This window comes from Carcharhinus amblyrhynchos, chromosome 4 (assembly GCF_965287045.1).
Source record: "Carcharhinus amblyrhynchos chromosome 4, sCarAmb.v2.hapA, whole genome shotgun sequence".
NCBI lineage: Eukaryota > Metazoa > Chordata > Chondrichthyes > Carcharhiniformes > Carcharhinidae > Carcharhinus > Carcharhinus amblyrhynchos.
The window spans coordinates 25002149-25290506 of NC_137327.1; the positions used below are offsets into that span (position 1 = coordinate 25002149).

At 44.2% G+C, this 288358-nt stretch overlaps 1 protein-coding gene across 1 annotated transcript; it reads left to right on the forward strand.

Moving 5' to 3' along the window:
• Nucleotides 1-20523: 20523 nt before the first annotated feature.
• On the forward strand, nucleotides 20524-153595 carry cpne7 (copine VII). The gene is made up of 15 exons (XM_080188092.1): nucleotides 20524-20809; nucleotides 67605-67787; nucleotides 73777-73851; nucleotides 91147-91221; nucleotides 96350-96433; nucleotides 100971-101060; nucleotides 111083-111181; nucleotides 116163-116249; nucleotides 117883-117942; nucleotides 120625-120758; nucleotides 134056-134110; nucleotides 143515-143566; nucleotides 146095-146228; nucleotides 147603-147839; nucleotides 153458-153595. Exons 1-15 carry the CDS (start codon nucleotides 20636-20638, stop codon nucleotides 153593-153595), a joined length of 1677 nt encoding a protein of 558 aa, XP_080044218.1. The 5' UTR covers nucleotides 20524-20635.
• The last annotated feature ends 134763 nt before the right edge of the window (nucleotides 153596-288358 follow it).

Here is a 288358-nt window from a genome sequence, read left to right on the forward strand (position 1 = left end):
TCCTCATCCTTCTACTCTGTTGTCTGCTGATTTGAAATATCGATTTGAAAATTTCAGACAGTAGCTGTCTACTGTTGTCCTGTGGGATTCTCACATTCATATTCTATTGCCTCCTTCTTCATTTTGAAGTGGTATTACTTAGTTTTTTTTCCCTTTCTGTAACAGAGGCTGACCGAGATAAGATATGGATATCATTGATTTCGTTCCAGCATTACAATTCCAGTTCCCAGGCTATTAAACCCATCTTTGTAAAGGAGGTGCATTTCTGCATTTGTGACTTATAGCTATTGCTGCCCTTCTTTTGCCTTGGTCAATACAATGGGGGAGGTTGGGGTCCGGGGTGGGGGGGGGGATTGGATATTGGGGGTGGATTCTCTCTCAACTGTTACTGTTTCCATTACAATGGAAGGGTTCCATGTGTAACATTACCCTCTTATGCCTCTTTCAGACTCTGTTGGAGTTGCTATGTTTCCAACGGTTTCTGTTCTCATTTCAGATTTCAAGCATTCACTACCAGGCTTTCCTTTGAATCAAACATAAAAGAGCTCATTTAGGAAGCCATAGTTACTGGATAAATTAACATCACAACAATGCACCAGTTTTGCTGGTGACGGTTCATTTCCTTTAATTATGAGGCAAGTCAGCCTATCCGTTGAAAGAAAACATCCATGTATTACTTACATCAAGGAAAAACATCCGATTGGATTTTTAATTTGTGCTCAGATTTTGATATTCATTCCATTAGTCTTAATCCAAATTCAAAGACAATACTAAAAAGGTGTACCCCCAAATCATGATGTGGAGTTGCCAACATTGGACTGGGGTAAACACAGTAAGAAGTCACCTGATGAAGAGGTTAACCTCGAAAGCTTGTGGGTTTACTATCAAATAAATCAGTTGGACTTAAACCTGGTGTTGTCAGACTTCTTATTGTGTGTACCCAAATCAGCCAGGACTGTTCCTGGGTGATAGATTTATATAGGAGACCCAAAGATAAGCCAATGGGTCTCTCAGGTCTGTGTACCAGTGGAAATCAGGCAAATTGGATGGACAGTCAGCCCAGTCAATCACTAATTTAGGAAGATTATTCCAGACTCCCTCCCAGCTCCTGATATGTGAATTGACTAGATTCATCAGATAACAGCACAGAATAAAAAGAATTGAAATGTGTACTTTTTACATCAAAACAAACTGACAATCAGTTCCTTCTAGACTCTGCACTGGATATCTTTCCGGTATTGGAGATACATCCTTAGTCTCAGTATGAACAGACTAGAACAATGTGTGCACAGCAGGGATATAAGTGTTACAAACTGTCTCCCTGCCTGAAGGCAAAACAGAAAATGCTGGAAAATCTCAGCGGGTCTGACAGCATCCGTGGAGAGAGAATAGAACCAATGTTTCAAGTCTAGATGACCCTTTGTCAGAGCTCTGATTAAAGTTCATCCATACTCAAAGCTTTGGCTCTACAGGTACTGTCAGACCTGCTGAGATTTTCCAGCAATTTTCCATTTTTCTCTCAGCTTCCTGCATCCGCGGTATTTTGCATCTGTCTCCCTGCCTGGATGTGGTTCCATGTTCCTGGAATGACAGACAGGAGCTAATCTTCCAACACAGCCCATTAGGAGGATGAAGGATTTATACTGGGCAATCAGGAAATGCCAAAACACAGGAAACTTCACCTCCTGCCAGTGCTAGGGCGTGTACTGGGCGGGGGGTAGAGATTATGAGGGGAAGAAAACAAATGGGGCTTCCGACAATGACAGCAGGAACTTGTGGTCCTGACTGTCATGGCAGGTGATGGCGAGGTCATAGCGGGGTGACTTTCCTGCCAGTCAAGAAGATGGTTTGCATCATTAATGGAATTCAAATAAGTAGCCAGCTGAAAAGCTCCTTCCTCATTCCCTGCATATTATCTGTCCCACCGGCGGGAATTGAAGCTGGTCCGAATGACTACCTGACCAACATGGTATTGAGACAGTGAGAGAGGACATCCAGAAGCCTGGTCTACACAAAGGTGAGGTGTGTGACAACGAGGAGCTGTGTGCGGGGTGGGAGGTGGTCACTGAAACACAAGGGGGTGTGGGAAAGCAAAATGGAGTTGGGGGCAATAAACCACGGAGCATTGCCAGGGTGTGGGTAGTTATGGGGGGAGTGAGGGGAGAGTGATGGGAATGGGAAAGAAATCAGGGTTCAGTGCAGAAGGCGGGATCGGGGAGTGCACAGGGAGAAACATGGGGCAATGCAGAAGACCCCTACTAGTAATTGTCCACGACTTGGGAAAAGGCCCATTGTTTCCTACTTTTGTTTCCCGTCTGCCAACCAGTTTTCTATCCATCTCAATACACTACCCCCAATCTTATGTGCTGTAATTTTACATGCTCATTTCTTATGGGGAGTGTGTCCTGGATGGCCTCACATATAAGGTGGATGAATAAATCACTCAGTCTTTTTTGGTGACATCCTCGGAGGATTTCCAAAAAGTTGATAGAATGTTGGAGAAATCTTTATAATCTGTGGTGGAATCCTGTCTTTGCTTTTCAAACCTCCAGCAGCAAGTGCACGTTGAAAGCTTAATGTGTCTTTAAGCCGTGCTCAAAATCCTCAGCAATGATTTATTTGGTCTTGTTAGGAGAAGGTATTAGTTTCACAAATACCTGCAGACTCTTGAATGAGTGCTAGAGGGCAATTCAAATGACAATCAGCCCCCTAACAATCCTCCAGGCAGCAGTTCCTAGCACACACTTCAACCCCTTTACCAAGTTGGCTTTTTGCATTAAACGCAGACTAACTATTGTTGGAACCAAAGGCCATTTAGCTCTGAGGGTATCTGGGGATCACCAGCCTTAGATAGTTTAAGGTCTTGCAAATGGAAGAGATCCGGTTGGAGACTTTGTGATGAATGTAGATTTCATTCTGCGGTTGTACAATGCTGGGAAATTTTATTGGGTGGCAAGTTTTAAACTTAGAAAGAACGACAGTTGTATGTTCAGAATGGTACTGTTCACGGGAGGCCAGCAAAAAAGAAGTTTATGTTTCTTAATTAGTGTCATAAGCAGGCTTACATTAACACTTCAATGAAGTCACTGTGAAAATCCCCTAATCACCACACTCTGGCTCTTGTTCAAATATTATGAGAGAGAATTTAGCATGGACTACGCACCTCACCTGCACTTCTTTCGGACTGTGGGAGGAAACTGGAGCACCCAGAGAAAACCCACGCAGACACAGGGAGAATGTGCAGGCTCTACACAGACAGTGACACAAGCCAAAAAAAAACTTGAAGGAGAAGAAAAGTTCAGAGGTTTGATGGAAAGAGGGATACTCTACTAAACAATGTGTTAGCATTGTATCCTGTCCATAAAATCCAAAAGATTTACCAGGGAAAGATCTTCGGAAATGGAAATAATACTCAAATATGAACATTCTTGGAGTTTATATCGAGTCAATGTTTGTTTTGATGAAAACAAATGTTTGGCATGAAATAAAACCAAATTTCTTGGAAATAGTTTTCACAATAGAGAAGTGTGGGAAAAGTTATCATTGAATGGATTCAAGAAGGAGATAGGTTTATTTCTAACAAAAAAGGGACAAGGGGATATGTGGGACAGGTGGGAGGTGGATTTGAGACTAGGGAGTGATCTGACTGAATGGTGGAGCAGGCTCAAAGAGCTGAATTTGCCTACTACTGTTCCTAATTCCCATGTTCCTATGACTGTCCGTAGATCAGGAGGGATTAAGAATGGAGCCATTCACAGTGATGTTTTCTTGTGTAATGGACAGTAACTATAGCACCCTTGCTATGGACAGACTATAAAATTGAAGATCATATTGCACATTTTTATGAAATTTGGTTTGTCATTAAGCCATCCTGACTTGTACTGTTTCTGCCTAAAGTACAAAGGTTGATTATTACAGAGTACTGAAATTTAAGGAGATTGTATATTTATATAGAGAACTGCTTTCTCAGAAGCATTGGGCAGCTATAACTGAATTGCTCACTGCAGTATGGTAAACTGTTTGGTTTTCATGGAAATATAGAAAATAGCAGCAGGAGGAGGCCATTTGGCCCTTCAAGCCTTCTCCACCATTCATCACAATCATGGCAGATTGTCAAACTCAATAGCCTGAAGGAAGTTTAAGAAAGCAAAGAAACTATCTCAAATTTTAATTTTCTGTCTGACAGTCAGGGTACAATATTGGAGAAGTAGAAAGTCAGCAATTTATAGAATTGCTTACCTTATTAGCCGAGTGGAAAGTTAGTTTATCTCTTTCAGTTAACCCCCTTTTAAAAAAGGAATATCAAGTGTAAGGCACAGCAAAGAAGGTGGACTGTTTCTGTGGGCCTCACAGTGTGTTACTGTGTCTTACTGTGTTTACCCCAGCGTCTTACTGTGTTTACTCCAGTCCAACGCCGGCATCTCCACATCATGACCACCATCAGCCTCACTGATGTCAGGAATGCAGGCAGACAGGGCCCAAAAGTGACAAAGTCTGCTGGAGGCAGAATATTAATAAAATAGAGACACATCATACTATAGCAAAGGAAGCAAGTCAGTGTGAGTTCAGCTATGTTGAGCGCCAAGAGAGTAAGGCAAAGCTGGTTGGTCTTTACTTTAATGCTAGGAGCGTACTAGGTAAGACTGATGAGCAAAGGATGTAGATTGAGACATGGAAATGTGATATTGCTGCCATTATAGAAAAAAGGTTGAGGGGAGGGCAGGACTGGCAACTCAGTATTCCGGGGTATAGTATCATTAGGTGAAACAGAGAAGGGCTTAAAAGGAAGGTTTTGTAGCACTATTTATGAAGGAGTACATTACTGCAATAAGGGAAGATAGTATTTAAGAATGTTAAGGCGGTAGCCACATTACAGGGAGTATATTATAGGCCTCCAAAGAGTCAGTGGGAAATAGAGGAGCAAATATGTAGACAGTTCATTGAGGGTGTAAGAATAATAATTGGGTAATTATACTAGGGCATTCTCCGACATAAATTGGGATAGTCATAGTTCAAGAAATTTAGAGAAGGCCGGTTTCTTGAAAGGTATCCGGGGAGTTTCTTATGTAAAAGGCTCAACAAGAATTGGTGCAGGGCTAGATCTGGTTCTGGGGAACAAAGCTGGACAAGTGTTCAATGTGGTAGTGGGGGAGCATTTTGGTAATAGTGACTGCAACATAGTATGGTTTAAATTTGTTATGGTTTAGGAGAAAGTTGGCCTACAAAAGATGGCTATAGATTGGGGGAAGGCAGATTTTATTAAAATAAAGCAGATTCTGGCCAAAATTGACTGGGAACAGCTTCTTCAGGTAAGTTGACAGCGGAGCAGTGGGATGGGGCGCTGGGTGGGGGGGGTGGAGGTGGGGGGCGTGGGCATTCATAAAGAAGCTGTGGAGAGTACAGATCCAATATGTACTCTTAGAAGGAAATGTAGGAGCAATAAGTTCAGGGAACTCTAGGTGTCTAGGACTATTCAGGACTGGATAAGGAAGAAGATAAAGGCTTTTAGCATGCCCAGAGGAAGCAATTCAGCTGCTGCCTTAGTGGAATATAGGAAGTATGAGAGAGAACTTAAGAAAGTAACTACAACAGCAAAAAGGGGGCATGAAAAGGACTTGCAAACAAGATGAGGGAGGATCTTAAGATATTTTATCAGTACATTAAGGGGAAGATGTTAACCAGGGAAATAATAGGACCCATTAGAGACCAAGGGGGCAACTTGTGTGTGAAGCACAGAAAATTTGGAAGGATATTAAATGAATACTTTTCTTTGGTCTTCATTCAGGAAAAGGAGAACATAAGTACAGAATCCAGGAAAAGGGATTGCGAGGAAGTTGCATAGTTTGACATAGGAAATGGAGAGGTATTGGAGGCTCTGCCAAGCTTAAAAATGGGCAAATCCCTAGGCCTGGACGAATTGCATCCCAGATTGGTATGGGAGGCAGGAAATCACAGGGGCTCTTCTGCAAATTTTTGATTCCTCTTTGGTCATGGAGGAAATGCCAGAGGAGGATGGCTAATGTTTCACTTTCCAAGAAGGACGATAGAGAGTTACAAACCAGTGAGTTCCACGTCAGTGACAGGGCAACTATTGGAGGAAATTCTGAAGCAGAGAATTATCTCCACTTGGAAAGGCCAGATTAATTTGGAATAGTCAGCATGGCTTTGTCAGAGGGAGGTCATGTCTAACAAATCTGATAAAACTTTTTGAAAATGTGATTGAGTGTGTGGGGATGAGGGAAGTACAGTTGATACAGTTTATTTAAATTGTAGCAAAGGCCTACATGAGAGACTGATTGAGAAGGTTGAAGCACATGGAATTCAGGGAAGCTTGGTGAGATAGATCCAATACTAGCTTAGTAACAGGACACAAAGAGTAGAAGGCTGTTTGAGTGACTGGAGACCAGTGTCCAGTCGTGTACGACAAACATCAGTGCTGTGACCCTTATTTTTACTATATACATAAATGATATAGATGAGAATGCAGAGGGTGGGGGGGTAGTATGTGTGGAGGGGGAATGATAATCAAGTTTGCAAATGATACCAAGATTGATAAGGCAGTAAATAGCGAAGAAGGTTGTAGGTTACAGGAAGATACAGATGGGTTGGTCGGATGGGCAAAGCAATGGGAGATGGTACTTAACCCTGATAATTGTGAGGTGATGCACTTTGGAAGAAATAACAAGACAAGGGAGTATTTAATAAATGGCAGGACACCTGGAAGCTGAGAGGAACAGATGGATCTTTGGGAACTTATTCACAGATTCCTGAGGGCGGCAGAGTAGGTGAATAGAACATAAGAACATAAGAACATAAGAAATAGGAGCAGGAGTGGGCCATTTGGCCCTTCGAGCCTGCCCCGCCATTCAATAAGATCATGGCTGATCTGTCGTGGCTCAGTTCCACTTTCCCGCCCTCTCCCCATAACCCTTAATCCCCTCTCTTATCAAAAACCCATCAACCCGCTTCTTAAAAATATTTAGCGAGGCAGCCTCCACCACTTCAACGGGCAGAGAATTCCAGAGATTCACCACCCTTTGAGTGAAGAAGTTCCTCCTCAACTCCGTTCTAAACCGCCCCCCCTTTATCTTGAGGCTGTGCCCCCTAGTCCTACCGTCTTTTTTGAGCGGGAAGAGTCTCTCCACCTCTATCCTATCCATCCCATTCATCATCTTATACGTCTCAATGAGATCTCCCCTCATTCTTCTAAACTCTAACGAGTACAAGCCTAGTTTATTCAGCCTCTCCTCATAGCTCAACCCCTTCAACTCCGGTATCAGCCTAGTAAACCTCCTCTGCACTCCCTCCAAGGCCAAAATATCCTTGCGCAGGTGCGGCGCCCAAAACTGCACACAGTACTCCAGCTGCGGCCTCACCAATGCCCTATACAGCTGCAGCAAGACCTCCCTACTTTTATATTCAATCCCCCTCGCTATGAAGGCCAGCATCCCATTCGCCTTCCTGACCACGTGCTGCACCTGCAAGCTGGGTTTTTGCGACTCATGCACAAGGACCCCGAGGTCCCTCTGCACCGTCGCCTGCTGCAGTTTTTCGCCACGTAAGTAATAGTCCTTCCTACCATTATTCCTACCAAAGTGGACCACCTCACACTTGCCAACATTAAATTCCATTTGCCATTTCCTGGCCCATTCGCCCAGCCTATCTAGATCCTTCTGCAGACTCTCCACACCCTCCGCACAATTTGCCTTTCCCCCAATCTTGGTGTCATCAGCAAATTTCGACACCCTACACTCGGTTCCCTCCTCCAGAATAGGATAGTTAAGAAGGCATTAGGGACACTTGCTTTTGTCAGTCGTGGCAAAGTGTATATGAACAAGAAGGTAATGTTGGAGCTGTGTAGAATATTGGTTAAGCCATAGCTGGATCACCTCACTATAGGAAAGATGGGGTTCAGAGGAGTTTCACCAGAAATTGCCTGGGGTGGTGCATATGAGCTATAAGGAGAAACTGGATAGGCTTGGATTGTTTTGAGCAGAGAAGGCTGAGGGGGCACATGATTGAGGTGTGTAAGATTATGAGGGGTATGGACAGCTGTTTCCATTGGTGGAGGGGCCAATCACGAGGGAGCATAGATTTAGGGTGAGGGGCAGGGGATTCAGAGGGAATTTCAGCAAAAGGCGGGGAATTATAGGCCGGTTAGTTTAACGTCTGTTGTAGGTAAAATGTTAGAATCCGTCATTAAGGAGGAAATTGCGAGGCATCTTGAGGGGAATTGCTTGATAGAGCAGACGCAGCACGGTTTTGTTAAGGGGAAGTCGTGTCTGACAAATTTACTGGAGTTCTATGAGGATGTGTCTAGGGCGGTGGATAGAGGAGAGCCGGTGGATGTGGTCTTTCTAGATTTTCAGAAGGCGTTTGACAAAGTACCTCACAAGAGGTTATTGCAGAAGGTCGAGGGACATGGAGTTGGGGGTAGGGTGTTAGCGTGGATAGAGGATTGGTTGTCAGATAGGAGGCAGAAAGTGGGGGTCAATGAGTGCTATTCGGATTGGCGGATGGTGACTAGTGGAGTGCCCCAGGGGTCGGTGCTGGGGCCTCAGCTTTTTACCATTTATATAGATGATCTGGAGGAGGGAACCGAGTGCAGGGTGTCGAAATTTGCTGATGACACCAAGATTGGGGGAACGGCAAATTGTGCGGAGGGTGTGGGGAGTCTGCAGAAGGATCTAGATAGGCTGGGTGAATGGGCCAGGAAATGGCAAATGGAATTTAATGTTGGCAAGTGTGAGGTGGTCCACTTTGGTAGGAATAATGGTAGGAAGGACTATTACTTACGTGGCGAAAAACTGCAGCAGGCGACGGTGCAGAGGGACCTCGGGGTCCTTGTGCATGAGTCGCAAAAACCCAGCTTGCAGGTGCAGCACGTGGTCAGGAAGGCGAATGGGATGCTGGCCTTCATAGCGAGGGGGATTGAATATAAAAGTAGGGAGGTCTTGCTGCAGCTGTATAGGGCATTGGTGAGGCCGCAGCTGGAGTACTGTGTGCAGTTTTGGGCGCCGCACCTGCGCAAGGATATTTTGGCCTTGGAGGGAGTGCAGAGGAGGTTTACTAGGCTGATACCGGAGTTGAAGGGGTTGAGCTATGAGGAGAGGCTGAATAAACTAGGCTTGTACTCGTTAGAGTTTAGAAGAATGAGGGGAGATCTCATTGAGACGTATAAGATGATGAATGGGATGGATAGGATAGAGGTGGAGAGACTCTTCCCGCTCAAAAAAGACGGTAGGACTAGGGGGCACAGCCTCAAGATAAAGGGGGGGCGGTTTAGAACGGAGTTGAGGAGGAACTTCTTCACTCAAAGGGTGGTGAATCTCTGGAATTCTCTGCCCGTTGAAGTGGTGGAGGCTGCCTCGCTAAATATTTTTAAGACGCGGGTTGATGGGTTTTTGATAAGAGAGGGGATTAAGGGTTATGGGGAGAGGGCGGGAAAGTGGAACTGAGCCATGACAGATCAGCCATGATCTTATTGAATGGCGGGGCGGGCTCGAAGGGCTAGATGGCCTACTCCTGCTCCTATTTCTTATGTTCTTATGTTCTTATGAATCTGGAATGCACTGTCTGGAGGCTGGAAACTTTACAACTTTAAAAAGTATTTGGATGAGCACTTCAAATATCATAACATTCAAGGAAATAGGATTAGTGTGACTTTAGTGGAAGTTATTGTCAGTACAGACTCGATGGGCTGAAGGGTCTTTTCTGTGCTGTATGACTCTATGTTGGCTCTCTGACCGGTTCCCGATGTTGGCTATTTCAGCCTGCACAGGTCCAGCATTGGGAAAGCTGTCTGACCCTATGAGGTGGGCAGACAATTAGGCTGATTAGGATTAAGGCGGGTGATAGCGATTTTCCAGTTTTCTGATGCAACAGGGGGCCGATCAACTGCCCTGAGGCGGGCACCCAGTGGCAGGATGAGCTGAAAGCACTCCTACTGAGCATACATCCCCTGCCTGGCTGAGGGTACAGTCAATGGCCACTCAGTAGAGGGCTCTCCGCACCCCTTAGTGGTAGCCAGGTTGCTTTTAATGTTTTTGATTGAAGTCTTTAAATTATATCTGAAAGGACATCTTTTTGTTGAATGAAGTGACCTTTTAGTTACTTACCTTATACTGCGGCCAACTGCTTCTCTGAAGATAAAAGGTTTTTGACTGGCTCTTTAGGTTTCGTGAACCTGTCTAAAGTGTTTAATTGGATAGGAAGCCTGTCTCCATGCCAACAAAAAGCTCACCTATGTGAAAATCTTGACTTTAACCAGTTTTCCACCAGAAGCAGTTTCTCACCCTAAAAACAGTCTTGAAACTGCTTTCCGGCTTCCATGGGGATGGTTCAGCCCATTATCAGTTGCTATGATGTTATTCCAGGGTGTGAGCAGTTAATAATGGGCACAGTCTACCAATCTGACAAGTGAAAACGATGCAGTCATTCGACCATTGTGGAAATAGAATTAGCTGGGCTAATTCTAAAGTAATCATTTGTTACACCAGGATTGCAGTAATACGACGCAAGCTCTTAAAGCTTTTTTAAAATTCATTTGTGGGACATGGGCGTCTGGCCTGCATTTATTGCCCATCCCTAGTTGCTCTTGGAGGGCAGTTAAGAGTCAACCACATTGTTGTGGCTCTGGAGCCATATTTGGGCCAGACCAGGTAAGGACAGCAGATTTCCTTCCCAAAAGGATATTAGTGAATCAGATGAGTTTTTCCGACAATCAACAATGATTTCATGGTCATCAGTAGATTCTTAATTCCAGATATTTTTTATTGAATTCAATTCCACCATCTGCCGCAGTGGGATTTGAACCTAGGGCCCCAGCATTTCTGGATTAATAGTCTAGTGATAATATCACTAGGCCATTGCCCCCCTCAGATCCTTATGGGATTCAATATGGAATTGATGATAATACATGCCAATCTTGTTTCATAGGAACTCAGATCCATAATCTTGCTTGATGATCATAAGATAATTCTTCTGCCCTGGGTCAGGTAATATGTTTCCAGTGAATTCTCTGGAGGCAGAGCTTTGTAAATAACATATTGAATCTAACAATGTAGAAAAATGATAAAAAAATTAGAATCTAAAATAATTTAAGGAATGTAGGTGTAGAACTCTTCTGTTCATTTCTCGAAACTGATTCTGAGACAGACTATTGGGTTGAATATTTTTTTGGAGAAAGGTTCAGTTCCTGGAACTATCATGACAACAGGATATGTTTATATTACAGTAGAAGCTATTTCTGCTAAAGCATAGAATTTAAATATGATTTCTTGCTTTTATATTTGCTTTCAAGTTAATTATTGAGAAGATTAAAATACAGCAGCAGACACATCTGTAATGTTATTGTTTTAATGATTGCGACATTACTGCATGTGTGGTTCCAAATCTGATAAGTACAAACATTTATTTTTTTCTTTAATTCAGAAATAAAGAACAGGAACAGGCCCTTTGGCCCTCCAAGCATACACCGACCATGCTGCCCAACTGAACTAAAACCCCCTACTCTTTTGGGGACCATGTCCCTCTATTCCCATCCTATTCATGTATTTGTTAAGACACTCCTTAAAAGTTACTATCATCTCTGCTTCCACTATCTCCCCTGGCAGTGAGCTGCAGCCACCTACCACCCTCTGTGTCAAAAACAAGCCTCGTACATCTCCTTTAAATCTTGCTCCTCGCACCTTAAACCCGTGCCTCCTATTAATTGACTCTTCCACCCTGGGAAAAAGCTTCTGATTATCCACTCTGTCCATGCCCCTCATCATCTTATAGACTTCTATCAGGTTGCCCCTCAACCTCTGTCATTCCAGTGAGAACAAACCAAGTTCCTCCAACCTCTCCTCATAGCTAATAAAGGCAAAGAAGTCTGGATTGTGATATGCAGACTGAATGTGAAAAGACAGTCAAATATTTCTTCACTACTGATTTTGATAGAATGCTGCCTTCAGGAGAAGAGTTCATCTGATAATTGTTCAGAAATCACTGTGGCTGGTGAGTGAATATTTTCTGTAACCTTCCCCCCATTACAATAATGACTAAAATACTTCACTGGTTGTAAAGAGCTTTGGGACTTCCTGATCTTGGGAAAGGCACTCTAATGATGCATGTTTTCCCTTTATGGGTTTAATGTGATTGTAGGGGTAGAATTTAATGTTCTCCCCTGTGACAAATTTGGTGGTGGACAGGAAGGTGGTGGGTGGCAACCTTGCTACCTTCCTGCCCCCACTTTGACTAAGCCTATGGATGGTTTACCTGCCTCTCCACCAATTGAAGTTCTTGAGAGGGCAATTAATGCCCACTTATGGGCCTTCTTCTGCCGCTACATCCTGAGCCACAGACTCCTGTTGGGGGTGGAGGGGACAATCCCTTGGTCAAAGCTGCTCAGTGCCTAATTGAATGACCCAAAGGGTTGGGGGAGGGGAGGTGCTGAGAGGCATCCTCTGCTCTTGCTCCAAGACTGCTCCCTGGAGCCTTCACCGCATGACCACCCTTCCCACCCTCACTCACCTGTAGCCTGGGATCCTGGGACAGGATGGGCCAAATGGCTTGCTTCTGTGCTGTAACTTTTCTATGGTTCTATGGATGATATCAACAGCAGCCACCTCCTCCCTGGTGGAGCTGCCAACTGGGGACCATTGGCCACTGATTGGGGGCAGGACTTACACCCACAGAGTTCTTGATCCCAGGAAGGGCTGCTGCTGCCCACTTAGGTGCCTGAGTGGCACTTAACTTAGCGAACCTTGAGGTTAGCACTGCTGTCTCACTGCGCCAGGGACCCAGGTTTGATGCCTGGCTTGGGTCACTGTCTGTGTGGAGTCTGCATACTCTCCCTGTGTCTGTGTGAGTTTCCTCCGGGTGTTCCCAGTTTCCTCCCACAGTCCAAAGAGCATGCTGTTTAAGTTATTGGCTATGCTAAATTCTCCCTCAGTGTACCCAAACAGGTGCTGGAGTGTGATGACTAGGGGATTTTGACAGTAACTTCATTGCAGTGTTAATGTAAATCTACTTGTGAGGCTAATCATAGAATCATAGAATCCCTACAGTGCAGAAGGAGGACATTCAGCCCATCAAGTCTAAACGTATGGTTCCCACTGGCTCTCTACCCAACTGGGTGGGGTCCCCATCACCTCCTTTAAATCTAGCCTCAAGATCGAATCCAAATGATGCAATGCCCCTTACAGGGTATCTGTGACCTGTGAGATTGGGATAACAATTGCCTATAGCTCCAAATTCCTCACACAGTCCAAAGATGTGCAGGTTAGGTGGATTGGCTGTGCTAAATTGTCCATTAGTGTTAGGGGGATTAGCAGGATAAATATATGGAGTCACAGGGATAGGGCCTGGATGGGCTTGTAGTCGGTGTAGGCTCAAAGGACTGAATGGCCTCTTTATACACTGTAGGAATTCTATGATTCTGTTCTACTTCTTTAAAAATAATCAGACCAAATTGCTGAGGGCTGATCATGCTGGAATCTGAGCCAGGAAGAGTCAGTTAGGATAATTAATTTAGTGTTAAATCAGGTACAGAAAACAAAGTTTATAAAGAGGGAAAGGAAGATCGGATTGAACAAGAAAAAAGGGACACAAAGAAAAAATATTTGTAAAGAATCCCACCAGTAATTAAAGTACGATGGAATGAGATTCCACAATTATAAAAAAAGATTTTTCCTGTTAGAGAGGTTCTCTGGCAAATTAAAAGCGTAATTAGATTGAAATGGGCATGCCCTAACTTTCTCTGGGGAGTATAATTGTTCTCTACAGTGTCAGTATACAAACCGCGCGTCAGTCCACATATTTGATCATGCTGCCTCAGTGCTAGGGACCTGGGTTCAATTCCGGCATTGGATAACAATATGGAGCCTGCACATTCTCCCTGTGTCTGCGTGGGTTTCCTCCGGGTGCTTTGGTTTCCTCCCACAGTCCAAAGATGCGCAGCTGAGTTTGACTGGCCATGCTAAATGCCCCTTAATGTCAGGGGGATTAGCAGAGTAGATATGTGGGGTTATGAGAATAGGGCCTGGGTGGGATTGTGGTCGGTGAAGGCTCAGTGAGCCGAATGGCCCCCTTCTGCATTGTAGGGATTCTATGATCAGGCAGCCAAGCATCAATTTTGCTTCATTGACAGCAAGTGCAGGCTTTTCGCATTTAATTGCGTGTGTGTACGTGTGGGTCTGAAGTTGTCCTATTTGTACATTAATAATAGTCAGTGCTCTCCATCCTTTTTACAATCAGTTTGGCAACTCGGTATCTCTCAATGTGCATCAACCACTATCCACCTTCTGGCGAATTAGACTTTGATTTAATACAATTATAGGGAAGTAAGAGAATATCGTGAGAGCTACACATGTCATTCTTGATCATTTCGAGGATTTCATAGATTAACTTGGAAGAAACACATTTCATTCTCTTCCACTTCCTGGAACAGTGTTCCTCAACTCAGGATCCGGTTTCAGAACATCACAGTAAACGGCGTGCAGTGTGATTGGGAAATAGTCCTTTTATGATATTTTGGATTTGATATAAAACACCACTGCAGTGTTCCAAGAGTTAAAGGGCAGTCAGTTTAGCACCGGCGGGAAATGAAGGCAGACCCATCTGTAAACCGGCGATCAAGGGAAAGTAGGTTGGTCCTTGACTGCTCGTTGCACTGCTGTTATTCCCAGCTGCTGCTGTTTCTGGGAGCTTGAGGGAAGTACCTGAGTTCGTGGAGCTCCCTCTTTGTCTCGCACTAATAAGTGACTGTCTTCGAACACAGGCGGAATAGACTGAATCCAGGACTCTCTCCAGCTCCAGGTACTTTTTAGTCTGAACTGTTTCCCCCCTCCAACCCCTCAGTTATACATTATTGTAGCAGGTAGTTGGGAGAATTAAACGGAGGGGTGCTGTATAAACCATGATACGGGGAGGAAATTGAATCCCTGGCGGAAATACTAATTAATTGAGTTATGTTTCCGAGCACTGATGTGATTTGAAGTCTCGGTTAATATTTCAGTAACCAGACCGCGAGCAAATGTTTTTATGAATGATATCGCAGTCATTTATATTATTCATATTTACATATCAGTCAAATCGGCTTAAACCAATTCGGGCAATGTTAGTGCTGAATGTCCATGTTTCGACATGAACTATCTCAGTAGCAATTTTTCGCTACGTGTTAAAGCTTTTTCAATTTAAATCATCCTTATAGTGTCACTTTGTTTGTTGGTGTGTTTAGTGATGCGTTTCTATTTCGAGAGAAACTTATTTATTGGTTAATAAAGCGGTTGTGTGGGTAAATACTGATAATGACTCAGAGTAAGAGGGGGATTGTTTCTTGTAGAAACTCCAGGTTTTGTACGGATTTAATATGATTCAATCCGGCTGTGATAGACTCAGGAAATCTACTTTTCAAAAAAAAAAGATTCTCCTGTAACCTGACAGCCTCGTGTGGCCGAGCAATAATTTTCGGAGCAGGACATTAAAATTGCAGAATTGCAGTAATGTTAGATTTCAGAGGGCAGCACAATCATCGCACTTCAGCGCAGAATAGCTCAGATCTTCGTCAAGTCATTAGGTGATGTTTTCTGTTCGTCCTCTACACCGGACACATTAACAGGTCCTATGTTGTACCATTGGAAATAAACATTTCATATTTCATATTGTCAGCACATGGCTGACACAATGTTCAGAATTCCTGTACCTAGGAAACATATACGCTCACTGCATGCTTTAATTTCTTCAATGGGCAGAGCATCTATGAGAAGAGGGTTAATTAAATTCATACACCGGTGATGTAAGTCACATTTACTGAGATGATCGCTCATAGGCATTTGCAGAACAAGTTTGTGCTGGGCATCGGGCGGTAGGTGGAGAACTAGGCATGAAATGAAAACATCGGAAGAAAGCCATGACCATAACACATTAGAAGACATGGCTAATGAGGATTTGGTTGTGGCCAAAGCTGATTAGGGAACGACTGCTGTTTGCAAATGATGCGTGGTCCACTTTGAGCTTGGGCGACATAACACACAGGTTTTGTACTGCAGGGGTGTCTTCTGGACGCAGTGTTGTTCCGGACAACTTTCAGGACACAACCAGCCCTCGCCAACTCTGCAAATTGTTGAAACCTCCCGATTAGTTTGCCAGCGTTGCTGTGAGTGGCATTGATGTAGGTGGCATCAATAATTCTGTAACTGATTGAATATTTACACAGTAGATGTAGAGGGTGATAAATTGCTGCCACTGTTTGTGTTGGGAAGCACACAAAAAGCGCACAAAAACAAAAAAAAACCTTTTTGGAAACGTTTGCCTCTGACAGCTTTCATGTAGACAAATACATTTTCACAGCTATCTTTTGTAAAATACAAAAATTCTAATTTTACACGGTAGCAATTAATATCAGTCCGTCAACTAACTAAAACTTATTCTTGCTGAAATTTTCTCCAAACTATTTCACCAGTGATACAGGTTTACCCCATCTGCAGTTTGGCTGGATTAGGAGCTCAGTGGTGTCTCCCAATAAGTGATCCAAATTTCCTGAATTAACATTGAAGGTTTCTCCCATTTGATGCATAAAGGCACTCAGATCAAAGTTGAAGATTTTCTTTATTAAGCGAATGAAGCTATCAGAATCAGGACGAAACATTCCTCAAAGTGGTCTCATGTTTCTTGTGTAATGCAGTAATATAAGGTTAACCAACTTCTTGCCCAGTAACAATACTCCTATTCTCATGAGCTTGTCATTGTTTTATTTTTACTGGGACTACTTCAGTAATATTATTTTAGTGACACAATCTCACTGCATATGTCAAATCATCTGGAATTTTGACCTTTGTGATCCACGATTGAGATGTTTTATATGCTGCCAATGTAAAGTGTGAAAAAAGCAGAATGCTAAACCTTTATAAAATAAATGGTGTAGAGAGGATAAGCAGAACATGTCATTTTATTAATTGGGAAATAACTGAGCAACTCTGCTGAAATGCAGTATAGATTCTGCTGTCTCTCGGTATACAAAATATGTATTGTCTACTTTAGTTAATGTAACAAAGTTTGGCTTTAGCCGAGTCCAGTTGGTTCAGGTGAAACAGTTTTAGAATAATTTTGTACTGTAGAAGATGTGTACTATAATCTATACAAACACATTTGCCCTCCTGTTTCCTACCTCCAACCTAATTCTCTACCCATGTCAAAAAGTTATCTCCAATTCCATGTTCTCCTATTTTTCCTAACAATCTCTTTGTGTGAAACCTTATTGTATGTCGTCGGGAAGACCATATGAAATAACATTCTGAATGTGAAACATTACTGGCCTCCTCAAAACTTCAACCAGTTTAATTAGGCGTGGTCTACTCTTTACAAAGCCATGCTGGTAAAGATCACTGATCAGTACATGTTTATCCACGTGCTTAGTCACTCTACCCTAATAACAGATTCTAGCAACTTCCCCACACCAAATGTTAAACTTTCCCATTTCTCACTGCTACCCTTCTTAATTTATAGAGGTGAGCTAACCAAATAGCAGAAAGAAAATACACTTAAATGATAGAATATAGGAACATTTCACGCTGTAATGAGGTTTATTTCTTAACTAAGCCAGCAAAGATATATTTTGCATAATCTGTCATTAAATTTATGCCCATAATCTAATTGCCATCATCCAAATTCTGTACAGGACTGAAAATTGTAAAATTAAATAGAATGCTCATTTTCAAATAAAATCTTAGTGAGTTTGCAAGTTATGTTAAATCAATATACCTGTTAGCAAGTTTTCCTAACACTAATTAAAAATTTAAATTTCACAAAGCCAAAGCTTCTTTGTGTTTTGAGAGAAGTGTTTTATAAAATTATTTTGATATTACTGGATTGCAGGGCATTACAAAACACATCACATCCCATGAATTTCATTCGATTGGCACAGAGCAAAATCCCGCTAGAAGCAAGTGGCAGAAATGTGCAGGTTGTCAGTTTTATGGGCACTGGTAGTGATATTGGCCTGAACTCACCACTCGATTAAAGGGCAAAACAGCTTGCTGGTTATAAAAGAAGTGTAGTGGCACCAGCTGTCACAAGTTTCATTCCTGACATTGCAAATTTAGAAAATGGAAATCAACAAACCTGGTAATCCAAAAAAAACCACAAGGAAAACTTCTGGATTTATTCAAACCAAATGTCCAACCCGGTGGACTGGTAACTCCAGGCTAAAACTAAGTTATTGATTATTAGATCATTATTGGACTAGCAAGCCAATGGACTAGTTGTTCACTGATGAGCTGTTGTAAACCATGCCATGCTCATTTTAATTAGAAATCCTTCCATTGACTGGATGGATGTGTCACCTTGTTAACCCATCTAACCCACTAGGGTGGCACGGTCACACAATGGTTAGCACTGCTGCCTCACAGCACTAGGGACCCAGGTTTGATTCTTGGGTTGGGTCACTGTCTGTATGGAGTTTGCACATTCTCCCCATGCCTCTGTGGGTTTCCTCCCGGGTGCTCCGGTTTCCTCCCACAATCCAAAGACATGCTGGCTAGGTGCTTTGGCATTGCTAAATTCTCCCTCAGTGTACCCAAACAGGCACAGGAATGTGGTGACTAGGGGATTTTCACAGTAACTTCATTACATTATGAACATAAGCCTACTTGTGATGCTAATAAATTAACTTAAAAACTTAACCTAATTATCTGGTGAGATTGGATGGAGGATGATAATATGGTGGTTCAGGGAAAGAGCTTGGCAAAGTCCCCTCCCTGCCCCTGCACACCCCAATTTGCCAACCAGGTCCCCAATATGCAAACACTCCCGCTGCTCCAAACAGGAATCGAGTCTGCACAATTCCACCTATTAATTTTTTATCGACAGATACTGCCCGAATATGACCAACATTTTCTGTTTTCTATTGCTTTCGTTTAGCAGTGGATATGCGAACTGATCATAACAAAAGTAATTTATATCACGTCAGTTAACTTTCTGATTTAAAAAGCTGAATCAGTATGGCAGTGGATGATTAGTGGGACCTGGGATCTGTGATTAGTGGTACGCAGACGATAAACTGCTCAATTGCCATCAGAGGCCAAAGGTGAACTGTGAAATCTTTGAAGTTTTATTTGTAGTGTTCCCTTCCATGAGGAAATTAAATGGGGAACATGCAGGAAAAAGATTTATTTACGGACTGGCAGAAATAAGCTTGAAAGGCTGAAAACAACATAAAATAATAAAGTTTCAACAGTGAATCTATCCTGGCATTGCTCACGGTGAGTCTATAAGGACAGAGCATTATACCACGCAGCATACAATGTTATTCTGTTATTCAGGTCAATCTCAGTTCTTTAAATTTTCCGATATCTAATTACAGTAAATAGGAACATCTGTAGTTAATTATAACATAGTTCATAGTCACTTTTCTGTCGACATCTGTGATGATTTTAAATCGTGGGGCCCTCTCCTCGATCCAAAACCCAATAGGAAGTGACTGTGTTTCTTTTGTACTTACAGCTCAGTGTGAGTTTTGGTATGTGTTGTTCGTAGTGTGATGTTCGTAGTACCCATCTAAAAGACAAAGGATGCAAAACTTTAATATTGGAAGAAAAATAATTACAATGAATGATATATGATTTGATATATTCTTGCTATAAGTAATAGGAATGACTGGGGTATAATTTCATGCATAATGATAAACGTTGATAACAGGAAATTAAGGGGGAGACAGCCCCCTTAAATATATTTTAAATATAAACAACCAGAGTGAATAGGAAATTATTTCTACCTGGAATTCCTTACAACAAAAGCACACGGCAGATAATTTTACATTGTTGGAATTCTATATAATGTGAATGAATGCATTAAGTGATCTATTGAAAGCCATGAATGAGCATATATAGTATTAATTTTTAATTCATAATAACACCAAACATGTATTCTTTTACATACAGTTAACTGTGTTTCAGAATGACACAGTGGAGACATTTGTTTAAAGGGGATTATTTGTTTGTTTAATCTAGCCTTATTAAAAATCTTTGCTAGTGTTATCTTCCTATGTTTATCATTTCCTTTATTTATTTCTTTTGCTGGTTTTATTTTTCCAGCTTTAAAAAAGCAGATGCTTATAAATTATGAAATCTAACAGCAAGATTAAATAGATTATGAAAAAAACACAAAAGAAACAGACTTTATTTAAGAAACTAAAAGTTCATTTATTGTGATCGTTAGTGTTAATCACAATCAGATGACTCAAGCTTCAAAATCCTTTGGAATATGAGCAATTATTACAATAAACATTTGCTTGATATATTTTCAGGTGCATTTGATATCAGCTTTGGCGCTACACTGTCTCAGAGGATTGCTTACTGACCCAAGTCACTTCAGTTTATTCTTGGATACTGAAGATGGAAGAATCGAAGTGATAACAAAGCCTGAATTAGAGGGTCTAAGAAAGGACAGATACAGATTCCACTGAAATAATCATCATCACCTTTCCATCTTCCTGAATCTCTATAGCTGGTTGTCCTAGAGCAAACATCGAATAGAAATCCTCACTGTTGGCTTCCTATTGTCAGTGACTTGGCAAAGACCTGAACTAGTCTGTTAAGCTTTTCCCATTAAAGCTTCTTTGTTGCTGGTTTCTCAGACAGCTCTTGGTGCAGAGATGTCTGAGCTCACAGGCCGGGTGTCTCCAAGCCCACTGGGTGTTGTTACAGCTCCTTGTGTATCCAAGGTGGAGCTACGTGTTTCCTGCAAATCTTTGCTGGACAGAGATACTCTCAATAAATCTGACCCATCTGTGGTACTTATGGCGCAGTCTCAGGGACACTGGGTGGAGGTAAGTGGCCGTCAATAGATACTACCTGATTAAAAAGGCAACCCCAATGTGCTTGTGCATGAGTGTTTATATGGAAGGTCAGCACAACTGATTTGAAATGAGATGGATCATGACGTCTGCTTCTTTTAAAACAGCTGGACAAAGATTAATATACACAGAGTTCTTCTGTAATATTGTTAGTTAAGTTGATTAGTGCACTTTACCAATTCAATGGCTATGAAACACATCAGCACATCCTGAGAATGTGAAAGCCACAATATGACTACAAGTACTTTTTACCATCCTTTCACTGTGTGTGAATGAGTACCATGAGGTATGTGAGACTGACGCTGACTGACTCAACATTCTCTTTCTCAGTGCAGACAATACTCAATTTTGTTGTGTTCTCTCTGCTTTTTGTATGATTTTGTAAGATAATGTGGAAGGATATGGGGAAAAGGTCAGAAAAATAGGAGTGGAATATAAAACTCATTGATGAGCTAACTGCACAGGGAAGAAGATTTGAGTGACTACTTCATGTGGCTATAGTTTCAAATATTGCATGAATTCTATACTTAGCATACTTATCAGAACACTTTCAAAATGGTGATACTTAATATACAGAAAATTGCATTTAATTGTAATTAATTCATAATTGGTTGTTTGGGAGTACAGAACTTGAATATTGCTGCAAAAGAGACATGTCAAAGCTATTAAAATTTTAAAGTTAGTTTATTAGTCACAAGTAAGGCTTATGTTTACATTGCAATGGATTTACTGTGAAATTCCCCAAGTCACTACAGTCTGACACCTATTCAGGTCAATGCACTTAACCAGCACACCTTCCAGAATGTGGGAAGAAACCAGAGCACCCGGAGAAAGCCCACACAGACACGGGGAGAACATGCAGACTCCACACAGTGACCCAAGTTGGGAATCAAACCCAGGTCTCTGGCGCTGTGAGGCAGCAGTCGTAACCACTGTGCTACCATGCTGCCCTCTTTTGCTCTCAACAGGACAGTTTGCAGTAATACCAAATTACAGATTGAAATTGTTGTTTTCCCCTTATTCTGGCATTCTTCTGACATGCCCTGATGAGTAAAAGATGAAAAACTTCTACATAACTCTTTTTTTAGCAATAATTCATAATTATGTAATGGTGTTTAAGAGACTTTCTCCTGTATATCAAATATGTAGCAGTCAACTCTCTGACATAGTTGTTTTGTTATTTAAAAGTACTGTAACATTGCCATATTTCACAGGCGACTTGTCTTAATAGAATAACTTAATATCCCAACTATACTGTGTCAGATCAACTGGAGCTGGAGTCTTAGAACCCTACAGTGCAGAAAGTGCCCTTCGGCCCACCAAGTCTGCACTGAACACAATCCCACCCAGGCCCTACCCCCATAGACTATACCCACTAATCCCTCTAACCTCCGCTACCCTGGACACTAAGGGGCAATTTCTTAGCAAGGCCAATCAACCCTAACCTGCACATCTTTAGACTGTGGGAGGAAACCCACACAGACACAAGGAGAATGTGCAAACTCCACACAGACAGTGGCCCGAGCTGAGAATTGAACCCAGGACCCTGGAGCTGTGAAACAGCAGTGCTGACCACTGTTCTACTGTGCTGTGCCAAGTCAACTCCTGATTACAGCAATCCTTATTCCAACTTTAGGAAAGTGTTTGCATTCTAACCTATCCCCTAATGAGTTCTGCAAACTTAGTGAAAAATAAAACACTTCCATTTACCATAGCATACAGTAATCTTCTTATCAAGTCTGTTAAGTGAAGTTACAGCTGTCTGACATTTAATTCAAATAGAGGTTAAATGCTCTTGCTTCACACCAAGTAGGGGAATTATTATGGGGTGTATCCTCTGGGCGCCATTAAGAACTATATAGTTAATCTTTGTACGTACTGACTGGTTCTATCCTATTCTTGCTAAATGAACTCTTGCTGTCTATTATTGCTGTTTACCTGAATATGCACCAGTGATTTACTTAAAAGGGAAAAATAGACGCTCCCAATTAGTGCCTTCACAGGCTAATTATGGTTCTTCATGGTGCCTAGGGGATCCATTAACTTTGTCAGTAGACAATAAAACAAAAAAAAGGTTTAGAAGTATGGCAAAAAGATAATGTTCAAGAAGCAATCTTTTTAAAGCTAAGGCAATATTACAACATTGACTAAATACTTGATGGGCTGTGAAACACTTTAGGACATCCTGAATGGTACAATTTTAATAGAGTTTATTTCTCATTTCTTAAAAGCACATATAGTCAATTATTTCACATTGGAAATATTCACCAAATGATTAATTTTGATTTGATTTATTATTGTTACATGTATTGGTATGCAGTGAAAGGTATTATTTCTTGCACTCAATACAAAGCAAACCATTCATAGAGTACACAGGGGAGAAGGAAAGAAGAAGGTGCAGAATATAATGTACAGTCATAGCTAGGATATAGAGAAAGAACAGTTTAATATAAGGTAGGTCCATTCAGAACTCCGATGGCAGCAGAGAAGAAGCTGTTCTTGAATCAGTGGTACATGATTTCAGACTTTTGTAACATTTTCCCAATGGAAGAAGATGGAAGAGAGTGTATCTGGGGTGCGTGACTTCCTTGATTCTGTTGGCTGCTTTTCTGAGGCAGTGGGAAGTGTAGATGGAGTCAATGGATGGGAGGCTGATTTGCGTGACAGACTGGGCTACGTTCACAACCCTTTGTAGTTTCTTGATGATCTCCTTTATGAGCTAACTTATTGTAGAGTAGAGAGTTAAGCTCAGGAGCTACTGATACTAATCTAACTCTTGATGTAACTGTGATGCAATATCACATGCCTAAGAGACTGAGATCGGGTGGGAAGCAGAGGTACAGCCTTGTGTAGCATATTGAGATGTACAGAGATCTGTAAATATACAAGAATGTTTTTTAAGAATAATGATTCTCAGCGTTGCTAGGGTGACAGGCAAATAAACCCCATCTAAGACAGAACCTAAGACAGAACATGGTGGCAGCAGACAGAGCATAAAGAGCCAGGAAAACCTCAAACTGAAGGTTACAGGCCTGAGTGATGTGAAAAGGGGCAGGGAAAAAGACTGATAACTCACCTGAGAACAGAGCATTGTGGATGCAGCAGACACACAGACTTAAAGTCCAAACAGCGTTGATACAGATCAGGGACAAACAGCCAAAGTGTTGATGCAGCAACAGATCTAGAACTAGAGTCCACACTGTCACTTCCAGACCATTTTGAAACATAGAAGGCTCACAACAGGCTCAACACTGGGACAATGTAGGAAGAGATTCTCCAGCTCGAGAACAGCTTCAGGTTTGCTTAACAAGGAACAGAAGGATCAGATCAGTACTTTGCTCAAACAATAGGGGCCATAGCAGACAATGTTATTGCCAGCCAGGACATCAATTAGGCTTTAAGCTCACATGAAGATGTCCTTTAGGCATCTGAAACTCACTTCAGTGTTTGAAAGAAATAGATGATTGTGTGAGTTTAATAAGAGGAGGCAAAAACTGGGTGAATCAATGGATTCATTTATGAATGAGTTGTGCAGATGCCTAGAAAATTGTGACTACGGGATCTTCGGGGATAAATTAGTACAATCATATAAGATTGGGGGCTTAGCTGAAACCCTCTTAAATCTATTGTAAGTGAAGGAAGATTTCATTCTCACAAAGGTGGTACAAATAGCATGGCAGACCAAGCTTAGGAAGCAAAACAGTGCAATTGTTTGTGGGGAAAGTGATGCCTCTTAGAGCAAAATAAGTGAAGCCATTAAATATATTAGACTGAAAAGAGAAAGTGCAATGAGGTAAAATTCCACAAAGCTGGGGATAAAAGCAGGCCAACCACCATCTTGAGAAGTTTTCAGTATGCCAGGAAACTGTGTACAAGTGGGAAGAATGCCCAGCAGAGGGAGCTGAGTATCACAACTGTGGAAAATTAGGACATTGTTAATTAATCTGCAGATCCAAAGTTCTTAGGGAGAAAGTGATAACGATGAAATTAAATAAGGTCCAAAATGTAAAAGAGGTGCAGAAAAAAACCTTCTTAAGAAATGTTAACAAAACAGTAAGTATTTACTGGAGTATTAAATTACAAATAAATGATTGCCTCACAGAATTCAAGCTAGATACTGGCGCAGGTGTTTCACTGTTATCTGATGAAGTGAAATGTCTTAAAATGATCACATTACAGTCATCCTTGATCTAGTTGCATAGTCCAGGAGGGACTATATTTAATGTAATAGGTCAACACTTGATAAGATTATGGAGCAAGGATTAAGAAAGTGTGGAACCCGTATATATGATACAGAATGAGGAGTCATTGTTACTGAGCAGAGAAGCATGTTTGCAATTGGGGCTCATTTGCCAGTTTGATTAAATTGCTGATGAGCAGTCTAGTGAAGTATTCAGGAATGCATTTCCATTCCATTATAAGGCTTAGGAAAGTTGAAAACAGAATATCACACAACCCTAAAGATGGATGTTAAGCTCATATGTCTCTTTGCAGTGAGGAAGGCCCCTCACCCACTCTGAAACAAAGTCATCAGTGAGACTGAGCATCTGTTGCAACAAAGTGTTAACTCTCCAGTAATCATACAGATGAAATGATGTTCTGAAATGCTCACTGCACCAAAATCTAATAGTTCAATCAGATTCCGTTTGAACATGACTCAATTTTAAAAATCAGTAGAGTGTAAGAAGCACACAATAGCATCAGCGAATGAAAGTCTCATCAAATTAGCAAAAAGCATCGTTTTCAGAAAATTGGATGCTAACAACAGCTTTTGGTAGTTGCCTCTCGGCAAAGAATCCAGATTACTAACTACTTTTATCACCCCATTTGGATGTTATTGTTTTAATAGATTGCCTTTGGGAATTGCTTCTATTGCTGAAATATTGAAGGAGTAATACGCCACATGGACAACAATCTCGTACATGATGACTGGCACAGTGCTTAGCACTGCTGCCTCACGGCACTAGGGACCCAGGTTCAATTCCTGGCTTGGGTGACTGACTGTGTGGAGTCTGCACATTCTCCCTGTCTCTGCCTGGGTTTCCTCCTTGTGTTTTGATTTCCTTCCACAGTCCAAAGATGTGCAGGTTAGGTTGATTGGCCATGCTAAATTGCCCCTCAGTGTCAGTGGGGCCAGCAGGGTAAATAGGTGGGGTTACGGGGACAGGGTGGGATTGTTGTCAATGCAGGATTGATGGGCCACATGGTTTCCTTTTGCACTGTAGGAATTCTATGATTCATCGAGGAAGGAACACAACTGATGGGGAACAGTCCTCAAAATCCAACAAGAAGCAGGTTTGACATTGGACAACAAATATAAATTTGCAAAGCCTATGATAAAATTCTTAGACTGCATTGTTCAAACTTCAGGAATTATGGCTGATCCAGAGAAAATCAAGTTCATTAGAGAGTTCCCAAAGCCTAAAAATATCACAGAAGTACAAAGATTCCTTGGGATGGTCAGTCAAACAGACTAGTTCCTTGATGGAAATCAATGAACCATTACAATAGCTGTTGAGACAAGGTCAATAATGATGCTGGAACTTGGGCCAGAGAAATGCTTCTAACAAAATCCAAAATCTCCGAATTTCACTAGAAATTCTAGCCCACAATGATTTAGAGTTGTCAACAACTGTAGCAGTGAACGAAACATCTACAACCTTGTGAGCAGTGCTGTTTCAATTTAAAAAGAAAATGGAAAAGAAGACCAGTTTATTATGCCTCTAGGTTTCTCATGGATAGAGATGAGGTATGCAACCATTGAGAAAAATGCATTAGTAGCCACATAGGCATGCGGCAGTTCTGTAATTATGTCATAGGATTAAGATTTAAGATTGAAACTGATCACAAACCCTTGGTTAGTCTTTTTAACCTAAAGGAAATGGCAAAAATGCTGCCTAGAATTCAGTTTTAGGCTGAGTCTCGTGAGATATGATTCATTTATTCATTCAAGGGAAGGACCAGATATCAGTGATGCATTATTAAGAGTACCAATGGAAGGAGTCAAGCTGGAAGATTAAAATTTTATTGAAGAACTGGAAGCAGCCACTGAGAAGAGATTAAGCTAGAAGAGCAGTAGGATGACAAGTGCATCCAAATGAAAGAGTATTGTCAGAGCAGATGGCCAGATTGCATTCCCAACAACCCAGCACTTCACCAGCACTGTGTATAGAGGGAACATCTGACAATCAGCCATGATTTTTTAATTAATGATTAAAAATCTGCAACTGGACATTCTTCACAAAATCCATCAAGATCACCTTGGAATTACAAAATGCGGAGCAAGAGCCCAACAGTCAGTTTGGGGGCCAGCTATTAGCCACTCCATTGAAGTGTTAATCACAAATTGCTTTATGTGTGCAGTGCATAGCCAGCAGCAGAGTGAGCCACTGGCACTGTCTACCTTTCTTCTGAGGCCAGAGGAGTGCCCAGGAAAGGATTCATTCAAGTTCGGGGGCAAAGCTTTCATCTTCATCATTGGTTTGAAGTGAGTGGATTGCATGGCACCATGGCAGAGGAAGTCATTACATCGTGAAGAAGAACCTTTACGACACATGGCCCTCCAGACATTGTGGTGTCAGACCCCAGTCCTCAGTTTTTGAATGAGATATTCCACAACTTTGTGTAGGAAGATGGTTTTTTGCAATTCACTAGTTTGCCTCGATAACTTCAGTCAAATGGAGCAGTAGAAAGAGGAGTTTGAATTTAATGGCATTTACTGCAAAAAGGTGATATTTTAAAAATAAACAAGTGTTGTTACAATTGTGTAAGGTATTAGTGAGCCCACAGCTGGAGTATTGTGTCCAGTTTAGTTTCCTTACTGGAGGAAGGATGTAGTGGTACTGGAGGCAGTTCAAATAAAATTTACCAGATTGATTCCAGGGATGTCATACAATGAATGGTTGCAAAGCTTGGACTTGTACTTGCTGGAGCTCAGAAGAATGAGGTGGTATCTGATCGAGATGTATAAAACGTTAAAGGGGATTGATAGACAATGTGGACGTTAGACAGATGTTCCCCCTTGTGTGAGGCAGTCGAGAACAAGAGGTCATAGATATAAAGTGAAAGGAGGTAGGTTCAAAACTGAGGTGAGGAGAAACTACTTCTCTCAGAGGGTTGTGGATCTATGGGACTCATTTGCCCAAAGTGCAGTGGTGGCAGAATCAATCAACTGATTCAAGAAATGAAATAAATATGTTTCTGATGAAAAATGGGATAAAGGGCTATGGGGAGCAGGCAGGAAAATGAAGTTGAAACCAGGATAATATCAGTCATGATCGTGTTAAATAGCAGAGTGGGCTCGAAGGATTGAATTGCCTACTCCTGCTTTTAATTCCTATGTTCCTATGAATTGTCAAGGAATTAATGAAAATGATCAAAGGTATTAACTTAGCCCTTCTTAACTACAGACCCTCACCACTAAAAATTGGGTTCTCACCATCACAACTATCGATGGGAAAATAGCTGTGAACACGACTTCCAGCGCTCCAACAAACACTACATTATTGCAGATGATTGGGTAAAAGTTAAGAAGTGTGAGAAGCAATAAAGAGAAAGTGAAGCTCCTAATTTCAACTTAAGCACAGAACGTGAGGCTTGAAAGTACTACAGCCCATGGATCACACATGACAGCGCAGAGCACACGAACTCAATTAGCCAAGTTCCGCACACATGAGGACAGCCTCAGCCGGGATCTTGGGTTCATGTCACACTATCTGTAACCCCTACAACTTGCCTGGGCTTACAAAATCTCACTAACTTTCCTGTCTGTAAACAATACACACCTTTTTAATCTGTGCTTAATGCTCTCTCCACTCACATTGTCCGTATCTTTAAGACTTGATTAGCTGTAAAGACCCACATTCCAATCATTATTCATGTAAATTGAGTTTGTGTCTTTATATGCCCTGTTTGTGATCAGAACTCCCACCCACCTGACGAAGGAACAGCCAGTTCTGAAAGCTAGTGGTGTTTGCTACAATTAAACCTGTTGGACTTTAACCTGGTGTCGTGAGACTTCTTACTGTGTTCACCAGAAAGAAGGCATTGGAACTGAAGGAGCTCAGGATCTTCTAGAATTGGGATGGATAAGGGAACTATCAGAAGGAACTGAAGAAATTTGATATTACTAGGAGGGAAACCAATTGGATCTTGGACATATTGGGGGCAATTCTTCCGTCCTGCCTGCCATGGGAAACGTAATGGGCAGGAAGCGGATCATGCAAAGGTCCATTGACCTCAGGTGGGATTTTCCGGTTTAGGGGCTAGCCCGACTGGAGAATCCCACCCATTATTTAGATCCGGAAGGAGATAAAGAAGCAGAAATAAGTAGAAACTCTACAGTCACCCTGGTGTCGAATGATGAGAAAATGCAGTTCATCTTCAATCTTAAAGTGAAATCTGGACCAGATTGGGGAGATTGGTCAGATCACCACAGAGACTAACCGTGTGAAGTCTGAGACTTTGAAGGGAAATGTAGGAGTATGTATATCATTGTGATATAGATTTCGGGGTAGGGAGGGAGGGGGGATGTAGAATAAAAGATTAACATCAGGAGCACCTGGTACTAATGTAACTACTGATGTAACTATGATGCAATGTCACATGACTGTGATCTGTTGGGAAACAGAAATACAATCTTGTGTAGAGCACTGAGATATATAGGTCTGCATACTGAGATGTATATAGATCTGGGTACTCAGACGCACATTGATCTGAGTACTGATGTAAATAGACAAGGATGTTTTTAATCGTCGCTGGCAGCTTTCTTAGGATAACAGATTATCCCTAAAGAAACCCTATTTGGACTCTGAACCCAAAAAAACAGTTGTAATTTTTCTCTAAGACAGGCTTAACTATTAACTAGCTCTTAACTGCAGATATGAAAGTGGAGTGAAACTATCTGGTTAAAACCACAACTTAAGGACACAAGAAAATAAGGACAGGAGTAGGCCATTCAGCTCCTCAAACCTGTCTTGTTATTAAATTATATCATAGCATATCTGTATCTTATCTCCATTTACCCATTTTGGTTTCATTTCCCTTAATAACACCCTTAACCAATGAACATCTATCAATTCCCACATATTAAATAGTCTCAACAAAATTTTGGAAGAGAGATTTCTAAATTTCCATTATCCTTTGTGTGAAGAAATGTTTCCTGAAATTACCTCTGAATTTCGAAGCTCCAATTTTAAAGCTATGCCCCCTTGTTCTGGGCTCACTATCCATAGTATCTCACTATCTATTTTGTCTCCCTACCTATAGTACCTCCCTATCTATAGTGTCTCACTGTCTATAGTATCTCACTGTCTATTGCATCTCCCTGTCCATAGTATCTAACTATCTATAGTATCTCTCTATCTATAGTATCTCCTTATCTATAGTGTCTCCTTATCTATAGTGTCTCCCTATCTATAGTGTCTCTCTATCTATAGTATCTCCCTATCTATGGTATCTCCCTATCTATAGTACCTCCCTATCCATAGTGTCTCTTTAGATAGGGAGATACTATAAATAAAGAGACACTATAGATAGGGATATACTATAAATATAGTGTTTCTCTTAGTATCTCTATCTATAGTATCTCCCTATCTATAGTGTCTCTCTATTTATAGTATCTCCCTATCTATAATGTCTCTCTATCTTAGTATCTCTCTATCTATAGTATCTCTGTATTTACAGTATCTCCCCATTTATAATATCTCACTAATTATAATATCTCTCTATCTATAGTACAATAGATAGCGAGATCTCCCTATTTATAATGTCTCTCTACCTATAGTATCTCCCTATCTATAATGTCTCTCTATCTATAGTACCCTCCATCTATAGTATTTCACTATCTATAGTATCTCCCTAACTATAGTATCTATCTATTGTATCTCCATATCTATAGTATCTCTCTATCTATAGTATCTCTATCTACAGCATCTCCCTATCTATAATATCTCCCTATCTATAGTATCTCACTGTCTATAGTATCTCTATCTGTAGTATCTCCCTATCTATAGCATCTTCCTATCTATAGCATCTCCTATCTATAGTGTCACACTATCTATAAAGTCTCACTATCTATAGTATCTCACTATCTATAGTATCTCACTATCTATAGTATCTCACTATCTATAGTATCCCCTATCTATAATATTTCCCTATCTATAGTATCTCACTATCTATATTGTCTCACTATCTATAGTATCTCACAATTTATAATATCGCACCATCTATAGTATCTCTATCTATAGTGTCTCCCTATCTATCTACTGTCTCACTATCTATAGTGTCTCACTATAGTGTCTCAGTATCTATAGTACCTCCCTATCCATAGTGTCTCCCTATCTATAGTATCTCCCTGTCTGTAGTTTCTCCCTATCTATAGTATCTCACTGTCTACAGTATCTCCCTGTCTATAGTATCTCCCTGTCTGTAGTATTTCTCTGCCTATAATATCTCCCTATCTATGGTATCGTCTTGTCTATAGTATCTCCCTGTTTATAGTATCTCCATGTCTATATTACTTCCTTATCTATAATATTTCCCTGCCTATGGTATCTCTCTGTCTATAGTATCTCCTATCTAAAAAAATTCCCTGCCTATGTTATCTCCCTGTCTATGGTATCTCTCTTCCTATAGTATCTCCCCCTCTATAGTATCTAATACTTTAATCATCCTAGCCATCTCAATTAGATTACTTCTTAAACTATATTTCCTTAAGTATAGAGGATTAAGTCAATATAACTTAACTGTCCCAATCACTTAGCCTTTTCAGCCCTGGTGTAATTCTAAATATTCTTTGATTAAGCTGCACCAAGGCACATATGTCTTTCTTAATGCAATGTCCAGAACTGAATCTGGTGCTCCAGAAGCAGTTTAACCAGAATTTCATACAGCGGTGCAATAACTTCCAGTCCTTTGCATTTTGCCCTTCCTGAAACAAAGATTAGCTTTTTATTGAACTTTGACATTGTTTCTCGTACCAGTCCACAAGCATTTAATGATTTTTCTTCAAAGCACACTAAATGTCTCTGCGCTGTCACAGCTTTTGGCTCATCATCATTTAGAAAAAATCAGAAATATCTTTCTTGGATCCGTATCTACCGCATAATTGATCTGTATGTGGTGAAAGAACTCTGTGGGGAAAATATTATTATGTTCCATTCTCTAGCCCTAATGATATCCCATTCCCAACTCTGATAGTCTTCCAATTCCAGTCCTGATATTGTTCCAATAACCTGCATAAAATGACAATAAATCTCACTTCTATAGTATCTATCTATTGTATCTGCATATCTATAGTATCTCTCTATCTATATTATCTCTCTATCTACAACATCTCCCTATCTATAATATCTCCCTGCCTATAGTATCTCTCTATCTATAGCATCTCCCTATCTATAGCATCTTCCTATCTATAGCATCTCCCTATCTATAGTGTCACACTATCTATAATGTCTCACTATCTATTGTATCTCACTATCTATAGTATCCCCTATCTATAATGTTTCCCTATCTATAGCATTTAGACAGTCCTCAGAAGTGCCATTCCTCTTGTTGAGGCTACCTGACAGCTGGGGTTCTGCTATGCTAGTTGCCCAAATCCCAGTCTATATCTGGGAAAAATGCAGCCCAGAGAAAGGAGATAAATAGACACTGATCAGTAAGTAAAAAGGAGATACCGAATGATGTTGGCCTAAGATCCAATGTTGGACGTTGAAAATATAGAAGGCGCTTTCTTGAATTAGAAGACACATGAAAGAAAGGTAATGACAAAACTCAGCAAACATGAGAACACTTGCAGCGATTTTGATTGCTTTTCCCTCTGGGCTTTTCTGTTGTACAATTGCTGCAGCTGTATAGGACCCTGGTCAGACCCCACTTGGAGTACTGTGCTCAGTTCCGGTTGCCTCATTACAGGAGGGATGTGGAAGCTATTGAAAGGGTGCAGAGGAGATTTATAAGGATGTTACCTGGATTGGTTGGCATGCCTTATGAGGATAGGTTGAGAGAGCTTGGAGAGCTCCTTGGAGAGACGAAGGATGAGAGGTGACTTAATAGAGGTGTATAAGATGTTGAGAGGTATTGATTGGGTGGATTCTCAGAGGCTTTTTCCCAGGGCTGAAATGGCTGCCACAAAAGGACACAGGTTTAAGGTGCTGGGGAGTAGGTACAGAGGAGATGTTAGGGGAAAGTTTTTCACTCAGAGGGTGGTGGGCGCGTGGAATCGGCTGCCAGCAGTGGTGATGGAGGCGGATTTGATAGGGTCTTTTAAGAGACTTCTGGATGAGTACATGGGACTTAGTAGGATTGAGGGTTATAGGTAAGCCTAGTAGGTAGAGATATGATCGATGCATCTTGTGGGCCGAAGGGCCTGTTTGTGCTGTAGTTTTTCTATGTTCTATGTTCTATAATTAGATATTGGCCAATACACTCTTGAGTGTAAAATACTCAGGCAGCATACTGAAGGGTGAATATCAAAGACAACCCTAACTATGGCTACCAGTAGGTAATAGGCAAAAGTCTTTGCAGTGAAGCTTTGGGAACGGGGCAGGGTGGGGGAGAAAAGGGAGATGTAATGTAACTTTATTTGGACAGGGAACTTTTATCTGTTGAAATCATTGGGCTATAGCCAGTACCTTCTCTTTTGTGGTTACTGACTGCCCAGTTCCACATCCTCTCCCTCTAATGCATCTGCCTCACTGCTTCTTCAAGTTTTCACTAATCATCTGCTGAACTTATGGGTAAACTCCTATGTTAGAAATGTCTAAAATTATTAGCTATCACTTGTAATATACAGAGGAGCTTCATGATGCAGTGGCATGATGGTTACTATTGCTGCCTTGCAGCGCCAGGGACCCAGGTTTGATTCTGGCCTTGGTTTACTGTGTGAAGTTTGCACGTTCTCCCTGTGTGTGCGTGGTGCTCCAGTTTCCTCCCACAGGTCAAAGATGTGTAGATAGGCGGATTAGCCATGGTAAATGTATGGGGATAGGGCGGAAGGGAGGGCCTGATACTCTGTCAGAGAGTCAGTGCAGACTCGATGGGCTGGATAACTTCTTCTGCACTGCAGGTTTTATGTGCGTGCAGGCAAATTTGCAGTGGAGAAAATGTCTGTGAAAGATAATGTGGATACTGGGACTTGGCCCTGGATTTACTGTCCATATCTTATTGTTGTGAGATGCATGTTGGCACCAATTGATTTCTTTAAGTGCAGTACTAATGGTTGCGGGTTAGACCAAGTCAGATATTTAGCAAAGATGCCATGTAGCAGCATTCCAACCAGCTAAAGTTTCACACTCTTCCACTTGGTAATAAAAATTGAAAATCTAACATGATGCAAATGCCTATCCTTCCTACTTAGCATATGGAACTGAGGACTGTTTCCGAGAAATGTGCAACAGAATGTTCTATTCTTGCATTATCCCAAGCAACCTAGATTGTTTTGTGTAGGGGATAGTGTAGTTAAAGAGAAGAAGAATCAAAAATAACAAATACATCGAAGCCACAATTCAGTAGATCCTTGTGTATTTATAGAATTAAGGGATGTGTGGTAGTGTGGGAAGATGGGAGGTTAGCCATGATCTTGTTGAATGATGGAGCAGATTCGAAGGGCCAAGTGACCCACTCCCATGCCTCATTCTCACATTATGTAAATATAAGGGCCTTGTGTTAATGGGAAGGTGGGGAGGAAGTGGTGAACCACCATTGCTTGAAAATACAATCTTACTTCACTTTGCACAACCCTATTTTTCGCCTCTCAAGAGATCTTACTGGGTCACCCCGCCCATCAACGAGAAGCTAAGATTGCCCCCATAATCTTACTACTACACTTTGGAAGAATAGATTCCAATATTATTGTGTGAAATTGTAGTGCACAGAGCAGTACAGTTTTACATTTTTAGGATATTTGGGATCTACTAGTATAATGAGTGATAGTGTATTCACAGAATCACAGAATACTACAGTGCAGAAGAGGCCCTTCAGCCCATCATGCCAAAATGCCCTAACCTCCCCACCTAATCCCACTTGCCAGCACTTGGGCCACAGCCTTGAATGTTATGGCGTGCCAAGTACTCATCCAGCCCACCTTCCACTGGACCAAGGTATTCTGGCTGTGGAGGGAGAATGAGACAGTTTGGGGTCTCAATAAGTCTGCAGGTGGGCACCCCCGCCCATTTTATGGAGAACGGGTCGTGGGGAGGCAGGAAGGTGATGGGCTAGCAACCTGTCATATTTTATATGCACCCACCGCCACCTGCCCCCGCCTCTCCAAAAGTAGACCTGGCTGGGGGAGGGGGGGAACGCTGTAAATTGTAATAGAACATAGAACATTACAGCGCAGTACAGGCCCTTCGGCCCTCGATGTTGCGCTGACCAGTGGAACCAATCTAATGACCCTCTAACCTAAACTATTCCAATGTTATCCATATGCCTATCCACTGACCATTTGAACGCCCTTAAAGTTGGCGAGTCCACAACTGCTGCAGGCAGGGCATTCCACGCCCTTACTGCCCTCTGAGTAAAGAACCTACCTCTGACATCCGTCCTATAATTACCACCCCTTAATTTAAAGCTATGTCCCCTAATATAAGGACAAATTCAGTATTCCCAACTTTCAGCTGTACTTCAATGATGTATGAGTCAGGGTATCTCCAACTTGCCCTTTCATTAGGTGCAGCTCAATGCCTGGAGCAGGAATGCTGACTTTACTGGAGATTCTCGGATATTATAATGTGAAATTGTAGTTTTTGATTTCTATTGTATTGCCACGGGCCAACAGGTGGCTCTGTTACTTGTAATCTTGTAACAGCAATAGTTCCAAAGCAATGAAGCACAGCATATCACACTCTCAATCTCTTCATCAAATTATTAGTCATCAATTCTCCAATTGGTAATTTCTCCCATGTAGACCATCTAATTTCTTCCTTATCTCTTTGAGGATAATCTTATTTAAAAATGCAAAACCTTGGATCATTGGAGTTCACCAGCCATGCTTGAATGGTGAAGGTGTGGGCTGAACAGTTATTCTACAGTTTCGAGTGGGGAAATTGTAAGGACTTTTTTTCCGAGCGATTGACTAAGTCAGGTATAATGGAACATAAGTTAAATATGATTGGTGGAAAGAGCATCTAGATGGACTAAATGTAATGTTCTTTTCATGTTTGAGCGCTAATAGTGATATTCAGTAGGGAATAGAATCCATAACCACACTAAATGCAACAGATACACCAATTCAAGCTACAACTTCATCAAAACCACTGTCAACGTTGGTGCAATCAGCTAGAAAATGAAATCTACGTTCAAGTGAATTCTAATCAAGCAAGTTCCCTTGGGAGAAAAACAGTAAATATGTGCAGTCCGCTGCTTATGTGGAACACAACATGTAGTGAAGTATCAGAAGGTCTAATACACAGTTTGCAGCATGCACACTACCCAAGTTCACTAACAGATTAATCTGAGTAACATTTTCAATGACTCTTGTTGCCAGGCAATGACTGTGAGAAGCTATAAACGCAAAACTAATTTTTAAAAATATTTATCTCTGACGTCATCATTAAAACATTTTAAACAATGAGCTGACAGAAACACCATGGGTTAGTTTTGCAGTATGTCCCCACCCCTCCCTCCCCACCCCCAGCCAGGTCTACTTTTGGCGGTGTAGTGGGTGAGGGGGACATGTAAAATGGAACAGTTCGCTAGCCCATCAACTTCCTGCCTACCCACGACCATTCCCCATAAAGAGGGTGGGGGTGTTCATTCGGGGGTGCCCACTCTTAGGCCCATTGAGACCCCAAACTGTCTCATTCCACCTCCACAGCCAGAATACCTTGTCCAGTGGAAAGTGGGCAAGAAAGGAGCATCTATCTTCACACCATTTGAAGTGAAGAAGTGGGAAGAAAGAGATTATCTCCTTTGTTCTGTGCGCATCCCTCCCAAGATAGCATCCCACCATTCTGCCCCCATCCCCTGGTCCTAGCCTCCAAAACCCTACCTCCAAAACCCTCCTACCCTTCATGGAGTGCTGTATCCCTGTCTGCCCAAAAAGCTAGACTCACTTCACTCTGGGATTGCCTTCTGCTTGTGGAACTGTTTACTGTGCCAGCACTCACCAAGTTCTGGCTCTGCTGCGACTGCAAGATTGGACAATTGGACTATGAAACAATCGGTGGCAAAGTACAGCAGGGAATAAATGAAAACACCTGATGGAATTGTGGATGAAGAATTGAAATGAGGGAGGTGTCATAGGGCAGAAAAGGAATAATATAAAAACCTTCAAAAACAGTAAAAAATGTTTAAAGCTTATTTATTAGTGTCACAAATAGGCTTACATTAACACTGCAATGAAGTTACTGCAAAAATTCCCTAGTCGCCTCACTCCGGCACCTGTTCGGGTACACTAAGAGAGAATTTAATATGGCCAATGCACCTAACCAACACGCCTTTTGGACTGTGGGAGAAAAACGGAGCCCCCAGAGGTAACTCATGCAGACACGGGGAGAACATGCAGACTCCACACAGACAGCGACCCAAGTCAGGAATTGAATCCAGGTCTCTGGCACTGTGAGGCAGCAGTGATAACCACTGTGCCACTGTGAGAAGCTTTTGGCCACTGCAGAGATGTGTTGCGGAAAGATCATTCATGGTACGGATGTTTTAAATAGAAATGATTCCTGAAGTGTAGCACAGCCTCCTTAACAGGACATGAAGTCCAGCCCAGCTAACCCAGGACCCTCTTGGGTATTTAGGCACAATAATCTTAGGTTGCAGTCACTATGAAATCCTCGCTCTGTCAGTGACAGACAATTGTTCTGTGGCAAGTTTCCTAATGCAAAAATGTTGACATGACAGCTGTTACATTAGAATAAAGCCAGAGCAATAGCTTCTGTCTATGTAAATATTGAATAAAAAGAAATGAGGGGAGTGTGTACTCTGTGATGTTACTGATTGCTGTACTTGTGGTTTCACATGTTGAACAAGCTGCAGATTGTGCCATGAGCCAGATATAGGAAGCACAAAGGGAAGGTTTGGCATGATTCAGCTTTATTCACCAAATGTTGTGTGATTAGTATTAACTGTGTTATTCAACAATGACATAGTAATATGTAGAGGTACATAGACGTCACTGACTGATGGATCATGAGCTCTTATGTGATAAACAACTGGAAAGCTAACAGCCACCAATACAGCCTTGGCACACAGGCACTGGGGGCTGAAGAGGAAATGTGGTGTTCCAGTGCTAGGTAGGAGTTTTCTGCTGGGTGGAGGGGAGCTGTAACGGAGAGCAATCTCCCTTTCTGACCATAGTTCAAGGAATGAGACCTTCAAACTTGGGTCCAGCCTCTCCCCACCATGGGAAAAATCGTCATTTACCATTTTTCTTATTATCTGCAAATTTCTTACTCATGCTTCCACCATTTAATTGTAATCATTTAATCATTGATATATGTGCCACGTGTAACAAGAGACCCAGTACTGATCTCTGCAGAACCTCAAGGAAACAGCTTTTCAGCGCAGTCATGGATGGTGCGGATAATTCAGCACCTAACAAGAGGAGGAGGCTCCTCAAGGGGGCAGCAGTGTGCACCATCTAGAAGATGCACTGCAGCAATTCACCAAGGCTCCTTTAACAACAAATCCATTCCCACAGTTGTATGTTGCAACAATAACCTAAATCTTGCTTATGAAACCGCATTGTTGTTGCTTGAGCTTATGATTATTTGTGCCACCCACATGGAAACCAGCCTGGTTATGTGACATTTTGTATGTGGTGAATGAGGGTGCTGGTTTTTTTTTCTCTCACATGCTTCTGACCTTGACATTGTGTATCAGTAACTTACACTTTGACTCCAAGCTGCAACCACGTGGGGGCCCCTTACGGACCATCAGTTGTCCTTGGACCACATTTTGTAACCCACCGCTGTGGACCACATCAAACACACGATCCTTATTGATCCTTTTTATAGCCTCCCCAAAACATTCAATCAGTTAGGGCAGCATGGTAGCACAGTGGTTAGCACTGCTGTCTCACAGCCCCAGGAATCTGGGCTCAATTCCAACCTTGGGTGACTGTGTGGAGTTTCTTCACATGTCTGTGTGGGTTTCCTCCGGGTGGTCCGGTTTCCTCCTACAGTCCAAAGGTGTGCAGGTTAAGTGGATTGGCCATGCTCAGTTTCCTATGGTATGTAGGTTATATATCACATGCAGCAACAGTGGGCCGAATGGCCTCCTTCTGCACTGTAGGGATTCTGTGATTCTGAGTTTAGTCAGATATGACATTCTTAACAAATTCACATTGACTGTTGTTGAAACTTGCTTTTCTAAATAATGATTGGTACTGTTAGAGATTTTCCAATACTTTGCCATCACTGAGGTAAGACTGACTGGCCAATTGTTATTTGACCTATCTCTTCACCTCTTTATAAACAATATTAGAAGTCCTCCAAGTCTCTGGCACCACTGCTCTAGCCAGACAGGATTGGAACATGATGTTGGAGCTTCCATTATTTCATCCCTGGTTTCTCTTAGCTTCCTGGGATAAATTTCAAGTGGGCTTGTTAATTTATCCACTTTCAAGGATGCTCAATATCTTAATATTTCTTCTCTCACTATGTTTTCTCATCCAGTATTTCATGCTTCCTCTCTTTAACTACAATTAATACTCAGGCAACTCTTTCAGGGCAACAGATAAAAAATATTTCCATTAAAATAAGAACCATTTCCATGTCTTGCACCTCCACAAACAAGTGGTATGGCCTCTAATTGTGCGCTACATTTGTTTTAGTAAATCTGCCCTCAAGCTCTAACTTCCTGTGCATCTGTCCCCAGTTTGCCCAAGCATTAGTGGTGCTGATGCTTCCAGTTGCCAAGGCCCCAAGTACTGGAATTCCCTCCTGAAACCACTCCATTTATTCACCTCCTCCTCATCCTTTAACATCCTCCCTAAAGCTCTTTGAACAAGCTTTTTGCTACTCCTCCTGAGATCTCTTATGCCTTGTACCATTCCCATCACTCCCCCCCAACATCCACCAATGTTTCTGAGAATTACCCTGGGACATTTTCTCTCTAAAGCGCAATACAGCTGCAAAATCTTTGTTGTTGTCAGTAGCTGCTCCACAGGGCTGCTTTAAAATCATACATTTGTAATATCATAGTGTTTTAAACATTTCCAAATGTTTCTATGATTACACATTATATTGAAATAGTAAACCCTGCTTTGCAGCTCATATAGAAACTACGATTCAGGAAATGGCTTTCACTTACCTCTGTTTTGCACTGGGGACATGGATTTTCCAAGGGATAACCTGCTTTCTCCCGACTAAGTGTCTCTGTTATGAAGCATTTGGAGAGGAATGGATAGCAATTAAGACTGTGGTTCCGGCATTGAATTCCCTAGTGGTGGTGCCCAGATGATTACCACTGTGGGCGGCATCTTCCTGCAAGGCTCCCTCTCTGATGTGAAACACAGAAGAGCTTGTTTAGATAGACACACAGTGACACGCCCATTTGAAGAAATAATTGGTGCATATCAGGGCAGTTGAATACTTTCAGAAAGTACATGAAGCTGGAACTGCCTACAATGAGCGTGTCCCAACTCTTAGAAGCCTTCTATTGCTACCTCACTTTCTATCTCATCTCCTCCCACAGGCTTTGCTATTTGCCTGCCAGTTATTTCCTCTGCTTCCTTTTAATGTGTAGCTATGATTTCAGCAGTGCTTCCACTGCTATTTCTTGCTGCTAATTATAAGCCTTTTTCTTTCCTTTGGAAGGTGAAAAGACAACTTATAGAGCACATGAATGGAAGGAAACTTTACTTCAAATGAGTGCATATATATATTAATTAATAAAATTGCGTTGTTTCTTTAAATCATGGGCGGAATTTTATGACCTCGCTCATCTCAAAACCATAAAATCCTGCCTGAGGTCAATGGACCTTTCCATGGTCTATCCTTTGCCCACTCTGACTCTTGCAGTGAGCAGGATGGTATTTTGATCCGTATCCTTACATATGAACATATGCACAAGAAGCAGGAGTAGGCCATTCAGCCCCTCGAATACAAACAAACAAGAGCTTTATCGGAAAGGTGTTTACCCGCTGTTAGGATAGACTGGCCATGCAAATGGCCAATGACGTTATCAGCATGTCACGTATCAGTCTCTTAAAGTGCCTTGTTCCAACTCAGAACACCATGAATACAGAACACGTTCCTCCCCCTTTACATCAGAGGTTACTGCAATGAAATACAGTTTAACTTTAACAATCAATCTTGTCTTTACCATTTCTCATCTCTACCTAAACTGTTTCCACATCCTGGTTTCCTGAACTTAGATCATCCCTCTCCATTGTGCTAATACCATCAATATCTAACAGAGCCACCTCTTTTCTCCTAAATATCCTGTAGCCTTCAAAATTCATGCAGCCGAGTCTCTATAATAGCTACCAAATTGTACTTATTTATTTTTATATGCGCCGTCAGTTTATCTGTTTTATTTCAAATGCTATGTGCCTCCAGATATAGAGCTTTTAGTGTTACACTTCTGTTTTTTTTATAACCTTTAGTCTCTTTTGTCGATTTACTGTTAGATTTGTCCCCTCTGTCAGCAAGTGTTTTTCATTTCCCATAATGATACCTTTCTGTCTTGCCTTGTCTCTGCTCTTTGATGTACTGCATCTTCCCAAATTTAATCCCGTGCTCTCACAATTCAGTTTAAAACCCTCTCTGCTTCCCCAATCCCAGCACAGTTTGGGTGTAGACTGCCCCAGTGGTGCAGACCCCACTTTTCCCAGTACTGGTACCAGTGCCCCAAGAGCAGTAACCCACTTCTCCCACACCAGTCTTTGCAGGCTGGCTACTGTACTTGAGACAAGTAATGTAAGTTCAAAGTAAGTATGGTGCTTCAGAGTTTGTTGAGTTAATCCTTCACAGAAATGTGTTTGCTGACAGCCACATGCTGAAATAAGAGAGATAAAGAGGCTAGTGACTGAAGGGTGTTCATTCTGGATCGTGCCTACACTTAGCCTAGTTATCCTTGTGATGTCATTGAATCTCTTCCAGTACCATAGTTTGGGGCTGGCACTGTTTGCCTCTGTCACCTCCCTCTAGACAGTCTGCATAACTCTCTTAGATACCTACCTCAGCCCTCTGGTTCTGATTTCAACCACTGATGTCCCCAAAGTCTGGGAACCCCTCGACCTGACCTCCAGCTCTGCTGTTTGAGCCACGCTTGGAGAATGCTGGACTTTGATTGACTGAACTCCTTCAAAGGCTGTACCAGAACCATACTAATTCCTCTCTCTCTCTCCCTGAAGCATAAGACTTTCAGGAATGCTTTCAAAGTAGTAGTTTTGCATTGGTGAATGATATTCCTTTCCACTAACAATGTGTCAATTGGAGAGGGGAAGGGAGGTGGGATCTAGGGCATACACATATTTTACCTGATGGTTTATCAGGTAAAAGCAAACAGTATGTTGGCCTTCATAGTGAGAGGATCTGAGTATAGAGATAGGGATGCAATTGTATAGGGCGTTGGTGAGACCACACATGGAGCATTGTATGCAGTTTTGATGTTCTTACCTGAGGAAGGGTGTCCTTGTTATAGAAGGAGTACAGCGAAAGTGAGATTCCTGGGATGGCAGGTCTGTCATATGAGGAGAGACTAAACCGGTTCAGATTATATTCACTGGATTAAGAAGAATGTGAGGGGATCTCATAGAAACTTATAAAATTCTAACAAGGTTAGACAGGGCAGGTTCAGAAAGAATGTTCCTGATTGTGGGGGAGTTCAGAATTAGGGGTTCTTAGTTTGAGGACAAAGGACTGAAGCGAGGAGAAATTTCTTCACCCAGAGGGTGGTGAATGTGTGGAATTCACTACCATAGTAAGTAGTTGAGGCTAAAACGTTGTCTGCTTTCAAGAAAAAAATTGATATAGCTCTTGGGGTTAAAGGGACCATGGAATATGAGAGGGAGGGGTATCAGTATATTGATTTTCATGATCAGCCATGATCATACTGAACGGCAGAGCAGGCCCAGAGGTCCAAATTTCCTACTTCTGCTTCCAGTTTCTATGTTTCTATTAGAGAATATAGGTGGGATTTTACAGCCTCACTTGACCCAAGACTGGAAAGTCCCGCCCGAGGTCAACGGACAATGCCATTGTCTGTCCCTCGCCCACTCCGATTCTGTGGTGGGTGGGGCGGTAGAATTCCAGCTTATGTGTTTCATATTATTTTCATTTCAAGTATGGAATTAATCTCTCTAGTGTGGGAGCAGATGGTAATGAGTCTATTCCCCCAAGAAAGACATGTTCCGGTGCTTTGTTACCCATGTTGCCTGCTGCTTAAAGATAAGATGTACAACTTTCTTGCAACCAGGCTTGCGGCTAGTCCTGCAAGAAATGTACCCTGATAGTACCTCAGAACATAGAGCATAGAACCCTACAGTGCAGAAAGAGGCCCTTCGGCCCATCGAGTCTGCACCAAACACAATCCCACCCAGGCCCTATCCCCCATATCCCTACACATTTACCCACTAATCCCTCTAACCTACACATCCCTGGACACTAAGGGGCAATTTCTTAGCATGGCCAATTAACCTAACCCACACATCTTTGGACTGTGGGAGGACACCGGAGCACCCGGAGGAAACCCACGCAGACATGAGGAGAATGTGCAAACTCCACACAGACAGTGACCCGAGCCGGGAATCGAACCCAGGACCCTGGAGCTGTGAAGCAGCAGTGCTAACCCACTGTGCTGCCCTTCAGTAAATGTCGATGCTTCAGTAAATATACACATGAAATACATTTACCTGTACTGAGTGAGTGTGTGTGTGTGAGTGTGTGTGCGGGTGTGTGAGAGAGAGAGAGAGAGATTTCTACTCAACACTGGACCAAAACAGTGCGTATCTATTTCTTGACATGCAAGTGTGTTAAAGCAGATCATGGGGTCATTTTGGAAGAACTTTTAGGAATTGAACTTATCTTAAAGCTTGTAATAAATTAATTGTTCACCATTAAATTTCATACTGAAATGTGTTTATTAAATCATTCCTGACGTACTGCCAATCGTTATGACAGAGTGAAAAAAGTGAATCGGAATCAGGACTTTGCAAAGCATTATCCAGCCAACGAAGTCTTGTTGAATTGTAGTTATTTAAGTTTGGGGGAACAACAGGGACAAGGGTGTGAACTCGGAACATGTGACGATGTTTTTTTTTCCTCTGCTGTGTGTTATGGAATTTGTAATTTCTCAGAATATGTCCCTCCATTGTTCTGGCCAGGTGACTTTGGAAGAGCATGACAAATCTTACCAGTCTAGCAAAATGTTAACGCTGAGACTTAGGAGCAAGAGTGCTAATAATACAAGGAAATGTGCTAATGTTGGCGGTATAACGTGAGCCTTGATGCCTGTTACACAATTATTACAAACCAATGCAGCCTCTTTTCACACACACATAATGGTATTTGGATATAACGTTTACTTTTCTGAATTGCAAAGCAATTGGATTTTCTCCAGAAAATTAGGATCGCCTGACTTTGGGCTGAATCAGGCGTGAAATTCTGTTTGAAACTCATTCTTAGATCACCACCCAGAGAGGTACACTTTATAAAATTTCTATCTTCTCAAAGAATTAGATCTGTTTTTTTTACCTTCAATAGAATGGACTACAATAATAACTGTGACATTTTACTTCCAGCCAGATTCTGATTACACTGTTCTCCAACAACTAAATGAAAGAAATCAGCAATTCGATGCACGGTAGTATGCAGTATGATTGCATCACAATGATTCAGCTTTTAAAAATAAGAGAATTCAAATCAATGATGGTACCACGGGGAATGGATTCCAAGGTTCTTTCTTCTGATTTTATACCCTTTTCCACCCCACTTGAAGGTAGATAATATAAGTTTGCTAAGCTGTTGGCCACCAAGTTTAAGTTTATTTTGTTAGACACAAGTAGGTTTACATTAACACTGCAATGAAGTTACTGTGAAAATCCCGTAGCCACCTCATTCCAGTGCCTGTTCAGGTACACTGAGGGAGAATTTAGCAAGGCCAATGCACCTAACCAGCATGCTCTTCAGACTGTGGGAGGAAACCAGAGCACCTGGAGGAAACCCACATAGACCTGGGGAGAATGTGCAAACTCTGCACAGGCAGGGACCCAAGGTAGGAATCAAACCTGGATGCCTGGCGCTGTGAGGCAGCAGTGCTGACCACCGTGCCACCGTGCTGCCCCAAAACCAACTCAAGCAAGTCTCCAGTTAAAGTTGTCCACTTTGGGCAAAAAGCATTCCTCGACTGGAGTACAAAATTGAAACTCAAGTGATGGGGAAAAATTATTCTGCCATTGTCCAGAGGTGCGCTGGTGGAGGGAGTAAATGTTGAAGGTGGTGGATGGGTTGCCAATCAAGCGGGCTGCTTTGCCCTCGAGCTTCTTGAGTAATGATAAAGTTACACTTGTCCAGGCAAATTGGAAGTATTTCATCACACCCCTGACCTGAGCCTTGTAGATCGACAGGCTTTGGGGATTCAGGAGATGAGTTACTCACCACAACATTCCCAGCTTCTGATCTGCTCTTGTAGCCACAATATTTATATGGCTTGTTCAGTTTGGTTTCTGGTCAATGGTAACTCCCAGAATGTTACTGGTAGGGATTCAGGGATGGTAATGCTATTAAATGTCAACCGGAGATGGTTTGATTCTCTCTTAGTAGAGATAGTTATTGCCAGGCACCTGTGTGGTGTAAATGTTATTTCCACTCATCAGCCCAAGTCTGGATGTTGTCCTGTTCTCTTATCAGATAATGATTTTATTCTTACTGGTGAGGCTAAAGATGGAGATACTTACATTTTACTGGAGTATTTAACAGTTTGTATACATTAAGCATTCAGCAAGTGTGACTTTAATGCTTTATCCTATGAGACTCTTAAACAGGGGTCCTTTAATAGGATCCACGCCAGTTGGTGAAGTCAAAACTAAGACACAGAGCCTTTCCTTCCTGAAAGAGTTTATTGACATTGTCCATTGCTAATGCTTCTAACTTGTACCCAGGATCCCAATTATCCCCTATTTATATGTGTTCAAATCATCCGTTTCCTTTAACCATATCCCTTCCTAACAGCATTGTGGGTGTACCTACAGCACATGGACTGCATTGGTTCAAGGAGCGACCGCCTTCCAAAGATGTGTGGGTTAGGTGGATTGACCATGCTCAATTGCCATTCAGTGTTGGGGATATTAGCAGGGTAAATACACGGAGTTACAGCCTCTTCCTAGACTGATTCCATTTTCTACTTCTCAAGAGCGGTTAGGGATGGGGCAATAAATGCTGGCCTAGCCAGTGACACCCACATGCCACAAATGAACAATAAATAAAAATTAACACGGACCCTTTCTTAAGTGCCAATCACACAAAACAAACTTTGACGTAATTTCCACTTTATGTGGAAAACTAGGGCCTCAACCCCAGGACAGTCTGTTCAATATGTCTTCTGACAGTGTGGCCTCATCCCCAGGATATTGTCTTCAATATACACTCTGATCGCATGGTCTCTCCCCAAGGACAGTCTGTTCAATATGTCCCCTGACAGTGTGGTCTCTCCCCAAGGACAGTCTGTTCAATATGTCCCCTGACAGTGTGGCCTCTCCCCAAGGACAGTCTGTTCAATATGTCCCCTGACAGTGTGGCCTCTCCCCAAGGACAGTCTGTTCAATATGTCCCCATAGGGTGGCCTCTCCCCAAGGACAGTCTGTTCAATATGTCCCCATAGGGTGGCCTTATTTGTGAATCAGACCAAAATGACTGCCTGCTGGTGGGACACTTAATTAGAAAGAGGAACCTAATTCCAGTGAGGTGACCTTTCAATGAGCATTCATGAGATGCAAATATGGTTCTCGACACAGATCAGCAGGAATCCTTTAGTTTTTAGCCCGCCATCAAAGTTGGGAGAACAAAATTCCAAACTAATCTTTGGCCGGCAATAACATGATTTTATCAATTAAACTAAATTTAGTGCCCGTGCCCGCTCTGATTCCTGCCACTGGAGCAAGTGGAAAATTCCACCCTGTGTCTTATATAATGGTTTATGTTAACATAATAAATGTCACCATTCAAGTTACAAAATATACATAATATGTAAAATGCAGATTCAATACATTTTATTAGCGTAGGAATGAACATATTACTATTTGATGCAAAATGATTTCTTCATGCATAAAGCATTTTTATGCTGCATTCATTCTCGGCTTTTTTTATATATCATTCATGAAGCTGACACATTGAAAGGAATCGTTTGCAGTCTATAAACTGTTTAATCAGCCCACGTACTATTTGTTGAATCATCTGGAGTGTCGACCTCAGGCCTTGATAAATATTCTCGATTAAAGGGGCGTTATCATTCCAATGAGGAGGGCTGGACAATGATCAAGTACGCTTAGGAGAGTCTTAGCTGTTACCAATAGCAACGCCAATATTCAGCATAACACAATGTTGCAGTTGCCCCACCATGCATTCAATAGTACTTTCCTTAAATAACGACAGTGTAAATTCCATATTGAACATCTTAATGAACACCAGGTCAATAAACACCTGTCCTGCATCATGTATCTGGTGAGGTTGAGAGTCTGAAGGGGTTTACAATGAAGCTTGTTCACCACTGGAATTTTAGGCATTGATTCCTTGCCAGGACATGGTTGTGTGATACTAACCACCTCCCTGTAGCATCCCCAATTGACCATTCTACCTGGCACCTTGGTAGTGCCAAGGGGGTAGAGACTGAGGAAGGCAGGGTCTACTGGGAGGGGGCAGGTCCCGAAAAGGGCAAGGCTTAAGGTAGAGGCGGAGGCCTGCAAGGGGATGCGGCGCACTCAGCAACCAGGATCGGGGGATGGTAGGGAATGGGGGGGGCAGAATACTGCACACGTTGCAACTGGCTGGTCTGTGCAAGGCGGAGGTGGGCTGGGGGACGGGATGATCGGCCGTGGAGGTCATCGGTGGCTGGGGAAAGGCGTCTGGGCAGCAGGGTAGCATAGTGGTTAGTACTGCTGCCTCACAGTGTCAGGGATGTGGGTTCGATTCCTGGCTTGGAGCACTGTCTATGTGGCTTCCTTTGGGTGCTCCAGTTTCATCCCACAATATAAAATGTGTTAAGTTGATTGGCCATTGTAAATTACCCCTTAGTGTCAGGGAATTAGCAGGGTAAATACGTGGGGTTACAGAGATAGGGCCTGGGTGGGAGTATGTCAGTGCAGGCTCGATGGGCCGAATGGCCTCCTTGTGCATTGTAGGGATTCTATGGATCCTATGAACTCACAGTTTGAAGTATCTAAACCATAGGGGAATGACGGATCATCTTCAACATATCATCCTCTTAAGCTTATTCAGAGGCCCAGATTTGCAATTATCAGGTTGAGTGAGTCAGGAGTGTTCCTGGCTGAGTGAACCAAACCTTTGAAACTACCTGCTCACAGATAGGATTTGTGATCAGCAGGGGAACGGGCTGTAAAACCAGTCAGGGTAGGTGACCCCAGAATAAATCTGCAGGATGCTGGGCATGGAGGTGGACTGGGCACAAGGCATGTCATTGTGCCTTAGCATTCCATTCAATTCGATAGATAATAGGAAAACAGAAAAAATTCCTTCAGCTCTCATGCTTCACACATTCCCCATGCCCCTTCCATGCAAACCCATGCCCTCCACCCACTTTCCATGGCCCCTCACACCGATGTCAACTTGCTTACCCTCTACAAAGCCTCATAGTCTTTGTATCCCTATGCCAACTTAATGTCAAATCATGCCAAACCATGCCTACCACCCAATACTCTTCATCTTACTCCCTCCATGCCAACTCATCTAGTAATCTTGGACCGTTCCTTGATAGTTTTATCACTTCCTGGATAACTTTGACAGATTTGACAGTTGGACAGCTCCCTAACATTTCCTTGACAGCTGAAAATTCCTTGACACTTGGATAATTCTTTGACAGTTCCTGGACAGGTGGGCAGTTCTTGAACAGCTGTAAAGCTCTTTTACAGCTTGACAGTTCCAATATGTTTGTGCATTGTGACAATACTGTGCATTTAAGAAATGTATTTTAGTCATTTTTGTTGTGCAGGATCTATTTTTGCAGGTTTTTGTTTATTATTGGTGTTGTTGGATCTGCAACCAACATCCCGTATGGTTCCTGTAGCAGCATAATTGGTCCTAATTGCTAGGATGTTTGTTTTAATCTGGACTAATGCTGTTCTGTTGTTTTGTGTTCCACTGGGGTTTTGCAGAATAGGACTTGATTGGGTTGATTGACAGCAATATCAGGTTTCTGGGTGGAGCTAGGCTTACACAGAGAAATCAAGCTCAGATGCTGCTTGTAGTTCTTAGAGAGGAGGGCCTCCTTTTCTCTCTGTGGAGTTGGAGAATGGAATCTTCCAGGAAATAAGCCTCTTTCCCTGAGATTCTGTGTTTGGAGGTGGGTGTATGAGAACCAGAGGCCAGGTGTCTATCTGGATCTCCATCCAGAGGTGTTAAAAGACTGGAAATCTAGCATCCAGGTGAGCATATCTGTTTTTGGTATTAACTGATTCTGAAGAAGAGATTATGCTTATGAAGTGCTGCTTACAACTGGAACTATAGAGATAGCTACCTGTTAAGAATGATGCTTTGTCATGTTTAAATATTTTAATTGGTCAAAGTTATGCTAATTCTTTTTGTTACATTCTAACTGTGCTCTTAAATAAAGTTTGTTTTGATAAAAGTTTCCTAGTGGGTCAACTGAATCGTACCTAAAGTGAAACATCTTATGCTCACCCTAATGCTAAAATCAAAAGGAAAAGTTAGGGTTTAGGCTAACAACAATATACCTTGGAGTTCTTGATCTGATCCCGAACAGTAGATGAAATGCAAAATGGTATTCGCTTTTACCAATCCAACAGGGTGATGTAGCTTTCCCAAGGAGTGCCTTACCTCCCCCAAAGGTGACTGGGCACCTTATCCAATTAGGTGCATTACCTCTCGATGTGGGTACTCTGGCTATCCATAAGAATCCACCAAGTTCAATCCTCCGCTTGCCCTGTTCTAATCTGCCCATCCCTGACCCACACTCCTGCTTTTCCAAAATCCCACAGCAGTGAAGGATGCTGATGATTTAATTAGCCGCCTGTCAGGACGAACCTGGCTCAATTCCAGTTCCAATCCTGCAAAGATGTCAAACGCTGGGTTTGGGAGTGGGGCTGAGTCCAGGCCAAAGCATTTCGCTTGGATTAGCATCTTTGGTGTTTTCAGGTTTCATTGGATGTTATTTTAACATAGTCATTCTGAAGGATGAACATTATTTTAACATATATAGTAATAGTTGTATATGTAATACTCTTTTTTATTACTTTGAGCATATATAACACACCCAGTATTAGTTCAGATGGATCACATGTTGGTGCGGGATATCATCTGTTAATTCTGGTGGTAAATGAACATGGGGATGAATGTTTCTTATCGTTTCATCACTGGCTCCTTCCATACTGGAGAAGTCCTATAATGCACCCAACATTGTGAAGTTTATTCAGTTCAGTGTGGAACATCACATAAATGCTGTTCCATTGGAAAGGGTGCTTTTGCAAGCATCAAGATGCAGTACATAATGTTCTATTCTGCAGTACATTGGTACATTGTAGCAGGAATGGGAATGTCATATTCCGTGGGTTATATAGTCATTTCCCCAATAGAGCGACAATGGATGAAATTATACCCTGCCAATTGCAAGTTTTAATGTAATGGTTGAGTAGCACAAAGAACCAAGTTCTTTTGCAGAGTTGGCTAATAGCAACCCCCAAAGGAATCAAGTTTATCATTTTATATACTTAATATATCAATTTTCACTCTTAACTAAACTGCTTTCCAAGTTCAGATATTCTCTTAAAAATGATATTGCTAATCTGAAGGTCAGGTAAATTGAAAGTGATGGGAAATAATTGATAAATGCTGTTCTTCTCCCAGTAGATATAAATTATTGAAATTTTATAAAAAAGAAGCAAAACATGTCTTACAGCCAAGCTTATTCTGTCTGATCCTTTTGTCTTTGGCTTTGATTATTGCTATCTATGGAAAAGAGGAAGTGCTTAAATAATAAATAAGATAAAGAGAAGTTTGACTGTGATCCTAATCTAAAAATCCAAAGATGTGATTTTTGTTTTGTTCTTATGGGCAGAGCTGTCTTCTTCATGGGGCACTTGTTATATTCATCAAAAACAGCTTCTTTTGATGTACATTCTTTCCAATAGAAAGATGTGCTACATTATATTGAAAGATTTTGCAATAATAAAGCTAAGCTGCATTTTTTAATTTAATTCATTCATGGGCATTGCTGGCTGGCCAGCAGTGGTTAGTACTGCTGCCTCACAGCGCCAGGGACCCTGGTTCAATTCCAGCCTCCGGTGACTGTCTGTGTGGAGTTTGTACATGCATTTCCTCCGAGCGCTCCGGTTTCCTTCCACGACTCCAATGATGTGCAGCTTAGGTGAATTGGCCAGGTTAAATTGCTTTTTAGTATCAGGGAAATATCAGGGTAAATGTGTGACAGGGCAGATGGGATTGTTGTTGGTGCAGACTCAATGGGCCAAGTGACTTCCTTCGGCACTGTAGGGATTCTCTGGATTCTGTTGCCCGTCCCTAGTTGCCTGAGGGCAGTTGAAAGTCAACCACATTGCTGTGGCTCTGGAGTCACATGTAGACCAGCCCAGGTAAGGATGGCAGATTTCCTTTCCTAAAGGACATTACTGAACCAGATGGATTTTTCCAACAATTGACTGTAGTTTCATGGTCATTAGTAGATTCCTAATTCCAGATTTTAAAAATTGAAATCAAATTCCACCATCTGCCATGATGGGATTTGAACCCAGAAACATGAGTTGAGTTCACCAGATTAAATGTCTGGTGAACATACCACACGGCCATCGCTTTGCCCTGGCAAGTGATGATCATTGACAGTGTGAATCTACTCTCTCGTCTGCAACCTCACCCTCCAAGCACAAACCATCATTTCCTTCTGCCCATTCTGATGTTCACTCAGCACAATGTTCTGCTCCCAGCTTTATGCTAGCCTCGAATGTTCTTGCAGTGGCAGAATCGAGACCAGTAGCTGCTGGAGTCAGATCAAGTGATGACGCTTCTTCATCAGATGTTTGGTGTAGCTCTCGCTCTTCATGATGAGGCTAACTGAGCTGGTGGCAAGTCTTGGCTGTCTCAGGACAGAAATATGAAAGGGGAGGATTGCCACGATGGATGCGGAGTGGAGTTGAAAGCAGTTTAAGTTTATTTATCAGTGGCACAAGTTGGCTTACATTAACATTGCAATGAAGTTACTGTGAAAATCCCCTAGCCGCCACAATCCGGCGCCTGTTCGGGTACACTGAGGGAGAATTTAGCAAGACCAATGCACCTAACCAGAACGTCTTTTGGACTGTGGGAGGAAAACAGAACACCCGGAGGAAGCCCACACAGACATGGGGAGAATGTGTGGACTCCGCACAGACAGTGGCCCAAGCCAGGAATCAAACCTGTGTCCCTGGCACTGTGAGGCAGCGGTGCTAACCACTGTGCCACCTGTAGAATGACCACATGCATTGCTATCTCAGGGCTCTCAGCTTTGTACCACTACATCCAAGTAGTTTAAGATGGGAAAGGAATTCCATATTGAAGGATGATCAGAGCAACAAGAAACGTATCATCTAACTTCATGACCTCTAACTAGTTTTTTAAAAATGGTTATAGTATTGGGAACAGCATATGTGAGAATGTGACTAAAATCTTGCAGTCAAATTGAACAGTAAACATAACCAAGATATCATTTTAGAAAAGGTATTTATTAATGTCACAAATTAGCTGACATTAACAGTGCAATGAAGTTACAGTAAAAAATCCCCTAGTGTCCACACTCCAGCACTTATTTGGGTGCACTGAGGGAGAATTTGGCATGGTCGATGCACCTAACCAGCAAGCAGACACGGGGAGAACGTGCAGACTCCACAAGACAGTGATCCAAGCCGGAAATTGAACCCAGGCCTCTGGTGCTGTGAGGCAGCAGGGCAAACCACCCCTGTGCCACCGTGCCGCACTGACACGGAGTCCATGGTCACATCTGCAGCTTGCACTTGATGCCAGATATCCGGATGAGGGTGAAGTGAGATCTCAGCAATGGTGGAGGATAGGAAGACACCATCACTCTGAATGTTTTGTGCACTGTTGGATATAACAACCATTCCCAATGTGGAGCACGGTCCCCTCCAGAGTGCTCGGTCAATAGGGAAGCCTCTTCCCTTCCAACTCTTTACTGCTGCCTCCCATTCTGCAATTGAGAGGAAACAGTCACCGTGTGTGTGCTGCAATTGGTTTGGGTGATGCGCCTGCTGTAGCAGAATAACTGGAATTACACGGAAGCAGCAAAAAGTGGGTGTGGGGCTGGCAGCATATAGGGTTAGGATGGGATGGACTATCTGAATGTTGGGTATGATTTCTGATTGCTGATGGGTCAGCCATGCGGTGTGCATTGCTGGCAGGAGAGGCTGGGGGAGGGGTGTGTAAGGAGATGTCATGTCAAATTGCATTCAGAATGAGGTCAATGACTGTTTCCCAGAACTGCAGCCAGTTCCTTGAGAGAGAGAGGGGGGGGGGGGGGGGGGTGGTCAGACTCTGAAAATTAATCTTCTTGGCTCCCAGACCCTTCTCAGCATGTGTTTTGAGAGTTTTGAGAGCCTTTTGGCCCCTACTGGAATAGCATGTCTTCCCTCCCTTCCATCTCCATCACCAATGCCTCCAACACTGGAGCAAAGAGCCTGACCAGTTGTTCCATTTGCTGTGCTTTCCTTCTAGTGAACTGCTCCAGAGACAGTTACAACAGCTGCTGTATCTTGAATGTATTTCCCTTTAAGAAGGGCAGGGTCCCTTTAAGAGTCCCAGGTGAACTATGCATCCCATGGTATGGTGCATGGCCCTTTGTTGAGTGTGCAGTCAGTCAGCAGCACATTCCATCCTGGACTGTGGACTGAAATCATTTGGATGCAGAGGCAGCATGTGGCCTAGTGGTATTATTGCTAGACTATTAATCCAGGAACTCAGCTAATGTTCTGGGGATCCACGTTCGAATCTTGCCATGGCAGATGGTGGAATTTGAATTCAATAAAAAAATGTTTGGAATTAAGAATCAATTAATGATTGTGAAACCACTATTGATTGTTGGAAAAATCCATCTGGTTCACTAATGTCCTTTAGGGAAGGAAATCTGCTGTCCTTACCCAGTCTGGTCTACATGTGACTCCAGGGCCATAGCAATGTGGGGCAACTAGGGATGGGCAATTAATGCTGGCCAGCCAATGACACCCATGTCCAATGAATTAAAAAAAAAAGTGTCTGAACAGGACCGGCTGAGGGCCAATCCTGCCCTCACAATCCCTGTGCTTGAAAATGGAATTTATCCAATTCTTCACCGCCCCCCCCCTCCACTTGCCCCAAAGAGGGGCATGGACATCAAGAGGTTGAGTCTGGGAATCCCTATGTCAGAGTTTCTTGTTTCCTTGCTTTCAAAGGAAGACATTTAATGAGATGATGCGCAGAAAAAAATGGGAACATGTTATTAATCTAACTTTGAAAGAAAAGATATCATATTTAAATATTGGTTTGTCATTGTTGCTTCAAAGGTGTTTCCCTAAAGTCACCTGTGAACAGTGTATTTGTCAGTGTGTTTATTTTACTCCTGGGTTGAATAATTTAAATTAAAAATAATCATTAGGAAAGCCGTTTTACTTAAAAAAAGATAAAGGTTAATTTATTTCACAAATAAAGATAAAGCAAAACTTCTAAATGTAAATCTAGAATAGTCAATATTTGGTGTGGGCCTGATATGTTTTGAAAGTGAGTTGGCATTCTCTAAAGTGAAGGTCTTGAGGTTGTACAGTTGTCTCCGTCACTGCAATGGCTTTCACTGTCAAACTGCTGGAGGTTGCTTTAACAGGAGACTCTAGGAGGCAAAATCAGAGTTACGGGGAGAAAATAAGGTTCTTTTCTTCCATTCTGGCACTTTTAGCTGTCTAATTACTTTGCAGCAGACCAGTAGCTGTTTTTAGATGCCTTTCTCAGTCCCTCCTGGGATTGAAGCTTCTTCAAGATGGTTCTGTAGATATGCAGCTTCCTGCCGTCTTCAGTGTTTTTTGCAGCTAAGCCAAGATGGCCACCGCTATCATGTGACTTGCATAAGTCTGCTGAGTCACTTTCCAGAGTAAGAAGTCTCACAACACCAGGTTAGAGCCCAACCAGTTTATTTGATAGTAATCTCACAAGCTTTTGGAAACAGTGTTCCTTCGTCAGGTGTGTTTCTGATCAGAGAAGGGTATATAAAGTCACACACAGTAAACTGTCCAACGCCGGCATCTCCACATCATCACTTTCCAGAAACAGAGATGGTAGTTCTGTTCCAGTTACCTGAAGTCTCTTCACTGCCTGTCATCAACACAACATCAAGGTTGTTCACAACTGACAGTCACTTATGAGTTAATGTCCTTGTGTTTAGAGGAAAAACCATCAAGCCAACGAATTTCTGTTTACTCTTCTCGAACACTCATTAAATTTTAAATATAAATCTCTATGGATGTGGTCTCTTTCTCTGCCTGGAAGTTCTCCAGTCCCAATACTCAAGGAGGAAGTCAGGTGATTCTTGGAATCCATTTTGGAAACAGTTTTTAAATTCAGCCCGAAGTTTTCAAATTGTAATGTTCAAAACAGTTCTTTTTAAAAATCTGTGACATCATAACTGCAGACCACTGTAGGTACATTAGCATAAATACAAATACCACAAATGAGTCACCTTGTGGCTGGTAATAATGAAGTTTAATTTTGTAATATCTATCCACTGAAATTGTTGCCCTTTTGGACTTTTTTTTTGCCATAGATGCCAGGGAGAGCAAAAAAGATTTCTGCTGATAATCACACAGCACTCCAGCCACTGTGGAATGGAAAATAGCTATTGAAGTTGACAAAATTTTAGGGTTGAAACTTGCCATGAGCAATGGTTAGTAACTGGGCCAATAACCAATGGGAATTGAGTATTGGGATACCAAATGAATGGAATCATAAATGGGGACTTGGACAGCAAAAGGCCAACAAAGCGCCAATTGAAACTGAGTCCATCTAAAGTGCCATTTTCACCCCCAATGAATGATCATGTTCCTTGAGTAAGCTGGAAGGTAGGATACAGAATATTTATACAGGTTGAATTGAGACAATGGCAGAAATTTTAACTTGCCCAGTATGACATCTCTATGGGATTAGGTGGGATGTTGATTTCACACCATAGTTAATATTACTCATTAACTTCAATGAAGTTTGGAATTGGGCGGGGTGTCAAACTGACATTGCAGCCAATCCCAGCTGGCAGGGAGGTGAATATTGCCTCCATTGGATGGGATGTCAAATCAGTGTCCCACCTGGCCACGGAGGTTTCATCCACCCTGGTGGATGAGGTTAAAACTTTCCTCACAGTTTGCCTGGTGGCACGTAGAACAATTTCTCATCCCATTAGTGGAGCTTCTTTAGGATAAACTAGGATCGGATGCATGCCATTAACTGCTAGCTTCATGGACAGAAATAGGAAAGTCATATTGGCCATGAGTAAAACTCATTAATGTGTGCATGATTATGTTGGAGTGACTCAGCTAAGTTATTTTCAAAGTAATTCATTTTGTGGTGTGTGGAAACTGCTCATTATGTTTGCTGAGGTCCACATTATATTGCCCACACATATTCACATGTTCACTTATGTGACTCTTAAGTATAAATGGAATGTGTAATTCGAATAGAATTTCTGATCATTAATATGTTTCATAACAGCTACATTGTTGTTAATGATATTTCTCATTAATTATTTTGTTAAGCTACATTCTTCATTAATTTAAAAAGATTCTAATTTATTCAAAAGAGTCCTTGAAATCCAAAGTGAAAATAACATCAATAATAGAGGAAGTGTTTGCAATGATTTTTCAGCAGAAAATGGGCAGAAAGATGAGTGCATTTCCAGACATTAAAAAATAAGCAATGATTTTTTTTAAATATGATGATCTGATTTCCTGCGGCGTTCAGTCTAAAAGATAGTTCGAGGAGGGCTTGCCCAATCTCGTCACACCCGGAGTAGATTGCGTCGATCCCGGAGAATAGCATGTGGGCCTAAAATTGGCTTCACGCTTGGCGCCAAGTTGTTTACAATCGTCTTGGCCCCTTTCTAATAGCGCTAACTGAATCTTGCCCAGAAAGAGCGTGAGGTCAATTCACACGAGATTGACTGGCTTTCAATCTCATTAGTGAGTTCAGCAGACTATCCTCCCCGCCCCGCCACTCCTGGAATGTTCCTACTTCTCCAGCAGGCTCTCACATGGGTGTGAATCACTACCGGCTCCTACATTTTTGGTTTAGGGTGCGTGGGTAAGCGAGGAGGTGAGTCCTGCTAAGCATCAACTTTCAGGCTGCAAGGGGGCAGTTCAGTCACTGCCATGGTGTGGGATGGGGTGGGCAGCCTCCCATGGGCATAGGGGCTTTGGTGGGGGTGAGGGGGGCAGGCTCAGGCTGGGCCGGGCTTCCTCAGGTTTGGGGTTGCAGCTGGGTTGGGGCTTGTGTGGCAAGCATTCTCCCTGTCTGCTGAAAGTCTCCCTGAGGGGTTTGATATGAGGTGCAATGTCGCACTCTTAACCCTGCCACTATCTACTCAACAGACACTGTGGTTTAGTGCAGACGTTCCATCCCAGACCACTAAGAGCCACAGGCACCTGGTAGCTGTCGCCCAATCAAGGGAGCTTGGCAGGTGTTCCTCACACTGCAGTGCTCCTTACAATGACCAGCGATCGCGTGGAAGTCAGGAGGGCATTTCCTACCCTCTGTCTGCACTGCACACCATGCCAGGAATCCAGACTGCTCCATCCAGGTGCGTGCATGCAGGCTTATGCTGCACAGATCCCCAAGAGGACCTTCCCATAGCCCCCCTTACACTGGCCTGGTTACAGCACACTTGTGCCCAGTGGCTCACTTTGTGCTGATCTCACCTTCATATTACCAACTAAAGCATGTGCAGTGCCAATATCTGAGCTGGTGCCTGTGAGTGCCAGACCGAGCCTCTCTGTCAAAGAACTCTTCCTTATCATGTTGTTCACGGTGAGGTTGCGTTGACTGGACAGCTGATAGTTCTTGAGTATCTGAAGTAGAAGTTCAGATGGAGGGGATTGGGATGAGGCTGGAGGGTTGGGTGGAAATCAGTGTCATCTTCATGTCGGGTTTTGGGATGAGGGCGATGTGGAAATTGAGAAGGTGCATACAGCAGGAACACCCCATCATGTTGGATGTTCTCGGCAACAACAAGGGGCATACATGCAGTGGGTCGTGCAATGGCTGCTCTTGGATGTTGCTTCGAGAGTTGCCTAGTGCTTCATGTCGTACTGTACGCTTAAACTGGACCATCTGACGGGCAACATGACAGCTCAGTGACTATCACTGTTTGCTGTGCAGATACATGGATTTGGGTTGGTGTCTGCGGGAGTTTGCGCATTCTCCCCGTGATTGTGTGGGTTTTCTCCGGGTGCTCCGGTATCCTCCCACACCCCAAAAAATGTGCTCTTGGGCTGATTGGTGTAACAAATTGTCCCTAAATTAGTCTTCCCTCAATCTTCCCCAATAGGTGTAGACAAAGGTCATGGGTAGAGGAGGGCACTCATAGTGTTAAAATGGCGGTGTGGGCTCACTGGGCCGAAGGGCTTGTTTCCCGTGCTGTGTTGTTCTTTGTGGTTCAATGGTTGCAATGACCCACTCATTTTATAACACACTCTTTCCATAGGTTCAGGAAAGGCAGGCATGCCTCAGCCCTGCCCCTGCTGCCTCCTGATATGTCCCCTCTAATCTTGCAAAATAGAGGGAAGAGTGTCAGTGTGTCTGCTGCAAAGTGATTGGATAATGTGCCTGTCATAGTTGAAAAGCTGACAGTATATGGAATGTGGGAGGTGTGAGGCTTACAGCACTGGTGTGTGTGGGAGGGTGAGGTGAAACACTTGGATATGAAGAATGAGTCCAGACTGCTGAAGGCTAAATGATGGACATTGAGGAGCATGTGAGGTTGGCAGTACAGTGGAAAAGAAGAAAAAAGAAAGTCTTACATTGTGTTGCATTTTTCGTAGCCACCAAATGTCTCAAAGCACCTTACAGCCCAGCAGGTACTTCCTGAAGCGTAGTTACAGGGAAGTGCTGGCACCCCTATCTCTGGGTTCAAACCCCACGTCTGGACTTGTGTCTTCATAATGTTACCAATAAACAGTCAGTAAACCTTTTAGGACTGAGGCGAGGAGAAATTTCTTTACCCAGAGGGTGGTGAATCTGTGGAATTCACTATCACAAAATATAGTTGAGGCTAAAACGTTGAAGAAATTACGTATAGCTCTAGGAGTTAACGGGATCAAGGGATAAAGAGGGAAAGATGGGATCAGGATATTGAATTTGATGACTAGCCATGATCAAAATGAATGGCAGAGCAGGCTCGATGGGCTGAATGGCCTCCTCCTGTTTCTATATTCTATGTTTCCATGTTTCTAAATCCTTTCAGTATATCAGATGGCGGGCAGGTGTTAAGGGTCAGGAGAATTTCCTCAGGTGTACTGCAGAGGGAGACGTCAAGTATAATCAATCCAGTGGAAGTCCACTGTTGCCAACACCCTCTGAGGGCACAGTGCCAGGAGGAGGGCTCACTGTTGTAATGTGGGAAATGCAGCAATCAATTTACACACACCAAATTTCCAGAAGCAGCAATGTGATAATGACCAGATGACCTATTTTGTGGTGTCAGCGGAGGGATAAATATTGGCTAAGATCCAAAGGGATAATGGCCCTCTACCTCTTCAAAATGGTGCCAAGGGATCTTTTACATCCACACAAGTAAGAAGATGTAGCCTCAGTTTGACATCTTATCTGGAGGATGGCATCTCCAATTGTGCAGTGCTCCTTTAGGCTCGATTGTTGTATTCAAATTTGGGATTGGGACTTGAAGCCAGGGGTGAGTGTACCACTGCCTGAGCCCCAGATATCAGGACCTTCATTGCTTTTATGGGATCATTGAAGTTTTTTGCAACACTGCAGCCAAGTCCTCAGGACCAGACTCCTTGCATTTATCCACATGGCTGCCTGTTGCCCATCAATTTGCAGGGTATAAAAGTAAAGTACTGCAGATGCTGGAACCTGAAACAAAAACAGAAAATGCTGGGAAGCTCATCAGGTCTGACAGCATCTGTGGGGAGAGAATGGAGCCAACATTTCGAGTCTAGATGACCCTTCGTCCGAGATAAGAGCAAAGAGAATCAGCAGAGATTTATACTTGAGGGCGGGAGCTGTAGAATCATAGAAACGCTGCAGTGCATAAGGAGACCGTTCAGCCCCTCGAGTTTACCCCGACATCAGTCCCACCCAGGTCCAATTCCCATTATCCCACATATTCTCCCTGTTAATCCCTCTGACACTAAGAAGCAATTAAGCGTGGCCAATCCACCTAACCCACATATCTGTGGGAGGAAACACACGCAGACACAGGGAGAATGTGCAAACTCCACACAGACAGTGACCTGAGACCAGAATTGAGCCCAGATCCCTGGCACTGTGAGGCAGCAGTGCTAACCACTATGCCACCATGCTGCCCCTGTAATAAGACAAAGAGAATGAAAGTGTACCAGTGCAATAGTTATAGGGCATTCAATTAGTAAAGGGATTAGACAGGCTGCAAATGAGAGTCCAGGAATGTATGTCTGCCTGCTCCCCACCCCCCCCCAGCACTTGGGTCAAGGATGTCTCGGAGCAGGTACAGGACATTCTGGAGGGGGAGTATGAACAACCAATGGTTGCAGTATACGTTGGTACAAACAACATAGGTAAAAAAAGGGATAAAGTCCGAAAAGCAAAAGACAGGGAGCTAGGGATAAAGTTAAGCTTTTGGGCCTCAAAGGTAGTGATCTCAGAATCATTGCCTGTGCCACGTGCTAGTCAGAGTAGAGGATAAATACACGTTTGAAGAGATGGTGTCGGGGGAGGGTTTCAGATTCCTTGGGCATTGGGACCAGTTCTGGGTCCAATGTACAAATTGGACAGGTTACAGCGGGACAGGACTGGGACTGATGTCCCAGGGAGACGGTTTAAACTAATTTGCCAGGGAGATAGGAATGTATATAAGGAGCCAGAGAAGGAGGACAAAACAAAAGGTAGAAAAGGCAATAAGAAAAGTGATTAGCAGAGAAACCAAGGATAAAATTCAAACAGGGCTGTAAGAAAAAGTTTTGGGAGCAAAGCAAACAATGTTAAAAATACAAGCTTAAAGGCTCTGTGCCTTGCGCGGAGCATTTGCAATAAAGTGGATGAACTAATCGTGTAGATAGATGTAAACGGGTCCAATATAATTGGGATTACGGAGACATGGCTGCGGGGTGACCAAGAATGGGAATTGAATGTCCCAGTGTAATCAATACTTAGGAAGGACAGGCATAAAGGAAAAGGTGGTGGTGTGGCAGTGCTGGTTAAAGAAGAAAGGATATCGGCTCTGACAATGTGGAGTCTGTATGGGTAGAGTTGAGAAATACCAAGGAGCAAAGAACCTCAGTAGGTGTCATTTGTAGATCCCCAAACTACAGAGGTGATGTTGGGAATGGCATTAAACACAAAACTAGAGATGCATGTGATAAGGGAATATCGCTGATCATGGGTGATTTTAACCTGCGCATGGATTTAATCAAATTTGCCACAATGCTGTAGAGGAGGAATTCCTGGAGTGTATATGGGATTGTTTACTTGACCAATATATGTAGGAACCAATTAGAGGGCAGGCCTTTTTAGGCTGGGCACCGTGTAATGAGAAGGGAATCATTGCCAATCTAGCTGTGGTCTTTTGTGGAGACATGGTGCCTCTCCTCCTTTCCAACTCCCACACTTACATCAGGGTAAGTGGGTGCGCTCTCCTCTCGCCTGTTGCCCCATTGGTGCTGTTTGAAAAACACTTTGCGAAACAGCTACAACAGCTGCCCTTTGAGAAACGCTGGTTGGATTTAGGAAGTGTTGATTGGTAGATAAACTATCACATCAAGAGCAATCAAATCAACCGACAGTCCAGAGGCTAGTGGAGTCAGTGCTGGCTGGTAGTAATGTGTGTGACCCGCACAGACACCTGGGCTGCTGCTAAGCAAGCTCCCAGCCAACATCGTACATTGCCATCCTCATTGCTTGACAACTGGCACTGGTGATTCCAGCTCCTATTGTTCACCCCCTTGTTTGTAGATTCAAGTCCCAATTTAGTTCTTCACTTCTGCCAGGGATAAGAAATCTTTGAGAAACTGTGCCCAGTCACTCGACAGCCTAAGATGTGACATCAGTACGGCAGAGAAATATATTTTCCTGACTTCATTGCTGTGGAAAGTTTCTTCATCTTGCAGACTTTTCAATCAAATTTCTTCTGATCATTTACTGAAGTTAATCAAGAGAATGTAAAGGTCAGTCTTGTCTTTTAGAAAGTTCCATGTCTTTTTTCTAACCAATAATAATCTACAGTTGCTGGAATAATTGTGCTCTTGTTCTGTCTGTAATTGAAGTAAAATAAAACTCCACCAACCTTTGGACTGTAGATTGATTTCACTGGTGACTTGATGTAATAGTTTATGTAATTGTCAATCTGAAATACTGCTACAGTTTTAGTCATAGCTCAGTACGGTTACACCATGAATACCTGAGGCGTATGCCAACTGGTTCCCAGGTTTTATTCCTCACTTGTGGTGAATTTGTTGAACTGAGGTGCTATTGTTGTGTTATAATTGGCCTTACCATCCTTGGGTTAGTGGAGAAAAGATGGCACATGGCACCCAGCCCTTTGCAGGCGGTGTAGGAGATGAGAGGCTCGGTAGTCTGATGGCAAAAGATGCTGGAGGGGAGGGGAGTCTAATGTCTTCCTACTTCCTAATATCTTCCTATTACCAGCTGCAGGAGCTTCAGGTGCAGATGCCCACTGGGTGGCAAATTGAGGCAATTAACTGCCCAATTAAGGGTTCCCAACCCCCACTGCCACCCGCTGTAGTCTTTTATCAGTGTCGGGAAGGGTATTGGTGAGTGGGCAGGTGCCAGGGCTTAGCAAAGTCCCTGGGCAATGGCCATCCATGCACCAAGGCACTGCTTCCAGAACAGCTTCCCTACCCTGGATTCCCAGTTTTCTCCCCAAAACACCAGTCTTTCAGAAGTTACAATCCCTTTGGAAACTGAAAAGAAATTGAATTCCAACTTAAAGAACGCACATCAAGATTTCAGGTTTTCAGACTTTCCTGTCATAAACAAACTAAAATGAACAATGAGTAAATAACACGCTGTGGGCAACTCAAACTCTAAACTACGGGAACAGCATTTCCTTACTAGTGGCATCTGCACTTAATCCCAAAATGGGAGAATTCCACCCATCGTACACTTAACTATATTGAATCTTGCCATCGACATCTTGTGTCCATCAGAAAACACTTCCCACCTCGGATGCTTCAAACTGTGTCCCATTTTTAATATTTGGAGTTGGAATATTGAAAGTGGCGTCTGACTTTATGCATCTGAGCAAGCTCAGTCCACAGTCCTCCCAGCTTCCAAAGTGTTCACCATTCCCTGTTTGCTCTGTCATAACATCCAGTGAACACTTCCCTTGGTCTCCTGAGAATTCCCAATCCAACTTCCCGGGCACTGCTACACCAAAACAAATCTCCCAGGGATTTCCACATGTTCCCTCTCTTTGACCAGAGAATGTCTTCTCAGCTGCATTTTGCTTGCATTCTAGCAGAGGCAAACAGCCTTTACCCCTCTCTCTGAGAGAGTAAGGGCCGGATTTTCACAAAGTCAGACTCACTTTAAAAATATTTAAAAACGGAGAGTGAGACTCAGATGTGGAAGGCCTGCTCCCATTTCTATTAGATTTGGTATTTGTTGGAGGGGGAGGGGGAAGGGGATGGGATGTGAATCACACAGGTGTGAAACATGAACTCAGCGGGGCTATCTGAAATTGGTGCAGAATTGAAAATGAACTGACGCCACTTTCAATATTCCAACTCCAAATATTAAAAATGGGACACAGTTTGAAGCATCCGAGGTGGGAAGTGTTTTCTGATGGACACAAGATGTCAATGGTAAGATTCAATATAGTTAAGTATACGATGGGTGGAATTGTCCCATTTTGGGACTAAGTGCAGTGCTGGGAGACTGCAGGTGGTGCCTGTTCCAGGATAGCAGGATTCCACACCAGGTTCTGCACTTAGAGGCTTATTAATTATGCACAGATGAGTTCCCCTCCAATTCTCCTGGCAGGTCGGTAGCTGATTCATCCGCCCGCCCTCAGTTTGAAGATCCCAGCTCCATATTTCAACTTGAGTCCTGCAGACTCATATTAGTCTCTCCAGCCCAGGTGTCTTCAGCAGACAGTGCAGGGTGTTAGCAACCCAGAGACAAAAGACTAACAGCCTTGAGAGGAAATCTGTTCCCCGATTCCACCATTCTCCCTAATCCTATTACCTGCGAGGTGCCCATGCCTCACTCAGACCTCTACCCACCACCAATAAACAAAGTGGCTTCCATTAGTCCTCTTTGTTTATGAGGTTCTCATGCAGCCTTGTCAGGGTTCAGTTTCTCTCCCCTCGGTCTTCCCTTAGCCTTCCATTTTTTGTCTCCTTCATCCACCTGTTTGCCCCTCTGTGTGACATAGTGAGCCCTTGCCCTTCTCTCCCTCCCCTACCCTTCCTTGCACCGTCCTCTTTCCACAGTGTCCCCCTTGTCTTTGTCAAACCACAATCCCACCCCCCCCGCCTCACTTTGCACTCACGTGCTGCCCAGATAGAGACTGCTGTGTGGTGCCAGTGGGGAAGGAGAGCCTATACTCCCCAACCACCAGGTGCTGTTTTGATCTGACTCAGTGACACAGGAGGGTCCATGGGTCCAGCCGCACGGTGTTGCCCATGAAGACCAGCTCAGCATGGAGATGGAGACAGGAAGCGGTCTAACCTGGCAGTGTGGTAATACAGTGTGTCAGCAGCAGTGCAGCACTTTGGCAGGAATCTTTGCTGTGCTCACTCTGAGGACTGAGGGCCACCTTGTGAACGCTCTGCATTAGTAATCGGGTTTGATGCCAACACAATTTCCCACTAGCACGATGCAAGATTGAAAGACCTGTTGGAATGCCAGTGGGAAGCTGCTTAATGAATATTTAAGAGATGCAAATTAATGCAAATAACATTTAAGTCACTGGGTAGCAGGAAGAGTGACCCACAATTGGGAGAAGGAGTTTGCTCCTATGGGCTTCCAATGTTTTTGCCTCCTGCCAGAGTTACCATGCCTGCCCATCACCAAACCCACCACAGACTGGCTGGGAGAATTCTGCACCATGTATGGCAGGGATGCCTCAGAAAATACAAATTGTTTTAAGACAGAAATGCTTCAAGACCATTATTGGCTAATTTTATTGATGATTATCAATAAATTCTACTAAAGACTCAATGGGTGGATTTCTCTGGCTGTTCCCCCTCAGGGAATCACCCCTCCTAACCCCAGGGAAGCCACCCTGAACCTGCCCAATAGAAACCTCCTGGCTGTGAAAGTAAGAACGTAAGAACTAGGAGCTGAAGTAGGCCATCTGGCCCCTTGAGCCTGCTCCGCCATTCAATAAGATCATGGCTGATCTTTTTGTGGACTCAGCTTCACTCACCCGTCCACTCACCATAACCCTTAATTCCTTTACTGTTCAAAAATGTATCTATCCTTGCCTTAAAAACATTCAATGAGGTAGTCTCAACTGCTTCACTGGACAGGAAATTCCACAGACTCACGACCCTTTGGATGAAGAAGTTCCTCCTCAACTTAGTTCTAAATCTGCTCCCCCTTATTTTGAGGTTATGCCCCCTAGTTCTAGTTTCACCCACCAGTGGAAACAACCTCCCTGCTTCTATCTTATCTATGCCCTTAATAATCTTATATGTTTCTATAAGATTCCCCCTCATTCTTCTAAATTCCAAGCCCCAGTCTACTCAGTCTCTCCTCATAGGCCAACTCTCTCAACTCCAAAATCAACCTAGTGAATCTCCTCTGCACTCCCTCCAGTGCCACTGCCATTAGTGCCTCCTTTCTCAAGAAAGGAGAGCAAAACTGTATACAGTGTTCCAGGTGTGGCCTCACCAACACCTTATACAGCTGCAACATAACCTCCCTGTTTTTAAACTCCATCCCTCTAGCAATAAAGGACAAAATTCCATTTGCCTTCTTAATTACCTGCTGTATCTGCAAACCAACTTTTTCTTCTCTCAGTGGGTAGTGAAATCTGTGCAATTCTTTACCACAGAGGACTGTGGAGGCTGTAGGTCATTAAGGCTGAGATAGACATATTTTTTAATCAGTGAGGGAATCAAGGTTTATGGGGATAAGGTGGGAAAGTGAAGTTGCGGATTATCATTTTAGATCAGTTGGTATCTAACTGAATGGTAGAGCAGATTTGATGGGCTGATTGGCCTATTTCTGCTCCTACATCTTATATCCTTATGGGCTTATCTCTTGTTATTCTTAACTGTAAGTGCTCGAGGCAGTATAAAGCCTCAGCTAATTTCTTGGAAGAATAGATTCACAACAGTAAAATTCCCACTGGTTGTATCCAATCAGTCATCAATCGACATTCTCATTCAGAGAGGTGACATGAGTTATTAGTTTGAGAAAGGGACATTCTGCTATCTTATAGTGGTGCAGTCATTCTCTAAGTTGGTATCTGTGGAATGATATGGGATATTATAGGAAAGAATTACCACACATCGAGCACCTGCAATGTTTGATCCAACATGCTTAATATTGACAGCAGAATAAAATAGTGAAATTGTGTGCCCTCACTCAAAAACCAAGCTTCTATTTGTTTATTTATCTATTCATTTATTTATTGGTGTCACAAGTACGCTTTCTTTAACAGTGCAATGAAGTTACTGTGAAAATCCCCTCGTTGCCGCACTCCGGCGCTTGTTCAGATACACTGAGGGAGAATGTAGCATGGCCAGTGCACCTAACCTGCACATCTTTTGGACTGCAGGGGAAACAGCCACCTTGATTAAAAACTAAAAAAAAAGTGATTAGACCTTTCCGGTATTAGAAGTTGTATAAATTTAATGAGCAAATACTGGTAATGAATCAATTAAACCAGAAACCTCAGAAGAAGATGCCACCTTTGATGATTCCATACTCGTTGGCTCAGAATTCTTGGGACAGAATTGCGTAAACACAGCTGTTTAAAACTGATTCTTCATTTAGTGGCTAAGCTCTGCTTAACATTGTCCCTTTCCAACTATAGCTCCATTATTCCTGACTACGGCTCCATTATTCAGGACCCTTGAAATTCAAATATGGACGCAGATGTTTTAGGCCTGATAATTGTACTAAGATCCTTTTTAAAGTCCTTGGCAGTAAACTGTTGTGGCTCTGGGACCTATTACTATGTTTCAGATCTCATCCGTGAATGACAGGTTAGCATCTTTATTGCTTAAAGTGTTAGAGCTGCTCTAATCCTTCTACCTAATTGGAGACATGTCCAATTGATCTGTTCAATTCTGATAACGTCGAGAATTTCTATGCTACCATATGTCCTAGAAATAAAATCTCACTGTCTGGCATAAGGTTGGAAATTGGTACAAGTGATATTCCAAATAGTTAATCAATGACCCTGTGAAATCTGTTTACCTTTCCAGGTTGACCGGACTGAAGTTATAAAGAGTAACTTGCATCCCGTCTTCTCCAAAATTTTCAACCTGGATTATTACTTTGAGGAGGTTCAGAAGCTTCGATTCGAAGTATATGACATTCATGGTCACTGCAGCATCGGTACTCGTGATGATGATTTTCTGGGTGGAGTGGAGTGCACCCTGGGACAGGTAAACACAAATAGGAATAGAATTTTGATCACAATCGTCATCTTTATAAGGCTGCATTGATATTTGAATGCTTTCCTTCCCCACTGCATTCAATTAGTTCTTGTAGTGAGGAAACAATGGAATGGTCAGGACTGTAAATATTACTGGTGACATTTTCCAGACGCAAAGTTTAACTATTTAATATATTTAATAAATAACATAGCTCAGATAATATTTATTTATTATAACTTGCTGCCAAAGCAAAGAACGTGCTGGCCACCAGCAAAAAAGACACAGGTCACGTCCACATTTATGCCTTGCATGTTTTGATGCTTGATCGAGCTCAGTTAACTCAACAGTTGGTTAGTGATGCAGATGCACAGTGTGGATTTAATTTCTGTACCAGCTGAGGCTATTCATGAAGACCCCACCTTCTCAACTTTGCCCCTTGCCTGAGGTGTTTTATTTAAGTTTATATATTGGTGTCACAAGTACATTAATACTGCAATGAAATTGCTGTGAAAATCCTCCAGTCGCCGCACTCTGGCTCCAATTCAGGTACACGGAAGAAGAATTTAGCATGGCCAATGCACCTAACCAGCATGCCTTTCAGACTGTAGGAGGAAACTAGGACCCCGGACGAAACCCACGCAGATATGGGGAGAATGTGTAAACTCCACACGGACAGTGACCCAAGGTGGGAATCGAACCCGGATTCCTGTGCTGAGAGGCAACAGTGCTAACCACTGTGCTACTGTGCTGCCCTTAGGTGGTGTGATGAGGTGTGGTGATCCTCATGTTAAATAACCACCAGTCACTCACCCTTTGAGGGGGTGAACAGCCTATGGTCATCTGGGACTATGGCAGCTTTACCTTTACCTTGCTTCAACACCACAGGGATTGAGATCTGCGTTCCTACTTTGTCAATCCACACTGTTGAATTGAGAGGTTACAAATATCTAAAAATGAAAACAGGGTTAATCACTTTATCCAGAAATCATTACCTAAAAATGTCAACGGTTTTAATTTTCTATGATAGTGCTCCACTTAGCACTTGAGTGAGAGCGGAAAATCCCTTCTGAGATCAATGGACATTTCTGTTGTCCATCCCTCGCCTGCTCTGATTCCATCAGGCAGGGCAATAGAATTCTGGCAAGCATATTTATGTAAAATTCCTATGTGCGTATTTTAAACACACTGATGTAATAATTTTATTAGTTAAAATTAACAGAAGCGCAACAGATTTTGAAACTTTGCTTAAATTTACAGTCCATGTTCAAGATAATTAAAAACATCTCAGTATCCTAAAGGGACTCCGTAATAATTTCTTATCTACACCAGAGTCTCTGATGTGAAGTTTGGCATGAAATCAAGCAACCACAGAATCCCTACTAACCCCTGCATATCAACGGACTGGCAAAAAACATTATTTACCAAAGACCTTAGATGCTAGATACAGATGTGTCTGCTGCTGATTTCAACTTCAAATTGAGATGGAGGAATATAAAAAAGATATTTTTCAAAAACTATTGCCAAAGACAGATTGGCTCCAGCTGGCAGTAGCAAATTAAAGTGGTCACCAGCTGGCCAGTCATCAAGATTTCACACAGAGCTATCTTAAAAAGAGTTTTTATATGAAATGAAATAAGATTTCTGGTAAGCCTGCAATTCCATTCAGGGATGATACATAATTCATTCTTTTAAATGTGAAAGAGTTGGAATTGAAGACATATACATTTCTATCTCAATAAGATTGTTTGTGCTGATCATTTTACTGCAGTTTAACTGAGGGTGTCATTTAATTCATGCTGCCTTAGGGAATTTGACTCGATTTATAGGTCTGCTTTACGTATTGTCTGATATTACTTTGCACTGAAGTTAGAGGAGATTCAAATCATGTGGCGTGTCAAACAAGTACTTCAAATAATCTGTTCAGTTCCTGCTGGAACGTTAGTAAATTTAAGATCATCTGGTTAATCACAGACCCAAAAGATGTCATTTTTTCAAGAGTCATATGGTCATTACATGCAAATACATTTCTTCCTTTGATGCAAGGTTTTCGCTGTGTTCCATTCAGCAATTCGTCTGAGTCTTGTTGATTGAGACGAATGTGATTAACAATGTACTCCAGATTGTAAATGTGACTGGCCTCACCCTAAGTTAAGTAAATGCATCAATGGCCAGTGAAACAAAGCAGTACAGAAATGTTTCAGAATTTTGAGATGACAGTTATGTTTCCTAAACTTATTTGGGGACATCATCCGGGTCATTCCACCAGGAATGCATTCAATGATGTTGTCGCTGGAGTATGTAAAGTCATGGGGTGGGCACCTAAATAAAGTAAAATAGGTCCGTTGTGCATTACGCATATCCACCATCCCACTTAGACCAGAAAGTTGACATCTGCTGCTTCGTAGCAGTTACCCAACTCCCCAACTCCTCATATCAAATGGGTTATTTTGCAGCTGTCTCATCTCTTGGTGTCCAGACCACTTCCCTGGCCTGGTCCCCTCTGCCAGCCTACTTGTACCTTTGAGAGAGCAGAGACATCTCACCTATTGAAGTGTAATCTGAGTAAGCACTGGTATTTGTTACCCTGGCCTGCTGGGTTGCACACTTGCATCCAGGTCGGAGGACTCCAGTTTCAAACTCACTCTAGAACACAAGGATATGATCTAAGCAGACACTCCACCGGGATGCAACAGTTTACTACTGGTGGCGTATGTTAAAGAGCCCCATGGAGCTATTGAAAAAAAGATGCAGTTGGTTCTGCAATGTCCCCGTCAAGATCCCCAAAAAAGGCTTAACAGGTCGCTCATTTCATAGCATTCGTGAGTTAGAACAAAGAACAAAGAAAACTATAGCATAGGAACAGGCCCTTCGGCCCTCTAAGCCTGCACTAACCATGCTGCCCGACTTAACTAAAACCCCTTATCCTTCCGGGAACCATATCCCTCTATTCCTATCCTATTCATGTATTTGTCAAGATGTTCCTTAAAAGTCACTTCCATTTCCACTTCCACTACGTCCCCTGGCAATGAGTTCCAGGCATCCACCACCTTTTGCATTCTGGATGCTAATTCTGCAGAGATAACAGCCCCTGCACTTTAAAATAATTCATTGTGTAATGTGCTTTAAGTTTAACTAATATTTCTGAGCAACATGATAAGGTGTCGTTGAAATGCTAATATTTCTTTATGTACCTGGAAAGGATGGAAGTTGATTTCCTGATTTCTTTATCCGACTTTACATAAAATGGACAAAATTGACTCAACTAAACAGTTCAAAAACATTAGCTATTGTAAGGAACTTTTATGACAGGATTAAAGATTTGTAAATGGTCTGCAGAGAAGGATCCAGCTTTATCTCTTAAGGATGACCAATAAAGAAATCACAGCCTATTTGCTATTTAGGCCAACTATGATTTCAGGATCAAGACTTACCAGAGGCCCTTCCCAATAATCTATCCCTAAAAAATCTGCATTAGGATTCAGTAATCTTGAAAGAGAACTTTATCTCACTTTTCATCAGAACTATAAATATTGGAACTGGCCGAAACAGGAGGATTTTGCCCTCAGGTCACGTTTCTGGGTGTTTGATGATAATTCAGGCAGCATGATACTGTAAGGCAGCATTCTGTTACTAGTTGTCGATAGTAAGCGGAGGTTGCTAATTGCCAATGTGGTTTTAAGATGTCCAACGGGTTTTGCAAACTTGATGCAAAATCACCTGTTGGGTTCTCGGAGGAGGTATAGGCAGATGTAATTTGTGATTAATTTATTACGGTTTTCAGTCTCTTATTTGGTTTGATTTCTTGTTTTCTGAAAGTCTGTCTTAAGGTTAAATTCCACTATCCTACTGAGAGCAGGTGCCTCTTGATGCCCAACAATGTGTAGGTTAGATGGATTAGCCATGGTAAATGCATGGGGCTGTGAGGAAAGTGTTTGGATAAGAAACTGTTTTGGAGAGTTGGTGAAGACTTGATGGGCTGAATGTCCTCTTTCCACACTGTAGGTATTCAATGGTTCTATAGATCTTAACTCCACTAACACACTTGCGGACTCAAGGATGCAATGTCTGATAGCCAATGTCTCAACTTTCATTGCAGCAAGACCAAAAGTCACTCAACATATGGTTACTGCAGTAGAAGCTCAGAGTAAGGGCATGCAAGGTCATCTTGTTGCCACGCAAGTTCAAACCACCCTTTCTGCCTTGCTAAAATGCCAAACTTGATCGCCATGACTCTGTTCCTATTGTTCCACTAAATATAATGAAATGTGGCTGTCAGGAAATTGTGCAAAGGTAATGCATTGTGTATTCACAAACTGTACCTTGCGTGATCAATGCCTCCACTGTGCAAAGTAACCTTTGTGAAACTCAGACCTCGGAATAAGTTTTACTCTTAGGAAAATCATGTCTTACTAATGTAATTGAGTTTTTGAAGGGGTAACCAAGAAGGTAAATGAGGGCAGTGCAGTTGATGTTGTCTACATGGACTTTAGCAAAGCCTTTGACAAGGTACTGCATGGTAGGCTGTTGCCCAAATTAGGATGAGGTATCTAAATGGATACAAAATTAGCTTTTGACAGAAGCCAGAGGGTTGTTGTAAAGAATTGTTTTTCAAACTGGAGGCCTGTGACCAGTGGCGTGCCTCATGGTTCAGTGCTGGGCCCACTGTTATTTGTCATTTATATTAATGATTTGGATAAGAATATAGGGGGCATGGTTAGTAAGTTTGCAGATGACACAAGATTGGTGGCATGGTGGACAGTGAGAAAGGTTATCTCCAATTTCAGCGGGATCTCGATCGATTGGGCCAATGGGCTGACGAACGGCAGATGGAGTTTAATTTAGACAAATGTGAGGTGATGCATTTTGGTAGATTGAACCAGGGCAGGACTTACTCAGTTAATGGTAGGGAATTGGGGAGAATTACTGAACAAAGAGATCTAGGGGTACATGTTCATAGCTCTTTGAAGGTGAAGTCACAGGTGGACAGAGTGATGAAGAAGGCATTAGGCATAGTTGGTTTCATTGGTCAGAACATTGAATACAGGAGTTGGGACATCTTGTTGAAGTTGTACAAGATATTGGTAAGGCCACACTTGGAGTACTGTGTGCAATTCTGGTCACCCTTGTGTAGAAAGGATATTATTAAACTCGAAAGAGTGCAGAAAAGATTTCCTAGGATGCTACCGGGACTTGGTGGATTGAATTATAAGGAGAAGCTGAATAGACTGGGACTTTTTTTTCGGAAGCGTAGGAAGCTGAGGCGTGATCTTATAGAAGACTATAAAATAATGAGCGGCATAGACAATGTAGATAGTCAATATCTTTTCTCAAAGGAAGGGGAGTCTAAAATTAGAGGGCATAGGTTTAAAGTGAGAGGTAGATAGTCAATATCTTTTCTCAAAGGAAGGGGAGTCTAAAATTAGAGGGCATAGGTTTAAAGTGAGAGGTAGATAGTCAATATCTTTTCCCAAAGGTAGAGGAGTCTAAAACTAGGTTTAAAGTGAGAGGGGAGAGATACAAAACTGTCCAAAGGGGCAGTTTTTTCACACAGAGGGTGGTGAGTGTCTGGAACAAGCTGCTGGAGTTAGTAGTACATGTGGTACAATTTTACCTTTTAAAAAGCATTTAGATAGTTACATGGGTATGATGGGTACAGAGGGATATGGGCTAAATTTTGGCAATTGGGCTTAGCTTATTTAAAAAAAAAATAAGGGCGGCATGGACAAGTTGGGTTGGAGGACCTGTTTCCACCAGTAAACCTCTCCGACTCTATGACTAAACCTTTATTTGTGCAACTTGGTTGTTGAAACTGTAATGAACCTAAATACTTTGTCACTGAAAAAAGTTGGTTGTTAAACTTTACTGGATCAATTATTGTTCTTCACAACTGAGATAAAACCTTCCCAGGGTATGCCATTGGTTGGATGCACATGAAACACACCTTTAATGGGGTTTCTCTATCAATTCAGTTTTGGTGATGTGATTTCATACTTTCCAGATCGTGGCTCAGAAGAAAATAACAAAACCTTTGTTCCTAAGATATGGAAAATATGCTGGAAAATCGACAATTACAGTAAGTATTAGAACATATGATTCTGGTGTTTCTCTGTTAATTCCAACATTAATTAATTAGCAGAAGGCTTAAAAAATAGAAAGAAAGTTTGTTATAAAATTAAACACCATTGTATTTGGATATTAGAAGTTATGGAATGGGCATTGCACCATCTCAATTCTAATCATTGTTAATCAGTTAATGTTGTGCAGTCTACAGTTTCATCTTGATTGCTTCCTATGTTTGAATATTGAAAAGGAAAATGTGTAAGGGTGAGAAAGTTTGGTTATTCTGATTTAATGACATAGAAGACGCTACTTATTGCATTGAATGGGGTGAAAAACCATGGAATCTCTAAATTGCAGAAGAAGGCCATTTGACCCATCAAGTTTGCACTAACTCTCCATAACAGCATTCCACCTAGGCACACTGACCTGCCCTGTCCCCATAACTCTGCAAATCAATAATGGCCAATCCACCTAATCAGTACATCTTGGGACACAAAGGGGCAATTTAACATGGCCAACCCACCTAAATGGCACATCTTTGGGACACTAAGGGGCAATTTAATATGACTAATCCACCCAACCTGCACATCTTAGGCGTGTAGGAGGAAACCGGAGCACCTGGAGGAAACCCACGCATACATGGGGAGAATATGCAGACTCTACACAGACAGTGACCCAAGGCTGGAATTGAACATAAGCCCCTGACACTGTGAGGCAGCAGTGCTAACCACTGTGCCACCGTGCTGAGATGGAGATACTGGCGCTGACTAGTATGCTGGTTTCTTGGCACCATCCATGCTGCCATGCTTTCTGATATTAGGAGATGAGTTTAACGTATTTATACAATATTTCTTTGCCTGCTTTTTTAACCAGGCATTGTCTTGTCAATTTGAAATAAAGTTGCACCATTGTTAAAGTAATGGACAAAAGATTTCTCATAAGTGTGTTAAATATTTATTCTCCATTATTGCAAAGTGGAAAGTTGCCCTATAAAAGTTGATAGGATGAAATATATACAAGGCATTGGTGTGTGTTACTGAAGAGTTGTTGTTCATGAAATGTTATCTGAAAACTTAGTTAAATGATATTTTTATCCTTTTACTTGAACTCATATTGCCTTTCATTTTCCCCTTCTTTTGTTATGTACTTTGTGTTTTTCTACTAGATCCAATCTTATCCTCACCTTGTTATCCGTTACATCTCATGCTGAATAAGTTTGTTCTTATTTCTAGTGCATTTTTCCTCTTTTGATTTGATTTGAATTATTATTGTCGCATGTATTGGGATACAGTGAAAAGTATTGTTTCTTGTATGCTGTGCGGACAAAACCATACCGTTCATAGAGTACATAAGGAAGAAGGAAAGGAGAGGGTACAGAATGTAGTGTTATAGTCATAGCTAGGGTGTACAGGAAGATCGGCTTAATATATCATAGGTCTACTCAAAAGTCTGATAGCAGCAGGGAAGAAGCTGTTCTTGAGTTGGTTGGTATGTGACTTCAGACTTTTGTATCTTTTTCCTGATAGAAGAAGGTGGAAGAGAGAATGTCCAGGGTGCAAGGGGTCCTTGATTATGCTAGCTGCTTTGCCGAGACAGTGGTAATGTAGACAGAGTCAATGGATGGGTGGCTGGTTGGCATGATAGACTGGGCGACATTCACAACCCTTTGTAATTTCATGTGGTCTTGGTCAAAGTAGGAGCCATACCAAGCTGTGATACTTCCGGAAAGAATGCTTTCTGTGGTGCTTCTGTAAAAGTTGGTGAGAGTCATAGTGGATATACCAATTCTTTTATTCATTCGAGGGATGTGGGTGTCGCTGGCAAGGCCAGCATTCATTGCCCATTTTGAATTGCTCTAACTTCTAATTTCTTTCTTTTTAAATATAGCCCATTGTTCACTTACCACTCATGACCTTATTGTTGCCTTTTCCTTACCCATTACATTCTTCTTTGAAGGTTATAATTCTCTTAAACCTTATTATCTTGTGATGACAATTCCTTCAATGTATTTCACATTTTCTTTTTTAATAGTCACTCTCTGAAATTTAGTAGTATTTCCTCTCTTGTTGACTTGATATATATTAAGTCAAAGAAGATCATTCAATTCAGGCAATTGAAATTGCCCACGGTTGTTTTTTAATAATTTCTTTGGTTAACTATCTCCCTTTCCCTTCACTTCATCAGTGCTATCAGGTGGTCTGTAGTATTTTCCCATATGTGTGACTGATCCTTTATCTCAATCCATATGGTTTCTATGTCCTTTCTTGCTCCTGTCATACATTATTTCCGATTAACATAGCTATCTGACCACTCTACCCTTTACTCTGATCTTTTCCAAGTCAGTATTGCCTGAAATATTGAACTAGCAACCCTGTCCTGCGTGTAGCCATATTTCCATTATTCCCATTGTATCTGCTTCCTCATTTCTATCTATGATCTTCAATTTCCTCATTTTGCTGCTGCTGCTATATTTGCAACACTATGTCATTAGATTTTTCACTATGCCTACGTTTTTATATTGGGATCTTATTAATTTGTAATAATCTGTTGCATTGCCTTTTATGACATTTTAAAATCTTTTTGTGCTCTGATTTTTTTTCTCATCTTTATAAATTATTGTTATATCCATGGAAAGTTCAACAAACAGCAACACACCACTATTCTCAACCACCACCCCAGAAACACACCTGCAAGGTGGCACAGTGGTTAGCACTGCTGCCTCACAGTGCCAGGGACCTGGGTTCGATTCCCAGCTTGGGTCACTATGTGTGTGGAGACTGCATCTTGTCTCCATGTCTCTCATATAATTTAGCGTGGCCAGTGTACTTAATCAGCACGTCTTTCGGACTGTGGAAAGAAACTGGAGCACGCAGAATGAGGAGAATGTGCAGACTCTGCACAGGCAGTAACCCAAGCTGGGAATTGAATCCAGGTCCCTGGTGTTGTGAGGCAGCAGTGCTAGCTACTGTACTGCCCGTGGCATGTACATTGTTAGTCTGAATCCATATCCACAGCCAGAATTATCCTTTCTGCTTAGACCTTGATGCAGCCTGGTTCACATGCAATGTGGCCCAATGGCACACATTCTTCCTATCCACCAGCGCTGGCCATTGCTGGTGACTGTCGGTAAAGAGAATCGAGAGTAAGAGTGCAAACATTTAAGTCAGGGAAGTTAAAAAGAAGGAAGCAAGCGTGGAAGGGATAAATGTTTCAGCTACAGAAAGAGGATTGTTCAAGAGGTACAACAGAGAGGAAAGTTGAACTTTGAAAAAATTAATTAGTGTCCGATGAATTGGGTAAAGATGAAGTGACTGGTAAATCAGCATTTTTAGAAAAGCGAGAGAAAGATGAAAGAAAATATTGCAAGGGACATAAGAAAAGACTTGCAAAAGAAAAGATACCTGCAGCATGAAACAGGATCAAGTGAAGCACAGGCTTTTTACCATGTCACAGCTGTTAGTCATCAGGCTTTTTAATCTTTAGGAAAAGTTAATGATTAAAGATGGACCAATTGGCCTCTCTCATCTGTAATTATCCTGTGAACATTTATTATAGTATGGTATTTAGTTTAATAATCTGTGCAAAATGAGCATTTTGGTAATAAATGTTCTTTCCATATTTAATAAGGATGAATTCAAGGAGCATTGACAGCTAATTATTATTAAATTGACTCTGCTTCACTACCCGGTTCTTACATGTTTGAAGATTAGGGTAGACTTTTTCCTGATATTAGGCTGTAAGTTGTGTGTATAAATCAGCCTGGCATATAAAACTACACCATTTTTCTGCCTTCTTAAATCCTGCTTATATCTAGTTTATAAGTTGACCTCCCTTTTCGGCCACATGTCACACTTAGCCTCTATTTTTCTCCCCGCAAATGCATATTTTACTGACTGTTACCTTATCTCTGGGTAAAGGGATCAAGCAGACATTAGGGGCAGTGTTGCAAAAGTACGCAGGAGCTCAAAACACATCCACTCTTTGTATGGGAAGAGATGACATTTCAAAATGCTGACCACACTCATTCAACCCAGCTTTTCACTCTTATGTTTAACGTATAAGTGGCACCCCCCCAATTTTTGGAGGGATTTTTTGAGATTGATCGAAATGGCAACATTTATGACATTGCTCACTGTTTGAGTGAAACAGTGCAAAACTTTGTGCAAAACTCTACAAGTTGAGAAATAGGAACAAAATAGGAAATTGAAACAGAACCATTCTGGAAATAGGACAATTAAACAATAAGATCATAACATATAAGAGCAGAATTAGGTCATTTGGCCCATTGAGTCTGCTCTGCTAACATTTATTGCCCATCCTTAGTTGTCAGATGGCAGTTGAGAGTCTACTACGTTGCTGTGGCTCTGGAGTCACATGTAGGCCAGACCACGTAAGGACAGCAGATTTCCTTCCCTAAAGGACGTTAGTGAACCAGATGGGTTTTTCCGACAATCGACCATGATTTCATCATCATCAGTAGATTCTTAATTCCAGATATTTTTATTTAATTCAAATTCCACCATCTGTGGGATTTGAACCTGGGTCCCCAGAACATTAGCTGAATTTCTGGATTAATAGTCCAGTGATAATACGACTAGGCCATTGTCTCCTGCTCCTTAAAGATTCTTTTCCTCAGCTGGCAGGGGGCTGAGCCAATGCAATGAGGACAATAGTTTGGTTCCTGAGACCTGTTGATGTTTTAATGAAAGGGGATATGGGGAAGTCTGATAGGATGAAGAATTAGACATCAGTCAAAAAAGAGATAAAAGTCCTACTCCCATTATCAAAATGCCCCATCTAATGTTTTGAAAGGTAATAGTCCTGGGCCTGTTAGCCTGTTGGAGATGCTGGTCAGGTGGGAACTGTTGAGTAAAAGTTGCTTGATGTGGATAGACACAGTTCCATAAGGCACTGGGCAGCAGTAACCTGCTGATTGGTTGTGAGATGGGCTGACCCGGGACTCTGTGTATGTGCCTATTAAACTCTGCCACAAGTGTGGGTTAGTGAATGTCAACAGCATGGTTAGATCTCACCAATAGGGGCCGCCACACTGAGCTCAGCCTTAAAGAAAAAATAGCTCACTAACCAACTTCACCAATTGCTTCCCTTGAATAATCTTACTTGAATAATCCAGGCACCCTATTGCTGTACATTTCTTGCAGAATAACAAAAAAAGACTGGGGGAGGGGCAATCATATCGGCTCATCAAGTAAGATCACGAGAGAGGCAAAAAACCCAGTTTCTCACCTCTTACGATTTTACCAGTCCTGGGAAGGACACAAGGCTGATTTAAGTATTTAAATCTTTATTTAAATATTATTAGTGAACCTGGGTTACTATCATCTGGGCTCAATTGTCTTAATTGGTCTTGCTGGTGGAGGCCCTCACCAGGGCTGGAGCAGGGGGGGCAGTGTCCCTTGGACAGTGCTCACCTGGCACTGCCAACCTGGGACTCTGGCATCACCAGCCAGGTACTGCCCACTGGGTACTGGAAAGGCCAGGTTGGGGCTTGACATGAGTGGAAGGGTGGGACCTAAGGGGAGGGTAGCTGCACGTTATGTAATTGGGGATCAGCTAGGGCTGTGATTGACTGGGTCGGGGGTAAGGGGCAATCAACCAGGAGGAGCACTTCCTGGGGTTGCGGGGAGTATCAGGGCAACAATTGGCCGGCATTGGGGAAGATATTGGGGAGAAATCCAGGGTGGTGAGGGCACGGTTAGCCAGGAGGTCAGCAATCAAGGGAAGTGAGAAAGGGGTGATATCTGGTGAGGGATACTGGCATCTTTGTTCTGAGAGATCTGCACATGTGTGATAGCGACTTCCGGTGAGTATTGTCTCCATCCACTCCCGCTCCTGGTGTGAATCACACTTTGCCTCTTTTTTTGCAGTAGGTGCTATAAGATCATGGCCAAAGACTCACTGAAAAAATGCGTGATTCTCTATCGCTTTCATGCTTGTTTGGTACTGAGAATCTTTTTGGTAAGGTCACCCTCTAGAGCTGGAATTCTCTGACTGTTCATGCGAGCAGGATTCTCTGGTCCCACTGCTGTGAACGGAAATTTGGTTGAATGCCATATTCTTCATCCTCGCTTGCAGTGACAGTGGGAAGTGAATGACTGGAGAATTCCAGCCTAGACGTACTGATGGAAGAAAGAAACAAAATATAATAGATTTTCACGTTGCAGTTACATAAGAGCTTAAAATTGCCCTACTTTCTAATGGAGTAAGAAAAGAACATTCTGGAAAGACTCAAGCATCTGTGGAGAGAGAAACAAAGCTTTTGCTCCCACCAACTTGTAGGCATATGGAGAATTCTTAGCAAGTTTAGTTAATTTTAGATCATGTAATATTGCTGGATCGGAGTGGAATTACATGATTAGTTGGAACTATTATTATTAGTGGCATATAGACAAGTGGAATGTAATCATGTAGGTTAATAACCTGATTGTCTTCAGATGTCAGGAATGAATTGAACAGACTGTGAAGTGTTATATATAGTTTGTCACTCAGGGACTCTGAAGAAAGCCCTGACTCCATTGCTCTCTCCACAGAAGCTGTCAGATTTGCTGAATATTCTCATCATTTTCATTTCAAGTTTCCAGCATTGCTTTGTTTTTGTATTCACGTTTTCTTCTGGAGGAGTGTGCGCCCGAGGTCTGGACATTGCCAGCAACGCCTTGAGTATTGCTCGAGTTTTAGAAACAGCTGAGTTTGTGAATGATGGCAATGACGTTGGTAGCTATAAAGCCTCAGGCTGAAATCCTCCGGCCACGTTTGCAGCTGGGATTTTCCGATGCCGCTGAGAGTGGGTGAAGTTTTGGTTGGAAAACCAAATTCTCCATTCCCGCTTGCAATGGGTCTCAATGGAGAATCCCAGTGAGAAAAAATTGAATTCAGTTTTGGGACTGTTACCCAGGGATGATATGGGCACAATATTGGTTTGGGATCGGATGGTCTTTATACTCTGGTCTGTTCTGAATCAGATTCATTGGCTGGAATTCTCTGGCCGTTCATACCGGTGGGATTCTCCAGTCCCGCCAACAGCGCATCCCCACCACTGATTTCCCGCCGGCATGGGGTGATATGATTGGGAATTCTTATTGACTAAAATCCCACCATTAGCAAGCAACACCACACCTCACGCCCGCAGGAAATACACGACTGGGAGGCCGAAGGATCTCACCCATTGTGTTGTAGGAAAATCACTTGAATCGAATAATGACTTCTTTCCTACCATTCCCCTGCAGTGTTCAATAATTTGCAGTTTCCTTTGGAAACTAATATAAATAGAACAAAACCACACGACAGATTTGCACGCCACATAAAAAAAATTAATGTGCTCATATATTCACGTCATTCAGCAGTAGCTGGCAGCTAATGTTCAACTCAAAAGTGTAGAAACACAAACTAAAGCTGTCTTTGGAAGTAAAGAGCACGTTTCTAGAAAGGTCTTTAAGATATGGAGTAGAAAGGTCCATGGTGTCAAACAATTTGGAAGGAGTAAAATTAATTCCAGGTGGAATTGTGTCGAAGCAGAAACATCCACGATAGAGTTGACATGTCCCTTTTGACAAGTGTGCATGATGCTTCTTAACCTCCCTTCACTTACTGCTGATGGCAACACTCCAGAATGGAAGCTAAGTGGATGGCAATTACTGCTCACACTGAATCAAGCAAATTGCACCTTGCTGTTCTGCCACCCTAATGAGTCATGAACCAGGATAAATGCACAGAGTTAGCAAGTTATTCCTGGGAGGCATTTATCGTTGTCTACCTCTCTGCCACAGTCAGAGCAGGTAATTTAATTAAAGGGGATCTCAAGGGTCACATCATTTTAATTATTTGTTTGATTACACACAATATTGCAGTGCACAACTGAAACAACAAATTACTGTCTGAGCTGCCGCCACAGGTCCAATGGGGTTTTTGTCTGCAACAGTTATTTTCTGCTATGCGTGGTGCCCTGAACATCAGCAAGGGAAAGCAATGAAATTAGAGACTGTGTGGAACTCACAAAGCTAACCTAGGAGTCTGAGAAAATGGGGACCAGATTTTCAGTTTGCTGCCTGGGTAGGAAACTGCCGTTGCACGTTGGCTGTCCCTGATAGAAACTGTGTGCTTTTCATTGCAATGAACAGAAATGAAAATGGGGTGGTTTCTATAACAGGCAACACCAATGCTCAGATGACAACTTGGAGACCTACTTATGTTATATATATATATTATAATTGTTTAATAGTTTGCAATTGTAATTTTGTAAGTTTGTTAAATATAGTGCATTGCTTAGTCCAGGGAGATTCATTCTGATCATAGAATCTACAGCGCAGAAAGAGGCCATTCAGTCCATTGAATTTGCACCGATCACAATCCCACCCAGGCCCTCTCCCCATAACCCCATGCATTTACCCTGACTAGTTCCCCCTGACACTGAGGGGCAATTTAGCATGGTCAATCCACCTAACCCGCACATCTTTGGACTATGGGAAGAAATTGGAATACCCGGAGGAAACCCACGCAGACATGGGGAGAATGTGCAAACTCCACACAAACAGTGACCCAAGCCGGGAGTCAAACCCCGGTCCCTGGCGCTGTGAGGCAGCAGTGCTAACCACTGCGTCACCATGCCACCCCTAATGTTCTATGATGTTTGTCAGCATGTGTTCAGCCCACAGGAAGTATGACATGGATCTGCTCTTATCATGTAGAAACATTCAGAGATTCAAATCACGATATTGCAAGATTCGATATGTATCTCCATTTCTGTACATTTCTTAGTGGGTGTATGCTTTGTTGAGAGGGGGAAGGATGTGGGGTGTGGGGAGACGCAGTCTTGCAGGCATTGTGAAGGACATGAAAAACACAAACTCAGTCCCGTAGAGTGGGAGTTTAGTAATGGTAATTCAAAGGAGTTAAAAAAGTGATCACTCATTCTCAGCAAACTATTCCATTATGTTGGTTTTTATTTTAAACTTCAGCCATTTCAGACAGACCTGCTGTGTCACGATGAGACACGCCTGTCCTTTTGGAGATATCCAAGTTGTCAGTTTTGCTCACTTAGTGGCTTTCTTGCCTTTAAGTCGGATCACTGTTGGTTGTGACAACGTTGCAGATTTCAACATGTCATTTCTTACCGGAAAAGGAAGGTGGCCAATAAAAAAAATCAAAGTTGGCCATTAATGTCCAAGACCATCAAGATGCACTTCTTGTGCGGTCTGTATAAATGTTCACTGTGCCCATCCAAACTGGCTGCATAAAGATGCAAGTTGGGATCTTACTCTGGTCCCACACCACCTCTCGGACTCCTCCACTCTTGCTAAATTATCATACTGCTGATCTGTTATCCAGTGCAGGATATAGAAACATAGAACATTACAGCAGAGTACAGGCCCTTCAGCCCTCAATGTCGTGCTGAGCTATGTCCAATCTCAAAATCAAGTTATCCCCTCCCTATAATTCTGGAGTGCTCCATGTGCCTATCCAATAACCATTTGAAAGTTCCTAAAGTGTCCAACCCCACTATCACAGCAGGCAGTCTATTCCACACCCCAACCACTCTCTGAGTGAAGAATCTACCTCGGACATCCCTCCTATATCTCCCACCATGAACCTTATAGTTATGCCCCCTAGTAACAGCTACATTCATCCAAGGAAATAGTCTCTGCACGCCCAGTCTATCAATCCCTCTCAACTTCTATTAAGTCGACTCTCATCCTCCTCCGCTCCAAAGAGAAAAGCCCCAGCTCCCTCAACCTTTCCTCATAAGACCTACCCTCCAAACCAGGCAGCATCCTGGTAAATCTCCTCTGCACTCTCTCCAATGCTTCCACATCCTTCTTATAGTGAGGTGACCAGAACCGAACACGGTATTCCAAATGTGGTCTCACCAACGTCCAACATAGTTGCAGCATAACCCCATGGCTCTTAAACTCAAACCCCCTGTTAATAAACACTATAGGCCTTTTTCATGGCTCTATCCACTTGAGTGACAACCTTCAGAGATCTGTGAATATGAACCCCAAGATCTCTCTGTTCTTCCACGTTCCTTAGAACCCTGCCGTTGACCCTGTAATCTGCAGGATATGCAGAAGTTTCATCCAATTAAATATTGGGAAGAATGAAGCCATTGTTTTTCACATTCTCTTCCTTAACTACTGACTCCATCTTCCCCACTGGCAACAATCTGAGGTTAAGCTACCCACTTGTACCACAAAATTAAGCCAGTCTGTTTGCAAACTTGATGCCACATTTCATCCCGGACTGAGCTCTGACCTCAATATTCATGTCATCACTAATACCGCCTGTTTCTACCTCTGCCCTGCTTAGGCTTATCTGCTACTGAAAGCCTCATCCAGGTCTTTGCTATCTTGAAACGTGACTGTCCCAATGCACTCATTCCTGACTGCTCTCCCACATTCTGCACACTCTGTAAGCTAGAGGATCCAAAACTCCGCTGCCTGTGTCTAAACTTGCAACAAGTTTCACTTATCGACCCTGTGCTCACTAATCCACATTGATTCCAGATCAAGCAATGTCCTCAGTTTAAAATTTTCATCCGTATTTACAAACTCCTCCATTGACTCACCACTCCCTATCTCTATAATCTTCTCCAACCCCACAACCCTCCAAATCACCTGTGGTGGAGCAGGCTCGAGGGGCTGAATGGTCTACTCCTGCTTCTAGTTTCTATGTTTCTATGTGCTCCTTAATTCTATGTGCACATTCATAATCACTCCACCATTGCAGGCCTTATCTTCAGTTGCCCCTGTTCCAAGATCCGGAATTCTCTCCTTATCTTTGCCTCTTTACCTCACTTTCTTCCTTTCATTTACTTATTAAAACCCAAGGCTAGAATGTTACCGCTGTTCATGCTGGTGGGATTTTCCCATTCCTCTGCAGTGAAAGGAGATTTGGCTGGGTGCCAAATTCTCTGACCCAGTTGCAGTGGAACCGTGGTGTGAATGTCTGGTAAGATTGTGCCCCCAGTCATTGACCAAGCTTTGGGCATCCTAATATCTCCTTATGTGGTTAGGTGTCATACTTTGTTTTATAATAGGCCCCAAGATGCTTCACAGGATTATGTTAAAGACACTATATAAATCTAAGTTTTTCTCAGACCTTAATTGCAATTTTGTGGTCCAAGTGAATGGAGCATGCTTCTTTCATGTTCTACGTAATTGTATTTGGTAATGGATGGCCTAATTAGTAATCCTTAAGGGGATTACTGGAAAAAGCTCAGACTACGCCTTACAAACATGCTTGGCCTTTTTGAGACTCCCCTGGCATCACCCTGCTGACAAGCCAAGCCTGCCAATTGGTTCAGTGTGGCATCTTGGGACTGATGTTTAAACCTCTCCCAATGACCAGCTGTGCCTCCAAGCCATCCAATCTGGCCCTCAAAGTCCAACTCAATCTTACTGACCTTTATTTGTATGGTTTGTGTTGTTTGAGTTTTTCAGATCAGGAGTTTGAAAAAGATTGATTTTAGTGTTGTTGCTCCATTGATGAATAAGTTCTTAAATCAGGTCATCAAGATGCATTAGTATCAGGAACTTGAAGTAAATGGAAATACAGCTCAAACCTAAAATGTCATCTCATGAGACTCCATAATCTGCAGAGATGTGACCTTAGGAAGAAGTGTAGGCTGCGTAGCCCTTTCAGCCCCTTTTGTCTTTCACTCAGATCATGGCTGATCTGTACCTCAGCTCCAATCTCCAATGTGCTCCGTATCATTTGATGCCCTTGTAACAAAAAAAAAATTGATCGCCAGATAGTCATGACTTGGTGGATAGAACACTCAGAAAGTTGTGGATCGAAGCTCTGCCCCAGCAACTTTAAGGATGCCCCGAGGCATGCTACATTGGTGAGACCATGCAGACACTATGACAACAGATGAATGGACATCACTCGACAATCACCAGGCAAGAGTTTTCTTCCTGTTGGCAAACACTTCAGCAGTCACGGGCATTCAGCCTTTGATCTTTGGGTAAGTGTTCTCCAAGGTGGCCTTCACGACACACAACATAGCAGAATTGCTGGGCAGAAACTGATAGTCAAGTTCTGCACACATGAGGACAGCCTCAACCAGGATCTTGGGTTCATATCACACTATCTGTAACCCCCACAACTTGCCTGGGTTTGCAAAATCTCACTAACTGTCCTGGCTGGAGACAATACACATCTCTTTAACCTGTGCTTAACCCTCTCTCCACTCACATTGTCTGTACCTGTAAAGACCTGATTCCCTGTTAAAACTTGCATTTCAACCATTATCTTCTAAATTGAGTCTGTGCCTATATATGCCCTGTTTGTGAGACCAACTCTTCACTCACCTGAAGAAGGAGTAACACTCCGAAAGCTTGTGCCACCAAATAAACCAGTTGAACTTTAATCTGGTGTTGTGAGACTTCTTACTGTGCCAGCAACTTTAGTATAGGAATCTGAGCTAACACTCTAGGGCAGCACAGAAGGAGTACTGTTCCATCCCTCAGATCAAATGTTATGCTAAGCCCATGACTACTCTGCAGGTGGATGTATGGGATCCTCTGTGACAGTATTTTGAAGAAGAGGAAGGTATCTATGCTTGGTGCCCTGGCCATTATTTATCCTTTGACCAACATCTCTAAAACAGATTATCTGGCCATCTTCACATTGCTGTTACTGAGAGTTTGCTGCGCGCAGGTTAGCTGCCATCTTTCCTACTTTACAGCAGTGACTACACTTCAGTCTGACTTCTGGCTGCAGAGTGTTTGAGAGAGCCTCAGGTTGTGAGCGGCACCATACAAATGCAAGTCCTTCTTTCTTTGTTCTTGAAACTTTAATTGACCCACTGTCTTTTGAGGTAGCGCATTCCAAAGTTCTACTATCCTCCGTACGGACAAAAAATGCTTCTTAATTTTACAGATAATTGGCCTAGTTCTAATTTTAAAATTATGCCCTCGTTTTTGATACTACCCTGGGGGGAGGGTGGGGGTGCAGAGGGAGAGCAGGGGGAAGTGGGGCAGGTGGGCAGGGGGAGAGCGGGGGGAAGTGGGGCTGGTGGGCAGGGGGAGAGTGGGGGAAGTGGGGCTGGTGGGCAGGGGGAGGTGGGGGTGGCTGCAGGGAGAGATAGGGGTGGTGGGCAGGAGGAGAGCAAGGGGAGGTGGGGGTAGAAGGAGGGGGAGAGCAGGGGGAGGTAGGGGCAGTGGGCAGGGGAAAAGCAGGGGCAAGTGGGCAGGGAAAAGCATGGGGAGAGGGGGCTGGTGCAGAGGGAGAGCAGGGGGAGATGGGTGTGGTGGGCAAGAGGAGAGCAGGGGGAGAGCAGGAAAGGTGGGGCTGGTGCAGGAGGAGAGCAGGGGGAGATGGGTCTGGCAGCAGGGGGAGTGCAGTGGGTGGCAGCAGGAGAAGAGCAGGGAGAGGTAGGGGTGGTGGGCAGGATGACAGCAGGGGGAGAGTAGGGGTTGGCAACAGGAGGAGAGCAGGAAGAGGTGGGACTGGCAGCAGGAGAAAAGCTGGGGAGGGGAGATGGGGATGGGGCACTGTGGGTGAGGAAATTTATCAGAAGGTCTAATGCCCAAATTTCCCTGCATTGTTCTGATTCCACAACATGCAGAATTTTATAATAGTAGAATTCCCACCTGGAAGTCATCCTGTTTGACAGACTTCTCTTTCAGTCAGGTGGGGAGCATCTGGAGCAGGCTCTGGGAAAGAAGCTGGAATTGAAGTTATCTAATCCCTGATCCTGGTGAAAGGGTTTGATTCTGTGGGGGAGAGCCAGGAGGCTATGACTCCTTATTGGGAGGAATCTTTGTATGGGGGGAAGAGGAGTAGATATTGAATTGGTGTGAGGAGAATTCAAAGATGCTTCAAGCAGAATATTGAGGACATATGTATGACCGGTAGGAGGGACCAATTCAATGGGAGACTGGCTTAGAGTCTAGGGTAGAGCGCTATTGCTCCTTTCAGCCCACAAGCAGTGCTGTAAAATCATTTACTGTGACAAGGATGTGCTTTTGAAGATACAATTTCTAATTTTTATTTTCCTGGTTTGAATTTTAAAAAACTGGGATCCCTGAACAGTCAACGGGAAAACTGCCCAGACTGCTGCAATGCACAAAATTGCGCACTCCATATGTGATGAGGACCCCCCCTGGAGGTATGAACGACTCCTTCCCCTATCAAATCACACCATCCTGAGACTTTCCAAACATCTCTGAAATGAGATATCAAAATACAATTACCTGTTCTGAAACAAGAACTGCAGCAGATGTGAACTCGTAGAATTTCTTTGGAATATACAACCAGCAAAGCACATCAAAGAACGTCCTTCCCAAGGAGGAGGGAGAACAACAGACAATACTGTAATGAACTCAGGATATGGAAACTGTATGCGTCTCTCCCCCTATTTCTCTCTTCGAAGTGCTATGTCTATCCTGAGAACAGAAACAGACTGCAAAACAAGAGCTTTTCTGAAAAAGACTGGGTATCTGCTCCATATAACTACACCCAGGGAGACAGCTGAACAATGTGGTCATAATGTGCAACCACAACCAGGGAACAGCTAACTGCGTGTGTGGCCATATGAATTTTGATTGCATTTTACCTCAGGAAATAGTTTCAATACACTTTCTTGTTCTTTGTTTAACCTAAGGAAACCTGTCTGAAAATTCTTTGCAACATCAACGTGTAAGAAGTGGGGCTCTCACAGAATTGGCAAAGCTTATCCTCCCTAAATTCATTAAAAAAACTCCCTTATGGACAAACTTGGAGTGGGAGAGTAAGGGAATGATGTCATGCCTCCTCACGTGGCTGTACCATTACATTCTCCGCAAAACTGTTTTTAACCTCCTTCCTATTGCCTAGAAATCCTGACTGTCAAGGGTTAACCCTGTAAAACAGATTAAATCTGAAGCTTCATTAAAACATTCAACAAACAAGCCTGCCTTCTGGGGGCAAATTGTCTTCTGGCTCTTTACTGCATTTCTGTTTAACCCAGGGCAAGGCGAGCCGGGAGGGGGCTGGCATCATGTTTGAGATGGAGGTTGACATCAGGTTTGAGATTTTAAAAATGATGACATCTGATCCCTTCCCAAACCACATATATTTGGGGGTTAAAATACATCTTGTCACCTCTGACTTGTGAAGTTGTCAGTTGAAATAGTTAATTAATGCCAAATCATGTGAAGAGAATGAAACAAAGCCAGGGAAAGAAAGATGGCATAACGAGAGAGATAAAAAAGACAAAAAGGAAATGTAAAAACCCTGACTTTTTTTTAATTTTTAAAACTCTGAAGGAATGCTCCCCCACACTTGTAGAGATTAATTTTCAATGCCAGAGAGATTATCTGGCAGTAATTAAAACTCAGTGTATTGTGAATTTACAATGCACAATATTGTATGTGCATATTGTGTGAGCAATTGTATTGCCCACACAACTGGGCAACTTGAATGGGCAAGTCCTGATTTCTCCTGGTAATATATTGGCTCCCTAACAGGTAGGTACTTCACATCATTACATGCGCTTTCATAGTAAGTCTTTTGAGAGAGATGACATTACAGTAATGCCTCTGGAGGGGCAGAATAACTCAGGAAGCTGCTTCCTGGTTTCAGTGTTTAATTGCACCTGTGGGCTGTGATTTCCCTATCCCATTGCATTACTTTATTAGTCTGACAACACCAGGTTTTAGTCCAACCGATTTATTTGATAATACTCACAAGCTTTCGAGGGGACTGCCTCTTCGTCAGGTGAATGGAGAGTTCTGGCCTCAGACAGAGCATATAAAGCACAGACAGTAGAGTCCAACGCCGGCATTCCCACATCATTACTTTATTAGCGCAGAGAGTGAGGAGAATCCGGCGGTGGCTGATTTATGGGGTGTACGTGAGCGTTTGCGTCCCGCTTGCATCTCCCAGTGCTAGATTTCCAGTGGCGCTTGCTCCATGCTGGAAATCAGCAGGAGATGCAGAAATGAGTAAATAATCATTTTGTATAATTTAGATGAGATTGGGGAGCCCGAGACTGAAGTCTCTGAGCCCACTGGCATCTCCTATCCTGCCAGAATGTTTCACTCCAGTGGGGATTACACTAGCTCCCCACTTTGGGAGAACTAGCTGTCCGACCCTGTTGGAGTGAAGTGGGGGGGGCAATCAGGGCCCCGCAGACGGTCGGTCGGCTAGGGGTGCCCCCCGGGCATTGGAATCCTGGCAGTGCCAAGCTGTGTCCCCTGGTACTGCCCAAGGGGCAATGTGCCCAGGGGCACTTTGGCATTGTCCATTGGGCATGGGGCAGTGCCAAGGGAAAAGGGCCTATTGGGGCAGAGCACAGTGGAAGGGCCTGATGGGGGCTTAGGGGCAATTGGTGGGGTTGGGGGGGTCCTGCTGCCATTCTGCATAGGGATCAGTGGGGAAAGGAGGGAGGTCAGTGATGGGGGCGAACTGCAGAGGGGAGGATTAGCTGAAGGGGGAGGTCAGCCTGCTGGAGGGGGTCAGCAGCGGGGGGTGGGTTGGGACTTGGGGGGAGATTACTGTCAACCGGGGTGGGGGGGGTGCAGTCTGAGTGGGGGCTGGTCATTGCAGCGGGCCAGGAGGATGGGGGGTCAAGGCTGGGCCCGGGAATGGTTGGGGGTGCAGAGGGCTGACGATGTGGGGGACGCAGGCAGTCAGGAGGCTGTCAGTGCAGGGCCACTGCGCACATGCTGATCTCGGTGCTGGTGGATTGGCGCATGCGCAGTGGCCCACTCAGTGCTTTGTTGCTGGCCTCCCGAGCGGAAATAGTCCCCTGCCCCTAAAACTTAATGATGTTTACACTGATGGCCTCTGCAGTAATAAGTCTCACAACACCAGGTTAAAGTGCAAAAGGTAAGGACTTTAACCTGGTGTTGTGAGACTTCTTACTGTCCTTACCCCAGTCCAACACCGGCATCTCCACATCGTGGCCTCTGCAGTGTATAGAGAGTGGAAGATTCTTCTCTGAACTCCCACTGAAAACCAGCATGAATTACTCCAGTTTCCATGTGAATTCGATACTTAGAATTTTTTGGAGAGGATTTTGCCCATGTAGTCACTGGAAGTTGAGAGTCTGATGGTGAAGGTTTTTGGCTCCAACATTATTTCTATTGCAAAACTGATTTGATGACCAGAATTGCTTTGAAGTACATCATTAAATTACATACCTAATTATTAAGACATGCATAAAAAGATTCATAAATTCTTCAGTTGCTCTTTAATATAAACTGTACCATTTAAAACATTGTAAAGCTGCAGGACTAATCTAATTCATAATTGTAGCACGTGGTACCATCTGGGCTTTATTTGTTGCTGTCTTTGTTTACAGGTTATTGCAGAGGAAATAAGTGGAAACAATGGTTATGTGGAATTGGCCTTCTGTGCTAAGAAACTGGATGATAAGGTACTGTAGATATCCTGGTGATGGATTTAGCAGAATCTTTAAAACAAGCACCTTATAAAATGGAAAATCACAATTGCCTGAAGCAGTCCCTTCGGCCGTACAAACTAATTGCATAACTCTGAACTGTTAAAAGCAAAGGTTCATTACTTTGAATAAAGGTTCATTAATTTGAATAAAGCAGGATATGACTATCGGATCTCAGCCAGGCATTTAGTGAGTCGCGCGACATGATAATTAAACTTTGATGCTTTGTTGATTCTGAGTAATGTTACGTGCGGTGGTGTTTTCTGGCAATCACCTTTCTCACTTTAATAAAAGATTCATATTTAATTCCACGAGACAGCCACAACTACATTTTAATCAGTTGTGTTTACAGTTTGTTTTGGAGGGTGACATCAAGGGGTTTCCACGTTGCAAACAAACAGCTTTGAAGCTGATCTAAACGGGGGAGGATTTCAACACAATTTCCAGTGTCAGTGCCAGTCAGGGGCTAACACTTTGTGACAGCAAAATAGAATGGATGGCCACCTAGTTCTCCAGCCAGAAGATGGATACTTCCCAATTCACTTATATTGGTTAGCCCTTTCCACACAGTAACTTCATTGCAGTGTTAATGTAAGCCTTACTTGTGACTAATAAATAAATAAACTTTATAAACAATCTATCCATTACATAGATAGTTTAATTATTAGACCATATTAGACAGAGGGGGTGGCCCAGTGGTGTAATCGCTAGACCATTAATCCAGAAACTCAGCTAATGTTTTGGGGACCCGGGTTTGAATCCTGCCACAGCATTATTGAATTCAATAAAAAATATCTGGGAATAAGAATGTACCGATGACCATGAAACCATTGTTGATTGTCGGAAAAACCCATCTGGTTCTTTAGGGAAGGAAATCTGTCGACCTTATCTGGTCTGCCTACATGTGACTCCAGAGCCAAAGCAATGTCTGAACTCTCAACTGCCCTTGGGCAACTAGAGATGGGCCATTATTGCTGGCCAGCCAGTGATGCCCGTGGCCCACGAATGCATAAAACAAATGAGGGCCTGTTGCCTGCTTTTACACTCACAACGGACTTAGAGTCAGAGTCATAGAGGTTTACAGCATGAAACAGGCCCTTCGGCCCAATTTGTCCATGCCGCTCTTTTTTTTGAAACCTCTAAACTAATCCCAATTGCCTGCATTTGGCCCATATCCCTCTATACCCATTGTACCAATGTAACTATCTAAATGCTTTTTAAAAGACAAAATTGTACCCGCCTCAACTACTACCTCTGGCAGCTTGTTCCAGACACTCACCACCCTCTGCGTAAAAATTGCCCCTCTGGACACTTTTGTATCTCTCCCCTCTCACCTTAAACCTATGCCCTCTAGTTTTAGACTCCCCTACCTTTGGGAAAAGATATTGACTATCTACCTTGTCTATGCCCCTCATTATATGATAGGCCTTTATAAGACCAGCCCTCAGCCTCCTACGCTCCAGAGAAAAAAGTCCCAGTCTATTCAGCCTCTCATTATAACTCAATCTATCAAGTCCCGGTAGCATCCTAGTAAATCTTTCTGCATTCTTTCTAGTTTAATAATATCTGCACTTGATGTAACTTAAGGGGTGAATTTTCACAGGGTCTGTTCTCTTTTCCTAACATAACCTCACTGGGCATTTGGCAGTAATCCTGTTTCTGGCCAGAGTCATTAGGAGAGTTACTGGCTACAGAATTCCTGGTCTCGGACCTGCTCTCGTAGCCACAGTATTTGTATAGCTGGCCCAGTTCAGTTTCTAGTCAATGGTGACACAGCCCAGAATTTGCAATGGGGCTTTAGGGGTTTGGGTGGGGAGGGGTGGGGGTTGGTGGTGAGGGGGGAATTCAGCAATGGAAATTCAGTCGTATGTCAAAGTGGTTGACTCTCTTGTTCCCTGGCACTTTTGTGGTGCGAGTATAATGTATCAATTCATGGCGCAAGCCTCCATGTTGCTCACCTCCTGCTGCATTTGGGCATGAACTACTTCAGTATCTGAGGAGTCTCAAGTGGAACTGAGTAATCCCCACTTTATCATGGAGGGAAAGTCATTGATGAAGCAGCTTAAGGTGGTTCAGCCTGGAACACTGCCCTGAGGAATCTCTGTAGGGATGTCCTGGATCTGCAACGATTGGACTCCAAACCCCACAATCTTTGTGCTGGGATTAATCCAGCCATTGAAAAGTTTTCCACATGATTTCCATTGAGTTCAGGTTCACTGGCTCTCCATGATGTCACATTCAGTTAATTTCTGCTTTTACACAAGAAGCAGGCCAACATCAACCTAGTCGATTATCACTCCATCAATCTACTTTCGATCATCAGTAGAGTGATGGAACAGGTTATCAATAGTGTTAGCAAGCAGCACTTGGTTAGCAATAATCTGCTGACTTTCCACTAGAGCTACTCAGCTCTTGATCTCATTACAGCCTTGGTTCAAATATAGACAAAAGAGCTGAATTCCAGATGTGAGATGAAAGTGACTGCCCATGACGTCAAGGCAGCATCTGACTGTATTTGGCAGCAAGGAGCTGGCAAAACTGCAGTCAGTGGGAAAAATCTCCACGCGTTGGACTCCTACCTGACACAAAGGAAGATGGTTGTGCTGGTTGGAGGTTAATCATCTCAGCTCCAGACCATCACTGCAGGAGTTTCTCAGTGATGTGTCTTATGACCAACTGTCTTCTGCTGCTTCATTGATTACTCTCCTTCCACCAAAAGGTCAGAAGTGGGGATGTTCGCTGATGACTGCACAATGTTCAGCATATTAACAGTTCAGGTCCAAATGCAACAAGACCAGGATCATTTCCAGGCTTGGGCTGACATGTGAAACGTAACATTCCTGCTACACAAATGTCAGGTAATGACCATAGAATCCATAGAAATCCTACAGTACAGAAGGAAGCCATTTGGCCTATCGAGTCTGTATTGACTACAATTCCACCCAGGTCCTGTTCCCGTAACTCCAATCATTCATCCTACTAATCCCTCTGACACTAGGGTTAATTTACCATGGCCAATCAACCTCGATGGGAGGAAACCCACGCAGACACAGGGAAAATGTGCAAACTCCATGCAGGTAGTGACCCGAGGCCAGAATTGAACCTGGATCCCTGGCGCATGAAGCAGCAGTGCTAACCACTATGCCACCATGCCACCGTACCATCTACATAAGAACATAAGAACATAAGAAATAGGAGCAGGAGTAGGCCATCTAGCCCTTCGAGCCTGCCCCGCCATTCAGTAAGATCATGGCTGATCTGAAGTGGCTCAGTTCCACTTTCCCGCTTTCTCCCCATAACCCTTAATTCCCTTGTCTGTCAAAAACCTATCTACCCGTGTCTTAAATATATTTAGCGAGGTAGCCTCCACCACTTCAACGGGCAGGGAATTCCAGAGATTCACCACCCTTTGAGTGAAGAAGTTCCTCCTGAACTCCGTTCTAAACTGCCCGCCCTTTATCTTGAGGCTGTGCCCTCTAGTCCTGTGCCCTCTAGTCCAAATTCCAACAGGAGAGAATCTAACTGCCATACCTTGATAATGGTGACTATATCATTGCTGAATCTGTACTACCAACATTCTAGGGATTACCATTGACCAGAAACTGAACTGAATAGATACTGTGGCTACAGATGCTAGGAATCCTTCAGTGAGTAACTCACCTCCTGACTCGCCAAAGCCTATCCACCATTTAAAATGTGTAAGTCAGGAGTGTGATGGAATACTTTCTAATGGCCTGGATGAGTAATCTCCACCAATACTCAAGAAGCTCAGCACCATCTAGGAAAAAGCAACCCACTTGATTGGCATCCTATCCACAAACATTCACTCCCTAAACCACTGGCGAACAATGGCAGCAGTGTATACCATTTACAAGATGCACTGTAGGAACTCACCAAGGTTCCTTAGGCAACACTTTCCAAACCCATGACCACTTCTATCTAGAAGGACAAGGGCAGCAGACACAGGGGAATGCCACCACTTGGAAGTTTCCCTCCAAGCTACTCACCATCCTGACTTGGAAATATATTGCAATTCCTTCAGCATCAAAGTCCTGGAACTCCCTCCTGAAGAGCACCGTAGCTGTACCTATACCCTGTGGACTACAACAGTTCAAGAAAGTAGCTCGCCACCACCTTCTCAAGGGCAATTAGTGATGTGCAATAAATGCTGGCCAGACAGCAGCACCTACATCCCCATGAATGAATGAAAAAAAAAATCACCTCTTCTGGCAATTTCGAACAAAGGCTCTAATGAGTTTTAGGAACAGAATGTTCCAGCTGGAACCCAGACTGAGCATCAACGAGCAAGTTATTGGTGTATAAGTACAACTTGATAACTTTCATGACCCTGTCCATCTTTTGCTGATGTTTGAATTATCTGGTTGGGCAGTAATGCACTGGATTGGATTTCTCCTGTTTTTGGTGGGTAGGAAATAATGGGGGCAATTTTCCACTTTGTGGGGTAGATGTCAGGCCTGTGGTTGTAATGAAACAGCTTGGCTGAAGGTGTGGCTCAGTCTGGAGCATGGATCTTCACCGGCTTGGGTCACTGTCTGTGTGGAGTTTGCACGTTCCCCTCGTGTCTGTGTGGGTTTCCTCCGGGTACTCCGGTTTCCTCCCATAGTCCAAAGATGTGCGGGTTAGGTTGATTGGCCATGCTAAAAATTGCCCCTTAGTGTCCTGGGATGTGTAAGTTAGAGGGATTGGCGCGTAGATATGTAGGAATAAGGGGTTAGGGCCTGGGTGGGATTGTGGTCGGTGTAGACTCGATGGGCCAAATGGCCTCTTTCTGCACTGTAGGGTTTCAATGATTTCTATGATTACGACAGGACATTGTCAGAAACAATAACCATTGCACTCAACATTATCACACAGAGTGAATCCAATCGACTGCTTAGGTAATTGTGATATTGAGACACCTTAGATCGAATTTGCATTTCCCTTCGCTATATTGCCTGACTCTACCTTTTCATAAACCAATTTTGTGTTCCCTGTAAAATCAGTTGACTCCCTTGTCTGATTTACAGTTTCAATGTAGCCTCGAAACTTCTGGTATGATCAACGCTTCTCGATGACAGTGTATTTTTCATTCTTTTCATTCCAGGATCTTTTCAGCAAATCAGACCCTTTTTTGGAGATTTACAGGATTAATGATGATGAGTCTGAGCAACTTGTCTACAGGACAGAGGTGTGTGAAACGCTTTAGAGGAATATCTAGGATTACTGTGTCTAAGAGAAAGCACAACATTTTTCTCCCAGTTATAATGAAATTAATATGGAAAATGACATTTCAAGCCAGTGGGTAACTATATTTAAAGTAATAAATCCACTTAGATAAAAACATACCTGAAAAGATTTATTTAAAAATACAGATTTCATAAAAAGACAGTGCTTTATAACTCTTTAAATAAAATATTATTAAACTGTTGTGTTCCGGTTCCTTGTCTTAAATTCTACTATGGGGGTTAATTTAAAACGCATCAAAAAATTATACTTTTAGGATTTTAAATTATCACATCATTTCAGTGGTTGATGTAAAAATAAGCATTCACTGCTGTATCAGTTGGTACTTTTCTTGCACAACGTACTAATTTACAGGAAGCTGAATGATGTTGGTTCTTTCTAAGGTAGCTTGGTGGCACAGTGGTTAGCACCGCTGCCTCACAGCACCAAAGACCTGCGTTCGATTCTTGGCCTGGGTTGCTGTCTGAGCAGAGTCTGCATATTCTGTCTGTATCTGCCCAAGTTTCCCACAGTCCAAAAGATGTGTTGGTTAGATGCATTGGCCATGCTAAATTCTCCCTCAGTGTACCTGAACAGGCGCCGGAATGTGGCGACTAGGGAATTTTCACAGTAACTCCATTGCAGTATAATTACAAGCCTACTTGTGACACTAATAAATAAACTTTAAACAAAGTAGTCACATTATTAGAGAACATATATATTTCGTTGAAGTCTGTGACACTTATAAACTGGAATACCTTCACCCTTCAAAGTCTCTAACATGACAGGGACTAACAAACTTGTTACATTGAAATGATGTTGGACAGGACATTTAACAAAACATGCATTACATTTTACACATTAAACCAAGGAGAACATTTCTATAACAATAGACCACTTTGAAGTTAAGAAGGCTGAAAGATAATGACACTACAAATAATTTTTAGTGTTCCTGTCACTCAAAGCTAGCAGGATGGTGGAATATGCATCACCTTTATTACCAGAATAATAATAATTCAATTCCTTTACTTCCTCATTTATGAAGTAGGGGAGCCTCAAAAATTAATGAACAAATTCTATTACTCATCTGAAAAGGCTCCATGTAGAACCATTATGTATGACAGTCCCCAGTACAGCTGTCAATAACAGAACCAAATCATTTTCCAAACTGCTTATTATTATTTTCTTGACATAGAGAGTAATTCAGTCTGTAATTTGCGTCTGCTCAAGATATGCATTTACATAAATGCTGGATTACTTTCTTTCAAATTAAACTGGAATGTGCAATGCTACCTTTGGACTTAAAGGAAAATACGAGAAGGTGAGTTTACACCAACTCAACATGGCAAGGGTGGCAATTCAAATGTTGAGACCAGGACACTTTTTTACACTGTGACTTGCTATAATTGGAAATGTACTGTCTGCAAGGGACAGTATATTCAATATTAACTTTCAAAATGGAATTGGGTAAATACTTGAAGGGGAAACTTTGCAGGACTAGGGAGGGGGTAGAGGATCAGAAATGGAACTGATTAGAAAGCCATACCAAACATGATGGGCTGAATGTCATGGAATCAGAATCTACAACATGGAGATGGGCCTTTCAGTCCAAACTGGTTCATACCAATCAAAATGCCCATTTGCCTACATTTGGCCTGTCTACCTCTAAACCTTTCCTATTAGGGCAGCTCAGTGGCACAGTGGTTAGCACTGCTGCCTCACAGTGGCAGGGACCCGGGTTTGATTCCCGGCTTGGGTCATTTTCTGTGCTGAGTCTGCATGTTCTCCCTGTGTCTGTGTGGGTTTCCTCTGGAAGTTCCAGCTTCCTTCCACAATCCAAAAGATGTGCTGGTTAGGTGCATTGGCCACGCTAAATTTGCCCTCATTGTACCCGTACAGGTGCCAGAGTGTGGCGACTGGGAGATTTTCACAGTAACTTCAGTGCAGTGTTAATGTAAGCCGACTTGTGACAGAAATAAATAAACTTATCCGTGTATCTGCCCAAATGTCTTTTAAATGTTGTCAATGTTCCTGCCTCTGACAGCTCATTCCACAGATGTACCACACTCTGTGTAAAGAAGTTGCTTCTCAGGTTCCCATTAATTCTTTCCCCTAATAATGTCCTCTGATTGTGTTCTGGCATTCTAATATTTCACTCACAATGTGCCTTTTTGCATTTCTCAATAAATCTGTGGACAAATTTCTACCAATTTGCCTTCATATAAAAGTTTGTGTGTTACTTAATTATTAATAACCTGGTTAAAATAAACTGGGTAATAGGATATGTAGCAAATTTATACCAGCATGTTAACCAACTCATTAAAAATTATAGCATCATGAGTAGCTATGAATTAGAAAATCATTTGTTACGGTTTTAGCAATAATCTTCACGTTTAACATTGTGGAGTATGAGTAGTATTGACTAATGCATTTAATTCTGTCTCCAGCAGATTATTTATTGAGCTGGAATTGACTAGTTTTCTTGCGAGAGAGTAGAAGTTTATTGTTTATAACACACATACATTCAATTTCTACATCTAGATAGTCGGTATTATGGTGAGCCCATCAAAAGCACAACTTGTCCATGCCACCCTTTTCTTTTTAAAACCCCAAAGCTAATCCCAATTGCCTGCATTTGGCCATATCTCTCTATACCCATCATATCCATGTAACTATCTAAATGTTTTTTAAAAGACAAAATTATACCTGCCTCTACTACCATCTCTGGCAGCTTGTTCCAGACACTCACCAGCCTCTGTGTGAAAAAATTGCTCCTCTGGACACTTTTGTATCTCTCCCCTGTCATCTTAACACGATGCCCTCTAGTTTTAGATTCCCCTACCTTTGGGAAAAGATATTGACTACCTACCTGATCTGTGCCCATCATTATCTTATAGACGTCTATAAGATCACCCCTCAGCCTCCTATGCTCCAGAGAAAGAAGTCCCAGTCTATCCAGCCTCTCCTTATAACTCAATCCACCAAGTCCCAGTAACATCCTAGTAAATCTTTTCTGCACTCTTTCTAGTTTAATAATATCCTTTCTATAACAGGGTGACCAGAATTGCACACAGTATTCCAAGTGTGGCCTTACCAATGTCTTGTACAACTTCAACAAGACATTCCAACTCCTGTATTCAATGTTCTGACCGATGAAACCAAGCATGCCGAATGCCTTCTTCACCACTCTGTCCACCTGTGACTCCACTTTCAAGAAGCTATGAACATGCACCCCTAGATCTCTTTGATCTGTAACTCTCCCCAATGCCCTACCATTAACTGAGTAAGTCCTGCCCTAGTTCAATCTACCAAAATGCATCACCTTGCACTTGTCTAAATTAAACTCCATCTGTCATTTGTCAGCTCACTGGCCCAATTGATGTAGATCTCGCTGCAATTGGAGATAACTTTCTTCACTGTCCACCATGCCACCAATCTTAGTGTCATTGAAACTTACTAACCATGCCTCCTAAATTCGCATTCAAATCATTAATATAAATGACAAATAACTGATCCCTGAGGCACACCACTGGTCACAGGCCTCCAGTTTGAAAAACAATTCTCTACAACCACCCTCTGGCTTCTGTCAAGAAGCCCAATTTTGTATCCATTTAGATACCTTACCCTGGATCCCATGAGATTTAACCTTATGCAACAACGTACCATATCCCTTACCATATCCCTACCATATCCACAACCTTATGCAACAACCTACTTAATCCCTTATAAAACAAACACTGGAATTAATTGTCGGACATCAAAAACCACTTGTAGGTGTCAATCAGACTTATGAAATTGAAGATACCCTACTGTGATAATGGAAGGCTGTCCAATCAGACATGTAGTACTAGTCTATTAATGTTAAACCTCAGATCTATATCAACAGCCAGAGTGAAATAGCAAGCAATGATATTTTTAAAAACTCCAGACATTTTTTTCAAGATTTAAAGAGCAGGAGATTTAATGCCTTGACAGTTGCCTTTGACAGTTCATTCTCAATCTTTTGACAGTTGTTTCAGACAGTTACCCTTTGACACTTTTGACATTTCCAATGAGCTTGGCAGTTAACAAGTTTATACACTTTCTAAGCACATTCATGCCTACTTTTAATGATCCCAAGGTGCACCTGACTGCTTGCAAAGGGCAGCTCACTTTCCCAAGGGCGTCGCGATACTATATCCAAAAAGGTACCCTATCTCTCCAAAATGGTACCCTGTGTCTCCAAAAGAGTCAACAAAGGTTGAAGCTGCTCCTTCCAGATCTACCCTGCACACACCATGTTTTACACATCTGGATCACCAAAATTAGAAACAAGTGGAGGCAGCTGCTGATTTACACGGGCAGCAGCTTCTGTGTAATGTGCCTGCACAAATCCCAGTCTGGAGTTATTGCCACCCTCGCAAAAATGGTGGTTATGAAGATCCAGACCATTGTCTTTGATTTGCGTAAGTTTGACTAGTGCTCAGTCTGACATTTTGGATGTTTTTCTTTTGCTCCTCCAGGTTATCAAGAACAATTTGAATCCAGTCTGGGATCCATTTAAAGTTTCCTTGAGCTCACTTTGTAGTTGTGATGAAAAGAAACAGCTAAAGGTACTGATTGAAGTAGAATATTCTCTCCTACACGATGGGTCAAATCATCGCATAACGTGATGCACGTGACACTTCAAGTGTTCAGGACAGAATGTATTCTTATTGTTTGCTATTGTAAAATCACCATCTCTGTATATGAACAAAAGTTCAGTACATCCCAAGAATTTCCTTGCAGCTTCTTTCTCTCACTGACATCCTGCATTATTTGATCAGATGAACAATAGCTGGAAACCAGATGTTTGACTTGGTGTCCAGATGTGATGTTAATATTGCGGGTCAACCCACCCATTATTAAAGCAAACCCTGCTTTTTTGGTATTGCCCATTGAAATCAGTGACAGCCTGAATATCTAACTCTACACAGGGATAAGTAAGTTGGGTGCACTATTGTTGCCCATCAGTAGTGCGCACAGCTAATTCCGATGATCAAAATGCTGAAGTTTCGAAGCAAATGTTTTATTTTTGTTTTTAAATCCATCATCCCTCACCCGACATGTCTATTCTTGACAAGAAATTAATTTCTGTAGAAGTTGTGTGACTTCCACAAATTGTCACCTCTTACTATCCCTTTATGTCCAACTATAAGACTTAACGAAAGAGTCACCTAATGCCACTTTAGAAACTACAATTAATGCTCTCAATGAGTAGATGCTACATTTGAGGCGATGGCCCGTTGGTATTATTGCTAGACTATTAATCCAGAAACTCAGCTAATGCTTTGGTGACCCATGTTCAAATCCCACCATGGCAGATGGTGGAAATTGAGTTCAATAAAAAATATCTGGAGTTAGGAATCTATTGATGACCATGAAACCATTGTCGGAAAACCCATCTGCTTCACTAGTGCCCTTTAGAGAAGGAAATCTGCTGCCCTTATCTGGCCTGGCCTACATGTGACTCCAGAATCACAACAATGCGGTTGACTCTCAACTACCCTCTGATCAAGGGCAACTAGGGATGGGTAATAAATGCTGACCAGCCAGTGACTCTTATGTCCCATAAATGAATTAAAAAAATGTGATGTGCCTATTTTGGTGCAAGCATTAGACAAATTGTTAACTGAAACAAAAGTTGGAGATTACATAAAGACAGACTGGGATTTTACCGCCTTGCCTGCCCAGAATCGGGGTGGGCGAGGCTCGCAAAATGGCATTCTCTGTTGGTCTTGGGTGGGCGAGGTGGTCAGATTCGGCAATAGTGATTGTTTGATCTAATTGGTCTAAAGCAGGCTTTAGTTAATGTTCAGTGATGATTTTTTTTCAGTTTATATCAGGTGATGATTCAGCACTGGGTGGAATTTCCTGGTCCTGGCAGCAGTGGGCATTGTGGGGGGAGGCAGGGAGGAAGGGGGAGGGGTGAGAAGCCAAATTCCTGTTCCCCAGTGACAGGATTTGACTATGGGGATGGAAGGCATGTGGAGATGATATCTGGTTTCGTTCAGAATAACGGGGAGAGATTTGAGGGTGATGCAGGGCAGGGGAATGGTAATGTTGGGCCTGTGGTGATGGGGGAAGTTGGTGGGTGGTGGAGCAAATTTGAAAAGTGACGGGCACCATTTTTTCAAGCTGGCAAACTGACTTTGACCAATAATGCAGAACTCCAGTGATAACTTTTAAAACCTGAAGAATCAAAATATTTATAAAAATATTAAACACACAGGAGGAATCAATCTTACTGGCTTGTCCCACTGGTCGACCAGCGTGGTGAGCTGGCAAGATTGTGCGAGAGGTAATCATTTATGCCCAGTTTCTTGCCTCTCACAATGATACTGACCCTTTTCTGCTGGTGTAATGATCCTCGCACCTGGGAAAAATGTGAGGCTGTTTTAAATATTTTGAATATTATTAGTGAGCCTGGGACATGATCGTCTGGACTTACTTTCCTTAACAGTCATGCTACTGGATATCTTTACTGATGAGGATCACAGATGGATCCCAGCAATGGGGATCAGATGTGATGCCCTCCCTGGTGGGACTATAGGCCATTGAAGCCCCCAGAGAGGTCGGGGGCAGAAATGGTCAGCCTGGCACTGCCAGCTTGGATCCCTGGTGCTGCCAGCCTGACACCATGGCAGTGCCTACTGAGCATTCTGACACTGACCACTGGGCACCAGATAATGCCAAAAGAGGTGGGGTCTAAGGGGAGGGTTGAGTCTAAGGGGCGGGGTCTGAGGGATCAAGGCCTAAAGGGGAGGTAGGTCAGCTCCATACTCTGCATTGAGATCGTCAGGACAGTGATCAACAGGAGGCGGGGCAGAATCGGAGGTGACGGTTGGCCACGGTGAAAATTGGGCATGTGGGGGGAGGGGGTATCATGGGTAGCATTCAGCTGGGGGTGGAATGGTTTGATTTGATTTGATTTATTATTGTCACATGCTATATGGACGGAATGTACCGTTCATAGAGAAGGAAACGAGAGGGTGCAAAATGTAATGTTACAGTCAAACCTAGGGTGTAGAGAAAGATCAACTTAATGCAAGGTAAGTCCATTCAAAAGTCTGACAGCAGCAGGGAAGAAGTTGCTCTTGACCCGGTTGGTATGTGATCTCAGACTTTTGTATCTTTTTCCCAAAGGAAGAGAGAATGCTCAGGGTGCGTGGGATCCTTCATTATGCTGGCTGCTTTGCCAAGGCAGTGGGATGTGTAGATAGAGTCAATGGATAGGAGACTGGTTTGTGTGATGGATTGGGCTACATTCATGACCTTTTGTAGTTCCTTGCGGTCTTGGGCAGAGCAGGAGCCATACCAAGCTGTGATACAACCAGAAAGAATGCTTTCTATGGTGCATCTGTAAATGTTGGTGAGAGTCATAGCTGACATGCTAAATTTGCTTGGTCTTCTGAGGAAGTAGAGGCATTGGTGGGCTTTCTTAACCATAGTGTTGGCATGGGGGGACCAGGACAGGTTGTTGGTGATCTGGATGCCTATAAACTTGAAGCTCTCAACTCTTGCTACTTCGCCTTCATTGATGTAGACAGGGGCATGTTCTTCTTTGCGTTTCTTGAAGTTGATGACAATCTCTTTCATTTCGTTGACATTGAGGGAAAGATTATTGTTGCCGCACCAGTTTACATGATGTCTATCTCATTCCTATACTCTGTCTTATCATTGTTTGAGATCTGACCCACTATGGTGGTATCATCAGCACCTTGAAAATGGAATTGGAGGGGTATTTGACTGCATAGTCATAGGTGTGAAGTACTCATAGGAGTATAATAGAGGGATGAGAACACAACCTTGTGGGGCACTGGTGTTGAGGATGATCGTGGAGGAGGTGTTGTTTCCTATCCTTACCGACTGTGGTCTGAGTTAGGAATGGGTCATGACTGGGGGGATGTTTGGAGGGTTTGGGGTGTGGTGGCCGGAAGGGGGTTTGGGGAAGAGCGATAGATCAGAATGCATGTGCAATAGCATTCTCCAGCAGTCTGCAGTCGGCTTCCCGGTGTGAAGAGACTCCATCCACTTCTCTGCTGTCGAGAAGCGCCCTTTGCCTCATTTTTTGTTTCTGAGTGCTGTATGATTGTGTCTGAGAGTCACCCAGGAAGCGAGTGTGATTCTCTCCCATTTTCATGCCTGTTTGGCACTTAGAATTTTTTTTGGTCAGGTTACCCCTGCTAGATAAGAGATACACAGTTAGAAAAGTAAACCCTAAAAATGTTTTACACCATCTGTCACTTTGCAGAACAAAAACACGTTGATAGGGTTTTCTAAAGGCAGATTCAAACAAACAGCTTTACGGGACTAGTATCCTCCTAGCGCAAGACTGAGCTCCTTCCTTCAGTTAAAAATCCTACACAGCCAAAACAAAGGAGCTGGTCTTCAGTGAGACACCTCCCCACCCCACAATGTCTCCATCCAGCTGAACACCTATTCTGATAAATACTTTATTTCCCTTTCATCTTTGTTCTCCCTTGTCTTCACAAATTCCTTTCAACTTTGGTTCCCCAAACTGTTACTTTGGGTCAATAAGGTTTAAACCAGCTGTCCTTGTTGACTCATGAGTCTCCTGCAAGCTACGAATCTTCCTTGTCAACTCTGAACCTCTTCGGAAATGTAATAAATACATATCATTTTCAGCACTTAACCACAGCTGTAAATTTCAAACCTATTCTGTTTTCTTGTAACTCAAAACTTACCACAAGGCCTCTTTGCAAATGTGAAGACTGAATTCATTTACTCTTTCATCCCTTAGACACCACAATTTGACTCCAAATATTTCTCCTTTGATTACCCTGGACACACACAGACACAGCTTTCCTTACCTACACAGAATATGTATATATAAAACACAAAAAGATTACACACATGAGGCACACAGAGGGAACAGGTAAAAGAGGCTTCTATGATCTAGTTGTCATCATTGTCCTGGAGCCATTGCTTCCTCGCCTGCATTAAGCTCATCCCTCATGATGTCCTCCTCATCGAAGGAGACATGCAGCTCCTCAGTTACTCCATCTGATGAATCATCCTTCCTTCGCAGCACCAGGTTATATACAGCACAGCAAACCACTATAATATGGAAGACCCTTTGCCAAGCATACTGGACAGCATTGTCTGACTGGTCTAGACATCTGAAACGCATCTTTAGCGTCCTAACAATGAAGGAGCCTGTCTCAGAATGAGCTGCATTGTACTTCTTCACTCAAATGCTTTCTGGCCTCTAAACAAGCGCCATATGCTGAGGGCCTGTAATGATCCGTGGCATCGGCGAGTGACTCAGGATGTAACAGCTATTGTCACTCCCAGTATCTTGCACAGATCTGCAAAATCTCCCTCTGGTGGTTACAGATCAGCTGCACATTGAGGGAGTGAAGCCTTTGAAGCCAAATTGTTGAAGATTCATAGTGACTGCTGCAGGGAGCTCTCATAGCCACGTGTGTGCAGTCGATGATACCCTGTACTTGTGGGAGGCCAGAGATCACTGCAAATCCCACTGCCCTGGCAGCCAGGTTGGTTTCATCCAAGGAGAGCTGCAGGTAATTGTGTGCCCTACTGAAAACAATATTGGTCACCTCTGGATGAATTATTGAGCAGAGGGTTGTGATTTCTGTAGAGGTCCCCAGTGGAGCCCTGGGAGGAACCTCTCACAAAACATTCACTGCAGTAGTTACCTTTGGAGCCAATGGCAATGGATGGTCTCCCATCCCTGCTCCTCCCCAAGAATGTGACATATGTGATTCACGACATGTGTTCACAAGTAAAGATGTCTACGGCAATATCTCTTGATCAACTGTATGAATGAAGGCATCTTCAGTGCACCCTTGGTTATGTGGAACACCCCTTTGGAAAGGGTCTGTCATCCTTAGTATATGCATCTTCATGGGGTTCCACTGGTCTCTGTTCCTCAGGGTGAGGCCCTTCCGTTTGCCCTATCTGATGGTAATTGGCCCTCTTTCCTGCTGAGTTGCCTGGGTGCTAGGATAAAAGCAGCATTGCCTCCTGTATCCATACTACACTCCTGATCATCCCTGTGGATAACATTGAACAGAGACATGATTGTATATAACCCTCCAATGATTACCTTCCAGTCACAGTTAGAGAGTCACTGTGAAGCCCCTTGAAAGCTCTCATTCCAGACATTCCATCCTCAGATCACCCCTTGCAGCTGCACTGCTGCCTTGAGCACCATTGGAAGGGCATCCTTGCCCTGCTCCTCACTCCCCAATCCCCCCTCTCTCTTTCACCCTTCACACTCTCCCCCACACACCCCTCCACTCTCCCCCCATTCACGCCCCCTCTACTCCCTGCCAAGACACTTTTCCTCCGTCATTCCAGTGAGCTGAGCTTTAATGAATATTCACGTTATTCCAGGACATGTCAATGTGTTTCCTGACATGATGTAGCAGACTATCCAACCCGGCCTGAAAGCCAAAGGCAGAAAAGTTTAAACTATTTTCATGATGGCAGGAAGCTGACTTTGGACCACATGCTGAATTTTCCCTACCTCCCGCTGCTGGCGGGACTGGAAAATCCCACCAGGTGAATAACTCCACCCAAAGGTGAGTATTATTCCTTCTGCACTTTTTACTATTTCCCTGACGTGTTGGGGAAAAAGTATTGGTTGAAATGGAACTGCTGAACAGAGTGAGATTTGTCCGCAATTTGTTGTATCCATTGGAATCCATATAATTTTTTATCATCAGTCTTACCTCATTGTAATTATATCTGAAAATTCGAATGGGTGAAATTTGGAGTGATGATCCTCTGTGCAAATTCCCACATTTTTTTTTGTTGGGTGGCACGGTGGCACAGTGGTTAGCACTGCTGCCTCACGGAGCCAGGGACCTGGGTTCAATTCCAGGCTTGGGTCTGAATGGAGTTTGCCTGTTCTCCCTGTGTCTGTGTGGGTTTCCTCTGGGTGCTCCAGTTTCCTCTCATACTCCAAAAGGTGTGCAGGTTCGGTGGGTTGGCCATGCTCAATTGCCCCTTAGTGTCCCAAAATGTGTAGGTTGGGTGGATTGGCCATGATCAATGCACAGTGTTAGAGGGAATGTCTGATAGCTTGGCCTGGGTAAGATGCTCTTTCACAGAGTTGGTGTGGGCTGAATGGCCTCCTTTTCACTGTAGGGATTCTGTGATTCTATATTCATTAAATTGAACTGCTGCAACGTAAACACTTCAGTCTCTCACTGACCTTTTAATGAAACAGATAAAACAGTTAAGACTTACTTGGCAACGCGCTATACTGAACAATGAATAAAGCACCCTATCCCTGCATGAAAACGTTTAGCTGTAGGTGGAAAGGACATTTGCCCCAAGCCAGCGGGTCCTTGTTAAATATGCAGATTGTGCTGCAACTACATTGCTGGGACTTAATCTGTTATTTTAATCTGAGGTTTAAGCAGGGAAACAGTAATGACTTCAATGCCAGACCAATCCTGTCAGATACAGCAGCCAGAAACACTCTAAAAGGATCATCTAAAAATGTATTTATTTGAAACAAAAACAGAAAATGCGGGAAAGCCCCAGCAGGACTGGCAGCATCTGTAGAGACAGGAACAGAGTTAATGTTTTGAGTCTGAGTGATTCTTCTTCAAGTTGAAGTGTGTAGGAATGATACGGATTATATAGTCAGGCAGTGGATTTGGCCAATTTCTCAGCTGTTTTGGTCTCTTGCTGATATTACAAGCATGCAGATTAGTCATTCCGCCCACTTTTGACTTTCTTCATCCAAATCCTTTCTTTCCTCTCAAAATGTATCACTTCACATTTCTCTGCATTAAATGTGATCTGATGTCAGTCTGTGCTCCTGAAGACACCTACAATACTCTTCAGAATGAACTACGTTTCTCATTTTGGCTGTGACACAGTGTTATTGTCACTGAAACTCAATGCTCAAGGGCAGACATTGCCAGCCTTTCAGTAAAACAGCACGCTTCAAAGACACAAACAATTCCATGGCACACCCACGTGTTTTCAGCTGACTCGATTGCTCACAAACGCCTTACAATGTAGTAGCAAACCGATAGTGGCCAATCAAATACAAGAAGCGGGGTCACCTGATGTCCCATCTCCATGGAGATGGAACATTGGCACCTGCTACACCCATGAGGGTGGAGGAAGAGTGAGTATGGAGGTTGGTGGGGGCGGGGAGTACAGATAGTGTGTGTGGCATATAGCAATATTGAAGATAGGAGCAGGAGGAGCTATTTAGCCCTTCGAACCTGCTCCACCATTCATTACGATCATGACTGATTCTCCAACTCAATAGTCTAATCCTGCTTTCACCCCATAACCTTTGATCCCATTTGCCCCAAGTGCTATATCTAGCCACCTCTTAAATATATTCAATGTTTTGGCATCAACTATTTCCTGTGGTACTGAATTCCACAGGCTCACCACTCTTTGGGTGAAGAAATGTCTCCTCATCTCCATCTTAAATGGTCTACCCCGAATCCTTAGGCTGTGACCCATGGCTCTGGACTCCCTCACCACTGGGGACATCCTCCCTGCATCTACCCTGCCTAATCCTGTTAGAATTTTATAAGTCTCTATGAGATCCCACCGCATTCGTCTGAATTCCAGCGAAAACAATCCTAACCCAGTCAATCTCTCCTCATACATCAGTCCTGCCATCCCCGGAATCAGCCTGGTAAACCTTCGCTGGACTCCCTCAAGAGCAAGAACATCCTTCCTCAGGAAAAGAGACCAAAACTGCACACAATATTCTAGGTGTGGCCTCACCGAGGCCCTGTATAATTGCAACAACACATCCTTGCTTCTGTACTCAAAACCTCTCACAATGAAGGCCAACATGCCATTTGCCTTCTTTATTGCCTGCTGCTCCTGCATGCTTACCTTCAGCGACTCTCGCTACACAATCCCTTCTCCCAATTTACAGCCATTCAGTCGTAATCTGCCTTCTTGTTTTTGCTTCCAAAGTGAATAACCTCACATTTATCCAAATTATATTGCATCTGCCATTGATTTGTTCACTCACCCAATCTGTCCAGATCATTCTGAAGGATCTCAGCGTCTGTGTCACAGTTCACCCTCCCACCCAACTTGGTATCATCTGCAAACTTTTGAGATGTTACATTTTGTTCCCTCATCCAAATCATTAATATGTTGTGAATAGCTGGGGTGTGGAAAGAGAGTGGGAGGTGAGAAGATGGAGAGAGTGTGGAGAAATAATGGAGGAAAAGTGTGAACATAGAGAGTGGAGGAAGACCAAAAGGAGCAAAAGTGGAGGAGGTGTGTGAAAGGAGAGCGGGAGAAAGTGAAAGTGAAGGGAATGTGTGGATGGAGAGAGTGTGGAGGGAGAGAGGGTGGAGAATGTGGGGGGGAGACTGTGGGGGGAGAGTGTGAAGGGAAGGAGTGTGGATGAAGAGAGCGTGGGGGGGAGAGTGTGGAGAGAGAGTGTGTGGGGGAAGGGTGTGTGGGCGGAGAGTGTGTGGTGGGGAGAGTGTGGTGGGGAGAGTATGGGGGGAGAGTGTGGGGGGAGAGTGTGGTGGGGAGAGAGTGTAGAGGGGAGAGTGTGGGGGAGAGAGCGTGGGCAGGGAGAGTGTGGGGTTGGGAGTGTGGGGAAGAGTATGTGGGGGGAGATTGTGAGGGGGAGAGTGGAGTGGGGAGAGTGGAGTGAAGAATGTGGGATGGAGAGTGTGGAAGGTAGAGTGTGAAGAGAGTGTGTAGGTAGAGTGTGGAGGGAGTGAGTGTCTGGAGGGAGAGATGGTGGAGGGAGGGGTGCAGAATCACAGGATTTCAGTGGATGGGGGCACTGTGGTAAGTTTGGAGGTAGCTAACATAGGCAGTCATGTCTCTGATGCGTGAGTTCAATTCCTGGAGGTGAAGATGGTAATAACGGAATCACTCCCTCCAGCTTACGTGGGAGTCATTCAGTTTTGGAGATTCGGAAGTCAACTTGGAAAGCTTTCAATTTCAATGTGTAAACAAACCTGATCCCTTCCCTGGAAGCTGGTTGAATACTTGGGAAAGATACAAACTGCCTGTTGGTGATTTTACTCGTAATGCAAGCCAAATTCCCAGAGCTCAAAGCAGTAAAGTGATTGGTGGAGAGATCTGCCAACCTTTCATCCAACTCGAATCATTAGAATTCAGCAAAAGATCAGGTAATGAAATGCAGAATGAACACAATGTAAAGTCTAGATTTTTCCAGGGCCAAGCGGGTAATAATATTCATCCCAATGATACAAAGAGGGAATATATCCAATATGTGATGGGAAAAGCAGATTGTATTTTATATTGAGCCAGAAAATCTTTAATAATAAAAACTGAATTGCATCAAAAGGGCTGTCACAGGCATCCTCGCCTCAGGTGCACCATGGATCTCATTCTTACTGCAACCAGTTTGGTAGTTCTGGGTAGTCACCCAGTCCCATTCCATTATTAGAGTGCGGCTCACAACCTTCCACCCTCATTCTATATTCGATACACATTCACCCTATATTCGATATACATTCACCTTATATTCAATATACATTCACCCTATATCGAAGCCACGTTCACACTTTATTCCTTATATGTTCACCCTATATTCAATGTATGTTCTGTTTTGTTCCCCCAGTGTTTAATCTGGGATTATGATACCCGTGGAAAACATGATTATATTGGAGAGTTTTACACAACATTTGAGCAAATGCGGAAAGCAATGGGAGAAAACAAGGTAAATGAAAGTGAATTATGAAGTTTTGTGAAGAATCCAAACAACAATTGATGGATAATTGGAGTTAGATTTCATGACTGTACTGCAATGTAATTGTAGTTAAAAATACTTGAGATAAGTCAGGATCTTGTAATTCTGTTGTGCTGAATGTTCACATTTTCAAATCTTTAAGATCTGCTCTGATGATTGTGACCTCCCAGCATTGATAGCTGATGCAATCCCCGGGCTGAATTTTGCTCTCCCTCCCAACTGAGGTTCCGAGGTGGGATTGTGTGTGTGTGTGTGTGTGTGTGTGTGTGTGTGTGTGTGTGTGTGTGTGTGTGTGTGTGTGTGTGGGAGTGTGTGTGTGTGTGTCTGTGTGTGTGTGTGTGTGTGTGTGTGCGTGTGTGTATATGTGTGTGTGTGTGTGCGTGTGTGTGTGTGTGTGTGTGTGTGAGTGTGTGGGTGTGTGTGTGTGTGTGTGTGTGTGGGGGAGTGGGGAGCTGGTCATGGATTTTCATGGACAGGATTCCCTCCTCCAGGTTCCCACCTGTCCATGCCTGGAAACAATCTCCCAGTGGGATGGGCGGGACCTTGGATGGGAAGCCCTTCCTTGCCCTGGTTAAGCACCTTAAGTGGCCATCCATTTTCCTACCCATTTAGACTAGTGGGTAGATGATGGCTTGGGGGGGAGCATGAACGTAAAGAAAGTTCAATCTCAGCAGGGAAGTGGGTAAGGAGGGGTGGGGTACCTCAAACAAAAGCCCCCTTCTGACTGAGGCGACATCCCTTTAAGGCCCGATGACTTCCCTGTCCCACCAGCCTATTCCTCAAGACTGTGATCATCCCCCTCGCCACCTCCCCATATGTTCTCTACCATCCTCACCCTGGAACCCTGCCACTTACTTGTCCTCCGGGTTCTGGGACTTAGCGCTGGGCAAATCCCTGCAATACCTCTTCTGGCCACTGCAGTGCTGTAACTGGGGGACTGGAGAGTTGTCAGGCAATGTAATGGGCCAGCAGCTACAAGGCAGGACTTCCACCCAGGTGAGGAGTGGAGGTGTTGCCATATGCCAAACAATACTCGCTTGACAGTAATGTGACATCAGGGATGCTGGAGTAGGAAAGGATGTGTTACCCACTGACTCTTAGGATGACAGGGGCTTAGTTTGAAAATTCAGGCCCCCATGATTTGGTGTCCGATTAAAGGCTGATATTAAAAATGCTCCAGATAGAGACAGAAAAACCTGTAACAATCCCTCCTGCCCTCACAATGCTTCACCTGACAAACACCTAAGAATGAAATGAGATATTTAGTGCCTGAGTTGGTCTATAACACATTCTACACCTTTTATTTTATATTGGACTGTCTGTAGTGTTGGTAGCACTCTGGCAATGTCTGCAATTTCTAGAAGTTATTCCACCAGGATGTGTGTAATGACTCCACAGTCCAGGAAACAGGATGAGAATTCAGGTGAATGAGAAGAATCCAGCTTAGAGACATTATGGAACCCTGAATCCAAATGAGCCATCACTTTTACAAAGTAGTTTTCATCATCTAGCTACTAAATATCATCAGTCCATAACACTTGCTGCTGAGCAAGGATAATGTTGGCTCATCTACATGACCCCTATCTCTGTCTCTCCGAGCCTGTCATCCACTGAACTCCTCCAGTTCAAGGCTCTTGCCTGATTTTAACTTGGGCAGCACGGTAGCACAGCGGTTAGCACTGCTGCTTCACAGCTCCAGGGATCTGGATTTGATTCCCGGCTTGGGTCACTGACGGTATGGAGTTTACACATTCTCCTCGTGTCTGCGTGGGTGCTCCTGTTTCGTCCCACAGTCCAAAGATGTGCAGCTTAGGTTGATTGGCCGTGCTAATAAAAAAAGATTGCCCCTTAGTGTCCTGAGATGAGTAGGTTAGAGGGATTAGAGGGCAAAATATGTAGAGATATGGGGCTGGGGCCTGGGGGGGATTGTGGTTGGTGCAGACTGGATGGGCTGAATGGCCTGTTTCTGTACTGTAGGGTTTCTATGATATGATTCTATGATTTCTTACTGCTGTACTATTGGCAGCCATGTCTTCAACTGCTGAGGCCCTAAGTCCTGGAATTCCCTCCCTATACCTCTCTGCCCCTCTACTTCCCTCTCCTCCTTTGGATTACCCCTTGAAACCTGCCTCTCATCTGTCCTAATATCCCCCTTGTGGTGTTTGGCGACAGACTTTGTCCGCTGCCGGTCCTGTGAAATGCCTTGGGATATTTTGCTATGCTGAAGGCACAGTATAAATGCAAGCTGCTGTTGTTGCTCTGACCTTTTCCTTCATAGTTTAATGTCACATTGCCTCCAGTTTCAGTGTAGAGTTTGTGCCAAGCAGCAATATTCAAAGGTATTCAGTTTCCTTTTGTTGCTTTGTGCTCTCGGCCAAGCTCCACTGTTGCAATGGTATAGTGCAGCTGGACTCCAACCGAGTTGTAGTAACCCTGCAGTTTTGTTTACATAGCCACAAGGTTCTCACCTGACATTCAGCCAGAACAATGGTTCTCGCTATTCTGGGATCAAACACTTTGGTTCTTCTTAATTAACGACAGTCCTTCCTTCTAAAGAATGGAATTCCTCAGTTGAGTTTGTCGTCATGCAATGTTCCTGGTATAAAATATCGACCACCATGTCAACATCCTTGGGTTTATCATTGACCAGAAACTCAACTGGACTCGCCGCATAAACACAGTGGCTACAAGAGCAGGTCAGGGACGGGGAATACTGTGGCGAGTAACTCATCTCCTAACTCCCCAAAGCCTGTCCACAAGGCACAAGTCAGGAGTATGATGGAATACTCCCCACTTGCCTGGATGGGTGCAGTTCCAACAACACTCAAGAAGCTTGACATCATCCAGAACAAAGCAGCCTGCTTGATCGGCAGCACATCTACAAACATTCATTCCCTCCACTACTGACGCTCAGTAGCAGCAGTGTGTACTTTTTACAAGATGCACTGCAGCAATTCACCAAAGGTCCTTAGACAGCACTTTCCAAAACCCATGACCACTTCCATCTAGAAGGACAAGGACAGATAAATGGGAACACCACCACCTGCAAATTCCCGTCCAAGCCACTCACTGCTCACAGAGCCAGGGACTTAGGTTCGATTCCCAGTTTGGATCAGTGTCTGTGTAGAATTTGCACGATCTCCCTCTATCTGCATGGGTTTCCTCCAGGTGCTCCAGTTTCCTCCCACAGTCTGAAAGATGTACTGGTTAGGTGCATTGACCTTAACAGGCGCCGGACTGTGGCAACTAGGGGAATTTCACAGTAACTTCATTGCAGTGTTAATGTAAGCTTAAACTTAAACCACCCTGACTTGGAAATATATCACTGTTCCTTCACAGTTGCTGGATCAAAATCCTGGAATTCCCCCCCTAATGGCATTATGGACTGCAGAGATTCAAGAAGGCAGCTCATCATCACCTTCTTAGGGGCAACTAGGGATGGGCAATAAATGCTGGCCAGCCAGCAATGTTCATGTCCCATGAACGAATAAAGAAAAATATTTTCTTTCAAGCTCCCGAACTCATGCCTTTTTCAGAATGCAATATTGACCTGTGGATTGACTTCACTGCCACACAGAATCATGTCATGGTCCATATTCCTCTGTAGCAGGACACCCAGCAGTGCCTACCATTAAGCTAGACTTGCCTTTGTGTGTCCAGCTTTTAAAAAGATTTTATGTGGCAAATTGCTGGAAGTGTGAGCTAATGCCAGCGTGGAGAGAGCAACTTAACTGCTGGAACCCTGAGAGAAGAAGGCAAGCAGCTCTCCTTCCCCAGTTAGACTGAAGGACTGTGAAATAACCAGTACAATGGGCGGGGAGGAAGTGTGAATTCGAGTGGGTGAATTCAATGGCAAGTCAGGTGCAGAAAGAGAAATAAAGAGAGGGAAAGAACAATCGGATTGTAGAAAGAGACGCAGAAAAGATAAAAAATAGCTTGCTGACATTCATCACATGTGCGGCACAATGGCTCGTACTGCTGCCTCACTGCGCCAGAGACCCGGGTTTAATTCCCGGCTTGGGTCACTGTGAAGTCAGCATGTTCTCCCTGTGTCTGCTTGGGTTTCCTCTGGGTGCTCCGGTTTCCTCCCACAGTCTGAAAGACATGCTGGTTAGTACAGGCGCCAGAGTGTGGCAACGAGGGGATTTTCACAGTAACCTCATTGCAATATTAATGTAAGCCTACTTGTGACACTAATAAATAAACTTAAAAAGTTGTTAAGGCTGTAATAGACAAGATGAGTTTTAGTTTGTATGCGCAGCATAAATACACCACTTGATGCCATTCAGTTCCTCTCAATGGTGTAAATGGTGTAAGACGTCAATTTTGTAACGCTGACAGCAAAGTGATGTGACTTGGACAATGCCACTTGGATTCCTGTGTTAAGCTGCCATCTGGGCGCTTGCTTGCAGATCCTGTACCATTGGCTGGTAAATAATGGCAAGAGTGACCTCACCATCACTCTGACAGGAATATCTGGGCCATCACTTGTGAAATTTGCGTCTGCTGTCGCCCAGGCTGGCGTGGCTAATGCAAGTAACAGAAAACATGCTGAATTTGTGAGGCTCGGTGTTGGCATTCAGCATTCAATCATGGTTCGTCTGTTCTAAAGCACTGATCAGCGGTTGTTTGTGTTCCGCCTGACACATCAGCTGCTCCACATTAAGATGGAAAGTGTTAATGGTATTCCCCGCTGTCGCTTGCTTTGTTCGACTCGATGACATGCACAGTGAATATTTAAACTAGTTTTCTTCCCACTCCAAGTGACACATTGGTTGCTTTTTGTATGCATGGCAACCATTTTGTCGAGCGTACCTTTCTAATCTCAAAGGTATATCACACAGCAAATCAAAGTACCTTTACTTTGTAATACAGAGGGTGTATTATGTGTGCTATGTTGTTTTGTATTCTAATGCAGCAACCTGACTCGGGTCTTCTCTCTTCTAATCAGATCCATTGGGACTGTGTTAATCCAAAATATAAGGCAAAAAAGAGGCACTATAAGAACTCTGGAACAGTTATACTGAAAGATTGTAAGGTAAGGTGAAATGGAGTGATATGACCCCGGGGGCAACTTTGATTTATGCCAGGGGGTAATCCAGACAAAGCAAAAGTCACAACAGTTCAAGAATGAAATGAAAATGATTGCACTGTATAATGGGCTATTGACATTGACCAAAACTTTCTGATAATAAATGTTATTTTTTTTCCTTGTGGAAAAATGTGGATTCGCTTGCAACAGATTTCACTCAATTTTCTGACCTGAATTCAGTTTAAGAAAAATGCAAAACCAGAAAATCAGAATGTTTCACCGATATCACATGTGAAATTTCCAATGTGTCTTCAAATATTGCCTAATTAAGAATAAAACACTGAATTAAAGAGTGAAAGACCGAGAAAAAAACACTATGAAACCTATTTCTTCAACATGTTTGTGACTTTTGCCACCAGGCAGCAGAGAGTAAGATGTCATTTGAACAGGCAGCAAAAGATGACTTTCCAGTAAATGTGATTGTTCTAGTTAATTTATCTTACTTTACTCAGGCTGTGCAGTCACCAGTAAATCAGAAATAGCTGCTGCAAATCCTATTTAACATAGACTGCCTCAGTGATATCACAATTCTTCGTTGGATTCAAATAAGTATGGACATTATTATTGCGAATAAAAATAGAACCAAGAATTAAGGGCAGCACGGTGGCAGGGTGGTTAGCACTGCTGCCTCACAGTGCCAGGGACCTGGGTTCGATTCCGGCTTCAGGTGACTTTCTAAGCTGAGCCTGCACATCCTCCCACACTCTAAAAGATGTGTGGGTTAGATTGACTGGCAATGCTAAATTGCCCCTTTGTGCCAGGAGGATTAACAGGGTAAATGCGCGGGGTTACGGGGATAGGGCCTGGGTGGGATTGTTGTCAGTGCAGCGCGAAAGGATCCACTGCAAGGATTCTAGGATTCTATAATGATGTTAGACACCCACAGGACAGGTACTGAATCAAAACTCTGGCTGGGATTTGCCGGCCGCACTCAACCCAAGTCTGGAAAATCCTGCATGGTTTCCCCCTGCACCTGCTACGATTCCCATGGAGGGTGGCAGAGTAAATTCCACCTTCTATATCCATACTTAAAAATAAGCTCTTAAGGAAATAGTTGCTCATTTTCTTCCTGAAATGAGCTTCCTCATGCACCTCAATGATGAATTAAAAACTATATCAGTCAGCCGATCTGACCTATCACGGTGGCACAGTGGTTAGCACTGCTGCCTCACAGTGCCAGGGACCCCGGATCAATTCCAACCTCGGGTCACTGTCTGTTTTGGAGTTTGCATGTTCTCCCCATGTCTGCGTGGGTTTCATACGGGTGTGCTGGCGTCCTCCTACACTCCAAAGATATGCGGGTTAGGTTGATTGGTCATGCTAAATTGCCACTTACTAGCAGGGTAAATATGTGGGGCTACGGGGATAGGACCTGGGTGAGATTGTTATCGGTGCAGGCTCAATGGGCCAAGTAGGTTCCTTCTGCACTGTCGGGATTCTAAGATTCTATAACTTGATAATCTAACACGCGTAAATGACGATGACCAATCTTGTATTTAGGTTGGCAGTTATTAGTCATTGGGTTAAAATGGTTGCCATCAGCTCTCCTGGGCTAACTCTGCATTGTTGTATCTTGCAGTTGCACAGGATCTATTCCTTTTTGGATTACATAATGGGCGGATGTCAGATTCATTTCACGGTAGGTGAATAGCTATCATGCTTTTAAGACTATTTCCTAGTGATGATTTTTTTTATCTCTGGAAGGTGAATGATTGGAGCTATTACATTGCAGAAAGTGAGCACATGTTGTGGGTTTACCAAATGTTTTCCTTTGATGTTAATTATCCTTTTGAAGTGCTATATTGCCAGGAAATCTCTGGTTCCCAATCCAAGAGTTTTCTAGTTATACAATGGTGAAACACTTGCATTGTGATTTATTTTTGTTGGAATTGCTGCAGCGCGAAGCAGTTGAATAGAAGGTACAAAGTAAAAATAATTCTGGTTCTTGAGCTTTTGAAACATAATGGAAGGAATCTTACCGTAAAACGGCAGTATTGGTTCCGGCAAGGAAAATGGTGCGTTTCTCTCCAGAGAACCCTCCCCATTATGTAACAGACTGGTTTTCTCTCCAGATCTTATCACCCTGTCACAAAAATACAGCGGAGCCTGTTTCACGCTGTCATATAGGGAGACAGGGCCTTGACACGCTGGCAAAGCCTGGCTACACCATGACAGAGGTGCCATGCTTAAAGGCTGTCCAGATTAAAGCAAAAAGTAACCTCCCCTCCCCCACCCAAGGTTGCAGGGGCTCCCCTGGTAAACCCCAGGCCCCAGATCAGAGCCAGCATTCACCCCATCGATCAAAGCTGGAATTACTCCTCGTTGCCCTCCACCAGCAGTCAGTGCTCGCACATCACCCTTCTCCTCCAACCTCAGACCCCCTTACCCTCCCCCTCCACACACAGCTACCACCAGCACACACACACACACACACACACACACACATAGCCTTCACTGGCACCCAGCTCCCACATGCGTAGGCATCACCAGCACTACCAGCTCCCACGTCCGCTCCCCCCCACACCACCATATATAAATTAACCCCCTCCTTCTCCCATGAGGATCCCATTAGGATTTGCCCCAGGCACTGCCACCTGGCACTGGTTGGAACTGCCAGGTTGGCATTGCCAGGTGCTGGGCCATGTCCCTCTCCCCTGGGGCTATACCATCTTTAGGCCCCAGGTTGATCCCCTTGACTGTTTCACATCTGGGTGAACATATCATCAGTGTGAAAACACAGCGGAGGCTTACTATCTGGTGGGATGGGGTCTTTAATGATATGTAAATGTAGTGTATTGTATGTAAATCCCATTGGGAGAGTGAATCTGATCAAGTCGCCAGTGAGGGGTAGTGAAAATCGGACCTGGTAATCTTGCTGACGAGATTCACGACTCCAGATTTCTGCTGGATATTGACCTCCCGCTGCCATTCTCACAGATGGCAAACGTGGGCTCAAGACCGCCCCCTAAAGGAGCAGCCAGTGAATGGGAACCCAGCATTACCTAAACAGACAGTTAGTTCATTCAGGATCAAGGGCATTACTTAGATATGGAAAGGCCAGATTTACATTGCTGAATACAGCTGGAAGTGCACTCGCTCTGTAACTCTGTCACAATGGTGGAAGCATCCAGCAAAGGTATTTTGCAAACTGCTTTGGAAGCGGTGAAGTAAGATCACTTATGCTATGAGGGTTTTTCACATTGGCAACCATGCTATCAGATCTAAACTTGCAGATTCAAGCAACCATATGGAACTTCTTGTTGCCTTTATCTCACATAAGACCAGGAGTAGTTCCTTCACAGATCTACCGTGAAATTTTTTTTGGCATAAAATGTTTGCCCACTGTAAATGGCTGTATCATTTTAGATTGCGTAGCTCCAGTTTACAATATTTAGTGATCATTTGCATCCTTTTGCACAATGGTTTCACATTGATCATATGAGCTTTAGTTGGGGTGCAGTGGAAGAAATCTAAGTTGCAGAGAATTGCAAGTTTCTTCATTCAATCATTTCAGTACAAATGCATAGGCCTAAAAATCCCACCGGTGAGTGAGGGCATAAGGCTGACAATTGTTTGCTGGGAGAAAAGAAGGGAAATTTAAGGTTTGATTTGAATCCGCAAGACATGCTGGTTAGATGCATTGACCATGCTAAATTCTCTCTCAGCGTACCCGCATAAGGCGCCGGAGTGTGGCAACTAGGGGATTTTCACAATAACTTCATTGCAGTGTAAATGTAAGCCTACTTGCAATACTAATAAATAAACTTTAAATACATCCATCTCCCGTTCCTGTCCCTCCCCCCATCTCAGCACAACTTTACAGACCTACCTTTGCCATCCTTTTCCAAATGACTAGTTACCAACCAAGTGCTTATCCAGTGTTGGCCAGCAGAAAGTGGGTCAAGTACTGCCACCTGAATGCTTGGAGCATGCTGCTTACTAATGTGCAGATTGGAAAAAAACCCCTGATATGGTGTCAAACTCAAAGAGAAACTGGCAATCATTAGATTTTTCTTCGCAGTTGTGTACCAGTAGAGAGATGAAATTATACAAAATTGTAATCTAAGAGTTTTTTAATTCTGGATAATCTATTTGTGGATCTCAATTTTTTTTTGTAGCTATTGGCTCCAATGTTCTTGTTCCTTTTAGCAAGAAGCTCATGCCAAAGGTTTCTGCTGCAGAAGAGTTGTAATGGTGCTATTATTTTTGATATGTTTTGTGTGCTCCTATTTGGAACATTGTGCATCACTACGATCTTTGCAAGAAATACAGCATCCAGAACATAGGGCTGTTAATTATGAATTGCCACCTTCTATTTCAGGTAGCCATTGACTTCACAGCTTCAAATGGAGACCCACGGAACAGCTGTTCCTTGCATTACATCAATCCTTACCAGCCCAACGAGTATCTGAAAGCACTAATCTCTGTGGGTGAAATATGTCAGGACTACGACAGGTACGGCGAACTAACTGCCAGCAAACAACCTCACCTCATCTGCAAGCATGCTGCTAGTTGTAATGGTGATCATTAAGCTCTGTTGACAGTTTCAGTAATGAGAAGCAAGTATCTTCCATTTGAACTATGCAAAGCAAATGTGATCTCTTGCATTTTCTTTGAATTTTTGGTTTACTTCCTCCCATTACATTCTTTGTCCCAAATTTGCACTTCAGCAGCGGCACGGTAGCACAGTGGTTAACACCGCTGCCTCACAACGCCAGGGATCGGAGTTTGATCCCCTGTTTGGGTTACTGTAGAACATAGAACATAGAACAGTACAGCCCTTCAGCCCTCGATGTTGTGCCAAGCTATGTCTGAACCCAAGATCGAGCTATCCCAGTCCCTATAATTCTGGAGTGCTCCATGTACCTATCCAATAACCGCTTGAAAGTTCCTAAAGTGTCTGACTCCACTATCACAGCAGGCAGTTCATTCCACAACCCAACCACTCTCTGAGTAAAGAATCTACCTCGGTCATTCCTCCTATATCCCCCACCATGAACCTTATAGTTATGCCCCCTAGTGACAGCTACATCCACTCAAGGAAATAGTCTCTGAACATCTGTCTGTGTAGAGTCTGCACGTTCTCCCCAGCACATAGGTATGGGTTTCCTCCGGATGCTCCAGTTTTCTCCCATAATCCGAAAGACATGCTGGTAGGTGCATTGGCCATGGTAAATTACATAAGAACATAAGAACATAAGAAATAGGAGCAGGAGTAGGCCATTTAGCCCTTCGAGCCTGCCCCGCCATTCAATAAGATCATGGCTGATCTGTCGTGGCTCAGTTCCACATTCCCGCCCCCTCCCCATAACCCTTAATCCCCTCTCTTATCAGAAACCCATCAACCCGCGTCTTAAAAATATTTAGCGAGGTAGGCTCCACCACTTCAACGGGCAGAGAATTCCAGAGATTCACCACCCTTTGACTGAAGAAGTTCCCCCTCAACTCCGTTCTAAACCGCCCCCCCTTTATCTTGAGGCTGTGCCCTCTAGTCCTACTGTCCTTTCTGAGCGGGAAGAGTGTCTCCACCTCTATCCTATCCATCCCATTCATCATCTTATACGTCTCAATGAGATCTCCCCTCATTCTTCTAAACTCTAATGAGTACAAGCCTAGTTTATTCAGCCTCTCCTCATAGCTCAACCCCCTCAACTCCGGCATCAGCCTAGTAAACCTCCTCTGCACTCCCTCCAAGGCCAAAATATCTTTGCGCAGGTGCGGCGCCCAAAACTGCACACAGTACTCCAGCTGCGGCCTCACCAATGCCCTATACAGCCGCAGCAAGACCTCCCTACTTTTATATTCAATCCCCCTCGCGATGAAGGCCAGCATCCCATTCGCCTTCCTGACCACCTGCTGCACCTGCAAGCTGGGTTTTTGCGACTCATGCACAAGGACCCCGAGGTCCCTCTGCACCGTCGCCTGCTGCAGTTTTTTGCCACGTAAGTAATAATCCTTCCTACCATTCTTCCTACCAAAGTGGACCACCTCACACTTGCCAACATTAAATTCCATTTGCCATTTCCTGGCCCATTCGCCCAGTCTATCTAGATCCTTCTGCAGACTCTCCACGCCCTCCGCACAATTTGCCGTTCCACCAATCTTGGTGTCATCAGCAAATTTCGACACCCTACACTGGGTTCCCTCCTCCAGATCATCTATATAAATGGTAAATAGCTGAGGCCCCAGCACTGACCCCTGGGGCACTCCACTAGTCACCATCCGCCAATCCGAATAGCACCCATTGACCCCCACTCTCTGCCTCCTATTTGACAACCAACCCTCTATCCACGCTAACACCCTACCCCCAACTCCATGTCCCCTGACCTTCTGCAATAACCTCTTGTGAGGCACCTTGTCAAACGCCTTCTGAAAATCAAGAAAGACCACATCCACCGGCTCTCCTCTATCCACCGCCCTAGACACATCCCCATAGAACTCCAATAAATTTGTCAGACACGACTTCCCTTTAACGAAACCGTGCTGCGTCTGCTCTATCAAGCAATTCCTCTCAAGATGCCTTGCTATTTCCTCCTTGATGATGGATTCTAACATTTTACCTACAACAGACGTTATTCTCCCTCAGTGTACCCAAACAGGCACTAGAGTGTGGTGACTAGGAGACTTTTCACAATAACTTCATTGCAGTGTTACTGTAAGCCCACTTGTGACACTAATAAAATAAATATTAAATAAACAAAACAGCTGGGCCACTTTAACAGGATTGAGTAGTGAGCTTTCAGTTAAGGAAAAATACTACAAGATCCCTGTGATTTACAGAAAAAAATTGAATCGAATCAGTGAAACTTCTCTTGAATTTGGCCACAGTTGACATTATGTAGATCAAAGTGAATTCTAATTCTGAGGCAACTGGATCAGTTTAAATATTTTATCTATTTACAGACAATAAGGGTGGAATTTGCCCTTTCTGGGACTAGAAACTGTGATGGGTCAAAAATGTGGAGTGTTTCCCATTGTGGAGGCAGGGTGGGAAATTACGCTGAATCCTCTGGCCTTGACCTTATTAGTTATGCAACTAGGTTTTTTACACCATATTCTATGATGGGGAAGGCCTGATGGCGCATAGTCTACCATTGTATCCAGGTGCCATATTGAAAAGTGCCCAACATCACTAACCCACCATCAGAATAAGAAGATGGACCTTCTGAAAATGAAGATAGATTTCCAGCAGTTCTCTAAAGAAGACGGATCTCCAGCAACATTCTGAGCCTGGAAGATGGAAGGACACTGAATCTGGAAGGTCCAGCTGCAGATGCTCCCTACACTCACCACTGCGATGTCCCAGGATTTCCAGTAGCCGCCATCCTGAACTCCAGAGACAGCCTCATGCAGTCTTCAGATGAATCCTAGACGTTACGCATCAGCATGTTTTCCTGCTGGTGCCATGGGGAATCAGGCATGGGTAATCAGGCCTTCATATGCATCCCATTAGCGGAATGCAAATGAGAGTCATACTGGCATCCGGTGGGCTTCCTGACCTGCCTTGGCAGGCACCAGTGGAAGATCCTGTGGTAAACTTAAACTTGAATTTTCAGCTTCCCACCGAATTCACTCCACACCCCGCCATTGAACCTGGTGACAGAGACATGGGAGAATTCTTCAATGGATAGTTTAAACCCATATATAAATTCAGAAGATTACCATTTAATCTAGATCCTATGAAATTAGACCTTCCAAGTTATTCATTTATGTGTGTGTCCCATGTTTGCATGAAGTTCATTTCTTGCTACCTTGATAGAAATTGTTTATGCTAATGAGGTGACACCTCCAGTAAAGGGATTTCACACATGATACAATTTGAAGAATTCATTTTAAACACACTCATTTACCTCCATGATGGATAATGGTTTTGGCCACTTTGGCCGTGTACATTGTTGTCAATAATTGCTCATCTTAAAAGATGACAATGTATCTTTGTGAGCTCCTCCGCTGGATGTTTGGTTGGTGGGTAATTAGCCAAATTCATCAGTTTCTTTTGGAGAGAAACAATCGGTTTGTTGTCTGAGGGGCATCATTCTGCATCAAGCCTGGGGCAGGTATGGAGTCACGTCCCAAGTCGGGATGAGAATTGAACCCACACTGGTGGTGTTATTCTGAACCACATACTAGCCATCTAAGCTAACCAGCCCCCTCCTGGGATGTTACACTAGTACCATTTTAACTTTCAAACATAGCTAATGGCATCCATTAAGTTCCCAGCACTCCTCACTCACAGCCTCAAGAGATGGCACACTCAGTGCAAAATCCATACTTAAGATTTAAAAATGCATTAGAATTGATGAACCATAAATTAGTAAAACTTTCAGATTGGATGTGGCTAGGATTTTGAGGGAGAAATTTAGCCTGGCATGATTTTGGATCTAGAAACATGTAACTATTTCATGGATGCAGTGAACGGTGATGAATCACGCAGTTGTACATCCCACACCATTTTCATTTCCCCTGAAGTTTTACACCCTGCTGAAGTTGAGCATTCTTCAGTTTAACTTGCACTGCAATTACAGCTAAGTGGGACCAATTATACTTCTTGTTAATCTGGTAAAGCTGAACTAATTGCACAGGATCTGTTTACCCTTCATGAAAGGTTTTCTACTGAAGGCTTTGACCATTCTGACACAGGGAGACACAATGACAAAGGCAGGATGAGAAGTGGCAGCTTATGAAAAATGAACAGGGTATAGCTTAGTGACGAGAGTGAATGTTGGAGCTGGTGACTAATAAGTGGAATCACCAGTGCCCTTTTCATAGTGCTCTTTATGTCATCTATTCATACTGTGCATAGGTGACCACTCTGGAAAAGTGTTTAATGGCCATTGGAAAGAAGATGATTCAATCTGACCCCAGAATGTTGAATAGGGACATTCAGGGAGAAACAGCAAACATTTTTCAAAATTCAAGGCCCATAGTGTTGGGCAAGTGTAGGTAGCACAGTAGTGGGAGTTTGAAGTTTATCTGTTAGTGTCACAAGGAGGCTCACATTAACACTGCGATGAAGTTACTGTGAAAATCCCCGAGTCGCCACACTCCGGCACCTGTTTGGGTACACCGAGGGAGAATTTAGCATGGCCAATGCTCCTAAGCAGCAAATCTTTCAGACTGTGGGAGAAAAGAACTTCTGAAGATGCTGGTATGGAATGGCACAGAGAACAATCCTCCTTGGGCAGCACTGCCCACATTTTGTCTGCAGAATCATCTCTGCATCTTAAGTTTCCCTTCATTATGCTGCTTACTCCTTAACCTCCCACTCTGCAATGTTGGCTATTGCAGGATCGATGTCAACACTAAGAATGGGTTTGAATGCTTTCAGCATTTCTCTCACCTAATCTGACCCCTATTTTTAATTGTTTCCCATTTCTGTTAATTTCACTTGTGCACAGTTCTCCCAAGTATTCCTTGTTAGTGTAATTGTATCGCTGCCTGTCACGTGGGAGACTGGGGTTTAATTCCCCAAAGGGGAAAAGTGGCACGGTGGCACAGTGGTTAGCATTGCTATCTCACAGCACTAGGGACCCGGGTCAGGTCGCTGTCTGTGTGGAGTTTGCACATTCTCTCCGTGACTGTGTGGGTTTCCCACAGCTGCTTCGGTTTCCTCCCACAGTCCGAAAAATGTGGTGATTAGGTGTGTTGGCTGTGCTAAATCCTCTCTCAGTGTACCCGAACAGGACTTCCTTGTCAATTCCATTGATTTCCATTGACAGCACCCGGGGGTGGGGTCTCTACAGTGAACATTCTGGAGGGAATGTAGCACCAACTTTTGGATTTCTAGGTCATCCTCCGCACATGTGGAACCCAGATATTGCTGCCTATTTCAGTGGTGGAATAATAGTGAGCACTGGCAGTTTCACAATTATTGCCACCACCAGGTTTCGGCCAAACATCGTTCCAACAATCTATGCTGGCCCCATTCTGAACGATTTTGAGCTCGAGTGAAGTAATTTGGTAACTGACATTGTTAAAGTTTCTCAGACATTCAGGACAGCTATCATCCGTTCAACATCAGAAGGAAGTAGTTAAATATAGATACAGATAAATGCGTTGAGGCGGGTTTGCTAGGAGGTCCATTCATTATTCAATAGGACAGGAACTTAAGATGTGAGGCTACACAAGATTAATCAATCACACTTTGCGTAAGTCTTGTTAATAATCCGTGTTGGGTGTGAAGATGTGAACTGCCATCCATGTTATACATTACAAAGGGAGTAAAGATGAACCTACTGGTACAGGTATTGCACCAATCGGGGTTAAAGGGATCAAGGGACACACAGAAAGGCAGGATCAGGACATTGAATCTGATGATCAACCTCGATCAAATTCAATGGTAGAGTAGACTTGAAGGGTCAAATGGCCTACTCCTGCTTCTAGTTTTTATGTTTCTATATAACTCTGAGCTTTTTAATTAATTGTTTTAATTTTAATTTACAGGCACCTTCACTGACTCAAATACTACCCTTTCAGGCCAGCCACTTAGTCATGTAGTGACATGGGTTAGTGGGCCTAGCCGAACAATATTAATATGTGTACCTTGACTGTGAATCCTGTCCTCGAGTTTGTGTACATTCACTTTTAACAGTTGTGAGAGACAGGATCATTGACTTTTTATTCCCTCCTCCTCAAGTGAAAGCCACTGAGCTAACCCATATTAACATTACTGCAGCAGAGATCAGATAATTGAATGTAGATTTGGAAATCAATTAGGGATTATTCTGCTCTTTGCGCCTTAACAATTTATAATTCAAAGAGCACGTAAAACAGAGAATTACTCTTTTTAAGATTTAATGGGAACAAGATTAAGAAATTATTAAGGTTTTATTCCAACTCTGCAATTTACAAATTTGGATTTTAATCATGATATCACCAAATGATTGTATCCAGGATTTGTGTCAACGCTTCCTTAAATTATGTTTTGGCTGGGTATAGAGGGATGAACGGATTCCCTTTATTCAGCTGTCTGGTCACAACAATGCTTTTTTTATCTTTAGCTTATTTTCCCCATTGATACCTTTTGCAATTCAAATGTGTTTACTTGTTAATAAGGAGCCAATCAAACCAGGTTTTCTTGAGTCAAAGAAAGAATAAATTTATTGTAGTTACTAAACTAGAGGGAAAAAAAATAAAAGATATGCACACACACACACACACACATCTCAGAAGCAGGAGAAGTTAGAATCCTATTAAAGGTTAAAAGAAAATACAATTAAGTCCTTTACTTGCCATTGAGGCATAGATTAGTGAACACTTGAAGTTAACTTGTTTCATTTAAAATCCTGGAGTTGGACTGAGGTTCAGGTAACTACATTTTGCCGGTGACAATATTGTCTTCAGAGAGAGAGAATCTTTACTGCTCCCTTCAGTGCTTTTTCCAGATGACTTCTCTGCTTCTGGCTTGGCAAAACTATTTCATAAATCTCTTGTCTGTATATTCCAAGAAAGAATTTGATTAATATGTCTTGCTGTCATTATTGTCCAACAAGCAATCGCACTCTTGATCTTTCATCTCAGAAATTTGTGCCACATACAAATAGTAGAATCAACAGAAAATTGAGTTATTTCATTATCCACAAGGAGTTTTGAATATCTACTGGGTAGCTGGCTTATTTGCAGTTTCCATTGCCTTGACAGAACTAAGTTGATTAAAATCCAGCACTCGCATTTTTGAGATCTTCTTTTCAAGAGTCTGTTTTTGCAGTGGATCTCGACACCCCTCAGGTGTGAAATTCCATGCAACATGTCTGAGCAGGTTTGCAGTGCATTCCAACTAGGGAGTGATCAACTTACAATACCAGACATCAGTTGACTGGTGGTAGCCATCGTTGGTCAACGTCCTTTCTTGTATTTAGAAAAAGAAATCCTCCTTAAACAGTTCAGCACATTTTTAGTTAGCTGGTGAAATTGTAGATAGGTCACACTGAGTCCTAATTTCCTGAGATTGTGATGGTGTTAAGACTTGATTTTTCTCCTTGTTAAACGGACACAAAGGGATTTGTAAATGTCGCAAGTGCTGATAACTCACACTGACCGTGTACTTTGATTCCCCTGGCAAATAGCCTTGTTTTACTGGATTGCTGAGATGTTCATCTTGTCACCTTGGTGCAAGGAATGAATATTTACTGAATGGAAAGGGAATTTGATGTCCAGTAACTTGTTTTTAGTTCCAACTCATTTGATTAGTTATTGCTGTCAGGTTCTCTTCATGAGTAATGAAATGTTCATTTTTAAAAAAAGATTTTCACAGTTGAGTGTGAAGTTTTGCTGCCAGTATTCTAGAAGTTGTGGCATGAACTAAATCGGCTGTAAATTAGAAGGTGCTGACACACAGAGAGTGTGTTTCAGGTGTAAGTGAATGGGGTTTAAGTAAGTATAACTTGGGATCACGAACGTCACAAATGATGCTCAAAAGGTGGACAATTTCAGATAAATCGTGTGGTGATTTAAGGGCTCCGGCGACAGCTGTTCTGATTTTCTCCTATGCTAATTAATAAAAAACAGATTTTCTTATTTTCCATTTCCAAACAAAGCTCGGAATTACTGCCTTCAACCATCTGCGCTGATATTTTTCACAGTTCATTCAGCCTTTTTTTTTCATTGCTGATGATTGCCTTAATTCACCAGTCAATTATCATTGAGCAGAATTGCACCATCAAAGGGACAATGCTATCCACTATGCAGCTTCCATTTCCCAAGTGTTTGGACACGTGTAACCTCCAGATGGCAGCAATCACCTTATCTGGTTAGGAACTGACCTTTCACCTTTGAGACCTGATTTTAGCTCTAGCTGATGGGGATTGGGGGTCAGGGGTTGGTGGGAAGAAATTGGGCTTGCTAGCAGCTGGTTTTGAGTGTTGGAGAGGTAAAATGGCACCCACAGCTGTGAGGTGGATAACATTGTTTGCTATTTGATGAGGACATTCACACTTGTGCTGGGAACGTCTGTTTTCAAGAAGGAGTTAATATAGAATCATGGAATCGCTACAGTGCCGAAGAGGCCATTCAGTCCATTGTTTCTACGCCTACTCTCTGACAGAGTATGTTAACTAGGTCCTCTCCCTGGCCCTAGCCCTGTAATTCAACATATTTCCCATGGCTAATCCACCTACCCCGAACATTTTTGGACTGTGGAAGGAAACCAGAGCAACTGAAGAAAACCCACACAGGCACAAGGAGAACATGCAAACTCCACACAAACAGTCATAGAATCATAGAATTCTACAAGTGCAGAAGGAGGCCATTTGGCATATTGAATCTGCACCGACCACAATCCCACTCAAGCCCTATCCCCATAATCCCATGCATTTGCTCTAGCTAGTCCCCCTGTGACTAAGGGGCAATTTAGCATAGCCAATCCACCTAACTTGCACATCTTTGGACGGGGGGAGGAAACTGGAGCACCCGGAGGACACCCACACAGATACGGGGAGAACATAAGAACATAAGAAATAGGAGCAGGAGTAGGCCATCTAGCCCTTCGAGCCTGCCCCGCCATTCAATAAGATCATGGCTGATCTGTCGTGGCTCAGTTCCACTTTCCCGCCCTCTCCCCATAACCCTTAATCCCCTCTCTTATCAAAAACCCATCAACCCGTGTCTTAAAAATATTTAGCGAGGCAGCCTCCACCACTTCAACGGGCAGAGAATTCCAGAGATTCACCACCCTTTGAGTGAAGAAGTTCCTCCTCAACTCTGTTCTAAACCGCCTCCCCTTTATCTTGAGGCTGTGCCCCCTAGTCCTACTGTCCTTTCTGAGCGGGAAGAGTCTCTCCACCTCTATCCTATCCATCCCATTCATCATCTTATACGTCTCAATGAGATCTCCCCTCATTCTTCTAAACTCCAACGAGTACAAGCCTAGTTTATTCAGCCTCTCCTCATAGCTCAACCCCCTCAACTCCGGCATCAGCCTAGTAAACCTCCTCTGCACTCCCTCCAAGGCCAAAATATCTTTGCGCAGGTGCGGCACCCAAAACTGCACACAGTACTCCAGCTGCGGCCTCACCAATGCCCTATACAGCTGCAGCAAGACCTCCCTACTTTTATACTCAATCCCCCTCGCGATGAAGGCCAGCATCCCATTCGCCTTCCTGACCACCTGCTGCACCTGCAAGCTGGGTTTTTGCGACTCATGCACAAGGACCCCGAGGTCCCTCTGCACCGTCGCCTGCTGCAGTTTTTCGCCACGTAAGTAAAAGTCCTTCCTACCATTATTCCTACCAAAGTGGACCACCTCACACTTGCCAACATTAAATTCCATTTGCCATTTCCTGGCCCATTTGCCCAGCCTATCTAGATCCTTCTGCAGACTCTCCACACCCTCCGCACAATTTGCCGTTCCCCCAATCTTGGTGTCATCAGCAAATTTCGACACCCTACACTCGGTTCCCTCCTCCAGATCATCTATATAAATGGTAAAAAGCTGAGGCCCCAGTACCGACCCCTGGGGCACTCCACTAGTCACCATCTGCCAATCCGAATAGCACCCGTTGACCCCCACTCTCTGCCTCCTATTTGACAACCAATCCTCTATCCACGCTAACACCCTACCCCCAACTCCATGTCCCCTGACCTTCTGCAATAACCTCTTGTGAGGTACTTTGTCAAACGCCTTCTGAAAATCCAGAAAGACCACATCCACCGGCTCTCCTCTATCCACTGCCCTAGACACATCCCCATAGAACTCCAGTAAATTTGTCAGACACGACTTCCCTTTAATGAAACCATGCTGTGTCCACTCTATCAAGCAATTGCCTTCAAGATGCCTCACTCCACACAGTCATCTGAGGCCAGAATTGAACCCGGATCCCTCACGCTATAAGACAGTCCTGCTAACCACTGTGCCACCGTTCCACCTGACAATGCTCAATATTATATTAACAGAAAGACATGCCACTCCCTGAACGTTCGAGTGATGTCAATTTACAATGACCAATTCTTTCAAATGAACACTTAAGTATGATGGAACTGAACCCGGGTCCCTGGCACTGTGAGGCAGCAGTGCTAACCACTGTGTCACCGTGCCACCCAACTACTGTGCCACCATGCCACTGTGTCACCATGCCACCCAACCACTGTGCCACTATGCCATCCTGCAGGAAGTATTCCGAGTTTCAAAACATACTTTTAGCTCCAGCCCATTTGATTGGTTATTGATGCCGGTTAGTCTTCATGTGTAATGAAACACTCACTTTTAAATGAGGATTTTCACAGTGAAGTGTGAAGCTCTGATGCTGATATTCTGGATGTTGTGGATTATGGACTGTCCACAGAGCAGGGAGATCAGATCAGCAGTCAGTGTGAAATGTTGGATTGATGCCAGTGATGCCACTTTGGAGTTTAACACTCCAGCTTACACTCTATCTTCACCTCACAGTGCCTCATTGTGGCAGAAGGAACGCATACCCCCGCCCCCCTTTCCGCCCATCACATTTAGAAGGATCTATTTGTAAGTTTGTCACAGGTTGATTTCCTCTGGCAATTGCTTTATTCTTTCTGTAGTTGTTTGAGGCTGTAAAGATTTGCAGGGAGTGGAGTGGCAGATGCTAAACGATTGGGACTTCAAGGCTTCTGTACAAACCTCTTGCTCCGAGACATGTGTGTGCAGCAGTAAGCACTCCCCTCAGAATACAACATGACTTACTGTATGACTAGAGGCTGTGCAGAGCAGAGAGAGTTGCTGGAAGGGGGCTGAGGGGAGAATGGCCCTCACCATGAGCCTACATTTGCCCATGGTGTTCGGGGAACCATCCTCCTACCTAAACCTCAGCCGGAAACAAAGGGTGGAATTGAATGGCCTTCCCTGAGGAAAGTTTGGAAGTAGGGAACATTTACTCAGACAGGAGGTAACCGGGTGGGGATATCTTCAAATTCACGCCTCTGTCCCACCATCAATTGAGGTTCATGGAAGGTCTTTCCACCCCAGTATCAATTGAGGTCCTTACGTAGGCAATTAATGCTTATTTAAGGCATCATCCCATCTCTGCGTGTGTCCACCCAACAGTGGGAAGGGCAGGTGCCATTGAGGATCCAAAACACAACAGACAAGATGAGTCTTTCCGCAAGTTATATCAAAATGATGATTGGAACAATGAGTGACGCTGGAGAACACTTGGAGGGCACTTTAATTTCAAGCTCGACTGCAAGCTCCTGATTGCAACTGTATTGCTGTGTGGAGGCAGTGAGCAGATGTCAAATGGTTCCCTGCAGGAAGGAAGGGAAACTGAGGGCAATTGCGTCTCTGGGGGTTTTCTTGCATTCCTCTTGGCAGCAGAATCAAAGGAAACATTGTTGGAGGCCTGTGAACAGGTACTCTGAACATGGTCCCCACAGCAGGAGATGTGTAGATTGGCGAGATCAAAACTAAAGGGAAAAGAAAACAAGTGAAAAAAATATTAGTTGGAATTTATTATTCAAGAATGTGGCAAGAGATTGCAATTGTTTTATAATTTATCATTTAAAAGACCTACAATACATATTTAAAGCAAGTTGCAAGCAAAACAAAAAGGCACTCCACTATTTTATAACCCTGACATATTTGATTTGAACCTGATTTGATTTGATTTGATTTATTATTGTCGCGTAATTAGTATTCAGTGAAAAGTATTGTTTCTTGCGTGCTATACAGACAAAGCATACCATTCATAGAGAAGGAAAGGAATGTGTGCTCCATCTTTAAATTCATATGTCAGCACAGTGTCACAGTGGTTCGCACTGTTGCCTCATAGTGCCAGAGACTTAGGTTTGATTCCCAGCTTAGGCCACTGTCGGTGCAGAGTCTGCATGTTGTTCCCATGTCTGTGTGGAGGTTGCACGTTCTCCCTGTGTCTGTATGGGTTTCCTCTGGGTGCTCCAGTTTCCTCCCAAACTCTGAAAGACATGCTGATTAGGTGCATTGGCTAAATTCTCCCTCAGTGTACCCGAACAGGCGCCAGAGTGTGGCAACTAGGGGATTTTCACAGTGACTTCATTGCAGTGTTAATGTTAGCCTACTTGTGACACTAATAAATAAACTTTAAAACAAAGTCTGATGGCATCATCAAAATCCAATCCCCTATTGTGATCCTCTGCAGAGCAGAGAAGTCAATAAGGCTCTCCCACCAGGTAAATTCTAGTCAGATAAGAGTTGGAAACAGAAGAGATTATTCGACCAAAGTTATTGTCTCTCATTTGTCTGGCCAGGCAGAGCAGACAGGCTGCCAAGACCCTGGATTTCCAGAGCTGCTGTCCACTAACTCAGCTGCATTATCCATTAACAAGACCAAGGATTCAAAATTGCTGTGATCTCTTATATTTTTGTAGTGATATCAAGGCAGCAACCAGTAATAAAGGATTGGGTAAACACATTGTGAGTTCATTCATTGAGTCTAGGCACATGGAGACAATTATATAGAGGCATAAAGCTTGAAGACATCAGAACTGCAGAGCTGTGTGCGTATACTCCATTCAAAAGCAAAAGTGAACACAAAACCGGATCACATGGCACACTTCTTTTTAGTGATGCCATGCTGCAATCTCTTAAAGACACATTACAACAATCTCATCCAATTGAAAGTGGGCAGGTATCTAACTGAACTTGCAATTAAAACAATGTTCACCTGAAAGAGCAGATAAATGTCAAGACTTGCCTGTCATCTCCTGATGTTAAAGCTACAACTTTTCAAATTGTCAAGACCTTTGTGAAATGGTATTTAAAGTGATAATATTATATTTTCCTCTGATTAATGCTTTAATTTAAATCCTTTAGTGACAAGAAGTTTTCTGCCTTAGGATTCGGAGCAAGAATTCCTCCTAATTATGTGGTGAGTAATTTTACTGCCTTTCAGAAGCAGTGATTCATGGGGGTTGTGTGTGCTGCAGCTGTCCCATTTATTTCCTTTTGTCCCACCTTTTGTCCTTTGTACCCATGTTCCTCTTTATTCCAAATGTATCACCGTTTACTTTTCATCCAACTTTTGTACTAAGTCCTTCAGAGAAGGTGAGTTGCCCCTGGTCCATTCTTGGTGCCTTCTCTTTGCACTTGGCTCCCGTCCATTGCTGATTTGCATGCATACTTAAGGTTCAAATTTCTTGTCCTTAGCTCCCAATCTACTCAGTCTGCGTCTTTCTCCTTTTTCTCTTTTCCAAATCCACTGCTGGTGTACCTACACCTCAGGGACTGCAGTGGCTCAAAGAAGCAGCTCACCTTCTCAAGGACAATTAGGGATGGGCAATAATTGCTGGCCTAGCTAGCAATGCCCACATCCCAAGAAAGAATATAAAAAACTTACTGAGATGCATTGGGAAAATTTGGTTCTTTCTACTTTGTTGTGCAATATTTATATTTGATTCTGTTACTACATTTCGGATGGAGCTCTCTCCCACTGTGTTGCATGTCTTGGGTAATTTATTTATGTATTCTCTTTGCTTTCTGATCATTGTTATTTATGTTCCAGGGAAGCCCGTTTGATGTGGCATTTGTTCATGACTGCCTGCACCCTGTACATTTTTCATCCTGATTTCTATTTTTTCAGTAACTGTGTAGACACATCTTTTATTTTCCGAGCAGACTTGTGAAAAGTTCAATCTATTGTTACATATATTTAAAAATGCCAGCTTACATCAAGGCAGATGAAAAATGTGTGTTGGTGTCATTTACATTCCCATTTCCTGTCTGTAGAAACTTCACTCCCATTTGATGTTTCTGCCTGACTATATACATAGTCTATGTGAATGCCCAGAATACAATTTCTATATTTAATTCCCATTGCTTAATTTTCTCGACATTTATATGATACGATGACACCTGAATGGACTGGTAATGTGAATGGAAAAGGAAACTTCTTCTGCAATTTGAAGATAAGATGCTGAATCATAGCTTGCTGTTAATTTCAGGAGCATAGATTGGGACAGAGTCATCTTTTTTTAAATTAATTTGTGGGTATGGATGTCACTGGCTGGCCAGCATTTATTGCCCATCCCTAGTTGCCCTTGAGCCCTGAGTGGCTGCCTAGGCCATTTCAGAGGGAAGCTGAGAGTCAACCACATTGCTGTGGCCCTGGAATCACCTTGAGTTACTTTATTTTATGTTTCATTCCTGCACAAAAAATAGATACATTGTTAATAGGGTTCAGTAGGGAATAAATGTTAATAATAATATATATGAATTTATGTCCGTCATAGATGCCATTGAGTCCACTGATGGCCATTGCTCCTGTAAGGGGTTTGAACAACTTTCCTTTGCACTATATCTACTTGTACAACAGTAGGACCAAGACTTGTGATGTGGACCAGTTCTTTGTGCTTTTTACACATGTTTTCCTTCAATCTCTCCAGATGAACAAATTAACACTTGATTAGAAAAGTTTGGTTCAAACCATTAAATTGCAATAAGAAGCAAGCAATAGTTACAGGACTAAAACAAATGGCCCTTTGTGCCTGCTTGGATATATAGTACAATCATGGCTGACCTTCTATCTGAACTCCACTTTCCTGCCTGCTCCCTGTGTCCATTGATTCCCTAAGAAATCTGTTTATCTCAGTCTTAGATATGATCAAGGATGGAGAATCCACAACTCCTGAAGATTTACAACCCTTTGAATGAGGACATTTTTCCTCACCTTGGTTTTAAATGATAGGCCCCTTTTCCTGAGGCAGTACAATGGAGCACTAGATTTTGGAACCAGGAGAATCAATCCCTTTGTGTCTACCTTGTCAAGCTCTTTCACAATCTTGGCTCTTTCAATGAGATCACCTTTCATTCTTCTAAATTCCTGACAATTTCCTGTCGCCCAATTTAGCATCTAATCTGAGGACATCCCAGGACTAATCTAGTGAATCTTTGCTGTGCTAAGGCAAGTACATTGTCCGATAGATATGGATACCAGAACTGTGCATGATACTCCACATGTGATCTCACAAAGCCTTGTACAATTGCAGGAAGATGTCCTTATTCTTTTGCAATAAAAGCCAACATGCCAATTGCCTTCCTAATATCTTGCTGTACCTGCATGCTAAATTTCTTTGCTCCGTGTACAAGAACACTCAAGTACCTCTGAATGTCAACATTTAGAAGTTCCACATTTAAACAAAAATTCTGCCATTCTGTTCTTACTACCAAAGTGAATAACCCCACCATTCCCCACATTATACATTGGCTTGTTGACTGCTCACTCAATCTTTCTATACCTCTTTGTAGCCTCTTTGTGTCCTTCCCATAGTTCACATTCTCACCTAGCTTTATATCGTCAGAAAATTTAGATACATTCCCCCCATGTCTTCATTTAAATCATTAATATAGATCATCAATAGTTGAGGTCCCAGTACTGATCCTTGTAGCAATCAACTAGCCTCAGTCTGCCAACCCTATAAGTGTGCCATTTATTCCAATTCTTCATTTCCTATCTGTTAACAAACCTGCCATCCATTCTAATATATTACCCCAACCCCATGAACCCTTATCCTTCATGCAGACTTTTTGTATTGAGTAACTTTTGGAAGTCCATATTTACTGGCCAGAAATTTCCTGTTCTGCCCGCTGTGGGAATAGTAACAGATGGGATGGAAAATTTGGCAGACTATTTGAAGGTCAGTTGACCCTAGTTGGGAATTTCCGATCTTGGGGTGCATGTAGCTGGAAAATCCTGCCCACTACATCTACTTGTTTCCTTTTATCTCCTATACGAGTTACATCTTCCAAAACCTCTCAGATATTTGTCAAACAGTATCACTTTTGTAAAACTTTGATAGATCTTACTAACTGCATAGCTAAGATCTCCTTAATAATACCTTCCAGCATTTTTCCCCCAATTGAGGTCAGGCCTGTAATTCCCAGTTTTCATTCCTTTCTTAATAACGGTTTGATATTTGTTAACTTCCAATCCACGGGGTCCATTCAAGAATGAAGTGATTTTTGTGAAATCATAACTAGATCAGTGCAGCTACTTTTGTTCAGATCCCTGGGGTGTAAGCCTTCAGGTCCTGGGGATTTCATGGATTTTAGTTCCTTATGTGTCTCCAATACCTTTTCTCTGCTAACATTAATCACCTCAATGTCCACTCATTTAGCCTCTTTCTCTCTATTTCTGGTATATAATCTCTGTCTTCTACTGCGGAGAGGCATGAAATATTTGTTCAATATTTTTGCCATTTCCCCCTTCCCCATGATAATTTGTCCCATTTGTGCCTCCAAAAGGACCAATGTTTACTTTAGCTATTGCCCCCCCCACCTTTTTATATAGTTGTAAAAGCTCTAACAATCTGTTTTAATATTTCTGGCTAGTTTTCTCTGAGATTCTATATTCCTCTTCTTTTCAATTTTTTAGTTGCCCTTTGCTGGTTTCTAAAACACTCCCAATCCTCAGGTTTATCACTTTCTTTGTCTGATTATAAACCTCTTCCTTAAATCTAATAGTATGTTTAACTTCTCTAGTAAACCAGGGATTATATTCCTTGCTGAGTTTCTTTTTAATCAAATGTATTTTTGAATTGTTTCTTTTAATTGCTATTTACTGCCAAACTTTTTAATCTATTCATCCTATGAAGTTAAGCTAGCTCTCCTCTTCTATCGAATTAATTGATACTTTTAAATTTAAGGTTCTTTTTTGGGACTGCAGTATGTCTGTTTCTAAATTAATATAGTACTATTATCATCTTTCCTCAGAGAAGCTCTTATTATGAGAATACTAATTAATTCTGCCACTTTGCACAACACTAGGTCTAAAATAGCTTCATCCCTACTTGGTTCCAGAATATGTTATTCCAGACAGATGTCAAGAAGGTATTCTATAAACTCATCTTCCAGACTATTTGATTGGTCCAGTCTATATGAAGATTAAAGTCTCTCACAATGATTACATTTCCTTTGTTACAAGCTACAATATGTTTTTGCTTAATGTCCTGTCCAATGATATAAGTGCAGATAGGAGGCCTATAAATTACTTTTCAGTTCTTTAAATCTTCATTCACCTGAACCCTTACCCCTAATTTTAGCTTAAATTCCTTTCCACAGTTTTAGTTATATATTTCACTGAAACACTGGGTGGGATTTTATGGCCTAGCTTGGGCGAGACCAGAAATTCCCACCCAAAGTCAACAGAGATTTCTTCGTCAGACCCTTGCCCACTCCGATTCTATGGTGGGTGAGGTGATAGAGTTCCAGCCACTGACTCCAGTCCTGTTTTAGTGGATCTCAGACTAATGGAAGAGCCCCCTCTTTCCCTAATACCGGTGCCATTGTTCCAAGAATCAAATCCTCTTTTTCCTGCACCATTCTTTGAACCATTTCTCTAGCCTGTTGGACCTATGCCAATTGATATGTGGCTGAAGTAACAATTCAGAGATTGAGGTGAGGCATTCGATTTGGACCCTAACTATTGAAACTCTCTCAGCAGAACATTATTCCTTTTCCTACCTACCAACGTGGGTCTCAAAAACTGGATCCCCCTCCCCCCCAGATCAGGAGTTATGTTCAAATTCAATTGGATCAATTGAAAAAAACTTATCCCCAACAAAGAACATGGAAATAGAGCACACATTACACCAGTTCAGTGGGTGACATGTCAATGCTTGATGTAAATGGTAGGTCTTCAAAATACTGCATTTTGGGACTCAGGGTGGGAAAACCTTTGGGGCAGCAAGGTGGCACAGTGGTTAGCACTGCTGCCTCACAGCGTCCTGGACCCGCATTCGATTCCCGGCTTGGGTCACTGCCTATGTGGAGTCTGCATGTTCTCCCCATGTCTGTGTGGGTTTCTTCCGGGTGCTCCGATTTCCTCTCACAGTCCTAAAGATGTGCTGGTTAGGTGTATTGGCCATGCTAAATTCTCTTTCAGTGTACCCAAACAGGCACCGGAGTGTGGCAACTCGGGGATTTTCACAATAACTTCATTGCAGTGTTAATGTAAGCCCTCTTGTGACACTAATAAATAAACTTTACAACTTATGTCCAACTACAAAATGCGGTGGAAGTAATTTCTGTCAAAATTCTACCCCAAGTAATGTGTCTGATTGGATGGATTGGCCATGCTAATTGCCCCTTTGTGCCTGGGGACTAGCTAGGGTAAATGCATGGGGTTATGGCGATAGGGCCTGGGTAGGATTGTGGTCAGTACAGACTGGATGGGTCGAATGGCCTCCTTCTGCATAGTAGGGTTCTATGATTCTACAACTCTGAATTTCTTAATGTGATTTTCTCCTCCCGTGTTTAATAACTCTGATCTGCCTTTATTAACCTGAGGGTCAGCGGAGCCCCATGTTTTCTGTTGTTCCACTCACAATTCATTCGGGGTATGTTTGAGTGGGAAATGTAATGTGAGGCTGTGGCTTAGAGCAGTTGAAATAGCTTTGAGCCTGAAATAGTTATTACAGCAGAATTGTACATTTTGTGGGTGATTTCTATTCTGTAATTTTCATTTGGACACTGGACTGATTTCGGGGTTCTTGTGGGATTGTAAACCTCACAATGAGCTTCTCAAGCACGGGCGTGAGATTCCCACTTTAGCCTGTCATTATCAGGGAAGAGGCGAAGGAGAGCATGGATGAAAGGACAGTGAGATGAAGACAGTGACCTGATAAAACATGCAGCACAAGCCCTTGGAAGAGGTGGTGAGGGACTGTACAGTAAAATAGTGCACTTCATGATGGAGGCAGTAGACAACTTTTGAATAGAGGACACCCAGTAATGTATGTGCCCTGCTGCCACTGTTGCCCATTCCTATCTCCGTGATGGCCATTGTCACACAGTTTTACAACACTGCCTTATTTCAGGCAGCTGCAAAATGTGTACAACATGAATAAGGGTGCGGGTTGGATATTTATTCATCAGACAATTCACATAACTTCCTTCAAAGCTGGGGAATTCATCCAATTTGGCAAAACAACAAGGCAACAGCATGATAGGGCCATCTTTCCAAAGGTGGCACAGATAGCACCGCTGTTGCTTTGTGAGCTCCCACAGCACAATCCCCTAACAGCCTTGAGCAGAAATAGCCACCACTCATTCAATATCCAGATTGTGTCTCGGCAGTTCAGCAGTGAAGGAGTTGGCACCTAGTGCCACTGCCAGCTAGCTCCCACCACATGGCATGTGAAACAAGTTTCTGTGCTTTCCTCCCTTGGGCACACAACAATCTGCCTCTCTGCTGCATCACATTCAGGAAGTTCTGGAGGTCACTTTCTCTGTAAAGGTTTGAGCCTTTCTTTGCCTCCTACCAATGCTCTGACCCCTACTTTGGATGTCAGTGGCAAACCTCAGCACTTGTTCATAAAGTGGCATAAGAACAGGCATCCCCTGAAACTGAGCTCAATCTAGCAAAAAAAGTTCCTTGCTGTTCCTTAGCCTGTGGGAACAGGCTATTCAGTCATTCTTGACTTTCTCAAGGCTACACTTCAAGCTCTTTCAGCTTAATATTTCCATGTTGCACAGGATTTGTATTAATTAATTTCAGAAGCACGTAAGTTGACCATACAAATGTGAGTAACGCCCTAACGCACCAGATGTGTCAGACTGGTGGAGTGTTACATTGCCAATGTACGTCAACTCCCAGATGCCACTTCCTAGAATTCCAGTCCCATTTATCTCAGACGACAGAGTGCTGGATACATGTAGCTTGACTTATAAATGGGAAGTAATGGCAGTCATTATGAATGGTCAGCCATATTCACCACATGTTTCTTTAATGGTGCAATCACTGAGTTATTTTGCCCAGGCCTTCAGATCCCTCATGATGTGAGTTTCTCAAGCACAGGTAGAAGGTTGTCTGATTAGACAGTTATCCTTTCTCTCCAAATGCAACCTTCAGATTGAAATTCAATTCGGAAAGGAAAAAAATGCTCTTTCATGGTACTTCCCTTGAGATTCAGTGGTTTTATATTGAAAAGTTGATGTATAGAACTGGAGGAGGCCGCAGGGTTAAGTTAGTTAAGATAAATTTATTTATTAGTCACAAGTAAGGCATACATTAACACTGCAATGAAGTTACTGTGAAATTTCCCTAATGGCCACACTGCAGCACCTATTCGGGTCAATGCACCTAACCAGTACGTCTTTCAGACTGGAGCAAGGCTTTTAGGCAATTGTAAATAAGGACTTTAACATTTGCTACAATCTCAGATAATTATGATTTCTAAACTTGCTTGTTTCTTATTACTTCTGGTTTGATAAAACGAGCTGCAATTTTCCAGTAAGATGAATGGAATTATGAGCAGACTGAAGAACAGATTGGGTTAACACTTCATAAATGCTGGGGAAGCTCAGTAGATCTGATAGCATCTGTGGAGAAAGAATGGAGCTAACATTTCGAGTCTAGATGACCCAGGGCTTTCTGTTTTTGTTTCAGATCTCAGCATCTGCAGTATTTTACCTTTACCTTAGGTTAACACATTAATCAGGATATCTCGTGTGGATAGGTTGGATAGGTTGGGCTTGTTTCCACTAGAGATTAGAAGAGTGAGGAGTGACTTGGTTGAAGTATATAAGATCCTGAACGGTATTGACAAGGTGAATGTGGAAAGGATGTTTCCTCTTGTGGATGAGTTCAGAACTAGGGGGCACTCCTATAAAATTAGGGGTCAATATTTAGGACAGAGATAAGAGAATACTTTCTCTCAGAGGGTTATGCAACTTTGGAACTGCCTGCCTCAGAAGGTGGCGGAGATGGGGGTCATTGAGTACTCTTAAGGCAGAGATAGATTCTTGTTAAGCAAGGGAACCAAAGGTTATCATGGCAAGTGGGGATTGTGGAACTCAACACAAATGGATCAACCATGATCTTATTGAATGGCAGACCTAAGCTCAAGGTACTAAATTGTCCACTTCTCCGCACCTATTTGTATTTGTATGGCACAGTGCTTAGCATTGCTGCCTCACAGCACCAGGGGCCCGGGTTTGATTCCCAGCCTGGACTACTGCGTGAGTCTGCACGTTCTCCTTGTGATTGCATGGGCTTCCTTTTGGGTGCTCCTGTTTCCTCCCACAGTCTGAAAGACATGCTGGTTAGGTTTGGTGCATTGGCCATGCTAAATTCTCCCTCAGTGTAACCTGAACAGGTGCTGGAGTGTGGCGGTTAGGGGATTTTCACAGTAACTTCATTGCAGTATTAATGTATGCCAACTTGTGACACTAATAAATAAACTTTTAAACTTTATAAGTATGTATCCTTCACTTCTGAGATCAAGTTTGAATTCAGTCACAGGCATTATGATGAAGGCACTTTATATTTTCAGTAAATGGACCTTGCGTAAGATTATTTTGGGAAATCCCAGTTTCATTGGCCACAAATCCACAAGACATAATAGCCCAAAATTTGGCATGACTTGGCACAGAATTGAATTCTCAGTCTGACACATGCTATTGTATGGAAGTGCGTTCCTAAGTTTGTGATGAGGAGAGCTGGGCTGGAGGCTCGTGTCATTTAGCAACATTTGATGGTGAAACAAGACGCCAGAAAATAGGAAAATATTCATTTCACCAGAACCACTATCTTTTATCTGCTACAAAATGTACCAAAGCAAAATTATGGCCAGGATTTTCCAGTCCTTTCTGCCTATGGGATCTTCCAGTCCCACCGAAGGTAATATCTATAGTGGGTTCCTTGAGGATATGGCCAGTGGGCCCTGCAAATGTCCATTGGCTTCAGCGGGATCGGAAAATCCTGCTGGCAGCCAATGGCGAGCTCCCTCTGCTGCTGGAAAATCGGGGCGTGGGGGCGGAATAAAATTTGAAATGAAAAGTAATAATTTTCCCGAATATACCAGACCTGATTTTTATTTCTGATCTGGGCTCATTCCTTGATGATGGGTCTGATGGAAGAACAAACTCTGCGGCGGAATGACATGAGTACCGTTAACTTCCTGTTCCTTCAAACAACATTGTTGTCGGTGCGGTCTTGGAAGGCATTATCTGTTGCGATTTTGTAAACAATAATAGCACTCCAGCACCAACAATGGATAGATTTGTCTCAGAACTAAATTTAATCTTAGCCAGACGCTGCCTGTTTATGCTGTGAGTCAATGTGATTTTCATTATTCTGAATAGAAAAGGTAAACTTCACACATGAAACATTACATAGTGTAATTGCAAACTCAGCTTGAGTCACCTTCATGGTCTCTTTCCCAATGGAGAATGAGTAGGTCATGCCAAGTGCAGCTTAGATCAGCTGGGATTATAGAATACTGTCTCCTGGTGAATGGAAGTCATTTTGTTTCACTGGATTACTTTCTTTTACAGGTTTCACATAATTTTGCCATCAATTTCAATTCAGAAGATGACGAATGTGAAGGTGAGCTGAAACCACTTTCACCCAATTGAAGATGTGGCTTTCCTGTCATTTTTATGTCACTGTGATCTAGTTTACACTTCATGGTGATGCAGACCTGCCAGTATGACTATGGGATGTGATCCCAGTCCCGCAGTGTGAGATCTCAGGAGACCTTCTTTCACATCAGTTTACACTGTGGAGCACAACCCCAGCTTGTGCTAATAGAATGTCATCGTATTTCCACAGTGCAGAAGGAGGCCATTTGGCCCTTTGAGTCTGTACCGACAACAATCCCACTCAGGCCCTATCCTCGTAACCCCACATTATTGCCCTGTTAATCCCCCTGCCACTAAGGGTCAATTTAGCCAATCAACCTAACCTGCACGTCTTTGGACTATGGGAGGAAACCCATGCAGACATGGGGAGAACATGCAAGCTTTGCACAGACAGTGACCCGAGGCCGGAATTGAACCCATGTCCCTGGTGCTGTGAGGCAGCAGTGTTAACCACGATGTCACCATGCTGTGCCGTGTAGGTACAGAAGATGGTGGAATGTTTCCAGTCCTTTTGATTCTCCTTCAGTGCCAGAGGGACTCAAAACATTATCTCTGTTCCTCTTGCCACAGATGCTTTTACACCTGCCCAGATTTTCCAGATGTTTTTGTTTTTATTTCAGGTTTCCAGCATCTGCAATGCTTTGCTTGTATTCCAGTGTGTGTGTCAAACTGAGATCAAAATATATTCACAGGCCATGTTTTTCAGTGATGGTTTTCAAACAGATTCTCCTGTCCACCTTGTTGAACTATTCAGAATTTATCAGCTGTGATTTTGCTCAGACTCAGATGGTGCTTCTGTTGGCTAAGAGAGTAAGATCCAGGCAGATAGAACAAACTGCATATTGCTCACTCCTGACTAATTCTCTAATTACTCATCTCTGATTGACAGCGCAGTGTGATCACAGCCTGAAGTAGAAAAGGCCTATAGTGACTGGTTGATAAGTCACTGCTACTTCCAATATTACACAGCAATGTTTGTCAGAAGTCCCATGGCTTCATGTTTGCTGTTAAATATTTATTATCCCAATGCTCAGTGCAAACCATTTGCAAAGGTCACAAAATTAGAATGAGTGATTGACTAAGACTGGAGGAGAAGATTGACAGCACAGACATGTGGGGTGGCGTGGTAGCAGAGTGGTTAGCACTTCTGCCTCACAGTGCTGGGGACACTGGTTCAATTCCGACCTTGGAATACTGCCTGTGTGGAGTATGCATATTCTCCCAGTGTCTGCATGGGTATCCTCCCACAGTCCAGAGATGTGCAGGTTAGGTGGATTGGCCATGCTAATTTGCACCTTGATGTTGCAAGGTTAGATAGATTAGCCATGGGAAATATGAGGGGTTACAGGAATAGGGCAGGAAGAGAGCCTTGTTAAGATATTCTGTCAGAGGATTGGTGCAGACTTGATGGACTGAATGGCCTCTTCTGCACTGTAGGGATTCTATGATATGAGAGAATCCAGAGAGGTGGTAATGTTGGGTGATAAAAGTGTGCATCTAAGATGACTTCATTTTGGTAAATAGTATCTACCTAATTTATAAATAAATGTTCATGTTGAAGTTGCAATTTTCTCCTGCTAAATGCTATTTCCTCAAACCCTCACCACAAAATCCACCCCCTCCCCTGCATTGACAACGGTCCTTCCCCTGTCAGACCAGTCACCAGTTCAGAGTTCTGTACACTCTGAGCTGTGAGTCTGAACCTATATCTTCTCCATCACAATGTTCACCTAGTCCCCATAATTTCCCAACTCCCATCCCTAACGCCTCATCTACGTCTTTGGGCCAATCTCTGATGTTGCGCACTGTCTGAAGCTTTGCTAAAACCTAAATCTTAAATCCTCCGGGTTTCCTTGTCATCAGAGAGGTCAGAGAACTCCAGTGATTTCCCAAATCATTCCGCAATGTGCTGAAGATACAGCTCATTTCAGAAACAAATGAATGACATCAGGCGAGAGCAATCTCAGAAACGGTTCGGGATTAGCACAAATAAATATATAACCGATTTCAATGTGTGTGAAGCCCCAGTTTTTGCTGCTGGAGGACTGGCTGTGTGGGCATGAATGGCCGAAACCTCATGCTGTTTTAATTTGTGGGACATGGGCATCGTTGGCTGGCTAGCATTTATTGCCCATCCCTAGTTGAGATTCAACCACTTCGCTTTGGCTCTGGAGTCACATGTAGGCCAGACCGGGTAAGGATGGCAGATTTCCTTCCCTAAAGGACATGAGTGAACCAAATGGGTTGTTCCAACAATCGACAATGGTTTCATGGTCATCAGTAGATTCTTAATTCCAGATTTTTAAAAATTGAATTCAAATTCCACTATCTACCATGGTGGGATTTATACCCAGGACACGAGCTGAGTTTCGGGATTAATAGGCTAGTGATAATACCACTATGCTATTGCCTGCCCTTTTATATATTATGCTTTATTTTGCTGTGGATATGCAAGATCAACTCGTAACTGAATTCTATCTCTTTTTGGTAAAGGAATCCAGGGAGTTGTTGAGTCATATCAGAGCTGTTTACCCAAAATCCAGCTCTATGGCCCAACCAATGTGTCTCCAATCATAGGGAAAGTGGCTAAGGTGGCTGCTGAGGAGGAGAAGACAAAAGAAGCATCGGTATGTATATCTTATCTTAAAAAAAAAGATAGACCTCAGAAATGTACAGATGGTACAGCTAGCAATGTAGCAATTAGAAATCTGTATACACACTACTTGGTCTTTTAGTCCCTGCCTGGGACCTGGGAGGAGACCAATATGTTGGGTGGAATTCTCCAGCTGCGCTGGTCTAAAAGCCGGAAATTCCCGTCCGACTATCAATGGGGTTTCACATTGTCTGCAACCTGCCTGCTAAGGTTCCAGTGACGGGCGGGATGGGAGAATTCTGGCTATGTTAGGGTTAACACATGACGTTGTGTGTTAAATTTAAAATTTACATGTTGTAAAATTACCCTTAGCACATCAGATGTACAAGTTTCAAGTATCATTTCAAACACGATACAAGTTCAAAGGTATCCCAATGCAGTCTGCTTACTTATATAGTGCATTTACAAGAACTCATCACAGCGGGTGACTTACTCCACTGATTTCGTTTATTACTTAGACACAAATGTCTATCAAATACTTATCAATCGGGGCTCTCAGCTTCCAGCTTTGATTCTTGGTCTGTGCTACATTGCTGATCTCAGCTTTGATAGGGTGAATTGATTTTAACATCTCTAGGCTTGCAATGAAAAAAAAACTACCAGGATTCTTTCAGTGAGCAGGTACCATCACCCTATGGTTTTGATTGAAAAATGCTCATGTATATTTGACTGAAATGTGGGCTCAGTTATGAAAGCCTCTCCTGAATGAATGGAGCTCAATGTAGAAGCTGACATGGGTGGAAAGGTGACACAGTGGTTCGCACTGCTGCCTCATAGCGTCAGGGACCCGGGTTTGAATCCTGGCTTGGGTTACTGGCTGTATGAAATTTGCACGTTCTCCCTGTGGGTTTCCTCCGGGTGCTCCGGTTTCCTTCCACAGTCTGAAAGACATGCTGGTTAGGTGAATTAGCCATGCTAAGTTGCCCCTTAGTGTCAAGGGGGGGTGGTTAGCAGGGTAAATAGTGGGGTTACTAGGATAGGGCCTGGGTGGGAGTGTTGTTGATGTAGATTCATTGGGCTGAAGGGCTTCCTTCTGCACTGTAGGGATTCCATGATTCTATGAAAAGAAAAAGCTTTGCACTTATATAGTGCCTTGGACATTCCCAGGATTTCCAAAAAGGCTTCACAGCTGAATGGAGACTGATGCAGCCACTCCCCATCTGAAGTTGACAGCTTCCATAGTTTTGGAGACAATAGTAACAATTGTGCAGTTCAGTAATTTTGCATACGATGACACTTGCCAAATAACTGGAAAAAGTGATATAATGGCGAATAATTTCTACTTGCTTCGAGGGTTTTATGTGGGAACTTCCTGGTCTGATTGTACGTTTTGTTTTAATCTTTGCAGCAATACTTTATCCTGCTGATCCTAACGGATGGCGTTGTCACTGACATGGCAGATACACGGGAAGCGATAGTCCGAGCATCATATCTACCAATGTCCATCATCATTGTCGGTGTGGGTAACGCAGATTTTACAGATATGCAGATATTGGATGGTGATGATGGAGTTTTGCGATCCCCAAAAGGAGAGCCTGCACTACGAGACATTGTCCAGTTTGTCCCATTCCGTGAATTCAAAAATGTAAGGACTAAAATATTTTTCAAATTCTGCTTCTTATTATAGAGGCATTTAATTCAAAATCATGATAGGAGAAGGTTACGTAGAGATACATAGGGTTTTTAAACTCAGGCAGTTAAACTCAGGAGTCACCTATTCATTCACAGTTTTTAGTCTATGCATAGAGCACCATGGAGTAAATAATGGCCTGGTTTGTTTTGTGGACTTAAGAAGCAGGCAGCACCTGTTTGCTGGATTCTTGTCCCCTTCCCATTTCCAGCAATGTTTGCCACCCAAGCTCAGCCCTCTTGACCTTACCAGCTCCAATAAGGGAGTGGGCACTTCTAACCTTCTGCAATTTTGCTGGCGTTGGGCCCACTTTGTCAGACACGGTTCATGGCACCTCAGATTCACCGCTGGAGAATCCTAGTCTCAAGTCTGGAAGCAGAGGAAAAATAATTATGCTTTCAGCATTCCCTTTAAAAAAAGACATTGTTCCATTTACCTTCTCAATAGGTTATCAATCAAATATGGGCATTAAAAGTCCCATTGAGGAAACCTCTAATGCACTTCACACTTCTTAATTCTGCCAAATAAGCACACATGCATTGAGAAACATCTTCTAAGAAAGATCAGGTAATTACAATATAATAAAGGTGTCAGTCACACATAGCTAGAACTCCCCTTTGCAACTGAGTAAACAGACTCCCACTGAGTTGAATTTATTCTCCATTCTTGGATTTCAGCCAAGCATTCACAATAAGATCTTCTGGAAAAATGAATGACAGCCATTTACTCAACGACTTTTGTTGATACAGTTTCCAGATGGCTTTGTTTTGAATATTTGGCTGAACTCCAAGAATGACCAATGGACTTACCTCAGTAGAGGTCTGTTTGTTGAAAGGGGCTGTTGGCTATGTGTGATTGGTGTCTTTATTAGCTTGTAATAGCCTGATCTTCCTTTGAAAAGGTTTTCAATGTATGTGTTTGTTTGAATAAGATGAAGAGATGTGAAGTGGATCAAAGCTTCCCTCAGTGACATTTCCATTGACTATGTTCAACAGATTTATGAGAGAATAAGAGGGACAAAGTTTTTCAAAGGGAATGTTGAATGGCTGTTTTTTGTTCCATTTTCTCATGGACCTTGAAAAGATTTGACGATGTAGTTATATGACTCATTGATTGGGTAGCTGGTGCAAAGAGCTGAGTGAGAGAGCAATGAGGAGGGAGGCATGGAAAGGCCATGGAGGGAACATGGGAGATATGAAAGCCCATGTGGCATGGAGCGCAAGGAGATATGAGGGGGCTTGGGAAAGCAGATATGAGAGGCATGGAGGGGGCAGGGGATGGGTATGGATGAGGGGAGGGTGAGGGCTAGTGGCGCTAACAATATAACAACTGGGTTAATGGTCCAGCAAAGAGACACAGGCCTTCATATCTTCAGCCTCACCATCAGCTCACCTCCAGTGCCACCTTGGGCCTTCCTTCAGAGGCAGCAAGCCCCCCCACCCCCCGTACCCCCCCCCCCCCCCACCAAAGAAGGAAAGAACATGGCCATCCAGGCTCCTCCAGGAAAGAGGCAGGATTGCAGAGTTGAGAAAATTCCCCAACTCCTAATATCTGTCCTCTTGATGAAACTCCAGCCCAATGATTCAGAAAAATCCTTCAAAAGGAAATGAACAACTTCTGATTCTGTAAAACATGGCCTTGAAATGGATATTGGAGGATATTAATGAAGATGATGTGCTGAACAGGATAGGTGAGATTAAAATTGATTGATATTTCTTTTAAGACTGGGGATAAGACTTCCTCTTTGTGTGTTGCTTTCCTCCATGATTCTTTGATTCACCTGAATGGTACATTGGTCTAGTCGGTGTGACACTTGATCTAGTGTCAAACCAATCTTGGGAAAGTGTGAAATTAATCCTGTAATTTGTGATCTGGTTCTGGAAAATGACTGTGAAATCTATTAATTGTTATAAGAACTCAATTGGTTCACAAGTGTACTTGTGATAAACATTGGCTTGCCAGTTTTGCCCACATTCAAGAAATAAATATAAAAAAGGTTCTCTACCAATACCGCATTAAAGCCAAGCACTCAAAGGTGAATAAAACACGAGGAAGTTTCACTTCCTTATTTTTGTTTTCTCTTTAAGCAATTAGCTCTACTCGGGGCTCTGGCTAAGAGTGAGTGCTCAGTAGGCAGGGACTGTGACCATGGTTCTATGTCCCATTACCCCTTGTTTCAGTACGTTAAGGTTCTAATCTAAGCAGCATGATTTTTTTTACACCATCAGACCTAGGTTGCAACTGCCTTTCTAGAGAGCTGTGTGTTATCCAACTGGGAGGGACTCTTATTTCCTTTTCTGTCTACCCAGTCGTAGCTGGGGGCTCACCTGAGATGGCTTCTCCTCCTGGAAGTTCCCCAAGCATCTATTCTTAACCTCCTCCTATTTCTAATCAGTGGTATCATTCCAAAATACAGCAGCAGGTTCCTCATTTACACTCACACCACCCAGCACTTCCTCCCCACCACCTCACCTCCCTTTCCACTGCAACTGAGCTGTCCTGTTGTTCGTTTGACATCGAGTGCTGGACAAGCAGCAGCTTAATCCAATTTAATACTGGGAAGACTGAAGCCATTGTTTTAGGAGCCTGCCACAAACTCAGTTTCCTCATTGTTGACTCCATCCCTCTCTCTGGCCATTGCCTCAGGCGGAAGCAGATAACCTCGCTGTTTCTATTGAACCTTATAATGAGCTTTCAATCTCATATCCAAGAATAATATTTCCATTTCCACAACGCCACGATTCTCTACCCTTGCCTCAACTTAAGTCCAGCTGAAACCTTCATCTATGCTGTTCTTACTTCTTGACTTGAATATTTACTGATCTCCTGGCCTTCCTGAATCCTAACTGTCCACCTTTTTATCTTAAATCACATCCTAAATCACACTGTTCTGTTTATCTGTTGACCCTTTCTTTGCTGGTTTATATTAGTTTTTAGTCTGATAAAAGGTGAGTTTGAAATTTCTTTCAGCTTCCTTTTCAAATCCCTTGACACTCCTTGTCCCTTTAATCTCTTCCGGCCCTACAACCTTCCCAGTTTTTTGCACTAATTCTATTCTGGCCTTTTGAGCATTCCAGTCCACCGTTGGCATCTGTGTTTCTCCCAGGCTCTGGAATACTATCCCTAAACCTCCCTGCTTCTTTCCTCTATTGACACATATTAAAACCTATCTCTTCTATTAATCTGTCTTAATGGTCTAGATATTGTGGTAGGAGTGACAGTGGAAGTGTCAGCATTTGCCTTATTATTCCTCTGAAGCTGACAGAATGTTCTGGAGCCCCCACATAAGTTGATGTCAGTGATTCTTCGCTCCCCCACAGAAGACACTATTGAAGACCCTCCCCCAACCCCGCCGACTATAATAAAGCAGAAATTACTGAATTGAGGAAAATTTGCACTTTTATGCCCTCATACGCATTGAAAAAGTCTCTTGAAGAAGTTACACATTGTTGAATGAGGTGAAACTGGGCTTTTAATGGTGGGCTCGCTTAGTAATTGATACTGAGCAGCCGAAACTGTCCCTGCAAAACTAATTTTGCAGTTGGCAATATGTCAAATTTGTCCTTTATGTAAGGAAATAATGTTTAAAAATTAATTTTAATAGGTTTTAGTATTATATTACAGCTTCTTCCTTAATCTCATTTATATTTCCTAATTGTTTCTTTTTTCTATGTAAAATATTTAAGTAAATGTGAAAGATTCGTAGCAACATAAAAACTAAAAGCAGGAGTAGGCCATTCAGCCCTTTCAGCCTGCTGTGCCATTTATTTTGAGCATGGTGATTATTGAATTCAATATCCTGACCCCCCCTCCCCCCATATCTCTTAATCCCTTTAGCCCCAAGAGTTTTATCTAACTTTTTCTTGATTCCAAACATTCTTCACATTCCAGTCTGTAATTATCTTGCAATTGTGTCTGTGCCTATATATGCTGTGTTTGTGAACTTACTTCCACTCAACTGATGAAGGAGCGGTGCTCCAAAAGCTTATGATTCCAAATAAGTCTGTTGGACTTCAACCTAGTGTTGTGAGACTTCTTACTAATTTCTTCTTTAAATCAGGCAACATTTTGGCCTCAACTACTTTCTGTGATAGTGAATTCCACACATTCACCACTCTCTGGGTGAAGAAATTTCTCCTCACCTCAGTTCTAAAATTCAGTGCATTTTACTTCCTATTTGTGAAAATGTGTAGACATTTGGAAATAGTTCTATGTGCTTAACTTCTTGCTCTGTTTGATGTCATCACTGTTACTGGACTCCTGGAGATCCCCTTGACTTGACAACACATTTAAATTTAAATTCAAAGTGCCAAATGAGCATGAAGGTGGGAGAGAATCACACCCATTTTTTCAGCGATCTCTCAGACATGATCTTATGCCACTTAGTGCAAAAAAAAAGGCAAAGTGTGATTCACACCAGTAGGGGGAGTGGACAGTGTCTATTCTCGGAAAGCCAGCTGATGACTGCTGGAACTCACCATTGAGCAAGTGCCAATCTCTCAGTGTTATGTGTATAAGTGTACACAGAACATAGAGATCTGTCACTCCCATCACCACCCCCTCAGGATATCAACCCCAATTGCAGAATGCACAGCTCTCCCCATCCACCCTCCCTTCAGCCCAGCCCCTTTAGCCTAGTCCCCATAGGCCCTCCCCTTTCAGGTCTCGGCTCTCCCATTAGACTCTGCCCCTTGGCACAGTGTGGTGGCTGGTTGGCAGCACCAGGGTGCCCAGTGGGCAGTGCCAGGCTGGTAGTGCTAGGCTAATACTGCCCAAAAGCCACTGCCCCCCTTGCTCCCAACTACCTGGGCAGCCTCATTGGCCCCTGGTTCCACTGCTGAGGCCATCGTGACATGTCCCTATTGCTGGGGACTATATGTGATCCTTGCCAGTGAGGATCTAGACTGGCAAGGCTGTTATGTCAAGTCAGCCTGGGATGGAATTGAGATTTAAATATTCTAATCATCCCTTCCTGGGTGTGAGGCTGATCGCGCTGGCTTCATAGAGCCAGTAATATTGTGAGAGGCGAGAAACCGGGCACAAACTCTTGGATTTTGGCCTGCCTCATAATTTTACCAGCTTGCCCCGCCAATTGACCAGAGGGATGAGCCGGTAAGATCGTCCCTCACTTCTTCAAGGATTGTGGTGTATACCATCGCTTCATCAGTGACTGCAAATTCTGAGCTAAAACCTTCTTATTTACCTCAAAATCAAATTTTATCTTAAAATGCTACTCTGAAGCACCTTCGGATGTTTAGTTATGTTAAAGACACTACCCGGAAGTTTACTGGCATGCTCTCCCCAATTCTGGCATTCCCCATTGGCCTCAATCTTATGAGCCTTGGGTGGACATGCTGGTAAAGTTCCACCCAATACATAAGTTAAATGCAAGTTGTTTTGATGAAGAAATGTAGACACATGAGACCAACTTAGTCATGGAGATAATGCTCGTTAAACCTTGAATTAATTAATTTTGTTTTTAACTGTATGGCTCTTTGATAGCTTTTGAAATTCAATAAGCTGAAACAAGAAAGAAGTTGGTTTCTCCATTGATGTTTTGATCTATGTTGCAGGCCTCCCCAGCAGCTCTGGCCAAATGTGTCTTAGCAGAGGTTCCGAAGCAAGTTGTGGAATATTACAGTTACAAGGCCATCGCACCAAAATGTCCGACTGTGGACTCTTCTGAGTCAGCATGTACAACACCTGAATAAACCGATTGACATTTACAAGTGGAAGCCTCTGAAGAGAGAATGAGCTGGCAGTCTGTGAAAATAATATTCATGTAATGTAAATGGTTTTCTACATTTTAAGATTTAAAAAAAATCATCCAACGATTTTCATTGCTCTAGTAAACAAACTGCAAGGCCCTTGGCAATGAGCGACCACATGTCAATATTGAAAAATAGAATTGGACAATATTCTGCCAATACCCCATCACAACATATTGCTCCCGTTTCGAATTAATGGCACATAGATCTCACCTGGAGTGAATAGAGATGTAAATGGAAAATGGATGTAGGAACAGGATGTTTTACCTACCAGAGATGTTGACACATGACATGAAGAATCCCCTCAAAAAACAGTGAAAGCCACAGCAGAAAGCAAACCGCACATGTGGGACTTGTGTGGTTCCTGCATCCTTGGTTTCACAGTTAGCCTGAAGATTTTGACTGTAGATTCAAACTCCCCCACCCCCATATTTAAGACACAACCCCATATAAAATGTGCTGCATTTGTGGTTATACTGGGAAAATGTTTTTTGCATAATTAGAAAATGTTTTCTTTGCTTGTTTTTCTTTGATGCATGAAGCAATTGATATGCACAACACAAAAACTGAAGGGGAAAACTGCAATCGTAATGGGGCAAAAGGGGAAAACTGCCATTTTGGTCCAGGGACACTACAGCAAAGAGTATTTCGTAATATTTCTGAATGGATCGGTGAGAGGGTGGATTTTTTCTACCACCTGGAGTGACATGAAATAGCTGGAGGTCGGTTGACGCTTGTAACACAAGGCAGTTCCTGATGCTAGCTGTCTCAGGATGTACACTGGGCAAATCCCAGGGAAGGAATGCTCAGTGGACTCTCTCCAAGGTTCCATAGTAATCAACACAATAATAGCAGAGGCAGGGATTTGGTTGTCTATCTGTTGGAGAAGAGTGCATGCTTGGAACATACATAAAGGAAGAAACGAAATGTGTTAGAAAGAAGGAAGTATTGAAAGGGAACTGTCTTTATGGAAAAGCTCTTGGAAAACCCTTTTTATTTCCAGAAAGTGTAAGGGGAGACAGAATAACCTCAATTTTTCTTAGGTCCTGTTTAAGTAATATCTTGGTACTTTTTAAAATATTTCCCCTGTTTTGGGAGATCCCTTCCTGAAAATAGCATCACTTTAAATGCATAAAGTCAATGCAATATCTTAATATCAGTAATGCACTGAGTGAGATAACACTCATGATAAAACATTAATCCCTTGCTTGGAGCTTCATTCAGTTTTCAGGTAGATGTGGAAATAGAATGGAGGGTTGAGTATAGCACCACCAGGATTCCTCTGGTATTGACTGGAAATAGAAGAGTGATACAGTTGTTAGACCTGTGTAACTAAAGCTGGAATCAAGCTGGGTTATAAAGGGGAGCATAGGCCATTTCTGCTGGTGGAAAGGGGGACAGGATGGAAAGGGGGGAAGATGTGAAATCACTGAAAGAGAAACAATAGCAAAGGGTTGTCTGGCAGAAGAGAAGGGCATGAGGCACAGCAACAAAGGGGAAGTGGAAGATACGCAGCTGAGTCTAATTTCTTTTGTGGGCTAAGGTGATTTTGCTGCCAAACTCCTAATGGCCAGTATTAAATGCACACGGTTAACTTACATTGTTAATGCAAAATAATTTACAAAATTGTTTCTGGATTTTTGCCAGTGTCTGTTTTATGCTTTCTCATGCAATTGTACCACAGGCATAGTGTCAGTATGAAGTGGCTCACTCTGCGCTGACATTGCAATTAAAGTGTAAGTGAAGCATAAAACCATCAGTCAGGATCCAGCTCGACACCAGGTCAGAACAGAGTGAGATTTTTCAGGGTTCCAGTACTTTGCTTCACGATCAAGTTGGGGCTAAGGTTGGGATTTGCAATAAACGACAGAACTGGTAGGAAGTGGTAACCACTTCTCACTAATACTAAAGGTGCGGTGTAAACGGAAGCCAGATAGATGTCTTCAAAAGGAAAATACCACAATCTGAAATGAAAATAAAACTTGCTGGAGATACCGAATGTCGAAAGAACAGAAGTCAGTTGAAATTTTGGGTGAAGAATCTTTCTTCAGAAATCTGTCTTCGATGAGGCAGGGAATCGTAACCCAACCCTTTCGCGTTGGAAACCGAATCACATTTTATACTCGGCCCAATTTTACCATCCTTGACTTCCAAAGGGAGGTAGAATTGAATGAGGTGTAAAGCAAGCAATTGATCCAATTGGATCAATTTCTGCTGGGTGAGCTACATTAATGTAATGCCTATATCATAGCTTTGGCCATTGCTAAATGAATTTGGACATGGTATCAGTGCATCATACAGTGCAGAGAGGCCCTTCGGCCCATTGAGTCTGCTTGAGAAACACCTGACCTTCCACTTACCAGCACTTGGCCCGTAGCCTTGAATGTTATAATGTGCCGAGTGCTCCTCCAGGTGCTTTTATAAGGATGTGAGGCAACCCGCCTCTACCACCCTCCCATATCCACATACATTTGTGGGATTTGATTAAAAAAAAATTCTCATTTACAACTCAATACTTTGGCAATCAAAACAGTTTATGTATTATTCACAAGTAGGCTTACATTAACACTGCAGTGAAGTTACTACGAAAATCTCCAAGTAATAAAATGAAAATAGATAATGGTTAAGCATTTCATAATTATAATCTTGACTTTGAAGATTAGTTTTAAATATTCCGACATTTTTAGGCAGTCCTTGCAATTCTAACTTATGAAATAAACAGCCCTCTGGCAAAGTTGTATCCAGTTTATAATGATTTTCTAGTGAAGCAATGAATTATACTTAAACTAGACCTTGCTGTCCAAATGAAACACTAAAGGTCAGGAGCTACCATCATTCCTCATCAGAAATCTTTAGTTCTAGTCAGGGGCTTTTAACAATTTCAAATAATGGGTTGGAATCTCAACAGAAATCTGTTTCAAGGATTACAAAGACTTTAAAAGGCCATAAAATACACTGAATAATCTGAACACATTACCAGCCCTGCCTCTTAAGCATAGCTGTTAGCCCTACGGGTTGTCACTGCTTTTAATGCAAGATGTGAAAGGCGTCTTTTTGCACCAGTCAGTTTTACAATCTGCGATTCACTGGAATACAATGCTACCGTGAAAATACCGGGTGGCATTCTCCAGCCCTTCCCGTTTTCGGGGCCTTCCAGTCCCACCCAAGTGTGGATTCCTCAACAGCGGAACAGATGAGGAATGTAAATCGTCGTTGGCTTAGGTGGGACCAGAAGATCATGCCGGCAGCCAATGGCAAACCGCCTCTGCTGTGAGCGATCATCTCCCCCCCCTCCACCCCCCCGTGGGGAGGCCGGGGAATTCCACCCAGTGTTTCAGTAATTATACTAAATCTGCATTGAATAAAACAGCACCGGATCAGTCATTGCATTAATTAGAACAAATACCATGTAGTTCAGACATTTGCTACTACCACTGGTTTTGGATTTGTGTGATTGATTTGAGTTAATGTCTATATAAATGTACAGTTATTCCTGAAAAGTTCCGGTTGCAGCAATTTGAAATATATTAGCAGTGAGCTAAAGCATGATGCACAATGAACTTTCCTGTTCATTGGTAGACGGCTGGACTGATTCACCTGCAGTGATAGACGGCTGGACTGACTCACCTGTAGTGATAGACGGCTCTTATCACAATGAAACGTATCAGGAAAACACATGCAAACAACCCATTGGATTCGTGAAGCAGGTTGCACCTCATCTCAACCTCACGAGATGAAAATATTAAAGCTTTGAAAATTTCACCAGACAGGAATGAAGGAAATGGACATGAGGGTTACTGTTAGGATATATTCACCATCATCTAAACCAATATCATTGATACTCTGTAGCTTTGTATACTATTTGTTTGCACAAAACTAATTGTCCTGAAGTTCATGAGATTTTTTAAAAAACGTTAATGTTTAGTTTGTTTTAGTGACAATTTTTCATTGGCATTTTCTGTTGCAAAAGGAAAATTTACAAAACGAAAATCCAACTTAACAATGTTTGCCATAGCTGTATTACCCACAGTAAAATCCAGCTCAGTTGAATCCCAGGGAATCCCAGCCTTGGGTGATTGGCTGTGGAGTTTGCGCGTTTTCCTAGTGTCTGCATGGGTTTCCTCCTGGTGTTCCGGTTTCCTCCCACAGGCCAAAGATGTGCAGGTTAGGTGGATTGGCCAGGTTAGGTGAGTTGTCCCTTAGTATCTCAAGATGTATAGGTTTGGGAGATGAATGGGGTAAATGTGTGGGGTTATGGAGTTAGGGCGGGTGTTGGGCCTGAGTAAGATGCTCTGTTGGAGGTTCGGTACAGACTCAACGGGCCAAATGGCCTCCTTCTGCACTGTGGTGATTCAATGACTCTATGAATCTGTTCACAGATTTGTGGTAAGCAGAGCTTCTTGATAGTCGAGGAGACCCCTTTCCCACATGAATGCATCTCTTTGTAACCTGATATGCCTACAAACATGGTCTACGTCACAAACACAGATCTAAATGCTAAACAAAAACACAGTTCAGCAGTAAATCTATGAATTCAATTTGTTTTCATCTTCCTTCGGTTTGACCTTACCAAAGGTTGGAGGTTTGCATTGAAAAATATCAGGAATTATCCAGAAAACTCTGTCATCTTTTTCTGTTTAGTGTGTTGCCTTTGAACATGACTGATAAAGTCCACACTGCTGTCATTGCAGTCAAACCTGTTTGTGGCATTTTTGCGCTGCAGTGTGAAATCTCAGAATATATCTGCAGTCTTTGCAGCATCGCCTCAGGAAACAGTTGGGTGAGAGAGTGGATCTTCATCGGTCTTTTCAGGGCCTCTCAGCTGAAGAACACCTACGATGGCCTCATCTGTTTCTTTCATCCTGCACCGTGCAGAATCATCCACCTCCACCTAATTGCTGGAATTTCCATGTTAACCTCCTGGAGGCGAGTGAACCATGTCTCATCTTCGGCTTGTTTGGCCTCATCCTGCTCATCCTTGATCCTGTGGAGTCATAACCCGTTCGAACCCAGCATGATTGATGTAGTTAGCAATTGTGGTTTCAGTCACTGTCTACCACATCTTCTTCATCATGAACATGGCCTCTCGAACAGTTGGATTTCACTCCTGCTTCTTATCAATGGCCTCAATAACCGAAGAGATCAGCTATTACTGGATTTTCAGATTTCTAATCACCCCTTGAGCCACTGGCTGGAGCTTGGCCGTGGTATTGGGAGGCAGCTTTTCAGTGCCACTCATGTTGGCACTGACCACAGGAGCGATACGTTCCTTGCTCCTCTTTCTACCATTACATGTTTTACCTTCAAACATCAAAAAAATGATCTGGCAAAAGATGGTAAAATGATCTGATTTCATCCACAATAAAATTGTCTCATGGTGTAGACTCGTTCAAGATAATGGGTCAGACCATTTTGGAGCCAATAATCTGTCATAACTGTTACACCCTCCCTACTACCAAGTGGAAGCTGATGCCATGCCCTGACCTGAATCAGTCCAGCCGTCTATCACTACAGGTGAGTCAGTCCAGCCGTCTATCACTACAGGTGAGTCAGTCCAGCCGTCTATCACTGCAGGTGAGTCAGTCCAGCCGTCTATCACTGCAGGTGAGTCAGTCCAGCCGTCTATCACTGCAGGTGAGTCAGTCCAGCCGTCTATCACTGCAGGTGAGTCAGTCCAGCCGTCTACCACTTCAGGTGAGTCAGTCCAGCCGTCTATCACTGCAGGTGAGTCAGTCCAGCCGTCTATCACTGCAGGTGAGTCAGTCCAGCCGTCTACCACTGCAGGTGAGTCAGTCCAGCCGTCTATCACTGCAGGTGAGTCAGTCCAGCCGTCTACCACTGCAGGTGAGTCAGTCCAGCCGTCTACCACTGCAGGTGAGTCAGTCCAGCCGTCTACCACTTCAGGTGAGTCAGTCCAGCCGTCTACCACTGCAGGTGAGTCAGTCCAGCTGTCTACCACTGCAGGTGAGTCAGTCCAGCCGTCTACCACTGCCCGTTTGTCAAACTGCTCCAAGATGTTCACCTTGTGTTTGATAATGGTGGACAGACTCACTGGTGGAATCTCCCTTTGCAATATTCACTTACACCGTGCACCACATTTTTTCCACTTGCTGCATCAAATTCACCTTCTCTCTGATTGACAACACTTTTAACTTTCTTACCAGTTTAGCCATTCTGACTGGTTTAGCATGGCCATTTAATAGGAAGATATCGAGTCAAATGCTGGCTTGTCCAAAGTTATATCATTTCACGCCCCTGTGTTCTCTAACTCTGCTGTGATTGGTCAGTGCAGTCACATGACACGCTTAGACAAGTTCAGCTCATCCGGAGTTACCAGTGTGGAATTCCAGTTTATCACAGATACTATTCTGTGTGATTTGCTATTCTACTGTCACGATTAGTTCACAACTTCGACATAACCAGAATTATGTATCACTTGGGTTTGACTCATCTGAATTTCACTCTCCCTTCAATGTTTCCATCATTCTTTTGTGTAATGCAAGATTTATTATTGCAATTTAACAGTTATTTTACCAAAGGATATAATTGCAATTTAGTTACAATGAAGAAGCAGTCATGTTTAAGTTAAAACTTATTTATTCATGTCGCAGTCAGCTTACATTAACACTGCAATGAAGTTACTGTGAAAATCCCCTTGTTGCCACACTCCAACACCTGTTCGGGTACACTGAGGGAGAATTTAGCATGGCCAATGCACATAACCAGCATGTCTTTTGGACTGTGGGAGAAAACTGGAGCATCTGGAGGAAACCCATGCAGATATGGGGACAACGTGCAAACTCCACACAGAGTTACCCTAAGCTGGAATTGAACCCTGACACTCTGAGGCAGCAGAGCTAACCACTGTGCCACCCCCTAGCTGTGCCGCTAGCTATTACCAAAGGCAATCAGATTTCTGACAGACCATATTATGACACCTGGCACATCAGCTATCTGCTGATGTCATGGCAACATCAGTCAGCTGCAGATTTGCTTTCTTCATTTTTCCCATCAGTTGATTAATCTGAATTCAAATTCTCAAAAATACACCAGAAGATTGACGAAGGAAACTGTGCATGTCAATCAGACCAGAGAGGAACATCTATCAGCTCCCAGTTAATGGTGAACGTTGACTTACACACCACATTACATTGGTTGTGGGCGGCATGGTAGCACAGTGGTTAGCACTGCTGCTTCACAGTGCTAGGGACCTGAGTTCAATTCCTGGGTTTGGTCATTATGTGTGTAGAGTCTGCTTGTTCTCCCTGTGTCTGTGTGGGTTTCCTCCCTCATTCTGAAAGATGTGCTGGTTAGGTGCATTGACCTGAACAGCTGCTGGAGTGTGGCGACTAGGGGAATTTCACAGTAACTTCATTGTAGCATTAATGTAAGCCTTGCTTGTGACAAATAAACAAACTTTTTAACTTCAACACATTATGGCTGAAATCGACTATCCTCGTTTGTGGCTGAGATTTTCCAGTACCTCTGAACGTTAATGGAGTTTTATTTGGGAATACCAAATTTTCCATTCTCACTGGCAACAGGCCCCTCCATAGATGAGGCCGGAGAACCCCATCCTATGTGTTGTATTTAGCTGAGACAATGCTCCTGATTTCCAGGTACTTGCACCAACTGACTTCTCTGAGTAGGTTAAAATATTGAACTGCAAGAAGTTTCTTTAGGAAAGTGGAGATGAACAAAACTAAAATAGTCCAGTTTGAATATTAGGGAGGCGTTCTTCACACAGAGAGTGGTGGGAGTGTGGAATGAGCTGCCAGATGAAGTGGTAAATACGGACTCACTTTTAACATTTAAGAAAAGCTTGGGCAGGTACATGGATGAGAGGAGTGTGGAGGGATATAGTCCAGGTGCAGGTCAGTGGGACTAGGCAGAAAAATGGTTCGGCACAGCCAAGAAGGGCCAAAGGGCCAGTTTCAGTACTGTAGTGTTCTATGGTATTATGGGTTCATCTCAACCATGTCCATTCGGTCATCACCTGTTTGAATAGCTCTGTTCAGATTTCTCACTGGCTCCCTATCGCTTGATTTCAAAACTTTATTTCCTAGTTGTTGGAAATCTCCAGCAGCAACCAATGATTTATGGGATTGTGGCGCCTGTGATAAATGATCATTTATGTATACCATCAGCTAAAGCAAAAGCATCACTTCTCTTCCCTCTAAACTCCTATTATTTGAGGGTGGAAATATACAATCAGGCAAGGCTTGTAAAATCCCGCTCGAGGTCAACAGAGAATTCCATTCCACGAGCCTCACCCACCCCGATTCTGGGGTAGGCGAGGTGGTAAAATTCCGGTCTCAGATGACACTGTTCTTGCCTGAAAATCATTTTCCTCTTCAGTACTCAGGCAGTAAACTGAGAATGTGGCTCTCACGTGCCAGCACCACCAATTGACGTCATCGGAAATGAAAGTCAAGTGAGGTTCGACATTGGGTCGATGATCAAGTTGAGTTTCGTGCCCCAGTGATGAAAATGCGTCTGATTTATACATTACTTCATTAGAAGGACATCCCTATATTTGCAGTTCAATTTGCTCCTGCCTAAATAATAAAGTAGGAAGTCTTGCAGAGTCCCTGCCTCTGAACCCAAAGCTCTGGCCTGGAGTTCCACCCAGGACTTGATGGCCAAGGAAGGTGACTTCATAATGCAGCTGAACAGATTGACTATTAACCCGTAAATCCTCCCAGCGCACACCAGTGGCAGGCAGTAAGAGTGGGAAAGATTCCTGGTCAGCCACATGATGGATTCCGAGCCTTCACCATTGTTATCCATAGCTCCAAACTACAACATACAGGTAACAAGTGCATGTTGCCAAAGCAGCTCAGACTCTCTGGGTGGGATTTTCCAGCCACGCTCGCCCCAAGGCTGGAAATTCCTGCCTGAGGTCAACGGACCTTTGAATGGCCCACCCCTGCCCACTACGATTCCCGTGGTGGGCAGGACAGGAAAATTCCGTCCTCTGAGTGAACTGCAATGCACCACCACCAGATAATAAAATAGAAATTGATCCAGGAGTGGAAGAATAGCCCCACGTATTTCAATTAGGCACTTTGCAGTTTTCTGAATTCAACACTGAGATCAGCAACTTCTGCCTGTATTCTCTGCCCCCATTCTGTTTCCTTTCTCTTTGCGGGTTTAGGTTTTACTCTCACTCTCTCTTGTTTTTGCTTTCGGAGAGCAGCTGTTCATCATTCTGCCATTCGCACCTCTTCTAGACATATCTTTTGGTACTTTACTTGTCCCATTACCACTCCCTTTGACTGTACAATATGTCATTTAATCTCTCCTGCCCTTGATCCTTTGACACACCTTCTTCACCTCCACGCCTTTCATTTGCTCAAGACCTCTTAAATTTCCAAGTTCCTCCAAGTCTGAAGAACTGAAACCCATTACTCTGTCCATAGATGCTGCCTGACCTTCTAGATAGCCCCACAATGTTCTGTTTTCATTTTAGATTTTTGCCATTGTTTTGCTTTTGTGTTGTGCGAAATTGATCTTCACTGTTTCTGTTTCCTGCAACATGGCAAAAAAGGGCAAATCTTGGGGGCTAACTTGCAGGACCCAAGAGGTGGCTTTGTAGATCTTCCTGTATGGCATATGTGAATTATGGGCCCAATCCATGTTGAAGTGTAGTTCTGTGTAATGAGTTTACTCAGCAGAATTCCTGATATTTCAGCCTCTAAGTCAATCCCACAGATCACTGAATCTGATTTGAGTTTGCAAGAGTTAAAGAGGTAGATCACTGAACAAGATATAATGAAACTTTAATATCTTGTATGAGGTTTATCGGGAAGTGATTTGGACAGCTATACATCTAGATATGTCAGATCGCTTAAGTGGCATCACTACATTACAGATGATATACATATATAGTAACATATCTATGTCACTTATGTAAGAGGCACTCAAGGAAATCAATGTAACTGATGGTGTGGGAGTAAGACTGGCAGTGGTACTGTTTGGACTGGCAGTTAAAAAAGGTAGTACGATTAAAAGCAGATAATGGAATTAAATGGATGCTCCAAAATAATGTTGTTGGTCTACAGAGGTGAGAGCGAGGAGAGGCAGGCTGAATAGAGAAGAACTTGCACTCTCTTCAAATCTTCCACTTCTGGGAATTATAAGAGGGCCAGGCACTAAATTTTAAAAGGATTAATTCACCAATTGTCCTGTAGGAGGTATAAAATGCTCCAAAATATTTTGCATACATCTGCGATTGCGTTTTGCTCAAATGCATGTCCACCTGGCCCCGTCAACTTGTTCTGCGTTGTTTTGCTTCCAAATGAATGTTTTTGACATGCTGCATTCTCTGGATTCTCTCTCGATGTGTGTATGAACTTAGTGGCTGTTTTACAACATCTATTGTAAAGACTGCATGAAAATGTCTAGTCTCTGTGCAAGTGAACAGAATGCTCAGCCTCAGATTATATAACCTATTTATTTAACACGCTGTGTTTTTAACTTAATTAAAGCTGGAATATTGATCTATGGAGGTGAAAGAGTTAATGAGGGCTGCCTACTGCTCTCTTTCATTTTGATATTTACAGATATCTAATAAATATAATTAAGTGCTGTAAAGTACACGTGTTTAATTTTGTTGCTCCTTCCTCTTGTTTGGTGCATTAACATTGTTATTTTTCACCTGAACAAGCTCTGATACTTACAGGGAGGCTGAAAATGGCTGAAGAATCTGGCCAGGGACAGGAATTCCTGCCCATCTTAACAGATGGATTTCATTTGCCATACTGTAGCTCTGCCTCCAGCCTGGCACTAATTTAAATGGACAGCCTGGCTGGAAGGCAGGAGGAGGCAGAAGGCTACAATCTGGGGCCCTTGGCACAGCCTCCTGGGAAATGGGGGTGTGGAGAGATCAGCAAAGGAGATCAGGTGTGGGGTCAACATTGGTAAGGAAGTTCTGGTCAGTATTGAGGAGGCTGGGTGACACCCTGAGATTGGGTAGCTTGGGGAGGAGGGTGGGGAGGTGGGAAACTGCAGCTTTTGGGTGTTTAAGATTGCCTGAGTGACTAGTAAGAGAATTTTTGCTCTTCCCAGTCCACAGGGAGAGTTAGAAGAGCTACTTGTACTTACCTTGGGAAGCCAATAATTCCCATTTCACTGCCAAGTTATCACACCTTCAGGAACCCTGTATAACTGTAGTTAACTTCAAATCAGACACTGAATTACACTGGAGGACCCTGATTTAAATATGTCAATAAGAATCTTGCTTCTGATACCCCCATGCCCACCAGTAAAAATGACAGCTCGCTATGACGTTGAGAATTTTGACACCATTCAGGACAAAGCAAACAACTGGATTGGCATCCCATCCATCATTTGAAGCATTTCCTCCGATGTGTGGTATGTACCATCCACAGGATGCACTTTAACAACTCACCAAAGCTCCTTCAACAGCACCTTCCAAACTCACAACCATTCCCACCTGGAAGGACAAGGGCAGTAGACATATGGGAGTGCTACCATCTGCAAGTTAGCCTCCATGTCACATACCATCCTGACTTAGATATTTATCGCTGTTCCTTCACTATCACTGGGTCAAAATCCTTGAAATCCCTACCTAAGCACACATTGAGGGTACCTACACCACATGGACTGTTATAGTTTAAGGTGGTGATCTACCACCACCTTCTCAAAAGAATTAGGGATGGGTAATAAATGCTCCAGAAAATGTGCCTACTTGGTGTGTTGAGGTCACATTTCATAGACTTTATTCTATAACCCCACTCTTTGCCTCCCCCAACCATTGCGGGAGGGCTAATATCCAGGTCATAATAACTTTAAACTTTACGCACCTTCAAACCACAGGCCTTTGTGTAAACTTTGTGGATGTTTTGCCATTATACCCAGCAATTAAACAGACTGTTACTGATAAGATCTTGGTAATGTTTACATTGACATTGTTATGCTGTCAATCAAATTATGCCCTGTAAATATAATGGGTGGGATTCTCTGATCTTGTCCGTACCCTAAGACATGCAATTCAAAGGGTGTGGGGGCAGATAACTCTGAAGATTAATGTAAGAAGTCTAGCCCCAAGGACTTGGTTGCAGGCCAGAAAAAGTTCAGTGATCCCACATGAGTGGGCAAGATCAGCCAATGTGTCTTCAAACATTACCTCTCACACTGTGCACCACAAACCTCACCCAGTGCTCAATGCACCACACTCGCCACCACCCACTGATCATCGATCTCCAGCAATCAGGACTGCTGTCTAACATTCACCCTGCTCAAAGTCAACCTCACACACTTGTACTTGACTTCTTCAAGCCTTACATTCACACCTTACAACATCCACAAACTGCCAACTATTCAGCTGCCTCACAGTGCCAGGGACCTGAGTTCAACTCCAGCCAGAAGTGAATGTCTGTGTGGAGTTTTCATATTCTCTCCATGTTTGCCTGGATTTCATCTGGGTGTTCCTGTTTCCTCCCACACTCCAAATATGTGTGGGTTAGGTTGATTAGCCATGCTACATTGCCCTTAGTATCCAAAAATGTGTAGATTAGTGTTAGGGGTTAGCGTTAGAGTTAGGATTAGGGTTAGGGTTAGGGTGACCATATACCTCATATAACACCCACCCCACTCAATCTTCACTCTCTCACCCAAACCTCCTCTTCCACATTGATGCCAGCTACTTGACCAGCCAATGATGTTTGACGGTTGAAAAAATGAGCATGCGTCTGATGATTAAGCACCATCATGGAATCTAATATACGACTCAGGTATTGGCACTGTTTGTACTAAAGAGAGTAAGGGGAGGGTCAGCAAATAGTGAGTGACCAGAGATGAGTGGGCTTCAGTCAGGTGAGGGGAAAGGATGGCTGGTGTGCCCATCCCCTGGAAAGTGAGCTTACAGAGGGGTCCTGCCACAGAGGAATCAGGTGAGGACTTCAATAGGATGGCATACAGGAAAAGGCAGATGGGCTTGCACATGAAATGCTTGGTGCATTGGCAGGCCTGCCATAGAACCTATTTAGCACTGTTAAGGAGCGTAGAGGAGTTGGACTCCAGCTGGCACCGGTCTTTGCGCAGAGCTTGGAGCTCATCCTTTACAAAACATAAATGATGGCCAACAGCTTGGAAGCAGTTGTGGACCCAGTCAATGTGCTGGCTGGTGTCTCAGCTTTTATTGTAGCTCAGGCAGGTGACATGCAACACAAGAGTGATGTAGTGGAAGTTCAGAATCACATCATATAATCAATGTTTGGTGTCATGCAATCCTAGCGTGGTGCCATGGACTCTCAGACTGCTGTCATTGTGCCTGCGGATCTCACAGAGAGGGGCTTCCAGTTTCTCAAAGCAGTTCAGCTGTCTATGTTCTAATCGATTACTAGAATTGCCACTGGAGGAACAGCAGTAGCTCCACTCAGGATGACAGCATTCATACACCCACCACTGCCATCTTCTTAGTCAGCCAGCCCACTCAAAGTTACAGCCCAAAGCTGGGCTCTCATGGTTCAGAGCTGCTCGAGGTTGTTCCAATAAATTGTCCGTATCTCCTCCACTGGAATGCCTTCCATTAGCCATACTCCAGTCACTGGGGTAACAGTGCATAGGAACACTAGGACAGGCAAGGCCAGTACTAAGGGAAAGTGCATGGGTGAATAATTGAGTTTGTATGTATTGTTGGATATGCAATGAATGCTTTTCATGGCAACTCTTATTTCAGGATTATGGGCAAGAGAAAAGATGGCGAATTCTGGCCCAGCAATGATCTGGGGAAGTTTTCATCAGAACTGGAGTCTGCTGATGAACAGCCTGTCAAGAGTGGTGTCTCCACCTTTGCTCTCCCCTTCCCAAGGTATTCACCAAAGTACGCAGGGACAGAGAGAGGAATCATGGGTCCTGGTGCTTCTTCTGTTTCTGGGCTTCATATCCCACCCGCTCACCACCTAACCACCCTCTCACATCCTTCCAGTGCTAAGAATTGGGGACCTTGGTTACAGAGTTGTCGAGATGTTTTACTTAAGTTTAGTAAAACTTTTGTACTCCAAGCCTCAATTTAAAAAGCCCATTAAGAGCTCAGCTTTCAGTCTGATACATTTTACAACCACAGCTTTGTCAGACAATCAGACACAACCTCATATTGCTCATATTGTGCAATCATCTTTGCTTCTTTGAACCAGGTCCTATTCAATGTATAGACAGCAATATCCAAAAACTGACATCCAAAAGATCTCACCAAACACTGCTAACAACAATCTCATGTACCATAGTGCAATAGTGTTTAGCACTGCTGCCTCACAGTGCCAGGGACCCAGGTTCAATTCTGGCCTTGATAGAGGCCATCTGTCTGTGTGGAGTTTGCACATTGTCCCCATGTCTGCATGGGTTTCCTTTGGGTGCTCCTGTTTTCTCCCACAGTCCAAAGATGTGCGATTAGGTTGATGGGCCATGATAAATTGCCCCTAGTGTCAAGGAGATTAACAATGTGTTGGGTTACGGGAATCGGGCTTGGGTGGGATTGTGGTTAGTACAGTCTTGATGAGCTGAATGGCCTCCTTCTGTATTGTATGATTCTATGAAATGAGAATATCTTGAACCAACAGTGGTATATTCTACTGGAGCCTGATTCCTGGTTTCACCTCCAAGTATAAAAATGGCAAATTCTTGCAACAAATTAGCTCTAATCAATTGACAAACAAATGCAAATATACCAACATCTCAAAATAGGAACAGGATTGGACCATTCAGCCCCTCGAGCCTGCTCCAATATTCAGTAAGATCCTGGTTGATCTGTTTTCACCTGCGATGGTGTGCTATTTCTAGCTGCACAAAAGTGGGCTTTGTTAACAGAAAAGTTCTATTTTGCATTGAGATAAATACTTCCTCATTCTAATTTGTAACCACAGTTACAAATGTCTAACATGGAGCCTATATTAGAACAAAGTACTGCAGATGCTGGAAATTGGAACTATAAACAGAAAAGGCTGGAAATGGTCAGCAGACCAGGCAGCATCTAGGGAGAGGGAAACAGAGCCAATGCTTCAGGTTAACCATCTGTACCATTTCTGGCAAAGGATCACTGACTCTAGTTTTCTTTGTACAGATGCCATCAGATGTACTGAGAAATTCCAACACTTCCCATTTCTATTAGAATTAAAAAGGAGGGCTTTTTCCTAACTGGCCATAAGTAATCAGACTTCTTATGATCTTTTCATTCCACTCTTGCCAGATCTCAAGCTGCTCTCTTAAGCTGGTAAATCAGTGTCATCAAGTCAGAGGCATACAGCATGAAAACAGGCCATTTGTCTCAATTTGTCCATGCCGCCCAGTTTTTACCACTAAGCTAATCCTAATTGCCTGCATTTGGCCCATACCCTTCTACACCCATCTTACCAATGTAACTGTCTAAATGCTTTTTAAAAGACACTATATTCTGCACTCTTTTGTTTCCTTCTCTATGAATGGTATGCTTTGTCTGTATAGCATGCAAAAATGATACTTTTCACTGTATGCTAATACATGTTGACAATAATAAATCAAATCAAAATTGTACCCATCTCTACTACTACCTCTGGCACCTTGTTCCAGACACTTACCACCCTCTGTCTGAAAAAATTGCCCCTCTGGACCTCTTTGTATATTTCCCCTCTCACCTAAAACCTCTACCCTCTAGTTTTAGGCTTCCTGACCTCTGGTAGGGACTGATGTTGACTATCTACCTCATCTATGCCCTTCATTATTTTATAGACCTCTATAAGGTAACCCTAAGCCTCCTACGTTCCAGGGGAAAAAGCCCCAGTCTATTCAGCCTCTCTTTGTAACTCAAAATACATCTGACAACACCCTTGTTCTTCTCCATCCTCCAACTCAAATGTGAGCAGCCATGAGAGAATTGTTAGTAAATAAAATATTTGCAGCTTGTCATGTATTTATTGGATGTGAAGGTTTGTAATTTCACGCAGACTATCTGTATTCCAGTTCTTCTGTTGTACACAACCTGCCTCTCCCAAAGCACAGGGGACTTTAATTTACCATCATTAGACGCCTGAAAAGCTATCTTTATAATGGGCTGCAATATTTTCCTGTCAAACTGACAGCATATAATTCCCAGAACCATGTGTCTAACTGCCTTTCTGACTTCTGGAATAAGAAGTTGTGAATAATTTCTATTTCCATTGCTTAATTCTAATCTCAAGTTCAATTACTGAAAATAATTAATATCGAGTTCAAAGAAAAGCTTTATGATTTTTTGCCAGTTATTCATTTATAATGACTTTGCTGAACATTGATGGGGGTAAAGTCCTTTAGGTCCACTCTAATCTCCTGATAACATATTTTATACTAAGTCTTTTCATTAAGATCCTGACCCTAGATAAGGCAAAGGCTAATGCTCCCTATTTTCAGTATCTCTGCCCTAGTTTCTCTCTCTAGATGAAAGGAGTTGATGCGGTGAGTAAAATGTACTACTCGATGGCACGGATGAGAGGCAGTGCGTGTACAATGCTATAAACAATGGCTTCATTAGTGATCTTTAATATCTTCATGAACTCAGATGAATCACATTACCTCTCTCATAAAAATGATAATGGCTGCATCGGTTGACCGAATGTCGATGGCTTTTTCCCATTTCATGGCACTGGTTTCTAAGGAAAACGGAATTTGCAATCTCCAAACCAATTCAACCCATTTATCACCGACAAGTGATCAATTATTAATGAGATCACGGCCAGAGTATGGTGTCTAGTTTTGGTCTTTGTTAGAAAAAGCTGCAAAGGAATGGATTCAAAAGAGCAACTGGGATGGTTCCAAGTTGGGAGCACTGTGCCAGAGAAAGAATATAAGGAAGCTAAAGATACTTAATAAAATCTAAGAACAAAAGGAGGGAGGGATGATTCATGTTTTAACAATAAAGGAAAAAAATTAAAGAGGTATTTGTGGCAAGAGAACATAATTATAGGCAGACGAAGAATGTAATTCCTTTGAAAAAAGGCTTTTACATCAGGCTCTAGAACATAAATGTTTAAGATTAACTCAACAATCACCATATTACTTTCACAGCTTCTCATTTTTTTTAGTTTACTGTTTGACAGAGGGTCTGAATTCCTTGGAGGTTACTGGTTTGCAAGACGTTTCGGACAGTGTAGAGGAACTGATCTATTATCTGCTGATAATTTCATTCTTGAATTTACACTTTGTTCATGCTGATCCACTTCTCTCGTACCATTGTCCTCAATCTTGTCAGCGTTGTATGTGAATCCGTTTCTCTGTCAGATCATTAGCAGTCACAAAAATATATTAAAACAAACTTATACCAAAGTTACAAGGAGAAAAAAAAGTTTGTGTTAACAGTAATGTTGACCTTTGTTCGTACTTTGAAATCAAAATGTAGGATGTGATCTTCAACTAGAAATGAGATTGTAGAGGAGCTTTATTCACAAGAAAAATAAAGATACTTTTTGAATCAAATACAGTCTCAAGAACACTTTTCTTATCCTGAGTCAATGGATCTAAAGAGAAGTAGGCTTAGAGTTAAGAGGAGAAGGGAATATGTGTCTATTAGATCTAGATATTTAAGATGGAGATCCCTCATATCACTGCTCCCATGCCATTCTATTCTTCCGATGCAACTCCTCTCATACCATCTCCATTCCACTCTTCCCATAGCATCCCCATCCCACTGTAATCAACAATCTCATCTCATCCCTCACGGACACCATCTCTTCAGCCAGGGCAATTTTGAAGAGCAAGAAACAGAGTTAACAAGTCAGAGTTCTACTATTTATTTATTAGCATCACAAGATTAACACTGCAATGAAGTTACTGTGAAAATCCTCTAGTCGCCACACTCCAGCGCCTGTTTGGATACACTGAGGGAGAATTTAGCATGGCTAATGCACCTAACCAGCATGTCTTTCAGACTGTGGGAGGAAATTGGAGCACCCGGAGGAAACTCACACAGACATGGGGAGAATGTGCAGACTCTGCACAGACAGTGACCCAAGTCAGGAATCGAACCCAGGTCCCTGGCGCTGTGAGGCAGCAGTGCTAACCACTGTGCCACCCCACTGAAGTAAAGTCATCGACCTGAAATGTTAACTCTATATTTCTGCAGCTAGACCTGGTGAGCATTTTAAGAATTTGTTGCCTTAGTTTCAGATTTCCTGAATCCAGTCTTTTGTCCTTTATTAGGGTTGCTTTGATGTTTTCTTACCTCCTAATGTTTTTACTCTCTACCAACCCCACCCCTGCCACTGCTACCAACACCACACTCACTATTAACCCCTGAGAACTGCACGTGTATCACACATTTCAGTCCTCTACTTGAAACCACCAACCAAATAAACTCACAACAAAACAGTGCGAATAGACAAAAATGACATATCATTATTCTAAACTGCATCTCTCTGTCTGGTTCTGACAGCACAGTGCTTTGAGTCTATAACTTCTCCTCACCATTGCATTGCTAGGTCTGCCTGCAGTTTGCAATTTCTAAAGTTCTGCAGCACTTCACACAACCTTTTCTTCATCCCTCCACGTGACAATTCACAGCCTCCAGCTTATACCTGAATATGTGTAATCTTACTAAGTACCTGCTATGGCCAATTATAGTTTAAGTACTTAAAGAAAACACATCTAGCCTTATAATTAATGATCAAAACCATTATGAAGCTTGTTAATCTATTCCTGTACTGATGTGCAGACAATGATGGTTGCTTTCACAGCTGACAGCTAAGGTTAATCGTTAAGCATACCTTACTTCACTCAAAATACCTAAAAACACCAGTCTGCGCTTTTATAATTTCACCAATCTCAAACAGGTGGCTCGCAACAGCAAAAGACATATCACTTAACATGACATGATAGAATTCTTTTAAATCCAGCGATTGGAATCATTATTAAAAAGTGTTATCATTGCAATAACACAAGGATTGTTGATTACTGACAATTGTCTTTATAAATGGAAATTGTATATTAAACCTAACTCACAACTAATTAGAGAGAAAAAAATCATCTCAATTTCTATATAGAGAATACAGAGAAGGATAAAGCGATGCTCTTGGGGAGGATTAATATGGCAAAGGAATATGCTATAAATGTGAACAGAGACCTTGGGAACAATTTATACAAATCCTTAAAGCTGGCAGGGCAAGTTGACAGGGATTATTTTAAAAAAAGTATCTGGGTACTCAGGTTTATAAGTAAAGGGGTAGAATATAAAAGCATTGCTCCAGGGCTATAGAAATCATTGGTTAGGCCTTATCTGGAATGTTGTGGGCAATTCTTCACACCGCATTTATTTAAGATGTAAAGAGGTCTGAATGGAGGCTGGCCAGGGTGTTATTGGGGTTAAGGGACTTTTGTTATGAGAAAAGTTAGAAGAATTAGGGCCATTTATCTTGGAACAGAAAAATTTAAGAGCTGGCCTGATGGAGATTTTGATGAAGGTGGGAGGTAAGAAAAATCACTCCCAATGGTTAATGGATCAGTATGATGTGGAGATGCCGGTGTTGGACTAGGGTAAGCACAGTAAGGAGCCTCACAACACCAGGTTGAACCTGAACCTGTTGGACTTTAATCTGGTATTGTGAGACTTCTTAATGGATCAGTAACCAGAGATGTGGAGATGCCGGCGTTGGACTGGGGTAAAACAGAAAGAAATCCCACAACACCAGCTTAAAGTCCAAACAGGTTTATTTGTAACAAAAGCCGCAAGCTTTCAGGACAGGCTTTTGCCACAAATAAACCTGTTTGGACTTTAAGCTGGTGTTGTGGGATTTGTTTCAGTAACCAGAGAGCAGAGATGTAAGATTATTGGAAATGATTCATAAGGCAAATTTTTGTCACTCAGAGTTACTGATGAAAGGATCTACCTGAAATAATGGTGGAAGCTGTTCCATGAGTCATTGCCAAAGTGGGTTAGACAGGTTAGTTGATAATGATGAACTTGGATGGTTACAGACAAAAAACAGAGATGTAAGAATTAGCACAACTGCTTTTTTGAAGAACTAGTGACGTAGGAAGGGTTAAATAGCTTCCTACTGTGCAGTAAGTTTCTATGATTCGATGATTTCTGGAGAATAAAACTTTTCTTCACTTTTGAAGTCAGTATTAGCACTTACCACAGCAGGAAAAGATGAGTTGTCATGCACTATACAAATGACTTCCTTTTATTAAGCACCTGTAATGTAGAAAAACATGAGGGTGCTTAATTCACAAAGTTGGAATTAATATGGACATCAAGCCAAAGGGGGAGATATTAGGAATGTTGACCAAAAGCTCGATCAAAGAAGTGTGTGTTTTAATGAAAAGAAGAAGCTCAATAGTAGAGGGATTGGGATGGTGGTGAAGGCTCTGAGGATAGAGTGTTAGAGTACAATCTTTTGGGAAGGAATTTTAAAGCATGTCCTAGTATAGCTACAACAGTTGGGCAATAAGGGAGGTGGCAGTTCATGAAAGGCTAGAGTTAGAGGAATTGAGCATTTGGGGAAGGAGAAATTGCAGGACGGGGGGAAATTGGAGGGATAGGTGAGACACAAGCTTGTGGTAGGATTTAGATAAAGTGATAAGAACTTTAGATCAGAGGTGGTAGTTACAAGCTAATGTAATTCCGAGAGGACAGAGCTCACAGGGAAGAGCCTATGAGTTGGGGGTTGGACATGGTCAGTTGAGTCTGGGATGGGTTGAAGCTGATGGAGAGTGCTAGTTGTGAGAGCAGCCAGGAGAACATTGGCGAAGTCAAGTCTGGAGGTCACATGACAACTAAGGATGGGAATTGAATGTATCTTTACCAACATCCCTCATGTCTCAAGATCAAATTAAAAGAAAGGGCAATATAGTGATGTAGAAGTATGTGTACAAACACTTGCACCTGTGATGTAACTCCCACTGAATAACAGCATTGCACCATTTGTGCATTGCGATGTAAATGATAAACAGCACTTCTGCCTTACAGAAACAAAACACTTACATAAGTACATTTGGCGTTCATCGGAGGTTGTGGTGCTTCCATAAATTGTATTTGTCAGTAAAATAAATATATATTTACACAGAGTATATTTCATTAAATGGAAGCCTGAAACTGATCAGGAAAGTTTGTCTCCCTGTTCACCAACTGCAACATTTCTTTGTGTGTCACTGGGAGGATTAAGCTATTGACCTAATGAAAATTCCAATAGGATTTCTTAACTTGTCCAGAATAATGAACTGTTATTTACATTGTTGTCCTGATTGTTTTTTTTCTCACAGCCCCATTATCTTTATCTTAAATTAAACCCTTCATTATATTTCTGCTGATGATAAAATGCATCGGACTCTGAGAGCACTCACTGCATAGGTGAACAATAGCAGTTGAAAAATTTGAAACATTCGTTTGTGGATCCCACAGTACGAATGAAGTGGAGTAGGCATTATATTGCAGTGTAATTTACGGACATCGTTGTGACAGGTCGGGCACGAAGCAGAGAAGTTCAACACCCTGGAAGTAATTGACAGAACATTGTCTGGGGATGTTGGTTTCTGTTTACAGATTTCTGTAGCATAGAAGTGAGACATGAATTGGTACAATAACATTAAACTGGAGCTATCAACCGTGCCAATCTGATAGCGCAGTAAACAGCACTTCCTGTTTATTTTACCCACTTACAGCTGGTTAACAGTAGAAATATTTTGTATTCACTTGGGCTGCGATTGGTCAGCCTGGCTAACTGTGGGTGCAAATCACATAATAGCCACTGAATCTCATCAGAGATCGAGAAACAGTTTTGCGCCAGTGAGATTCCCCTTCAGAATCTTCCCCCTTCTCCTCCGATGCCACGATCACACCCAAGAAGGGAGCGAGCCTGATTTGCATGCATTAGAATAAATTTGAATATTATTTCGGGCTTAATACCACTATCTGCGCCCTCAGCGTATCGTCCCACCTGGCCAGCCTGATCTTACACCAGCACGGATCACTACTGCTTTCCAAAAATGAGAACCAGTCGTGGTGACCATGCCAGGGGTGGAAGGGTAAGTATAGCCCTCTGGATAATGAGGATATGGCCAGGCAGTGCCCTCCCACTGAGTTAGACTTCAATGTAGTGAGCATGATGAAGACTTTTGCGGATGATAGGCAGGCCATCAGGAGACCCACGTGGGGGGGGGGGGGGAACGGGGACGGATTCCCTTTTGTGTTGTGGGGGCATGAGAAATTAATTTGGAAGGTGTTGTCAGGGAACCTGGTGTTTTATACAGTCCTATCATAACTTCACTGCTCTTATATTCTATGCCTCATCTAATGAAGGAAAACATCACATCAGTCTTATTACCCATCATTAATAAATTGTTCTGTTATTTTCAGGGCATCGTGGAAATGAACTTCTCAAAATCCTACCATTTATTGTCCAATCTCTTGCCTTGTTTGTCCAGCCCAAATACTTAACTCCCACATTTCCAGATTGAATTCAATTTGCTACTTTTCCATGGATCTGACCAATCCATTGATATCTTCCTGCAGTCCACAGCTTGCTTCCTCACTATCAAGCACATGCCCAAATGTACCATCTGCAAATATCTTCATCATGCTCCCTTCATTTAAGTCTAAACATTGATAAACAATGGGAAAGGCAAGGACCTAACACTGCAGAACCCCACTGGAACCAGCATTCCAGTTACAGAAACATCTGTCAACCAGAGCCTTCCGTTTCCTGCCTCTGAGCAAATTTTGGGTCCAACTTGTCACTTGCCTTGAGTATAGAATCCCTACAGTGCAGAAGGAGGCCATTCAGCCAGTTAAACCTGCTCCAACCACAATCCCATCCAGGCCCTATCTCGGTAACCCCTCTTATTTACACTGCTAGCCCCCCTGACAATTGACAAAGGGACAATTGAGAATGGCCAATCAACCTAACCTGCACATCTTTAGACTATGGGAGGAAACAAGAGTGCCTGGAGGAAACCCATGCAAACATGGGGAGAACATGCAAACTCCACACAGCCACCTGAGGCTGGAATGGAACCTGGGTCCCCGGTGCTGTGAGACAGCAGTGCTAACCACCATGAGCTTTGAATTTTCTGATCGGCCTGCCATGTGGGATTTTATCAAAAGCCTTACTAAAATATCTGTAGACTACCTACATTGACCCTCCTTGTTACCTCATCGAACATAAAACCATAACACGTTGGAGCAGAATTAGACCATCAAGCCTGTTCTGGCATTCAATGAGATCATGACTGATCTGATATAATAATCCTCAACTCCACTTCCTGTCTTCTCCCATTCAGCCATCATTTTGGCAAAATCAGATCCAATTGTTTACACGGTTCAAACTGAAGATAATTTGATGAAACTGACAATTCAGCACGTCTTGTCAGACTCAGTTCGACAAACATTGATTCAACTCCAGAGGTGTATTTATAGTATTTATTAACCAAATATTACGACGTCGGGTCAATCTTCCTTTTACAATGAAGCAGGTACACAGAGCCCACAGCACCCTGGAGAGACTGACACTGCCTCATGGTTTTAGCACAATACTTATAGGTTCTGCTAATGCATGTACGTAAACCAACAACCTATTAGCTACAGCTTAGATATGCCCGTCACCAATCAGAGTAGTATTCTGCCTCATGCATTCCTCGTGCTAGCCTTCAATGACCTTTGCACGTTTCGTGTACTTCTGGCTTTCTTCCTTAACTGTAACAGAGTGTTCGCGTGACAAACATGTGACCACATTCAGCTTATCTCTAAATGGCAGGAGATATTGTTTTCCAGAACAGGCACTGTACCATATCGCTGCAAGTGTCTAATACAATCAGCTTCTGCAAATTCAATCATTGCTACATGCACACATCCTCAAAACCATGGTGACCAATTATTGTCATCTATACTCTATACTCGATGGAGTTTAGAAGGATGAAGGGGAATCTAATTGAAACTTACAGAATACTGAGAGGCCTAGATAGAGTGAACATGGAGAGGGTGTTTTCACTAGTGAGAGAGACTAGAACTCAAGAGGACAACCTCAGAGTCAAGGGACGCTTTTTCAGCACTAAGGTGAGGAGAATTTTTTTCAGCCAGAGAGTGGGAGGAACTCATTGCCACAGACGGTTGTGGAGGCCAGGTCATTGAGTGTCTTTAAGACAGAGATAGATAGGTTGTTGATCAATAACAGGATCAAGGATTATGGGGAGAAGGCAGGAGAATGGGGATGAGAATCAGATCAGTCATGATTGAATGGCGGAGCAGGCTTGATGGGTCGAATGGCCTAATTGTGTTCCTATGTCTTATGGTCTTATCTCAAAATAATTTCCCTGAATCATCTGAAGAAGTGCAAACTTTATTTCCTAGTGATGTAAATACCACCACGGAAGACTTAGTTAAATCTGAGTTGCTTGATGATTGCAGCTTAACCAAGTGTGAATGATACAGAATTAGTTCCAAAGGAAGTGTCCACTGAAGTTCCAAATCATATTTCTAGGATCATGGACACCAAATTCCAGGACACCGTATACCACTCAAAGAGGAATAGAAGTCCTCCTGAATGACATCCTTATTGACTGTGTATAATGATTAATGATGCATTTTACTGTGTCTGGAGCATTATTGATCCTACGTACAACATCGTAGTGATTTGTTGTCATCACCACAGAAGTAAAGGAAGAAGGACATTACATATTTTGAAAGGGTTGCAGGCTGCTTTAAGGACTAATCACATGATTTGATGTTGATCTTGTTGGGATGTTTGCATAGGCTGCTGTTTTACTTTTAGTTTTATACTCTGTGCAGAGCATGTCTTTTGATGCCAACCAAATAAACCAAATTAAACAAAAACTCAGGAACAAAGCAAGAAGGGCAGCTCCCAAATAGGAGGAACTGCCCGAAACAAAAAACAAAGCAGAAGGCAAACTTACAACATTAAATCAAAAAGTGATTTTTTTTAATTCATGGGACATGGGCATTGCTGGCTGGTCAGCATCTATTGCCCATCCCTAGTTGCCCTTGAGAAGGTGGTGATGAGCTGCCTTCTTAAATCACTGCGGTCCATGTTCTGTGGGTTGACCCACAATGCTCTTAGGGAGGGTTTTCCAGGATTTTGACCCAGTGACTACGAAGGAATGGCAATATATTTCCAAGTCAGGATGGTGAATGGCTTGGAGGGGAACTTACAGGTAGTGGTGTTCCCATGTATCTGCTGCCCTTGTCCTTCTAGATGGAAGTGTTGTGGGTTTGGAAGATACTGTCTAAGGACCTTTGGTGAATTGCTGCAGTGCAGCAATTAAAGGGGTGAATAGAGATCAGCTCTTACACTAAAACCTGTTGTATGTTAGTTTGAAACTACATGTGGAAAGTCTTTTCTTTCTGTGTAAAGCCCACAACCCCTAACATTAGGAGTTAGGACGTAATTTTTTTGCACAGTGAATTGTTGTAATCTGGAATGTACTGCCTGAAAGGGTGTTCAAAGCAGATTCAGTAATAACATCATTGCCATTAAGCGCTCCAACTAACTCACCACAACCAAGGATTAAGCCAATGACTATTTTTATCCTTATCACTTACTCAGTGACTCACGGAAATCCTAGCTGGAGCATTTCCTATATAAGGTGTGGTAATTATGATACATTATTATAGTCAATACAGTCTCCTGGATTAGTTTTGATCCCTTGGGTAGGGGATATGGTTTGAAGAAGAATCTTGAAGGCTTATTGCCTCTCCCAAGAGATTACCAGGTGCAAATGGACTGTCTAAGACATGATGCACAACTGTATGAGACTGATTAGATGGACCAGATGATTTTCTCATTGAATCATAGAAACCCTACAGTGCAGAAGGAGGCCATTCAGCCCATCGAGTCTGCACCAACAACAATCCCAGCCAGGCCCTATCCCCGTAATCCTACATATTTCCCATGGCTAATCCCTCTCACCTACAGATCCCAGGATGCTAAGAGGCAATTTAGCATGACCAATGCACCTCACTCGCACACCTTTGGACTGTTGGAGGAAACTGGAGCACCCGGGCGAAACCCACGCAGACACAGGGAGAACGTGCAAACTCCACACAGACAGTGACCCAGGCAGAGAATTGAACCCACGTCCCTGGAGCTGTGAAGGGGCAGTGCTAACGACTGTGCCACCGTGCTGCCCCAAAGATTCAACATTTTAGTTTGTTGACGTGAGTCTACACACAGTGTTCACCCTCCATGGCTACTCTTCATTGAAAAACGTTGACAGTGGGTGGTAGAGGGCAATGTGGCAATAAGTCATCACAGTTGAATTTAGCTCACCTAGTTTCTAAGCCCACAAAGTAACCAAATTACTTGCCTTAATGCTTTAAAACAAAGATGCCAACTGCCATCATTTCCAGTGAGCCATTTGAGGGAGATAGGCTAGTATTTATAAAAATGTATTTCAGATTTACTGGCCTGACTTTCTCATATAAAGTCTGTATTTTGTAATTCAAATTGGTGTATATTTGTAAAACAATTAGTGGTATACATTTCAGCCAGGCAATATGCAGTTAATTTATCAGACTGTGTCCCCCCAACATGGAAACTATGACAGTAATGGCTGCAACTTGATGAAAATTGAAAATGTTTTTGCAGATGCATATTATATAACTAAACATTTAAGATACTGTACTCAGTCACCCATCTTCATTCATCAGCACACATCTTTTAGTGACAGGAATATATGTTTCACTTACTGATGCAGGTGTTTGATTCTGGACTCAGTCACGGAGCTGTCAGAGTCAATATCAGGCGCAGAGTCGACGATAGATTCTGAAAAACTAATTTCCATTAAGAGCAATTTTTCTGGAATGACTGATCAGTAAATGCTTAATTGTGATAATAACTTCTCACTTAAATGGCGACACAACTCAAATCAAAAATGGGAAGTTTTGTAAGATTTTAAGAAGTTCGCGTACTGAATTGCTGCTACAGTGAGCTTCTGAAAAGGATTCCTTATCAAGTTTTATATCTATAGTAATAATTTTATTGGTCGGAACTCAAATTGGTCCAGATTCGCAACGTTGACTCTATTCTCTCTCCACAGATGCTGTCAGACCGGCTGAGATTTTCCAGCGTTTTCTGTTTTTGTAATAATTTTATTTTCGTTCTCTACAAAATAGATTTTATCAATTAATTTTCTTATTGTATTGTTAATGTGCAATATCTCGGGTTTTGCCCTGAGGGCCTGATCACATAGCAGGAGTGAGATATCCATTCCTCACTGCCCCAGTCTCTGGTTTCTCTGTATTTTTTGCTGCAATCACATTTGTATCAAATATCGTGTTTCAGCAGGTTTGTGTCTGACTTATTTTCCAGCAGGTTTTCTTGGACTGTCTTCCTTTCTTGGGATATTTGTCTATTAAAAAAAAACTCCTGTAGACCGGAATTAAATCTCCTGTTCTGGGGACTCTCAGTTGTTGGGTTTCAGTGGGGAGGTCATTATAAATAGGGTCTGCCTGTTATATACCAGAGCTCTAATGGTACAGCTTCCAATGGATAGCATTACATTTTTTAAGTGGGCGAGCATTTACTATCCATCCCTGAGGGTTTTTAAGACTCAACCACATTGCTGTGTTCTGGAGTCACTTGTAGTCCAGACCAGGTGGGAATGGCAGATTTCCTTCCCTAAAGGATATTAGTGAACCAGATGGGTTTTTACAACAATCAACAATAGTTTCATGGTCATCATTAGATTTTTAATTCCAGATTTTTATTGACTTCAAATTTTACCATCTACCTTTGGTGGGATTTGAACCTGAGTCCCCAGAACATTACCCTGGGTCTCTGGATTACTAGCCCTGTGACAATACCACCGTTTCCCCCATTTTAGGTGTGATAGACCTGAATATTTCCTTTGTGTTTCAGGAGACTAAATCTTATCATAAGTATCTATAGCTATAAGAGGTGGAGGGGAAAGTTTATCAGTTGCTATGAAACTAGAAAAATGGGAAAGGGACTCACTGGAATTTAGTTGGTTTTATGGAAATGCCAAAATCAACTTGTGTTTTTCTATGAAATCAAAGATGGAAATTTAATCCCAAAGCTACAAAAAATGTAAAATCCTTATGAAATCATTCAGTAACGTATCCCTCATCCTTTCACTGAGCCACTGGAGAATACTAAACATTTAGTTCTCTAGAAATGGATTAAATGTTCTAAACCTAGATACGATTCTGTAATTCCAAAGTAACATGTCTTAAAAAGTAACATTGCTTAATCTACCACCTGCAAATGGATGTTCTGTTTGGTGCCAAATATTTTAAGAGCATGTGGAGCTCAGTCCAAAATTATCCAAATCAATTTCAAGTTAGCTTCTGGACAGAGCAGATAAGAAGAAATTGTTCCCACTCGTGAAAGGATTGAGGATGAGAGAGCTCAGATTTAAAGTAATTAGTGAAAGAAGCAATACTGATAAGAGCAAGTCACTGGGGTCTGGAATGCCCTGTCTGTGAATTTGGTGGAAGCAGGTTTCATCTGAAGCCTTCAAATAGGAATTAGGCAGTTGTTCAAAAGGGAAGGATGTGTAGATTACGGAGAGAAGGTGGCAGAAGGGAGCTGTGTGAGTTACTCATTCAGGAAGCCAGTGCAGACAGGGTGGGCCAAATGGCTACCTTCTGTGATTATGATTCTGTGAAATCAGACTGAGCTAAAAATGGTCCAAATCTGCTTATGCAAATAGAATTCTACTTATCTGCCATTCCTGAAGAATCTAAGTATCACCCTTAGCTCAGCAGTAACATTTTCAATCCTGAATCCAGAGATCATGGGACCTCCTGGGACTTTGGCACCTAATCCAGACTCTCACTATCAGTATTGAGGGCGTGTTGCACTGTTGGAGGGGCTTTCTGAAGAAATATTGAACTGAGTCCCTGTTTTCCCTCTGGGATATGTATGACTGATCCCATCGCACAATTCAAAGGTTTGGCCAACATGTATTCCTCAATTAACACATCATCTCCCAGCAAAATATCACAATGCTGTGAGTGGGATCTTGCGGTAAGCAATTTACTGCCATGTTTCGACATTATTAACAGGCATTATATTGCAATGAGTTTTATTTTCTTTAAAATATTTTTGACTTCAGGTCATGAAAGATCTTTCTTTTCTAGATGTGATGCGATGGATGGAAATTTCACAGGATAATTGTTGCGATTTAGAGATTGGGGTCACCCTGGAGGTGGAACTCCAGATTGTTAATAATAGCACCTGAAATAAACACGGAAAATGCTGGATAAACTCAGCCCGGCTGGTGAGAGTGGACAAGGGTAAAAGGGGGTGGATGAGGATTTATGAGCATGAAGATAATGAGGGTGGGTGTTGTGGGTGAGTGAGGGTGGGAGAGAGTGGTGAGGATGGTTGAGAGAGGATGAGGGTGGGTGGGGGTGGGCGAGGGTGGGCGAGGGTGGGTGATATGGGTGAGGGTAGGTGAAGGTGGGTGAGAGTAGGTGAGGGTGGTTCATGTGGGTGATGTGGGTGAGGGTGATGATGTGGGTGGTGGGTGAGGGTGGGTAGTGTGGCTGAGGGCGGGTGACGTGGATGAGGGTGGGTGATGTGGGTGAAGGCGGGTGATGGGTGAGAGTGGGTGATTGGATGAGGGTGGATGAGGGCGGATGATGTGGGTGAAGGCAGGTGATGTGGGTGAGGACGGGTGGTGTGGGTGAGTGTGGGTGATGTGGGTGAGGGTGGGTGATGTGTGAGAGTGTGGGTGATGTGGGTGAGGGCAGGTGATGTGGGTGAGGGCAGGTGATGTGGGTGAGGGCGGGTGGTGTGGGTGAGGGCAGGTGATGTGGGTGAGGCCGGGTGATGTGGGTGAGTGTGGGTGATGTGGGTGAGTGTGGGTGATGTGGGTGAGGGTGGGTGATGTGGGTGAGGGTGGGTGATGTGTGTGAGTGTGGGTGATGTGGGTGAGGGTGGGTGATGTGGGTGAGGGTGGGTGATGTGTGTGAGTGTGGGTGATGTGTGCGAGTGTGGGTGAGTGTGGGTGATGTGGGTGAGGGTGGGTGGTGTGGGTGAGTGTGGGTGGTGTGGGTGAGGGTGGGTGATGTGGGTGAAGGCGGGTGATGTGGGTGAGGGCGGGTGATGTGGGTGAGGGCGGGTGGTGTGGGTGAGTGTGGGTGATGTGGGTGAGGCCGGGTGAGGGTGGGTGGTACGGGTGATTTTGGTGAGCTCTCAGTCAATGTATTTCGAAACACTTGAATCACAGAGGTTAGGAGGATTTTCACTGCCTAAGGCTGAAATTCCCTGAGTTAATCCTCTTACACCTGCCGACATTAAGATATCTGTTCATTTCCCATTCCATTTTTCTTTTCCACAGAAAAGATAAGATTATCTCATTCACTCACTCTTGCTAACTCACTCTATCCATCAGATCAAGGTTTAATCTATAAAATAACTGAAGTAACAATTTCAAAATAATCTATAAATGCAGAAAAAGGCTTCTGTTCTCATGAAGACTCCAAACTGAAGCTGAAAGGTTTTTATCACCCTCCCAGAACAGCTTTCTTCTCAAATTACTATAGATTAATAATGAAAAGTGGTGAGTTGTTGGTTCTGAGTGTGTGAATGACTTTTCCTATTTTTAAATTGGATTTTCTGAACCTTTTTCTTCCACTGTGCAATGCCAGAATGTTTCTTGTTTGTACTAAATCTCAAGTTGGGTACAATTATAGAAACGTGATTAAAACAATCAAATTACAGCCTTTGAAATAATGATACACTATACCTGGATGATGATGGGTACTGTGATAGTAATGCACTCATGTGCTTAGGAGTTGGAAATTCAAACTATCATTATCAGATATTAAGTAGGTGCTATTATTATGAAGTTGGCACTTCAGCGCAGTGCTGAGTGAATGCTGTGTAGTTAGAGACGCAACATTGAATGAGACATTAAACCAATGCCCCATTTGCCCTCTTTGGTGGACTTAAAAGACCCCATGGCGCCATTTCAGGAAAAAGAGGGGAGTTTTCTCCTAGTGCCCTGGCCAATACTTGTCTGCCAACAAACGTCTCAAACAGACTATTTGGCCAATGTTTCTTTAGAACATTGCTGTGTACAAATTGGCTACAGCACGTCCTATGTTACATTAGTGAATACACTCCAAAATCAGTCATTGTCTGTGAAGTACTTTGACAAGCTGAGGCATACAAGAGGATAGTTAAATGAAAGTTTGTTATTTTCTTCTTTCTTCATGAAGAACTATCTTTATCCGGCTGAAGATCCATTTATATATGCATCAGAAACCTGAAAATAGTTGTCTTAAAATAAATGGAGTCTGACAGTGATGAGCTCCACAATTTCAATAGAATAGAAACTTTGTAAGGTCACATTTTTCCTCAGTGAATGCTGACAGCTAAAAGAGGCCCTTGATGACATAACTACTGAGTACCTGAAATTGTGATGTTGCAGCTAAAAGATCAGAGGAATTTAATCCTCATTGAGTTACTGGGAAGTGTTGTACTCCTGTAACACATCGATTAGACTTGGCACTGCGGCATTACTCAATGCACTTAAAGCTCATTTGTCTTCATTTCCTCTCCCTGCACGGATGACTAAGATTGTTAGGGCATCACTATTAGGATTAACCAGAGAACCACTCAACAAAAATTGAGTGAATCAGTTAGAGGGGCTGAGATCTCCTTCTCTGGAGAGATAGCCAGAGGGAATGTGCCAGAACAGGCCTGAGACCTCCCTGAATGACACCTCAGGGTCAATTTTTCAGGGGGCTGGCATTCTTGTTACATTTGGATTTGCACTGGGCAGTAGCTGATACTGTAGGAATCAGTTGCCTATAACAGCTTACAGAGACAAGCAGATGAGAGGTAGAATCTATTGCAGACTGCAACAAAGTGCACAAAATCCAGCAATATGGAAAACTATCTTTCTTTACTGATCCTGCTTCAGTCTTTAACCATTTTCCACCATTGTGCATCTTCTAGTAACACTGGATGCCTGTTTATTTTGCTGCTTTTAATCTCCAAAGTTGCTGAGATGATGGTGAGAGGAAACATGGTTTAGAATGTAACTCCATCCGTGCCACTGTTATGAAACTAACTCCGGTTTGAACATGGGCACTGATCTGTGTGATGGCTTCCTGCAGAATTTTCCAACCCAGAAAAGTCAGCAGAAAGACAAATCATAATCCTCCGTTCATCTTTCAACTGGAATAGAGACACATCCCAGATTAACCTGCAACATTAAACTGAGCCTTGAAATACATTTAAACATTTTGAGCACAAATTTCACCTCTGCTTTGTGGAAGCATGCGCTGCATTGTCAACAGTTTCTGTGCCATCACAAAGGTACCTCCTGTGTGAGCCTGACGTAAGTGGTGAGGTAGTATTCTAATGAGCCACTGTGCCACTGACGGATGTGAAGTTGGAAGTCCTATTTTGAACCACACAGGTCCCAGCAACAAACTAGCACTTTGTAATCTAAATAGCAAGCGTTGAGCTGTAATCCGGGCCTTGTATCAGTGTTATTTAGCAGATTTACAGATAAGGCTATTTTGAAATATTTTTGCTTGGTGGAATTGCTGAGGACTGTTCTTGAACTTGGCTTTTGAGAGCTGGAGCTAAAGGAGAACTCCTGACCCAGGGATAGAGCCTGTGGTTATACTGCCTCTTGGTCAGCTGCTGCATGGCCAGGAAATGGCTCAGAGGATGTCGGGGTTTTAGAGTATAGGTGATTAACTAAAATTGTATTTAACGTTTTGACTTTTGTGCAGCAAAACAATCTTCTATTTTAATCTTTGTAATGTTGCAGCTTCACTATTTTAGTACATAACTGGGATTTTGGACTTCTACTTTTTAAAAAGTTACTGGTTTCTCCCAAGACCAGAACACCATAATCAGCTCTCACTTCTAGTCTACCTTCTAAGATACACAAAGTGTTGGTTCCTTCACTGGTGGCAGGGACCATTAACCATCTTATGGCACTGGTGCCAGGTCCTTGCAGCCAGATTCCTGACATTCGCCTCCCTTGTCAGCTACCCCCACTCCAGTCAGAGGTGTTACCTGAGAACCTCTTGAATCCCCACTGAAGCATGACCTCTTTTCTTGATTCCTCCGAGTGACTAATGCCTTCAGTGCAACATCGCTAAGCCTTGAAGCTGCCTCACTGGTCTGGTGTGATATTTTTCTTGATGTTCCGTCTTCTAAAACCTTCTCTGTCAGCCTTCAGTCCAACAGTGCAGTTTTCCTTTAAAATGGACAGACTGTATTTAAGAGCAGAAGGTGGGACCAGCCACATGTTTTCCTCGCACACTGTTGGGCCCACAGTGTGCGGTCAGCCAGCCAGCAGAGTGGGCAGATGTTCAGTCCTACACTGCAGTCATGACGATGAAGTGACAGCACCAAATTTACTTGCTGCCCACCTCCAATGGAACAGGCATGGGCAGCTCACAAATCATAATTCCCAGGCTTGAAACCAGGCTAGGCCAGTTTTTATACCATATAGCACAAGCAGTTTGTTATGGGAAAATTGGGTCTATTGAGAACCAATAGGAAAATCTTTGTTTAGAAGCAGAGGACATGGTAAATGTATAAAATTGCCATTTTACATCTGCAGTGGATGCGGTACTGAGCACAATCATTCTTTCAAAGAGCCTGCACAGGTATAGTGGGCTGAATGGCCTCTTTCTGTGCCGTAAGCTTCACTCAATTGCTTTTTAGTGCTTATATTCCAATACTGTCCGACCCTGAATTTAGTTCCCACTGGGATAACCAAGAAAAATGCGATTCACACAGCATTTTGAAACAGTTTTCTCAGTTAAAATTTGATATCTCATCCAATAAATATACAATCTATTTTCCCCCTGTACTGGGAATTTCCAAATGTATTAAAGTAACATTTTTCTTGAGCAATGGTCTTAATTTTATTTTCTGTTGTGAATTTTGCTCTGTCGTTGAAATTAAATTATGGGACTGTGGGCACTTTACACTTGAAAGAACATTATAAAGCTTTGAGTGAGAACGCTTCCTCTACAAGCAACATAAATTCAAATCTTTATAAATCTTTGCATCGTTTTGTCAGAGAGCAATGAGAACAAGGACATTTTCAATGCTGTGTGTTATGAAGAGTCTCTTGCTACGATCCAAGTTGAGGTTATAACTGAAGGGGAAGATTCCAGAATGGAACATTGGCTGAAAATAATCTAATTTCTACTCTTTGTTTAGAAAATGTGGAGTCACAGGGTAACCAATTAGCTTTTAACAGCAAAACAAAGATGGGAATTTTATCGTCCCACCCGCCACGGGAACTGTAGCGGGTGGAGGTAGGGGCCGGAGCGGGCGGGGAGAGAAACCATGCAAAGATCCACTAACTTCGGATGGGATTTTCTGGTTTTGGGATGAGCGCAGCCTGAAATTCCCACCCTATTCAATGATGTGTTTGATTATAATAAAGTATTCCTTTAATCACCCTTAACTACTCAAATGTATAAAGTTTTCAAAGATAAACCCCACTCTGAAACCAAATGTCACAGAATGTAGGAATCGTGACTGTCGCCAGAATAATAGGCATTGACCAGGAAGATACACAGCCTGTAATCACTCATCAGCTGTACATTGAGAGAGTAGAATCCCTGAAGGTTTGAGTGTATGGATGTCCCAGTGGCACAGTGGTTAGCACTGCTGCCTCACAGCGCAAGGAACCCAGGTTCAATTCCAGCATTGGGTCACTGTCTGTGTGGAGTTTGTATGTTCTCCCCGTATCTGTGTGGGTTTCCTCCAATTTCCTCCCACAGTCCAAAGGTGTATGGGTTAGGTTGATTGGCCATATTAAATTGATTCTAGTGTCAGGAGGATTAGCAAAGTAAATATGTGGGGTTATGGGGATAGAGCCTGGGTGGGATTGTGGCCGGTGCAGACTCAATGGGTCAAATGGCCTCCTTCTGTTATATAGAGATTCTATTATTCTAAAATAATGCAGTTCAAATGAGATGCACACAAAACAATATACATTCAATCTGCACCTTGCACCATAGATGGGCCTGAAATCCAAGCAAATATTTGTGTCAATCTACCCGTTTGCCTCTTGACAAGGTGGAAAGGGACGAAGCTATCTCACTTCGTATAGAGAGCCTTGCAATGAGCTTCCTAATACAGCAGTGTATTTCAAACTGTGCAATTTTGCTTCTGTCCCCAGCTAAAGCCTGGAAGAAGAGCCCTTGTCAACCACATGCAACACAGTCCATGTCCTGCTTTGATGTTGCTGGCATCCTCTGTGAGGGAAATGGTGGCATAGTGATTAATGTCATCTGAGGCCCAAATTCTGCTCGGGGGTCATGGGTTCAAATCCCACCATGGCAGTTGAATTAAAATTCAATTAATAGTTCAGGAATTGAAAGCTAGTCTCAATAATAGGGAGCATGGATAACACGGCGTGCAAGACTGGAGAATTCCAGCCATGGTTGACTTTTAGCTGCCCTCTGCGATGGTCCAGCAAATGACACTCACGTCCCATGAAAGAATAAAGAAAGAGTTAGCAAATCTATGTCTTAAATGCTTCAGAGAAGAGATGCCACCTTATGCATTGGTCTGTGCTGAAGTTCAGGATAGAAAATTACTTCCTTCAGATCCTGGGGGAATGTGACATCATGTTGGTAACTTTTCTTTCATTCCTCTACTATCATAATCTACCCGCTCTGCCTGAGCACAAACTAATGATGACACTTACACAGCAGAAGTGCGTGGACACAACTAAGACCCAATTTGCAATGTTTACTAGGCTGGTTGGTGCCAAAAAAGGTCGTTACAAAGACCCCCCTGAACTTTAATGACTTTGATTCCCAGTGCATTAATAATAATGGTTACTGGATACTTTAAAGTATTTGTGAAGTAACAGCGAAATGATTTGACAGGGTTGCAATGATACAAAATATGAAAACTACAACAGTGTTGGAAGTGACTTTTTTGACAATAGAATAGAAAAGGAATGATGAAATAAAATGTGAATTATGACTTTATTGTTGTAACAGCAATGGAATGGGGACAAAACATCTGAGTAAGATATACCACTGGTCAGTGCAATACTCCACCAAATGATGAGAGCTTTGTGTTAATTAATTTATGCTAACACTGTTTGACCATTTCATTAGTGACCCCACGGAAAACAAAAAATTGTGGTCTGTGGATTAGGAAGTTCAGGATCCAGTCGCAGAGGGAGGAGCCGAGGCCCAGACCACGGAGTTTGGAGATGAATTTTGTGGGAATAATGGTGTTGAAGGCTGAGCTGTAGTCGATAAATAGGAGTTCGACAAAGGTGTCCTTGTTATCTATGTGCTCTAGGGTTGATTGCAGGGCCAGGGAGATGGTGTCTGCTGTGGACCTGTTGTGACATTAGGTGAACTGTAGTGGATCCAGGCAATCTGGGAGGCTGGACTAACATTTTCCATGACTAACCTTTCAAAGAACTTCATAATGATGGATGTCGGAGCCACCGGCCGATAGTCATTAAGGCACGCTTGTTGGCTTTTCTTTGGTACCGGAATGATAGTCACCTTCTTGAAGCAGATATGGACTTTAAATTGTTGTAAAGAGAGGCTTAAGATGTCTGTGAATACCCCTGCCAGCTGATCCGAGCAGGATCCGAGTTCTTGTCCAGGTACCTCATCCAGATCAGCCGCTTTCCGTGGGTTGATCTTCAAGAAGGCTACTCTGACATCTACAGTGGTTATCTCAGATATTTGATTTCATTTGATTTGATTTATTATTGTCACATGTATTAGTATACAGTGAAAGGTTCTGCTTCTTGTGTGCTATGCAGACAAAAAAGATTCATAGAGAAAGAAATGAGAGAGTGCAGAATGTAATGTTACAGTCACGGCTGAAGTGTAGAGAAAGATCAACTTAATGCAAAGTAGGTCTGTTCAAACGTCTGACGGCAGCAGGGAAGAAGCTGTTCTTGAATTGGTTGGTACGTGACCTCAGACTTCCTGATGGAAGAAGGTGGAAGAGAGAATGTCCGGGGTGCATGAGGTCATTAATTATGCTGGCTGCTTTGCTGAGACAGCAGGAAGTGTAGATAGAGTCAATAGATAGGAGGCTGGTTTGTGTGATGGATTGTGCTACATTCATGACCTTTTGTAGTTCCTTGCAGTCTTGAGCAGAGCAGGAGCCATACCAAGCTGTGATACAACCAGAAAGAATGCTTTCTATGGTGCAATTGTAAAAGTTGGTGAGAGTCATAGCTGACATGCCAAATTTCCTTAGTCTTTTGAGAAAGTAGATGCGTTGATGGGTTTGCTTAACTATAGTGTGGGGAGGATGGGGGGGGACCAGGACAGATTGTTGGTGATCTGGACATCTAAAAACTTGATTCTCTCAACTCTTTCTACTTCATCCCAGTTGATGTAGACAGGGACATGTTCTTCTTTACGCTTCCTGAAGTTGATGACAATCTCCTTCGTTTTGTTGACATTGAGGGGGAGGTTACTGTCGCCACACCAATTCACCAGATTCTCTATCTCATTCCAGTACTGTGTCTCATCACTGTTTGAGATCTGACCTGCACTGTGGTGTTGTCAGCAAACTTCAAAATTGAGTCAGAGGGGAATTTGGCCACAGAGTCATAGGTGTATAAGGAGTATAGTAGGGGGCTGAGAACACAGCCTTGTGGGGCACTGGTGTTGATAATAATAATAATAATTGATAATAATAACTGGTGTTGAGGATGATTGTGGAGGAGGTGTTGTTGTCTATCCTTACTGATTGTGGTCTGTGAGTTAGGAAGTTCAAGATCCAGTCACAGAGGGAGGAGCCGAGGCCCAGCCCACAGAGTTTGGAGATGATTTTTGTAGGAATAATGGCATTGAAGGCAGAGCTGTAGTCAATAAATAGGAGTCTGACATAGGTGTCCTTGTTATCCCTGTGTCCCTGGCCCTGCGTACAGGTTTGGGTACAGGGCCAGGGAGAGGATGTCTGCTGTGGACCTGTTGCAGCAGTAGGCAAACTGTAGTGGATCCAAGTAGTCCAGGAGGCTGGAATTGATTCGAGCCATGACTAACCTTTCAAAGCACTTCATAATGATGGATGTCAGAGCAACTGGACGATAGTCATTAAGACACACTGTTTGGCTTTTCTTTGGTACTGGGATGATGGTCATTGTCTTGAAGCAGATAGGGACCTCAGATTGTTATAAAGAGAGGTTGAAGATGTCAATGAATACTCCCACCAGCTGATCCATGCAGGATCTGAGTGCTCGTCCGGTACCCCACCTGGGCCAGTTGCTTTCTGTGGGTTGACCTTCGAGGAAGCTGCTCCGACATCTGCAATGGTAACCCTCAGGTACAGGTTCATCCAAGGCTTCCAGGGTGGAGGGTATGCTCTCGCTGACCTGTTGCTCAAAACAGACATAGAATGCATTGAGCTCATCAGGGAGGGGTGCGTTGGAGCTGGTGATTTTCAGCTGCAGTGTGTTATGACTTGCAGACCTTGCCATAGTCGGCAGGTGTTGGTGTGGCTAGCCTGGGACTCTAGCTTGGCCCAGTACTGTCTTTTGTCATCTTTGACAGGTCTCCTTAGATCATATCTGGCTTTCTTGTATAGGTCTGGCTTATCTGACTTGAACGCCTTAGACCTGGACCTCAGCAAGCAGTGGATATCCCTGTTCATCCATGATTTTTGGTTGGGAAATAAGCGGATTTGCTCCTTTCGCACAAAGTCATCTACACACTTACTAATGAAGTCACTGTAGTGGTGTACTTGTTCAGGCTGGTCGCAGAGTTTTTAAATACTGACCAGTCCACTGGCTCCAAGCAACCCCCGTGGGATATCATCCAATTCCTCAGACCAATATTGCGTGACTTTCTTTGATGGATTCTCCCATTCAGTTTTTGTTTGTAAGTCGGGAGCAGGAGCACAGCCTTGTCTGATTTACCAAAGTGTGGGTGGGCGATAGAGCGGTAGGCCTGTTTGATATTGGTGTAGCAGTGGTCTAGGACGTTTGGGTCTCTGATGGAACAAGCGACGTGTTGATAATGTGTTCCTGAGCTTGGCCTGATCGAAGTCCTCTGCCACGATGAACAAGGCCTTGGGATGTTTCGTCTCAAGGCTATTTTTAGCGGTGTATATTTTATTCAGCACAATCTCCATGTCTGCGTAGGGTGGGATGTAAACTGCCGTCAGGATTACGGAGGTGAACTTTCATGAAAGGCAGTAAGGGCAGCATTTTAGTGTCAGGTATTCTAGGTCCGAGGAACAGAAACTCACCAGTTTAGGCACCACGAGGTGTTGATTAGGAAGCAAACCTCACCTCCCCTAGCCTTGCCTGAGGCCATTGTACAGTCCTTTTGATGGATTGAGAAGTCCTCTGGTTTCTAGAGCACAGTCCGGTGAAGCAGGAGTGAGCCATGTCTCTGTGAAACAGAGTACACAGCAGTCCCTCAGTTCTCTTTGGAAAGTGAGTCTGGCTTTGAGTTCATCAAGCTCGTTTTTCAGAAATACCGGTTCATCTGAGGCTTCTGGGGTGGAGGGCTGATCTCACTGATCTCTTTCTCAAAACGGGCATAAAATGCATTGATCTCATCAGGGAAGGTGTGTGTTGGAGCCAGCAAATGTTCCAGAATTATTGAAATGATGCTGGACTTTGTCAATCCCAAATGTACCTTGTACAATTGCGAAATAATTACATTCACTCATACTTGGATTTCTGATCTGATTTGAAATGTTACATTCATGATTGAACAATAATAGTACCAGGTTGCAACATGACACAGATATTTCCTGCTTGTCCACATTCAGCTTGTTTCATTGCATACCTCGTGTTAATAAACAAGACCAATTTACAGACAAGCAAAGCGATAAGATCAGTTCACCATTTATTTTAACATTCAGCACAAGTCTTCATTCTTGCATTGCAGTTTGCCGAGTTAAGTCATGTCTTTTGATCTGTCCTGTCCTATCACTTCTTCAATTAACTCGACACTTAATAAAGCAGAGGTTTGAATATGGCTAATGGTAGCTTTCCAGTCACATCAATAAATTGATTCGACAAGCCCCTGTCACACACAATGACTGTTCAAATTGGATGCTTATTGAATATATAATGTTACTGAAGTTTGTTTCTAGTTACTGACTGGTTGATATACAGAAGTGTTTTACCAGTGAAATGCCTGAGGGTGTGATGAGGCAAAATGACTGCAGGAAATGAGGGAAATAAATGGGTAATGGTGAATCCAGGTGTTTTGTTCATTCATCACAGCATCAATCCACGCATGAATGAGTGTCACAATTATTCATCAATAGCTGAAAGACATTGCTCTTTGGTAGTTTAAGGGATACTGCTCTTTGGTAGTTCAAATCATCTCACCACACTAAAGATGTCCCTGCTTATTGAGTACATGTCCCCATTTTTCTATTATTTAAATGAAAGGGTACAAGTGACTGCTATAGGAAGCAGAGTTACATCAGTCCATGAATTGGAACGTAAGTAATTTGTGACTTGAGATTTTTCAGGAGGCAGAGTCAGCTGGGCTATTAACACAGTAAACTACATCTGGGCATCACTGTCAGCAATGCAATGACTATAGCAGACCATAAACCCTGAGGTTTAAAGCAGGCAGAAAGGGCTGGCTGCTGAACTGCTCCTGGATTCCTGTCCTTTTATTAATAAGGGAAAATAGCATGTACATTACCAGCAAGTCACAAATGATCTTAGAAACTAAACATATAGAAACAGTATTAGTGAGAAAGCAGCAGAGAAAGCTGTCACAAAATTTCTACTGCAATGCATATGGATCTTGTTTGTTAAATAGGTCTTTTAATCCTACACTGCACTTTGTCCAAATGCCAATTAAAATTATCTTTCTTTCAAATACAAATTTAGAGAACTATTCTAGGCATTGAGCCAATGTTCAACTTGAACTAAAATCTATGACTAACTCGGTGAAGGAATTCTAGAGAAGTTTCTATACTGAGAATTTGAGAGTGTGGAACTTGCTACAACATGGAGGAATTGAGGAGGATAGTACAGATGCATTTATGGGAAACTCAATAGTACATGGAGGAAGAAAAGAGTGGAAAGATATCTGGATAGGGTGAGAAGACATATAGAGTGTGAGGAGGCTCAAGTGGAGCAGAAACTCCAGCATTGTTGGGCTGAGTGTTATGTTTCTATGCTACAAGTTTTATGTAATTCTATATAATGTACACCAATCTCAAAATCTATATGCACAGAGGATACACCCCAGGTTATATGTCTAAACATTCATTGCTTTAAAATGTCTGCTGATTGCATACAGTTTGATTTCTCTTTTTCAGTCAACATACCTAGGTTTAATTAATGGAACACAGTAACCAGTTTACAATCGACGGACCTGTTAAGCTGAAATCTTGCATCTTCATTCACGGCTGCAATTTTCCAGAGCTGCTGAGAGTGAATGGAGTTTTGGCTCGCTCACAATGGGTCCCATCACAGACAACACCGGAAAAATCAAACCTACATTACCAAACACAGAGCAATTTAACACTGCCAGATTCAAAGGCAGCATGGTGGCGCAGTGGTTAGCACTGATGCCTCACAGCGTCTGGGATCCAAACTCAATTCTCGACTTGGGTCACTGTCTGTGTGGAGTCTGCACATTCTCCCTGTGTCTGCGTGTGTTTCCACCAGGTGTTCCAGTTTCCTCCCACAATCCGAAAAACGTGCTAGTTAGGTGCATTGACCATGCTAAATTCTCCCTAGTGTACTCGAACAGGTGCCGGAGTGTGGCAAATAGGGGATTTTCACAGTAACTTCATTTCAGTGTTAATGTAAGCCTACTTGTGATTATAATAAATAAACTTTAAACTTTCAATATGCAAATACAGTTGGATCATTTTGCTTGGCGTTCCTAAGAAGAAACCATGATGAAAGTTGAAAATGCATTAATAATATTGGATTGATTGCCATTAGTGGTTAGCGTTGCTGCATCACAGTGCCAGGGATCCAGGTTTGATTCAGGCCTCGGGTCACTGTCTGTGTGGAGTTTGCACATTCTCCCTGTGTCTGCACAGTTTCCTCCAGATGCTCCGGTTTCCTCCCACACTCCAAAGATGTGCAGGTTAGGTGGATTGGCCATGGTAAATTGCCTCTTAGTGTCAAAGAGATTGACAGGGTAAATATTTTGGGTCACGGGAATAGGACTGGGAAGGCCTGTCGTTGGCGCAGGTTCAAAGGGCTGAATGGCCTCCTTCTGCACCGCAGGGAATATGTGTTTCTATGATTCATTCATGGTAGGCAGCCCACACATGGCAGGTGTACTTAGGCTCAGTACATGGGAAGTAAAAGTGTTGGGGTTTGATTGGATAGGCAGTCAGAAATTGATGCAGCACCCAGTGTTGTCAGGTCACTATTCCTTTCTACAATAACAAGTTCTTCCAGAATGCAAGAACTTGGGTAAACAGTTATTGCATCTTTCTCCCTTGCACTCTCCCATGTAACGTTGCACCCAACAAAACATATCACTGTGATCAACTTCCAAGCTAGGGCTTGATCCTAGCAAATCAACTGACCGCCATTAATCCTCTTCCCAACCATAACCGATCCAAGCACTGTTTCCAGCCAGATCAAATGTGCCATTCCCCATCATCGCCCCTTCCCAAAATACCCAACCAAACTTCACGTTGTGGCAAAGAGCCACTAAAATCCTTGTCCTTTGCCGTAATGATGTTCCAGATGTCCAATATGCAGGCATGTGTTCTCCCACCATGCAAATGATCCTAACTCTGGTATTATGATACTGCAGACTGGAAACTGGATACTGCTACACTCTACTACATTCCTGAAGGCACAGTGTCCCAGGACTTTATGAACCACAGGTTTAACACTATACTGTGAGTGGACCAATGGTTATGGAGTAGTGTTGATACACAGAGCAGACATATTCATTCCAAAACATTTCTTATCATCCATTTCAATAACTATTGTCAACTATAGTAAATTCTAAGGCTTCTGGAGGCAGATGCAATGGTATTTGTCGAGGTTCGTCCCGAGCAGCTCAGTGACGCAGGACTCTGTGCTCTAAGGGCTGTTTCCAGGGACGTATACCGAGACAAATATCAACTGTTGCTGGAGGGTCACCAACTCGGTGAAGGACGCACTTTGGTCTGCCCGAAACTTCCTGGTTTTCCAATTGAAAGATTTGTTCTCCATCAAGTGTTGCAGACTGGCACATTCCAAGGTCTAAGACTATGTGCTGAGGAACGCACTCAAGCTTGGAGCAGCTATCGCAAAGGCACAATGGGTAAAGGCCACTGTGTAAACCTCTCAACTGAGGCAGACCGAGCGCCTGGTAACTGCAGAATACCCTCGGCCTGCGTAACTGTGTGCCAATCTGAAAAATAACAGCACACAGTAAAACCTAATGAATGTATATAGTTTCAAGCACTAAATATAACGTCATGTAAATAAGCATCATACAATTCTTGTAAAAATGATTTTTTTTTTGCACTGTTTGTAATTATTGGCTACGTCATTTTGCAATGGTTTATTTGAGTTTTTTTAATGACTAAAGTATATTTTTGAAAAAAAATTCTAAGGCTTCTTGACCTTTTAGCTTCGATCCAGTGGAGTATCGATGTGCTACACTTGTTTGAAGTCATGAGGTTACACTGAGGCTTCATTTGAAGCAATTTTTAAAATGGCATCTCGGCCTTTTGGCTAAGATGCAAATGAGCTCAAGCCTTGGAGGAGGAGCTATGCCTACTCCAATCAGCTTAGATCATGTAGATCAAGCCCAAGGCAGGAAGTGAGAACCCTGTCTTGTCAGCTTGGATCAGGAATATCTCAACTTGTTGAAACTCTGAATTGGACTTTGATTGGATTGGATATATAAACAATAAACAGAAAAAAAATTCTAAGTGTTGAATTTGTGGGAAAATTGGAGTAATTAACCTTTCAGTGGGAGCTCACACTAGAATTTCCCACACTCTGTGCAATGCTGAGGTCACCAGTGCGAATGTCATTAGATACCGGGGGTGGGGCCTATTCCCACCAACGGGCCCTGAACTGTCAGCCTCCCGTTTGCTGCCCAGCTTGTTTGCTGGCCATCTTGGGAGTGCTGTGGTGCTGCACCTGAACCCCCCCTCCCACCTACAGCCCAATCGCGGCCCCCTGCCGGACCACTCCCAGCCCTTTCCGCCCCAGACCACACTGATCTCCAGCTGCCACTCCTCCCCTCTGCAGTGCCAATCCCTGGCAGAGCACCTCCTTCCCCCAGCCCCCCGTCAATCCCCCCCACCAGTCCACCCTGATCACTAGCCTCCCTCCTCACCTCATTATCCCAATGCAGAGTGGCAGTGAGACCCAACCCTGTCCCACCAATAACCCCATGGGCCCGTCCACCAGTAGGCCCTGCCCCATGGGCCCCGCCGCCATATGCCCCACCTCTGACACTTGGGCAACCCCCCTCCACACCACCCCCCATCACCTCCTGGGGACCCGATTGCCCATTTCACTCCAGTGGGGTCAGGCCGCTAGCTCCCAAAAAATGGGGAGCTATAGTAATCTCCCCTGGGGTGAAACCCTGTGGGAGAGGTTAGCGGGCCTGGAGACTTCTGTTCCGGGCTCGCCAATAGCAGTTAAACGCCTTCTGCCGATTTTGAACGTGGAGTAGACTACTGGGAGATGCTAGCGGGGTGCGAACGCTCACAGGAACCCTGCAAAGCGCAGTGGGAGGGGAGAATTGCCCCCATAGAGTCTGCTACACTTCTAAATTCATTGACATAGAATATAAAATACGGAGCATCCGTCGTAGCTGGATTAGTAAAAGAAACATTGTTCATTCGTACATATGCTGATTTATAGCAGAAGTTTTGTGGCCTGGAGGAGATTTCTCCCAGGCTGAGTTGTAAATAAACGAGCAAATGCACCAAATCCAGAAATGGGTTAATAATTTAATCAGACAGCATCTGCCACAAATAATCCCATTAATGAATAAATATGGACCATTTCAATTTACCTTTTGGGAACTCCTTCGGTCAAAAATTGAAAAGCAGGGGGTGAATAGATGCAGTGCTAACTGGACCACTTTGTTTAACACATGCATTCTCAATTTTGGTCTTAATTGCTCATTACCATAATTTGAATTTGTCTGCAAATGCTAAGCAGCCAAGCAGAGGTAAAAATTCACTTCAGGTCACACAAGGTGGACAATATCGTATTGAACGTCTGCTCTACACAGTGCCCAATATTGGATCCCAATAATAACAAGGAGCTGAATACCAGGCACTGAGAGATCTAACACTTCCTGTTTTACTCTGCCGTCCAAGACAGATTTCTACCTCCTGGAGGTTTAGCATTCAAGTGCTGATTAGAAGCAGTATTTGTGGAGCGGTAAATGCGAGGTCCTGGCACCCATTTCCCCTGAAGATGTGGAATGCCCTGATTGGCACACAGCAGTATGTTGCAAGATGGCAGAGCTGGAACCAAGGGAGAGCACACACAACTACTTGGGCATGGCACTGCAGGTCTTACTGGTCCAGAGAAAGAGGGATGCCCTGTGCTGCTGGCGGGGAAGAAGGACACCACATCAACCGCCGTGCTCTTCAGAACCTCTATCTTGCAGCAACTGTTGATGCTCTGTCCAGCCTGGTATCCTTCAGCCAGACCAAGGGGAGAGCCCCTAGGAAAATGGCCATTACCAAACTCTCCCTTTCTCACAGTAACTCTCAAAGATGGTTTAGCACAACACTTGCAGGTGAAACCTCAGAGAATTACCAAGACGAATGTTGCTTGAATTTTGGTGAAGTCTTGATGGTTTCTCCTGATATTTTTAAAAGGTCATTTTCACAGTTCCAGCAGCAGTGACCATGAAATGATGAATATCCTCTCTGAGTCCTCGTGCTTGAAATCAACATCAACATTGTGTTTACTCCAAACAGCAGGAGAAGGAAGGAGACAGCATTGGTCAAACTGCTAGGTGCTGAAATGCCTTTAATGGCAGACATTTGGTATTTGTGGGCAGCATGGTGGCACAGTGGTTTGCACTGCTGCCCCACAGCACCAGGGACACAGATTCAATTCCGGCCTCAGGTTACTGTCTGTGCGGAGTCAGCACATTCTCCCCGTGTCTGCATGGGTTTCCTCCGGGTGCTCCCATTTCTAACCCCAGCCCAAAGATGTAAAGGTTAGGTTGATTGACCATGCTAAATTGCCACTAGTGTCAGGGGGATTAGCAGGGTAAATGTGTGGGATTACAGGAGTAGTGTCTGTGTGCAATTGTGGTCAATACAGATGGGCCGAATAGCATCCTTCTGTACTGTAGTGATTCTATGATTCTCTGATTTAAAGGGGTAATCGGTTGTTTAACATGGGTGGCAGCTCCATCCACCTCTTCACCTAGATTGTGACTAAACCAATGTTCCAGCTGACAACACCAACTTGACCACTTCTAGACCTCTTTAGTGCCAAAAGAATTTGGCAAATACCACATCCCTTTCACACTCTCCAAAATACATTTTGAGCTATTTCATTATTATTCGGTGGTGATCTAATGGAGGTGTTTAAAATCAGGAAGGAATGTGATAGGACAGAGAAAACATTTGCCCTGGATGAAGAATCTGGAACAAAGGAGCACAATCTGTAAATGATGCCTGGCTTGATCAGAAGGATGATGGAAATCTAGAATTCTCAATCCCAAATAACGGTTGTGGATGTTGGTGAGCTTGGCATTTTCACAGCTGAGATTTTCGGCTTTTTATTAGGTCAGGGTTTCAGGGACATTGATCTGATTTGATTTTTTATTGCCACATGTATTGGGATTCAGTAAAAAGTATCATTTCTTGCACACTGTATGGGCAAAGCATATCGTTCATAGCGTACACAGGGGAGAAGGAAAGGTGTGGGTGCAGAATGTAATGTTACAGTCATGGCCAGGGTGAAGAGAATTATTAATATAATGTAGGTCCATTCAAACGCCTGATGGCAGCACGAAGGAAACTGTTCTTGAGTTGGCTGGTACGTGTCCTCAGACTTTTGTACCTTTTTCCCAATGGAAAAAGGTGGAAGAGAGCATGTCCTGGGTGCATGGGGTTCCTGATTATGCTGGCTGCTTTTCCAAGGCAGCAGGAAGTGTAGACAGAGTTAATGGATGGGAGGCTGGTTTGCGTGATGGTCTGGGTTACAGTCACGACTTATGTAGTTTCTTACGGTCTTGGGCAGAGCAGGATACATACCAACCTGTGACATAACCAGAAAGAATGCTTTCTGTGGTGCATCTGTAAAAGTTGTTGAGAGTCAAAGTGGACATGCTGAATTTCCTTAGCCTCCTGAGGAAATAGAGGCGTTGGTGGGCTTTCTTAACTATAGCATCAGTTGGGAGGGACCAGGACAGGTTGTTGGTGATCTGGACACTTAGAAATTTGAAGCTCTCGACCATGGAGAAAAGGGGAGTAAATGGAACAAAGTACTTCAGCACTGAACTAGTCAAATGGTGGAATGACTCGAGAGGCTGAATAGTTTACACCTCTCATATATTTGTTTGTTCCAATTACTATTACTGCTTTCATCCAACATTTGCCTAGGGTCAGAGAGCAGTTTTCATAAGCCCACCCACATCTCTTATTGTTTGAAACAACCAGCTTTATGGCCTAGAAAATTCTTCCTTCCTGAAGATGGGGAGGACAGAGTTTGGGGAGAGCAGTGCACATGTCTCTTCATGTGGTAGCACAGGCCAAGATAAAATGACTGTCAGCAGCTCCTTCTCACAAGTCACTTGTGCAGTCAATGCTTTCTTTCAGTCATCATCACTTCAGGGACTTTACGACAGAAATTACACATTCCAAATAGTTGGTAATGACAAACTGAAGTCATATGTCAAGCTTTCTATTATTATTGCCATAGTAACACTGTATACTCATAGCATCAACATGCTGCCAGCATTCTGCATTGCTAAAACAACTAACAAAAAGCCCATTAAAATTCATATCCCTCCCCCAGAGTGCAGCTGATTGTCCAGTAATCAAATTTACTTTGGTCGACACTTGGTTGATCATTGAATCTTCCAAAACAAAAGGAAGCCATTCAGCCCTCATGGCTATACTGGCTCTTTGAAACAGCCGTCCAATTTAGTGTCACAGTCCAGCCCTTTTCCCTGTAACACTGCAAATTAAACATCCTCAAATACGTGTCCAGTAGCACTTTAAACCTTCCCATGTGCAGTCTCCAGGGCATTGGCATCCTTCCTAAAGTGTAGTACTCAGAATTATGCACAGTAGTCTAGCTGAGGTGCACCAAGCGATTTGCGAAGGTTTAAAATGACTTCCTTGTTGTTGTATTTAATGTCCCTGTTTACAAAACCAGACACCTTCTTAACCAACTCACCAATGTGCGCTTTCACCCTGAAAGTTATGTGGATATGTACCTCTTGTGGTGACAGCAGTAGAAACAGGCAAATTTTTAACTTTCTATCTCCTTAATCGAATAAAATAGGCCTGAACTGGCTCAAGAGCAGAAAATGCTGGAAAATCTCAGCAGGTCGGTCAGCATCTTTGGAGAGGGAAGGAAGCCAACATTTCCAGTCAGGATGACTCTTTGTCAGAGTCTTGGCCTGGCTGATGGTGCAGTGTGATACAAAATTAAAAAGCTTCTGGGGCAAAGAATTTTGAAATTGATTTTGACATTGAGGCAAGGGATATTCATTTATCTATCAGAGCTTCAGTGAGATTCCCTGTTTTCTGACCCAGGTTCTCAATGTTAAAGCTTCTAAAGTTTAGAATTTATTCGTATCACAAGTAGGCTTCCGTTAACACTGCAATGAAGTTCCTGTGAAAATCCCCATGTTGCCACACTCCAGTACTCTTTGGGTACACTGAGGGAGAATTTAACATGGCCAGCGCACCTAACCAGCATGTCTTTGGACTGTGAAGAAACCCACGCAGACACAGGGAGACTGTGCAGACTCCACACAAAGAGTGACCCAAGTCATGAGTCAAACCTGGGTCCCTGATGCTGTGAGGCAGCACTGCTAACCACTGTGCCACTGTGATATAGTAGTTAGCACTGCCGCCCCATAGTGTCAGGGACCTTGGTTCAATTCTGGCCTAGAGTGAATTGTCGGTGTGGAGTTTGCACGTTCTCCCTGTGTCTGCATGGGTTTCCTCCAGCTGCTGTGGTTTCCTTCCACAGTCCAAAGATGTGCAGGTTAGGTGGATTACATAGAAACATAGAAGTTAGGAGCAGGAAGAGGCTATTTGGCCCTTTGAGCCTTCGTCATTCATTATGATCATGGTTGACCATCCAACTCAATAGCCTAATCCTGCTTTCCCTCCATAACCTTTGATCACGTTCACCCCAAGTGCTATATCCAGCTGCCTCTTGAATGCATTCAATGTTTTGGCATCAACTACTTCTTGTGGTAATGAATTCCACAGGCTCACCACTCTTTGGGTGAAGAAATGTCACCTCACCTCCGTCCTAAATGGTCTACCCTGAATCCTCAGACTGTGATGCTTGGTTCTGGACTTCCTCACCTTCGAGAATATCCTCCCTGCATCTACCTTGTTTAGTCCTGTTAGAATTTGGTAAGTCTCTATGAGATCACTCCTCATTTGTCTGAACTCCAGTGAAAACAATCCTAACCCAGTCAATCTCTCCTCATACATCAGTCCCGCCATCCCTGGAATCAGCCTGGTAAACCTTTGCTGGACTCCCTCAAGAGCAAGAACATCCTTCCTCAGGAAAAGAGACCAAAACTGCACACAATATTCTAGGTGTGGCCTCACCGAGGCCCTGTATAATTGCAACAACACATCCTTGCTTCTGTACTCAAAACCTCTCACAATGAAGGCCAACATGCCATTTGCCTTCTTTACTGCCTGCTGCAGCTGTACTTTACCTTCAGTGACTGGTGCACAAGGACACCCAGGTCCCACTGCACAATCCTCTTTCCCAATTTACGGCCATTCAGGTAGTAATCTGCCTTCTTGTTTTTGCTTCCAAAGTGAATAATCTCACACTCATCCAAATTATACTGCATCTGTCATTGATTAGCCCACTCACCCAACCTGCCCAGGTTATTCTGAAGGATCTCTGCATCCTTGTCACAGTTCACCCTCTCATCCAACTTCGTATCATCTGCAAACTTTGACATGTTACATTTGTTCCCTTGTCCATATCACTAATATATGTTGTGAATAGCTGGGGCCTCAGCACCAATCTCTATGGCACCCCACTTGCTACTGCCTGCCAATGTGAAAAGGACTCATTAATTCCTATTCTATGTTTCCTACTCTTTGTTTCCTCCCTACCGTCACTTTTAGATTGACCATGCTAAATTGCCCCTTGGTGTCAGGGAGATGAGCAGGGTAACTGTGTGGGGCTATGGGGATAAAGCCTGGATGGGACTGTTTTTTGGTGCAGATGCGGTGACTGAAATGGCCATCTGCACTGTAGAAAATTTATGATTGTAAAGCCACAAGTCCCTGTTGTGTTGTAATAAAGATCCCCTTATCTTACGAGTTTTCTTTCTGTGTGAAAATAGTGATACAAGCAAACATGCATTTATTATTGTTTTGTTTTTACTTACTTAATGTAATTGTTGGTAATGAGCAACAAATCTGGCAAGATGTGGGAGCAATTTCGACAAGCACATGTGCATGTCATTGTCAATATTTATCCTGGTTCAGTATCTTAGCTGCAAAATTGGCTTTATTTGTAGAATCATTTGTTTTGGTGCTATAGTTCCATTCTGGTTTTATTTGTACCATGTTTGGTACAATTTCCAAGGTGGCCCACACAGATCGCCATCTTGGTGAGGTCATTAGCATGGGTCATGGGAATGGGTGTTGGAAGTTTGCTAAATAGCTGATTGTGATGCCAGTTTGCGTGTAATGCTGATTTGATGCTAACAATTTTCAAACTCAATTGCCTCCCAGCTAATGGCCTCCATTGAACTCATTCAGTTACACATATATTTAGCAGCAAGTAGGCAACCTTCAGTGACTGTTACAGACTATTCCTGGCCACAATGTAAAAACAAAAACCAACTGTAAACCACCATTCCAAATGAACTTTATCCATCAGACCATTCAATATTCCATACCAAGGTCAACTAATCACCTGTGAGCATTCCCTTAATGCTGGTATTCTGGCTGCCTTTACCTTAAGTCAAAGATATTGTAGCAGCTCTCAGGCTCTGGGTAGTTTTTGCTTTGTTCCTGTACAAGCTGAGACATCAATTCCCAGACACGCCAGCAGGACTGAGGTCAAAGGCTGTCTCATGCAATTGCTACCACTTCCACATTCGAAAGAATGGGTTCTCAGCTCTGCACAAAGCCCTGTGCGCCAAGTCAGTTCCCAGGGCTTGGGAATTTGGTTGAATTCCGTCCATTTCCTCTTCTATACTTCTCTGTACTGAGACAGAGGATGGGTAGAAGACAGGGTAGGAAGGACATTATGATGATAAGGCGCAGTAAAACTTGCTATAAAGTCTGACCCTCCGCTTCTTGCTGTCCAACACTATGGACTAAATGCTGGTAAGTGGAATTAGTATAGATTGGTGTTTGACAGTCAGCATAGACATGGTGGGCTGAAGGGCCTGTTTCTGTGCTGTACGGGCAGGATCTTAGCAGTAAGATAGGGCGAGAAGCAAAAAATCGGGATTGTATCCACTTTCCAGCGATCTTGCCAGCTCTATTTTGGTGATGAAGCCAGCCTCGTGCCTGGGAAGTGAGGCAGTGCTCATTCAGGGTTGTGACTGGCAGGAGCAGAGGGGGGCAATCAGCCTAGGGGGTGGAGTGGGGGGTAGGGGGGGATGGGGGGGGAGCGAGGGCGACCAGCCGGGGCAATGATTGGTGGGTGGGGGTGGGGGGGGGACATGGCAGTAATTGGCCAAGGCAGTGATTGGCAGTGGAGGGGCAATCAGTGGGGGTGGATTGGGGGGGAGGGAGGGCTGCCATTTGTAAAGGCAGTGATCGGTGACGGGTTGGTGGGGTAGTGAATGGCCAGGGCAGTGGTCAGCGGGGGGGTGAGCAATTGGCCAGGGCTGTGGTCGGGGTGAGTGGGTGGGGGGATTGGACACAATGGGGGTGGGATGGTGGGGGGTGTGGGGGGATTTCCCAGGATACTGTGTACCCTGGGAGATCGGGGTGTCTGCACAATGGCACTGCCCCAAAAGCTCAGCAGCCAGCCTCAAAGACGAGCTGAGACTCGATAGCTCCCCCGCTGGTCAGATTCATATTACGGCACCTGTAACGTGCAGCCTGCGGTAAATTACCATGGCTCACTCGCTGAGAAAAAATAATCAAGGAAACCTCCCAGTTATTCACCCGTTTTACACCTCGAATTTCTTTGAGAAAATTCCGCCCCAACTCCTTGCATGGTTGCTGGGTTTGTGCACACACTTAGCACTGCACAATCCCTTGGAAGGCCCAGCAGGATAATAATGATGGTTCCAATAAAAATAGGAAATACTAATTCCTGATTCTGCTGTGATTCTTTATTTCCAATTCTGAGATGGATTTTCCAGTGACAAATATTTAATTCTCATCAGTCTGAGCTTCCTCCTATGTGCCATCTGCTGATGAATGTATCTGCTTTCGCTGCGAACGTGTTATGCATTTTCCTCAACAATTTTGCAGGCAAACGTTAGAGGAATTGAGATTCTTTTCAAAGCGTTATTTTCACATTTCTGTTGCATTTGTTGACCTTAGCATTAATTTGCTTTCATGACAGAATCTGCTGGAGAAGTTGGGCAGAACTGAATCAATAACCAATGTCGGAGCAACAATTTCACTGTCCCAGCCAGAAGTAGAAATGTGTAAAAGTTGATTCAATTCCAGCCCAGTGATAATGACATTGGCGTGTCGGAGGTGTTGGACATTAACCCATCCAGTATCTTTTACTAGCCAAGTGTATTTTAATCAATTAAAATGTATTTATTAGCGAAACAAATAGGTTTACATTCTCACTGCAATGAAGTTACTGTGGAAATCCCCAAGTCGTCACACTCCAGTGCCTGTTCGGGTACACTGAGGGAGAATTTAGCATTGCCAAATCACCTAACCACCCCATCTTTCAGACTGTAGGAGAAAACAGGAGCACCCGGAGGAAGCCCATGCAGACACAGGGAGAACATGCAAACTCCACAAAGACAGTGATCCAAGCCAGGAATCGAACCTGGGTCCCTGGCACTGTGAGGCAGCAGTGCTAACCATTGTGCCACCGTGCTGCCCTTAGTCATAGAATCATAGAACCCTACAGTGCAGAAAGAGGCCCTTCGGCCCATCGAGTCTGCACCGAACACAATCCCACCCAGGCCTTAAACCCATATCCCTACATATTATACCCACTAATCCCTCTAACCTACACATCCCTGGACACTAAGGGGCAATTTCTTAGCATGGCCAATCAACCTAACCCACACATCTTTGGACTGTGGGAGGAAACCCGAGTACCCAGAGGAAACACACACAGACACGAGGAGAGCATGCAAACTCCACACAGAGAGTGACCTGAGCCGGGAATCCAACCCAGGACCCTGGAGCTGTGAGGCAGCAGTGCTAACCACTGTGCTACTGTACCTAGTGTTGTGGGCATTGCCTGAAATGGGATACAGATAATTTTTGCTTAGTTGATGATATGGAAGTAGGAAGAGAATGGCAACCATATGAAAGTAAAGAGCTTGGTATTTGTTTTAGTTCCCTATGCTACAGGAATTGTAATTAGTGACATTGGGTGTGTTTTCTCTGTATAGGTGTATGTATGTGTACATGTATTTATGTCTGGATATTTTGAATACGTATGTGAATACATCTACATATTGATGTTAGCTTATATCTGACTGTATGTGTGTGTGCCCACATGCAAATTGAGATATATGTGGCATTACAATTAAAAAAAATTGTATAGCAGCTTTCATCACTGTGTAAAATTTGAAAGCATCTCACAGATAATAAATACTTCTGCAGTAGTTGCTGCAGTATCAGAGACACGTATGTGTAAGGGCAGCCACTACACTGTGGGGCATTTATGAGCAATCGATTCAGCTGAATGTGGCATGGAGGTGAAGTGTGCCGTGTTACTGAAAAGGTTGGGAACTACTGCCCTGGAGTAACCCAGGAGCTGCTGGGGCACAGCCTGGAACCTTCCATCCAGGAGACCAGGGGGGTGTGCAGTCAATCTGTATCCTCCCCTGAGGATGACGCAACAGCATCAGTGCCACTTGAGATTAGGCCAAGGCCCTCTAGGATTCTGGGTGCTTGATGGCTGGTGCAGACATGGTGGGCCAAAGAGCCTTCTTCTCTGCTGTTAAAGTCCATGACTCTATGACTCAGCCCTCCGGAGAACACCCATAAATACCATCCCAGGTATCAGGGTATGGAAGGCAGCAGGTCGCTTCCACCTCTGACGTCCATCCTTAGCAACACGTTGGAGGAAAGTAGAAGCCGATTAGCTACTGCTTATCAAATGTTCATTCAAGTGAAACAAACTGCCAGGAGCATTGATCAGGATATTAAGAATATAAAGGAAATGAGTTGATGGATTGATTTCTGGAACTGGCGTTCCAATATACAAATTCATCCTTGGGTCTGATCAATATCTCATGCTGCAGTATTATTAATCTTTTCCATCTTCTAGTATTTAATTGCGTTAACAAGAAGGTTTATTAAGTGGAAGAAGGAGATAACCAATGAGGGAATATGTTGGTGTAAAACAGAATGTTGTGTGTAATAAATTGAGTGATGTATGGGATACAACACTGATTTTGTGTAATCTGAATGAAGCCAGTTGCTAGGTTTGAGGTTTCTGATCAGTTCATTGGCTGGTTACCGAGGAACGTTCAGGGTATAATAAATAAAGAACTTGTGTTCAGTGTGTGAATAACCTGGGGACCAACCGGGAAGAAGAGACAACATCTGGAAAGAAGAAAGGGCTGATATCCATGTGGCAAAATTTCCACCCTCCATCCTCCAAACCCCACCCCTACTCCCCCCACCCCTCCTCCCAACCCACACCCCTACCTCCCCCCCTCTGCTGCCCTCCCTCCCCCCACCCTCCCCACTCTCCCAACACCCCCATTGCACTCCTGTAGGAATGCATTAACAGTCACTTTCCACTTTAGTTCTAAATTGGCTATTAATTATTTAATAGAAGTCACTGGGATATATAAAGAGGTCACGGTGGCACTGGAGGTTGAGGAGAATTGTATGTGAGTTGGATTAAAGCAATAAAGGTAGTTTATGAAGAAGTTGAACTTGTGTCTCCTTAACTGAACTTTCAATCAGAATAAGAACCCTCCTTTTCTGAACTGCAACTGAGAGGCTCAAACAACCCCCAGGGTCCCATCAAGCCAACCCATTAGGCCTATACGCTCACAGAGCACACACAGCTACGCTGTACATACTGCACACTCACACAGTACGCACTGCACACTCTCACAGCACTCACTGCATACTCACACACTGCACACTGCACACTCACACAGTACGCACTGCACACTCTCACAGCACTCACTGCATACTCACACACTGCACACTGCACACTCACACAGTACACACTGCACACTTACACACTGCACACTTACACACTCCACATTTGCACAGCACACACTGTGCACTCGCACAGCACACACCACACGCACACTCACACACCACACACACATAGTGCATCCTCACACTGCACTCACTTAGCGCACACTGCACACTTACACACTGCATACACACAGTGCACACTCACACTGCACTCTCACACAGTTACAAACACACTCTGCACACTCACAGAGCACACACTGCATACTCACACAGTGTACACACACTGCACACACTCACACAGTGTACATACACACTGCACACTCACACAGTACACACTGCACATTCACACGCTGTACACACACACATGGTGCCCACTCACAGAGCACACACTACATACTCAAACTGCACACTCACACAGTGCACACAGTGCACACTCACGCAATGCACACACACGCAGTGCATGCTCACAGAGTGCATGCTCACATAGTGCACACTGACACAGTTCCCACTGAACACTGACGCAGTGCACACTCACACATTGCACACTTACACGGTGCACAATCACACAACGCATACCACACTCACACAGCACACTGCACTCACACAGCACACACTGCACACTCACAAGTGCACACAGTACAGTCACACAGTGTACATAGCACACTCACACAGTGCACACTGCACACAGTGCGCATTCACAAACTGCACACTTACACATTGCACACTTACACAGCGTGCACTTACACAGTGTGCACTTATGCAGTGCACAGTCACAAAGTGCACACACACACACAGTACACACTCACATAATGTACACAGACAATGCACACTCACAGTGCACACTGACACAGTGCACATTCAGACATTGCACATTCACACAATGCACACTCACACAGTGCACACTCATACACTGCACAGTCACACACTGATCACTTACGTAGTGCGCACTCACACAGCACACACCGCATACTCACACTGCACACTCACACAGTGTATACACACACTGCACATGCACACAGTGCACACAGTGCACGCACAAACAATGCATGCTCACAGATTGCATGCTCACATAGTGCACACTCACACAGTGCATACTGTACACTCACACAGTGCACACTCACATAGTGCACACTCACACAGTGCATGCACACTCACACAATGCACACTGCACACTCAAAAGTGCACACAGCACACTCACACAGTGCACACAGCACACTCACACAGTTCACACTGCATACAGTGCACACTCACAAACTGCAGACTTACACAGTGCACACTTATACAGTGCACACTCACACACTGCACACACACACTGCACACTTGCACGGTGCACACTCACACTGCACATTCACACACCGTGCACTTACACAGTGTGCACTCACAAAGTGCACACTTATACAGCGAGCACTCACACAATGCACACTTACGGAGTGCACGCTTACACCATGCACACTTACACAGCGCACACGAACCAAATTATAATCGCAGTTCTTCATGGGTTAAATTTACCTGTAAAATGCATTTTTGAAACCCCAGATCTATTTAATGCTTTCTTTCATTTCCACAATGACTGGCTAGACTCCGAGCAACACATCTACAGAATTCACTGAAACTAATTAACACCCTCACCAATGCCCCCCACCTCCCCACCCCCCAAAACCCCAACACATTCTGATTTGAGATTAATAACGGGTGTTGAAAACGTCATTAAATTTGCCCAGAGTTCTTTTCCAGCCATTAAACCGTAGTCGGAGACAGCCAGAGCTACTCGCTGAACCTGGAACTCCGTCGCAACTCTTGAGTGATGACAATTGCGTTAACACGAATGAGCTGCAGTGTGTCAGGAAACTGTATCCTTCAACCAGATTCAGAAATAATTGCTCAACTACCATTTTTAAAGTCCAGAAATTTTCCCAAAAATGTTTGAAAAATCATTTAACATTGCATTAACTTATGGCCTCAACCTTTCAATATAAACAAGGCATACCACTTCGATAAAATAGATAGAACATTGCCTATCACATCATTGTAAGAAGTCTCACAACACCAGGTTAAAGGCCAACAGGTTTATTTGACAGCACAAACCACTAGGTTTCGGAGCACAGCTCCTTCATCAGGTGAGTGAAGGACTGATGAAGGAGTGACAGTCCGAAAACTTGTGCTACCAAATAAACCTGTTGGACTTTAACCTGGTGTTGTGAGGCTTCTTACTGTGTTTACCCCAGTCCAACGCCGGCATCTCCACATCATGGCTATCATATCATTGGCTGAGGAACATTGTCTATAGCTATTGGCTGCCTTCTCACTGTCGATTTATATAATGGCTTGAAAAGTGTTCACTCACAAATAGTCCAGCTTTTTGTGATAGACAATAGTCCCAAAGCAGACACTTTGTGAGGGGTGATTTTGAGCTCGCACTTGCCACCTGAGAGAATGCCAGCGGCGCTCAAGATGCAGAAGATTTAGGATCTTCCCCACCTCTCGTCAGCAACTTCATCAAATCCACACCCATAACAGGCGTGAATCTGCTTTACATGATCTTCAATAAAATTTAATATCATTAATCCACTCCTTCATCAGATATTGGTCCCCCGACACTTCGCTGACGTGATGTCATGTCAGCACGGTTTACAGCAGGTTCACTTAGATGTGCCAACTTGGCAGTGCCAACCTGTGCCAAGGACTAGGCCCCAATGGGAGCCTCATGGGGAGATGGGGTTCATGTGGCAGTAGCTGGGGATGCCAGCTGTTAGGGGTGTAGCGTCATGGGTGGTGGAGGTGGATGCCAGCTCCAACTGTGGGAGGGGAATGGGTGGATGATCAGAAGTGGGGGAAAAGAAGCCGATGATAGGGCGGGGGTGGGGGGGGTGTTGGGTGAGGGATGGTGGGGAGCCCCTACACCTCCATGGTGGTTCCTTGAGGGGAAGGTTTCCTCAGGTTCTGACTGAGTGTCCTTTAAAGATGGCCTCCCCGATCTCAGTTCAGCCGGGTTTGGCCAGCATGTTGAGGCTCTGCCCCCTGCACGACGACATGAACCATGCCATGGTTTGTTTCTTTGGCAGCGTGTTGTAAGATCTGGAGAGAAACACACCGGTTTTCCTTCCAGAAACAACACACCGCCATTTTCTGGTAAGATCCCTCTCCCCCCACCTCCCCTCAACCATGTTGCTGTCACCTTCTGAGTCAGTAGCTGAGTCAGAAGGTGACAGCAATATGGTTGAGGGTTTGAGGAGCAGATGGATTGAGCTGGGCAGATATGGAGATGAAAGTGTGGGGTCCTCATGTTGAGAGGTTGGGTGGGAAACTTAGCTCAGGGTCACCTACTCCAGTCCTGGGTGGCATCCCATCCTCTACCCTTCATAACCTTCACCTGATCCAACCTCTCAACAGAAAATGATTGAGGTTCTCATTGGTGATTCCGAGATGTTAGCTTCTCCTGCAAGTTAAAATCCATCCCTGGGGAGGCGGGGGAGAAGAATCTTTCCAAAAAATGGCGGGGTGTTGTTTCTAGCGAGAAAACCAGTGTGTTTCTCTCCAGATCTTACAACACACTGCCAAGAAAAAAAATCAACAAGGCATGGTTCACGCTGTTATTATGAACAATTTTGACCAACTTGAGCCAACGATTGAGGAAGGGATGGAACTGGTGACAAGGCTACAATTCCTTTTGGCAAGGACAATGGGTTTGGTGTGCCTAAAGATTTAACTGGATATTAGACAAGCAGGCTGACAACACACAGGCAGTGTGTTCATCTCTTGTGAAGTTGTTCAGATAAGTACAATTGTCATTTCAACCTCCTTCAATACAAGTAGAAGACAGTTGACAGATTGGTGCAAATGTAGCAGTAAGGGGAGCTGACAGTGATTAGCATTACTTACCTTGGCACTTTGCCTCAAATTGGACATCTTCTGTCATGCATCCTTTCACCAGTGTAGCTGAGAGACACCAGGAATAAAACTGGGCTACTGGCTGACAAGGGCAACTTGCTGATGAGACGGTTAATGACTCCAATGTGCAGAGTGCTTACAATGAGAGCCAGGTCACTAAATAAAATGCAAAATGTGACAGAACAGACCAATGGAACGGCCAGACAGTGCTTCAGTTGCCTGGACTGCTTTGGAGTAACCCTGTAGTATTTAGCACAGTACGTATCAAGATTCATGGTGGCCATGTGTGCACAACCTCAGCCACATGAGGGAAGAGCTCCCCTCTACCTCTCCAGTTAACTCTTGCTACCTCCAGTTGTGTGCCACCTTGGGCTGTGAAAGAGAGGGAAGGGCATCAGTCAGTGTGGTGCAATCAGGTTCAGTGTCTGGACAGGCGTGGAATGTGGTTGTGAGGCTTGCAGCAATGCTAAACACCTGAGGATGAGGTGAAGTTACCACATTAGGGCATGAGTTGTGACTGGTGGAGATTGTTGATAGGTGGGAAAAGGGTGTGATGCATTGAGCTGTGTGAAAGGCTGGTGGTGCAGTTGGTGAGGGTTAGCACTTGAAGATGGAGACACTGCTCAGTTGTATGTGGTCATTGAACTTCCTGTGGCACTGCATCCAGGTCCTTGGAGCTTGACTCCTGACATTGATCTCCATGGTTCTCTGTTCTTTTGAGTGTGTGTTGGGAGGGGTCCTGGTGTTGTGCTGACACAAAACATCTCTCCTCCCCTCCAACTCCAAGACCAAGGCCTTCAGTGCAGCACTGAAAACCTTGGAGCTGACTCTCTCCATGTTGTGCCATTTCTTCCTGCTTTCAGGTCAGAACCATTTATAGCGCACATGCCAGCACCTGGTACAATCTCAATGCTCCTCTTTAATCAGTGCAGGCTATCATTAAGGGGCAATCGGGAGTCCTGCTGATGAACCTAGCCAAACAATAACATGGTTAGAAATGGCTGCACACAGAGACTATTCTAACATATTATTCTACAAGTGTGGATGAATCATGCATTGCGATCCCCACCCCATTTTCAGGGGCTCTCCTATTTAACCCCCTATACCTTCAGTCTCTGTATGAAAGCATTCAATGCCTGTTTAGTTGGTATCTTAGCCCCAATGAAGGAAGTTTTGATTGTGTCATGTTTCTGTGCTATATGATAAAGGAATGGATAACTAGTAGAAATGTGCCAACAACCCAGGCAAGTTGTTACAGAACCTTGAAACAATGTATATTCAAAAAGCATAGGTAAGATGGATAATCTTACAATTTCATAATCCACATTTGCCATAAATGTATCTACTGATCCTGGAATGATTTTCATATGCAATTCTACCACTGAAACGTAAGTGCCAGATTGTAAATGTTAAATACTGAGGATAATAATTTCAGCAGACCTGAGTTATATTCAGAGCACATAGTGTCGATGTTTGTAAAAGAAATCACACAATGTGAGATTTTTGATTAAAATCAATCTAAGGCCAAACGAGGTTAAATGTAAGAATAAATAATGATCTTTACACTTTAATATTACACTGAAGCACAGGTCGTGTAGGTCGCCTGGAGCGGTTAATTATTTTACAGTTTATGGCAAACTGGGACCAAATCGAAAATACTTTATGAACAAAATTTCAGTTTCTAATATCATAGTTGTCGTGGCTTTTAGTGAATAAGATAAATGCTTTGCTGAAAGCAAATATTAAGTTACAATTTTGAGAAAGAAGTTTTTTTTCCCCATTTTATAGAATCATAGAATTATACAGAAGGAGGCCATTCGGCCCATTGAGTCTGCAGCAACTACAATCTCTCCCAGGCCCTATCCCCATAACCCCATACATTTACCCTAGATAATCCTCCTGACACTAAGGGGCAATTTAGCATGGCCAATCCACCTAAGTTTTTATTTTTGGAACAAGTGATTTTCTGGGTCAAGGTTGGTTCTGATTTTCCCTGGAATGAGATATGAAATATCTGGGACAGCACAGTGTTAATAAAACTCATTTCAATCCCAATCTCATATATAAGGTAAGATTTCTTTGAACAATTCATTGGTAAATTGGCATTGAGAGCAGCTGTGAGCACCAATATCCCAGGAGCAGTGCAAGATGGAGACAAAAGTTGTTGGAATTTAACCAATAGCATGGCTGGTTGAGTTCTTTCAGGAAGTAACAGAAGAAATGTTGGATGGGGGAGATGGAGAAGTCATGATGTACATGGGCTTTTAGAAAGCCTTGGGCAGGACATCACACAGATTGTGGAAAGTGAAAATGGTCGACAGCAACAACCTGTCCTGGTCCCCCCATGCCGATGCTATAGTTAAGAAATCCCACCAATGCCTCTACTTTCTCAGGAGACAAAGGAAATTTGGCATGTCCGCTACAACTCTCACCAATTTTTACAAGTGCACCATAGAAAGCATTCTTTCTGATTGTATCACAGCTTGGTATGGCTCCTGCTCTGTCCAAGACTGCAAGAAACTACAAAGGGTCGTGAATGTAGTCCAGTCCATCACACAAACCAGCTGCCCGTCCATTGACAGTCTACCCTTCCCACTGTCTCGGAAATGCAACCATCAAAATCAAGAACGCTACACACTCTGGACGTATTCTTTTCACCTTCTTCCATCAGGAAAAAGATAAAAAATCAGAGGTCAGGTACCAACCAACTCAAGAACAGCTTCTTCCCTGCTGCCAGACTGTTGAATGGACCTATCTTGCATTAAGGTGATCATTTTGTATGCCCTAGCTATGACTGTAACGTAACATTCTACACCTTCTCCTTTCCTTCTCTATGAACGGTATGCTTCATCTGTACTTTTCACTGAATACTCATATGGGGGAGGTGATGGACTAGTGGTATTATCGCTAGACTATTAATCCAGAAACTCACCCAATGTTCTGGGGACCTAGGTTCAAATCCCACCATGACAAATGATTCAATTTGAATCCAGTAGAAATATATGGAATTAAGAATCTATTGATGATCACGAAACCATTAACAATTGTTGGAAAAGCCATCTTGTTCACTAATGTCCTTTAAGGAGGAAATCTGCTGTCCTTACCCGGTTTGGTCTCATGTGACTCCAGAGCCACAGCAACACGGTTGATGCTTAACTGCCGTCGGGTAACTAGGCATGGGCAATAAATGCTGCCCAACCAGTGATGCCCACGTTCCACAAATGAATAAGAAAAAATAAACTGTTGCTTCAGCGCCACAGACATTGGGTGGCCTCTGCTATTTCAGCTCATCATCTATCATGTTACACGGCTTGGTGATGACCTCATGACCTGCCTTATATTAACTTGATCTTTCTCGACACCCTAGCTATGACTGTAACACTACATTCTGTGCTCTCTCGTTTCTTTCTCTATGTATGGTATGCTTTCTCTACATAACGTGCAAGAAACAATATTTTTCACTGTATAGCAATACTTGTAACAATAATAAATCAAATCAAATCAGGTTTTTGAGGAGATGCAGCTCAATTTGCCCTGCCAGAACAGCCTGAAGCTCCACCTAACTATGCTGTTATTGTGTCTGAGGAAGACCTTGCCAGACAATTTCCATCCCTTCCACCACCTGATCATTTTGAGCATGAATTTGGGAGCCCCAAATTTGCTTATATTCAGGAGTTCCGATTTCAGCCACACTGATTTATTCAGCGGTTGACCCTAACCCTACCTTCATAGAAGAAACATAACATTTTGTATGAGAAACTGGTTAGGATAGCGGACTAGGCCTCACAACGCCTGGTTAAAGCCCAACAGGTTTATTTGGTAGCACAAGCTACTTCTTACTGTGAGACTTCTTACTGTGTTTACCCCAGTCCAACGCCGGCATCTCCACATCATAGGATAGAGGATACAGAGTATAAGAACAGGGGCATCCTGATCAATATGTATCCCTCAATTAACATCAGTAAAAGAAATGATCTGCTCATAATTGCATTGCTGTTGTAAGTAACATCTTTGCTGTCTTTTCTATATAGCAACAGTGCCTTCAATGGCTGTAAAGTCCTTTGGATAACCTGAAGTCATATAAGGCGCTATATAAAATGTAAGTCTTTAAGAGTCAAAGTCAGTGCTTGGAAATAATTAGTGCTATCACACAGAGCTGCTCCAGGGTCTCCACTCACTTTGTATATTAAGCATTTGAATAGATGGATGGTCAAACATGATTGAAATAGGCGATGCAGCAAATAATTCCGTGGATTAAAAAAACTGCAAGGAAATAAACATTTTGGCATATAAAATGGGCTAGTGTCCAGCTATCACCCTTCTTAAACTCTCACACAGAATCCAGGTCTGCCCTCAAATTGAAAACAAAGATACAGAAGGTTTGGATTTCAGCCATTTTAAATGCTGTGGTTTCAATTTGCCACCTTTCTGTGTGTTGGCATGCCGAATGGCCATAAAGAATACTACAGCTCCTCCACATTGTTTTGCCTAATTGCTAACTTTCCAGTTTTAAATTTGCCTGCTAGATACAGTATTTGCATAAGGAGAGCAGTGTCTTCTCCCACAGGAATGTCATCATATCAACCTCCGCCCACACTCTTCCTCAGTGAGCTCACAATAAAACATACACCCAGGGGTCATCTTTCAAGATTCTAAATGATTAACAAAAGCTAATATTGATTCACAAAGCAGCTCACATTTTGTAAACATAATGCAGTGATTTAATGACAAAGCTGCATTAATATCTAAGTGTGTAGAGAGATTTCAGCTCTGTACTGTACTGATCCGACCGAGACTATAGCATGAAAGAACTGAATTATGCATTGGTCAGTCATTCAATTTTTTTAAAAATAGAAACAAGCGTTTCTCCAGTGTCACCTTATTGAAAAGTAAAAGTAAAGTTTATTTATTAGTCACAAGTTGGCTTAAATTAACATTGCAATGAAGTTGCTATGAAAATCCCCTGGTCGCCGCACTCCGGCGCCTGTTCAGGTTACACTGAGGGAGAATTTAGTATGGTCAATATACCTAACCAACACGCCTTTCGGACTGTGAGAGGAAACCAGAGCACCTGGAGGAAATCCATGCAGACACGGGAAGAACATGCAGACTCTGCACAGAGAGTGAACCAAGTCGGGAATCAAACTCAGGTCCCTGGTGCTGCGAGGCAGCAGTGCTAACCACTGTGCCACTGCTTTAGTTCCAAACATTCAGAGTATTCACTGTGACAGCCAGCAGCATTCTGAACCCACTCTGTTATAAAACCTTTCCTCCTTCTCTCTTTTGCCCAGTAGCTCATCCAAGCAACTGGCGCAAGCCTGCTGTCTGCACCTTACTGTGGCATTGGTGGGAGAGGTGCCACCTACATTGAGGCACAGTTCAATAGTGGGGCTGGCAAATTGCCAATCCCGGTTTATAGCAAAGAGAAGTGATCCGCCCATCATAGACACTCCCCAACACAGCTTACATTCCCAGGTACATAAGTGGCATCTGCACCTTGCAGCCTGGCATCACAGGGTTGGGCACAGGGACCTTTAGTAACTTGTACATTGCCACGAAGTTGGGGTGGGGGGGGGGGTGGTGGTGGAGGGGGGTTTCCTCATAGCTGCAAATGGCATGTCGAGAATTTTGCCTGAAAACAGTTGGATAACTTTCATTTTTCTCATTCTGTTCCAATCAGAGTTATAACAGTCTCTTTAACTGTGGAAGGCACCTCAGCAAACTTTCCCTACTGTGTCTGAGGCTGTGCTACTTTAAAGGTTGGTTCCTCTATTTGTATCAGTACTTTGTTCTGGTCTCCTGTTATCTCTGTATGTGCTGACAGTGTGAGCCACATGTTCAATTGCTGCTCATCAGAAATCAAAGGCCAATGAGGCAGAATCTCTTTGTCCTTTTACACAGCTTGTTCAAATGTTTCTTCCTCCGGAGATGCAGCAACAAATAGCTGACATCCACTCTATTAGTTTTTGATTGTTTCATTTATTAGAAGCATCTTCAATCCCATAGCTCCACTGAGGTTTTCAACTGGAAGATTTTGCACTTTGTTTTAATAAAGTTGCAAAAACAGTAATCGTTTATTGCAAGTGAAATATATCACTTAAACTGTCAGAGTTGAAATATGGTAAATGAAGCATCCAGTGGCAAATCTAATAAGAAATGTTATAAAATGAAGGATGGGTGAGTGTACTGTGTCTGCGTGAGTTCCTTCTGGGTGCTTCGGTTTCCTCCCACGGTCCAAAGGTGTGCAGGTTAGATGGATTGGCCATGCTAAATTGCCCCTTAGCGTCAGGGGAACTAGCTAGGGTAAAAGCATGGGGTTATGGGCATAGGGCCTGGATGGGATAGTAGTCGCTGCAGACTTAAAGGGCCGAATGACCTCATTATGATTGTAGGATTCTATAATTCTACTCTGACTAACCTTGACCAGTTTGCAATCACTCTTTTTAACTCAGGAGGTGAGATAGACAAAGGGAACAAGAGTTGGGTGAAATTCCAACAAAACTTTATTGAACACTTTATCAAGGAAAAACAATAATTATTAGACTGTACTATTGTACTTTAATTAAACTCCATCAAACTCTATCAATCTTTTCACAGGACTCTTCAATAAACAGTCTTAAATCTCTAAATTAACAGTCTCAAATCTGACACAAGCTCCCAAGGATTCACTACACCCTATCCACAGGTTTTGAACAGAGGGGAGTACGGAAGGATGAGAGAAGAATTGGCGAATGTGGACTGGGGGAGCGCGTTGGAAGGTAGGTCTGCTGAGGAGCAGTGGAGGATCTTTAAGGAGATCTTTCTTGGTGCTCAGCGGAAATTTATTCCGATGGTCAAAAAGGACTGTAGGAGGAGAGGTAATAAGCCGTGGATAACGAAGGAGGTGAAGGAAAGTGTTAAATTAAAAGCGGAGGCGTTTAGAGTAGCTAAGAGTAGTGGGCGAGAAGAGGATTGGGAGAGGTTTAAATGTCAACAAAGATTGACAAAGAAGTTGATAAAGAAGGGTAGGAGAAACTATGAAGCTGGGCTAGCGCTTAATATAAAAAAGGATAGCAAGAGTTTTTATAAATATATAAAAAGGAAGAGGCTGGCTAGGGTGAACGTTGGTCCCTTAGAGGATGAGAAGGGGGACTTAGTGGTAGGGGATGGGGATATGGCGGAGGTCTTGAATAACTTTTTTGTTTCGGTCTTCATGGAGGAGGACGTGAATAATTTGCCGGATGTTAGAGATGGAAAGGTGGTAGGACTGGAGGGTCTCGATGACATTACTGTTACTAGAGAGGTGGTGCTCGACAGACTGGAGGGACTGATTGTGGACAAGTCCCCAGGACCGGATGGAATGCATCCGAGGATCCTGAAAGAAATGGCGGAGGTGATAGTGGATGCCTTGGTGGTTATTTTCCAGACGTCGCTGGATTCCGGGGAAGTGCCGGAAGATTGGAAAACGGCTAATGTTACGCCGTTGTTTAAGAAGGGTGCCAGGCAAAAGGCAGGGAATTATAGGCCTGTTAGTTTAACATCTGTTGTAGGTAAAATGTTAGAATCCGTCATCAAGGAGGAAATAGCGAGGCATCTTGAGGGGAACTGCTTGATAGAGCAGACGCAGCACGGTTTCCTTAAAGGGAAGTCATGTCTGACAAATTTACTGGAGTTCTATGAGGATGTGTCTAGGGCGGTGGATAGAGGAGAGCCGGTGGATGTGGTCTTTCTGGATTTTCAGAAGGCGTTTGACAAGGTACCTCACAAGAGGTTATTACAGAAGGTCAGGGGGCATGGAGTTGGGGGTAGGGTGTTAGCGTGGATAGAGGACTGGTTGTCAAATAGGAGGCAGAGAGTGGGGGTCAATGGGTGCTATTCGGATTGGCGGATGGTGACTAGTGGAGTGCCCCAGGGGTCAGTGCTGGGGCCTCAGCTATTTACCATTTGTATAGATGATCTGGAGGAGGGAACCGAGTGTAGGGTGTCGAAATTTGCTGATGACACCAAAATTGGTGGAAAGGCAAATTGTGCGGAGGGTGGGGAGAGTCTACAGAAGGATCTAGATAGGCTGGGTGAATGGGCCAGGAAATGGCAAATGGAATTTAATGTTGGCAAGTGCGAGGTGGTCCACTTTGGTAGGAATAATGGTAGGAAGGATTATTACTTACGTGGAGAAAAACTGCAGCAGGCGACGGTGCAGAGGGACCTCGGGGTCCTTGTGCATGAGTTGCAAAAACCCAGCTTGCAGGTGCAGCAGGTGGTCAGGAAGGCGAATGGGATGCTGGCCTTCATCGCGAGGGGGATTGAATATAAAAGTAGGGAGGTCTTGCTGCGGCTGTATAGGGCATTGGTGAGGCCGCAGCTGGAGTACTGTGTGCAGTTTTGGGCGCCGTACTTACACAAGGATATTTTAGCCTTGGAGGGAGTGCAGAGGAGGTTTACTAGGCTGATGCCGGAGTTGAGGGGGTTGAGCTATGAGGAGAGGCTGAATAGATTAGGCTTGTACTCGTTAGAGTTTAGAAGAATGAGGGGAGATCTCATTGAGACGTATAAGATGATGAATGGGATGGATAGGATAGAGGTGGAGAGACTCTTCCCGCTCAGAAAGGACAGTAGGACTAGGGGGCATAGCCTCAAGATAAAGGGGGGGCGGTTTAGAACAGAGTTGAGGAGGAACTTCTTCACTCAAAGGGTGGTGAATCTCTGGAATTCTCTGCCCGTTGAAGTGGTGGAGGCTGCCTCGCTAAATATTTTTAAGACGCGGGTTGATGGGTTTTTGATAAGCGAGGGGATTAAGGGTTATGGGGAGAAAGCGGGAAAGTGGAACTGAGCCACGACAGATCAGCCATGATCTTATTGAATGGCGGGGCAGGCTCGAAGGGCTAGTTGGCCTACTCCTGCTCCTATTTCTTATGTTCTTATGTCCCTATCACTGTGTTTGAACTTTGTCTGAAAAGACTGGGAGTGCCCGTTCAGTAAGGCTGGCAAAGGCTGTTCATTGGTCAGGGTTGGTTGATGTTTCAGGATCTACAGGCATTGATTTGATCTCCCTCTCTAGTCCAGAGCTGGTTCTGTTCTTTGGGTTGTCTCAGAGGGGTGATCTTCTGGGTCTGGTCAGTCTGATGATGCTCACCACGAGGTACAAGTAGCTGGAGATGTTGTTCGGCTGCCAGCCGAAGGTGCCCTCTGGAGATACCGTTGAAGAAGTGCAAAAGCAGAGAGAAATGGGGCTCCAGGTTGCTCCTTTTATCTCTCTCTTCGCACCTTCTTGAAGATTCTGTGGCCTGTGTCCAATACTAGCATCGGGTGGGGGCAAGAAGATCTAATGAGCTGACTACTTTCCATATTTGGAGGTCGCAGAACATGGTTCTGAACCTTCAGCTGTCACGTGCTGCCCTTCTGGCCTCCTACTGAGCAGGACACCACCAAGTCTGTGTAGTATTCTTCTAACAAATGTTGACTGAAGGTATAAACAGTGGTTTATTCTGATACAGTGTGGCTGTCAGTAACTGGCCGGGCAGTTCCAGGCCTGTTTGGTTTTGACAGGGAGTTGATTGCCCAAAGCCTGGCTGTATGAATATAGTCCATTCCAGCTCTGCAGTTTGCAAATTGCTGAGTTTGGCTAGATTTAAATTTGATTTCCACATTTTTCGAGTTTTTCTCCATGCTCATTGAAAAATATCAATATTTCTGTAACAAGCCTGGAGGTCAAGGGTCACCTGATCACATAATTATGACGAATGACGTTATTCTAATAAAATAATGAATTGAACATAAGAACATAAGAAATAGGAGCAGGAGTAGGCCATCTAGCCCTTCGAGCCTGCCCCGCCATTCAATAAGATCATGGCTGATCTGTCGTGGCTCAGTTCCACTTTCCCGCCTTCTCCCCATAACCCTTAATCCCCTTGCCTATCAAATTGACCCCTGGCAGAAGGTAGATTGAGTTGCTTTGAAAAGGCATCACTTGAGCAAATGCATGGGGTTATGGGGGATAGGGCCTGGGTGGGATAGTGGTCGGTGCAGACCGGTAACTGGATTTGCCGCTGGATGATTGCCAATTGTTTGTGATTTACTGGAGTAGTTTACGATGTTGTTGGAGATGTCCGATTCTAGTTTCAATATATTGCATTGCTCAAGGCCTGTGGGTCTAAAAGTAAGTTCTGCTTATTGAGTTTTGAATAACAATATGATTACAGTTTCCATCCCTTTTGGTGGGATGAAATGTACAGTCCTGAAAATAATTTACAGCTGCTTAAAACAAAATGCCCAATGTTATGGAAATTGGGAAGGATAAAATAAAGAGCACGTGGGCTACATTTTTACTCTGGTGTTCTCATTAGGCGTTCATTCTGAAGAAAAAGAAATATATGAATTTGCCATTAATTTGGCAAAGGGAGCAAAAATTAAAAGTTCATCCCCATGGGTTTTAATGCCTGGATGAAATTATAGGTTGTTAATGACTTGCTGACTTCATCCAGAATTCCTGATGACACATCTTCACATAGATCTTTTTATCTCCTCATGATCAAAGCACCCGGAATATTTTGGAGAAAAAATTCACTTCCAGAGCTTAAATCAGAAAACGTCACTGCTAATAAAGGGCAGCAGATTTAGAAAGCAGCACACTTAGCAAACTTGTAACTATTGTAAGTATTCTGATGTAAATTAATCCCAGATTTAAATTAATGGCCTTTTCCAACTGTTAGTCTTTCAGTGCGACTCATCTGCACTAAAATAGGCGCTGCTGGATTTTGATTCTTAAAGCTGTCATTGGCAGATTAATATTGTGTTTGAAGTTCCAATTGTTTTGGCTTCCAACATTTCGGTATTTTGTACATCAGCCTTTTAAAATCAAATATAGTGCATGATTTTGAGTGGTGAGTCTTGATCTTATTGCTGACTGCAACCTAATGCCCAATTGATGTACAATTTTCTCTGTGATTGGTGGGTCTTGATGCTGCCTTCAGTCTAACATCTACAGCAGAAATAAAGTCAGAAGTGTGAGAATGTGATTTGATTGTGTTAGTATACAGTGAAAAGTATTGTTTCTTGCACACTATATATAAAGCATGACATTCAAGAAAAGGTAAAGATCAACTTAGTGCGAGGTAAGTCCAATCAAAAGTCTGATGGCAGCAGGGGAGAAGCTGCTCTTCAGTTGGTTGGTACGTGACCATAGAATTTTGTATCTTTTTCCCGATGGAAGAAGGTGGAAGACAGAATGTCCAGGATGCATGGGGTCCTTAATTATGCTGGCTGCTTTTCCGAGGCAGCGAGAAGTGTAGACAGAGTCAGTGGATGGGAGGCTGGGCTTCGTTTACAACCTTTGTAGTTTTTTGCTGTCTTGGGCAGAGCAGGAGCCATACCAAGTTGTGATACAACCAGAAAGAATGCTTTCTATGGTGCATCTGTAAAAGTTGGTGAGAGTCGTAGCGGACATGCCAAATTTCCTTAGTCTTCTGAGAAAGTAGAGGTGTTTGTGGGCTTTCTTAACTATAGTGTCAACAGCGGAGGGGTGGGGGACAAGGACAGGTTGTTGGTGATCTGGACACCTAAAAATGTGAAGCTCTTGACCATTTTTACTTCATCTCCATTGATGTAGACAGGGGCATATTCTCCACAATGTTTCCTGGAGTCAATGACAATCTCTTTCATTTTGTTAACATTGAGGGAGAGACTATTGTCACCACACCAGTTCATTCGATCCTCTGTCTCTTTCTAGTGCTCTGTCTCATCATTGTTAAGGAAGGCCATCCAAGGGGGGTTGACAAGGTGATGGTGAGGAACACAGAAAAAAAACCCACACACATGCAGACCACACCTTAGGCAGGCATGTTGACTCCGTTCGATGTGTGTCAGTCCCATATTGTGGATCTCACCTGTTATAGGATTCCCCAGTGTTGGATATGTTGACATAACATTTAGAAATCTAACTGGGTGCCTAAAATTTCTGTAGACATTCAAAGAAAAAGTCAGCAAAGTGCTGCTGTTGATCCTGACTGTGGAGCTTGAGTTTACTCTTCAGGATGGCACAAATGTCCAACTCCCATGTTTCTGTTGTACGTGCTGACCTTTCTCGCCAGATACATCGATAGGCTGGAACACATTGACAACAATGATCTCTTTGAGATTGGTAAATGGCAGATTAAAACAGCATTGTAAGTGAAGCCATTCTCCAATCCCCCATCTTCCCCACCTCTGACAATCAACTCAGCATCCACAATGCTTTGTGATAGAGAATTCCAAAGAATTGTGCCACAATGCACATTTTGAGATTAAAGTAGATTTTTGGAAGTTGCTGGTATGGTGGCTACAGTTTTAACACCCACAGTGCTATTACAGACAGCTACTGATTCATTCACATCAGCTATACTAGCCAGCCTGGGAACTCCACTCGACATCTATATGATATTGTTGGATATGTGAAGTGAAAGGAAACTCAATCAAAGCGTTTACACCTCAGTGCACCCGACCAGCTTTGTCTCAAAACTGTAGGAAAGAGAAACCAAACGCTCCAATTGGTATCTCAAAACAAAAAGTGCTGGGAAATCTCAGCAGGTCTGGCAGCGAGAGAGAAAGATTAAGACTGAGTTAATGTTTCGAGTTGAATATGACTCTTCTTTGGAACTCATAGAATCCCTATAGTGCAGAAGAAGACCGTTCGGCCCATTGAGATTGTACCAACAACAGTTCCACCCAGGCCTTATCCCTTATTCCTTCTCATTTGGAAACTGACAGGAATTTTGCACCCACTCAATTTTGCCTAACATTCTGACAGGGAGGTTAGGTCAAATTGTTCCCAAGTCTTTTAAGCCTGAAAGTTTAGACTTTCATGGGCGAATTTACTGTCCTGCCTGCTGCATTTCCCATGGTGGGCGGAGGCTGCAGACCGTGACCTCGGGTGGGATTTTCCAGGTTTGAGGCCAGCACGGCTGGAAAATCCTGCTCTCAGAGTCTAAATTTTATCAGCAAGTTTGGCTTGGGGCTCTGCTGCTTTCTGAACTCATGCTCTTGACAAGGTTGAATACAGAGACAGACTGCCTGCAGTTGTGAAGGTTACCACGGCATTAAATTATTCTTCAAAAGCCACCACTGATGACATTTACCACATTTCAGTCACCAAAGCATGAAACAAGTGACAGAAGTTTTGTTTATGACGAGACCTGCACGCATTAATTCCCTCACTTTGAGAGGGCACATTAATTTTCCAAGTGAAAAGCTTCCAGAATGTCCGGACCTTATTGATGACATGCTTGTGGCCAGGTCAGCTCTTCTGAAAACAACCCGGACTGCTTCGTGAATAGAAAAGGTTAACATTTCATTACAGGAGCAGTCAGATCACAGGAACAGGAACACGCAAGCAAATGTGAAGTATTCCGGCAACAGTCACTGCACCTTTAGATGCTCCAGTTTAATACAAGTAGCCAATAACTGCATGAAGGAACTTTTAGAAAGGTGATGCAGGTACAGTAAAGATCATGCCTCCAAGCAGGTTCCCAGCTGAAAAAGAAATTACATTTTTGAATAGCTTGAAGAGTTGAATTTACCCAGGCCACTGGAGATGAACTGGGAAGGCGGAGGAGCTGGAATTACGTGATACAAGGCATAGTGAAGCAAGCCCACTATCTCTGCGTTGCAAAACGATATACTGAAAGACAGCCAGCCTGGCAGGAGGCTCTCACACTCGGACATGGTGGGAAGGTAATAAAGTCTGCTAAATAGTCCAATTAACAAAAAACAACATTTTTATCAGGGCTTTCAAATTTTACAATGAGTGCACAGAGCCCAAGGGATTTCACAGCCTTGTCAAATATACCAAGATGGTGAGACAGGGGAGATCAGTACTGACTCCAGATGGCATGGCCTGGCAGGAAGGGTAGGCATTGTTAATGGCAGCCTGGAACAGGGACAAATTTGTTAGCACAGTGGAGGGCATACCACTTGAATGCTATCTCAAATGTGGTGCCGAGCAGTGCAGAGGTGGCGAGAGGTCCTGGAAACTGAGTGCAGCGACCTCTCCTGGTCTCCGTCACTCGACCTCCAGTGGCAAAGAGCATCAGAGAGGAAGAGAGTTGCAGCAATATCCAGGCCAATAGGAGCTTCAGGGACAGGTAGAGGAGAGAGCAGGAGGACTCATAACAAGTCCCCAGCATGCGAAGGATGTCACCCACCAGAGAGAGTCCACAGGCAGAAGTTTGACTTCCTGCAAGTGTTGAAGCAACAGTGTCACTGAGGACTGTGTTTCTCCCAGGATTTAATTTGGATTTGATTTGATTTATGATTGTCACATCTATTAGTATACAGTGAAAAGTATTGTTTCTTGTGTGTTAGACAGACAAAGCATACTGTTCATAGAGAAGGAAAGGAGAGAGGGCAGAATGGAGTGTTACAGTCATGGCTAGGATGTAGAGAAAGATCTATTTACTATAAGGCAGGTCAGGAGCCATCACCAAGCTGTGCACCATGATGGAGGATGAACTGAGCCTTATGGGAAACAGTGGAGGCCACCCAATGCCTGTGGCACTGTAGTTCACTGCAGCATTGAATTTCTACACGTCAGGACCATTCCAGGAATATACTGGAGATATCTGTGGTATCTCCCTGTCTGCGTGCGGATCATCATTACATCAATGGTCTTCAATGCCACGTGCAAGAGGAACACCACTAAGCAAACCGATGTACAAATCCAGACTGTCAAACTTAGAGACCCATTGCTGGATTCCCCAGATACACGGAATCACTGACTGCACACATGTGGTCATAAATCACCCACAAAGCAGGAAGCAGCCTTCATCAACAGGAAATGCTTCCACTCAGGTGAGCACAACAAATGGCTCTTATAGATGTGAATACATCTGGTGCCAGGAACAGCCATGACACCTACATTCCAAGACAGTCTCAGGTGCAGATTCTTTCAGGTCCCCTGCTCACTGTTATGGTTGGGTGCTAAGATTTTACAAATTACCCACTGATGACTTGGCTACAGATGCCTATGAAGCACACAACAGCTGTTGCAGAGGAGCGATATACCAGCTGTCATGGAGCAACTCAACCGATTATTGAGCAAGCCATAGGGCTTCTGAAGATGCAGTAGTCTAGATAGCAAGGGTCTTACGTATTGTTGTGGTGTGCTGTGCACACAAGCTGGTGCTGGGGACCCCTGGAGTGTGATGCCTCTTCCGGTGAAGAGGATATGGAGGAAGATAATGTCAGGTATTGCATGATGAAGAAGCTGATGGATGATGAAGAGATTCAGGAATGTCTCAGATAACCCCTGCAATCAAATAAAGTTCCAGCTCTCTTCAGCCCTTCTCCCAGTTTTTATTCATTCCCCTTCCCATTAACAGTACCCAGTAAGATGTGAGATTGCAGGCTGGAAGATGTACTGATCTCACGAGGCATGGGTTCCTCCCATCATACCTTTGGAGGATGCTGCTGAGGGCCTCAGGCTCTGCAAGAAATGGGAGGATTCTTACCTTCCCACATTTCACATTTATTATTTAGTATAAAGGTTGTAAGGTAGGTGCTTTAACAAAATATTAGCTAGCCATGAGCCCCTAGTGCAGCTGGATGCTCTTCTTAAATTACTTCCATGTGGTCTTACATGGTCCAATACCTATAGGTGAAGTAGGGGCAAGCTGAAAACATTGTTGTTCCATGTCTCTATATAACCATGGCCGCCATTGTCCTCTGGCTGCTTCGTGGCATATTGACAGCCTCCAGCACAATGCAGCGGCTTCCTCTGTCATCGCAGCTACGTGGGGTGCTAGTGTCACTAGTAGAGAGGCTGAGAAGCCGCTGTCTAAGATTGGAGCTCATATGCAGCTGGCGGTTGTTCCCCCACCCTTTCAGCCCCTCCCAGCTGACCCGAGGAGTCTGAGGATTTGGGGCTGGGTCCAGATTCCTCTTGTCAGCCATTGCTGCACAAAGTTCCTGGAGATGATGAACCAAAATCCTGAAAGTCCCTCCCTAACATCACAATAGTTGTACCTAACCTCAGGGACCACAGCCAGCTGCTACCCCTGTGACAGGTCAAACATTCTGAATATCTATCCCTCGGGTCTGTTTACAAGTGAGGCTGTCAGGAAAGCAAGGCCTTGGTGACCTTTGCTGATCTCATGAGGTCATTAATGCATCTGTGGCACCGAGGCCAGGTTGAGGGATGACCCAGTAGTTGCTAACCTCCTCAGCATTCTCCATCCAGGCTGGCTGGTCTCCACCTCCAATCCTGACAGGAAGTGTTGAGCAGGTTGACTCTATACTCATTGGAGTTGAGACGAGGTGATATTATTGAAACACAGGAGGGTAGATGTGCAGAAAATGTTTTCCCGCATGGCTGAATCTGGAACTAGGAGCCACTGTTGCAAAGTTAGGGAAATGAAGAAGAATTTATTCTCTCAGAGGGTTATTAGTCTTTAGAATCCTCTTCCTCAGACAGCAGTGAAGGCTGGCCCATTGAACATATTCAAGGTGGGGTTAGACTGAGAGTCAATGGTTAAAAGGGGCAGGCAGGAAAGTGGAATTATGACCACGATTAGATCAGTCATGATGTTATTGACTGGTAACACTGGCTAAAAGTAAAGTTGCCAAATAGACCCAGATGACCTTGGGCTGTTTTCCCCTTTGAGGTGGAGAGCTGATTGGTAGTGATTTAACCCGTGGATCACCACACCCCAGGGGAGGGGCAAGGTGGAGAAGGTGGGGCCTTCATGAATAACCTCAGCCAGTACAGGAATTGAACCTGCGCTGTTGGCGTCACTGCATCACAGACTTGAGGCCAACTCCTGCTGCTGTTTCTTATGTCCTTATGGGAAGAGGACCTTTAAAAATGGCACGAGCTGTTTAAGCGGCTTGACTTTTCCCCAAGTGGCCAGCTCCTCGGTCTCCTTGCTGTTCATTGGTCACCGAATGGCATTCTCCAGCTCCCACCCATACCCTCTGCTCAAACAACAAAGCAGTGTGGGTAATGGTGGGACCTGCCTCAAAATTCACCCTGAGGTGAAAGAAGATGTTGAAGTAGCTGTAACTACACCGCAGTACGTGACTTCCCCAACCAGAAAGCTATGGCTGGGGTTTTCCAGCTGTTCCTGCCAGTGGGATTTTCCAGTCCCATCAGCAGCATGGCCCCCCCCACTGCCGTGGGTTCCCCAGTGGTGAGAGCGGCGGGACAGAAGATTCTGCCACTGGCTAATGATAGGCTGCTGCAAAACATGCCGCAGAAAATCCCACCCCATGTTTCAAGGGGAACAGGACGGGCAATGGCCCTGGCAGGGGGAAAGGGTTAAAATGTAGTTTGGGAGACTGATGTGTCAGTGATGGGGCTTTAACTTAATTCTGTAAATGTGCCTCTGCATAAACACCTCGAGTATAATACAGTGGTCTCTTAGACAAAATATTCTGCCAGCTTTGCCTCGACATCTATACGTGACAATCGACCCACTGCCTGTTATACTAAAACAGGAACAAAAAGTTGGAAACAAACAACAGGGAGCATCTATAGAGAGAAAAAGTGAGGCTTGCATTATGAATATTGAACTTTTATTTGTCTTCACATTTGTCATTTATATTTAGAAACATTGCGGATCGGATACATCGGTCCCATCACAAGAATGCTGAAAATCTGGGATTGAATTGCTTCCTATCAGATGTTGAATCTCTTGGAGATCCATAACTTGTGATGGACGCATAGGAACATAGAAAGATATCCCTGTATCAGATCATAAAGCTGCTGAGAAATACAATGCCGCAGTGCAATAACTGCCCAAGAATCTCACTTGATGTGATTGCTGGCAGATTTTGACCTCTACCTCTTAAGCAATAAAATCAATGTTATTACTGCCAATGCCCAGTTTTGCTGCTGCTCGCTAGTTTCTAATTTAACTGCGTCTTCAAGTGTCGACTTTAAACCACCTCCAGTGGTAATTAGTGATGAAGAATAAAAACAAAAGAAAAACTGTGGCAAATCATTAAAATAAACTATTTGGGCAGCAATATTTGAGGCAGTGCAGGTATGAGCAGAAGGGGATAGTAGATCTGGCTCTGAAATGAATTATGCAAAGTAGATTACTTGACTAAAAATATCTGTTCAATATCAAGATCACCCATAATAACCTTATGGATGTTCTCCTCATACCTCCATGTAATGGGGGAGGATAGGTGATGTGAGTGGTGTCCTGGATTTAGATTCTGTGTTCCTTTGATGTACAATGATGGACAGGTAATTTAACAATTCTAATTAAGGCATTTGCAAATTACAGGATATGAGTGAAAGAGACACAGATAAATCCTCATTGACTGCTCTTTTGTAACAGTAATTTTCCCCACACAAGTCGTCAATCAGCGTTCTTTACAATGTTCAGCCTACCCTGCCATTTTTCCTCTCTCTCCAATTCAGGTTTTAATTGCAACGCCATTGGAAATTTTTGGTAACGCAGCTTTAGGAACAATAAACTCCATTTAACTGATTTTCAAACCATCTCATCAATGGTATGTTTTATCAATAATAGTTCTGATGGCAGGTTACCAACATGGACCACTGGGGGTGATCTTGAGGTCAAACTCTCTGTCTGCGGGATGGGCAATGGGGCCTTAAAATCCTCCAAAACCCGGAATTTGTGAATCTCAGCAGCGAGATTATAATCTTCGATTTTCACCATCTCTCGCTGGTGACATAATCAGGTTCATGACCGTAGTGGGTGACAACTTGTTTTACATTTATTGAAATAAACCTGAATGTCCTTAAACATAGCCCATGCCACATGATCGCTCCCTGACCATATTTTCAATCCTCAATGACTGATGTCACATTGATGTGATTCACCCAGATGTGAACCTGAAATAGGGATCCCCCCACCATCTCCCCAGGAAGTGTAAAGGTGGTTTTTTTGTCCGAGGGAGAGGGATAATGCCAGGCAGTGCCCTGGCAAAGGAGACAGCACAATGTAATCCTTCATAACTTTCTTTGGAAAAAAAAAGTCAGCCTATTAAAAATGTCAATCATCCAGGCCCTTTGAAGTTTCGGAAGACACAAACCCTTGAAACCACTAAATTTGCAGTGTCAACAAATATTGTGAAATTGACAGCAGAGATCAGAGAGCCTGACCTGTCAATTAAACAATGTTTCCTCTGTGGAGTAGCTGTTCTCCTACTCTGGTAGCTATCTGTGCTCTCAGCTAACTAAACATAATGAGGCAAAACTAGGAGGCATGAGGGGACAAAGGTTGTGTAACTTGGCATAGGAGGAATGAGAGACAGCTTTTGAACTAACTTTTTAAAAAGCCCTTTCTTGCACACTTAGGGTTCATAATTCCTTTGAGGGGCTGCGCACCACAGCGTTTTAAAAACTTGGCTCAATGCCATCTAAATTGCGGAGGAGGTAGCTATCCCTGTAATGATGCCTGTCAGGTTGGGAGTTCTGATGTAGGCTTTTGACAGCCTGCACCTTTTAAAGGTGGTCCCCAAAAATTAGACACCTGGAAATGGAGTTGGGAATCCTGGAATGGGAATCTGCCTTCCATTTTTAAAGGGTCAACCCCGCTTGGTGAAATTCCAGGGCAAAGTTTCAGGAGATTGAAAAAGATAATTTCCACTCATTAATGAATATCAAGTCTTGAGATTGATTGGAACTGCTTACTTTAACTGATGGGAAAATATGTGGAATGGTTTTTTTTGCAATTTAAATGCAAGTCTTTGTTTAGTAACTTGGCATTGCAATCCATCCTGCCACAAGAGCTTGATCTATCTCCTGGCTTGGCGGACAAAGGGTAAAGCAATTTGCTGCCACTTGGAAGGTTGCTGGTCTATATCTGAGATCTGCCTCATATTGGCATCCATCTGCCTTTGTCAGGGGAGCCTTATAGACTCTGACCATGTTTGAGATTTCATTGTGTGATGGGGAGAATCATTGAATCATAGAATCCCTATAGTGCAGAAGGAGGCCATTCAGCCCAAGACATCTACACTGGCTCTCCAACAGAGCTTTTTACTCAGGCCCGCTCCCTATAACCCCCACACTAATTCCCCTGAACAATGGGTGGCATCGTGGTACAATGGATAGCACTGCCTCATAACATCAAAGACCTGGGTTCAATTCTGGCCTCGGTCACCCTCTGTGTGGAGTTTGCACATTCTCCCCGTGTCTGCATGGATTTTCTCCCGTGTACTCGGGTTTGCTCTCACACTCCGAAGATGTACGAGTGAGGTTGATTGGCCACGATCACTTAACCCTAGTGTCAGTGAGATTAGCAGGATAAATATGAGGGGTTAAGGCCTGAGTGAGATTGTGGTTGGTGCAGACTCAAAAGGCTCGATCGCCCCCTTCTGCACTGTAGGGATTCTATACATCTTTGGACACTAAGGGGCAATTTAGCATGGTCAATCTACCTAACCTACACATCTTTGGAGTATGGGAGGAAACTGGAGCACCTGGAGGAAACCCAGGCAGACACTGGGAGAATGTGAAAACTCCACACAAACTGTCACCCAAGGCTGGAATTGAACCCGGGTCCCTGGGGTTGTGAGGCAGCAGTGCTAAACACTGTGCCACCGTGAGAGAAAGCTTGCTATTGGCAACGTGACAATGGATTATGAAGAAGAGAACTGCAGTGGTTCAAGGTAGTAGTTCACTACCACCTTCTCAAGGGCAATTAGGGGTGGGCAATAAATGCTGGACCAGCCAGTGATACCCACGTCCCGTGAGTGCATTAAAAAAAGTTGGTGATGGGAATTGTCCCCCTGCCCCAACCAAAGGAAAGAGAAAAACCCAAAAAATAGTAAGTCAGACAGAAAATAATCCTGTGGCTAGTTTGTTTTGTTCAGATCATAAATTTCCTTTGGAATTGATGAGGAAATATATATCTAATACATCCAAATGAGAATCCAAATCACTTCCATTTTTTTGTAGAATAGCATTTCAATACAACTTGTATGAAACAGTCAGAAGCTTTTTGAAAACAAACATTCACTATCAGGTCGATAATACTGTTAGATTATATGCTCATTTCCCTGTTCTGCCCAACTGCAATGCAAGGTAATATATGCAAATTGTTTTTCTTGTTGGAATAAGTTCCATGAATTTGATATAGAATCTCTTCAGATAATCGAGTTCAGTCTCATGACAGTGTCAATGGCGAATTCATACTCACAAATCAACCCGTTTAATTATTTTGTGCTATTGTGCGGCTTTCTCTGTGTGTAATCACCGGGTTTAAAAGCAATGCTATTAGTACTATCTATATTAGGCATACAATTGACCTTCACTGTAGCGCTGTCTGCTATAGCACTTTCTCAGTCATGTGTTGTTCTAATTGCCCAATTTCCTTCCCTCCTTAAACTGAAAGCCATATCAAAAATGGATTTGCTCCTTCTCTAAATCTTCAACTTCAATCCAAATGCAAGAATGTATATCTGACAAATCCAGAAAGATTTATCCTCTTCCTCCCAGTGAAGTTAAGTTAGTACCTTGTTCCTGTGTTAGTTCTTTCACTGTGACTGTACTCATGCCTGCAGTCATTCTCAACCACCAGAATTGCTGCCCTTCACCAAATCCATCATAGCTCCTCTAGGTCACTGTTATACAGAATACTAGATTTTGTGGTCCATCTTTGTGGACGGAGAAAGAATGGCTACAACAATGATTTAACAACGATAATGGCGATAGTGGCTAGGCTGTCTGAGAGTGAAACATGCTGGGATTTTTGGTCAACTTATAGATTATCACCAGATGGTAGAGGCTCTGGTTTGGGAGCTGTGATCGGAAGTTGGTCAGATCAGGGAAGTTGTTTACATTAATTGAAACAGTGTATCTTTAATTTTTATGGCTGCTATGCATGCGACATGTCAAATAAACTAAGCATCATGGCATTGTTCAAAAGTAATTTCACTGGATGTTTGAGCCACGTGATAAGTTTTTAATCAATTCATTGACTGGGTGACAGAGAACCTTCCGGAAGCGAGGGGAGAATTGCAGATAAAGAAACACGTGAGTCCTTTGTTTGGCAGCAATAACTTGAAGTGACCCACTGTCGCAAGAACAAGACTTGTACCCTGAAGGATGCTTCAGTGAAGAAGATAGATCCACACTGAGGATATTTCTTGACCAAGATTTGCCTAAACTTGGTAGTATCTATGTTTAGTTAAATAATTAAAGTTGATGCTTAGTTAAAGTTGATGTTCATTTAAAGTTAAAGTGTAGTTTAAGAATTAAAATTCATTTGGAAGTTGATCTTCAGTTAAAGTTCAGTACAAAGTTAATGAGTTGCAACTGTTTATGTCTGAGTTGGTACTAGAAGTGTTAAATAAAGAAATAATTGAATTACTGTCCTTGTTTGTCTCATTGAAATGGAATGCTTGGAAGGTGTTTAAATTAAAGCCGTATAACATCTTGAAGCGAAGAGGATCAGAGATCTTGAAGAAAGTTATCCACAAAGATCAAACAATCTTTGTGCTGCCATCTTCGCCTTCCCCAATAGCGGTCTAAATCTGACAGCACATCAAAGAGATCTCTAGACATCCAATAGCGGTGATGTCATCAAGTAGGGGAAGCAGCCGATCAGATTGGATTATTCTTATAGACAGCAAACCAGGAATTGAAACGTACTTCCACTTTTCATTGAAATTTGCAGTAAGCAAAGTTAATGATTACAATTGAATTTAATGGCAGCTAAACTATTACAGACAAACTTTAATTTAAACAAAAAGATTGAATTTGTAAAAATTTTAGTGAAGACATTTGAAATTCTAGAAATATCAAATTGTTTTTTCACGACCACTAAGGGTGTTTAGCAATAATTATGGCCTTAGTACATTATTAAGGAACAAGTTGTAACTTTTCAAGTGTTTTTACAGCAAGTCTATCGATCCATAAGTGAAAATTCTATCGAGTTACTGATTGCCTATGTATTGCACTGGGCTGACTTTTTCTTGGGTAGATGGGTTTAAGGAGATGGATGAGAGGAGAAGGCTTTTTTTAACCCTGCTGGTTAAAAGGAAAGAAGGAAGGGGTACATCACTTAATGGGGAATGGGCTGGCAGTGACCAGGAAGGTAGTGGGCTTACCACCTCTCATATTTTACATGTCCACTTGCTGAAAACATATCAGAGGAACACAGGAAAGGGATGCAGGGATGTCCTATCTGCATCTAGGGTATCCCATCCCTGATATGTTATCCCACATTTGTCATTTTTCACCTGGACATCAAAACTACCCCTTCGAAACTCTCCCCCTCCTGCCTAGCCCGCAAATCTCTCTTTGTCCAAAACCTGAGCCAAAATCCACCATAACCTCTCATTCCAAACCTTACACCTTTGACCTTTCACCTCTTAGACTTCACAGACAACCTATCTCTAGTAACCTTCTCCCTGCCTATTAAACACACACAGAATACATGATCATAAAAATATAAAGATATACTTCTCTCTTTGTATGAAATAATGGGATTGTTTTCTAAAAAATGGTGGTGAACTATCAAACTTGGTGCTTGCTCATGCAGCATTTGATGGGGAATGGGTTGGCAGTGGCCAGGAAGGTGATGGGCTCACCAGCTATCATCTTTTACATGTCCTCTTGCTGAAAACATGCCAGACTGGGGGCTGTCGAATTGACCTCACTGTGTAGGGACCACATCAGTGCTCGCTCTAGATGAGTCATTGCCGGCAACTGTTGGATTTCAGTGTTATTCTGCGCATGTGCAGACTCCTGAACGTCTCAGTTTCAGCAGAGTACTGACTGCAAATGCTAACTGTTTCACAATCATTACCACCACAAAATCCAGGCCAATATAAAAGGGAATACTACACATGCTGAAAATAGGAAATGAGAAGCCAAATATGTTAGAAGTCGTGAGCAAGTTTAGCAGCATCTGTGAAGGGAGAAACAGTTAAAAGTTTAGGTCAATGACGGTAATAGTCATGCGATTATATTGAGCATTTGTAAGGCCGAGCCCTCAATTGGTTCAGGGATATGAAATGTTGCTTTAGCATCCAAATGTCTGCTCAATGTGAACTTGTTTTGCATCATTGAATCTGTTCTTTGTTAGAGTATTGGATTTGCGTAGAAATGTCTTTTTCTGTAGTTACAAGCTCACAGTCTCCAGGCAACCAATCACCCTATGCTCCCCTCACCTCGAAAGAACTGAGTAATGAAGTGTCTGGTCAGAGTAGATGGTGAGAAACTGTTCACTTTGATGGAAGAATTGAGAACCAGAAATTAAGATTTAAGGTGATTAGCAAAAGAAAAATGGCAACATGAGGAAAAGATCTTTTTCCAAAGCGAGTTGTCACGTACCAGGGAGGAGATAAACTGAAACCCTCAATTCCCTTCCCTGCTGCGTATAATCTGTGTGCTTTGTTTTTTAAATGGTAAAGGTATGTGATTCTAAACCCTCCTTAGTCTGTGATTAATTTTAAAGGTATCAGCAGAACTTTGTGAACATAAACAGAGAGGAGTATTTATTCATGCACTCACTCCAAAGGATCTAAATGCTACATCAGCCTCACAGTAGACACTGAAGAAAGATACAGTTAAAGAAGGTAGTGCACTTCTACAAGTATTCATCCAAAAAATAGTGAACAGTTCACGTGCCTTTGTGAATAAAGAAACTTTTTCCATTCTTGGGGAGTAGTTCAGGTAAGCTCGAGTGACTGGGGATCACTTAGCAGGATTACTTCAAATAGAATAATGCTCAGCAGTTAATGAAGTCAGGCACTTGTATCAGGAGGTCCAAATTCTTTACAGGTGAAAGTGGAGCTTTGCAATCGGTCTGGAAAGCTTTTAAAAAGACTTTCAATCTCTAGTTTATTTGGTAAATATAGCACAGACTTTCTCCCTCCCCAGAGCCCCCCATCTCCACCCCACTCCTTGCCAGATAGAAGGATTTCAGTATCAGAGAACCAGTTTCACTCACATGGCCAACTGCCATTGATCTACAATAGAAAGTAGATAGTGGTCTTTCGTACCTAGTTGATAGATAACTGGTCTTATTAGCTTTCCTTTGCTACATTGCAAACCTGGAGATGAAGAACCTGTAACATTTCATTTCCTCTGTGTTTTGGAGTAAGCTTCACACAATGGCAGACATGAATTCCAGTCTAGGTATGACCATTCAACATGAAACCCCCACCCATTATGATTCAATTCGGAACTTTCCAAAAACTTGCTGGTCTGTTTTGAAGTCACCTGACCCCTTTGACAACTATCTATCTGTGTACATTTTTAAATAAAGTAAAGTAGTTCTGGAAATTTCCATACAAGCACTATCAATGTTTAAAGTGATAAATATGACATTTTTTCACTTGGCATGACAGCTAGGTTAGGGTGTAACACGCACTGCCCGACAGAGAGTTGGGAGAAGATTAAATCATGGCTTTTAAAAATGAATCGGGGCACTATCTGAAGAGGAAACTTGTCCAGGGAACAGGTGGAGGAGGGGCACAGGGTTGATGGTGTTAAGAGGAACTTGACTGAGGGAGTGGTATCACATGTTCTGGGAATGGGTGTGAACAGGAAGGGAATGTTTGGACAAAGAGGAAAGCACCTGGAAAACATACACAAGGAAGACCCAAGATGGCATGGCTGGACAACGTGAAAACCTGGACTGGCCTCTCTACCGGACAACGCCATGAGGGCAGTGGGGAAGAGAAATCAGTGGAGCAAGATTGTCTATAGTGCAGCCAACTCTTGGAACGAGGGCAGATGAAAGACAGGACTTCCTTCGAATGAAAGCATCAAATGAAACAAGCTGGTAAAAATGTATGGATGAAAATTATTTTCTGGTGAGGGAGGCATCATATATCAATATTTTTAAAGACATCCTTTTTAAGTCTTAGCCTTATTGGTGGATGCACAAACTTGTAAGTTAACATTTTTGTCTTTTTATTCCGCAGGTGGAGGTCCACCTCGTTGTCAAACGAGGGGCATGCACACGGTGGGTCGTGCGTGGGCTGCTCTCGGAAGTTCCGGGAGTGGCCTAGTACTTCGTGTCGGTGTGTGTGCTTGATCCTGGACCGGTAGATGGGCGCCGCAACAGCTCAGTGACTAGCACTGCTAGCTGTGCAGATACATGGATTTGGGCCTGTGTCTGTGGGAGTTTGTGCATTCTCCCTGTGGTTGCGTGGGTTTCCTCCGGGCGCTCCGGTTTCCTCCCACACCCCAAAGATGTGCTCTTAGGCTGATTGGTTTTACCAAATTGACACTATTCTCCCCTGAATCTGGCTAAGTTAGGGGCTCCATTTGTAGACACGCAGGGTAGAATAGGTGTAGGGTAATGCGGCGGCGCGGGCTTGTTGGGCCGAAGGGCCTGTTTCCCGTGCTGGGTTGTTCTTTGTTCTTTGTTAGTTACAGTAAGTGTATCTTCAAAAAATCATCATTGTGTTCAAAGTGTAGTTGCCTCTGTCTACTGGTTGCTACTTTAATGTGTGAGTGTGTGTGTGTGAGTGTGTGTGTGTGTGTGTAGGTGCGTAGTGAAATCAGGCTTTCTTTATCTCCATAAACAGCAGTGAACAGAAAAATATCCAGCTCCTTAACTGCCACCCCACATAGAGGAATGAACTTGGAAAATGTGTCTTGGAGAAGTAGCAGCAAAAATAAGTTTTGTGAGGACTCAAAGATAACAAGATTGAAAATGAAACATACCTTAGAGTTATGAGTAACGTTCAGGTGTGAATGGCAGAAGCAAGACAGGGAGAAATTGTGATAAGCAGAAATATGTGATGGACACGGTATGCTCAATATTCCATCCACACGTGTACACAAACTAAACCTCTAACTGTTAGTTTGACTTCAGATTCAGCATTGGAAATAATTTCATTAATCCAGAGTTTCAAATCTATTTGTTCTGGTTTTCAAAGCGGAAGTTCCACTCTGAGAAATCTTTGAATCCAAATTGCATTAAATTCTTTGAAGTTTTGAATGTTCACCATTAATCATTTCTGGAAACATACAGGGGGTGATTCTCCCACCCTGCTGCGATGCTGTCTCAGCGCAGTGGGCCAGGAAGTCTAGAGGCAGCTGACTTGCACAATTTGCGTTGGGCGTCTGGGCCTCTGCACATCTCCCCGCGCCAGATTTCCAGAGAGGAGCTGCCTAATATTTGCAGCAGCTCATTTAAATATAATTTAAATAGCATTAGCGAGCATGGGACTGAAGCCTCCAGGTGCGCTGGCTGTTCCCTCGCCAGGAACATTTCATTCCAGCAGGGTTTAGCATAGCTCCCCACTTGCAGGGAGCTGCTTGTCTGACCCTGCTGGAGTGAAAGGGGCACAATTGCAGCCCCCCCAAGAAAATTTGGTGGTGGGAGGCTGCCTCCTGGGCGTTGCCACCTTGGCAGTGCCAGCCTGGGCCTCCTGGCACTGCCCAAGGGGCAAAGTGCCAATCCTCAGAGGCACATTTCCACTGCCCATTGGATGTGGGGCAGTGCCAAGGGGGTTGGAGCTAATGTGGGGGGGTGCTTATGGAGAACAAGGCCTCTGGGAGGGGCGATCTGTGGGGGGTTGGGGGTCCCACTGTCATTCTGCAGTCGGGATTAGTGGGGGGGTGGGAGGGAGTCCAGCAATCGGGGCTGGCCACTGGGATGATAGGCAGCCTGCTGGGAGGGTCTGGGCTGTAGTGGGGGGACAGCACTGTGAGGCGGCAGTTTGGGACCACAGTTGGGGGTGGGATCGGTGTGGGGATGAGTGGGAGATCGGGGCTGCTGGACAGGCGGGAGATCGAGGCAGGCCATAAGGAATGGATGGGGGATCAAGGCTGACCTGGACATGTTCAGTGGGGGGGTGGGGCAAATGGTCAGGCTGCGGGGGGCTTGGAGGGCCAGTGATACAGGAGTCGTGGGGCCGGCCAGCGGTTGAGCTGGCCAGCAACTGGGGGTCACTGTGCATGCACCAATCTTGGCGCTGACTGATTGGTGTACGTACAGTGGCCCGCTCAGTGATATACTGCCAGCCTCTCCAGCCGTCCACTGGTTTCTGGGGTCAATCATACCAGTGCACTCAGCAGTGCACAGAGTGAGGGAGATTCATTTTGAAACTTTCATTGAAAAAAACCAGCGTGATTTACTCCAGTTTTTACACACATTTGACACTTGGGATTTTTTTGGGAGAATCCCACCCACAGTCCCAGTGTTGACAGGTGACCGGGGAGGGTAATACATCGAGGCAGGAGATGTGAAAGTCTGCTGAATGCAGCAGGGAGGTGTTATCATTGACAAATTGATAGGTTGCCCTGCTGCCGGGAGGAGACTGCAGTGCTCACAATTGACAAGGGTCTAATGGTAATATCACGAAGCCATCACCTCCCATTACTGTGTGCAGTGTGGGTGTACCTGACCCTCCTCCAACTGGAGGCTATGATGGGGACAGGAAGCAAGCAAATGAGGCTAAACGCTGTGTGCACATTTTTCTGGGCAAAGACCTCTGCATGCTGTTCCTCAGCTCAGTCTGGACAGGTACAGAACACTTACGGTGTATTATAGCACCCGGTGTCAGGGCAGAAGCTTCCAGGAGAATCACCCCTGCTATATTTACTAATCTTAGTTCTAATTAGCTTTTTATTCAGAACTTTGTATTACGTTTGAAAACATCCAGTGCAACACAGTGGCAGAGAGATCAGAGGATACACATTTAAGATAACTAACTCAGGGGAAATCATTTAACATAGTGAGTTATGATCAGGAATTCAAGGCCTTAAAGGGTAGCTGCAGCAGATGCAAGTAACTGTCAAAAACAAAGTGGACAAATACTTGAAAAGGAGAATGTTTTAGAGCTATGGGGGAAGAGTGGTGGAATGGGATTAATTGGATAGCTCGCTACAGGATATACATGATGGGCTGAATGATCTCCTTCAGTTGATGATTCTGCAGAATTCACCATTTCCCCCTTGATCCACAGCATCAACCTCTTTGAGATAAATAACACAGTTGTCATTTACACTTGACTGAAATTTTAACTGGTTTATATTGACTCCAGTAGCAAAAAATCACACGTTTAATTTAACATCAAGCTTAATTACAGGTATTTCGTAGATCCCAGCATGTGTTGCCATGACTGGCTACCCTGAGTGGTTCTACGAAGCAATAATTTGATGTAATTTTAAATTAGGTGGTGGTTGTTTGCGTCACTTTGATATTGGAAGGCTGACATTTATTTGTAGTGTATACTTGGTGTCTGCCAGAAGCTGTGAAGTCATTTCACTTTCCGTTTTCATTACTTATTTTCTCTCTCTTCCCTTGGCCTCAGTGGAGGCAGAAAGTGTGAACAAAATAAAACTGGATAAATACCCAGGAAAATATTCCTGAATTTATAAAGTCAAATCTTCAAAGACTACTTGACCTATTTTTGGGAGAGAGTGGTTTATAAGAAGCTATGCTGCCTTCAGATGTTGTTGGAACTTTATTAAGATATGACAGAATTTGCATAAATCACCTCTGTTTACAAGCGATAGTTAAATGGAACAACATGGAATATATTCAGAGCAGTCTTAGTACAGAATACTTCTTGTTCAAATAAATCATCATATTTAAATTATTATTACATATCTACGCAATGATCACAAAACAATTTGGAATATTGTCTGGTTACTGATTGTCAGTTTTTTTTTGCCTCAATAGAAACAGCAGTTTCATTAGATATTAATGCTTGAAGCATGGTATGATTCAATTAACTGCCTTTATCAATCATTCAAGCAATTGCTTAGGGGGAACTAAAACACTCTCAAAGGGCAAAATAATCCAGATAAGTTTTTGAATTTAATCACATTATAATAGGAGCTGGTTCTGTGGTTTAGTGTGACCAGAAGGATGGGGATATTTATATAAGCCCCACTGACTGGCTTAGCTGGCAATGGGAATGTGTTGCTCAGACAACAAAGCAGAATGTCTGAAGCGTGATCTTTGGACTAGGTAGACAGTAAATTAACCAGGCTCCCAGTGTCTGATCTGCACAAGGCCACTCTTCATGAATAACAAACATTTCTATTCAAAGGCATTGCCAATTAGTGGGCACCCTTGTTGATATGAAAAGCTGTTAAAGGATAATATTTGTGTAAATTGAGTAATTTGTATCTGACTACAACGCACAACGCAAAATAAATGAACTTTTACAAATTGAATGAGCAAATACTGTTTTATGAAATCCTTATCTAAGTCTCAGTGAAGTAAACAATCTTATGAACATCAACATCTTGTACTGTTGAACACACATGCTGGTTGCCATGCCCGGTATGGGAATGTAGATATTACAAAGTCTGAAGCTACTCTTAACAGCCACATTTTTAAAGACTACAAACAATATCATTCGAGGATCACCAGACGTTTTGTGTGGATAGAAACTACTCCACCCTCAGAGAGGAAAGAAAATATATTATTGACTAGGCAGGATTTTCTGGCAGCACTCACCCTAAGACGGAAGATTCCACCTGATCTCAGTGGACCTCTGCATGGTCCGTGTCTCTTCCACCACGATTCCTGTGGTGGGCGGGACGGGAAGGTTCCACCCATTGTGTGTCAGATCAAAAGGTAAACAGATCCCATCGACATCTCATTGTAATTTGATCGTTAGCCCTTCAAACATAAAGGCCTTTGAATGTCTGTAATATCAGGTGTGAAAAAGCCCACAGTCCAGAACACTTACTGAACTGACAAGCCACCTTGTTTGGACATCATTTGGCATTTATAGGAGATCACATGGTTAATGCAGCCATTTTGCCCCCTCCTTTCAAAGACTGTACTTGCTGCCAATGCTCCCCCCTCCTGCATGTGTGTACATACATACAACATAAGCCATTCAACCCATCGAGCCTGCTCCACTATTTAGTACGATCATAGCTGACCTACTTGTGTTTCAAATTCCACATTCCAATTCACCCCCAATAACCTTTGATTCCCTGACCTGACAAGAATCATCAATCAGTCCACTTGCCAACCAGTTAGCAGCCTTTCAATATGAAGTATAAATTGTTGTTCCCTTTGAAATTTGACATTCTTGCGTCAGTCCTGATGAGTACAAGATGAAAAGCTTCACATGCCTCTTTTTTTTAGCAATAATCAAGTTCCGTACAACCAGGTTTATATTTAAAATGTTTACTGTTCAGAAACAACCAGTCTTTGGTCCTTAATAAAGTACAGGGAAATATCCACGATCTGGAAATGAATCTAAATCTACAGTTGGAGCTGCAATCTTTTCAAATGTGTTTTAATTATGCACTGATCTTGAAAAGCAGATATTATTAGATAAGAAAAACATTTTCTCATGATGAGAAAATGTCAGGTATATAAAACAACTTGCTGACGGAGTGAACTGATGATCAGGATTTTCCACACACGGTTAATTTTCCCATGATTGCCAGTGAAATGCAGGTCATTAGAACAGAAAGATTGGATACCCAGTTGGGAGGTGGTGGAGGGCGATCGCACCATTTCATCCCACTGGTCATTGGGCAGAACAAGTTGGTAAGATCGTGAGAGAGCCAAGAAATCAAGTTCACACCCAATTTTTCACCTCTCGCAACCTTATAGGCACCAGATATCTGGTGTATTCAGCCTCACACCGGGAATATGCACAAGGCTGAATAAATAGTTTAAATTTATTTTAGTGCTGATTTAAATGGAATTAGTGAATTGGAACACATTGTTCATGCTCACTTGCCTGTGTAGCCTCACCGGGAAAGGTTCACTCCGGCGAGGATCACATATGGACCCCCATCAAAGGGAATCAGACATGATGGCCTTGCTGGTAGAACCAGAGACCACTGAAGCTCCTACTGGGGAGGTCGGGGGGCAGGAGGGTGCTCCCTGGGCAGTGCCAGCCTGGCACCCTGACAGTGCCAGCCTCCCTGACCCTACCCACCAAGCACACTGGCAGTTCTCAGTGGGCAGCGCCAAAGGGCCGTGGCCTCAGAGGGGGAGGCCTATTGGAGGGCCAGGGCCAGACCAGTGGCAAGCCATTCGGTGGGGGCAAGCGCAGCACAGTGATTACTGGGAGGAGGGAGGGGGAAACCACAGAGCACCCTGCACAGCGATTGGTGGGGAGAAGGGGGGATCGCTGCCAATCTGCACAGTGATTAATGGGGGAGTGGACTTCTGCCACTCTGCACAGTGATTGGTGGGGAGAAGGGATTACCATTGCCAATTTGCACCGGTGATTAGTGGAGGGAGGGGGCATTCTGCAAAGCAGTCAGTTGGGGGAGGAAGTGTCACAATTGGTCTGGGTGAGGCAATCATTACAGGCAAGGGGAGGGGTTCCCAATCAGCAATGGGGCCCTGCAATAGTGTAGGGGGAGCGGGGGGGCGGGTGTTCTGTGCCAGGGAAGCTGGCTATCTCAGGATAGTAAGAAGTCTCATAACACCAGGTTAAAGTCCAACAAGCTTATTTGGTAGCAAAAGACACTAGCTTTCAGAGCACTGCTCCTTCATCAGGTGATTGAGAATTCTGTTCACAAACAGGGACTATAAAGACACTAACTCAATTTACAAAATAAGGGTTGGAATGCGAGTCTTTACAGGTAATCAAGTCTTAAAGGTACAGACAATGTGAGTGGACAGAGGGTTAAGCACAGGTTAAAGAGATGTATATTTTTCCAGCCAGGACAGAGATTTTGCAAGCCCAGGCAAGTTGTGGGGGTTACAGATAGTGTGACATGAACCCAAGATCCCTGTTGAGACCGACCTCATGTGTGCGGAACTTGGCTATCAGTCTCTGCTCAGCGACTCTGCGCTGTCGTGTGTCATGAAGGCCGCCTTGGAGAATGCTTACCCGAAGATCAGAGGCTGAATGCCCATGACCGCTGAAGTGTTCTCCAACAGGAAGGGAACAGTCTTGCCTGGTGATTGTTGAGTGGTGTTCATTCATCTGTTGTTGTTGTGTTTGCATGGTCTCTCCAATGTGCCATGCCTCAGGACATCCTTTCCTGCAGCGTATCAGGTAAACAACGTTGGCCGAGTTGCAAGTGTATGTGCTGTGTACCTGGTGGATGGTGTTCTCACATGAGATGATGGCATCCATGTCGATGATACTACGCGTCGTGCAGAGGTTGCTGTGACAGGGTTGTGTGGTGTCGTGGTCACTGTTCTCCTGAAGGCTGGGTAGTTTGCTGCGGACAATGGTCCGTTTGAGGTTGTCCAGTTGTTTAAAGGCAAGAATGGGGATGTGGGGATGGCCTTGGCGAGATGTTCATCTTCATTAATGATATGTTGAAGACTCCGGAGAAGATGTCGTAGCTTCTCCGCTCTGGGGAAATACTGGATGATGAGGGATACTCTATCTACTGTGTCATGTGTTTGTCTTCTGAGGAGGTCAGTACGGTTTTTCGCTGTGGCGCGTCAGAACTGTTGATCGATGAGTCAAACGCCATATCCTGTTCTTATGAGGGCAGCTTCCAGCATCTGGAGGTGTCTGTTGTGATCCTCTTCATGTGAGTAGATCCTGTGTATACAGAGGACTTGTCTGTAGGAGATGGCTTCTTCAATGTGTTTAAGGTGGAAGCGGAGAGATCTCTACTGCCTCCCAAAGATACACAAGGCAACCACATCCGGCCGTCCCATCATATCGGGCAATGGGACACAGTGCAAGAACCTCTCCGGCTACATCAAGGACATCTTGAAACCCAGTGTTTACATTGTACAAAAACCCAGTTTTTGTCGCGACACTACAGATTTCCAACAGAAACTGAGCATACATGGAGTAGTTGAACCAGCAGCACTCCTCATCACAATGGAGTTGCGGCACTCTACACCAGCCCTGTTTGTGAATAGAACTCCCACTCACCTGATGAAGGAGAAGCGCTCTGAAAACTAGTGGCTTTTGCTACCAAATAAACTGTTGGACTTTAACCTAGTGTTGTGAGACTTCTTACTGTGTTTACCCAAGTCCAACAATGGCATCTCCACATTATCACAGGATAGGCAGTGAGAAGTTTCTGCTGCTCTCAGCACAAAGACCTGCACATGCGCAATGGCACCCTCTGCTGCCAGCAGCTGCCTTTTAGGTGATATAGGCCCCGCCTACTCCCCTACAGGCAGAAATCAGATCAAGGGTTTATTTACTGCACAGAAATGGATCTGGAGCTCTCCTGTTTTCACTCCCGTTCTGGAATTTTTGATTTGGATTTGATTTGATTTATTATTGTCACATGTATTAACATACAGTGAAAAGTACTGTTTCTTACGTGCTGTTCAGACACAGCATACCGTTCATAGAGAAGGAAACGAGAGAGTGCAGAATGTAGAGTTACAGTCATAGCTAGGGCGTAGAGAAAGATCAACTTAATGCAAGGTAAGCCCATTTAAAAGTCTGATGGCAGCAGGGAAGAAGCTGTTATTGAGTCGGTTGGTACGTGACCTCAGACTTTTGTATCTTTTTCGTGATGGAAGAAGGTGGAGGAGAGAATGTCTGGGGTGCATGGGGTCCTTAGTTATGCTGGATGCTTTGCTGAGGCAGCAGGAAGTGTAGACGATAGATGGGAGGCTGGTTTGTGTGATGGATTGGGTTACATTCACAACCTTATGCAATCCCTGTGGCCTTGGTTAGAGCAGGAGCCATACCAAACTGTGATACAACCAGAAAGAATGCTTTCCATGGTGCATCTGTAAAAGTTGGTGAGAAACCAAATTTCCTTAGTCTTCTGAGAACGTAGAGGCGTTGGTGGGCTATATTAACATGTCAGCATGGGGGGACCTGGACAGGTTGTTGGTGATCTGGAAACCTAAAAACTTGAAGCTCTTGATCCTTTCTAATTCATCCCCATTGATGTAGACAAGGGCATCTTCTCCTTTAAGCTTTCTGGAGTCGATGACAATCTCCTTCGTTTTGTTGACATTGAGGGAGAGACTATTGTTGCCACACCAGATTCTCTGTGTCATACTTATATCTGTCTCATCATTGTTTGAGACCTGTCCCATTGCAGTGGTGTCATCAGCATACTTGAAGTTTGAATTGGAGGGGAATTTGGCCACGCACACATAGGTGTATAAGGAGTATAGTAGGGGACTGAGTATACAGCCTTGCGGGGCACCGGTGTTGAGGATGATTGTAGAAGAGATGTTGTTGCCTGCCTTACTGATTGTGGTCTGTGAGTTAGGAAGTTCAGGATCCAGTCGCAGAGGGAGGAGACGAGGCCCAGGCCATGGAGCTTGGAGATGGGTTTCTACCCAGTCCTTACTGAGTCCCTGCTCAGTCCAAACCGAGTCGCTGCTCGGTCCACACTGAGTCTCTGTCCAGTCCACACTGAGTCCCTGCCCAGTCTACACCGAGTCCCTGTCCGGTCCACACCGAGTCCCTGCCCAGTCTACACCGAGTCCCTGTCCAGTCCACACTGAGTCCCTGTCCGGTCCACACTGAGTCCCTGTCCGGTCCACACCGAGTCCCTGTCCAGTCCACACTGAGTCCCTGTCCGGTCCACACCGAGTCCCTGTCCGGTCCACACTGAGTCCCTGCCCAGTCCACACCGAGTCCCTGTCCGGTCCACACCGAGTCCCTGTCCGGGCCACACCGAGTCCCTGTCCGGTCCACACCGAGTCCCTGCCCAGTCCACACCGAGTCCCTGTCCGGTCCACACCGAGTCCCTGCCCAGTCTACACCGAGTCCCTGTCCAGTCCACACCGAGTCCCTGTCCGGTCCACACTGAGTCCCTGTCCAGTCCACACTGAGTCCCTGTCCAGTCCACACTGAGTCCCTGTCCGGTCCACACCGAGTCCCTGTCCAGTCCACACTGAGTCCCTGTCCAGTCCACACTGAGTCCCTGTCCAGTCCACACCGAGTCCCTGCCCAGTCCACACCGAGTCCCTGTCCAGTCCACACCGAGTCCCTGTCCGGTCCACACTGAGTCCCTGTCCAGTCCACACCGAGTCCCTGCCCAGTCCACACTGAGTCCCTGTCCAGTCCACACCGAGTCTCTGTCCAGTCCACACTGAGTCCCTGTCCAGTCCACACCGAGTCTCTGTCCAGTCCACACCGAGTCCCTGCCCAGTCCACACTGAGTCCCTGTCCAGTCCACACTGAGTCCCTCTCCAGTCCACACCGAGTCTCTGTCCAGTCCACACTGAGTCCCTGTCCGGTCCACACCGAGTCCCTGTCCAGTCCACACTGAGTCCCTGTCCAGTCCACACTGAGTCTCTGTCCAGTCCACACTGAGTCTCTGTCCAGTCCACACTGAGTCCCTGTCCAGTCCACACTGAGTCCCTGCCCGGTCCACACCGAGTCTCTGTCCAGTCCACACCGAGTCCCTGTCCGGTCCACACTGAGTCCCTGTCCAGTCCACACTGAGTCCCTGCCCGGTCCACACTGAGTCTCTGTCCAGTCCACACCGAGTCCCTGTCCGGTCCACACTGAGTCCCTGTCCAGTCCACACTGAGTCCCTGTCCAGTCCACACTGAGTCCCTGTCCAGTCCACACTGAGTCCCTGTCCAGTCCACACTGAGTCCCTGTCCAGTCCACACCGAGTCCCTGTCCAGTCCACACTGAGTCCCTGTCCAGTCCACACTGAGTCCCTGTCCAGTCCACACCGAGTCCCTGTCCAGTCCACACTGAGTCCCTGTCCAGTCCACACTGAGTCCCTGTCCAGTCCACACCGAGTCCCTGTCCAGTCCACACTGAGTCCCTGTCCAGTCCACACTGAGTCCCTGCCCGGTCCACACCGAGTCTCTGTCCAGTCCACACCGAGTCCCTGTCCGGTCCACACTGAGTCTCTGTCCAGTCCACACCGAGTCCCTGTCAAGTCCACACCGAGTCCCTGTCCAGTCCACACTGAGTCCCTGTCCAGTCCACACTGAGTCCCTGTCCGGTCCACACTGAGTCCCTGTCCGGTCCACACTGAGTCCCTGTCCAGTCCACACCGAGTCCCTGCCCAGTCCACACCGAGTCCCTGTCCGGTCCACACTGAGTCTCTGTCCAGTCCACACCGAGTCCCTGTCAAGTCCACACCGAGTCCCTGTCCAGTCCACACTGAGTCCCTGTCCAGTCCACACTGAGTCCCTGTCCAGTCCACACTGAGTCCCTGTCCGGTCCACACTGAGTCTCTGTCCAGTCCACACCGAGTCCCTGTCCAGTCCACACCGAGTCCCTGCCCAGTCCACACTGAGTCCCTGCCCGGTCCACACTGAGTCCCTGTCCAGTCCACACCGAGTCCCTGCCCGGTCCACACTGAGTCTCTGTCCAGTCCACACTGAGTCCCTGCCCAGTCCACACTGAGTCTCTGTCCAGTCCACACTGAGTCCCTGCCCGGTCCACACCGAGTCCCTGTCCAGTCCACACTGAGTCTCTGCCCAGTCCACACTGAGTCCCTGTCCAGTCCACACTGAGTCCCTGTCCAGTCCACACCGAGTCCCTGTCCAGTCCACACCGAGTCCCTGTCCAGTCCACACTGAGTCCCTGTCCAGTCCACACTGAGTCCCTGTCCAGTCCACACCGAGTCCCTGCCCGGTCCACACTGAGTCCCTGTCCGGTCCACACTGAGTCCCTGTCCGGTCCACACTGAGTCCCTGTCCGGTCCACACTGAGTCCCTGTCCAGTCCACACTGAGTCCCTGTCCAGTCCACACTGAGTCCCTGTCCAGTCCACACCGAGTCCCTGCCCGGTCCACACCGAGTCCCTGTCCGGTCCACACCGAGTCCCTGTCCAGTCCACACTGAGTCCCTGTCCAGTCCACACTGAGTCCCTGTCCAGTCCACACCGAGTCCCTGCTCAGTCCACACCGAGTCCCTGTCCAGTCCACACCGAGTCCCTGCCCGGTCCACACCGAGTCCCTGTCCGGTCCACACTGAGTCCCTGTCCAGTCCACACCGAGTCCCTGCCCGGTCCACACCGAGTCCCTGTCCGGTCCACACTGAGTCCCTGTCCAGTCCACACTGAGTCCCTGTCCAGTCCACACCGAGTCCCTGCTCAGTCCACACCGAGTCCCTGTCCAGTCCACACCGAGTCCCTGCCCGGTCCACACTGAGTCTCTGTCCAGTCCACACTGAGTCTCTGTCCAGTCCACACTGAGTCCCTGTCCAGTACACACTGAGTCCCTGTCCAGTCCACACCGAGTCCCTGCCCAGTCCACACTGAGTCCCTGTCCAGTCCACACTGAGTCCCTGTCCAGTCCACACTGAGTCTCTGTCCAGTCCACACCGAGTCCCTGTCCAGTCCACACTGAGTCCCTGTCCAGTCCACACTGAGCCCCTGCCCGGTCCACACTGAGTCTCTGTCCGGTCCACACTGAGTCCCTGTCCAGTCCACACTGAGTCCCTGTCCAGTCCACACTGAGTCCCTGTCCAGTCCACACCGAGTCCCTGTCAAGTCCACACTGAGCCCCTGCCCGGTCCACACTGAGTCTCTGTCCAGTCCACACCGAGTCCCTGTCCAGTCCACACTGAGTCCCTGTCCAGTCCACACTGAGTCCCTGTCCAGTCCACACTGAGTCCCCGTCCAGTCCACACTGAGTCCCTGTCCAGTCCACACTGAGTCCCTGTCCAGTCCACACCGAGTCCCTGTCCAGTCCACACTGAGTCCCTGTCCAGTCCACACCGAGTCCCTGTCAAGTCCACACTGAGCCCCTGCCCGGTCCACACTGAGTCTCTGTCCAGTCCACACCGAGTCCCTGTCCAGTCCACACTGAGTCCCTGTCCAGTCCACACCGAGTCCCTGTCAAGTCCACACTGAGCCCCTGCCCGGTCCACACTGAGTCTCTGTCCAGTCCACACTGAGTCCCTGTCCAGTCCACACTGAGTCCCTGCCCGGTCCACACTGAGTCTCTGTCCAGTCCACACCGAGTCCCTGTCCAGTCCACACTGAGCCCCTGCCCGGTCCACACTGAGTCTCTGTCCAGTCCACACTGAGTCCCTGTCCAGTCCACACCGAGTCCCTGTCCAGTCCACACTGAGTCCCTGTCCAGTCCACACTGAGTCCCTGCCCGGTCCACACTGAGTCTCCGTCCAGTCCACACCGAGTCCCTGTCCAGTCCACACTGAGTCCCTGTCCAGTCCACACTGAGTCCCTGTCCAGTCCACACTGAGTCCCTGTCCAGTCCACACTGAGTCCCTGTCCGGTCCACACTGAGTCCCTGCCCGGTCCACACTGAGTCCCTGTCCAGTCCACACTGAGTCCCTGCCCGGTCCACACTGAGTCCCTGCCCGGTCCACACTGAGTCCCTGTCCAGTCCACACTGAGTCCCTGCCCGGTCCACACCGAGTCTCTGTCCAGTCCACACTGAGTCCCTGCCCGGTCCACACTGAGTCCCTGTCCAGTCCACACCGAGTCCCTGTCCAGTCCACACTGAGTCCCTGCCCGGTCCACACTGAGTCTCTGCCCAGTCCACACCGAGTCCCTGCTCAGTCCACACTGAGTCTCTGACCAGTCCACACTGAGTCCCTGTCCAGTCCACACCGAGTCCCTGTCCAGTCCACACTGAGTCCCTGTCCAGTCCACACTGAGTCCCTGTCCAGTCCACACCGAGTCCCTGTCCAGTCCACACCGAGTCCCTGTCCAGTCCACACCGAGTCCCTGTCCAGTCCACACTGAGTCCCTGTCCAGTCCACACCGAGTCTCTGTCCAGTCCACACCGAGTCCCTGTCCGGTCCACACCGAGTCCCTGTCCAGTCCACACTGAGTCCCTGTCCAGTCCACACTGAGTCCCTGTCCAGTCCACACTGAGTCCCTGTCCGGTCCACACCGAGTCCCTGTCAAGTCCACACCGAGTCTCTGTCCAGTCCACACTGAGTCCCTGTCCAGTCCACACCGAGTCCCTGTCCAGTCCACACTGAGTCCCTGTCCAGTCCACACTGAGTCCCTGTCCAGTCCACACTGAGTCCCTGTCCGGTCCACACTGAGTCCCTGTCCGGTCCACACTGAGTCCCTGTCCGGTCCACACCGAGTCCCTGTCCAGTCCACACTGAGTCCCTGTCCAGTCCACACCGAGTCCCTGCCCAGTCCACACCGAGTCCCTGTCCAGTCCACACCGAGTCCCTGTCCAGTCCACACTGAGTCTCTGTCCAGTCCACACTGAGTCCCTGTCCAGTCCACACCGAGTCCCTGTCCAGTCCACACTGAGTCTCTGTCCAGTCCACACTGAGTCCCTGTCCAGTCCACACTGAGTCCCTGTCCAGTCCACACCGAGTCCCTGTCCAGTCCACACTGAGTCTCTGTCCAGTCCACACTGAGTCCCTGTCCAGTCCACACCGAGTCCCTGTCCAGTCCACACTGAGTCTCTGTCCAGTCCACACTGAGTCCCTGTCCAGTCCACACCGAGTCCCTGCTCAGTCCACACCGAGTCCCTGTCCGGTCCACACCGAGTCCCTGCTCAGTCCACACCGAGTCCCTGTCCAGTCCACACTGAGTCCCTGCCCGGTCCACACTGAGTCCCTGCCCAGTCCACACTGAGTCCCTGTCCAGTCCACACTGAGTCCCTGTCCAGTCCACACTGAGTCCCTGTCCAGTCCACACCGAGTCCCTGTCCAGTCCACACTGAGTCCCTGTCCAGTCCACACTGAGTCCCTGTCCAGTCCACACTGAGTCCCTGCCCGGTCCACACCGAGTCTCTGTCCAGTCCACACCGAGTCCCTGTCCGGTCCACACCGAGTCCCTGACAAGTCCACACCGAGTCCCTGTCCAGTCCACACTGAGTCCCTGTCCAGTCCACACTGAGTCCCTGTCCAGTCCACACTGAGCCCCTGCCCGGTCCACACTGAGTCTCTGTCCGGTCCACACTGAGTCCCTGTCCAGTCCACACTGAGTCCCTGTCCAGTCCACACTGAGTCCCTGTCCGGTCCACACTGAGTCCCTGTCCGGTCCACACCGAGTCCCTGTCCGGTCCACACCGAGTCTCTGTCCAGTCCACACTGAGTCCCTGTCCAGTCCACACCGAGTCCCTGTCCAGTCCACACTGAGTCCCTGTCCAGTCCACACTGAGTCCCTGTCCAGTCCACACTGAGTCCCTGTCCAGTCCACACCGAGTCCCTGTCCAGTCCACACTGAGTCCCTGTCCAGTCCACACTGAGTCCCCGTCCAGTCCACACTGAGTCCCTGTCCAGTCCACACTGAGTCTCTGTCCAGTCCACACCGAGTCCCTGTCCGGTCCACACCGAGTCCCTGTCCAGTCCACACTGAGTCCCTGTCCAGTCCACACTGAGTCCCTGTCCAGTCCACACCGAGTCCCTGTCCAGTCCACACTGAGTCCCTGTCCAGTCCACACTGAGTCTCTGTCCAGTCCACACCGAGTCCCTGTCCGGTCCACACTGAGTCTCTGTCCAGTCCACACTGAGTCCCTGCTCGGTCCACACTGAGTCCCTGCTCGGTCCACACCGAGTCCCTGCCCGGTCCACACTGAGTCCCTGCTCGGTCCACACCGAGTCCCTGTCCAGTCCACACTGAGTCCCTGTCCAGTCCACACTGAGTCTCTGTCCAGTCCACACTGAGTCTCTGTCCAGTCCACACTGAGTCCCTGTCCAGTCCACACTGAGTCCTTGTCCAGTCCACACTGAGTCCCTGTCCGGTCCACACTGAGTCCCTGTCCAGTCCACACTGAGTCCCTGTCCAGTCCACACCGAGTCCCTGTCCAGTCCACACCGAGTCCCTGTCCAGTCCACACTGAGTCCCTGTCCAGTCCACACTGAGTCTCTGTCCAGTCCACACCGAGTCCCTGTCCAGTCCACACTGAGTCCCTGTCCAGTCCACACTGAGTCTCTGTCCAGTCCACACTGAGTCCCTGTCCACTCCACACTGAGTCCCTGTCCAGTCCACACTGAGTCTCTGTCCAGTCCACACCGAGTCCCTGTCCAGTCCACACTGAGTCCCTGCTCGGTCCACACTGAGTCCCTGTCCAGTCCACACTGAGTCTCTGTCCAGTCCACACTGAGTCCCTGTCCAGTCCACACTGAGTCCCTGCCCGGTCCACACTGAGTCCCTGCTCGGTCCACACTGAGTCCCTGTCCAGTCCACGCTGAGTCCCTGCTCGGTCCACACCGAGTCCCTGCTCGGTCCACACTGAGTCCCTGTCCAGTCCACACTGAGTCTCTGTCCAGTCCACACCGAGTCCCTGTCCAGTCCACACTGAGTCCCTGCCCGGTCCACACTGAGTCCCTGCCCAGTCCACACTGAGTCCCTGTCCAGTCCACACTGAGTCCCTGTCCAGTCCACACTGAGTCCCTGTCCAGTCCACACCGAGTCCCTGTCCAGTCCACACTGAGTCCCTGTCCAGTCCACACTGAGTCCCTGTCCAGTCCACACTGAGTCCCTGCCCGGTCCACACCGAGTCTCTGTCCAGTCCACACCGAGTCCCTGTCCGGTCCACACCGAGTCCCTGACAAGTCCACACCGAGTCCCTGTCCAGTCCACACTGAGTCCCTGTCCAGTCCACACTGAGTCCCTGTCCAGTCCACACTGAGCCCCTGCCCGGTCCACACTGAGTCTCTGTCCGGTCCACACTGAGTCCCTGTCCAGTCCACACTGAGTCCCTGTCCAGTCCACACTGAGTCCCTGTCCGGTCCACACTGAGTCCCTGTCCGGTCCACACCGAGTCCCTGTCCGGTCCACACCGAGTCTCTGTCCAGTCCACACTGAGTCCCTGTCCAGTCCACACCGAGTCCCTGTCCAGTCCACACTGAGTCCCTGTCCAGTCCACACTGAGTCCCTGTCCAGTCCACACTGAGTCCCTGTCCAGTCCACACCGAGTCCCTGTCCAGTCCACACTGAGTCCCTGTCCAGTCCACACTGAGTCCCCGTCCAGTCCACACTGAGTCCCTGTCCAGTCCACACTGAGTCTCTGTCCAGTCCACACCGAGTCCCTGTCCGGTCCACACCGAGTCCCTGTCCAGTCCACACTGAGTCCCTGTCCAGTCCACACTGAGTCCCTGTCCAGTCCACACCGAGTCCCTGTCCAGTCCACACTGAGTCCCTGTCCAGTCCACACTGAGTCTCTGTCCAGTCCACACCGAGTCCCTGTCCGGTCCACACTGAGTCTCTGTCCAGTCCACACTGAGTCCCTGCTCGGTCCACACTGAGTCCCTGCTCGGTCCACACCGAGTCCCTGCCCGGTCCACACTGAGTCCCTGCTCGGTCCACACCGAGTCCCTGTCCAGTCCACACTGAGTCCCTGTCCAGTCCACACTGAGTCTCTGTCCAGTCCACACTGAGTCTCTGTCCAGTCCACACTGAGTCCCTGTCCAGTCCACACTGAGTCCTTGTCCAGTCCACACTGAGTCCCTGTCCGGTCCACACTGAGTCCCTGTCCAGTCCACACTGAGTCCCTGTCCAGTCCACACCGAGTCCCTGTCCAGTCCACACCGAGTCCCTGTCCAGTCCACACTGAGTCCCTGTCCAGTCCACACTGAGTCTCTGTCCAGTCCACACCGAGTCCCTGTCCAGTCCACACCGAGTCCCTGTCCAGTCCACACTGAGTCTCTGTCCAGTCCACACTGAGTCCCTGTCCACTCCACACTGAGTCCCTGTCCAGTCCACACTGAGTCTCTGTCCAGTCCACACCGAGTCCCTGTCCAGTCCACACTGAGTCCCTGCTCGGTCCACACTGAGTCCCTGTCCAGTCCACACTGAGTCTCTGTCCAGTCCACACTGAGTCCCTGTCCAGTCCACACTGAGTCCCTGCCCGGTCCACACTGAGTCCCTGCTCGGTCCACACTGAGTCCCTGTCCAGTCCACGCTGAGTCCCTGCTCGGTCCACACCGAGTCCCTGCTCGGTCCACACTGAGTCCCTGTCCAGTCCACACCGAGTCCCTGTCCAGTCCACACTGAGTCCCTGTCCAGTCCACACCGAGTCCCTGTCCAGTCCACACCGAGTCCCTGTCCAGTCCACACCGAGTCCCTGTCCAGTCCACACCGAGTCCCTGTCCAGTCCACACCGAGTCCCTGTCCAGTCCACACCGAGTCCCTGTCCAGTCCACACCGAGTCCCTGTCCAGTCCACACCGAGTCCCTGTCCGGTCCACACTGAGTCCCTGCCCGGTCCACACTGAGTCTCTGTCCAGTCCACACCGAGTCCCTGTCCAGTCCACACCGAGTCCCTGTCCGGTCCACACTGAGTCCCTGTCCGGTCCACACTGAGTCCCTGTCCGGTCCACACTGAGTCCCTGTCCAGTCCACACTGAGTCCCTGTCCAGTCCACACCGAGTCCCTGTCCAGTCCACACTGAGTCTCTGTCCAGTCCACACCGAGTCCCTGTCCAGTCCACACTGAGTCCCTGTCCAGTCCACACCGAGTCCCTGTCCAGTCCACACTGAGTCCCTGTCCAGTCCACACCGAGTCCCTGTCCGGTCCACACTGAGTCCCTGTCCGGTCCACACTGAGTCCCTGTCCGGTCCACACTGAGTCCCTGTCCAGTCCACACTGAGTCCCTGTCCAGTCCACACTGAGTCCCTGTCCAGTCCACACTGAGTCCCTGTCCGGTCCACACTGAGTCCCTGTCCAGTCCACACTGAGTCCCTGTCCAGTCCACACTGAGTCTCTGTCCAGTCCACACTGAGTCCCTGTCCAGTCCACACTGAGTCCCTGCCCGGTCCACACTGAGTCCCTGCCCGGTCCACACTGAGTCCCTGTCCAGTCCACACTGAGTCCCTGTCCAGTCCACACTGAGTCTCTGTCCGGTCCACACTGAGTCTCTGTCCGGTCCACACCGAGTCCCTGTCCAGTCCACACTGAGTCCCTGTCCAGTCCACACTGAGTCTCTGTCCAGTCCACACTGAGTCCCTGTCCTGTCCACACTGAGTCCCTGTCCGGTCCACACCGAGTCCCTGTCCGGTCCACACTGAGTCCCTGTCCGGTCCACACTGAGTCCCTGTCCAGTCCACACTGAGTCTCTGTCCAGTCCACACTGAGTCCCTGTCCAGTCCACACCGAGTCCCTGTCCAGTCCACACTGAGTCTCTGTCCAGTCCACACTGAGTCTCTGTCCAGTCCACACCGAGTCCCTGTCCAGTCCACACCGAGTCTCTGTCCAGTCCACACCGAGTCTCTGTCCAGTCCACACTGAGTCCCTGTCCAGTCCACACTGAGTCCCTGTCCAGTCCACACTGAGTCCCTGCCCAGTCCACACTGAGTCCCTGTCCAGTCCACACTGAGTCCCTGTCCAGTCCACACCGAGTCCCTGTCCAGTCCACACTGAGTCCCTGCCCGGTCCACACTGAGTCCCTGCCCGGTCCACACTGAGTCCCTGTCCGGTCCACACTGAGTCCCTGCCCGGTCCACACTGAGTCCCTGTCCAGTCCACACTGAGTCCCTGTCCAGTCCACACCGAGTCCCTGTCCGGTCCACACCGAGTCCCTGCTCAGTCCACACCGAGTCCCTGTCCAGTCCACACTGAGTCCCTGCCCGGTCCACACTGAGTCCCTGTCCAGTCCACACTGAGTCCCTGCCCGGTCCACACTGAGTCTCTGTCCAGTCCACACTGAGTCCCTGTCCAGTCCACACCGAGTCCCTGCTCAGTCCACACCGAGTCCCTGTCCGGTCCACACCGAGTCCCTGTCCGGTCCACACCGAGTCCCTGCTCAGTCCACACCGAGTCCCTGCCCGGTCCACACTGAGTCCCTGCCCGGTCCACACTGAGTCCCTGCCCAGTCCACACTGAGTCCCTGTCCAGTCCACACTGAGTCCCTGTCCAGTCCACACCGAGTCCCTGTCCAGTCCACACTGAGTCCCTGTCCAGTCCACACTGAGTCCCTGTCCAGTCCACACTGAGTCCCTGCCCGGTCCACACCGAGTCTCTGTCCAGTCCACACCGAGTCCCTGTCCGGTCCACACCGAGTCCCTGACAAGTCCACACCGAGTCCCTGTCCAGTCCACACTGAGTCCCTGTCCAGTCCACACTGAGTCCCTGTCCAGTCCACACTGAGCCCCTGCCCGGTCCACACTGAGTCTCTGTCCGGTCCACACTGAGTCCCTGTCCAGTCCACACTGAGTCCCTGTCCAGTCCACACTGAGTCCCTGTCCGGTCCACACTGAGTCCCTGTCCGGTCCACACCGAGTCCCTGTCCGGTCCACACCGAGTCTCTGTCCAGTCCACACTGAGTCCCTGTCCAGTCCACACCGAGTCCCTGTCCAGTCCACACTGAGTCCCTGTCCAGTCCACACTGAGTCCCTGTCCAGTCCACACTGAGTCCCTGTCCAGTCCACACCGAGTCCCTGTCCAGTCCACACTGAGTCCCTGTCCAGTCCACACTGAGTCCCCGTCCAGTCCACACTGAGTCCCTGTCCAGTCCACACTGAGTCTCTGTCCAGTCCACACCGAGTCCCTGTCCAGTCCACACCGAGTCCCTGTCCGGTCCACACTGAGTCCCTGTCCGGTCCACACTGAGTCCCTGTCCGGTCCACACTGAGTCCCTGTCCAGTCCACACTGAGTCCCTGTCCAGTCCACACCGAGTCCCTGTCCAGTCCACACTGAGTCTCTGTCCAGTCCACACCGAGTCCCTGTCCAGTCCACACTGAGTCCCTGTCCAGTCCACACCGAGTCCCTGTCCAGTCCACACTGAGTCCCTGTCCAGTCCACACCGAGTCCCTGTCCGGTCCACACTGAGTCCCTGTCCGGTCCACACTGAGTCCCTGTCCGGTCCACACTGAGTCCCTGTCCAGTCCACACTGAGTCCCTGTCCAGTCCACACTGAGTCCCTGTCCAGTCCACACTGAGTCCCTGTCCGGTCCACACTGAGTCCCTGTCCAGTCCACACTGAGTCCCTGTCCAGTCCACACTGAGTCTCTGTCCAGTCCACACTGAGTCCCTGTCCAGTCCACACTGAGTCCCTGCCCGGTCCACACTGAGTCCCTGCCCGGTCCACACTGAGTCCCTGTCCAGTCCACACTGAGTCCCTGTCCAGTCCACACTGAGTCTCTGTCCGGTCCACACTGAGTCTCTGTCCGGTCCACACCGAGTCCCTGTCCAGTCCACACTGAGTCCCTGTCCAGTCCACACTGAGTCTCTGTCCAGTCCACACTGAGTCCCTGTCCTGTCCACACTGAGTCCCTGTCCGGTCCACACCGAGTCCCTGTCCGGTCCACACTGAGTCCCTGTCCGGTCCACACTGAGTCCCTGTCCAGTCCACACTGAGTCTCTGTCCAGTCCACACTGAGTCCCTGTCCAGTCCACACCGAGTCCCTGTCCAGTCCACACTGAGTCTCTGTCCAGTCCACACTGAGTCTCTGTCCAGTCCACACCGAGTCCCTGTCCAGTCCACACCGAGTCTCTGTCCAGTCCACACCGAGTCTCTGTCCAGTCCACACTGAGTCCCTGTCCAGTCCACACTGAGTCCCTGTCCAGTCCACACTGAGTCCCTGCCCAGTCCACACTGAGTCCCTGTCCAGTCCACACTGAGTCCCTGTCCAGTCCACACCGAGTCCCTGTCCAGTCCACACTGAGTCCCTGCCCGGTCCACACTGAGTCCCTGCCCGGTCCACACTGAGTCCCTGTCCGGTCCACACTGAGTCCCTGCCCGGTCCACACTGAGTCCCTGTCCAGTCCACACTGAGTCCCTGTCCAGTCCACACCGAGTCCCTGTCCGGTCCACACCGAGTCCCTGCTCAGTCCACACCGAGTCCCTGTCCAGTCCACACTGAGTCCCTGCCCGGTCCACACTGAGTCCCTGTCCAGTCCACACTGAGTCCCTGCCCGGTCCACACTGAGTCTCTGTCCAGTCCACACTGAGTCCCTGTCCAGTCCACACCGAGTCCCTGCTCAGTCCACACCGAGTCCCTGTCCGGTCCACACCGAGTCCCTGTCCGGTCCACACCGAGTCCCTGCTCAGTCCACACCGAGTCCCTGCCCGGTCCACACTGAGTCCCTGCCCGGTCCACACTGAGTCCCTGCCCAGTCCACACTGAGTCCCTGTCCAGTCCACACTGAGTCCCTGTCCAGTCCACACCGAGTCCCTGTCCAGTCCACACTGAGTCCCTGTCCAGTCCACACTGAGTCCCTGTCCAGTCCACACTGAGTCCCTGCCCGGTCCACACCGAGTCTCTGTCCAGTCCACACCGAGTCCCTGTCCGGTCCACACCGAGTCCCTGACAAGTCCACACCGAGTCCCTGTCCAGTCCACACTGAGTCCCTGTCCAGTCCACACTGAGTCCCTGTCCAGTCCACACTGAGCCCCTGCCCGGTCCACACTGAGTCTCTGTCCGGTCCACACTGAGTCCCTGTCCAGTCCACACTGAGTCCCTGTCCAGTCCACACTGAGTCCCTGTCCGGTCCACACTGAGTCCCTGTCCGGTCCACACCGAGTCCCTGTCCGGTCCACACCGAGTCTCTGTCCAGTCCACACTGAGTCCCTGTCCAGTCCACACCGAGTCCCTGTCCAGTCCACACTGAGTCCCTGTCCAGTCCACACTGAGTCCCTGTCCAGTCCACACTGAGTCCCTGTCCAGTCCACACCGAGTCCCTGTCCAGTCCACACTGAGTCCCTGTCCAGTCCACACTGAGTCCCCGTCCAGTCCACACTGAGTCCCTGTCCAGTCCACACTGAGTCTCTGTCCAGTCCACACCGAGTCCCTGTCCGGTCCACACCGAGTCCCTGTCCAGTCCACACTGAGTCCCTGTCCAGTCCACACTGAGTCCCTGTCCAGTCCACACCGAGTCCCTGTCCAGTCCACACTGAGTCCCTGTCCAGTCCACACTGAGTCTCTGTCCAGTCCACACCGAGTCCCTGTCCGGTCCACACTGAGTCCCTGTCCAGTCCACACTGAGTCCCTGTCCGGTCCACACTGAGTCCCTGTCCAGTCCACACTGAGTCCCTGTCCAGTCCACACTGAGTCTCTGTCCAGTCCACACTGAGTCCCTGTCCAGTCCACACTGAGTCCCTGTCCAGTCCACACTGAGTCCCTGCCCGGTCCACACTGAGTCCCTGTCCAGTCCACACTGAGTCCCTGTCCAGTCCACACTGAGTCCCTGCCCAGTCCACACTGAGTCCCTGTCCAGTCCACACTGAGTCCCTGTCCAGTCCACACCGAGTCCCTGTCCAGTCCACACTGAGTCCCTGCCCGGTCCACACTGAGTCCCTGTCCAGTCCACACTGAGTCCCTGCCCGGTCCACACTGAGTCCCTGTCCAGTCCACACTGAGTCCCTGTCCAGTCCACACTGAGTCCCTGCTCAGTCCACACTGAGTCCCTGTCCGGTCCACACTGAGTCCCTGTCCAGTCCACACTGAGTCCCTGTCCAGTCCACACTGAGTCCCTGCTCAGTCCACACTGAGTCCCTGTCCAGTCCACACTGAGTCCCTGTCCAGTCCACACTGAGTCCCTGTCCAGTCCACACCGAGTCCCATGCACAATTTCCTGGAATGGCTCACACAGGTATTTCATTTCTGTTCTCTGAACAGAAGCGTGTTTAAACATGCATTCAGTGTGTAAATAAAGCTCATGAAGAGCCCCAGCTGTTTTGTTCACTGGAGTCTAGCATTGAAAAGAAGCTAGAGGCAAAACAACTGCAGACACTTGAAAGCTGAAGTGAGGACTGAAACTTCTGGAAACGTTTCAGCAGGTCACCACTGAGGGAAGCAGACTCCATGGGTGGGGTTTTACGGCCTCGCTTGGCCAGGGAACCATAAAATTCCACCCAAGGTCAACAGATCTCTCCACGGTCTGCCCTTCACCTGCTCTGATTCCAGTGGTGGACGGGACAGTAAAATGTTTCAGATTGATGTCCTTTCATCAGAAGCAGGAGATGCAGGAACAGAGTGAGAACAAAAGGAGTTGAGAATGAGAGCTTGTCGAGTGTGTCTGAGTGATGGGTTGTGAAGCAGGTGACTGTGGGGAGGGAAGTATTCAGAGCTTTGGGGGAGGGGCAAACACTCTTGTTGGGTGTTATCGTGGAAGATGGAGAAGCAAAGAGACATCCCAGCCTTAGTGCTTCTCTCAGATCGTCAAAGTGTTTCCATAACTAATTCCAGATCCTTTGTATGACACTCCTAGCACTGTGATCACTGCCATTTGTCACCATCCCTGGTCTATGTCAATCTTTGGCATCTCGCTAACAGAGTAGGGAAGTCCTTCCTCATTCTCGCCCCCTCCATTAAGGCCTTTATAAAGATTTCAGAAGATCAGGGGCTTATATTTAATTTATAGCTGAGCTCTTGAAGCAATCTCCTGAAGGGAATGAAGCCTCCTTTTTTTAATTGATGCAAACTCACTTCGACTTGGCCTCTGAAGGACTGCTGGAAATTATGCCAACGGCAATATGACTGGGTAGAACTAAAGACCACCAGCCTGGAATTGAGGTCAGAGGGGTTTTGTGATCATCTTGGTGTTCCCCTTGACTCTACAACCAGCACCCCAACCCAACACAACAAACTTTACACGCCCCACCCTACCACCCAAAATCCACCTGGGGTTAAGTTTCACCGAGGGGATTTTCACAGTAACTTCATTGCAGTGTAAATGTAAGCCTACTTGTGACAATAATAAATAAACAGTGTCATTTGTAAGAAGTAATAATTTCAAATTTTATGCAGCGGCTTTGTAACTTAACAATTCAAAGTGCAAGTGACAGCAAAGGGACAAGTTGTGATTATAAAAGCTTTAAGTAGTTAAGTTTACAAGTGCAATAGACCAGCACAATTGTCATCCATTAATCAATCTCTTATAGCATTGCATACAGCAAATGGGAGGATACGGTCTTACATTCTATTCCAGATCGGCAGATGGTGAAAGACAGAATTGGAGTCTAATGTTTACACAATTATTGGCTTTTATTTGTAGAAACACACAGTTCAAACGAGCATCTCCTAATCCAACGACACTTTTTAAACCTGTTTCTACAGATAGGAGTGCAAGTGAATCTCTAGTTAATTGCCACCACCTGAATATAATTAAATACTCAATTAATATACAGCTACCATCTTACTCGGATATATTTGCATTGCTGTTTCTCTCTATGCCCCTCCTCTTTTGCTGCCGTCCCTCTCCTTTGTTCTGCTTCCCATCCCCTACCTTGTTTTTGAACCTCTCACCTTCTTTTTCAGCTTCTCACTCTAAACTGCATTCGTTTTCAGTGGAAGCTAATGGGTAATGTGAAATGCTGGGGAAAGGAGCACTAGTAGCTTCAGGCTGCCTTTGGGATGGGAATTGGGGGTAAAATGTGTCTCGGTGGGGGAGTAACCTGCAGCCTGGGAGCTGCATACAGCCCACCAGGATTCTGAGTGCAACCCATGAGACATTTTGTGTCCACGTGTCGAGAGTTACCAGACTCCTCTAGTTTCTGTCCATGTCGATATTTTCCGACTGGTATTATTAAACTGCTGTATTACCGAAATGACTGTGGAAACTATACACTCCTTCTATGACCAATCAAAGCACTGCTTTGGTTCAATTGGTATGTCCTACAAATTCTAGGTGTGCAAGTACAGTTAGTAAAATTACCCTATCACTGAACCAGTACAGAGCAAAAGGAGGCCATTTGACCCAGCCCCAACCACAATCCCACCCAGACCCTATCGCCTTAACCCCACATATTTACCCTGTTAATCTCCCTGACACTAAGGGGCAATTTATCAGGGCCAATCCACCTAACCTGCATATCTTCGGAGTGTGGGAGAAAACTGGAGCACCTGGAGGAAACCCTTGCAGACACGGAGAGAATGTGCAGACTCCGCACAGACAGTGACTCAGCTGGTATTCGAACCTGGGTCCCTGGTGTTGTGAGGCAGCAGTGCTAGCCATTGTACCATCGTGCTGCCCTATCCTCGGAGACCAACTTGGTTACAACACCAGGGGATGTGGGAAGTTGTGTTTTTTTTATATGTTACTTTGTAATTAATGTAAGGTAAGCTTGAATATTTATTTTGTACTTACTGTTTGAAGTTGATGACAGTTCTATGAATATATGAATGATTAAGCTTTTTCAATAACTCACTATGAAATATTCAGTGTGTATTAAATGTATTTAATCTTATACATGGGGACATGGTTAGTGAACAGTTGATTTCAATCTTGCAGCTCCCTGAGAGATGAAGGAGGCCTACGAATGCTGGCCACTCTCTAGCCTGGGTAACTATTACTTGAAAGCCCACCAGATCCCCAACGCTTTTACCTAGACACACTTCCCATACTCCAATCAGTACCGCTTTGCCTAACATTTAAGTAATTTATATTGGCCCAAATCTTCCAGTGGGCATCAGAACCATCACATGAAATGCTGCATCGAACACACGTTGTGGCCAGGCTTCTCCCAAAAACAATCTAAGTTCCCAACATGTGTGAAAATGGGATTAAACCCCACTAGGTTTTTCAGCATGGTTTCCAGAACGAATCCCTGACATTCTGTTTATCACAAAGTGTCCCAGTGGGATTCCTTCTGGAAATCTGGAGGCCTATTTCCACCCAAGAGGCCAGCAGCATAGTGCTGAGCGGATCAATAATAGAGGTTTACAAGATTATGACAGGCTTGGATAGAATGGATAGCCAGAGTCCTTTTCCCAGGGTTGAAGGGTCAATTATTCAGGAGCCATAGGTTGAAAGTGAGAGGGGAAAAGCTTAGAAGAGACGTAAAGGGTAAGTTTTTCACACAAAGGGTAGTGAATGCTTGGAACACGCTGCCAGAGGAGGTGGTGGAAGCAGATTCTATAACAATGTTCAAAAGGTATCTGGACAGATACACGAATAGGTAGAAAATAGAGGGGCATGGACTATGTAGTGGCTAGAAAATATTAGACTAGAGAGGCATCTGTGTCGGCACAAACTTTGTGGGCCAAAGGGCCTGTTCCTGTGCTGTACTGTTCTTTGTCCATTGAGTCTGTGCCAATCTATCAGCGCGGTGATCAGCACATGTGCACTGGCCCTGAACTGCCAGCCTTCTGATTGTTAACCTTTCTGATTGCTGGTCAGCCCTTCAACCACCACCCCCCCATTGCTGGCCTTTCGATTCTCCACCATCCAATTGCTAGCCTCCTGGACCTCTCCGGGTCAGCCCCAATCTCCCCACCATCTCCCCTGCCCCATTCCCTTCCCCCCCACTGCGGGCAGCCCCACACCCCCTTACCCCCTAACTCCCTGGGGATGGGTTCATTGGCCACACTTCCCCCTAGTGGGGTTAGGCTGCCTGTTCCCCGTTAGTGGGGAGCTAATCAGATCTAAATGCTAATTTCCCCACATTGAAATTGCACTGATTTCCAATACGGAGCTTTTGGCGCTGGAAAACTTAGTCCCAGAGATGCATGGAGACCGTGACCCCAGCGAAAAGCCCACAAAATGGCCCCTGTTGATGTCTTTCGGCCCACTGTTCTACTCAAGCAGCACAATGGGCTGGAGAATCATCTCCTGTGTGTCTGCCCTCCTAGTTGAAGTCATTGCAGAAATAGACGGTAATCTAGGAGCTAAAGCAAATGAAGAAATTAAGCAACTTAATATCTGCAAGGACCTTAGAGGACTACAATCTAACAAATCTCCTGATCGTCTACACCTTAGGCTTCCACAAGAAATAGCTTCCCAAATTGTGGATTGATCTTCCAGAGGTCTTTAGCTTCGGGAACCATCCCATCAAATTAGAAGTTGGCAAATGTCACTCTGTTTTTCAAAAAGGAGGGAGAGAGAAAGCAGTGAACTGTAGACCAGCGAGCCTAACATCAACCATCGGGAAATTTCTGGAATCAATTATTAAAGAAGTCTTAATAATGCCTTTAGAGCAAATTAATATGGTTAGAGCCTGAGAACACAGTTTTACTAAAGGCAAATTCTGTTTGACAAATTTATTAGGGTTTTTTGAGGATGTAATTAGCAGCATAAATAAAGGGGAACCAGTGGATGTAGTATACTTGGAACTCCAAAAGGCATTCAATAAGGTGCTACACAAAAGCTGAATGGGCAAAATAAAGACTCACGGAGTTGGTGGTAATATTTCAGCAGGAATAGAGGATGGGTTAACAGATTGGAAGCAGATAGGGGGCACAAATGAAGCTTTCCCAAGTTAGCAGTCAGTGAATAGTGGAGTGCCACAAGGATCTGTGCTGGGGCCTTAGCTTTTTACAATCTATATTAATGACTTAGATGAAGAGAGAAAGAGTAATGTATCAATGTTTGATGATAAGCTCGATGGGAATGTAGCTGTGGGAAAATCACAGAGAGGCTGCAAAGAAATGAAGACACCCACCACAGAATCAGTGCGGGCAAGGGGTGGAGATGTCCTTTGACCTCGGGCTGGCTTTTACAGTTTCAGGATGAGCGAGGTCATAAAATCCTGCCTGTTAAGTGATTGGGCAACAAGATGACAGATGGAGTGTAATATAGAGAAGTATGAAGTTATTCACTTTGGTTGTAAGAATAGAAAAACAGAATATTTTTTAAAAGGTGAGAAATATGTAAGCATTGATGTCCATAAAGATTTGGGTGTGCTTGTACAAGGATTGCAGATCACTAGCACGCAGGTACAACTAGCAATTCGGAAGGCAAATGGCCTGTTGGCCTTTATTGAAAGGGGATTGGAGTATGGGAATAAAGAAGACTTGTGATAATTGTACAGGGTTTCAGTGAGACCACATCTGGTATACTGTGTGCAGTTTTAGTCACCACATTTAAAAGATATACTTGCATTGGAGACACTACAGCAAATGTTCACTAAATTAGTCCCTGAGATGAGGAGGTTGTTCTATGATGAAAGGTTGAGTAAATTGGCTTTATATTCTCTGGAGTTTAGAAGAATGAGAACAATGTCATTGAAACTGACAAAATCTTAAAAGAGGCTGATAGAGTGGATGCTGAGAGATTGTTTCTGCTGGTCAGGGAGTCAAAAACACGGAGTTACAGTCTGAGGATAAGGACTGATCGTTTAGACCTGAAATAGGGATCAATTTCTTCACTCAGAAGGATGTGAATCTTTAGTACTCTGTACTCCAGAGAGAGGTGGGTGCTCCATCATTGAACATGTTTAAGGCTGGGATAAAAAGATTCTTGATCTCTTAGGGAAATTATAGACTAGGTGGATGAATGAGGGGGCAGGTTTGTGAGGGGGTGAGTGGGTGACGGGGTGGGTGGGCAAAGTAGGTAGATCGGTGAGTAGGTGAAGTGGTTAGGCTAGTTGTGTGGGTGAGGTTGGTGAAGTGGATGGGTGGATAGATTGATGAGTGGGTAAGTGGGTGTGAAGTGGGTAAGGGGGTGAGGTAGGTGAAGTGGGTGGGGGTAGGTGGGTATGAGTGTGAGGTAGAGTATGAGTGTGAGGTAGCTAAGGGGGTGAGGTAGATGGAGTGGATGGGGGGAGAGTAGCAGATTGGGATTAGGTTGATCTAGTTGTTGGGTAGTCAGCTGTTGTTAATACTGATTTGTTAAAACTATTAACTTGCTAATATTATTTCCAATTACAGAGAATTATTTTCCCTCATTTTGTTTTTATTATTTTTCAAATATTGTTTGATTCCTTTTGAATGTTGTCTGCTTTATTATACACTCAAATACTAAAACACAGTCCACTGATGCTAAATATTATTATTAAAATAGCAATAATACTCATTGAATACAGTCTGTCTAATCTTTCCTCATAAGACAAGCTGTTCAGCCCAGCGATCCAGTGTCGTATGCTTCATTACACTCTCAAAAATAAAAAATGGGAAAAACACAGAAGGGTGACTGATGTGAAAGATGCAGCAAGAAAGCATTCCCCTCTACACTTCACTGACCATTGAAATATTACTGTTCCCAAATGGAGCTCAGTCTGCAGATTGCCATCTCTTAAGTTTTATATCTGTCTAGTTGAAGGCACCTTTTATGATGACTTGCCAAACTTGTGTGGAATTAACTATCAGATTATCCTTTGCACTTGTTAAGGTGGAAGCAGATGGACACAAAGAATATAATAGTTGAATTTAAATTAGATTTGAGACAGATATCATTTTACATTGAAAATTATGCTTGTAGCGTGAGTGGCACGGTGGGTAGCACTGCTGCCTCCCAGGGACATGGGTTCAATTCCCAGCTTGGGTTACTCTCTGTGTGGCGTTTGCACGTTCTCCCCATGTCTGTGTGGGTTTCCTCCGGTGCCCTGGATTCTTCCCACAGTTCAAAGATATGCTGGTTAGGTTGATTGGCTGTGCCAAATTGACCTTAGTTTCAGAGGGATTAGCAGGGTAAATATGTGAGGTTACAGGGATAGGGTGGGATTGTAGTGAGTGCAGATTCAATGGGCTGAATTGCCTCCTTTTGTACTGTAGGGATCCTAAGAATGCAGGTTTGTCCAGAGTGGTGAATCTGCACTTTAATACCTCTTGAAATTTTCCAGAATTTGCTCTGCAATTTCAAACACACTTTGACCGATTTGCCAGAAGTATCCACATTTTTGTGGCTGCAGAATCTTATTTTTCATCAGTTTTCTTTTCCTTGCTTTGTTTCTCACACTAGTACGGATTCATTTTTCTTCTCGAGAAGGTGAACCGTGACTTACGACCAGCCCTTCCAGCACCGCACTGCAATCAGCTGCTTGAGGTTGAGGTGGAGAAGAAGAGTTTGAGAAGATAATTGCATATGAGAATAAAAGGTAGGATTGTACATCCCGATAACTGACAGAAATGGGAAAGCTGGCAGGGCAACTGACAATAGCAAATACTGACAGGGAAGCAAATAAATGTGGCAATGGAAGAAGAATAGGAATCACATAATTTGTACAAAAGTTTTAAGATTAATATTGAAAATAACTGAATAATCACTTTTCAAGCTCATTCTCATGGGATGTGGGTGTCGTTCGCTGAGACAGCATTTATTTCCCATCCCCACCTGCTCTCCATTTCAGAGGACAGTTGAGAGTCAACCACATTGCTGTGGATCTGGCATCGCATGTAGGCCAGACTGAGTAAAGATGGCAGATTTCCTTCCCTAAAGAACACTGGTGAACCAGGTGGGTTATTATGACAATCAGCAATGATTTTGAGGTCATCATTAGACTTTTAATTCCAGATTTTTATTGAATTGAAATTTCACCATCTCCCATGGTGGGATTCAAACCCAAGTGCCTAGATCTTGCTCTGGGTCTCTGGATGATGAGTCCAGTGACCAATGTAAAATGGTGCTGCTGCACCAATATATGATCATGATAAACCAAGATCACATTTGGTATACGGTAGATTTACATTTGAAAATATTACAACCATTAAATCAGTGGCACAATAGTATTTATCAGCCAACAGTTGCTGTCAGCAGATTAATAATATTATACATGATATATAACAATGTAAAAACGGATCATTTAACCATAGGACAAGATGAATTGTGAAAGCATTGATGTTTTTCTACATCCCTGCCACTGCATAATCCTCTTTCTACACTTTCTAAGTCAAATTTAATTTAATTTTGGTCCCCAAAATTGCCTTGTAGTGGAGAATAACATTATTGTGTTTCACAGAGGCACGAAATTAATTGTTGATCACCAATGCCTCAGGTTGAGCTGCGGTGTCAGGTTATGATTACATGGCAGTGTCCCCCAGTCAGTGATACAAAGCTACATAGCAGTGAACAACCATCCGATTTGGCAACAGAATTTTCACCTAGACTGCCTTCAAGCAGCAATTAAGATTCCGAAAATCCAGAGAAAGGAACAAGATACAGGAAAAAGAAAGCACAAAGACAAAAGCACCAAAATAAAGATTTAAAATAATCTGCCTCTCTTCCCTTTCAGTTTGTTCCATTGAAAATGCGGAGACCTGGCAGGCAAGGATTAGCTGTCTTTTTTAAAAACCTTTAATTAAAAGTAATCTTCGTTAATCTTCATTTGAAGGAGCTGAACTTCTCCATTCAACTTAAACTATTCTGCCAGTGGGAAAGTACCGCTTGGCTTTGTTTTAAGGTTTTGACACCCGATGCAATTTTAACAGTGTGCTTTGGGAAGAGTGTGAGGTTCATCAATATTCAATTCCCTCAACTGTGAAAACAAAATGAAGAGAATTTGTAATGGATGTCAATTCTTCTCTGTCTTCTGTGACACAAAACAGATTGGCGATAGTGGAAAGGTTAATCTGCAACATTACAATGCACATCAGCAAACTCACCAGGTCTGCAATTGTGCTACAGAGGAAACGTTCTTTTAAAAGAAGTTGCAGGTCAATTTAATCTTGAAGGCTTGCCTTAGACTAATAGCTCAAGCATGCACAGAGCCACCAGTAAAACCTTCCATTTTCACACTTCTGGGCTGAAGCAATTTAGTTATTTGGGAACCATTCACCAATAACACGGCTCGCTTTTTCAAAAAGATACATTTGTGATTAACAAGAATTTTCCCTGATGCCAATTAAACATTTTTTGTGAAGTTCCTTGTCTAATTTTCAGCTTCTTTTTAATCACTTCTTCTGTCAATCATATCTTTGCCAGCCTACCAAAAGATAGGCAGAACTTAAATTAAAAAACCTATTCGTTCTAAACCTGACTTACGATCGATGGATGATTCAGTCCTCTAACTTATTCATATCTGAAATGTTTGTGTCATTTAGTGCTTTCTTTTTACTAAATGAGCTTAAAGTTTTTTTATTAGTGTCACTAGTAGGCTTACATTAACACTGCGATAAAGTTACTGTGAAAATCCCCTAGTTGCTTCAATTTAACACCTCATCTGGAAGGCTGTGGCCCCCCCCCCCCCCCCCCCCCATGGATGGTTTGGTAGTGGGAGCATTTAATCAGGCAGTAGGTTGGCAGGTATGGACCCCAGCACCTCCCCCCTGCCCCACCTCCCCCCACCCCAGATTAAATCAATGGCCAGATGAAATCCGTAAGTAGCAATTAATACCCACATAAGAATGTTAGTATTAACCCAGCAGTGAGTGGTTCTAGAAGTGAGCAGTTTTAGAAATGAGCAATTCTAGTGGTTAGGGGGGCTGATGGATGAAGTGGTAGGTTGTAAGGGGGGGGGGGCAGGTGGGTAGGATGGCAATTGGGTAGAGTGACAGGTGAGGAGGGAGGTAGGTTAGTAGGGTGGCAGGTGGGTACATGGTAGGTTGGCAGCTTGTAAGTTGGTAGAGTGGCAGGTGGGAAAGGTGGTATGTTGATAGGATCATAGGTTGGTAGTTATGTCAGCTCTGGAGAGGTAATTGGAACATTGGACTGTGGTCAGGGCCTTGTTGGGGGCTCGAGTGGGGGTTAACCAGATTAGATCGGCGAATAGTTGAGGATCAGTGGGGGAGTCAGAGGTCAAGGGGGGAGTTGGGGCTTTAGGGTAAGTGATTGTTGGAATCTATAGTTACCCTGGAATTAGACTTGGATTTTTCTGTCTGACTGTTCCATTAAGTACAGTGAAACTTTCCAAAATCTCCATCTCAAGACTTTGACTCGTGTGAATGGGGCACAGGGGAATTTCCCAGATGATTCCCTCAGAGGTCAGTGCATCAATACTTCCACATTGTCCAGACTCACATCCTGGCTCTGATGATCCAGAGACGGGAAGATCGGCATCATTATGTACACTACATTTATCTTTCACTTGTTGAGGAAGACTTGTCATTTCTTGGGAGAAATTTCGATTTGTCTTCAATAAGGACAAAGGTTAATTTGGGTGTAAAACAGCAATTTTATTGGCTGACCAATAAAAATAAATATATCCTCTTTATATTATTCATTAATTATTTTAAAATATCAAACTGAAAATAGTTAGCATGCAATAAAAGATCTTGTAATAATAGACAGATTTAATCAATGTATACCTGTGATATTTCTGATGCTTTTTGATGTCTAGTAAATTTTAGAAGTGCCTCTGTGCCTGATGATCGATATCATATTGCTGTCTGTAGGAGAGAGGTCTGCAACAATTTGGTTGTCCTGTTTTATACATTACACAGTGAATACACTTTAAGGCACATCATTGGCTGTAAATGCTTTGGGACATCCTGAAGTCATGAGACACCATCTGTCTGTCTTTCAGTCGTTCAGTTTTTCGACTTAGATGGGTACATTAGCACAATAAATATTGCATTATAGGGGGGCATACTTTCCACAAACTCTATTTTGTTTTCACTCCATTCTATGGAGATGACAGGGGAAAAGAGACCAAAGCATATTGCATATTCCTAACCAATGCTGCCCTGTCTATCAGTCTGAGTGGGCACCCTCTCATGGGTCAGGATGGCAAGTTTTCCCCAGGTGCAAGACCCTTGCCAGCTAAGGACTGACAAGGTTAAGTGTGAATGAAGCAACCAGATTTCAGCGTTACTTAGCAACAAGAAATAGCTGCCCAAAGTTTCAGTGCTGCAATGTGATGTTTGTAATGCAGGACTGTGTCCCTCTATAGACACATGTAATATAGTAATGCATCACCCTATAGACACACATGTAATATAGGTATGTATCCCTCAATAGACACATGTAATATAGGAATGCGTCACCTTTTAGACATATGTAATATAGGAATGTGTCCCTCTGTAGACACATGTAATATAGGAATGCATCACCCTACAGACACACATGTAGTACAGGAATGTGTCCCCCCCATAGACACACATGTAATATAGGAATATATCCCTCTCTAGACACACATGTAATATAGGAATATATCCCACTATAGACACACATGTAGTAAGGAATGTGTCCCTCTATAGACATACATGTAATATAGGAATATATCCCTCTCTAGACACACATATAACATAGGAATGTGTCACCTATAAACACATATATACACAATACGGGAATATATCCCTCTCTAGACACACATGTAATATAGGAATATATCCCTCTATAGACACACATGTAATATAGGAATATATCCCTCTATAGACACACATGTAATATAGGAATGTGTCACCTATAAACACATGTAATATAGGAACATATCCCTCTCTAGACACACATGTAATATAGGAACGTATCCCTCTCTAGACACACATGTAATATAGGAATGTATCCCTCTCTAGACACACATGTAATATAGGAATGTATCCCTCTCTAGACACACATGTAATATAGGAATGTATCCCTCTCTAGACACACATGTAATATAGGAATGTATCCCTCTCTAGACACACATGGAACATAGCAATAAATGCTGGCCCAGCCAGCGACACCCACATCCCCTGAACAAATGAAAAGAAAGGTCCTGAGTTGTGAGGGCAGCCATTCAGGATGGGTGTCTGCCACTAGGAGCCACTGGCCTATACAGGGGGTGGATGACTTGGCATCCACAGCAGCACTGAGGCAGGAGTGTGTGGCCACATTTGGTCTGTAACAAATAACCTGGAGAGTCGAGTAATCATTTTAAAAGTAGTTTCTGTTTCCAATCTTTAAAATTTAGCAATAATTTGTCATTTGCAAATGAAAATGGAAGGTGAAAAACTGACAATGTGAGCTAAATGTTTGGGCCCCTCTCAGGGTTAGTATGGAGATGGAGCATGCCTGTAAATTCTAGTATGCGCTGACATACAATGCTGTTCCTGGCACCGGCACTGTGGTGGGAAGGGGACAGGTGCCAGAGAGTTTCAGAAACCTGATTGAGGCCAACTAAATGATTAACACGCTCATTAAAAAGGGCAGGTACAAGGTTTGAAGTTGGCACAGGAGTTACACTTGTTGTTCATGACTGAAGGGAGATTAGTACAGAACATGGCTGCCCCAGGGGACAACCACAGACCTATAATAATGTCAATGGGCCAAAGAGGGAATCAATTTTGGAATGAAGATGTCCTTGGCACTGTGCAGGTGGCAGGGAGATTGGGAAATTTGCTTGGGTGTTGAACAGCATCGTCACTCACCTTGGCACCATAAGAGCAGAAAAGCAGGGCACCAGGCTGCCAGGCACAAAGGGCACCCACTGTCCTAAAGGAAGGCTACAGCTGGTCTATTGGAGCGTGACAGAGATTTTGGAACCAGTGACGATTGAGAAAGGCAGGATGGTATGGAGAGGCAAAGAGAAATATTGTCTACAGAGGCCATATGTTTACCACAGGGTTGCCAACAAGGATAGAGCTACCTGAAGATAACTGAGACCCAGTGCCACAGGAGACTGTGACTCACCAGCAAGGTGGTCACATACACGGGTGGTGTCAAAGAACAAAGAACAAAGAACAACACAGCACGGGAAACAGGCCCTTCGGCCCAACGAGCCCGCGCCGCCGTCCCACTGTCTCAGTGACCTATTCATGATTTTAGTCTACGCCTGATCAGGGAGGTCCAATTTAGGGACAATTTAGTACCCAATCAATCAGCCTAAAAGCACATCTTTGGGATGTGGGAGGAAACCGGAGCACCCGGAGGAAACCCACGCAACCACTGGGAGAACGTGCAAACTCCCACAGACACAGGCCCAAATCCATGTGTCCGCACAGTAACAGAGATAGTCTCTGAGCTGTCATGTTGCCCTCGAGATGGTCCAGTTTAAGCACACTAACGACATGAAGCAATAGGCAACTCCCGAAGCAACGTCCAAGAGCAGCCCACTACAACCTGTCGCATGCATGCCCCTTGCTGGACTTAAATGCCTGTGGAGACAAAAAAATTCATTATTAAACAGGCAAAGACTAACATCCCTGAGGCAAAACGTATTCCCAAGCCTACAATGTTTAGTAAGGCCTACTATATCCCCCTATATGCAGCCCGCTCATGTGGCTGTCTAAGTGACTCTTAAACAACCCTAGCGTGCCTGCTTCCACCACCTTACTCAGCAGTGCATTCCACACCCCCACTACCCTTTGCGTGAAAAACTGCCCTCTAATATTTGTCTTATACCTAGCCCCCCTCACCCTAAGCCCCCTCGGGGCTTAGTGACCCCTCGTTCTATCCATTTCTAATAGCGGAAAAAGCTTACCACCATTTACTCTATCTATCCCCTTCATAATCTTATAAACCTCTATTAGATCCCCCCTCAGCCGACGTCTCTCAAGGGAAAACAGCCCAAGTTCATTCAATCTTTCCTCGTAAGACAGCCCTTCCATACCAGGCAACATCCTGGTAAATCTCCTCTGCACTCTCTCCAGGATCTCTACATCCTTCCGGTAGTACGGCGACCAGAACTGGACGCAGTACTCCAAGTGAGGCCTAACCAACGTTCTATACAACTGCAACATCAGACTCCTACTCTTATATTCTATACCTCTTCCTATGAAGGCTAACATACCATACGCTTTCCTCATCACATTCTGCACCTGCACCGACACCTTCAGGGACTTGTGCACTTGCACCCCCAGGTCTCTCTGCGTATCTATGCTCCGGATAGTTCTACCTTTTATCGTATAACTCCCCTCCACATTATTCCGGCCAAAGTGCATCACCTCGCATTTCTCCGGATTAAATTCCATTTGCCATCTATCTGCCCAATCTACCAGCCTGTCTATATCCTGTTGCATTGACAGGCACTGCTCCTCAGTACCCGCCAATCCAACCATCTTAGTGTCATCAGCAAATTTGCTGATCACACCACCTACCCCCTCTTCCAAGTCATTAATATATACCACAAATAGAAGAGGTCCTAGTACCGAGCCCTGCGGCACACCACTGGTGACAGACCTCCAATTGGAAAAGGAGCCTTCCACTACTACTTGCTGTCTCCTCCTCCCAAGCCAGTTCTCCACCCATCTACATACCTGGCCTTGTATCCCATGAGCCTTCACCTTTTCTATCAGCCTACCATGAGGGACCTTGTCAAACGCCTTACTGAAATCCATATAGACGACATCAACGGCTTGTCCTTCGTCAACCGTTTTTGTCACCTCTTCAAAAAATTCCACTAGATTTGTAAGGCACGACCTCCCTGTAACGAAGCCATGCTGCGTATCCCTGATCAGATTGCAGCGCTCCAGATGTTCATACATCCTATCCTTGAGGATCCTCTCCATTAGCTTGCCTATAACCGAAGTCAAGCTCACCGGCCTATAATTCCCTGGGTTATCCCTCTGACCCTTCTTAAACAACGGTACTACATTTGCAATCCGCCAATCCTCTGGGACCTCACCTGTGTCCAAAGAAGAGACAAAGATTTGCGTCAGAGGCCCAGCAATTTCATCCCTCACCTCCCTTAACAGCCTGGGATAGATGCCATCAGGCCCCGGAGATTTATCCGTCTTTATACTGTCTAAAAGTCCCAACACCTCTTCCCTCAACGGATCCTCAAACTCCTCAAGCACAGCACCAGACATCAGGCCCCTCTCCTGCGTGAATACCGACGAGGTCATCGCTGAAGACCTCACCCCTTGCAGCCATGGACACCACTCTCTGTCAGTGAGTGTCAAAGTCACCATAGCTTTGACCTTCTTCACATCTGACACATTCCAAGGACCAACCACAGGCTTTGGGGGGCCATCTCGCCAATACAACACACTATGACATCTCGCTAGTTAACGATGCCCTTTGTACTGAACAGCACATTCAATTCCAGACAGACAGATGCACAGAGATCAATGGGTTTCATCTCCATCACTGGGCTCCCCAGCTCCAGATCATCACCATGTGGCCATCAAGGTGTCCAGTGACAAGCTAGCCAAATTCATCACCAAGAAGGACCTCCATTCCCTCAAAGTCTAACTGGTCAGTGACCACGACAAGAGCAAATTCCACGTGTGTGTGTGCAGTATCCTGGCAGCTACCATCATTTCTTCACCCTCCAGCTGCTTCAGACCTTTACTCCTAATCCCCAAACGTCATAAGAGGAGCGGTTGAGGAGTCTGGGTCTATACTCGATGGAGTTTAGAAGGCTGAGGGGGAATCTAATTGAAACTTACAGAATACTGAGAGGCCGAGATAGAATGGATATGGAGAGGAGGTTTCCACTAGTGGGAGAGACTACAACTCAAGGGCACAACTCCAGAATGAAAGGATGCTGCTTTAAAACTGAGATAAGGAGGAAGTTCTTCAGCTAGGGGGTGGCGAATCTGAGGTATTTATTGCCACAGAGGGCTGTGGAAGCCAAGTCATTGAGTGACTTTAAGACAGAGATAGATAAGTTCTTGATCAATAAGGGGATCAAGAGTTATGGGGAGAAGGCAGGAGAATGGGGATGAGAATTATATCATCCATGACTGAACGGCAGAGCAGATCATATAACATAGAAAAACTACAGCACAAACAGGCCCTTCGGCCCACAAGTTGCGCTAATCATATCCCTACCTACTAGGCTTACCTATAACTCTCAATCCTATTAAATCCCACGTACTCAACCAGCAATCTCTTAAAAGGCCTGAACAAATTCGCCTCCACCACCAACAACAGCAGCCGATTCCACTCACCCACCACCCTCTGAGTGAAGCACCACCCTCTGAGTGAAACGGGCTCTGAGATCAATGGGCCAAAAGGCCTAATTCTGCTCCTATATCTATGGTCTAATGGTCAAAGTGCATGCAATGATCCGGGGGCATATGGATATCACTGCGCAGGATCCTGTTACCCCTTTCATCACATCCATCGCTTTTCCCGGCATGGTGCCTGGTTTAACATGCCATCCTTTATACACTACAGAGAGGAAAGCAGTAGAGAGGGAGAGAGTATGAACACCCCCCACTGAGCCACTCAGTGCTCTGCATAACCTGATGACCTCTGCCAGCCACTTTCTGGGAAGTGTACCTCATGCCTCTTCCTCACAGCCCTCAACATTAGATTCTGGTCTTACGTCCGAGCTGGCCAAGCTGCCTCTGGGCGGATGTGTTTCTTTCTTAGGTGGTAAGTGTTAATATGTCTCAGACTGCGCTTTCATGCATGACTGACATGCCCCTCATTCCCAAAATTCCCAAATGAGAAGATCCCCGATACTCATGGCATTCTCATGAGCCGTTCATGCTTCAAGCTATTTCAGGTCTCTGTGGTTTGTAATGGAGGCACCTCTCAGTCCAGTATCACCTCCTCTGTCTCCCTCTTCCTTCCTCACCTCCTCCTCTTGAGGCCAACAATCTGTATTTGGAGCTGCAGCTGCTACCTACAGTTTGTTGGTACTAAACAAATGACCAAATGATCATGGTTGGATGTCAGCTTCATTGGTGCTCAGGGTAGACTGCACCAGGAGCTTGTCACAATTCAGATTGAATCCCAATTCTTAGCTTTACATTTCTCACGGTTCCTCAACAAAGCGGGGGAAAATGGTGTAGTGGGTATATCAGTGGATTAGTAAATCTGAGGCCCAGGCTAATGCTCTGTGGACATGGGTTCAAATACCAAGCTGGTGCAATTTGAATTCAGGTAATAAACTCTGGAATTGAAAATAGGTCTGAGTAATGTGACTGGAAACTATCATCGATTGTTGTAAAATTCACTAATGTCCTTTAAAAAAGGAGATCTGCCGTCCTTACCTGATCTGGCCTACATGTGATTCTAGATTCACAGCAGTGTGGTTGGCTCTGAAATGACTTAGCGAGCCATTCAGTTCAAGGGCAGTTAGGGATGAGCAACAACGCTGGCCCAGCCAGCAACACCCACATCCCATGAAAGGACAAAGGAAGTAAAGCTTTCTATTGCTGGGGTCTGTGTGTGGAATTCCTCATCACCCCAATAACGTGACAACTGCACACCAAACTAGAAAGAAAACAGGAAGATGAATACTTTAGCATTGACTGTTCTTCCACACTTGGTCACATGAATGTATCTCATGTTATTCAATTTGGAGATGAGCAGATGTTGAGCCTTGGATTATAGCACTGTGTCAGATCCGATTAAACCCATCACTAATGGAACTAAAAGTTGTCAGTGAATTTATTACTGTTGCAGAACTGAGCCACCGAGACTGAGACCAATTTTAACAAAATTGTTTTTAAAATTGGTTTCAGCTTTTAGTTCTGCAACTATAGAGTGAGCATATTGGAGATCCTGTCACTGTGAACTCAATGACAATGTGAATGATCCCATCGGTGGGATACAATCTGTTTGTTTATATTAATTTTCGGGACGTGTGTGAGGCCACCAAATCTGGCATGTATTGTCCATCCCCAACTATGGCGAGGAGGTGATTGTGGCCTTTTTGTTTGAACAACAGTGTAAGTGAAGGATACAGTGCTGTTAGGTAGGGAGTTCCAGGATGTTGACCCAGTGATGATGAAAGAGCTGCATACATCAGGATAGTGTACAAATTGGAGGGAAACTCAGATATGACAATATTCCCATGCACCCACTGCCCTTGTCCTAGCTAGCGGAGGTCATTGGTTTGGGACATGCAGGTAGTCTCACAACACCAAGTTAAAGTCCAACAGCTTTATTTGGTAGCAAACACCACTAGCTTTCAGGGCTCTGCCCCTTCGTCAGGTGAGTGCTCACTCACTTGATAAAGGGGCAGAGCCCTGAAAGCTAGTGGCGTTTGCTACCAAATAAAGCTGTTGGACTTTAACTTGGTGTTGTGAGACTACTTACTGTGTTTACCCCAGTCCAACACCGGCATCTCCACATCATTGGGACATGTAACGAGAGAAACAATAGCAAGTTGCTATTGTACACCCTGTAGATAGTACAAAATGCTGCTGTAGTATTTAGATGTTCAGGCTAATGGACAAGATGGTGACTAATTCGGCCTGGATGGTTATGAGCTGCAAATATGTTGTTACACTTGCAGGCCTCCAGGCAAGTGGAAACCCCGTCACACTCCTGACTTGTGTTGAGTAGATACTGGCAAGGTGTTGAGGTATTAGAAGATGAACCCTTGCTGCAGATAACTGGCTCCAGTAGTCACAGCATTTGCATGGTTGCATCATCAATGGTGATTCTCTAAATGTTGTTGGTAGGGAATTACAATGCGCAACCGAGAGAGAACTAGCCCAATTCACATGGAAGGAAGGTAGGGCCAGGCCTAGAGGCAACGCCTGTAAAATCTCGAGGAATATGTGGAGCAGGAGGAAGAGCAGAAAGGAAGAAACCACAAAGAAACAGCAGCAGTCAGAACAGGGAGGAGAAGGAAGACATCACTACATTGGGAAAATCATCCACATACAGTATACGAGGTAAACTTTTCTTCATCGAAGAGTCGTTTACACAAATGTCACCTGCTGCAGCCATGGACTGAGCTTATGCAGTGGTCTGGACAGTGCTGCCTGTTCTCGTCCCTAACTTTTGCCATAGATTCCTTTCTGGCTGCAACAGACAACAAGATCCAAATACACAGAAACATACATAGAGACTCGAAGCTGGACTAGACCATTTGACCCTTTGAGCCAGGTCCGCCATTCATTACGGTCATGGCTGGTCATCAAATTCAATATCCTGATCCCTCCCTTCCCCCCATTTCTTTTGATCCCTTTAGCCCCAAGAACTATAATTAATTCCTTCTTGAAACGACACAATGTTTTGACCTCAACTACTTTGTGTGGTAGTGAATTCCCACATTCACCACAAGAAATTTCTCATCACCTCAGTCATAAAAGGTTTACATCATCTTCAAATGAGAAGCCTGAAGTTCTGGACCCCCCACTGTCAAGAACATTCTATCTGACTAATCCTGTTAGAATTTTATACATTTCTTTGAGATCCTCTTTCACTCTTCTAAACTCCAATGAATATAATCCTAACTGACATAGTCTCTCCTCACATGACAGACCTGCCACCCCAGAGATCAGCCTGGTAAACCTTCGCTGTACTCCCTCTGTAGCAAGGACATCCTTCCTCAGATAAGGACAGTGAAACTGCACACAGTACTCCAGGCGTGGCCTCACCAGCGCCCTATACAATTGCAGTAAAACATCCCTCCTCATATGTTCAAATTCTCTCGCTATGAAGGTCATCTGACTGTTTGCAGTACATAGACATATCAGGTAGATCACTGATGTTCTTAGTCAGGAGAAATGCTTACATCTCTTTGAGAAGGCAAAGTGAGGACGGAAAAGGTGAGAAGTGACCACCTTGCCCCACCTGCCAGAGTTTTCAGTGCCATACTCATGAGGGGCACAGTGCCTAAATTATTGCTCCTTTCCCCAGAAGGAAAGTTCTTTAATCCTTACCACTTTCCTTACAACTACCATCTGGTTGTCCTCCTTCATTCCTGGCAAGGTGGCACAGTGGTTAGCACTGCTGCCTCACAGCGCCAGGGACCCAGGTTTTATTCCCTACTTGGGTCACTGTCCGTGCGGAGTCTGCATGTTCTCCTCGTGTTGGTGCAGTTTTCCTCCAGGTTCTCTGGTTTACTCACACGCTCTGAAAGATGTGCTGGTTAGGTGCGTTGGCCATGCTAAATTCTCCCTCAGTGCACCCAAACAGGCGCTGGAGTGTGGTGACTAGGGGATTTTCACAGTAACTTCATTGCCGTGTTAATGTAAGGCTACTGGCGATACTAATAAATGAATAAAATACAGGTTTTGCCCTCACTTCACCAAAAAGACAAGCATTAAAACCAAATCTAGAACATCAAACAAGTTTATCAAACAAATGTTCTGACAGCCATGCGCAACATGATGGATGTTGTCATCAAACTGGAACATTACAATAGAATTGGCAAAGCATTTATTTTCAGCAAACCTTCCACTGAAACGTCAAGGATATTTCTTCACCTTTTCGACTCTCTGCTGTTCTTCCAGGTACGAATGCATTAGGGATTTAATTAGCACCGTGTTTATGAAGAGATGATTCAATTAACTGCAAGATAGGAGAAACAAACACAGCTAAGACACCTGATGATGTCCAATCAGCATGTACTAAAGAATCTAAATTAAGATAATCATTTCCCTTAGTGGGAAGTCATGGTAATATTAAAACAGCTACAATTATCATACCCTATCAAAAGCCATTTATTAGGATATTATTCCAGTTGGTTCCATGTTAACATGGTTGTTGTTTTTGACGCTAGACCACACATCCGTTTCAAATTGGACACAATTTAAACATTTTTATACATATTTACAAATGCATTTATTAGTGAGATATTAAGTTTTAGGTTTATTTATTGGTGTTACAAAAGGCTTACATTAACATTGCAATGGAGTTATTGTCGCCACACTGAGGGAGAATTTAGTATGGACAATGAACCTAACCAGCTTTTGGACTGTGGGAGTAAACCCATGGGAAGAACATGGAGGCCCTGATTTTACCAGGGTGGGTGAGGCTTGCAGAACGGCATTCTCTGTTGGCCTTGGGATCGTATGAGCCTCAGGCAGGCGTGCCGGTAAAATTCCGGCCGCAGACTCCACACAGACAATGACCCAAACCAGGAATTGAACCCAGGAGTCTGGTCTTGTGAGGCAGCAGTGCTAACCACTGATAAAGAAAAGTGTTGCACTGTTGTCAGCTGAAGAAACATTTGTCAGCAATTCTGATCATTATATGGAGTTTACGATCGATGCCCACAGCACCTGTGCAGTGTTATTATTAAACCCAAATTATTCCTAAATTACTTCGCTAGAGGGATATATGTTTTAATTGTTTTATTCTGGTTCTGTGGTGTACTTGTTGATTGAGGTTAAATATTGATCAGTGTTTTCCCATTTCGTGACTTGCTCATTGAAGTGAATGGGAGAAAATTGGTGGAATTGTAAACTCAGAAGTAGGGAGAAAACCCCCAACTGTTTTCCAAATACAGAGATGCAAATTTTTGACATAACAGTAAATATAACATTCTTCTGGAGAGCGAGGAACCAGTTCCAGCCCCTCTCATAATTATCTGATGTAGAGATGCCAGCATTGGACTGGGGTAGGCACAGTAAGAAGTCTCACAACATCAGGTTAAAGTCCAACAGGTTTATTTGATAGCACAAGCTTTCGGAATGCTGCCCCTTCATCAGGTGAGTGGGAGTTGTGTTCACAAACAGCACATATAAAGCCACAAACTCAATTTACAAAATAATGATTGGAATGCAAGTCTTTACAGGTAATCAAGTCTTAAAGGTACAGACAGTGTGAGTGGAGAGGAGGTTAAACACAGGATGAATACCGCTCGACAATCACCAGGCAGGAGTGTTCTCTTCCTGTTGGGGAACACTTCAGAAATTACGGGCATTCAACCTCTGATCTTCGGGTAAGCGTTCTCCAAGGCGGCCTTCACAACAACACAGAATTGCTGAGCAGAAACTGATAGCCAAGTTCCGCACACATGAAGAAGGCCTCAGCTGGGATCTTGGGTTCATGTCACACCATCTGTAACCACCATGACTTGCCTGGGCTTGCAAAATCTCACTAACATCCTGGCTAGAGACAATACACATCTCTTTAACCTGTGCTTAACTCTCTGTGCACTCACATTATCTGTACCTTTAAGATCTGATTATCTGTAAAGACTTGCATTCCAACTATCATCTTGTAAATTGAGTTTGTGTCTATATATGCCCTGTTTGTGAACAGAACTCCCACTCACCTGAAGAAACAGCGACACTCCAAAAGCTTTTGCTACCAAATAAACCTGTTGGGCTTTAACCTGATGTTGTGAGTCTTCTTACTATAATTATCTAAGGCAGCTTTCTCAGACATTATGACAGCAGATGAATTGAAGATAAATTAAGTGTCCATGTTTCTACCTAACTATTTCTAACATGAAGTTTATTGTTAAAAAGGTACTCCACTTATTGAAGACTGGTCTCAAAGGTCCACACAAATATTCATTTCACAGAGTAAGCAATGTGCTCTTGCCCAAGGAGGATGTTTGGCAGCTGATCTTCTATTTTGTCTGGCTTTTAGATTTTGTCCTGCATGGGTCTGCGGCTCTGGTGGTGCTCAGCACTACTATCACCTCATGCCACATGGCATTAAAAATATCCTTCTGCCTTGTGGCTTCCTCCCACAGGCACCCAGTAGACTTTCCCTCCTAGGCTGCATTGCACATACTACTTTGACAAAGGGTCACACGGACTCGAAACGTCAGCTCTTTCCTTCTCCTTACAAATGCTGCCAGACCTGCTGAGATTTTCCAGCATTTTCTCTTTTAGCCACCAGGGTTTGTACATTGCTGTCGGTGAAATGTTATCCTCTCCATTTCCACCTCCTTTCAATATCCTCTCCTTCTTCCAGGTTTCTTCTGCCAAGTTTCCCACTCAAAGAAATGTGATCAAAGTACCAAACAAATCTCACATGAGGCCCACGTCTGCTATTTATCTCAATGTTTTAAAGCATTCACTACTTATTTGCTGAATCCACCTTCATTCCAGGCAATTTCCATTATTTTTGAGGTCTGTTATAGAGACTAATAAAAGAGACGAGGTAAATGGGAGTAAACCAACTGGAACTGTTTACTAACACATCCATTCTCTACAATAGTCAGCACAAGACTGGCCAGGCTAGTTCTGTAAGAAGTCTCACAACACCAGGTTAAAGTCCAACAGGTTTATTTGTAGCAAAAGCCACTATCTTTTGGAACTGGCTGTTCCTTTGTCAGGTGGGTCTGACGAAGGAACAGCCAGTTCCGAAAGCTAGTGGCTTTTGCTACAAATAAACCTGTTGGACTTGAACCTGGTGTTGTGAGACTTCTTACTGTGTTTACCCCAGTCCAACGCTGGCATCTCCACATCAAGGCTAGCTCCACCCAAAGTGGGGCTGCTGTCACTTGACCCATTCTTTTAAAGGGACATGCCCCTACATACAATTTACAATTTTCACTCGCAGTGCTGTACTCCCGAGTTACTTTCAGTCACTGCCAAAGCTTGTGGTAATGACCTGACCCCACAATCTACAAGAAGGTTCACACTGAGGATGATTCCTGGTGGAAGTACCTAGGATGGACACACTGGCATAAAGTGTCTCATGGATTCACAGGTCCGGTTTATATCTTGCATACGTTATGTTCTTGGAAATTATTGATCTGTGCTTAACAGGTGCTGAAAAGGTAGACCAGATTTTCAATTAAACCAAGTTCAAAGTAACCAGATACTGATGGAAGCTGATATCCTGCAGCTTCTTTTATATCACGTTGCCTAATCACCCGCATCTCATTTTAATTTGCATCCAACTAATGGCACTGCTCTTTATTTCAATAAGTGGTTAATCTATTTGTGTTTACATTTTATACTGATATTCTCTTTCCAGCCATAAACAAATCAACACACTGAGACTCCAGCAGAACAGGTTGTCAAATTTAGCATTGACCCTCTGCCCCCTTGTGGGTGTTGAGCAGTGCACAGGTTGATCAAAAGCCTACCTGTGTTCACTTCAGGCAGTGCAATGAGCCACAAAGATGCCTTGCTCTCTTCATCTAATGTGCATCCACAGAACAGCCGCAGAGTTCAACCTGTCAGACGGTTGCTAATGGCCATAAATGTCCCCATTTATCTGACAATACAGTGCGAACCAGTTAGCAGCATCAGTATGGTGCAGTTTACAGATGGGATCCCACTGAGAATGCAGATCAAAAGAGAAAATCAATCACTGATACCCATCATTTTATTAAATTGCACAATCCATTCACACTGCAGTTAATTGCTATTTTAGAATTGGTAATTTCTCCAAATTAAAGAATGCTATAATGAAATAAAATGAAATTAAAGTGGTCATAATCCCAGATGACCATGAGTCACCACACTTCAGGCCAGGAGCAAGGCTGAGCGGGCAATTCATGGATAATCATCATATTTGCTAGATGACTCTGCAAGGACTAAGGGTGGCACAGTGGTTAGCACTGCTGCCTCACAGTTTCAGGGACCCGGGTTCAATTCCCGACTTGGGTCACTGTCTGTGCAAAGTTTGCACATTCTCCCTGTGTCTGCGTGGGTTTCATCTGGGTGTGCTGGTTCCCTCCCACAGTCCAGTTTTTGTTCCTTACTATTAGGAAGGTAAACATGGGGGCCTGAGTGGGATTGCGGTTGGTGCAGGTTTGATGGGCCGAATGGCCTCTTTCGGCACTGGAGGAATTCTATGTTTGGGTCAGGCTGCTGTAAGTTCCAATGTACCACCACTCCCATTAATTAAGTCATACGATCATTATCTTGATAGAATTTGATAGATTTCTGATTGCTGCTACGGCTGGGATGAAGAGTGGGTGGGGTGGGGTGGGAAATCAATTGGGGTGCAGCCAATTGCTGGGTCTGCCCTCATGGAGCAGCAGGTGCAGAATCGATGGGCTGAAAGGCCCTTCCTGCGCTCTATGACTCTATGGGTGGAATTGTCCCATCCTGCCCACCACGGGAATCATAGCAGGTCTGTTGATCTTGGGATTTTCTGGCTTTCGGACAAGTGCAGCTAGAAAATCTCATCCTATGACTCAGTAATTTCGAAGGTGGGAAAGTGTAAAGTGGCTCAAAGCAGCTTTCACCAACAACAGTTAAAGGTTTTGTGGCAATGTTACGGTTCAGAATAAGTACACGCACTTCAGCGTGTAGACTCACTCCACCATTACCATCACGCCAGTGGGCCAACCTCAGCTCAGTAAGAAGTGCTGGAGAGCAGGCCAGGAACAGAGGCAAGTATATTTAAAAGTGAGATCAGTGCAAACCTGGCAAAGTTACAACACAAGACCACATGATCGACAGCAGGAGCAGCATGTAATAGACAAAGCCTAGCGATGCCACAACCAATGGATCAGATCTAAGCTCTGCACTCCTGCCATATCCAATCACGAATGGTGGTGGTCAATTAAACAACTCACTGGAGGAGGAGGCTCCACAAATATCCCCGTCCTCAGTGATGGAGGAGCCCAGCATAAACTCTACACAAACATTCTGACATCATTTTTGTATCCAAATGTGCTCAAAAATGATCAGCAATCATTTGACATCAAACATTCCAACTTGGGATGAGTTATTGATACAACCAGCAGTGTTTTGCCATCTTAAACATCAAATGCAATCAAATAGCAAAAGGCATTCCATGCTATCAAATCAGCTCGGCAACCAGTATTGAAAATTACAATGAAATAAATTACTGAAATAATACCTGTATTTAATCACTGCTCATTTAGCCCAAAACATCTTTCCATCTTGTGTGTTTGAGAACACAATCAAATCCCCATCAGTTCTTAATTCATTTAGTCTCAGGATTTAAACTACACCATCTTACTCCCCCAACACCTCTCCCCTCCAGCCCCCATGCCCACCAGTCTCATGGTCCAACCCCTCTCTAATGCCTCCCTAGTCTCAGAATCTAAACTCTGCACCCTCCCCCAGCTTCTCTCTAAACTCTCCTCTCCCACATCCCTGCTCTAAGGTCTAAACTTAAACTTGCTTCTCTCTCTCTCTCCCTCACCTCCCAGCCCAGTCTCAGGATCTCCACCCTTCCACACCCCCTCCCCCAGTCACAGGGTCCAAACCTTTGCCCCAACGCCTCCAGTCTTGGGGTCTAAATTCTCTCTGTCCTCAGTCTCTGGGCATTCCACCCCCCTCCCCATTGAAGTCTAGACTCTGGGCCCCACTGCCAAATTCCCAGCCCCGAGTGTGGCCACCAAACCTGACTTAGGATGAGATTTCCTGTGATGGGGTAAGAAGATGGTTTAGTGTTGTTTGTTGTTGACGAGGGAGACTGGTACCAGATCCCACCATCCATTGTGGTCATGGCATCCATGGCAGTTGCCATGTTAACCAGCTGTACCATCATCGTGGTTGGAAGTAGAAGCTTCTCAGGCTGCTGATCACTCTCTTGAATCACTTCCACTGAAGGAGTCATGGTTGTGCCGTGGACAGTAATCTGGTCTAACCACTGAGGCCTCTCTGGGGCCTGCAATGAGAATGGACAAAGCGGCTTTGCAAAGAGGGAAGAGAGTTGAGAGCTAAAAGGT

Bases quoted from the DNA above. Each gene is read 5' to 3' on its own strand.
- cpne7 (XM_080188092.1), top strand. From the start codon at position 20,636: ATGTCTGAGCTCACAGGCCGGGTGTCTCCAAGCCCACTGGGTGTTGTT. The intron at 67,788-73,776 runs GTAAACACAAAT...CATACTTTCCAG, and splicing joins TGGAGTGCACCCTGGGACAG to ATCGTGGCTCAGAAGAAAAT. The intron at 91,222-96,349 runs GTACTGTAGATA...TTTTCATTCCAG, and splicing joins CTAAGAAACTGGATGATAAG to GATCTTTTCAGCAAATCAGA.